Here is a 278,521-nt window from a genome sequence, read left to right on the forward strand (position 1 = left end):
GGAGCAGGGGCAGAGGAGACCTCCTAAAACACAAGATTTGAGTAACATCAGGACCTTATAACATAATACCCATCATTTCCAGGATTCAAGGGAAAATCACTCACCATACCAAGAACTAGAAATTTCTTAATAAGAATATAAAAACAAAAGAGGCCAACAATAAGACAGCATTGACATTAGAAGTATTCTTAAAACTTTTTTAAATTATTGCTTTTAGACAGAGAGGAAGGGAGAGGGAGAGAGAGAAACATCTCTTGGTTGCCTTTAATATGCAACGCGACTCAACCGGGGATCAAACCTGCAACCTGGGTATGTGCCTGTCCTGGAATTGAACCTGTGACTTTTCAGTGTATGGGAATTAAAATAAAAAAAAATGAATGGATTCATAGAAGAATGGATATGATAGAGGAAAGAATCAGTGAACCGGAACACAGAATAATAAAAATTAATCTTAACAGCAGAGAGGAAATAGAATTAAAAAACAAAATAATGAGTAGAGCTGCAGGGTATGATGAAATGATACAATATATCTCACAATTTTATCATGAAAGTGTCAGAAGTAGAGAAAAAAGAAGGTGAATTGGAAAAGTGCTCAAAGAATTAATGGCTGAAATTTCCCAAACTTGGAAAAAAAATAGACCAATAGATTGAATAAGCTGATTAAAACTCAAACAGTATAAATGCTTCTCCTATAAGATCAGAAACAAGACAAGGCTGTCATCTACAACCACTGTTATTCAATATAGTGGAAGTCCTAGCCAAAGGTATACAGGCTGGAAAGAAAGAAATAAACTGTCCTTATTTGCAGGTGACATAATGGTCTACGTAGACAACCCCAAGGAATCTGAAAACACACACACACACACACACACACACACACACACACACACACATCTAATAATAAGTTCAGTGTGGTCTCAGGACACAAGATCAATATACAGAAATTGTATTTCTATATACTGTCAATGAACATATGGAAACTGACATTAAATGCACAATACCATTTTCAATAAATGAAAAAGCACATCTGAATAAATGTAGATGCATGCCATGTTTATTAATTGGAAGACTTGACAAAGTAAAGGTGTCAATTTTCTCCAAAATTATATAATGGTTTAAACAATCTCTATCAGAATGGCAGTGATATTTGTATAGAGATATATATATAAGATTATTCTAAATTTTATATGGAAAGGCAAATGAACTAGAATAGTAAGGAAAATTCTGAAAATTAAAAAAGTGGGAAGAATTACTCTTCTCAATTTCAAGACTTGTATAGTCACAGCAATCAAACAGTGTGCTATTGACTGAGAAGTACACACAAAGATCAATGGAACAGAATAGAAACTTGAGAAATAAGTCCATACAAGTACAACTAACTGATTTTTTACAAAGGTGTAAAAGCAATTCAGTGAAGGAAGGATGGCCTTTTTAATAAATGGAGCTAGAGCTATTTGACATCCACAGGCACACACACAACACACACAGGAACCCAAACACTTCACATCTTATACAAAAATGGACTCAAACTTGATCATTAAATTTAAATGTAAAACTATAAAATTTTAAAAGATATACAGGAGAAAATCAGGGCTTAGGGCTTTGTTAAGAATTTTTAGACATAATACCAAAAGCATGACCCCTAAAACAAAATCTTGATAAATTGGACTTAAATGGAAAATATTTGCTCTATGAAAGATCCTGTTACTGTTAGGGGCAGAAATAAAATACTGGGGACCAGCTATAATTATAAGAAATATTAATCATGCTCTGTTAACCGTGATCGTTTTGTTCTAATCAAAGAAAGCACATACTAACCTGGCTGGGAGTTGCACATGGGACCTGGGAGCTCACCTGAACATGGGGCCCATTCTCTACATCCGGGAGCTGCCTATTATCATGGGAAGATTAACAACCTTGTTGCAGAAACCAGAGGTACTGGCCCTTTGAAAACCCCTATCCCTTTGCATACCCGCAGGCCTTTGCAAATCCCCAGCCCGCATTACCTATAAACTGTCCTTTGGCATAACCTTTTGCCTACTTCCCCATATAATCTTCATCCCAATATAAGCAGCTGGTTTATGGTGGGGGGAGAGCAGATTTCTGTGGGTGACCAGCTGCTTTCCCAGACGGCCGGCGTTATTGGAATAAACGCTCATATCTGCTGAATTGGCTCAAGTAGTAACAGGCAGCCCAGACCCGGTTACATTATGAGCTGGAAAGACAAGCTAGATACTGAGAGAAAACATTTGGAAACAAGGGACTCATATCTTTCCCTTCAAATCTCAACAGTAAAACCACAGCTCAATTAGAAAATGGGCAAAGGATGTAAAAATGTGTCTTACAAAAAATGGTACACAAATGGCAAATAAGCACATAAAACGATGTGCAACATCACTAGCCACTACGGAAATAGAAATTAACGCCACGGTGAAATGTCACTACACACTTCTTAGGACAGTTCAAGAGAAAGTGACAGTACCAAATGCTGGTGAGGAGGCAGAGTAACTGGGTCTCTCATATATTGCTGGTGAAAATGTAAAATGATACAGCCACTGTGTAAAATAGTTTTGCAATTTCTTTAAACACTAAACTTAATGCTTGCCATACAACCTAGCAATTGCACTCTTGGGTATTTATCCCAGAGAAATGAAAACTTATGTCACAAACACCTATACATAATTGTTTATGGCAGCTTTATTCGAACTGACCAAAAACTGGAAACAACCAAAATGTTCCTCAGTAGATGAATGGTTAAACAAACTGAGGAATATCCATACCACGGAACAGCACTCAGCAGTAAACAGAAACTATTGATACACAGAACTTGGATGTATTTCAAGAACATTAAGCTGTTTTTTTAAAAGCCAATACAAAAGCTCAGATAAGGTATAATTCCATTTATACAACATATTTCAAAATGAAAAATTTATACAGATTGAAAACAGATTACTGATTGTCAGGGATTAGCATGGTTGGAAGAGGAGGTGAGTATTACTGTAAAGAAATAGTATGGGGGAGATCTTTGTGGATGGACTATCTGGATTATGGTGGTGGTTACACAAATCTGCCCATGTGATAAAATACCATTAAACTATACACATACATTTTATCAATGTCATATTCCTGATTTTAATATTGTACTATGATTATATAACGTGAAACCATCGGAAGAAACTGGGTGACAGATACATGCAAACTCTCTATACTATATTTGTAAATTCCTGTGAATTTATACTTATTTCAAAATATAAAGTTTTTTAATTAAAGGGAAAAGATAATTCCTAAAATCTTAGAGCCAAATTAAGTAAAGTGAACCTAAATGTACAGCAACTAAGTGGCATAATCACACATAGAGATATTATTTCAAAAAACTTCACAACCAGTAATTTGACTGTGTATCCTTAGAGGAATATGTCCTAAAGATAAAAGATCAGCCAAACAAAATCTGCAGCTGTTTCCAATAATCATATGGTTGGTGGTAAAGTTATTATTTTTCTGAGACAGTTGTATGTGTATTGTGGGAACACACAAATGTGTTATTGCATTAGTGTCATTGGAAATTTATATTCTTGGCCTGGGAACAGAGAAATAGGCATTTTACATCGATGAGGTCGAATTAAAATCTTTAGTTCTAAATTCTTTAGTTGAAAATATCAATATAAACTCAAGAAAAGTTTTATCTTTGTCATTATGTTCAGTACAAAAAGGCATAGAAACTGTGAGTAAGTCAGCAGCTACGATCACCTCTAGAACCCAAATCCCCATGGAAATATCTTCCCACCAGAAGGCAAGGAAGCTATGTGGGACCATTGGGGTCATGTCAGAAGGACTCAAAAACGGCTCCAAAAAGGCCAATTTGAGCCTTGATGGTGATGATGACAATGATGATGATGGTGATTAAAATGGATTGAAACATGCCAAAAATGTTAAATCCATGAATTAATAATGATACTAATAAAAATCATTGTTCCACCTGATGAAAGCACATACCACCTAGGAAGAATTCATTTTGGGGGGTGGAAGGGGTAGCTGAGTAATTATAAGTACAGAAGACAGAAAAGTATCTTTACTTGGGCATGCAAACAGCAAAATTCAGGTGAAAGGAATCTCTATAGCACAAATGATGAAGTATTAGCAACAAATAAATTGTGAGGGTAAAAGAAGGGAAGAGGGAACCTATAGAATAAAGAAATTCACCCTAGCTGGTTTAGCTCAGTGGATAGAGTGTTGGCCTACGAACTGAAGGGTCCCGGGTTGGATTCCAGTCAAGGGCACATGCCAGGGTTGCAGACTTGATCCCCAGTAGGGGGCATGCTGGAGGCAGCCAATCAATGATTCTCTCTCATCACTGATGTTTCTATCTCTCTCTCCCTCTCCCTTTCTCTCTGAAACCAATAAAAAAATATTTTTAAAAAAAGAATAAAGAAATTTTATGAGACATATCGACCAATTGCAACATATAGACTTTTCTGGATTTATATTTTAAAAGACTGCAGAAACTATTTATGAATATTTGAACACTGATAGAAAACTTAATATTATTGAATATTATGAAATTACTGTTAATTTTTGTTTGATGATTTGATGATGCTATTATGATTATAAATTTTTAAAGATACCACTTCTTTTAGAGATATAACATTAATTACTTATGGATCAAATAATATGATGTCTGAAATTTACTTCAAAAGAATACAGAGGAAGGAGGGATATGAAGGTAGAAGTGGACAAAAATATGGGAGAAATGGAGTTGACCATGAGTTACTGGTTGTTGAAGTTTGGTTCTGGGTAAATAGGCTCCATTATACTCTTTTTCCTACTGTTATATGATTTTTTAAAATTTTCTAGGTGAAAAATTAAAAATTAGTTGGGTCCATTTTAAAACTATTTGGTCATCATAGTACACATGGTATCCAGTTATAACAAAAATCATGAAGGTGGGCTAAACATAACAGGCTTGGGAAACTGCAATAGACAGTTATAATGTCACACTAATATACTTGTCACTGTTTAACTACTAAGGCAATTATCCCAGCCCTGATTTGTATTTATATAGCAATCTTCCTTTCAAAGAGCTCATCTCATTAATGCTCCCCACATTCCCACCAGGCAGGTAAGCAATTTCATCTCCTCCCACAGTGGCATGTAAAATGTAAGGTTCCTCTGAGTCATCGCTTTACAAAGCAGCCAGGCACTATGTGCTCCAAACTCCTTATCAACCCACAGACCATGGAGTTTGGTGGCTGATGAGAGAACACTAGAAGTCTCAGCCCCAAACTGAGGCTTGGGAGTGTAGTCAGGAGGGTCACTATGCCAAAATAGGAAAATAAAGATATAGCAAGTGTGAGCAGCATACCTTGTTTTTGCATCTGCTGACATCTTCCGGAACTCATGTCGCAGGGTGTTCAGCTCCACCTGATTGGGCAGAGCTGACCAACAAAGTCTTCCCAATCCCATTCATTACTTCCCAGCTCGACTACTTGTCCCAACCCCATCACCTATATTTCAAGCACACTGAAATGACTACCTCCTTTGCACAACTGTCAGTGTTCCCAAACAGGCATCCACTTCCCCTGGACTCAAATTTCCTCCAGATGCAGGCTAATTTACCACAGGTCTCAATGTTGATACACCTTGGAACTCATTGGAAGATACATTTTGGTAATATTAATATGCTACTGGCGCCTTACGCATGTAGAGCACTTCATAATTTTCAAAGTTCTTGTGTGAATTCAGGCTGCTGTAACAGAAGACCATAGACTGGAGAGCTTAAACCAGTGGTCGGCAAACTCATTAGTCAACAGAGCCAAATATCAACAGTACAACGATTGAAATTTCTTTTGAGAGCCAAATTTTTTAAACTTAAACTTCTTCTAATGCCACTTCTTCAAAATAGACTCGCCCAGGCCATGGTATTTTGTGGAAGAGCCACACTCAAGGGGACAAAGAGCCGCATGTGGCTCGCGAGCCGCAGTTGGCCGACCACGGGCTTAAACAATAGACATTTAGTTTATTTCTCACAGCTCTGGGAACTGGGAAGTCCATGCTCAAGGCAGCAGAAAGGGCTAGTTTTCTTCCTTCTAAGAATGCTAATCCCATCATGGGGGGGTGGAGGGGGCTTCACTCTCATAACCTAATTACCTCCCAAAATCCCCACTTCCAAGTAGCATCACATTGGGGCTTCATCATCTGAATTTGGGGGTAACACAAATATTCAGTCCATAGCAAATTGTTTCATTGCCAGAACAGCACCATGTGTCTGACTGGTGGGGGTCAGACCAAACCTGGGCTCAGCAACCTGGGTATTTCGGTTCTGGCTAGGAAACAATTCAAAGTCCAGACCCAAACTGTAAGACAAGCATGTCAAACTCAGAGGCTAACGCGGGCCAAGTAAACAAGGTTGAAGCTTATGTGGGGCGCAAGAAAAACAAAAGCTTCAATTTTCATAGAAACGCAGGCTTATTTCGATAGAGGCATGCTGAATACAAAGGGCTGAAACAAATGAGTAATCATTAACATAAAATAATAAAACATTTTAATAAAAATTAATATTTTTGCTTGAACATTAACTTACCAGACTCAATAACTGCACAAATTAATAAGCGTAATACTTCCTGTTGCGCACACCGAACAAGTCAGTCCAAGGCGAATGACGTGGCCATCGGCGGCTAAAATACTCGCTGCTGGTATTGGTGGAGAGACATGGTGCGCCTGCGCGTACGTAAGGCACGTAAGGCACGTTAGGCACGTAAGGGAAATGAATGCAACACGATTATAGTAACCAGTCATTAGCGAACGTTGTAGCTCGTTATTAATAATTATGTATAACAGGATATTGTAAAAATTAAGTTTCAAAATTTTTATTAAAACGTTTCTTACATACCGTTATATTGGCTGGGCCGCAAAAATATTCCTTGTGGGCTGCATGCGGCCCGTGGGCTGCGAGTTTGACATGCTTGCTGTAAGAGAACAATTATTGGGTAAATCACAGAGGTATAAAAAGTCATTCCTAGAAGAAGTGGGTTTAGGAAATGAAGTATGGAGGTAAAGGAAGGGCCCTTGGAAGTAAGGAAGCTAATGGTAACAAGCCTGGGGGAAGGAGGGGTGGGGAGGTGGGGAGAAGGCACGGAAAAGCTCCTAAGAGGGAGAGCGCACTGTGTCCTCCATCCTAAGGGTTTTAAGGGCAGAGAGTTTAGGGGCGTTTCCAGGGAAAAGATCTTAATAGAATATTCAGTAGCTTTCCAGGTGTCTCCGTTCAGGGTTGTGGTCTCCACTGATTGATTGGCGGGCACCAGGGCCAGGGGTCGTTATTCCATGCAGCTGGTCCTGTTGTCAGCAGTGGCCGATTTTGCTGCTTTTCTGGGCCTGGAGCTGGAATACAATTGAGGCCTAGATATTCTCTCTAGGGAGGGAAGGTCAGGGGGTCCAAACTGCTTGACCAGCCATATGCTAGGGGAGGAAAAGTCAGCCTGGGGCAAGGTCCCACCCTCCCATTGATTGTCCATTGCTAGGCACCTGCGGGCTTTTCACCCTGGTGACCTTCTGTACCAGGCCCATCATCCTTGCTCTGCACATGTCTGTCTAACTGCCTACAACACTATTATTACTATTATTATGGTATATGCACACATAAAGACATATATTAATATTAAACATTATTTAATTCCTAAAAATGTGAACTGGAAGCTTGCTATCTCTCTATGTAGAAGAGTCTAAACCACCATCTTGGATAGAGTCCTTCACTTATTCACATCATTGATCCAGCAGATACTCGACACAGAGGAAACAGCAGTGCATGGGACCTACACAGTCCTGCTCTCCTACCCAGTGTATTCAGGTGACAAGAATAGAGACAATCATGTTAAACTCCATATTGGCAAAATACGATTGTACAATCTAATGCATTTGAACCTTAGTTCACACACTAAAGTATGTGAGAAGCATTATACAGGGTTATTTTTTAAGAAATGCATTTAATTACTATTTTGAGTCCCCATCCCCTTCAAATAGGCAAAAGAAATGGACCTCAGTCATGTGGGCAGTTTCCTGCCATCCTCCTGCATGCTCGAGTCAGGGTTCCCAGGGACCATGAGGTATCAGCCCATTGCAAGGGCCCTAATGATTCATCTGGCGTGCTCATTGTCCTGTTTCTTTGCATTAATTTTCATTTTTTTTAAATGTTGAAATAAAATAGGATTTATCTTGATGATAGCATTTTTGGCAGCCTCTTTACGTTTCACTCGCCAGGCCAGTGCCTCACCCTAGTCCTGGCCCTGCAAGCCAACAAGGAGGCCATCTGGCTTGGGAGTGGGTGGCTCTCTCCCAGGCTCACCAAGGCTCTGGTCAGAGAGCCTGAACTCAGGTAACCTTCTGAGAGTTGCTATTTCTTTTTCCAGGAGATTTCCTTTCCTTCCAAAGAAGCAGTATAGGATTGTATTTTTCTCAAATCTGTGACAGTAACTTACAAAATTACTCCTCCTGAGAAAGTGTTTGCTAATTTGGGGGTTTTCATGATTAGGTGTCTGGCTGGAGCCAGGCTGCCCAGGTTCTGGAGGAATTATCTGTGCCCTGAGGACACGGGCTCTGCCCATGCTCCGCCCCCTCCCTGGATGGCTGCTCTGTCTCCAGGGTGGAGGGCAGTGTTCATCCTTTTCTGGCCTATGGATATGGAGGCCAGGAAGGAGCTCAGAGCCAAAACCAGTTAGCTATGAATGACAATTTATTTTCACTCCTAATAAACTGCTAACTCCCCAATTAGCTTCTTTATCCAGAAAATGATTTCTCCTCAAGGAAGCTAACTGCCGATTTACAGAAGTAAAAATGTTAGCTACACTGGCTGACACTCAAGGTCAGTGTTACTTGAAGTTTAAAAGGCTCAGGGGGGATCATTCAAAAAGCAGTTAGCCCATCAAATGTGTACAAGTCCAAGTGACATATTTAATACGGTCCAAGTCCAAGAGGTCACTGCATTCTAATTACTCTAGCAACTGCTTTGCAAGTAAAAACTTCTTACCAACAGAAAACAAACAAGAAAAGAGAATGGACAACAGCTCCTGCCAAATAGATGAAACTAAAGAAATTATATGCTTAAAGCAAGGTGTTTTAAAATACTGTATACTTCAAAGAAGAAATAATCTTAAAGCAGCAAGCTTCTTAAACGAAATATCTCTTTTTCCTCCAAGTGACTTAGAAAGAGCATTCTAAAACCATAAATCCCTTTTTCAGGGACATAAATATCCATAGCAGTGACAGTGTGTATCTATACAAATAAAATTAGCTTCAGAAACAGAGGAAATAGAGGATGTTCAAGTACAGAGAAATTAAGTAATCATTCAAGACACTGTGATTATATATAAATATATTTTTTCATTATTCCCTGCCTTGTCCCAGAAAGGATTTAAGATAGCCTAAATGGACATATAAAATCTAACCACATAATATAAATCAAAACGGAAGGCATTAAAAAAAAAGAGAGAGAGAAAACAACATTCCAGACATAAAATAGAGGCAAAAAAGAAGCTAAAATAGGCCCGAGGAATAAATAATCATGAGCGCAATCATATCTCACATGTGCTGGCTTCACTACCGGCAGAAATATTAGAACAGACTACTGAAATCGAGGTCTGGAAAGACTCTTGAGGGCAGCATCTATTACTAAATCCTCAAAGCACAGAAATGGAAACCAGAGAAAGGCACACAGGTGACCCAACTGGATAAGGTTGACCTTCTGTCCTAGCCTCACATCCTTCCTACTTGTGCCGCAGCAACCTCAGACCTTGTCTCTTCTTTTCTCTCTGGGTGAATCCTCTGATGAGAACCATAGAGGGTGGGAATTTAAAGGAAATATGTAGGTAGTAACTGAAGCTGGTTAATATCAATTAATCAATAAATATGTTAAAACACTACTGCGCTAGCCATCAGTGTGATAGTCAAGGTAATACAAAGGAGTATAAAAAAGATGTGAGTGTGGCCCTGGCCAGTGTGGCTCAGTTGGTTGGGTGTAGTCCTATGTACCAAAAAGTTGCCAGTTCGATTCCCAGTCAGGGCACATACCCAGGTTGTGGGCTCCAGCCCCCTTAGGAGGTATGCAGAAGGCAGCCATTCACATTGATGTTTCTCTCTTATTCCCTTCCTCTCTCTAAAAATCAATAAACTATCCTTAAAAAGATGTTGAGCGTGAAAGTTAGTCAAACCATCATTTTGCTGCTGATTTCTCTCATTGAACAGGCAAAATTCTAAGTCCTTAAGGATCTATTGGTGACTTTTAAATGTTGTTAAACTTTTCTTGTATAATATTAGAAGAAAAACAAAATGCTCAATCTGAGCACTAAAACTTTATAATTACAACCCATATATTCTTGGCTCATTTAATAAGAGAAGTGCTAGATGTGGGAAAGAAATGCAGATGTTATCATAATTTCCTGAAGCACACCACCTGGCTGTATCACGTGATCCCCATCTGAAAGGGTGGTGATGAAATGTATTGTTTAAAGTTTCTTACCTTTTCCTTTCAATACATATTCCAAAAATGTGGAAGACCATACATAATCTTGTGGGTTATAGAAGCAGCAATCACCCAGAAAAAAAGAGTCCCCCTGTCGCAATAGTAATCATGAATTATGGAGCTCTTTTACCCACAAATGGCATTCACTTGAAAACTGAAGTCTCTAAGTGACACTAACCTGAGAAAATTATGATAGCAGATGGGATGAAGAAAAAGTGGCAAAGTCTAAGATAAAGCAAAGCACCTGAACAAGAACTGGGTGCCTCAATTCGCTTCACCTCAAGACACACGCAGGATGGACGCACCTACAGGAATACAGTCTTAGAGACTAGATAACTCCCACAGCTGAAAAATACACCTGCTACTCAAAAAAACGTCTAGGGAGGTGAAGAAAAGGCATGCTGTCAAGATAATGAAGTTGATCTTCCATAGACCAGACCTGCTTAATTAAATGGCATTACTTCAAAAAGTGCAAGTGACATATTTAATATGGTTAATTGTTGTGGGATATTGATTTAAATACATACTGACTTCAAATAAAAAAGTGAGCATTCCCATTCAGGAGGCCACTGTGGACCATGTCAACAATGCACTTGGCGGAGCATAGTGTGAAGGCCCTTTCTGCCCAGTGGAGCTCCTCTAAGACTTGAGGTTGGTGCCTTGCTGACATATTTTTTTAATCAATTTTAAACTTTAAAAAAATGTATTTTTATTGATTTCAGGGAGGAAGGAAGAGGGAGAGAGAGAGAGACAACAATGATGACAGAGAACCATTAATTGGCTGCCTCCTGCATGCCCCTTATTGGGGATCGAGCCAGAAACCTGGGCATATGACTTTGACTGGAATCGAACCCAGGACTTTTCAGTCCACAGGCTGACGCTCTATCCACTGAGCCAAACCGGCCAGGGCCCTTGCTGACATATTGATATCACACGACTCCCACTCCCTTGGCCAATGAAGAGTGCCTGTTACAGAGGCTAAAAATGTGAAGTCACCAGTCATCAATTCTTCTTCTTCTCCTTTGCCCTTGAAGAAGTTCCATCAACATTGGCATTTTTTATTACCTTTCAGATGCCTGCCTAACAGAATACATAACATTTCCCTTAGGTGTTATATTGGCCTAGTTTAATTTTTATCTCTTAGTGGCTGGCTGTCCAAATCAACTCTGATATTTCTCAGTAAAAATAATAATTAGATTTTGAGCACTTACTATGTGTCCACACACTGTTCCAAGTACTTATAATTATTCACTCATTCAACTAGTCCTCACAGTAATCCTATTGGATAGGGAAGATAATATACCCATTTGCAGCTGTGGAAAATGAGAAAGTGACTATTAAGCCATTTCCCAAGGTTATGTTGTGAGTAAGTTATGGAGCAGGTATTTGATTCCAGGCAGTCCAGCTCCAGAGCCAAGCCTACAAACACCAGCCCACACAGCCTACCCAGCAAATTCAAGTTTCCTTGTACACAGAAAGGCAATCAGCAGTATCACCCAGGAGATGCCATATTTTGAAGAGTGTTCCTGGCTTTTGAAATGGCACTTTAGGCAGTTTCAACTATCTTCAGTGGTACACATGCATTCACACACACCACACATATACAAACACATATGCACACACAGACACACACATGTGCACACATGCATGCACACCTTGACTCATGGCTGAAATTTAACTCAGCTTGAGGAGACCATTCAAAGTTTGAGTTTGGAGGCCAATTAAACTCAATCTGGGACAAAGTGCACCACAAACTTTAGTATCACTAGGATCAGCCAGCTAGCACCATGCAGTTTACTCCCCATCAGTCTTCACTTGAACCACTTATAAGTGCACTAATGAACCTTGTAGAAGCAATAAGATTTACACCAGTGGTTTGTTTTTTTTTAATTTTACTTGTGGTTTTTAAAAATTGATTTTAGAGAGAGACAAACAGAGAGAAGCATCCATGTGAGAGAGAAACAGACCAGTTGCCTCCAATACCCACCCTGACCAGGGATTGAACCCGTGACCTCTTGGTGTACTGGATGACACTCCAACCAACTGAGCCACACAGGCCAGGGATGTTTTTTTTGTTTTATTTTTAACAGAGGACCCAGAAAAGCCTCCTGCTTTTATTTTTATTTTTTAATATATTTTATTGATTTTTTTACAGAGAGGAAGGGAGAGGGAGAGTTAGAAACATCGATGAGAGAGAAACATCGATCAGCTGCCTCCTGCACACCCCCTACTGGGGATGTGCCCGCAACCAAGATACATGCCCTTGACCGGAATCGAACCTGGGACCTTTCAGTCCGCAGGCTGACGCTCTATCCATTGAGCCAAACCGGTTTTGGCAAGCCTCCTGCTTTTAGATCAGAGTTGCCAGTATTTGAGCTTCATGCCCATGGAAGATAAAGGCAATCTCCAGTAAACTGCATGTGTGTGCACATATGTGAAGACGCCCACAAAAGCAGTGCATAACTACAAAGGTAAATGTATTGGGTTTCAGACATACGAGGTCTATAGAAATCTCAGGCCCATCAAAAAAAAAATGAGGTTTGCAACCAGAAATATAAAATGTGTAGGGAGAAAACTGAGTTCCTGACAGAAAAGTGATATATTTTCTCCTTACAATTGTTGGAAATAAACAGCTCCGTATCTAATATAGCCCTCTCCATTATAGAAATACCTCCAATTTCTTTCTTGTTAAAGCTGTTGACATGCTTGTACAATCTTGAAAATAGGAACAAAATTATCTTGTCTCCCTGGTCCTATATACAGCGTTACTGAAATGAAGGAAACACAAGGTGTTACTCATCCTCAACTTTACTGTTCCTAGTTGATAAAAATTAAAGTATTTAAGAGGCAATGAAGCAATAGAGTGTAAAAAATGTGGACTTTGGGTTTGAGTCTAATGTTTAAAATTCATGTGAGCTAGAAAGTAATTTCACCAACGTGTGCCTCAGTTTCCCTTATTTGGAGTAATAGGCTTGGATTTGATTGTCTCAGAGGTTTTGCAACACTGGAATCCAGTGATTATCTCCCTGAATATTAATTGACCTTTCTTTCCAGAGAGAAAGGCCATAGGGTTTGGAGTTCTGGAGAATTCTGCTCTTCTGCTTAGCACTTTATTATTTTGAGCTCCCTGGCCTTAAATTCTTGCTCAATAAGTTGAAGATAACAATGTAAGCCATTTAGTACCTGTGAGAAGAGGTTTGGAGGATGGTAAAGCACCTATCCCAATGCCAGGCCAATGGTTGTCACATAGCAGGAATGAAACAAAATAGAGTGATACGTAGTGAATGTTTGAAAATAGGGGTTTTGCAGAGAAATGGGGGGAGCAGAAGGAAGTCCTTGGAGACTGGGCTCAGGGAGCTGAGGACAGGGAGGGAAGGGGGCAGGAGCGCCACAGAGTGGAAAACCAGCAGCTGAACTAAATTCATTTCAGTATAACTCAATCCTATCTAATAAAAGAGAAACATGCAAATTGAACGTACCTCTGCTACACCCACAAGCCACACCCACCAGCCAATCAGGAGCAAGTATGCAAATTAACACAACCAATATGGCGGTGGCCACAGAGCTGGAGCAAGCAGGAGGCTTGGGTTGCCCTCAGCAATGGAGGAAGCCAAGCTTCCCCCACCCTGGCCTGCCCTGGCTTCCACTCAAGGCTACAAAGTTTCGATTATAGAAGATAAATAAATCCCAGATACCTGCTTCCAGACTATGCTTGGGTCACTGAGGGGCGTGGTCGGCCTGCAAACCACCACAGGCCCCTCACCCAGGCCACCCCATGGCCCAAGGGAACCCCCACCCTGATCCGGGAAACCCTTCAGGGCAAACCAGCTGGCCCCCACCTGTGCACCAGGCCTCTATCCTATCTAATAAAAGAGTAATATGCTAATTGACTGTCACTCCAACACACAATATGGCTGCCCCCATGTTGTCAAAGATGGCTGCCCCCATGTGGACACAAGATGACTGCCACAAGATGGCCAGCAGGGGAGGGCAGTTGGGAGGGACCAGGCCTGCAGGGAAGGGCAGTTGGGGGGGACCAGGCCTGCAGGGGAGGGCAGTTGTGGGGGGACTAGACCAGCAGGGGAAAGCAGTTAGGGGCAATGAGGCTGGCAAGGGAGGGCAGTTAGGGGTGACCGGGTCAGCAGGGGAGGGCAGTTGTGGGGGACCAGGCCTGCAAGGGAGGGCAGTTAGGGGTGACCAGGCTGGCAGGGAAGGACAGTTAGGGGTGACCAGGACAGCAGGGGAGGGCAGTTAGGGGCAATCGGGCTGGCAGGGGAGCAGTTAGGCATCAATCAGGCTGGCAGGGGAGTGGTTAGGGGGTGATCAGGCTGGCAGGCAGAAGAGGTTAGGGGCAATCATGAAGGCAGGCAGGCGAGCAGTTGGGAGCCAGCAGTCCTGGATTGTAAGAAGGATGTCCGACTGCCTAAACTCCCTCGAGGGGTCCCAGATTGGAGAGGGTGCAGGCTGGGCTGAGGGACATACCCCTCCCCACCCCCGTGCACGAATTTCATGCACCGGGCCTCTAGTATATATATGAAGCTGTTCTAGAAAATCTGAAAACCCCTAAAACATGAGCCACTGCTCCATGTCTAGATATTTGGTACATGGTTCTCTAGACCAATGTTTTCTAGAGGGTGGCCTTTAGAAGGCTTGCTGCAGAAACATCTGGAGTGTCTGTTAAATGTGCAGAGTCCCAGGTTGCAACTAGATCTCAGGATTCAGATTTCTAGGGTGAGCACAGGACTATGTGTTTTAAACAGTTTCCTAATGCTGTGTGCACTCCACTTTGAGAACCACTGGTCTCAACTGCAAGACAGGATTAATGAGCCCCTAATGCCAAACAAACCTTTCCAATAGTCCTTGTTGCCTTCCCTGACTTCTGTCACCTTAAGTACAGGGATAATCAAGGATTTCCCCAGTCTGTTTCCAAGTGTGCAATGCCACAAAGGCTTCCTATCTGTGGAAGTTTTATCTGTGAGCTTGACCAAAAGGATTTGAACAGTTTCTAGACATTAAAAGCTTAGGTGTTTTTTTTTCCCTTTCTCCCAGCTTAACAAATGTGGGAAAATAGGAATAAATTCTGAGCAGAAAATCCAGGAATGCTAAATAATAGAAGATGCTGTTTAAAAATTAACTCTAAACACATGAAAATAGAGATTTCTTCAAGTCTGTTGCTCTCCACAGATTGCGTGGGTTTTATAGATAACCACACATGGAATTTTCTGCTGGAAACCCGGAGGCACCCATAGATCAGAGCCCACACTGCCGGCTCAGCCATCATGACAGAAAGTAAATGTTGCACAGCGGGCGGCAGCGGAAGCAGCAGGGTCCCCAGGGGATGGTGAGTAATCTTCCTCTGAGAAGAGGCTGACAGAAACCACTTGAAAAGCCTAATCTAAATGGATGAGCCCTCACCCTGTGCCTGTTCTCTGAACGGCGGTTCGAAAAGATGTGCCCCAGAAAAGATGTGTAGCTATTGAGCTCCCTAGAGAGGGGGTGTGGGAAGGTCAAAGTATTTAAGGCAGAAAAATAGCTCTTGTGATAAAGCCAACTTAGAAACCATACGTTGGCCCTGGGCGTTCTTTCTCTTTTGCCAAATGAAAACTCCTAGAATTTGGAGAGAGGTACAGCCTCACCTGGTTTCTTGTTCTAAGCCCCACTTAATATTTACTAGCCTCCAAAAGGTCTTTGGGGAGTTATTCAAAGGCATCGATCAAGCATATCCTCCTACTGAGTGATTGGGAAGATCGTTCCAGAAGAACCACAGAAGGGAGTTTGCAAAAATTGAAGATAGGTTTAGAAATAAGGTACCAAAAAAACAGACCTGGTAATCATTCATAGTAGACAATCAACCATGGGTAGCAACTGATTGCGCAAAACTACCCTGGTGAGCAGTTGGTGTGTCTGTCTTCCTCTCTCAAGTTCACATATAGTCTTCTTATGTGTAGACAGGATGTGAACTAGTCATAATTTCTACTATATTTTATATCACATCAATGTAATTCTCCCTCCAAGATTTAAGGTTAAAAAAAAAAAACATGCCTAGAGTCACTAAGTCATTCCAAGTTCATAAATCCCAAAACTCCATATCAATGTTTCTTAGAGAGGAATAAAACTAATTTCTGATGTGAAATGTAATATTAGTAATTATCATTGTGATGCCTGTTCATTTACATGATGTCATTCTTTATCCTAATTTTATAGAAGAAAGATTTTTTAAAAAACACATCATTTTCAGGTGTAGAGAAATGACTTCAAATTAATCATCAATAACCCAAGTAATTGGGCGGTAGGTAGTGACTTGGAAAATCCAAAATAGCACACATTTCTTTAAATTGATGTACCTTTGTATTCCATTGGGATTAATTCTTTTAAATCACTGCACATAACACATGAAATATGGCACCACCATTTAAATTGCACTTTAAATCCCCCAGTGTCTACTGGCTAGTTAGTAGGACAGCATGAATAAATAAACGGAGAAGGAAATAAAGTTTTCTCAACTTTGAAGGAAACCACATTGAAAAGTTTTTCATTGTATTGTTGAAAAATGATATGGAGAGCTGACAGTTGCAGACCGTAGAGAGACTGACTATTAACAACCCAATAGCTATTAGCAAATACTGTGGGCACCATTTTCAGAATTTTAGCAAAAAGAAAAAAATTGATGAGCATAGGAAAAGTAAATTCTTTGTGACTTAGGAAATTAATACTAATGTACTTTGCTTAGATAGCATAGGACATCACAGCCTCCACAGCCATACTGAGCTAGAGGCAGACCTAGTGCTGTCACCTTCGGAGACAGAGTGACTGCTGTTTGGCTACAAGCACAGAGCTGGAAGTGCCCAGGCCAGGACTCACCACCGATGCCTAGGAGTCTGGGTCTGGTGCTAGGATGTTTGCATTTTCAGGAAGCCTAGAATATTCTCCTTCTCAACCAACACCTTCTCATGAGAACATCAAAAGACCGTAGAAAAGTTAAGTACTCCAATACTCACTGCTTATATCTTTGTCCTGACTGCTTTTTTTAATCAAAGCTCTATACTCCTGGCAATAAAAATAAATCATGGGAGTAGCTTTCACCAAAATGGCAGTGAGAAATGGCATGTCTGCAAGCCATTAAACATTGCTTTCCGTTTAGGTGCATTGCTGGAAGCTTTCAGGAGGTTGAAGGAGGATTGCAAAATTCTTACTTCAGTTCTCCAAATCATGACAAGCTGTCAACGTGATTCTCTATCCCCAATGGGTTTTATTTGTCCTCACACCCATTTCCCTCTGCTGGAACCATCAGTTTCAGACTTCTGATTTCAATGTGCTTTCGCCCTAGGATGGTAAAAGACGGAACAAAAGACTCTCCAAGCAGATGACACAAATTCCCAAGATGCCACAGCAAAATACATGGCCGTTCCTCCCTCTCCCTCTCCACCCCCACAATGGGTGAAATGTGCAGTTGTCACTCACCACAGGCCACCAAGTAAAACTCTCCTTTCTACCAAGTTGGCCTACCCTGCACGGACACAAAGGAAACACAGACAAGTCCTTCAAGACAGCCGGTGGGCAGGACCTCTCGTGTCCCCAAGTGGAAATGCCACCCCTGGGGGAGCTGGCCGAGTCACAGACATACAATATTTTCTTCTGGTTGACGGGATGAGGCTAGATTTTAATCCATTCTCAAATGCCACTCATTGCCTCTGAGTTGAGCACAAGCCCTACACTCACTATTATAACACAAAACCAAGAGCCCTTTAAAGCAGGAGGAAAAGAAGGGATAGTGAGAGATTATTTATCTCGGTTGGAAAAATTAGGGAGCAACATGGCTGATTGCCCTCATCTCCACTAATAGAGCTGGAATCTGCTACTTTCCCGCCCCGTCAAACCCTATTAACACACAGGTAGCGTATGGACGTTAACATTTTCGAATGGCAGATGGCTGTGCACCCAAGAACATGTCTTCTACTGCAAATGGGCCTAGGTTCATGGCCTCCGCCTCTGGGCCATCTACTGGCTCAGAAAACCCAGCTCATGAGAAGGGGTGGTGACTCCAGGGATGCATCCAGACAAGCTCTCTTTGCCTCCTGGGGGCTTTGTGATCTGGGCCAACCCTGCGTTTGGTCCTCATTCCTTCTATCCAGAAAGCAGTTTTCAACAGCTAAGCTCTATTATAGGAAAATTCTACTATCTTTTAATTGCTTTAAAAGGGAAGAATGTCAGCAAACAGTGAGTTAGAAATGATTTTCAAAGTTTTGGATTACAGATAGTTTTGCACTCAGAGTCATCCAGGGAAGAAGAGCAATAGGGTCAAGGAGTAGATGTGCAGGAAAGGATTTTTACTAGTCGACTCCTTCAAGCCCATTGTTTATTAAACTGACGCCCAACTCAAGTTGTCACACAGGCTTGCTGCTTCCATACCCATGGGCTCTTCAGGGTGCTGCTGCAGAAAGCACACGGCAGCAGCTTCATACCAAGCACTTTAAAGTGAGGTGGGAATTTAAAGATCGCCCAATCCAATCCTTCATTTTACTGGAAGGGAAACTGAGGCCCAGAGGGGTAAAGGGACTTGTCCAAAGTCACAGAATTAGAAGAGACCATGAACAATAACTCATCACACAGTATTTTCATCCTTAGCAGAGGAGTTGGAGGAACCACCCAGGCATCTAAATTTGCCAAATGAAATTAATGTCAGTCGAGCTTCAGCTCAGCTAGAGCTTCTAGCAGCACTTGGAGCACCTGGGAGAAGCAGAGAGAACCTGGCAGATGGGAGCAAGAGCAACTGGCAGAGATTCTGCTCACACCCCTGCCTGCCTGAGGCAGCCAAATTCTCAGAAAGCCACAGATGAACAGACCCAGAAGATTGATTGCACCTACTTTTTCATTTTTTTCAGACGCCCACTGTTTGACCTAATATTTCTCTGAAATGTGCTGTCTTTTACCTCTATCCTTCCTGATCCTCCACAGTGGAGTAGGTGAGGCTGTCAACTGATCAAGCATCTTTGGTTGAACTCTTTGTGGGGGAAGGAGGCAATGGTGTTTGTGGCACTGAGACACCCTGGTGTGTTGGGCTGAGCCCTGACTCTGGAATCCAGAAGTGAGCAAAACTGGGAGATGTGATGTAGCCCGAGGAGAGGGCCAAACATGGCCGGAAGGCAATGGGCCCACTGAGAACAATCCAGGAATAAGGGGTGCTCTATGCTTTATGAAAATGTGGGTGCTAAGGAGACTCCAATGAATGTCTCCAAGATGTTCTATAGATGGTAATGGGAAGCTATTTCTCACTCTACTGAGAGAAAAAATAGGAATATAGGGGTTTTGAAACTATTACCCTGATTTTTAAAACTTTGGGGTTCTCCGGTTCCATGATGATGGTGTCTCAGGGGTGCACACCGTTCCTTGGTGAAAAAACTACTGGATAAGTACATTGAATATTCTCAAGTCATGTTTTGTAAATATGAGTAAAACATGGAATTATTAGTAAGAACCCTTATCTCCAATGTGGTGGTATTTGGAGGTGGGGCCTTTGGGATGTGATTAGGTTAGGAGGATGGTGCCCTCATATGGAGATAAAAGGATCTGAGCTCTCTCACACATCAAGTGACAGTGGATGCCTTGGCATCTTTCTGGACCCTCTATTCTGATTTTTTAATTCAAGTTTATCTCTGTACCAGCAGCTCCTTTATTACTAATTATACCTGTTTCCTAGTACCTCATAGGACCAGTTACTCTACCTCCTCTACTTCTACAAGTTTGTCTTGGCTGTTCTTGGTCTTTTTTATTTCATATATATATCTTAGAATCAGTCTGTCAAAAGTTTTTTAATGTTCTGATAGTTTTTTATTAGAATTATACAGAGTCTATATATCAACATTGAGTCTTCTAACTCAAGAGTATAGTAATCTCTCCATTGATTTAAATAAATTAAAGTTGTTGTCTAGTTTGCTACATAGACACCCATCTTTTGCTATTTCTATTCCTAGATTCTTTATCCTCTTTGACACTTTAATAAATAGAACCCTTTTTTTATTTTTCTAACACTTCAATCTGATAAAGAGAAAAACAATTGATTTCTATAAGTTTAATATATCAGGAACCTTCAGGACATTTTTTATTATTCTAGTGATTTATACTTAGTTAAAATATTTTTTCACATAAATATTCAAGATTTCAATCAATGTGCATGAATGTCAATATATGTAATTTTTTAAAAATATTGGGCCCTGGCCGGTGTGCTAAGTGGTTAGAGCTGTTGTCCCATGCACTAAAGAGTAGCACGTTCAATTCCTGGTAGGGTACATACCCAGGTTGCAGATTTGATCCCTAGTTGGGGCATGTATAGGAGTAAACCAATCAATATTTCTCTCTCACATCGATGTTTTTCCCTCTCCCTTCCTCTCTCTCTAGAATCAATGAAAAAAAAAATCCTCAGCTGAGGAATAAAAAATATATATGTATACATTGGTGAGATGTGCTCATTATAACTAATAAATAGCCTAATGGTCGAACTCTACATCATGACTAATATGCTGCAATGAAAACTATTTTCACAAAAATGTCAGACGACACAAACATATTATGTAGCATACAATTTAACTTTTGTATAAGAATGTGGCCTGCTAATCAACATTTCAGGATTTTATTTAAATCTTTCCCCGGGAAACCATAGTTCATTCTGAGGGTTGGTAGAACAAGCATTGATTGAGAGCCTACAATGTTCCAGGCACATTACACACCTCCTTTCATTTAATTTGTACGATGATAACCTAAGGAAGTAATTATCTGCATTTAGAGATGAAGAAATTAAGGCTCAGTGTTGGTACATAATTTGCCTGAGGTTCCACCGCTAGAGTGGTGGAGTTAGGATTTCATTCCTGATCGTCTAACCCCCTCCACCGCCTGTGCCTCGGAGCAGAGGGTCTCTCTCCCTCAGCTCCTCGGCAGACAGGAGAACCGCAGCATCCTGCTCCACCACCCAGCCCTCTGCACAGACCACTGTCTGCCACTGGCCTTTTTGTAAGAGGCTTTCAGGGCATGCTAGCTCTGAATGATATATAGAGTAGGTGTAAATATGATATATCTCTACCTCTACCTCTATATCTAGAGAGTTTTATTGGACTTTGTGCAGAAAAGAGTTAAGCTACAGGCCTGGCTGCTAATTTTTGAAAGGCCTGCTTACAAGGCTGAAAGACGCCTTCAACTATAAAAATAGGTTTTTATTTCTCTGGAATGCAAGCCCAGGAGTGCAGTTGCTGGGTCAGATGGTGGTTGTATGTTTGGTTTGTTAGAAGCTACCAAATTGCTTGCCAGGGTGGCTGTACCGTTTTACATTCCCCACCAGTTTGTCCTGCCGTTGATTTTTTATCACCCCAGGCTCCCATTTTGACTGACTGATAGAGGCAGTTACAGAACACCTCCAAACCATGTTAAATATCTTGAAAACTGGTTAGAAGTCTACTTCTGGATGAGTTAAAAAAAATCTATGGAACACAATATATCACTGCTCCTCCCCTGCCCAGTGCAATCATCACCTGTCCATTTCCTCTTCACCCCCACAAATCTTCAACCATTGCTTTCTACAAGGAGCTATCCAAGACACCCCCAAACCCAGACCAGGTGGGATGCTTCAGACCTGTACTGCTATGGCATTGCCACCTCTATTGGAATAACTAGGCTAATTGTTTTCCTTACCAGATTCTCAGTTCTCTGAGGGCAGACACTGGGATGGTGTCATCCTATCCTCAATATCTAATGCACTACCTGCATGTTGTAGGTGCTCAATTAAATTTGTGTGGTTAAAGGGGTAGACCCAATCTCAAAAGCCCATTTAATACAGCACTCCAGGCAGCCTTTACTAACCAATTCAAGTTGACCCAGGAGTGGAAATCGCTTTACCAGCAGGCAATTAGTAACACCTTCTGGTTCCACCCCAAAGACACATGTCTCAGAACCTTCTCTCCGTCCCCATCTATCGTCCTGGCTGTTCTGTATGTGCAGGAGGCCAGCCAGCCAACAAGCTGGCTTCTCCATTCCCTAACCTGCAACTTCATGTGCCCTTCGCTCTTCCTCCTCATTCACTGAGAACTGTCACCACTTAGAACTGAAGACACCTGAGAACTGTCACCACTTAGAACTGCTCCACTTTTGGACCATAACTTGAATCTTGCATCCCTCCCTCTGAGTGTGTTGACTTTACCTGCAGAGTCATCCCTCTATTATTTCCACTATACCTACTTCATTACCGCATTACAATGTCCAGGCTGCTGACCCCTCCGACTTAACCCAGTCTATGAATCCCCTCCCAGCTTTACCTCCTTTGTCCATCTCTATCCATACTTCAACCCTTCTGCTATAACTCCTCCCTCCCCTTCCTTCCCTGTCCTTTCCTCACCACTGCTTAATAAGAGCACAGCGCCACCCTCCTCACCTGTGGGGACAAAGCCACCACAGTGACGCCCCTTCGCCTCACCTAAACACTGCCTGATAAGGCTGCTATGTTTCCCCCGTTTTCCTAGTAACTGGCTCAAACACTTTCCTCTGGCTCGGTTATCCATCTGCAAAGATTCCTTGTGGATATAATGTTTTTAACTCCCATTTTTCTCATTTTTAACAGTTTTGATTTATCTGGTTATCACTGTTTATTGTTTCTGGAGATTTATTATGTCTAACAGAAGCAAGCTAAATTCTTCCTGAGTCAATTATCTATTCTATGTGAGAGGTGAAGAATACCTGCCAAGCTCAGGGTCGACAACTTGTTATTTTAACACATTGTTATGCTACTCATGTAGGCTTGGGCATCTAGCACTTTCTCTGGTAGATTCCATGTGTGAAAAAAAAAAGTTCACTACAGAAATTGGGAGGAAGAGCAAGTAAAACGTGTTGCAAAGTTACATGAAAATACAAAGGGCTGAGTCATTCAAAGGATGACAGTTCATTATGCTTCTGTTGTCCTGAATTGTCCTCTCTGTGGTATCTGGACAAGTAATTAATCCTGAGAACTCTGATAAACTCACAAAAGATGGAAAAACTCATAGTTTTTGTATCAGAGTCACATGAGTATTTGAAGGTAAGTAGTTAAAGAACTATTGTTCCCAGAGCAAATATATATATATATATATATATATATATATATATATATATATATATATATATCTGCAGGAAGAAATAATTATATTGTATGCTTCAGGGGCATTGAAAATATGGCTAACCTATTTTAAGGGAGTCCTCTTTCTCTAGATTTTTCAGCCAGAAATCACATCTGCTTTGTGCAGAAGCCAGTGCCATATGAACTTCTATATGCTGGAATATCCTTTCACTCTTTCTGTTGAAATGGGTGCAAAATTTACGCTAATGTAGAAGGTAGTCTGTCCGAAATCAAGAGGAGGGCAAGAGTCTGTTCCATGCTTCTGGATCTATAGATCCAAATACACAGAAGCGCGGAACAGACTGACGAATCTCAGAAGGAAGGTGTACCGGGGGTAGGTGGGGAGAGATTAACTGGGGAACTTATATGCGTATATGGATAGCCCATGGACACAGACAAAGTGTGGTGAAGGCTGGGAGGGGTTGGGGGATGGGAGGGTCAATGGGAAAAAAGGGGGTCATCTATAATACTTTCAACAATAAATATATGTTTTTAAAAAAGAGGATATATAATTCTTATGTGTTAGGCTAATTGGAGACCAGACTTCTGCCTTTGCATGTCTATCATAAATCACTCCCAGTGGCCTGGGCTGTTTCCCTATGACCTCTTTCATCCCCTCAACATGGCTCCCTCAGTTGCATTTCCATCAGCTCACATTTATATCTCTGAGTTCTCTCCACCCCCCCTAAAATGACTCTCTTATCCAATTCACCAGACACCCGTAGAAGCAAATTCAAAATATCACAAACAATTTTCAGGCTCAATTTCTATGACCTCCCGAATCAGTCGGAAATTATAGAAATAAAATTTGACTAATTCAGAGAAATTTAGTAAATGATATTGAGTTGCTCAAAGTATCTCTTGGGGGCTGGAGAACCAATGGGTGTGTAAGTTTACACGCCCAAGGAAATAGACCAGAATTATGCCACAAACTATCCCTGTGAATACCCCCCCGCCCCCCCCCCGCCACCGCCACTGTCTTCTCAGCTGCCATCTCCAACACCAGGCCCTTGACCCTCTCTACTGGAAACCCCCCGCCAACACACACACTACTATCCTTGGATGTGGACACTTCCCATGCTGCTGCCCTTACTAGGAAGAAATCCCTGTGACCCCTGATTCTTTTGGACGCCATATCCTGAGCCAAAGACTAGCCCAAGTGCTTGTGATAGAAAAAGTCTAGGTCATGGTGATGGTTAACTTTATATGTCAATTTGGCTAGGCTACACGGCCCGTTTGTTTGGTCAAACACCAATATAGTTGTTGCTCTGAAGGTATTTTATGAGAAAAGCAGTTACCCTCCATAATGTAGGTTCACCTCATGCAATCATTGAAGGTCTTAAGAGAAAAAATAAGGTCTCCAAGGAAGAGAAAGATGAATATCTGTCTTGAGACTGCATATAGAAAATTTGCCAAAGTTTATAGCCTTTGGACTCAAGACTATAAGATCAGCTCTTACCTGAATCTCTAGCTAGCCTGTGGATTTTGAACTTGCCAATCCCCACAATCATGTGAACTAATTCCTTAAAATAATAATACTATTTTCAACCTCTCTCTCTCTCTCTCTCTCTCTCTCTCTCTGTGTGTGTGTGTGTGTGTACATGTATACATATGTATGTATTCTTCCTAAAGATCCTGAGAAGAATGTGCTAAGCATCCAGAAAAAAAATAGCAAATCATACTACTTTTATTCTTATATACATTTTATATGCAAAAAAACAAACAAAACTAAGTCTTTTTCTTTGCAAGGTTTTCCACTATAATATTAACAAAGTTTCTTGAGTATCCAAAAATGGAGAATTTCATCTTTCTTAAAGCATGGTTTTAAATTGCCAGGGGGTTGCAGGATTCACTCAGCTGGTGGGGTGCATGTACCTGGTTGATAAGTACACCTCAATATTGACTCATTGTTCTTTGCAAATCACCAGATTTAGCAACTCTTGTCAAGGGAGATTTAGTTTCCTTCTAAAATAGCCTCCAAACTTTTAGGTTGTTGATGGAAAAGATGAGGTTTATTAATAAGATGATTCATATTAAAGAGCCAGAAAGTGGAGGTTGTAGGTAAACAAATAAAATCAAATTGACATTGATCCATGGCTTACATTTCTCCACTAAAGTCACCACATGCTTTATAAAGACAATAGGACAGAATTATTGAAACTGGCTCAAGAGGTTCTCAAGCCAAAGAAAAACCTGCCTAGTCCATGAAAGATGAAAACTGTAGTGAAACTTGAAAAGGTCTTCAATTGGTGATATAAGGAAGCTCATGACTATCAACTGAAATGTATTTCTGAAGCAAGTCAAGGATCATATGTTCTGAAATGTGGGATTAACATGTGTCCAGATGTATTATGATATGAGTTATATACCAGGCACTGTGCTGTGGGTTTTATCTCATATAAGCTTCCCAACAAATATGGGGCAGATATCACCGTCATCATCATCATCATCATTATCATCATCATCATCAACATCATTTCTAATGAAGGATCTGAAGCTCAGAGAATCTGAGTCTATTTTCCAAGCTTGCAAAGATAATCAATGATACAGCCTAGATTTAAATACAGTCTATTGTCTTATCACCACACTATACTACCTCTTTTAACTTCATGTGTATCTAGTAAATATCAATAGTTAGCTTTCTGGTTCATATCCTGTTTGTTTGTTTCATTAAATGTAATTATTAAATCATTACTATCTTATATCCAAAACTAATATAATGTCATATGTCAATGATACCTCAATAAAAAAATCAAAACAACAACAAAAATGATGGACTATATTTCTCCACCTTGAATCTGAGCTGACCTCATAACTTTGGGGCAATAGGAGTGAAACTGTGCTAGTTCTGAGCCTACCCCTCAAGAACCCTCACATGTTTTCACTCTCTCTTGGAACCCGGCCCAGCCACCCAGTGAACGAGCCTGGGCTAGCCTGCTAGATGATGGGACACATCTCCCATTGACCCAGGTGACAGACTGCCAATGCCAGACATGAAGTGGGGTCATCCCAGATCATCCCGTGACCATCCACTGGACCATTTGAGATTGGTCATCATCCCTACCTACTTACCAGCTGAGTAAGCCCAGATGAGATCAGCCAAGCCTGGCTCAGATAAGCAGAATTTCTAAGCTGACCCAAAGACTCATTAGCAATGGTATGTGGTTGTTTACAACCACTTTGTTTTCGGGTGATTTGTCACAGAGCAATAGGTAACTGATATAGAAATAAAATCAAAACTATTAAAACTGGCTCAAGAATAAGAACTCCACTGGTACCACCTCCTTCCTTCCTCCTTTTCCAGTTTTAGTTCCCGCTCCTTGAGTATGGGCTAGGGATTTCCAGTAATCTTGCCACGTGGCAACACACTAGGGATGATGGAAACAGGGGGTAGGGGGGATGTTGAGTTCTCTCACTGCTTTAAACTGCCCACCTCTGAACATTATGTGAGACAAATAAAACCTTTTATTTATTCAAAATATATCACTATTATCCAAGTTTACTTCACTGTTAACTATGTAAGTTTTTATCCTAAGTCATCTATAGTTTATGCAACACTCCTCGGTATGTGCAAAAGGTACACTCCACAACTCCAATAGTGGATATTGACCACTGCAATCAAAGATTTCTACCACTATAGGTATATCCTTACTACATATGTATATAGATATGCCTCCATTATATGGATAGATAGGGAGGTAGGCAGGTAGGTAGGTAAGTAGGTAGGTTGGTAGATTGATCTATCAATCAATAGATGGATAACTTCCAACATGGGCTATTTGTAAAACTCCAGTTATTTTTGCATCCAGGCTAGAAGCTGAAATTTATCCAGGGGGGGACTTCATTTTGTCCTGGGAAGAGCCATTTTTATGAGCAATTTTGCTCATCCAGGTATAAGTTGGTCTTGAACTTTGGTAAAGTAATCTAACTGCAGACACTTCTAACAATGTTCATTTTATTAGGGTTAAAAAAATTTTTTTAAGTTACCATGGACTGTCTAGCTATAAGGATGATTATGAGGTAAGAGATTTAGGGTTTCCACTGACAGACCATAAACAGGGAGTTTGGGGTCCTGGTGTTTTGTGGGGAGGACAGACATGAGTAGAAGGCACACCACCCATCCTTACTACCCCTGAGGAGGCATTTGAGGGGGGGAAAGCATCAGAAGGGGAGGATTCTAAGGGTGCAGGCAGTAATCATGAGGCTGGAGAGGTGTAAACTGTCTCCTGTTCTGGGTTACAATTCTGTTGTGGTACCTCCCAGTCTCCACACCAGCCTGTGCTCACTCGCTCTGTTTTGGACTAAGGGGATGGAACTGGTTCAGTATTTGGGACAGAGATTAAATGAAGAGATTCACAGATATAGTGACATCATGGGTGGCCAAAACTGGAAGGCAAACAACTAGAACTCACTTGAAGAAAGAACAAGTAACAACCAGGAAAAACCCTAACCACAACCCGGGACATTCAAAGACACTCTGGGAAGGGACCAAACTTGCTGTAGTCATGTAAGATCAGGGACCGATTATTTTGCTTAGATAGTAAGGGAAAGTTGACTCCTAAGGACAGGAGAATTCAAGGACAGAGGCACCGAGGTATGTACTAGTATAAAGCACATGGTTTTAGGAATAAGGCTAATAAGGGTTAATAATTAAAAGTTGATAACCAAATTTGAGAATAAAAGTAATAAGTCTAAACATATTTTCAGATGTGTGAATGGGAAATAAGATTCTTAGAACTAAATTTTCTCTAAAGCAATAATACTACACCAAAATTTATTGAAATCATGAAATTCTCCCAAGTTATTGCTTTATTAAAGTATAATGTATACCCCTGAGGAACTCAACAATGGAATTATGGCTAAAATCTTCATTTAGCCCTCATTTTCACTTGGCACTAATGACTACCGCTATGACATATATACATTATAACTTGAAAAGATTATTAGTCATTCAGGATTGTTTTATTAACATGTCAAGAAACTGTATGCAAAAAAAGAAATTGAATTACTTTATCTCCCAACCTCAACCCAGAATAACTCAGACACAGGGCTTTGCCTTGGAGAGGATAATTTAAGTAATGGGCAGTTCACTCAATATTCTTTAAAACTGAGAGGCTGTGAGTGTGAAAGCACCAAAAATAATCATAAAAAACAAAGGAGAAAAATGAAACAATTAAAAACAAAAACTTTGCCTTTTCAGAGGCAACATGAACACCTAAGTAAATATTCATGGCATTGTTATTGTGCAATCTCTTGAAACACTCTATATGGCTTTTAGAAAAGTGATAAAGCCTCATTTGGAAAGGTCTTTGAAGTGAGGACATGACAAGGTATTGGGGGATGAGTGATCTCAGATTGAAATGTAAGAAGACAACCACCATTTTTCCACATTGTCTCCGAGTCTGCTCTCCTAGTCTCTGGCTCCATGTCTGACTTGTTTAAGGCAAATATGGTCAGGACCCCTTGGTCCAAGTTCTTGCTTAGGATAAGAGGACAGTGGACTGAGAGGGAGAGTAGAAATATTGATGCAAAGGGTTATTTTGACCTATGTTTTTAAAAGTTTCATCTGATAATTATCAGTAACCCCGATAGACGATTTACTACTGCTTCTGAAGATAAAATAAAATCCTCCATATTGAGCTCCCTCAGATCACTGAGTCCTGTTCCTCCAAATCAATATCCTTCTTGCTCAATGTGGCAGTCAAGAGTTGAGACAGAGGAAGAGGGACTCCCAGACCACATGGTCTCAGGAGCATCTAGGTGACTTCCATTAGCCACCTCCTGACCTGCTCAGACCTATGCATTGATCAGGCACAGCACAGATAATGATTAAACTTTGGCTCCTACTCACTTGCTGAGAGATCTCTCTAGGACTGTATCAGCTATAAGCTATCAGTGGTGAAAAGAGGTCTTCACTCTACACAGGTTTCTTGTATAAGAGGGTTAGCTTTGACATGATTCTTTAGACACTGAAAAAACCTTAGAGCTGGATATCACCTTTCAGGTTAATTTTGTGAGTGTATTTTGAGGTTTCTAAACCTACAATTCCTCTTTTTTTTTTAAGGTTTTGTGTGTTTATTAAATTTCTTGTCATTGATTAATGACATTGATTAATAGGATCATGTAGGTGTTAGGTGTAGATTTCTATGTTACAAGATCTGTATATTGCACTGTGTGCCTCCACCTAAAGTCAAACCATCTTCCATCACCATATATTAGGCCCTCTATACGCCCCAACCCCTTCCCTCTGGAAACCACCACACTGCTGTTTGTGTCCATAAGTTTCAATTTTATATCCCACACATGAGCGACATCATATGACAGACCCCTATCTGTTCTTAGTTTTCCTGCCTGACTTATTCACGTAGCATAATAGTCTCAAGGTCCATCCATGTTGTCACAAATCACAGTACTTCATCTTTTCTTATGGCTGAGTAGTATTCCGTTGTGAATGTGTACCACATCTTATTTATCCAATCCTCTATCAAAGGACACCTTGGTTGTTGCCACGTCTTGGCCACTGTGAATAGTTCTGCAATGAACATAGGGGTGCATATATCTTTGTGAATACATGTTTTTTAGTTTTTCAGGTACATACCCAGGAGAGGAATTGCTGAGTCATATGGTAGCTCTATTCTTAATTTTTGAGGAATCTCCAGACTGTTTTCCATAGTGGCTGTACCGGTCCACATTCTCACCAACAGTGAATGAGGGTTCCCTTTTCTCCACCACCTCTCCAACACTAGATCACTTGTCTTATTGATAATAGCCATTCTTACAGGTGTAAGGTGGTATCTCATTGTAGGTTTGATTTGCATTTCCCTAATTGCTAGTGAGGTTGAACATCTTTTCATATATCTGTTGGCTGTTTGTATGTCTTCTTGGGAGAGGTATCTGTCATTGAAGTATTTTGGATTCCACATTGTAACTAATCTTTGAGAAATGACCTCTTATCTAGTTTTGGTATAGTATCGAAAAATATCCACAATTCTCAAAAAAGTTCATTAAGATGTTTCTGCCTATTCCAACTCCATATCTGTGTGAAGCTGGATTTTCTTCACATATTTCAACTGAAACAATAAATTGCAACTGACTAAATGCAGAAGTTGATATGAGAATCCAGCTGCCTTCTATTCAGAAAAGCATTCAAGAGATTTGTAAAAATGTAAAACAGTGACACTCTTCTCACTATTGTTTTTATTTTGGAAAAGTTATTTTCATTAAAATGTTATTCATGGTACCATGTATATATGTGTGTTCTAGTTATTTTTCAATGATTTAAAGCATTCACTGTTAAATTTTTGATGTGGTCAATACTGATGGATATAAATAAAAATGTTTACGATTAAAAAACAAAGAGAGATGCCAGACCCCATGCAGGTGAAGGTGCTGTGTTGGTTCCTAGCGCTGTTTACTGCATCATTAGGAAGGCAGAAAACGCTAGTGCCTTCTGCCTGGCTGCCCAGGCCTGGAACCCTTCCGTCTTCTTGTTTTACAGACAAGTGAGATAGGCCAGGTGATGCTCTGGAAACAAGGTTAGTCCCAGGGAAGATGCAAACCCATCGGACCCGTTAGCAAAAACATTGTGAGTGAGTGCCCTTGGGTGGCTCCTGGCACTGACTTTCTAAGTGCTTTAGAGAAAAAAATATTAGAACAAGTATGACCTCAGAGCAGTGTCTTTCCTCCAGGAAAGCAGCCCCATTGGTGCTCTGGAAGGAGGGGCAGCACTCAGCTCACCTGCTGGTTGGAGAGCTGTGCAGTGAGCGTAGCTCCTCCGGTGGCTGGCTCAGAGTTGAGACAGAACCAGAAGTAAAATGACCCCCTTGCAGCGTTTGAGTTGAGGCCATAACAGTGCCTGGTCTCAAAGCTTTCCTACAAACTCATGAAATAACCTTTACATCACATTTCTACCACACAAATTCCAGGGCCAGGTGCCTGCCCTGTCCCATCCCTCCTGCTCACGCAAGGCCCGGGACAGGAGAGGACATGCGCAGAGAAGATGGGGTGCGAGGCTAAGGCTGTGCTCAGCATCGCCACCGTGACGGTGCAGCTGGCCATGGGCTGAGCTTGCATGTCTGAGCACCTGCCGAGCCTCCTCGCCCAGAACTGCCTTCCTGCCCCTCCTCTCTCAGCTGCGTGCCGCCTGGATAGGTGTTGCCAATGGGCAGCCAAATGAAGACCTCATGGTATTAAACCCTCCTGTGTATTTAGCATATCCTGCTAGGTGGGGCTTGAGGAAGTGTCTCTGGCACATTTATTATATTATGTTTAGGGTTTCCCAAAGTGTGGGGTTGGGACCCTCTCACTCACCTCCACATTCTCTCGTTCTCTTTTGTTGCCTGCTTTTGTGAGCTGTGCCGTGCTTGGTTCAAAAGGAGCTTCTTGTACTGCACTGGATAGAAACAAGAACAAAGAGAAAGAGTTCAGCAAGTGTTGCTTAGCAGCAGAGAACCCAAACAAGCCAATGTGATTAGAATAAATTATAGCGGGAGGAAGCGGAGGATCATTCCCCAAGATTGTGGAGACAAATTACCGCTTCAAAATGGGTTAGAGGCAGCCGGGCTTGGAAGCAGGGACAGAATAAAATGGCTGATGGGAATGCAGCCCCGGATTTGGGACTGTATGAAAAAGAACACAGCTTTATGTCCTGGTTGAACTCCGATCTTCAACCTGGGACTCTTACTGGTCACGCATGCTGGAGGTGTCAGCTGTTATTGATGATGTATACTTCAAAGAATCCAAAAACTGGCAGGACCATCAGCCATTGATGGGTGGGGTTTATTTAACACTTACACAGCTCCATTCTAAGTTCCTATAAATATTATTGTATGTGTTCCTTATAAACAGCATTGAGTTTGGTACTCTCACTATCAACATTTTACAGAAGCAAAAGTAGCAGCACGGAGAGGTTGAGTCACTTGCCCAAGGTCACAGAGCTAGTAAGTGGCAGAGCCAGGACCTATGCCCAGACCCACTGCCTGTGCTGCCCAGGCTTTTAACACACCTCTTTGGCAAAGAATAAAATGTGTGACGGTGCACCATGGGGGTGAGAGTGGGGGAACAGTTTAATCTTGCAGCATCCTTGGGGTTGATACAGTGGTGTCGGTACAAATGCAAATGCTAGCCAGCTGCAGGGCCACCAGTCGCTGGGTATTACAATGCCTCACTGATGCCCAGGAATGCTCCTGAGAGGTCCCTGGGTGAGGAGACCACCACACAAAGCAAGTAGAGCATTTCTGGTGAGCCCCATCAGCTGGACAGAAACACCCTGGTCATAAGCATATATAACTTTTTGCCTTCCAGCTGCTGTGACTGGGGAGAGACCCCTGGCTCCCATCCTGGCCTTTTGAGCACAGCTATCCCACTCACCCACCTCCCTGCTGGGAGCCCATAGCGAACCCCACAGGCAATGCCTGACCCCAGGTGTTCTGTCTCTCCTTCCTGATCTCGGTCTCTTGTCTTCAAAAGCTGAATTCTCCAAATGTCTCCTTGGCCTTTATTTTAAAGATCCATTTAGACTACATCCCCTCACTTTTGTGATCTGTCTCCCCAGCCCTCTCCTCCACACCCCCCAACTTTACCTAATCTCTTGATTACAGCAGTGCCTGCAGAACTGAGTTGGATGCCCCCACCCCACCCCATACCTCCAACCCTCCCCTGTTGGCCTGGGCATCCAAGTGCATATAAGAGCAGATGAAACGACTGTAAAGCTTCTAGAGGTGCTCCATAAACACTCCACACTGCCAAGCAGGGGTCGGAAGGGCTCTATTTGATGCTTATGTTAGAAATACTACTAAAATAGAATGTGCTTACTGGTTGGCCTGAAATTATGTGTTATTTACCGGCATAAATAATGTGTCTTTATGAGTTATTTACTTATTTGTGAAACTGATGAACAAGGGGCTGTACAAGCGTTCAGAATCTCAAGCCGGAATCAAAGGATTCAGCCAAGAGCCTGATGTCCCTGCCCGGCCTCTGTCCTCTGTTTTTCATGTGCAAATCCGGAGGGAGCAGGGCCCCGACTCAGCCACACCGTGCGTTTCTGTCCGCTTGCCCCAGTTCTCCTTCTGGGCTGCTACCGTTTCCTTCCTCTAGCGTGGAATTGGCTTGACAACTAAGATGATGTTTACCTTCAGCGCACCTTTGAAAAGTGCAAGAAAGGGTAGCTTTCCAGTCTGCTTTCAGTCTGCCCAGATGTGCACATAAAGGCAAGCGAGCAAGCGTACAGCGTCATTTCCATTGTCTTCTTCCCGAAAGGAAGAGCAAGAGGCTTCACTTATTGTCCGGGTTCTAGAAAAAAGCAGACCAGCTAGTGGAAATGACATTTCACGACATCCTCCCACAATCAGCGACCGAAACAAGGCCGTGATATTCAACTCCGGAAACCCGTTTGCATGCATGGAAATTTTTTAAAGAATCCATCTTGTGTTTTATTCACCTAAATTCACGTAGCAACGGTAATGGCTGAGTGGTATTTGAAAAGCAGATATTGGCAGGTAACGAGGAAAACAACCACACAGCTTGAAAATTTGGGTCATGAAGAAGTATAGGATTGATAATTACAAACCAGTGAGTGCTTCAAGGTAATAGCTCTGAAATCTGCTTCTAAACTGAATTGTGCATGAGAGTCGTGGAGGGCCATCCAATCTTGGCAAGCCTCTCTCTTGTAGGGAGATGATCCCAAAACTTGTTCCTGGTTATCAAAGTAAGCAATTGAGCACCAACTATGTGTAAAGGCCCGTAATATGCCCTTTCCTCAAATTCATCATCTAGTTTCCTCTTCATAACAATGCTATCAGTGAGACATTCTGAACACCATTTTATTGATGGGAATTTTTAGCTCCAAAAGGTGCCCTGCTCCAGGAAGCACAATGTAAATTATTGTCCTTTTTTGGATGCATCTCACTAACCCATCTCATGTCTGCCGGGCCTCCTGCCCGTAGAAGGAAGAAGGCAACTCATTCCCTATGCCGTGACTATTTAAAAAAGAGGCCGATTTAGTCCCCAGCATTATCGGTTACTTTCTATGCCAACAGCATCCGGACTGGATGGTCCACCCTGGCCAGCCCTTTCTGCGGCCCCCACTGACAGCTACACTCAAACATGGTAAAGTCTGGCTACATTTTTTTCATCCCTGCACCGGCTTCTTTCCTGAGGTGACACCAACTATCTGTACTTCTTGTGGAATAAATCATGGCATGTCCTGCGGCAGGAATGGAAGGTGGTTTCCAAGGCTACTGAAAACACTCACCATGTAGCCCAACATTCCTCCAACTCTGTAGCCCACTGGGGGCACGGAGTGACGTAAACCGAGACAGAGACTGCTCGCTGCAACCGCAGGAGATTTTATCAGCGCATGTCATCGCCACCCCATGAGCATCAGGTAAATCTCAAACTGATCCTGACTGGGGAGAAGCCAGGTCCTTCCAAGGAGCACCCCCTCCCCAAGTCTGCTGTAGTTCTCAAAGCGGAGCTGGACAGGAACAGAGGTTTCTGCCGCCGACTGGTCCAGGGGCCTTGTCTTGTCCTTGAATGTTCCAGATATTCCAACCTCACCTCACATCATCCTCAATGGCAGAAAAGGGGAACTTGGTCAGCTTTGGGAAATATATGCTGTTTCCTGGGAACAGTAGCTGATCGTGGGCCTGGAGGGAGCCAAGCTCTCTCACAGATGTTCCGCTGTCTCTTGCCTGGTTGTGACTGCAAATGGACAGAAGGAGCACTCCCAACCTGAGGAAGACCTGGGTCACCCAGGGACGAGGGTCTGGGTCATAGAACTAGTGCGTGACGGAGGCCAGCAGAGGTGGCCTCTGGGCGTGAGGAGCACCTGGGATGGGGAATGGAGGAGGGAGGCGATGAATACCAAGTGTGCTCCAAGACCAGCTGCAGCCGCAGGGGCGTCCCCCGTCCCCCATACCTCTTTCAGTTTCCCCTCAGCGAGAGAGATCCAGGAGGATTTTGCTCCCTATACACACACGAGAAAATGAGTATGAGTGGCCTGTGTCAGACCCACAAGGAAATGCCTGGTTCTCCTTCAGGGACAGCACGCAGTCCAGCGTCAGGGAGTGTGGTGAGCAGGCAGCATCCAGCTCGCTATGTTAGGGCCTGGCTCAGCTGCAGAGAAACACAGCGTCACAGCCAGACCGGGCAAGGCATTTGGGGCAATGCTTGCTTCAGACTCCCCGGTGGGTAGGCAGGGCTATGGGGGGCTGCACCATAGCTCACTTTCTTTCTCTACCCGAACTGCCTCCTTCTGCTTTCTTTCATAGCTGTTGATCGGTGATAGATTTATTTCACCCCAAACTGTCTCAGTGAGTCCTCCTAGATGATCTAATGTACAACAGTGAGAAATTATCCAAACAGAAATTACACTCAATCTTATAAAGAACCGAAATGAAGAAAGGGAGGGAGGGCTTTACTCCTCTGCATGTCCCCACCTTCACACCACTGCTCTCACTGTCTCCAAACCAAGTCCCTGCTCTACTTCTTGTCACAGCTGACTCTACTTTCCAATCCTATTAGCCACCTCCTGCTTTACATGTGCATCAATTCCTGTTTCTCCTGCTCTGAGTCCTCTCCCAACAGTGTCATAAAAGGGTTCACTGTGCCGCGCCAGCACGGCCAAGGGTAAACCTGAGAGGGGGTGGTGAAAGGCTTAGAAAAGACAGACAAGAGAATGAAAGCTGGGTCTCGGTGGGACGCTGCCTCTCTGATGGAGAGACAGCGACATGGACTACAAGCCGTGTCTTTATTTTGTAGCCGATGCCATGAGGCAAAGTAAGGGCGTGGGCAAGATGTTTACAACATTCTCCTGGGTTTCGATCCTACTCAATGACATGCACCTGATCCAGCTTTGTTTACTTGCAGCCTCTATCACTCAGGCACGTGGGGCCACGTGTTCGGACCACAGGTTCAAGCTCACAACTACAGCTGTTGGCTATAACTGTGCTGGGAGGGCTCTGCCCTCCAAGCTGGGACTTGCACGTGGCCATGAGAGGACTGTGCCCTCTCATCAGTCCAAGGCTTGAACCTGTCCAAACACTGCAGCCGCGCCCCACACACCCCACTTCATCCGATATCAAAAGGGTGCCCCCAACTGTGAAGAGCTGTTTGGTCTGTGCCCGTTTTTATTCTACACTCACCATTGCCTTTTTGGAGATGCTTAACTTTCCACATATCATTTCAGCTACTAGCCTCCAAAGGGGAGTGTGGTTTTCTTACAAGAAACTATTGTGCCTTCTCACTTTCTTTAGTTGCCACTTGGTCTCTGGCACTGTGAGGTGGGAGGTTTTGGAAGCTGGAGCCCCATCTCAGGAAGCCACTGCTGATGCTGGACCCGGCCTCAAATATCAGAGTACAGGGCGGAGAAACGGCCCCCATGCATCAGCTGTTGGCAAACTCCATGCCCACTTTACTCACGGTTGCTGGCCAGAGCAGGGCAATCCCAGGCTCACCCAGACCCACCCAGACCGTGTGGGCTGGGCGCCCCCCAGCTGCTCTCCAAGTCCAGTTTTCACACCTCCCTTGAACTCTAAGCAAGATACACAGCCTGTTCTCAACCGATGCTCACGAAAGGCCTCCTTCCTACATCTTATTTTGGAAAATGAAGTAAATTTTGTTTAGGAAAAAAACTATGTATGTGCCTGGTATTTTGAGAGATAAACGTATTTTAGGTCCATGGGTATTAGGAAGTAAGTTCTCGCCTCTGGTTGGATTGTTTTCTGTTCGAGCTCAGCATGGTGCTTAGCATATGATAAATATTCATTCCTTGATAGTCATTTATATTTAGCAGCAACTTGGCAGGAAAAAAACAACATTAGCCAGAGTTTAGGAAACATTTCTTACTTTCAAAATTTCAATGCACCAATAAAAACTGCATAGTAACTGCATAATTTGAATATGTGGATTCACTCAGACATCTTCCTCTCCAAACGATTTTTATTAAAATGGCATTTAGTAAAAGGAGATCTTTATATGTAAATATGGCTCCAACATGTACATTCTATGAGAATGTTTTTTGAAGGGCTGTTTTTTATTTAAACCCCCTGCCCCACCTCTATGCCCCTGGGCATGCTGTCACAGTGGCACAAGACAAACGTCTGAGAATAGTATTCAAGGCAGTAAGGAGGAGGGATTATGTTAAGAGCCTAATCCAGTAAAACATCTTGATGTTTGTGGATTATATTCACCTAACTTGAAATGTATGTCTGAGTTTCTTCCCTCCCCTCACAAAAAAAACACACAGGAATAGATTTCCCTCAGTACAACTGCACCATGTGAAAGACCAAAAGTTCAGAGTAGGGTTGCCAAATGCCAAGCCTCAGCCTCAGGGATACCCAGCTGCTCTGCAGGAATCTGTATCCATGGCGTCCTTCTCTGGAGCTGCCTGTTTTCCGAACAAAGAAACTGGCTCTCTGGCGCTCTCGGTCCCCATTATGTCCTTGGGGCTCTTACTGCTCAGGGCACGTTGGCAGAAGGCCATGGCCAGCAGCATCGCCTCCAGGGCTGCCAGGCAGGGGAGGGCCGCAGTCATTTTCAGGATAAGCTTTAGGCATGGCTAGATCAACTTCCATTTTACAGTCATTCTTCTTACACTCCCAGCACTTCACTTTCTTAACCACTGGTTCCCAGACAACCCTTCCTGATAGAGAAACTCGTGACGGAGAGTCCCTTTCGGAAAGCCCTAGGGATCAGGCTGACTGCTCCTGGCCTCAGACTTGAAATCCTGTGGGCCTGTTCACCCAGGATAAGTACAGCGCATACTGAATAAATATAGGACAAAGTGATGATTATAGATAGGAATATGAAGTAATGATTTTGTCTGAATTACTGACAGCATGGCCTGCTTGAGAAGGACAGGTGAACGCATTAGCATTCACTTTAAGTAGTGGTTGTTCTGGTGACTTGTTCCTTAGACTGTAATAGTGTAAGTTACAATTCCAGGCCTTCCTTCCTATCTTCCAAGGGCTCTGTGTAGGTCACTCTTCCTGACATCCCGCAAGCTGGAGTCCTGCTTTAATCGATCACGGCACAGCAGACACGGGTGCTAGCCCAGTGTCCCCATCTGCCTCCTCACTTCTCCTTTTGTCCGGGGCAGGATGGTGGTTATAAAGCGAGCAAGGTCATCCCAGTTAACCCGCCATTGGCTGTGCACTGCTTTTGGCCATGAGAAGTGAGAGGATGTCTACTAGAAAAAGCAACACATGAAGGAGTCCTTTGTGATGCCTGGGGACGCAGGTCCATGGTGAGCAGATGCACAGCACAGAGTAGAGCTGAGGGCGCCCCCTGGGGACAGGTTCTCCCTCGACTTCTCACATGGAACTGAATCCTTGATTTTAAGCTAGTTTGAGTCAATTTTTCTATTGCTTGAGCCAAAAGCATCTTAAAGGACCCATACATGCAAGGTCTATGTAAGATTAAACCTCATTACCCAACAATAAATACCTTGCAGCCAACATTGTTCAAACAGCCCAAAAGTTCCAATCCTGTTCACCTTGGGCTTTCAGTTAGTGACCTGTACAATATGGAAGAGGCAACTATGAAAACTGAGGTTCTCATTGAATCTGGGGGTCCTTCATTCCATTTCCAGGTTCTAACCCTGGTCATGGTCTGGTCAACACTTTAATCAACCTTTGGATGAGGACCTAAAGTTTTAGTGTCAGGTGGTCAAACTGAGAAGAATTGCTACTAAACTAAATAACAGATTAAGGATTTGAAAAATATGAATGGAACTTACTTACATATTAAAAGAATAATATGCCATGACTAAGTGAGATTTATTTATTCCAGAACTACAAGGATATCTTAACCTTGGGAAATCCATAGATTAATTTGAGGGTGACCTTAGAAGATCACATCCATGGGTCAAATATGAACTTCAATGAATATCCCAATAGATGCCACACAAGGGCATTGGCAGGGGAAAGTTTGGAGTAAGCCAGGAACAGAAGTGTTTCTCCTTAACACAGTAATCATCTCAGACCAACAGCTGAATCTTGCATGAGATCATTACACTGGGGGTATCACCTTTAAGATTAAGACCCACAAAGTATACTCTATGAAGCAGCTCTGTCCTGGAAGTTCAGACCAGTACTATAAGTAATAAGGAGCTTATTATATAGAGACTCAAGCACCTTATCCTTTAACTCTGACAACTCCATGAAGCAGGTACTATCACTTCTATTTTACAGATAAACAAGCTGAAGCCTAAGAAAATTTCATAATATCTGACTGAGAGTATGAGTCAGAGCTTACATTTAACCTAGCTCTCTCCATTACTAACATGGAACAGAAAGGACCTGCACAGCTATTGGAAAGAAGGAAATAATGTCATTACTTGTATGATATGTGATTATATACCCAGAAAATATATGAGACTGAAAGATTGTTAATAACTACATGGTAAAGTGACTAGACATAGGACAATTAGTTATATATATATATATATATATATATATATATATATATATATATTTAGAAATAATGTCTCTATATACTAGCAATCATGGTTAGAAAGTATAATGAGAAAATCCTTTTCACAACAACTAAAGTAAAAGAACTGGTAGAAAAAAAAACTTAAACAAAATTTGTGGAAGCTACAATAACTTTAGACATGTTGACTAAATGGAGAGAGACTGTATTTTTCAGATCAAAAAAATTAGTACTGTAAGAGCCTTCTCACATTAATGTATAGATTAAAATAAATCACATCACAATCTTGATGGAAACTTAAAGAAATAATTCAAACCTCACCTAGAAAAATAAACTGGCAAAAAAAATAGCCTAAAAAAGTATTTTTTATTTTTGTGTGTGTGGGGAGAGTCAGACTCACGTACCAGTAGCAAATATTACAGTGGATTTTCAAGTATCCATAATCAAGCCAGCGTGAACTTGAATAGAGACATAAGAGAGCCCTTGGTGCCATTTGTGCTACTTTTCTGTATCAAAATAAAGACTAATATTGTATCAGAATCAATCAACACCTGAGTCTATTGCACTGCAGAGACTAATTCATGCGTCTGAATGAATCACAACTCCACGGTCCCTGAGAGCAGTTACCATAGGAATTGGTCACTTGGGACAGCATGATGGGCATGTGAAGTACCCACTTAGGGGCCAGGGCTCCTCCATTGCGTGGGAATGGGGCGGGCACCTGGGTAGAGGGAGCTGGAAGCATTGCCACGGTGTATCCGATGAGGGAAAGGATAAAGCTCTGTATTCAGGAGTTAAATCAAAATCTCCACCTTCTCTTAAACCTGAGGAGACTGGGGGCCAGCCAGTCCTCTCCACAACCACTGCAAAGCCTCGGAAGCACTTAGGTCTCGGTAACGATTTAAAAACCTCAAATCAATGACTCAGATGGGGATGCACAGACGGACGTGTAAACAGAAAGATGGATTGACCAGGGAATATAGCTCCCTTGGTGGCAAGGAAGGGTTTTGAACTCTTTCTACTGTGTCCCTGCAAAATTCATTCTCTTTCCAAACCATCCTGAACCTTGCATTTGCAAGCGACAAAAATCTGGTTTTCCCCAGCCAAGTTTACTCCATGTTTCACCAGTCAAACCGGAGCACAGCATCTTCTCATCGACCTAAGGTGCATTAATCCACACAAAAGACACTGTGTGCACATCTTCCGGAGTGGGTCCGGCTCCTTCAAAGGGTTGCGCAGGTTGACCAGAAGGGAGACAGCCTCCGCACAAGCCGGCCAGCACTTGGGAAGGGCCGGTCTTGGCCACTGTGAATAGTGCTGCAATGTTCACAGGGGTGCATATATCTTTGCGAATACATGTTTTTGAGTTACTCGGGTAGATAACCAGGAGAGGGATTGCTGGGTCATATGGCAACTCTATTCTTAATTTTATTTTTTCTTTTCTAGTGGAGTAGTATTCCATCGTGTAAATGTACTATGGCTGTTCTATTCATTCATCTATTGATGGACACTTGGGCTGCTTCCAAATCTTGGCTATTGTAAATAATGCTGTAATGAACATAGAGGTGTACATATTCTTTCAAATTAGTGTTTTACGTTTCTTTGAATAAATTCCAAGAAGTGGAATTGCTGGGTCATAGGGCAGTTCCATTTTTAAGTTTTTGAGGTAACTCCGTACTGTTTTCCACAGTGACTTCAATCTGCAGTCCCACCAGCAGTGTACTAGGTAGGGTTCCTTTTTCTGCACATCCTCGCCAACACTTGTTGTCTGTTGATTTATTAATAGACATTCTGATAGGTGTGAGATGATATGTCATTGTGGTTTTAATTTGCATTTCTCTGATGATTAGTGACGCTTAGCATCTTTAAATATGTCCATCGGTATGTCCTCTTTGGAGAAGTGTCTTTCAGGTCCTTGGCCCCTTTATTAATTGGATTGTTTGGGGGTTTTGGTGTTGTTTCGTAAGTTTTTCTAAATTTTGGATATTAACCCCTTAATAGTTGTATCAGCGAATATGTTCTCCCATTCAGTGGGCTATCTCTTCATTTTGGTTTCCTTTGTTATGCAAAACCATTTTATTTTGATGTAGTCCCATTTTTTTTCTTTTGTTTCCCTTGCCTGAAGAGATACATCAGAAAAAATATTGCTACCAGAAATGTCCAAGATTTGTCTATGTTTTCCTCTATGATTTTTATTTTCTAGTCTAACACTTAAGTTTTTGATCCATTTGAGTTTATTCTTTTATTGGGTGTAAGAAGGTAGGTCTAGTGTCATTTTTTTTTTTTTTTTTGCATGTATCTGTCCAGTTTTCCCAACACCATCTGTTGAATAGACTGTCTTTACCCCACTGTATGTTTTTGCCTCCTTTGTCAAATATTGATTACAAAGGCATGGGTTTATTTCTGGGCTCTCCATTCTATTCCATTGATCTATATGTCTGTTTTTATGCCAGTACCACGCTGTTTTGATTACTATGGTCTTGTCATATAGTTTGATATTAGGTAGCATGATTCCTCCAACTTTGTTCTTTCTCAAGATTGCTGTACTACTCGGGGTCTTTTGTGGTTCCATATAAATTTTTGGAATATTTGTTCTAGTTCTATGAAATATGCCATTGGTTTCTCAATAGGAATTACATTGAATCTATAGATTGCTTTGGGTAGTATGGACATTTTAATTATGTTAATTCATCATATCCATGAACAGTATATGCTTCGTTATTTGTATCTTATTCAATTTCTTTATGTCTTATAATTTTTTTCCTAGGTATTTTATTCTTTTGAAGCAATTGTGAATGGGATTGGGTTTGTTTGTTTGTTTTTTTGCCTGATAGTTCATTATTGGTATATAAAAATGCAACTGATTTCTAGATATTTATTTTGTATCCTGTTACTTTACTGAATTCATTTATCAGTTCTAGTAATATTTTTATGTAATCTTTAGAGTTTTCTATATACAATATCATATCTGCAAAAATGATAGTTTTACTTCTTCCTTTCCAATTTGGATGCCTTTTATTTCTCCTTCTTGTCTGATTGTTGTGACTAGACTTCCAGTACTATGTTGAATAAGAGTGGTGAAGGCAGACGAGCTTGATTTGTCCCTGATCTTAAGAGGAACACTTGTAGTTTTTGTCCATTGAGGATGTTGGCTGTGGATTTGTCATATATGACCTTTATTATGGGAGGTACATTCTCTCTATTCCAACTTTGCTGAGAGTTATCATAAATAGGTACTAGATTTTATCAAATGCTTTTTCTGCATCTATTAACATGATCATGTGATTTTTTATCTTACATTTTGTTTATATGGTGTGTCACATTTATTGAATTGCAGATATTTTAACAACCTTGCATCCCAGAAAAAATCCCACTTGATGATGGTGTATAATCTTTTTAATGTATTGCTGGATTCAGTTTGCTGATATTTTGTTGAGGATTTGCATCTGTGTTCAACAGGGATCGTGGCCTACAATTTTCTCTTTATCTGGTTTTGGAATTAGGATCACGCTGGCCTAGAAAATGAGCTTGGAAGTCTTCCCTCCTCTTGAGTTTTTGGGAATAGTTCAAGGATAGGCATTATTTCTTTTCTGCATGTTTGGTGAAAATTCACCTGTAAAGCCATCCATTCCAGGGCTTTTATTTGTCTCCCCATTCTGGTTGCCTCTTTGTGTTTGTTTCTAGGTATCAGGAAGATCTGCTATGACTCCGCCTTGGTAGGAGGAGCCTTATGTAGTAGGTGACCTGTGGACCCAGTGGTGCAGTCTCCTTGATCACCGAGCTGGGTACTCTAAGGATGCCCCTTGTGCATGTTTTGTGGGCCCTCCTGTTGTAATTGAGTCTTGATTGCTATTGGCCCTTTTGTGCACGGGATCAACCCTCAGGCTGGCTGCCAGTGAGGCTCAACACCCAACAGGCGTGCAAGCTATTATGCCAGTGCTGATCACAGGAAGCTGAATTTCCCTCAACAGGTTTTGGTACCTGCCAACATCTCCCTGTGGATAAGTTGCCAACATCTCCCTGTGGATAAGTTGCCAACATCTCCCTGTGGATAAGCTGCCTGCGAAGCTTTCTGAATCCTGCTCTCTTTCTGTCTGGAACTGGCCACTGGTTGTATTGGTTCTGGGCTCTTCACAAGGATTCTGGTGCAGGCCAATGTCAGATGCTGTCTGTGACTGGCTCTGGGCAACCTGTTTGGAGCTATCAGTGATCCACAGCTTATTAAAGTCTAAGTAAGAAAGAGTAAAGAGAAAACCTATTTGGAGTGAGAATCCTTTAATAACTATATTCATTTCCAGAGAATAATAAATATAGAAATACAAGCAATATATGTAACAGTAATCTTTTCCTTAGGTACAGAAAGCATTTACTTTTATACAGATTGATGGGCAAACACTTTTACTAGAAATCAGCAGTGGAAACAGCTACACAACAGAAGAAAATTACACATAAAATGAAAAATTATTTAACTACTGAAATTCGCACTCCAGGTGTTCCGCATCACAGGTGACATGGGAGGCTGGTTCAGCTTCGGGCAGCAGTAGTCTGAGGTTGCTCCGATTGGAGCTGTTTACCAAGATATTCCCTAAAAATAAAATAACAAGGTAAATTCGCATTTAAACGACAAAGAACCTCTTTCCAAATCGAAGTAAAATATATACTGTCATATGCTTTAATATCTAAAAATTAATAAACTAGTCCTAGAAAACAAAACTGTTCCCAATTTCAAAAGTGCCTATACTGTGTGAATTTCAAACGCTCTATTTAAAATACACAAGTCATTACACCCACGAACAAGTCATTCTGCATTCGATCACAAAGCAATGTAGTTAGTTGGGGGGGACGTCTACTTTCCTGTTTGGGGGAAGCCTTGTTTACTGGTGCTGCCTCTTCTGCAATCTAAGAAGTTGAAACATCAGCGTAAGTATGATTCCATGCCCGTGGACGGATACATGAAAACACACTCCCTGATGTCAGAGAATACGGGTATCTATGTCTGCGGGTGACACGAGGGCACATGAAAACAAACCCCCGAAAATAACAAGAGTCACCACACCTGGTAGAGCGGCTTGTTATGGAGCACGCACTCTGCCCTGGCACAGCCGCAAACCTGCCGAGGTGGCTGCACGGAACCCACAGAACAATCACAGAGCAGAGACATACTATTCTCATTGCACAGACAGGGCACGATGCTCTCCTCCAGAAAATAAACGGCACATACACCCACAACGTGCACATGCTTCGCTCTCCATTACATACAGATATCCGTTAATTCCAGGACAGAAAACAATCTTTACCCTATTTTCTGCGAGTGACTTGCCCAAACTCTGGTTTTTGAACTATCTGATAAGGACGAGATTATCGACATGTTTCCCCCTCTAATCAGAACAGAGCATGCGTTTTAGCACAGAGATAGGGGTTTGCATTCCAGCGCCACCACTTCATTGGTGCCAGCAGTTGTGGGATGAAGACTCTTCATGTTAACACGAAGGCTAACGGAGGCACTGGGTGTGAAGGCAGCTGGCCCAGGGACGAGCAGTGGGCACCCGGGGCCCATGTCACCCCCTCCTCTCCTAACTGGTCTTCCAACCTCTCCTGGTCTGAGGACCTCCAGGAAACAACCTTTGGGTGCCACCGGCATCTACTAGTAAATGTGATCCTGCCTTTGTCCACAGAGCTCCGGAGGAAGGGGAGAGGGATGATCTAAGTTGTTTTACTGCCCTCCCTTCCCCTCAGATATCACAGCCTTAGCCGAAAGTTATCAAAGAGGTGAAGCAAGATTAGAATAGAAAATGAACTAGAGTGGGTGAGGCGTCAGGGAACCATCCCCCCAAAATGTACAAAAGTGAACTATGATTTAAAATACTGTGCGACTAACTGGAACTTCATGTGACATGGAAATGGATAATGATCTTTTAAAAAGCCTTACAGGAAAGTTCTTATCACTGACTTAATTTGGGTATCATGTTAAAGCATGTAATATATTCTTATGTTAGCTAGGAGCTACCCTGACATAATTTAGACAATTGGGATCTTATTTTCAACCAGAGCATGTAGATAGTTCTAATTTATGCAAAGGCCTAAAGGAAAGCCATCCTATAAATTTCACTGGACAGGAAAAAGCAGGAGTCTATGGTTACTATCGATGCTGCCACTGTGGGGAAGCCTGCAACTAGGGAATGCCTGTGACTGCAGAGATCTGTTTTGTTCAGGGGGAAGGAGAAGTAGAATATAATTTTTATTATAAAACTTACGGATCTTATACATTTTTCTACATATACCTAAGGAATTGAGCTGAAATTAGAAATGCTTCATTTCAAGAGGACCTTCATATATGCCAATTGTGAATGTTGGACTACTTAGTGCAAAGGGCAGCAGAACATGCCACCCCACTTGGTGTATTGATCATTTTAAGCCAAAGGCACCTGAAAAACAGCAAATGCAGGCGCAGGCTTTCTCTGAACTCCCCTCATCTGCCAAGAGACAGGTGCTCCACAAAGGACTCAATTGTCCTAACCCTGCCTCCGGAGTTTCTTCAACCAGAGAGGACTGGCTCATCACAAGAAGAGACTAGAAGTCCACACCACACCCATACAAACTTCGTCACACACTGCCTCCCACCGATCACCCATGTTTCCTAAAAATTATTCTGTCCCCTTCTTTTTCCTATTAAGATGTAATTTAAGCCTAAATTCTAAATCTATCTTTTTGAGTTACTCATTTAGTTCCTGGGTATTTCCCGTGTGTATAAGAGGTAAACATGTTAATAAACTATTTTTCTCTTGTTTATCTGTCTTTTATTACAGGTGCCTCAGCTCAGAACTCAGAGGTGTAGAGGAAAAATAACTTTTCTCCCATGTCAGGCTGATCTTAGGAAACATTTGAAAGGTGTACTCAAAGGCACCATGCCACCCAAGGGTCACACCTGCTCCATCTCTTTCAGAGACATGAAGGGCGGTTCATTTCCCATACCAGATTTAACTAATACTTCATGGACACTTGGAGGTAAGGAAGATGACCGACTTCTTCACAAAGGAGACATAGGGGCAAAGTAGAAGGATATTAAAACAGAGTGAAGGGGAGTTGCTCTTGCCGAGAAGAGAAAAACATGCCCAGCCATGGCTTCTTCCCACCCGCCTCCTGCTCCTTTGTCTTCCTGGCCAAGGTAATTATTATGGGTATATGCTCTACTATACACTCATTTCCTTGCTACATACAAGGCAGCCATGAGGCATTCACTTCTTCGTGACCTGGTGCCTGGTGTGTAGAAACCAGGGCCTCCTTTCCTGTCTGCTCGGGATTATGCAATTTAGGGTTAAGGCAAAGGACACATATAGCTGTAAATTGTTCAACTGAGAACTGGCACATCACGGGCCCCAGATGGAACTCTGTGAGCCTAAGGTGAGGTATTGCGGGTCACAAAATGCCAGAAGTCTAACAGAAGAGCCCAGACAGGACTCCTGGGAAAAAGAATCACATCTCCTCCTCAGGCTTTCTTGAAATTAGTGTGTTTGCTATGCATGTGGTGTGCCGCGCCAGCACGGCCAAGGGTAAACCTGAGTGGCGGTGGTGAAAGGCTTAGAAAAGACAGACAAGAGAATGAAAGCTGGGCCTCGGTGGGACGCTGCTCCCTGAGAGACAGCGCCATGGACTACAAGCCGTGTCTTTATTTTACAGCCGATGCCACGAGGCAAAGTAAGGGCGTGGTCAAGATGTTTACAACATTCTCGTGGGTTTCGATCCTACTCAATTACATGCACCTGATCAAGCTTTGTTTACTTGCAGCCTCTATCACTCAGGCACGTGGGGCCACGTGTTCGGACCACAGGTTCAAGCTCACAACTACAGCTGTTGGCTATAACTGTGCTGGGAGGGCTCTGCCCTCCAAGCTGGGACTTGCACGTGGTCACGAGAGGACTGTGCCCTCTCATTAGTCCGAGGCTTGAACCTGTCCAAACACTGTAGCCGCGCCCCACAATGTGGGTTGTTAAAATATCAGAGAGAGATCAAGTGCAAAAGGTATTTATTACAGAAGGAGACCTAGCCTATACAAAGCTTTGGGGAAAATCTACTTCTTTGAACTTGGCTGGTAAAATGTTGTCAGTCTGCACTTTTGATGTCAAATGGCAACATGTATTCAATGAAAACATTCCCAAGATTCAAGGCTGCCTCTGAATTCCCTGTGGGAAGTCCTGACACCAAGTGCCGGGGGCTGGGAACACAGAACGGTTGCTGCATTCCACACTTTACAGGCCATCATGACAACATGATACCGGTATATCCTTGTTTTACCCTCCATCTGGACGGCATCCCTGTGAGGTGGGTGTTACTGCCATTTACAGGGAGAGAATGGAGCCTGGGAAAACTTCAATAACTTGCTCAGGTGCAAAGTGAGCAAATGGCCTGGCTCAGGTCTTATTCTCTTGTGCTGTGAGGCTGCCTAGCCTCCAATAAGAGCCTCGAAGAAGCAGAAAACAGACACTTCCTATTTTGATAGAGTAGAAAATAATAAGCAGATATGAATAATTTCTTCAGGTTAAAGTTACATTACTGTCAGGCAAAAGGAAAAACTATTATAAATTTTATTTCAAAGGATTATAATGCATCTATAACAAAGAACTCCAGAAGAGCTATTTTAAATGAATCAATCTATTTACTCAGTATTCCTCTTTATACATGAAGATCAATACAACAATAAAAATTCAACTTATTCACTCATAAAGTGCCCAATTTACTCCAGCAATTTACAGAAGCTTGACATTAAATCTTGGCTTCTATTACCTACAAAGCAAACTTGAGAAGTATAATATTTTCCCTTCTTTGACTTCATTCATAACTTAAATCACTTGGGATTCCACTATCTCTGAAACTAAAAAAAAAAAAAAAAGAAGAAGCAGTCTGAAAAATCCAACTACAAAACAACTTACAAAGGAGATTATGTTGTATGCTAAAAAGAGTTTACATGTGACTAAGAAATACCTATTTTATTCTCTTGCCAATGGCCATAAAATTCTATACTTCCACTTCTATTAAAATACTGACAAACTGCTTTCCAGTTCCTACCAGGCACCTCTGAAAAAGCTCAGATTTGACAGAGGTGGTCTGAAGATGACATTAGCTGCCTAGGTTCTATTCTGTTAGAAGCAAGGACCCCAGGAAGCATTTACACCTGGCCTATATTAACACCTACAACAATAGAAAGGCCTTCAACACATTATAATTAATCGCCAAACTTCACTATATTTATGGTTGTTTATAAGGTCCAAAATGATTATTCTTTCTTTAAAACTGTGGTTAAATACACTGTTACCCATTCAACATACAAATTTCACCTATATAATTGAAACACATGGTAACTTCAGCTATATAATTTAGCGCCAGAAACCACATGGTAACTTCACCTACATAATTTAGTGGCAAGAAAAAAAGTGAATTTTCTCCTGACCAACATATTAATCTATGAAAACTACGGTTCCCCTTTTTTCCTTTATGCCTTGGCTGCCAAGAAGCTTAGTAGAAAATCTGTTACTATCAGTTTTGAATTATTTTCTCTAGTCTTTCAGTGTGTGTAAATTTTCATAACTAAAATTATAATGAACCTAGAATTCTATATCCCATGTCTTTCTGAGTTTATCATAATTACTAAAAGTACAACTGAGTCATAATTATCGTTCTCTTAACCTTCACTTATCTTGTTTTGGAAAACAAGTGGGTGTAATATTAATCATTAATGAAATATTCCTCTGAATATATAAAAACAATTCATCTTAGAAAACATGGACTTTACTGTTGTTTACAATACAGATTTCTATTTGGTAAAGAGCAAAAATAAAACAAGTATTTTATACAGTCCTATTTTCTTTAATGTGAACTCACTGTAGTTATAGATTGAGTTATCCTTCCAACTGATATCATGATTTTGAATATTATATACAAAGAAATCAAATTTTGTTTTATGAACTGATTTTCCTATGTAATGACTGAACCATGTAAAAATCACAGTGCTCTCTCATCTGCATCTAATTTACAGAAACATTTAAATTCCAAAAGTAAGTACACGTAGTCAAATCGTCTCCTCAATACTTTAAAATCTCAGCCTGGGAAAGCAGTGATCAATGGCACAACATGCACTATTTCTTAGTGCCTGCTATTGACTAAGCGTTGCAGCACTAACTGCTCGATACACATGTTCTCAATTGCTTCACAAGAATATGCATAAAAGGCGCAGAGGAGCCCATTTTATAGATAAGGAACTGGAGTTTATTAATGATAAATGACATGTTGCAACGTTAGGACACCTCGTTAGTGGCAGGGAGGATATTTGTACTCAAATCTGTCTAATTCTAGAAATCAAGAGTTTTAATAACTATATATAATACTCCCTCATTGTACATTCTACCTCTCACTGGCTGAAGATATATTGTTGTCCAGATATAAGAGAAAAGAGCTTAACAACATCATAATGTGAGTCCTTAATTTATTTTCTCAAAAATATTTTCATAATCACTAGCCACTTCATTTCTTTTTTAAAAAACAAACGGACACCTTCATTAATAGCCTATGATTTAAATAAACAAACCTCTTCAACTTTCTGCACCCCAGGGTTTTTTCTCCTTGCAACATCATTCTCTCCAATATCACTCACTCTAAAGCATGCTGACAGAGCTTTCATAGGAGCTCAAGTGTACATTTAAATGGCACCTCCTTTCTGTCACTGTGGAGAGATCCTGTAAGAGCTGAAGACCTGGACATCCCCACAGGGAGACCCTTTCCCATGGCGGTACCTTTTGTAAAAATTACTGTCTCCGAAGAGCCACTTAGTTAGCAACCCCCTCCCCCTACCATGAAAAGCAAAGCAAGGCATTCATTATCCTATCTATGCCTTAGGGCTGAAAACGCACAGAGAATAAATATCCTGAAACCCTAAGTGTATTCATTTGGAAAATCTGTCTTTAACAGCTGCAGGATTGCCACTTCATTTTCCAACAGTAGCTAAATTCAAAGATGAACAGATTAGCAGTGCCCCTCAAGAGTGATGATGGAAACAAAAAAAAAACAAAAACAAAGAAGTCAGTGATTCTAAAAATATAGTCTATTTATATGAGTTTTAGTCCTAAAGCAGAGGGGGAAAGAAAATGTACATTTTAAAAGCAATTGCATCAGAGTCTACTGAGACGTCTATAAAAGCAATTTAGGCAAAATTTGCAATAACAAAGTTATTTCTCCTATAGGAATTCCAATAATCAAATCTTCTTAAACTAGCTACAAAATCTAAATATCAAATAGCCAAATCTAGAGTTTCTTTATCTCTTGCTATGTTCAAAAATAGTCCCAGACCTGTCACTACCAGCTTAATCATTAGATCAGCAGTGTCTTACACACGTTATCATTTTTCTAACATACGGTTATGATATGTGAAGTGCTGAGCCACTCAAAGCATCAGGGTAGGCTGCAAATGCCCCTTTCCTTTTATTTGTCTTTTATATTTGAAGATTTTATATTTTAGAACAGTTTTAGGTTCACAAAATTGAGAGGAGGGTACAGAGGTTTCATATATATATATGCAGCCCCCACACATGCATAGCTTCCTCTATTTATCAACATGCCCCACTACAGTGGTACATTTGTTATCAAAGATGAACCTACATTGACACATCATAATCATCCAACCCATTGGTCACATTAGGGTTCACTCTTGGTGTTGTTCAGTCTATGGAATTGGACAAATGTAAAATGACATCCATCCATCATTATAATATTATACAGAGTATTTTCACCGGCCTAAAAATCCTCTGTTCTCCACCTGTTCATCCCTCCCCCAACAACCCTTCCCAACTGAGTTTTTTTGTTTGTTTGTTTGTTTGTTTTATTGTCTCCATAGTTTTGCCTTTTCCAGATGTCAGACAGTTGGAATCATACAGTAGGTAGCCTTTCGAGATTGGCTTCTTTTACTTAGTAGTATACATTTATGGTTCCTCCATGCCTTTTCATGTCTTGATAGTTCATTTCTTTGTAGCAAGGAATAATATTCTGTTGTCTTGATGTACCACAGTTTGTTTATCCATTCAATTACTGAAGGGTATCTTGGCAGTTTCCAAGTTTGGCAATATGAATAAAGCTGGTATAAATAGCTTTGTGCAGGTTTTGTGTGGATGTAGGTTTTCAACTCCTGTGGGTATATACCAAGGCACACAAATGCTGTGTCATATGGTAAGGGTATGCTTAGTTTTGTAAGAAACCACCAAACAGTCTTCACAGAACAGACATTTTTAAACTTCACAATTATTTCTTTCATGAATCAAACCTTTGGTGTATCTATCTAAGAAGATATACCATACAGATATACCAAGGTCATCCAGGTTTTTTCCTATATTATCAACTAGGAGTTTTATAGTTTTTGCATTTTACATTTAGGTCTATGGTCCATTTGGAGTTATTTTTTGTGAATAATGTGAAGTCTGTGTCGGATTCATTTTTTTGCATGTGGATGTCCAGTTGTTCTAGCACCATTTATTGAGGAAACTATCTTTGCTCCATTGTATTGCCTTTGCAATAAAATTGCCTTTGTCAAAGATCAGTTGACTTTGTTTATGGGGTTCTATGTCTGGGCTTTCTATTCTGTTCCACTAATCTATTTGTCTATTCTTTCACCAGTACCACACTATCTTGATTACTGTAGCTTTGTAGTTCGTCTTCAAGTAAGGTAATGTCAGCCCTCCAACTTTGTTCTTCTCTTTTAATGTTGAGTTGACTACTGTATGACTTTTACCTCTACATATAAAGCTTAGGATCAATTTGTCATATCCACAATCTGCTGAAACTCACACAACAAGATATAGACAATCTGAACAGGCAGATATTTTCTTTCAAGGAACCAGTCCATTTCATCTATGATATCATATTCATAGGCATATTTAGTCATAGGATTTCTTTTCTATCCTTTCTATTTCCATGGGATTGGTAGTAATGTCCCCTCTTTCATGTCTGATGTTAGGAATTTGTGTCTTCTTTTTTCCCTTAGTTAGCCTGGCTTGAGGCTTATATTATTGACTTTTTCAAAAAACCAACTTTTGGTTTCATTGATGTTGATTTCCCATTTTCACTTTCTTTGATTTCTTATTTCTTTTCTTTTGCTTGCTTGAATGTCATTTGCTCTTCTTTTTCTCATTTCTGACACTGAAAATTTAGATTATTGATTTTCAGGCTTTCTTCTTTACTTATATATGCATTCAATGCTATAAATTTCCCTCTAAGCACTGCTTTCACCCTATCCCACAAAAATGAAAAGTTGTGCTTTCATTTTCATTTAATTCAAAATATTTTTTCTTGAAATTTCTTCTTTGACCCATGTACTACTTAAAAGTGTGTTCTTTAATCCCCACATGTGCCGGGGTTCTTGTTCCAGCATTACAAAGGGTTCAGCAATCTGGAGAAAGGCTGTGCATAGATTAAATAAGAATCCAAAGACAAAAGATAATTTTGAAAGGCACTGGGGGTCAGAGGAGCTTCAGCTAAAGGACCTAAAGTTCTTTCCTTGTCTCAGGACCCTTGCTATTTATTTAAAAAATATATTTTTTATTGATTTTTTTACAGAGAGGAAGAGAGAGTGATAGAGAGTTAGAAACATCAATGAGAGAGAAACATCGATCAGCTGCCTCCTGCACACCCCCTACTGGGGATGTGCCCGCAACCAAGGTACATGCCCTTGACCGGAATCGAACCTGGGACCCTTGAGTCCGCAGGCCGACGCTCTATCCACTGAGCCAAACCGGTTTCGGCAACCCTTGCTATTTATTAACACAATTTGTCCTAAGGCAAGGTGGAGATAATACACTTCAAAGTGTAGGGTACAGAAGTATTGTCAGATTGGGGAATAGCCTACAGCTGTTCAGGTATTTGGCCAACAGGAGGCAATAACATGTAGATTGAGATGCCCTGAGCTGTCTGGCAGCAAACAATTATCCTATTCAGGTTTGGGGGAAGTGCCCTTCAGCCATTCCAACAGGTGATTACATATGTGACTCAGCCCTTGTTGAGCCCCCAAGTTTCATCAACCTTTTGATGAAACTCTTGTAATTATGACATGCTGGAATTGGCTTCCGGCACATATGTTTTGGGATTTTCCAGTTACCTTTCTGTATTTATTTCTAGTTTAATTTCATTGTGGTCTGAAAGTGACATTGTTGTCATTTATTTCACTAAAAATAAGCATCTTGTTAAGAACAACAGAGTGCCCTGGTTTATTTCAAAATGATTCCTTTTTCCTACCCCCTGCCAGAAGCCGAAGAGATTTTTCTCCAATATTTACTGTGAGGACCTGGTCTAGCTTCTGGAACTAAGCTCACTCTATAATGGAGACCCCCTATAATTTGGGCCCCTTGGAGTTTTTAAGTCTCAGATTTGTCCACACTGAGCCTCCTGAATTTTGTCAATTACATTTCAGGTTTTCCTACCCAGGCACTAGTTCCCACATTAGTTTCTGCTTGTGAGTCTCTGCTCCAGTAAGCCTTGACTCCCTGTATTCACCTGACTCTCCAATATCATAGGACAGTGGTTTACTTTGTGTCTTCCCTCTCTTATGGATCCAAGAAGAGTTGTTGATTTTTCAGTCTGTCCAACTTTTTACTTGTTACAATGGAGTAGTGACTTCCAAGCTCCTTACATGCAGAACTGGAAACCAGAAGTCCCTCCTTTTCTTTTAAATGCTGGTTCCTGATCAGCAAGTAGTTACAACCCAAAGCAATCTACAAGGCAGAGTATGACCCCTAAATGACTGCATTACATACAAATCTAGTTACACAAGTGCAGTATGGGAGAAATGTCTGTGTTGTTATAAGGACTTTTAAGAATAGAGTTTATTTTATACTAGAGGCCCGGTGCATGAATTTGTGCACCAGTGGGGTCCCTCAGCCTGGTCTGCAGGATCGGGCCGAAACCAGCTCTCCGACATCCCCCAAGGGGTCCCGTATTGCAAGAGGGTGCAGGCCAGGCCAAGGGACCCCACCGGTGCATGATCAGGGCCAGGGAGGGATGTGGGAGGTTGGCCAGCCAGGGAGCGACTGCAGGAGGGCTCCAGGGCATGCCCAGCCCATCTCGCTCAGCCGGACCCCAGCAGCAAGCTAACCTACTGGTCAGAGCGTCTGCCCCCTGGTCGTCAGTGCATGTCAAAGCAACTGGTAAACTGTCTACCCCCTGGTGGTCAGTGCACATCATAGTGAGAGGTTGAGCAGACTTAGCATATCATTAGCATATTACGCTTTGATTGGTTGAATGGACAACTGGACACTTAGCATATTAGGCTTTTATTATATAGGATTAGTTACAAAGATAGTATGTAAGCCAGCGATGGCAAACCTATGACACGCGTGTCAGCACTGACACGCGTAGCCATTTCTGATGACACGCGGCCGCTAAGGCGGCCGCATGCCGAGGATGAAACATTTGCTGCTCCTGAGGATGAAACATTTGTGAAATAATATTTTTTCCTCAAAGTGACACACTACCCGAGTTATGCTCAGTTTTTTTGCGAAGTTTGACACACCAAGCTCAAAAGGTTGCCCATCACTGATGTAAGCAAAGCCCATATTTAAGGCTTATGATTGGCTCCTTTTTCTAGAATTATACTTAGAATATAAGACTCTTAAGTGAGGGAGGAGAGGGTGTCTGATTTATCTTTCTCCAGTTTTTAGCTCAGTGACTGGCATATTCTAGGAGCTTGATAACTGTCAAATGAAAAGTAGTTAAAGAGTCCCACAGGGAAGTTAGAACCTGAGAAAGGATACATTTTTCTCCTATAGGGAAATGTACTGAAACACCAGGAGAAGCAAAGGTACCAGCAGTTAAAGCTGTATATTGTTAGCTGAAACTATCCTACCAATCATTTCTTCTCTTGAATAAACATATTATCTATACTATACTAGATATACACTGGTTTTAATGCAATTATATGTGTCTCAGTCAATCATGTGGCATTTAAAATATGCTAGGTAACAGCAAACTACAAACTTAAATAAATCCAAACAGATGGCAGAACTCGAATTGTTTTTTTTACAATATCGCAATTCCTCAGTATCCAGCAGTCCTAACATAATTTCCACCTGACAGCTCATCTATTATTTGTGGTCTGTTTTTTTCTAATTTTTATCCATGCAGATGAGTAGAAAGGCTATGATATCAGGCCAAAACTAACAAAATAAAGTTTAACGACAAACAACATAGAAAATCTTGAGCAGCAAGAGAATAGCCAGCAAAGTCAAAGTAAATTATGAACATATGATAATATTATCTATCCAACTGAGAGGCTAATCATCCAAGACTAGTTTAAGCAAATAAACAGGAGAGTAAAAAACAAAACAAATAGCTCTAACAGGTTTGGCTCAGTGGCTAGAGCATTGGCCTGCGGACTCAAGGGTCCCAGGTTCGATTCCAGTCAAGGGCATGTACCTTGGGTGCAGGCACATACCCAGTAGGGAGTGTGTAGGAGGCAGCTGATCGATGTTTCTCTCTCATTGATGTTTCTAACTCTCTATCCCTCTCCCTTTCTCTCTATAAAAAAATCAATAAAATATTTTTAAAAACACACAAATAAACAGGTAGAATGAGATGATTTGCTTTTATATTGTCCTTTGGAAAGAGATCTATGTTTCAAATTAAATGTTGATGATGTATCTAAAAGCAAAATATATGAACAACTTGGTCTAAAGAGCACTCATCATTGACAAGAAATCATTTTGTCAGTGGAGGGAAAACAAGGTAAAATTTTTAATTAGCAAAACATAGATTAAAACAAAACTGTTTTAACATTTTAGACCACAACTTATTCTCAAAAACTATGCCAAAGATAATTCAAGTTAAAAAAAAAAAGCAACAACAAAAAAGTTAGCTATTTTTCCAAAAATGAGAACACTTTCACTAACGGTTAATATTTTGTTCTGTAGACAAACCTTTACATTTTCTTTTATATATAATAATCAATCTGTTTATTTACCTATAATTTCTATTTGCTCTAATTTAACATGATTTTAAGACAAAATAATTTCTACTAGAAATTTTTTCCAAATTGGAGGCTCAATTTCCTATTCTAAAGTTTCAGGAAACTAAATGGTTCGTATTTGTCAAACATAAAAAGACTATTCTTAGCCCTAGCCAATTTGGCTCAGTGGATAGAGCGTTGGTCTGCGGACTGAAGGGTCCCGGGTTCAATTCCGGTCAAGGGCACATGCCTGGGTTGCAGGCTTGATCCCCACAAGGGGGCCTGCAGGAGGCAGCCACTCAATGATTCTCTCTCATCATTGATGTTTCTCTCCCTTCCTTTCTGAAATCAATTTAAAAAAAAAAAAAAAAGACTATTCTGATAGCTCCAACTTTTAAAATGTATATATTTAATCATTTAAATCCAAGGTATTTAAATTTTTTTTTCTATAGAGAAAATAAATCAACAAGGTTAAAGTAAACCATGCTACCAAATTCTGAGTAGATACTATTTTACCATACTACCAAGAGGAACTTCAGTATATTATTTAAAGAACAGAGCGGCCCAAACAAATAACATATTCTGCTATCACCCAACAAATAACTTCTGTATACTAGAAATTCTAAAGCATTAAAAGAAAAAAAAACAAGAAAGGTATGAGAAACATTACTTCACAGAAACTACAAATGATAAAAAGGTGTGATGATAAGTAATAAAACAGATAATTCCAAATAAAGGTACTTGGGGAAGGAAAAAAGATCTTAAAATTGCCAGGTAATATATCAATACTTGTAAAAAAAAAAACCACTTATAAATAGATATTTAATATAGATTTTTAAATGTTTTAAACTACTATATTTAATATGTTATACAAATCATTTTCATGACTTCACCATTAAATGGACATAATAAGCAAAGTGATTAAATGATAGAGAGAAATCACCCATATCACTTAAAAAGCCAAAATACCCAAAATAAAATAAGCAAATAGTATTAATTTAGTCTGTAAAATTTAAAGGCTATGATGAAAGCTGTATTTACCTTATCAAAATAATTATAACTCATATTCTGTCTATTCCTTAAAAAAGAAATGGGGAAGATGCTTAAGTCTTAGGAGTCAGGCAAAGTTGTCCTTAGAAGTCATTTTCTTAACACCAATGAAATGTCACTTTCCCTGTCAGTGGCAACAGAATCATCACTCTAACTGAAGTCGGGAAATGGAGGTGGAAGGCACCGCTTTCCATCGACAAAGATCCAGGAGCAGTAGGCCGTGATTGAATGAAGCAAAAAGAAGGGACAGCCAGGCAATCAACCTACTGGGGCCGAGCCATTAGTGCCCAGTGCAGGAAAGGAGCGTCTGATTGCTGGGCAAGAGCTACAGATAGCCTGCTTTTCTGCACAAAAGCCAGGGTGTGGTAGGAACAAAAGGGCAGAAGAGATTTTTAAAAACTAAGTAATTCAGCCAACTGCAGACATGGTAGCTGAAATCAGATAGAAATGACAAGAACTTGGGGTGAAGAAGAAAAAGAATAACCGGGACAGAAAGCAATAAACACTGACAATGAAAATAGAGACGAGACAGAAGATGGGCTAGCTGCACAGCAATGCCATCTGAATACCAAAGCTAAGCCCTACAAGTATCTGACAAAGAACTCTGACCGTACATGGGGAGGGAGTATGAGCAAGTACACCCATTAGGCCTCTAAGTATGCCTTAGGGAACAGCATGGCAGAGGAATACCAAATTTGCTTAGAAGCAAAACAGGGGCTACAGGTAAGGAGCAAAATTGCCATGGAAAGCTGCTGCTGCTGCTGTTCAGAAAGCCTTTTATTTTATTTTTATCCATGATTATATTTTAACTATTTTCAACTATGCAAAACCCAATTCAGGTATCTGTACATCTAAGAAGCCAATCCTAATCAAACAAAACCACAACATGAACTTGATCCACAGATACTTACACCTTAGTCACATGCACCAATGTCTGAAATCTGAATTTGATATTTTATTTAATTATAAATTACATAGATTCTATTATCCATCGGTGGTTTTATTTTCTTTACTATAGAAATGCTCATTATCCACCTCCTCCAATGTTTATTTAGGCTGGTACTCTACAATAATCTAAGGTTTATGTTATGCTAGCATTTCCAAATCAATTGTAACTAAGTGATACACAGTGTCCAGAAAAATAAGAAGTTAGTACAGCCTCAAAGCATCTCTAACTAGCAAAGTAGAAGCAACTTTAGACTGGGAGACCTGGAGTTGCTTGACTAATAGTGAGACAACAGCTTTAAGAATTCCTTTTTACTTGGAATTGGTTTTAATATATTTTTAAAACTCATGTTATATTTGTGTGGGGGAGTATATTGTTGATGGTGATTGTTGTTGTTGTTGTTTGTAACCATTTAATAGCTTTTTAATTTATTATGTTTTATTTTATTTATTTTTAAAATTAAATAATCAAGCCCTAGCCGGTTTTGCTCAGTGGATAGAGCGTCGGCCTGCAGACCAAAGGGTCCCAGGTTCTATTCCAGTCAAGGGCACATTCCTCGGTTGCATGCTCCTCCCCAGCCCACTCGTCGGGGCTTATGCAGGAGGTAACCAATTGATGTGTTTCTCTCACATCGATGATTCTCTGTGTCTTTCCCTCTCTTCCACTCTCTCTAAAAATCAATGAAAAATAACCTCGGATGAGGATTAAAAAAAAAAAAAAAGGAAGTACTTTCGCCCTTGCTGGTTTGGCTCAGTGGACAGAGCGTTGGGCTGCGGACTGAAGAGTCCTGGGTTGGATTCCGGTCAAGGGCACATGCCTGGGTTGTGGGCTCAGTCCCCATTAGGGGGTGTGCAGGAGGCAACAGATCAATGATTCTCTCACCATTGATGTTTCTATCTCTCTCTATCTCTCCCTTCCTCTCTGAAATCAATAAAAATATTTTTAAAATAATAATAATAATATAATAATAATAATATATGCCCTTGAAGACATTTTCAAAGGTTCCACCACTAAAAATGTCATAAGAATAATGTGGGAAATTCCAGGCACTCAAAGAGAGAACTCAATTTTCTAAATTAATTCTGGAAAATGTTAAATCTGGAAATGATATATATGTTTATTTAAAATCACATGGAGTATTTTAGCACTAAAAGGTTAAAACTTACATTGGGGTGTTTGTTTGTTTTTTCTTCAATTCAGTTCATAAGTAACTATTTTAATCACTGTATTTATGACTGTGTACTAACAGAGTAACTCAAATATCCTAAGCAGATATAACCTCAGACAGCAGTATCACACATACCCTTGGCTTGGTGAGTTCTTCTGTTACATTATTTACCTACACATAAAATATCTAAAGAGGGTAATACTCTTTAGCACTTATTATTCTGCTTGAAATAAGGGTGAAAAAGAATCCAGAAACAAATAGCAAATTCTACATGAGATCCTCTACCTACAAAATTCAGTGTTTCTTTCCTGAAGTCTTGAGCTGTCCATATGCACATATTGCTGCTTCTGAATTACAAGCTGATTACATATAAAATCATTCTGTAGGAGAAAAATGGTGACATTTTATGACGTTACATTAGAAAGTATGAAATAAGGGTATATATAAAAGTTCTCTAGAATAAGTTGTCATTGTTTATATATTCTGCCAAACTTATGAATATAAAAATCCAGCACTGCTAAAGAACAAGGGGCGTGCCAGGAATGCACAGTGGGTACAGGAAGATCAGAGAGCTGCGCATGTCATTTAGGAGGGCTGTGAGGAGGAATGACCTGCTCCAGGCCTCCTGGACAGAGGAGGCGCCAGTGTGTGCCAACCGTCCCCTAGCAACTCTATTCTGCTCACCCTGATTATTTCCCCACCGAATCAGTTAGGGTTATTTGTAATCCATTATTCCATGCAAATGCAGATGTAAATGAAAAGGGGAGAAACTGGCTACTCTATGAAGACTTGTAATTTATGGAAATAATTTTGAAATTAATCATAAACTCATAAAAAGTATGTCCACATTATATATAATTATATTCCACATTATGTAAACTAGAAATAAATCCATCTCTATGTTATCAAGAAACATTAATATTTAACTCCTTAAAAAAGGATCAAAATCAACATACAAAGACAGCCTAGCTCTATTTTAAAATTATCCAATTTATACTTAAAATGTAATTCTAAACTTATACTTGAAACAAAAAATATCCCCACCCTAACGGGTTTGGCTCAGTGGAGAGCGTCAGCCTGCGGACTCAAGGGTTCCAGGTTCGATTCCAGGTCAAGGGCATGTACCTTGGTTGCGGGCACATCCCCAGTAGGAGGTATGCAGGAGGCAGCTGATCGATGCTTCTAACTCTCTATCCCTCTCCCTTCCTCTCTATAAAAAATCAATAAAACATATTTAAAAAAAATATATTCCCTGCAGTAAAAAATGTTTACTTTATATCTAAAATTATAATGTATTCTAATACATAAACAGATACTTTAGGAATAATACAGTATCAAATATCTAAAAATCATTTATGTTAGAAAAGTAAAAGAAAATCAAAAGAATGTGCTAGAAATCTTTTCAGCACAGCTTAGGAGCAAAACAATGACTACAGATAACGAGCAAAACTGCCATGGAAAGCTGCTGCTGTTGTCATTCAGGCAGACTTTTATTTTGCTTTTATCCATGATTATATTTTAACAATTTTCAACTAAAATATTATCACCCATAAAAATTAATTTTAATTAAATCCAAACAAACAAATGTTAAGAGGGCACAAAGTCAACTGTGCTTTCATGTTTTTATTTGGTGTGAAACATCTTAGAACCATATTTTAGGTAATAAAAGCCTCTATGCTACGTGAGTAGAAAGGCAGTCTTTACCAGCATGATTTAATAAGGACAACTTGGTTACCTGCATAAAGATTTTTATTCAAAATCATTTCACATTTGTAGATCATGTTGCAGAAGATTTACCTTCTAAGTGGCATTCTATTTGGTCTCTTATTGATCGAAGGTTAAATAAATTGCTGTTACTTGAGCAATTTCTCTGGCACAAAGAGCCAAAGAATTATATATGTCACAACAAAATCTACAGGTCACATGTGAATTCTAATCTTTCTTTATGTGAAAATTCCTTTATAAAGAAAGTATAAGAAAACACTGACACTAAGCCTATCAATTAAAGAGTGTCTATTATAACTAAAACATTAAGTTAAAATAGCTTGGCACATAATTAGCAGGTAAGGATATTCTCTTATTAGCTAGTTAATGATGAAGAGTAAATAAACCAGTTTCTGGCTATAAAGATATTTACTTTTCCTTTTGTACACGTACATCAAAAAATATACCATAAGACTAAATCAAGTTCCTAAATTCAGGGAGGGAAATAATCAAATTTTAAATGTTTCACCTTCAATATATGATCATATAAAAAACAAATTCTCAATCAAAAATGTTTCTCTACTAGCAAAGGAAAAAGGTCAACATCCTATTTCATACCTATCTTTTCTTTCATAAAAGAAATATACATTTTTTTAAAAAGCTAAACCCAACAATAAACGCTCCAAGAGAAATTAAAACAAGAATTATACTTCAGCAACAGTAATTTCAACAAAAAGGGAAAACAAAACTGTTTTTCACAGAAACTTTAGAAAAACACCTGGCAAATATAAGCTCATTGGCTGCAATAGTCTTGAATGCCAACATTCTTTAAACTAATTTCATGATGGAGACATAAACCAAGAGAGATAAAATTACTAAATAATTCATTTATGTTGAAAAATGTGCTTTGGTGCAAGGAACAACACTCAAGCAACTGGAACTGGAGAACATTATGCTAAGTGAAATAAGTCAGTCAGAGAAAGACAAATACCATATGATCTCACTCATTTGTGAAATTTAATGAGCAAACCCAACTACCATGGAAATAGAGACAGACTCATAGATAGAGAGCAGGCATACTCTGGGGGGTGAAGGGGGAAAGGACAGAGGGGACTCAAGGCAGAGTGGAGGGAATGAGCAAAAAAGAAAAAAAAAAGAGAGAGAGAACTCATGGACATGGACAACAGTGTGGGGATTGCAGGGTGGGGGTGTGGAGGTGGAAGAGGACATAGAAGGCATAAATGGTGATGGAAAAAATAAAACAGAAAAGGAAAATGTGGCTTGGGTTGAAGTGAAAAAAAGTGGGGAAACCCAGTGGATTATTCCATATTTTACTGACAGACTTGCAAGGATTTTCCTCCTGCTGAACAGATAAAAACTACTTTGAGCACCCTCTACTGATCCCATTCTCTTTGCATTGAGGTTATGAACAAAGTAAAAATATTTTCAGCCCATCAAATGTTGCCAGCGCTAGCTCTGAAATCTGTCCTAAGTCCATCTACTTCCTAACTTTTACTAGTATAGCTGTGGTCCCAGCTACTAACCATCTCTAGTCTAGACCACAATGAGAACTTACTAAAACAGTCTTCTTGCTTTTACACTTACCCCTGTGCAATCCATTCTCCACAGAGTAGCCTAAACAATCTTTGTAAAACATAAATCAAACCTTGTCATTTCCCAGTTTTAAAAAATTTCTCAATGGCTTTCATCTCATCTTATAAAAGTAAGAGTCAAATGACAGCCTATGCAATTGGATGTCTGCCAAACTCTCCTTGCCCACTTTTTTCACGCTGGCCTCATTCCGTTCTTCAAATTAGTTTCTCAACCTTGGCACCATCGGTACATTGGGCAAGACACTTGTTCATTGTGGGAACTGTCGGCATTGTAGGATGTTTAGCAGCATCCCTCGCCTCTACCCACTAGGTGCCTGTAGCACCATCACCCTCAGTGGTCACGTAACAATATGTTTCCAGACATTTCTTTTAAAGAAGCCAAGCTCATTCCTGCTTCCTGGTCTTTTACCCTCTCATTCCCTCTATGTGAAACAATTACTCCCAATACTTGAGCTCTATGACTGGTTCCTTTCATTATTATCTCAGCTTAGCTGTGTTTGTCTACTCACAGGCCATCTCTAATCATCCTACATAAAGTTGTGCCCATTACCATCATAGCTACAGCCCAATACTTAATAGAGTACAGAGTAAGTGCTCAAAACATAGTCACTGAAAAAATACATAAATGTCAGTATTTATGAGAAAATGCTTAAGTGGTAAGATGATAATAGTTATGTATAATGCCACAACAGTACCTGGATATTCTCCTATACTGTATTTGCTTCATCTTTCAAATGTATACATCCTAATGCACCATTAATTCTTTCTGGTAATATTATTGTCAGTTATAGGGAATGTATATTTGCTCATTGTGCATTAACAAAAATAGTCCAACGCCAGAGCTTGCTTCCACAGAGTGGGAACAGAGCGGCATTTGAACTGTTCAGAAGATGCTATGCTGCTGAAAGCACTGAACATCCAACCTCCGGCTAAAAGTAGGATCCCAGTTTGTTCCATCACATACATAAATGGCTAACCATTTTTATCTAAGCAGTCACTCTTTCATTTATCTTGTTTTAAGTGGACACGCAAAGGTCAATACTTTTGATTCTTTTTTAAAGACAGAAAAACATGACTTCAGTTATTTCAAAAGCAAACAGCTATAATGAATAAAAAGGAAATATGAGAGTTAAATCGTAATCACTTTATGTTTTCGTGTGAACTGGTAAAATCCAGTCAGGTGAACCCTATGCTGAGTAGTTAAACCTGGCAAAATTGTAGTCTCTGATCAGAATAGTCCAACTGGATTTCATTAATTCCATAAAGGTTGGTTCACTCATATCACAGGGGGCCTTTTAGTTACTTCTAGGGATGTGTTTATTATATCAGCACTTTGAATAAATATGCATTTCTTCAGAAAATAATACAGTTTTTAAAAAATTATGTCATTGCTCTGAATTGCTAAAATACATTTCTAGATATTTAAAATAATAAACACACAATGCAGTGTACAGATGATGTGTTGTGGAACTGTGCACCTGACACCTATATAATATTGTTAACTAGTGTCACCCCAATAAATTCAATAAACAGAAAAAAAATTTAAAAAATTTTTTTAAATAAAAAATATCACTGATTTTAAAAACTATCATTCATCAGAACAATTGCATAAGGACTTCTGGACAAGTGAGACCTCGCAGACCAGTGTGTGAGGGGAGGAGAACCGGCACATACCAGTTGTGCACCATGAGCTTCTGCACAGCCAGGAGAGCGTTGTAGCGAACCTGCTGGTCTTCGTGGTGCATGTGGTTCATCACCAGTTGCTTCCCACCAAGCTGCTCAATGACCCTGCGGAACAGAAGCCACTGTGTGAAGATACTGCAATTACTTTCAAACTCATGCTGTTAGTCAGCAGAAAGCCCACATCCTAAGGAAAGTTACAATACACGTAAGTAAACCAACACATGCCTTTTTTCTATCATTTTCTCCAAATCATAGTTTTAAGGCATTCAAATATTTCCTCTTTTGAATTTCTAAGAATAAATCTAATTGCTATTCTCCTTTCCCAATCCAGGCAAGTTTCACCTACCTGAGTATCTGACATAATATTCCTGATTATAACTTTCTAGGTAGTTGAGTATCAACTTCTTTATTTCTAGTATTTCTGGCCTGCTTAAAATCAGTATATTGAATATCATCTAATATCCATAATATCAATCAATATTAAGTTCACCAGTGGCTGTGCTGTGAGACAAATATGGGCTCAAGTACAGATTTCAGGGAACACAGTTAAAAGCACCCAGTAGAAGCCATGTTAATTTCCTGAAAAAAGACTATTGATTTTTAAGATATCTGCTCTTTCTTGTAACAATAGGATATACCACATAACCTCCTGGGCAATGAACCAGAGGAGAAAATTCCTCTTGTCAAGGAATGACCGTGATGATTGACAACTGACATTGCTTTCTATCACTGCACCCGACACCCTAAAAACTCGTTACCACAGATGTAAAAGTAAAGTGAAAATGGTTATTTCCCTCATGAATGGAAAGAGATTCTCTGTTCCTTTGCAAGGACGTGGCTATGGATAGAGCTGTGGAGTCTCTTAACTCCAGCACAACAGTGTGGATTCTCCAGTCTGTACTGCCTAGTGGGGGATATAACTATTACATAGTCAGTGACAAGTGACAGCAATAGGGCTTTGGTGGTTTAAGACAACCTCACAGACGGATGGATGGGGATCAAAGATGAGAGAGAGGCTTTTATGTTTATACCTTAATTTTTAAAGCATCTTTTTTTTTTTATTGTATTGAATTGAGGGGGAAAGTACAGTATAATTATTACCAAACATTATTTGAGTGCTTGTTATGTGCCAGGTACTGTGCTTTAAAACGTTATTTTATCTAATACGTATATCAGCTCTGCTCTCTATCAGATAAGTTACATTAGGGAAGTCATTTAACCATGTAAATTCCTTCCTGCCACATGAGAATAACAAGGATGCCTCCTTTATGGTGCTGCTGTGAAAACTAAGGAATATAAAGCCCAAGTCTACTGCTATGAGGAGGAGGAGGAGGAGGAGGATACAGGGGCTGCTCCCCTTCAATCCAGTCAAAGTGACCTTCCAAAAATCTGAATTATCACTTGTTCTGCATAAAACACTGACCGACAAGGCCCTTCACAGTCTGACTTGGAGCCTTCTCTCGCTTCACAGAGCCCAGGCCTACACCCTGGACTCTGTGCACTGACTCCACTGGCCCCCTTTTGGGTCCCCCAGCCACAGAGTCTTGGCAAATGCTGCCTTCTGTTCCTGAAGCTTTCCCACTCCTCTTCGTGTAGTTTTCAACTAGAGGCATGGAAAGATTATCGTCACTGGATAAATTTTAAAGGGAAATTTGAGGAACAAACATAAAGTCATTAAGTCATTCTAAATTTTTTTAATCCTCACCCGATACGTTTTTATTGATTTTTAGAGAGAGAGGTAGAGAAAGGGAGAGAGAAACATCGGTCAGTTGCCTCCCCGTACACGCCTGACTGGGGATCGAACCCACGACCTGGGTATGTGCCCTGACTGGGAATCGAACCTTCGGTGCATAGGACAATGAACCAACTGAGCCACACTAGCCAGGGCCATAAAGTCATTCTTATTTCACGACAAACTGCTTATTCAACTGACTGTGTTCATGTGTATGAGCGACTTTGAGGGGTTGGCAGGACTCGCTTCTTACCTTTTCTCTTTAGCTTAACACCCCTGTCTCCCCCTGCCCTTGCTTACTCCTCCAGGGTGGACCTCTGTAATTGGGGAGTTTGGAAAAAGGAATCCATATGCACAGATACACCCCCTCCTTTCTCTTCCATGTTAGTCCAGTGTTCTCTGGAATTAATGGGTTAGTCCAATTCTGAGTTCAGTATTAGGAAGGCCATCTGTGTATTGTACATATACCACGTTTTTCAATATTGGCTTTTATCAGTAAGAATTCTGCTTTGGCCTCCATCTGTTATCTCCTTTGACATGTTTCTCAAATAATTTAGAATTTAGGCAGGCAGGCAGGCAAGAGGGGCATTATTTATTGGGACCCTGCTGGACACCTCCAACACATGGAGATACAGTTGATTCTCATTATCCACAGTAGTTATGTTCTATACAGTCATCACTAACAATGATTTAGTTAATACTAAAATCCTAGGGGAAATCCAAGGTTAGGTTCCTCCAAGCCTCTGGTCACAACACTGTCATTAACCGATCAATACATAACCCTGTTTTATGTGTGTCTGTGTAAAGACAACTTACTTAATATATATTATTAATTCATTAGCACTGAACTCATAGCCAACAGCACCATAACTCGTGCCTGCAGGAAGCTTATCTAATACACATATTTTCTCTGTAAAGCACATCACAGTCTTCTTGTGCTCTACGCAGCACTTTAGCCCTCGGCTTGGAGTTAGTGAAACAGTGAAATCACCAACGAAGTGCACAAAATACAAAAACAATGACACTAAACAGACCACACAGAAATACTTGTTTGTAGTACAAAGCTAAAACAAGAAGGCAGAGTATCGCCTTGTTTGCCTTCAGCTGGGAATGTGTGAATCAGGTGACTCAAATTTTGCTCTATGCATGTCCACCAACAATTGTGAACGCATGAAGTATTGATTTGGGAGTTAGAAAATAAATTTTAACAAGTAGGCAAATTCACAAATCTAGAATTCAGAAATAATGAGGATCAACTGTATATGAATAAGTATAATCTCAGAAAGGTACCATTTTAGTGAAACTAAAAAAACACAGAGATCACACACCATTGATGATGATGATGATGATGATGATAGCAATTTTTTTACTTGCTGGGCACTATGCTAAATGCTTCCTATTTTTCTCTCATGTAATCTTCACAACAAACGTACTGCCTACCCCTCTAGAAAGTCATGGTTTTTGACATTTTAAACCCTTGCCCCTTGTATCTGCTCATATTAACACCAGCCAAAAAAATTTTTTTAATTTGCTTTTAATAATTTATTATTATATTTATTTACTACACATTCATTTTCAAACTATACATATTACTGTCCTCCACCCCAGAGATTCCAATGGGTGTCAAAGAGGAATAAACAATCTCCACTCCACTGATACACAATGCTATAAAAACAAAGACATTTCCCCTCTTCTAAATTTAAGATGCAAATGAACCACCTATTACTTTCAGATTATACAGATGTCCAAAATCATAAATGCTTGAAAAAGTGGTGAAAAAGGATCTTTCCAGTTGGCAGATTAAGACAAGATATCATTTAAAAGACCGAATATTTAGATAATTTAATTTAGAGCTACATTCTAGTACTTTAATAGCTACTGCCTAATAGAAAAAAACCTTGCTAAACATATTTCAAAACAAATCAAGTCAATAGCATGTTAAGCTTTAAAGACTTATAATACTATAATACACAATTAACAAGCTCAATACTGGTAATAACATTTAAAGAATGTACCAGCTGGTGAAACAGAGAAACATAATTTTAGAGTAAATTTTTCAAATATCCTAAAAAGCACAGCACTATTTTTTTTGTTCTAAAGGTCTTTTTCCCTGTTAATATGGTTCTATAATATGATATAAAGTATAGTTTGATATCAGGTAGGCAGCAAAATCTCTGCCATTTCAGCAATATTTTTTCTGATACATTGCCTTGGGCAAGGGAAGCAAAAGAAAAAATAAACAATTGAGACTACACCTAAAAAGTTTTGCACAACAAAGGAAACCATCAACAAAATGAAAAGAAACCCACTGAGTAGGAGAACATATTTGCCAATGATACATCAGATAAGGGGTTAATATCCAAAATTTATAAAGAACTTACGTAAGTCAACACCAAAAGAAAAAAAAAAGATCCAATTAAAAAATGGGCAAAGGACCTGAATAGACACTTCTCCAAAGAGGACATACGCATGGTCAAAAGACATATGAAAAAATGCTCAATGTCACTAATCATCAATGAAATGCAAATGTTAAATACAATGAGATATCACCTCACACCTGTCAGAATGGTTATCACCAATAAATCAACAAACAACAAGTGCTGGCAATGATGTGCAGAAAAGGGAACCCTCGTGAACTATTGGGAATGCAGACTGTGCAGCCACTGTGGAAAACAGTATGGAGTTTCCTCAAAAAATTAAAAATGGAAGTACATTTTAACCCAGCAATCCCACTTCTGGGAATATATCCTAAGAAACCTGAAACACCAATCAGAAAGAATATATGCGCCCCTGTGTTCACTGAGCATTATTTACAACTAGAGGCCCGGTGCACGAAATTTGTGCACTCGGCGGGGGGGGGGGGGGTCCTTCAGCCCAGCCTGTGCCCTCTCGCAGTCCAGGAGCCCTCGGAGGATGTCTGACTGATGGCAGGGAGGGGGTCTAAGCCGTCAGTTGGACATCTGTAGCACTGTCACAGAGGTGGGAGAGGCTCCCACCACCACCACTGCGCTTGCCAGCCGTGAGCCCGGCTCAGGGCTTCTGGCTGAGCAGCACTCTCCCTGTGGGAGCGCACTGACCTCCAGGGGGCAGCTCCTGCGTCTGCCCCCTGGTGGTCAGTGCACATCATAGCAGCCGGTTGTTCCGCCGTTCAATCAATTTGCATAGTAGGCTTTTATTATATAGGATAACCAAGATCTGGAAACAGTCCAAATGCCCATCAGTAGATAAAAAAGCTGTGGTGCATTTACACAGTGGAATACTACTACTTGGCCTTAATAATAGAAGAAAATCTTAGCTTTTGCGACAACATGGATAAACCTGGAAATTATTATGCTAAGTAAAATAAGCCAGTCAGAGAATGACAAATACTGTATGATATCACTTATATGTGGAATCTAATCAACAAAATAATTTAACAAGCAAAATAGAAATAAAAGCATAGATAATAGAACAGACTGACATCAAATTCTGCTTCAGGTGAACTGTCATAATTTTTTGGAATCCATCAATATAAGGCAGCCTGAGCTATAACAAATCAGGTATTTTAAAAAACAAGGTAAAGATAAAAAATAATAGGTTGCATGGACACTTTGGGATAAAAGGTAATTTCTCTACTTGAAGGAATACCTCTCCATCTAGTCATTGACATGATGTTATATGATCCTATATATAAAAGCCTAATATGCAAATTGACCAAATGGCGGAACAACTGGTCGCTATGACACGCACTGACCACCAGGGAGCAGATGCTCAATGCAGGTGCTGCCCCCAGCCCGCAGGCCCCAGGCCAGTGAAGGAAGGTGCCAGCGGGGGCCCCGCAATCACCCCGCTAGTCGCCCCACAGATTGGCCCTGATGGCTGCCCAGGCCTAGGGACCCTACCTGTGCATGAATTTCATGCACCAGGCTCCCAGTGTTTAAATATTTATACACAATAAGGACAAAGAAGTTATGAAGTAATTATGGAATGTGAAAGTCTGCAACTACAATGGTGGCTCTGCCCATTTTTCCTCACGTTCTAAGATGTTCTGGGTTTATATGATACTTTTTTATGATAAATAAGGTAAACATGTCTTCCTTATATATAGCTTTAATGAATATAAAATATTAACATTAATAATAATAAAAGTAGTTAGTACTTATTGAGAACTTACTATGTACCAACGGCACTGTTCTAATAACTGTACTTAGATTAACTCATTTAATCTTCATATCACCCTCACCAGAAAGGAATATGATTATCATACCAATTTTATAAATTAGGAAACCAACTAGCAAGTGGGAAAGCAACAATTCAAACCAAGGCACTTTCCCAAACAACAAAAAACAGCCCTTTGTCCCATTTAATGCCTTATCCCTTCTATTGGCACCTTGACCTCTTATTTTTCAAAAGAAAAAAAAATCCTAACTATCTTTTCATTGTTAATGAAGCTAAGTGATTTTAAATTATGAGGTCAGCCTCACCTCCTCTGTAAAGCCTTACCTGTCTCCTCCCACATGCAATTTCTTTAATATTTTTAAATACGTCTCCTGTAACCTTTCTTTCAGGTGTTATATATCCTTTTATACTTTAAACCTGCTGAGTTCAAAGTTAGTACAAATAGTAGTTGAAAAATAACCATAGCTCATAAAATAGCTATTGAATTAACTCACATAAACCAAAGAAAATCCTCAATATGAAATTTCTGTGATCTCTGTTGGCTACTACACTATAGTAGTATATAGGTGTACTTATATTTTTATACTACCCATTTTAACTAGGTTTATCATAATTCCCAGTATTATGTTAATCTTGATTTCACATACTCCGTTAATTCCTCTGCTAAACTACCCTATTTTAGACAAGTACATTAGGATTCTATGTTGACTGTTTCAGAAAACCCAAATGATACTAATGGCTTGTCTGTTACCGTTTGCCTCGTGGATAATGCCGCACATATTCTCCAACATCATGAGCAGCAACAGCTAAGACTTGTGGATCATCTGATACTTCCAGAAGTTTTGTCAAAATTCTGAAATAAATTTAATGCAAAAAGATATCAATTTTTGATTCTTCTATAGAGTACAACAGAGCACAGGTGTAACAAGGATATCTTCCCCAAAATAAACATTTTGTTCAAAATATGTATGAATTTATGAAGCTTGCTTACTTAGATTCTGAAGCATCACTTAAGACTGTGGCTCAAGTTTTCTCTGTCTACCTTTTTCTATCACATGTCAACCTGTCAAATAGCTAAACTCTATAAACAACAGGAAGTGCTGATAAAGAACCTTTTGTCAATCCAGGAATCATCCTATCTAATAATAGAGTAATACCTATCTAATAATAGAGGAATATGCAAATTAATCGTACCTCCGTGACAAAAATGGCGGCCCCCATAGCCACAAGATGGCGGTGCCCAGTCCGCTCAGCTCCACTGCTGAAGTGTCCAGCCTGCCGGCAGGAGCAGCAAGGCTGGATCCACCTCCGGAGGGGTTTTTGATCTGCCCCCAGACACAGCAGTAAGAGCCAGGACAGCAGGACATGGAGGCTTCCCCGGCAGCAGGGAAGCCCCAGGTCCTGCAAACAGAGCCTGGACAGGAGGGCATGGGGGCTTCCTTAGTGTGTCAGTGTCCTCAAAGCCCCCAGCCTGGCAGACAGAGCACACTGCAGGGCATTGGGGCTTCTTTCACATGGCGCATGGGGAGGCCGGCAGAAAGCGGAGAGCAGGGCATGGGGGCTTCATCTCCATGGCTGCAGCGAAACCTCCAGGCCCGCAGAGAGCAGAGAACCACGGGAGTGGGCCTAAGCCATCAGTAGGACATCCCCTGAGAGCTCCTAGATTGTAGAGGGTGCAGGTTGGGCCGAGGGACCCCCATGCACGAAATTCGTGCACGGGGCCTCTAGTTTCATTATAAAGTAACTGTAGCTCTGCACACAAATCGGTGTGCCAGTAGCTCTCTGCGGGGCCTTACTGCTCCACGTCCGCTGCCCAGAGGCTCTCCGCGGCCCAGAGGCCCATCCATGGCCAGGCGTGGAATGCTTGCCTCGTTGCTGGGGCAACGATGCAAGTGTTCCCCTTCCCCCTCGCCCCCGGCTGTTCCATGCCCGCTGCCCAGAGGCCCTCCGCAGCTGAGGTGGAACGCTTGCCTCATCGCCGCGGCGACGAAGCAAGCGTTCCACCAGGCCGCTCATGCTGCCCACTCTCAGTGGCCGCCCCCTGGGACTGGGGGACTCCGGCGGGGCTGAGAGGACTAGGCGCCGCCATCTTGTGGCTATGGGCGCCGCCATCCTTGTGATAGAGTGACAGTTAATTTGCATATTGCCCTTTTATTAGATAGGATTCCACACTTCTTCTAGGCTAAGTGGGCAATCTGCATTTCCAAATAAGAGAGGGGAAAGGAATGAGCATTTACTATACACATGCATGTTCCAAACTCTGTGTAAATCATATTCCTCACAACAATCCATAAATGAGGAAATGAGAGCCAGAGGAGTTAGGTAATCTGCTAAGGACACAGCAAATGTTGAAACTGAGATGTGAACTATTACTTGCTGACTCTAGCCCACACAAAGCACAAATTACACCCTGGTGGCAGTTCATCCAGCCCAAGCACATGAAAACCCACTGGGGAAAAGCAAAAAGTACATTCAATGTCCCACACATTTATATTTTTTAAATTTCAAACTATGTTCTTTTTAAAAGGCCAACTTGCAAATTATTCTGAAATTAAGTTTAATTCAACTGAAACAATTCAAATGATTTCAAAAGATTAAATTATTTCAATGACATTTTACTTTGACATCTTATTAAGAAATTACTTTATGAAACAGTAAGAAAATATTATTAACATGGGAGTCTTTAAAAGCATAACAGAATATTTTTTATGAATACCTTAAACCAGAGGTCTGCAAATTAGAGCTGAAGTACAAACTCAGCAGCCACTGTTTTTATAAATAAAGTTTTATGGGAATGCAGCCACACTCGTTAGTTTGCTCACTGTCCGTGTCTGTTTTGGCACCAGGAGGACAGAGCTGAGTAGCTGGTGACAGAGACTAATTTCCCAGTTAGTCTGGAAGAAGGTGTGGAATTATTTCATAATGAAATGATTCCTAGACTGATAATAGCTTCTTTATCAGTGCTTCCTGTTGTTTATAGAGTTAGATATTTGACAGGCTCAGGTGATGATAGAAAAAGGTAGGCAGAGAAACCTTGAGCCAGTTATTAAAAAGCTGAATCACAGACCCAACCCTAGACCTACTTAGAATCTGCATTTTAACGGGATCACCATACACATTTAAAAGCATACACTTAGAATCGTCAATAAAAATGTCCAGGAAAATAAGTTCCAGAAAAAAGATTCTCGTGGTAAACAAAGAGAGAGCTTTCTCTAATTTATGCCTGAACACAGCTGTTATATCAATAATGGATTCATCACAACCCAAATCTGTATCACCACATCGACCTCAAGCCAAGATTCTGTCAGACACTCCAATGGGATCAACACAGCAACATATCACAGCTTTGGAATTAGATCAAATGTGAATGCTGACTTTGATATTTGCTAAAAAGGTAATCATGAAAAGTGTCTATACAAATCCAAAATAGAATTCACATTATTATTCTAACTGATCACTCCCAATTTTTGCTCTTGTTCTCTTTCACAATATTTTTCCTCAATTTTACAAACTTGTTCCCTCAGCTTTTGCATTTCTCTTAATTATAATCTACTAAAAAAGAAGAAGAAAAAAGAAAATAAAAAATATGAACATGCCTGGCTGGCATGGCTCAGTGGTTGAGCATGGACTTTTGAACCAGGAAGGCATGTTCGATTCCCGGTCAGGGTACATGCCCGGGTTGTGGGCCTGATCCCCAGTGTGGGGCATGCAGGAGGCAGTTGATCAATGATTCTCTCTCATCATTGATGTTTCTATCTCTCTCTCCCTCTCCCTCTCCCTTCCTCTCTGAAATCAATAAAAATATATTTTTTAAAAATATGAATAAAAAGGTAATAAATACACATCTATCAACAATTGAATCTAAAAATCAAAATAAACAAACAAGGAATTTAATGAACCAAATAAACTGATGAATAAAATAGAACCAGAGGCATGGAAACATGGAACAGACTGACGAATCTCAGAGGGAAGTGGGAAGGGCGGGAAGAGATTAACCAAAGAATTTATATGCTTATATGCATTACCTATGGAAACAGACAATAGAGTGATGAAGGCCTGGGCTGGGCTGGGATGGTAACCGGGTGGAGGGGGACAATGGGGAAAAAATGGAGGGGACCTCTGTAATATTCTCAACAATAAAAAAAAATTTTTTTATTATAAACTGCATGGTTTCTTGTACTTCAGAATATTTCCTTATTCAAATTACATACTTATTTCAAAATTATAACATACAAGATTAGAAAGTATTTTCTAAAAATTATTAAACTCAAGAGTGATAAAGGCAAAAATGAACTTATATCACATACTTGCTAAGTTTGGAATTACCTGAAAAATAGGTTAGAGCCTGACATAAGTGCAGTTCTCCACAGATAACAAGTACTATGTTTTTTAATAGCAGAATAAAATAAAGATTCCATCTGTACCTATTTTATCAGCTAGTTTGAAGGGCAGCATGAGTATGCCCTGCCTGTCAATCATCGCCATGCAGATAATCTAAGGGAATGAAAACTAAAGACAAGCAACTACTTCAAATTTCTCATCACATTAGCATAGAATAAAAGTACAGTGCCACATGCCATTGTTTCTGGTTATTCAGAAAAATCACAAAGGGTCATACAAAGGTAAAGGAAGTAATTTAAGAAAGCAATATAAATAAAAAACCTAATGTTAGAAAATAAAACATGCATTTCAAAAGGCCCTTTAAGTTTGTCATAACAAAAATGCATGTAGTGCTTCAATAATACTTTGTAAAAAGCTCCTTCCATTTGAGCTCATTTTGTTGGTAAAAACTCAAAGTGGCATGCTGAAAAGATAATTCACTCCTTCCCTCTACTTATTCTCCATCAGTCCTCCAACATCTACCATCCATTCACTTTGGCTTTTAAGTAAAAATATATTATTTGGAGTAATTCACAGAAAACAAAGTCTAAACAACAGAAATATGCACATCCATAGAAACAGAAAGTAAATGAGTGGTTGCTTAGGGTTGAGCGGATGAGTTATAGCTAAAGAATATGAGGTTTCTTTTGAAGTGATGAAAATGTTCTAAAATTGACTATGTTAATGATTACATACATTGTGAATATACTAAAAACTACTGATTTTTATACTTTAACCTTTTGCACTCGGATGTCGAGTGTGACTCGACACGGTTAGCATCGGTAGCAGGAATCGAGAAAAAAGCAAGCTAGTGCAAAGGGTTAAATGGGTGAATTGTATGGTATATAACATCTATATATATAAAACCCTAACATGCAAATGGACCGAACAGCGGAATAACCGAACAACAGGTCACTATGATGTGCGCTGACCACCAGGGGGGCGCACGGAACATAGCAGGTGTCGGGAACAGCGGGATGGTGGAGCAAGTGAGTAGGGGCACCAGACCAAGGCAGGGCGCCGGTCACTGTCACTGGGGCAAGCCTCTGGTGGTTACTGAAAATTCTTTGCTCCTGCCCCCTCCAGTCGTGCCTGGCGGTTGCACCTACTGCCAGCGCCGGCCCCAGTTGCACCCGCTGCAGGAGCCGCCACTCACACCCACTGCTGGCGCCCGGCGCCAGTCTTGACTGCTCAGCACCATCAGTGGGTGCGAGCAGCAGCTGCCGGCTCCGATCGTCCCTGGGGGCTTCTCTACCTCCCCCTGCTCCTGAGGGGCGATTGGGGCAGCAGCTGCTGCTGGCACCAGCTGACAGCACTGGCCCTGCTCGCACCCGCTGCTGTCGCTGGCCCCAATTGCTCCACGCTGTCAGCCGGTGCCATGAGCGCAGGGGAGCGGTGGCAGAGGGAGCAGGGCTGCTGGCAGACAGGGAACCCAGGGGGCCGTGGCGGGAGGGGTCAGGTGGGGGCGTGGAGGATGGGCAGAGACCTGCCCCCTGTGCCCACTGCAGCCTCACGGCCCACAGTTCCTTTCAAGGTGCACGAATTCATGCACTAGGCCTCTCGTATCTCAATAAAAAAGCAAGTGGGGGGGAGAAAGGCAAACACTTGCACATCTTATTACAAGAAAGGGAACCCTCAAAGCTGTGGGGAAATGTTACTTTCAATAAAAAGTGCTGGTTCAATCAGATATCCCTGTAATGAAAAAAATGAATCTTGACCCCTACTTTATACTTTACTCAAAAAGCAATTCCATATGAAATGGAGATCAAAATATGAGAGGTTAAACAACAAAGCTTCTATCAGATAACACAGAAATATATCTTCATGACCTTGGGTATGCAAAAACATCTTAAACAGGACACAAAAAAATCACTAGCCATTAAGAAAAATATTAATAAATTGAACTACATTAAAACTAAAGAGTGAAATAGTATGTAACAAAGTAGGATATATATATGTAGTATATTCATCACAACTATTTTTGTGATGAATATATATATATTCATCACAAAAAAATATATATATATATATATGTGTATATATATATACAATATATATATATATATATACACACATATATATATATATATATATAACGGATGTTCAGAATATATATAGAACTTCTATAAAATGAAAAAAAAAATACTTCAGGTACTTCTAGAAAAAAGATATATAAACTCCCAATAAGCATATGAAAAGGTATTCAACCACATTAATAAGCAAGAAAATCTAAATTAAAACCATAGAATATCTAAATTTAGACTAACAGAAACATGTCTGTGAAGATGTAGAACAACAGATATTAGAGTATAAACTGGAATTTAAAACTTACTTCAAAAGTTCATAATTCTTTTCATTTAACCTTACAGCATTTTCTCTCCAAAATTTCTCAGATTTGTGCACAGGACTCCATTCCAATCTTCCAGATTTAAGTTCTGAACTGTATTCATCAAATGAGCTATAAAAATTTTTAAAGAATTCAGAGTTTATACAAACCTCAATGATTCTCCAAATTAAGCACAATAACATCTCCATTAATGATTTAACTACAAAGACTGACCATCCTTTGTAAATTAACAAAATTCCACTAAACAAAGTTTAAAGAGCTTAAATAAGCTTTATAAATCATGTGACATTTATTCAGAGTACTCAGGTCCAGTACTGTAAAATTTGAATGCTCATCATGAGATATTAAAAGGAGTACTTGCTTTCAAAATCCCTACCCTAATATATCTTCTATATATATAAAAGCCTAAGTGACTGAACGACCAGTCAACCGGTCACTATGATGTGCACTGACCACCAGGGGGCAGACGCTCAATGCAGGAGCTGCCCCGTGGTGGTCAGTGCACTCCCACAGCACCGCTCAGCTGACCGACAAGCGCCAGATGCTGGGCTCACAGCTGGCAAGCGCAGCTGCAGCGACACAAGCCTCTCCCGTCTCCATGGCAGCGTTACCAAGGGGTGGCAGTGGCAGGCAAAGGAGGCCGAGATGAGGCACCCAGCGCAAGCTTGGGCTCCTCCCTGGCTGCCTGCCACTTTGCGCACTACTACATCCCTCGGGGAATGTCGGATTGCCAGTTTCAGCCCAATCCCCACCCGAAACCGGCAGTCTAACATTCCCCAAGGAGTCCCGGATTGCGAGAGGGCGCAGGCCAGGCTGAGGGACCCCACCAGTGCACAAATCTGTGCACCGGGCCTCTAGTGTATACATAAATGTATATCAGTAAAATATCTGATAATCTAGCAGAGTTTCTACCTTGCCACTTAAAATACGGTATCTGTGTCCCAGGCGGGTGGCTCAATCAGTTGGAACATCATCCCATATACCAAAAGATTGTGAGTTTGATTCCGGGTCAGGGCACATACCTAGGTTGCGGGTTTGATCCCCAGTTGGGGTGTCTATGGGAGGCAACCAATGTTTCTCTCTCACATAGATGTTTCTCTCTTTTTCTCTCCCTTCCTTTCATACACACCCATACATACTGTATTTGCCAGACCACTAGATTCATTAATACAAATGTAAAAGTATGTGACTTTAACATAAAGTAAAATAGTACATTCTAATATTATTTACTACAAATGTCATAAACTACTATATTGCATTAAAAAAACAAAAACACATATCTGTACAACCAGAGACCCAGTGCAAGAAATTTGTGCACGGGTAGGGTCCCTAGCGGCTGCCAGCTGCCGGCTGCCGGCCGGGGCCTCCCTTCCCCGACAGCCGGCCAAGGCCTTCCTTCATTCCATGCTGCCCCTGGTGGTCAGCGCACGTCATAGTGAGCAATCGAACTCCCGGTGGGTCAAACTCCTGAGGGGACACTTTGCATTTTAGGCTTTTATGTATATAGATATGCTACAATGTGATTACCAACAATAAAGAGGTAATTCTTTGGTTAAATTAACCCACTACAGATGAATTAAAAACAAAAATCTCTGTAAATATAATAAACTGCAATGCACTTTGTAATCATCATTCACTATGTATCAAGATACTTCATTATTCAATTAGCCAGCGGACAAACACAGTGACAAGACATGCCTGGACTTTCAAGTAAAAATTTTTAAAAGACGTGGCCATTTAATACCCAATGGTAATTTAGTATAACCAGGATTTATTAAATTGATCAGAGTGTCCTGTTTGAATAAAGTAGTAATTTACTTGAATGTAATCCCAGTCAGTATAAGAAGTAAACTAGTATTGTTAACAGTAATGTCCTAAACCTATAAGAGCAAAAACAGAAAAAAAATCTTTCAACTGCACCCATCATCCTATTAGCTTAGCTTTATGTAAATAGAAATATTTTTGAGATTTCCAAATTCAAAATGAAAAATCAATAAGTAATAATTAGTAATGATTGACCCATATAAGTCTCAAACACTGAACACATTTACAATTAAATCCATCACAATCCTTTCTCACAGCCTGCTCCTGAGCACACCACAGCGAACTCTCCATTCACTGGCCACCAAGATCACTTACAATACTAAGAACGAATGTTTCTTAAGTATTTCTCTAGTTTCCAGTCAGTTACCTTTCCCCACCCCACCCCACCCAATCAACCGATAGGTACAGAAAGGTCAGCAATAAGGAACTCTCTTGCTTGAACAACTGTCAGAAAAGTTTTGACATTCAGGCAAAGTCCCTGGTTTTTCTCCTATGATTTTTCTATTTTTTAGAGTACTTATGAAAAGAGCAAAGTACCGTATTTTCCGGTGTATAAGACGACTGGGCGTATAGAAGATTTTCCTGGGTTAAAAAGTCGTCTTATACGCCGGAAAATACGGTAATCTAGATATTTATAATCAGCAATGTACATTAAATAATTTATAAAGCTAACTATCACTAGCATTTACTTTTTAAAAGGATTGTAAAGGATTTTTATAAAGAACTGATGATGATAAACTTTTGTAAATAATCATTATAAAATTTAAAAAACTGCAAGCCTATTGCTAGCCTATTTTATTACAATCAACTTATTCATATTTGAAATTATAGAAAGACAAAAACCACTTGTCTCCCTCCACAAAACTCCATTACAAACCACTGATGTGGGTGATACCTCCTCTCTCATCTCCACAACAGCATTTGGGCATTGGGATTATGGGCCGCATTGAATTACCTGGTAAATACATTTCTGGAAAACTTATTATACTGAAGGCATCTGCTGAACACTTGAAACCTCACAACAATCCTACAAGGTTAGACTTTTTATTGCTAATTTACCAAAAGGGAAACTGAGATGTTAAAATGTCAAGAATACTGCTCAAGGTTACATGTGGAAAAAGTAGCCAAACAATTCAAACTGGAGTCAGCCTCCCAAACTCAGTCCAACTACAGAAAAAGATGTATTTCTTAAGAGTAACTCTTTTAAAAATGTATCAATAATTAAAAAACAAACATCTGGGTTAATGTGAAAGAACAGCAAGATATTATTAAACAAACAAACAAAAAAACCCCACCAAGGTCTAGAAGAATACGTAAAACCCCGTTTGTCTGTGTGTCTGTCTCGGTGTGTATGCATGGGAATAGGCTGGGAAGATGGTGGGAGTGGCATGGAGTCCCTTCTGTGCTGTGTAAGCATTTTCTTTATGTTTACTTCATGTATATCATTTACATAATGTTTAAAATAAAAAAATAAACCAATAGGAACTTCAGAAAAGCAGGAAAAATATAATTTCCATATGTGGACAAAAGTCCTCCAAAAATTAACAAGCATCATTGCTTTAAAAAATTCTAAACCAGGGAGATATTCTTCAAGGTTTCCATGATAGTGCCAACCACCTAAGGTAGTACAGTCAGTCCAACTTTAAAAAGAAAATGATGGAACTCTCCCCAAAGAGAAGAAATAACACACAGCTCTGACCAACTGTTACCATGGTAACGAGCCAGTTTTTTCCATATTCTCCAAATATTTAATAGAAGACATAATATTTTAGTGAAATCTTTTGAGTTTATATTTAGTAACAAATTTAAATTTCCTTAAAATACTAACCAAGTAAAACAAAACCCAAAATATCCAGTCTGTGAGAATTAAAAATAACATACCTAAGATCCTGAACACTCTCCCCAAGTTTTTCCAAAAGAAATTTTATATCTTCGCTGATGTCTTCATCATCGTACTTTTGCTGTTCCAAGTTCTCCAACTGTTTGAGAACTTTGCACTGAATCATAGCCAAAGCATATTCTTGGCGAGTTTCTCTTTCAGTTGATTTTTCTAAAAAGTTCTGGGTTAGACAAAGATATAATAAGAAGCTACATAATTTGTTATGTGATATTCTCAGACCTCTGCACTTCCTTTTACACCGTTTCTCCTCCTCCTCCTATTGACAGGTTAACTATCACCTTTAAGTGGATGACTGTATTGCAAATCCTTACTTCTTTCCTAAGCATCTGTCCATATCAGAAATGTACTTCTGACTCCTTGCTTACTTATTTGGCTTACTAAACATTTTAAACGATTGATCCATGTAAGTCTCAAACACTGAACACATTTACAATTAAATCCATCACAATCCTTTCTCACAGCCTGCTCCTGAGCACACCACAGCGAACTCTCCATTCACTGGCCACCAAGATCACTTACAATACTAAGAACGAATATTTCTTAAGTATTTCTCTAGTTTCCAGTCAGTCACCTTCCCCTCCAATCAACTGATAGGTGCAGAAAGGTCAGTAATAAAGAACTCTCTTGCTTGAACAATTGTCAAAAAAGTTTTGACATTCAGGCAAAGTCCCTAGTTTTTCTCCTATGATTTTCCTGTTTTTAAGAGTATTTATGAAAACAGCAAAGTAATCTAGATATTTATAAAGATCAAGTGTTCACTGAATCAACCAATATTTTTAAGCAAAGAACATGTTCAGGTGTAGGGACAAGAAAGAACAAGCTCTCAAGAAAGCTACCCTTCACCAAGTTGGTATATGCCTTCCGTTAAACAAACAAACAAACAAACAAACAAAGCCTGTGATAATTAATTCCAAATCAACTGTACTAAAATTTGAAATTTACTTATTTTTGTAAGAAAGTTATATTTCTATTAATTATGCCAAATAAACACAGAAAGAGATTTAGCTTAGTATATGGAAATTAGTGTGACTAATCCCTAACAAAATTTAACTGCATTTTTCACATATATATGAAAAAACAATCCTAAAATTTATATGGAATCACAAAGACCTCAAATAGCCAAAGCAATCTTGAGAAAGAACAAGGAAGCTGAAGGCATCATGCTTCCAGATTTCAAACTAAACTACAAAGCTATAGTAATCAAAACTGTATGGAAATGGCATAAAACAATCTCATAGAGTAATGGAACAGAATAAGCACCTAGAAATAAGCCCCCACATATATAGTCAACTAATATTTGACAAAGGAGTCAAGGATACTCCATGGGAATAGTTCTTCAATAAATGGCACTAGGAAAATTGGATAACCACATGCAAAAAAATGAAATTAGACTACTATATTATACAGCTCACAATAATTTACTTAAAATTGATTAGAAACATGAAACTGTCAAACTCCTAAGGAAAAAAAACAGAGAAAAGGCTCCTTGGCACTAGTCTTGACAACAATTTTTTGTTTAGGATACCAAAGTCACAGCAAGAAAAGCAAAAATCAGCAAGTAGAACTACATCAAACTAAAAGCTTCTACACAGCAAAAGAATAAAGTGAAAAAGCATCCTATAAAATGGGAGAAAATATCTGCAAACCATATATCTGATAAGAGGGTTAATATCCAGAATGTATAAAGAACTCATACAACCCAACAAAAAAAAACAAACAAGGCAATTTAAAAATGGGCAGAGGATCTGAATATTTTTCCAAAGAAGGCATTCAGATGGCCAACAGGCTCATTAAAAGGTGCTTGACACCAGTAAGCACCAGAGAAATGCAAATCAAAAACACAATGAGGGCCCTAACTGGTTTGGCTCAGTGGCTAGAGCGTCAATCCTGTGGACTGAAGGGTCCCAGTTTCGATTCTGGTCAAGGGCACATGCCTGGGTTGTGGGCTTGATCCCCAATAGGGGATGTGCAGGAGGCAGCCAATCAATGATTCTCTCTCATCACTGTATTTCTATCTCTCTTTCCCTCACCCTTCTTCTCTGAAATCAATAAAGATATATTTAAAAAAATAAATAAAAGCACAATGCGGTATCACCTAACACCTATCAGAATGGCTATCATCAAAAAGACAAGAGATAACAAGTGTTGGGGAAGATCTGGAGAAAAGGGAGCACCAATGCTCTGTTAATGGTAATGTAAACTGACTATAGCCACTATGGAAAACAGTACAGGGGTTCCTCAAAAAATTAAAAATAGATCTACCAGTTGATATAACAATTTCACTTCTAGTATTTACTTGAAGAAGAAAAAACCAGTAACTTGAAAAGATAATATGCACCTATGTTCATTGCAGTATTATTCACAATCTAAGATATGAAAACAATCTAAGTATCCATGTATAAAGAAAATTACTGCCCTGACTGGTTTGGCACAGTGGATAGAGCGCAGGCCTGCGGACTCGGGGGTCCCAGGTTCAATTCTGGTCAAGGGCATGTACCTTGGTTGCGGGCACATCACCAGTGGGGGGTGTGCAGGAGGCAACAACTGATCGATGTTTCTCTCTCATGGATGTTTCTAACTCTCTATTCCTCTCCCTTCCTCTCTCTAAAAAATCAATAAAATATATATATTTTTTTAAAATAAAGAAAATTACTCAGCCATAAATATGCAAGAAATCTTGCCATTTGCAACAACATGGATGGATCTTTAAGGCATTATTCTAAGTGAAATAAGTCAGGCAGAGAAAAACAAATGTATGATCTCACTTATATGTGGAACCTAAAAACAAAAAAAAATTAAAATTAAAAAAATGAACTCATAAATATAAAAAACAGATTGATAATTCCAAGAAGAAGGAAGTGAGAAGTGAGTGAAATGGGTGAAGGTGGTCAAAAGGTACAAACTTCCAATTATAAAATAAATAAGTCCTGTGGATATAATAATGTACAGCATGGTAACTATAGTCAATTATACTGTACTAGAATAGAGGCCCGATGCACAAAATTCGTGCAAGGGGCTTGGCCCTCACAGCCCCACCTGCCTCGGCCCTTGCAGCCTTGGCTTTGTCTGGAAGGTCGTCCGGAAGGACGTCTGGAAGGATGTTTGGCTGTCCAGTCTAATTAGCATATTACACTTTTATTATTATAGATTGTATATTTGAAAGTTGCTAAGAAGGGCAAAACCCCTTATTCTTACCCTCCACCTCTCTTATGTTACCGTTACTCTTGTATATTATGATCATTGCATTGCATTACTGATCGTGAAATTATATATTTACATATTCTGTCTTTACTAAACAACAAGCCGTTATGTGTCAAGCTGTATCTCGGGCATTTGAGTTCCTTAACAATTAACATAATGGAGCTGGAATATAAATGGGATTCAAAACTTGTTTGTGAATTTAACTGAACTCTAGCCATGGAAGGAGAGTGTCAGAAGATTCTATTTCTAGAATTTCATCTTTATTAAATAAATGAGAATATGGATAATGAAACATTCAAGTAGAAGAAAAAAATATGTTCACCTTAGCTACTAAAAGACTTCAGAGTCTCATTAATACAACCTACTCTGATTTAAGGATTGATTACCGCTTTATCTGCACAAGACTGAAATTTACCTCATGTAGACAGTTTGTAAAGAAACTAATGGCAAAGCCAATACACTGCGGCAGAAGAGTAGAGAAGTACCACATTTACCTATTTCTTAAGAATAAACCTCTCAAAGGCCACAGAACAATTTTTTACATGAAAAAACGTTACATTTTTTATAAATAAGGATAATCAAAAGCAAAAATAATACATAGAACACTTGGTCAACAGATGACTGACATTTATCATATCTAGACATTCACACTTTTATTTCACTTTCCACTCTTTCAATGAAATTTACACTGAACTTCACTCCTCAATGTCTTTAGCCACTCATTCAACCCTTGTTAGACAACTAGGAAAAACATGGAGTTTGATGCTTTCACAGCTGGTATTTTCAGCAAGGAAAACGGAATTCCTTGTCACATGACTCATAATTCTCCTTTTTATGGTTTTTTTCTCCTTTTAATGCCACTCTCGAGGTTCCTGAGAAAATGCCCCAAGAAAAGAAAAAAGAAGATGCCAGAGTGGTTAAGAAGATGGCTTTGGAGCCAGACAGATCTCACTGACATTCTAATTCTATCACTTAGTAGCTGAGGAATTAATCTCCAAGTCTTGGTTTCTTCATCCATAAAATAAAAAATAATAATAGCACCTATTGGATTATTATAAAGATTAAATAAGGCAATGCATAAAATAATCACTTAATAAATTATAACACTTATTATTCTCAATATCAAAGACAGGTTAGCATAGTGGCTAAGAGCCTGAGTCTGAATTCCAGCTCTGCTGCTTCCGGGCTGGTTTGGCAAATTACGTAACCTCTTGTAGCCTCATGCCCATTGCATGGATCTCTTGGGGAGACTGAATGCATAACACATTTAAAGCAATTAAAACAGTGCCTGACAGAGAATAAACTCTTAATAAACATTAGTTATTACTATTATTATTAACTAAAAACATCTAGAGAAGTTATTACACATCATATTTTAAAAATTAAAATGTGACAAATGCTATGAATTAGCAATTTATAGGAGGAATATAAATGCCTGATAAAAATATTAAAAGATGGTCAGCTTCACTCATTATTAATAGAATACAAATTTAAAACAATAATGTCATTTTTCACCTAATTTTTGTAACAACCGAAAGATTACATGAAATGCAAGGAAAAGAATGGAAAAACATGCATTCCCAATAGAGAGTTGAGAAAAATGTAAATTTGCACATTTTTAAAACGTGATTTAAAATTATCTATCAAAACTGTACAAAAGTATACTCTTTGGCTCAGCAAGAGACTTAAGATCTACACATATAAAACTGAAAACATACTCATTAGATATTGTTAAGAGTAAAGCTATAGAACAGTATTTATCATAAGATGACATTTTTATCTTTAAATACAAAACAAAATTACACACCTATTTATATATTTATTTCTACATGCTTAGAAAAATTAGGAAGATGTTAGTGATATTAGTTAAAAGCAGATTCTGAAGCAATAGCTTGGATTTGCATGTCTACCACATATTTTATAGTTGCCTCAGAAATACTGCTAGTCAGTAGATCCAAAATCTGAAATACAATTCCATACCAAAATAAGGGTCCCATAAGAGAAAAGCCTCAATCATAGTCTCTTGGAAAACACTGTAATAACAACAACAAAAAAGACTTCCTTTTTTTATTGAGTTTATTGGGGTGATACTGAGTGTACAACTCAACAAGACATCTGCACACTGCACCATGCATCCATTGCCCAAAGTAAAGTCTCTTTCTGCTCTCCTTTATTCCCCCTTTACCCTTTTCCACCTCCCACACCCCTTTCTCTCTGGCTAGGCAATCACCATACTGTTGTCTGTATCTATGTGTTATATATTTTTAAAAAGGGACTTCCTCTATCTAAATTCAATGCAATTACATTTTCTTACAAGCATTATATAACTCATACATTTCATCCATTTAAATGGTTTCCTCCCACCTGTCCCATTCCCCCATGGCATAAATACAAATTAGTGGGGTTTTTTTATTCTATGTCCACCAAGATACCATAGTTTCATAACTACATGAAGAACTAAGTTTTTCCAACCTGCTAAAAGCCCTGGAACATACTCCTCAGTGAAAATGCCGCGCACACACACACACCATAAAAAAATGCCACAAACCACTTACACGGAATGCTGCAAGGATGATTCTTGTCACTTTCTCTTTGACAGATTCTTGCAGGATATCGGACAGGACAGGAATGATATTATAGCGCCGCAGGTGCTCACACATTTGAGGACTGAACGCCAGGAGCCATATTGAAAAAATCATTTGATACTGGAGTTGAAAGCCACATTTGTTGCTCAGAACCCCCATTATGCTGAAAAGGAACACACATTAAAACATTTAATACGACAATGTAACAAGAAAGAAGAAATAATTGACTATTCTTTTTGTACTAATGGAACAAAATTATGTCCTCAGTATCTTTTCTGCCAGCAATAACAAGCAAGCTTGATTCCTACTCAGGATCATTTGCAGCACAGCTTCACTTAAGTCTCTCCAAAAGTTACAGGCCTGCAGGGAAGCAATGAGAAAGGAAACACCAACTTGTAATACAACAGAAGGAAGGATAAAAAGAATCTGACAGACATTAAAGAAGCTAAAATCAACAGGATTGGTGACACAATGGATGTACATCTTGGTGAAGTCAGATGTTATATCAAGATTTTGAGTCTGGATGACAACGAGGATCATGTATAGCTTTAAAAATATTTAGGAAACTCAGAAAGAAAAGAAGGAATTAGCTTGGCAAAAAACCCACTATGAGTCTAAATTTGACATAGCCAGTCACTGAATTGGGGGGTTAGAACTTCAGAAGCTTCTAGTTCAACCTCCCATTTTACTGACATGAAAACTTGGAAAGCTAAATGGAAATGAAAGAGGTTACACCAAGAAAGAGCACTAAGGTAATTTCCATGGGGAATGTCTCATTCTCACAAGGAGGAACAGAAACCATCAAATTAGGCCACTAAAGAAGGACCAGAATGTACAACACAAAGAATGAACTCTAATGTAAACTATGGACCATGGTTAATAAGAATAGGTCATTATTGGTTCACCAATTAAAACAAATGTAGAAAACTAATACAAGATGTTAATAATAGGGAAAACTATGGAAGGACAGGTATAGATGGGAACTCTCTGCACTTTCAATTTTTCTGTCAACCTAAAACTGCTCTACAAAATAAAAGTCTACTAATATAAATAAATTGTAAATCTAATTTTATAATCTATTACTACTAACTTACTGGAAGGTTTATATTTGCACCATTTCTCCATTTCTGTGATTTGTATGCAGTTACAAATTGCTGAATTGCCTTTCATTTTCTCATGCATGATTTCTCGCTTGAGTTTTTTCTATTTTGGTTATTTAAGATTTGCATTTATTTAATATTAATATCAGTATTTCAACAACTGTAAAATCATGCCATTTTATTTTATTAACACCCTAATATCTGGTTTCCTGTTCTCTCTGATTCTTCCAGTTACTAAGGTAAGCCTTCTCTACACGTTGTGATACTGTGGCTGAGACTTTACCAGCTGGTTCTGCCAGTAGGAGGTGCTAGAGGCTGACTGCAGCATGGAGGAAGAGGGGAGTGTCTCCTGTTGGCTTCCCATTCTTGTGAATATTACTCAGCAGCATTTCTTCACCCTGGTAGCAACTGTGCTTTCCCATGGCAGCAGCTGAATTCATTTAGCAACAGCTCTGGCAGAACAAGCCTCACCGCTCACCCTCAGAGACACCAGCACCAACTGTCTGGGTCCCTGACCTATGAGTCCTCTGCTTTGAGCTCAGGGGAACAAGCCCCAGAAGAATAGTACACGCCCCCCTCTATGGTCAAATGGGAGTTTCATTTGCCCCTCCTTGAAAAACATGTAAATTTAGTTATTACAACCTCTTACCTTTGTTCCCCAGCTTTAGGCGTATCTGCACTTGCTACCTTTCTGACTCTTGAGAGTCATTTTATATGCTTGTTTTCAGAAACCTATTTAACAAATGTATACCTAGTTAACACTTCTTCATATTGAATTACCTCTATTAAAATTAAAATTAAAATTAAATGAACAGAGGGTTTAAGGAGCGCTCAGGGCCGATAATACACTGTTGCTGAAACCAAGACAGAAACGTTTTAAAGGAGGCATGCTCAACAAAGATGAGCACCGCAAAGAAGTTGAAAAGAGTTTAAAATTGTCTATAAGAGATGTAATTCTGTTGAAAAGAGAAGTCTTCTATATCCAAATATTAACCACAAGAAATACCCTAATGAAGCAAAATAAAGCTCTTGTTCACCAAAATAAGGGATTCCTTTAGGGCCGTGGTCGGCAAACTGCAGCTCGAGAGCCACATGCGGCTCTTTGGCCCCTTGAGTGTGGCTCTTCCACAAAATACCACGGCCTGGGCGAGTCTATTTTGACGAAGTGGCGTTAGAAGAAGTTTAAGTTTAAAAAATTTGGCTCTCAAAAGAAATTTCAATCGTTGTACTGTTGATATTTGGCTCTGTTGACTAATGAGTTTGCCGACCACTGCTTTAGGGCAAGAGCCCTGAATAAATACAGTGAAGCATGAAGGGCATACTAAGGAGATGCAAAGGACACAACGGCCCAAGAGAAACCTAAACATAGTAATTTAACAAATACTTAGCATCGAACAGAGGGAACCAGGGCAACTCTGTCTTCCTGGGAGAGTGGTACCGCACCTTCCCAGTGGATGAGCACTCCTATTGTTAGCAGCCCAGCTGGAGCAGTTCGCTCAGGACTCTGACTGCTGGGTTAGCAGCAAGGGGGAGCGGTGCAGGTCTGGGATTTTGGCCCACACTGTGGAGTGTGGAACCCAAGCAAAGCTGGCTGAACCTGCTACTGCACAGGAGACTGCAGGCTGTTCTCAACCCAAACCTGCAGCCAGTCCCCTTAGGGGGGATCAGAGTTGGAGTCTCTGGTAGAGAAGGAGGAGTTTGGCTTTGAAGCACAGAGTAATTTACCCTCATTGAGTGCCTGGCTGCGTAATCTCTAAGCAGGGCGCCGACTAGCCTGAGCTAGACTAGCCTGGATCCATCCTATAGTCTCTCTTCGGAAGGCTCTGGAGGAAGACCAGGAACCCTAAGGGGGAAGCAGAGGAGCTGACAGGTGGAGACTGACCTCAGGGAGCCTCGGCCCAACCACAAATCCACCCCTAGTTCTAAGCTAAAAGAAGCTGACCCAAATTGGAAAGGAGGAAGTAAAACTGTCATTATTTGTAGATGACATAATACTGTACACAGAAAACCCTAAAGACTCTACCAAAAAAACTATTGGATATAATAAATGAATTCAGCAAAGTTGCAGGATACAAAATCAATATACCGAAATCAATGGCATTTTTTTAAATATATTTTATTGATTTTTTACAGAGAGGAAGAGAGAGGGATAGAGAGTTAGAAACATCGATCAGCTGCCTCTTGCACAACCCCTACTGGGGATGTGCCCGAAACCAAGGTACATGCCCTTGACTGGAATCGAACCTGGGACCTTTCAGTCCGCAGACCGATGCTCTATCCACCGAGCCAAACCAGTTTCGGCTCAATGGCATTTTTATACACCAATAATGAACTCTCAGAAAGAGAAATTTAAAAAACAATCCCATTTGCCAATACAACAACAACAGAAAGATACCTTGGAATCGGTGGAGGTGAGCAAAAGGGGGCAAAAGGCAAGACACTTGCAATAATGTCAACATTAAAAAATTTTAATATAAATAAATAAAAGGAAAGTCTTAACATAAATGACCAACAATAAAAAATGCTTAAATTATGGAGGTGGGGATGGCGGGGGGGGGGGGGGGGGGCGCCTGCCCTTTTGTGACTTTTATTCTCTCTTGCTAGTCTTCCAAAAGGGAAAAAAAATAATACCTACTTTTTGCTTAATAGAATAAAATTCAATTTATTTTGCTATTACCACACAGGTCTTTGAAATCTAAGACACAGTATGGGAAATTAGTGCTTTTATGTTGTCTATGATTTGAAGATTTACTCTATTTCATCATCCTAGACAATATTTGATAAATATCCATTTATTATTCCCAACTATGGCTAAAAACAATTAACAGCTAAATGAAACTGCCTCGGAAAATAATATCAATAGTGACATAAATAATTATCCTTTCTAATGTATTGGCAAAATATTGCATCATTTTTTTAAAAAGATAAACAGCCTGAAAACATCGTCGTTTTTGTCTACCTTTATTAACATCATCATCCTGTGACTGCTATCCTTAAAAAGGTCTGCCTACAAAACTGGCTGGCCCTTGGCTGGCTTCTGGGAACTTGATGGTAAACAGTTCCCTGCACTGACACAAAACTTCTCCTAAATGATAAGGGTGGCTCACTGTACCTAAAAGGTTCTCACTAACAATCTGTTTAGGCTGACACAGCACCAGAATTGTTCAGTCAACTCTTCTTACTCTGAAGCCTTGTTCACTAAGCAACCTTCTGTTGATAAACTAGCTTCCTCTATAGATTTTTCCAACATGTGAGAGAAACAATGTCTTCACTAACTTAGAAGAGTACTTGGTTTAAGAACAGTGAGTTATCTCACTATGAATAAATAAATTGGCCTTCTGGTAGTAAAAGAGGATTTCGTTTGTTTGGGGGGCTTGAGGGATTCTTTGTATAAATACATTTGTTAAACCTGAGAAAGTTCCTCAAAGTTTCTGGACCTGCAAATGAGGACCCCACAAAAAATGGACTAATTATACAGCATTACAAAGAATCGCTTATATTCACTCTTTTCTGCATAAGACCTTTTCTTACTGATTTTTGCCTGCATTTACCACAAGATGCCTTTATGATTGCTTTTCTATTCTGAGTACCTGGAATTCTTTCTATCAAGATAAGGTTTTTAGGAGTCCTTAACCTCTTATAATAGCACAGACCAAGCAAGGAAAAGGAGAAACATTCCATCTGGTAGTTATTAGTTATTGATTTCTCTGAAGGTTAGCATAGTTCACTGTTAAACAGACATAAAAAAAAGTTAAATACTTCTTTTGGATGATTAATACTATTAATTTCTTTGCAAATGTCAAGGATAGATGCTTTTAAATGTTATTCTACATTAAAAGTAAAAGAGCACTCACCAGTTTACCCCATCTGCTTCTACCCAGGCAAAGCGGTACTCATTGACCCGAAGCATCAGCTGCAGACACCCAGCAACACACTGCACATACTGAGAGCTCTACGCAAGGAGAAGTACAAGGTTTTAAGATTGGAAAGCACTAAAAGTCATGAGACCATGCATATACAAAAAGTTTGGATTTTTTTTTTTACCAGAGTTTCTTACCATTAGAACATTCAAAAGCCCCTAATATTTTTTCAAAAGTCAATCCACATTTTTGCATTTCTCTCTGCCTTTTAGAAATAAAGCTGATCTTCTCTGCCAAATTAAATCTACACAGGTCAAGACTACTTAACATAGTTAGAGAAATTAAGGAATATAGTAATTATATCTTTGATATGGTTTGATAATTACTTTGCAATATTTCATGTCCCATGAACAGAGGCACTATATGGAGAATACTATTCTTTATAATTAGAGAAAGATAAAAAAAAACAATAAAATTAAAAAGCTAAAAGTGTATACTTTGAGACAGGCCTATATTTGAATGATCTTGGTCAAGTTACTGAACTTTTTTTTTTTTTTAATTCTCACCCGAGGATATTTTTCCATTGATTTTGAGAGAGAGTGGAAGAGAGAGGAGAAAAGACAGAGAGAAACATATCGATAGGTTGCCTCCTGAGGAGGAGTCTGCAACCGAGGTACGTGCCCTTGACTGGAAATCGAACCTGGGACCCTTTGGTCCATAGGCCGATGCTCTAGCCACTGAGCCAAACCAGCTAGGGCTACTGAACCTTTTCAATACTCAGTTTCTTCATCCTTAAAGAGGATGCCTTCTCCAAGCACCTGAAAAAGTATTGTTAGAACTAATAAAGTAATTCATTTAGCATACAGCTAGACATTTCATAGAAACTCAATAAATAAGAGCCTTAAAAAAAAACTATACAGCATATAAAATGTCTAATTAAACACTTGAAAAAGACTCTATAATTTTGTTTTGTTTTTGTTTTTTTTTTTAATTTCTTTATTGATTAAGGTGTCACATATTAGACTCTATAATTTTTAAAAGCTATTAGTTTAAAGCACTGTCTTAGAGAAATTGTGGTTAAATCTGAAACTACAAATGAAAGGTATAATATCCCCAGGAATATATAGGCTCCTCCATTTTAGCAAAGCTAGTAGTAACATCTGGCTTGGGCTCTACATATTTACCGTGAGCCTTACATCTATAAGAAATGAAGAGACAAGAGATAATTTCAGACTCTAGCTTTAAAGAACATGCTAATAAATAATTTTTAAAAAGAGGAAGAAAAGAAAGGAGAGACTCATGGATGTTCTATAAATTCACTAATATACTAATACACAATGTTTTAACTTAAACGACGTTTGTTAAAACCTAACACTTCAAAGAAATTCCAGGCACTCAAATACAAAACCACAATGATAAAATATATTTGGCAGATTAATCAAAAGTTATCAGAAAAGGTTATCTTAAATTTTTACCTAGAACATAGTGAACATAGTTGCCCAAAAGCACAATATACCCAGTAATATGATTTGCCTGAAAACCCAAGACATTAGCAGAAATTAATGACCAAAATAAAAATGAATCTTCAGTTCTAAAACAATATTCCCTAATGGAAAAAAAAATGTTTATCTTCCAATTAAGTAAGCAGATAGTAATCCTCTGTGAAAGAGGAATTCCACCTTTCCTATTTAGAGAGACAGACTTAGCAAGGTTTCTACAGATCATCAATTAAAAGGCAACTTAGGGTATTCTCTCCTCTTCCATTTAGCAACAATTCCTCTCAACACAAAAACTTCTTGGTTCATTGTATGCCTTTCTTTTCTGTGTCCATTTACCATACCTTTTGAAATATATGACACATTTCAAATATGGACTCTTCATTGTTATGTATAGCTTCAGGATTCATATTATAAATGAATATATAAAAGATGCTGGTTCTAAAACTATGCTCTCTCCTATTATACATTATGAGTTAATCCAAATACCATTCTAGAAATTACTTTCAAAGGATATAGTGATGGCAACACTGGTAAATGACTGAATTATTGCCTTCAATTAAACGAAGTAAATTGTATCACTTCTTTGTCTTTCACTTATATTGTTCCAGTAATCTCATGTATAAACTATTCAATATTTTTAAAGAAAGTAATCAGCCTTTAATCAATCCAACCAGTCACCATCTCTAATACTACACAATGGTAATACGATACTGCTGCAGAAAATTGTACAATCATGCAAAGCCATCAAGCGATTCTAGTCTGTTCTGCCATTCCCCAGAGTCACTGCCACTTATTCACCACTATCCTCCTTCCTAGTCTCTGCCCTCACTCTCAGAAGTAAGAGAAAAAACAGGGATGATTAGTAAGAGATTCACTCAGCGATCAACATCTCATTCCCCAAACTGAACTTCATTTATACCCATTGTTACTTCTCTCTCACCTAGGAGAAGGTAGACATCTTCCTGTCCAAGACCCAATGCCCCAGCAAGGTCTGTATCCCAGTCCTCCCACATAATGAATGATCCATCTATCAGACCCCTCTCCTATATCTTCAATCTCTCTGTTTGATTGGTTTCCTTTCCTCAGCTTCTAAATATACTCAATTTTTACCCATTTTTATACTCTCCTTAAATCTTGTACCAACCTCTGCATCTTTTCTTCCCAATACATGAAGGTTTCTTGAAAGAATTATCACCAAATTTTTACCTGTCTTATATCTTTTTTTTTTAATATATATTTCTTTATTGATTTCAGAGAGGAAGGGAGAGGGGTAGAGAGATAGAAACATCAATGATGAGAGAGAATCACTGATCGGCTGCCTCCTGCACGCCCCCCACTGGGGATCGAGCCCACAACCCAGGCATGTGCCCTTGGCCGGAACTCAACCCGGGACCCTTCAGTCCGCAGGCCTACGCTCCATCCACTGAGCCAAACCGGCCAGGGCATCCTGTCTTATATCTTATCACCCTACTTAACATGGTATATTCTAGGATCACCATTGACCTAAAACTGCCAATTCCAACAGTTACTTTCACCTGAGAACCAGATTTATATCTACAACTACTTACTGGAAAGCTCTTTCCCCATTCTCCTCTCCACCTGAAATGACTCACCTGCTGCTGCAAGTCCTAAATCAAATGTTAACTCCTCCACCATGAAAGAAAGTTTCAGTGTCTCAATGTTGAAGAACAAAGGCTCTGGAACCAGACTATCACACTCACCCTCTTACAAGGTATGTATGAGCTTCCTATCTATAAAATGGGGATAACAGGGACAAATCTCCTTGGGTGTAGGGATATTTTCATTAGTTAATGTATGAGCTAGTATCATATGATATTCAACAACTGTTTGATGCTGCATCTACTATTGTATTCTGATTTCTCCAGGTGAAATTAATTGCTTTCATAATGTCACATATAAATCTCTATTCTTGCATGTGTGTGTGTGTGTGTGTGTGTGTGTGTGTGTGATTTCCCATTACACCAACAAGCAAAAGAGGAGTCTTTTTTAAACTCAGCACGTTAGCACAGTCCCTGGTAAATAACAGCACTTTAAAAATGCTTGTTTGCTAAGTGAATAATTAAATATTCATTGTACTTGATCTTATTTTTTTCTATTTTGCCATTTGGCTTTAGAAGGGAAAAAAGGAGAACCTAACATTTTAAAATATGGGAGGGGCAAAAGTAGATTTACAGTTGTGAGTACGCGAAACACAGAGTTTATTTTATTCTTGCATTATTAATTAATTACTGGAGGCCCAGTGCACGAATTCGTGCACCCATGGGGTCCCTCGGCCTGGCCTGTGTCCTCTCACAATCTGGGAGCCCTTGAGGGATGTCAGAGAGCTGGTTTCAGCCCAATCCCCACAGGCTAGGGGACCCCACCTGTGCACAGACCTGTGCACCGGGCCTCTAGTATGCATATAAGAGCTTTGGTTAATCTCTTCCCACCCTCCCTTATGCCCCCTTCCCTCTGATATTCATCAGTCTGTTCCATGTTTCCATGCCTGTGCATTGAGCACCTGCCCCCTGGGTGTAATTGTGTGTCATAGCTACCAGTTGAACAGTCGCTTAGGCTTTTATATATATAGATTGTATTATTTTCCATATGAACAACTGCAAACCTACTTTTCCCGACCCTGTATATTTTCTTCAAGTGAAGTCATTTTTGTTTTCTGCCTAGCAAGATACTGTTTTTTTAAAAAGACAACACATAGAAACCCCCAAATTCCATATTATCATTTCCCTTAATCTGACTTCCATGATAATTACATATAAATGTACTACTGTCCTCCATATTGTTCAATATAGACACTAACTTAATCTTTTCTTGGTGTATTAATTTTCTTTTTGCTGGAATTTCCTATTCTATTCACAGACATTAATTTGAAAAGAACTCTATGAAAGAGCTATAAATATTAATAGGAAATCCTGAAATCTCATAGGATTTCAAACAAAGACACGCCAAACAAGAACTGAGAAGTAGAAAAATAGTCTAACTTACAGGACAATATCAAGAACCACCAAACTGCCCAGCATGTGTGGCTTAGTGGTTGAGCAATGACCTATGAACCAGGAGGCCATGGTTCAATCCCGGTCTGGGCATATGCCCGGGCTGCAGGCTTGATCCTGCCTTTTGCACGACACTCACTGCCTTCAGTGAGTGTCGTGCAAAAGGCAGCCAATCAATGGTTCTCTCTCATCATTGATGTTTCTATCTCTCTCCCCCTCTCCTTTCCTCTCTGAAATCAATAAAAATATATATTTTTTAAAAAGAACCACCAAACTGATGAGGTAGTGTTTGTGGTGATCAAATATTGCACCTTCCAAACACAAAGTCACTGTACATAGCAAGCACTCAATAAAAATCTCTTGAATGAATGAACAAAAAGAAATATAAACGAAGTTCATATTTTACACTGATACCAAAGGAATGGGGCTCTAATAGATACAGTTTGATAATTACAACTTTGACAAAAATATTTCTACTGATAATAATCAATACTGCAGAAATATATACAACATAGCATTATTATCCTATTTCTTTTTGAAGCCGCAAATAAATCTGTTTTGTAATTATAAATCTTATATAATTGCTTAGTTTTTTTATTTAAGTCATCTAAATTTGAGAATTTACATAAATTGTTAATCAATTTTGGCTACACCTTATGCCATCCTGTTTTACTAGAATATATTTATGGTAAAAGAGCTCATTCAGACAGAAAATAGTGTCCATTTAAATTGCTAAAGTAATTCATTTATATCTAGTGTGTGGGGGGAGAACTACCTATATTTGGACTGACTTAAAAATGCATACACACACACAAAAAAAATGTATTAGATAAATATTTGTCTTGTTTCCCAAATACTACTTGCTTAAATGTCATTCAACCATAGTTTTTCTTTGATGTAAAGTTTTTCTGTTTTTTTCAATAATCAAAATGGATCTTATAACACTCAATAACTAACCAAACACTGTCTAAACAAGAAAAAAAAAAGAATTTCTTTTTATAAAAACAATTAACAAAAAAAAAATAAAAATAAAAACAATTAACATATATATTTTTCAGCATACTGTCAAACAAATTAAAAACTAAAATTTTTAATAAAGAAGCAAAAGGAAAATATTATGATATACCCCCTTTTTTTAGATGAGGAACCCAAAGCTTAAAAAGGTGATGTAATTTGCTGAAATTAAAATAGTGAGCTAATCTTGCATGGGCAATAGGAATCCACTCTCTTCATGCTTGAGCAGGAGCTCTCCTGGTGGCGCCACATATCCCGGGTTTGAGAACTGGCCACCACATGCACCCTTTTCAGCAAACTCCAATGGTAGAGAAAAACTATTTCTATTTCTCAGTACATTTAAGAAAATACCATTTGGATAAACTTTCCAGTGTTGCTGGAAATGCAAACTCTCCTATATTCACTTCACAGAGGAAACAGCAACTGACAGAACTCACCTTCCTGGTGAATATGGTCTCAGAGAACCATATTCTACAGAATTACAAGGGAATTCAAGAATTAAGGAATTACAAAGTTGGCAGGCAACAAAAGATAAACATAAAAACTTCAGTGACTTTGTACCAAAGGAAAACTAATGTTACAAAAATGTTTCAATACTCATCTCCATAAATCTGGGATTTAAGTACAAACTATATAAGGAATAAAGATAATATTCACTAAATTTTAGAATTGTGGGCACTTGAAAAAATAAGTCTACACTGCATTAAAAGACATCTGTCCCACAGAGAATGAAAATGCACAGTATAGTGGTATCAGTGAAGCTCAAAATTGAACTTTTAAAACACTTAATTGACTAAAATAAACTCCAGAAGCCAGTTTTACATGAAATGGAGGACTAATTAACAGTCCCTAACATTTTTAATGTTTCACAACTACTAAAGGAATCTCTTTTTTTGTGAAACTAAAAAGTGAATGTGCATACATGTTTGTGTGATCTTTACTTCTATCATTCACCTTAAAAAATAATAGGACAATATCAAGTGTCAGTAAGAAATGGAACAACTGGAATGCTCATACTTTTTTCATGGGTAAGTAAATTGGTTTCGTAAACTGATTGGCAATATCTACTAAATTTACAAATAACCCAGCAATTCTATTCTAGGACTAAGTGCTCCAGACTATCTACAAAATATATATATATTTACAAATATTCATAGCAAAATTATTCAGAATAGTCAAAAACTAGAAGTAACCCAAATATCCATCAATAGAGAATGGATATTTATATAGCAATAAAATAGTATATTTTATGAATATACAGTATATTCATTCATTTAACAGATTACTACGTACCAATAAAAAGAATGAATTGCTACTAAATGCAATATGAATGAATCTCATTGACACAATCCTGGGCAAGAGAACTCGAACACATAAGACTTCATACTGCATATGATTCCACTTACATGAAATTCAAGATCAGGCAAAACAAACAAATAAAAAATTCCCAGATTCTTTCTAAAGCCTCCAAATTTCTGAGAGAGCACAGTATTCCTCTTAAGGAAATTCCACTTATGTAATAAAAATGTTTGTAATAATCCACTCATAACTTATGATGCTTCCATGACAATTTTAAAAGTTAAGACTGTTAGGTCATATTTATTTCTCATTTTGCCGTGTAAACCTTTTTTAATTTGTTCTATACTGACATCAAGTGGCGATATCATGTAATGCAGTTTACCGAACTGCTTGTCTATGCTCTCTGAAAACTAAAGGGATTTTAAGAAATAATGTTGATGTTTTCACAAATCTGAACAGGCTATGAGATGGGAATGCCTAAAGATCCAACTCCAGTTCAGTCGCCTCAAAAGTAATTCTCTCAGTAAGCAATTCGTTTCTTTGAGGTTTTTGCCACTCATTAGCTGAATGATCTTAGGCAAGCTGGTATGCCTTTCTGCATAGCCTCACTATTCATATTCATAAAACATGGCTTATATTAAGACCTATATCAAACAAGGAGTGTAAATATTCAAGAAGATGTAAATGTAAAATAACTAAAACAATGTCAGGAAAGCTCAGTAAATATTGGATACCAATTCAGATTTCCCTATTAAAAAATAATAAAAGCATAATATGCTAATTAGACCAGACCTCCTTCTGGACAAAGCCAGGGCTGCAAGGGAAGCCTGGGTCCTAGGTGCCAGAGGGAAGGCAGTGCCAGCAGCCAGGGAAAGGAAGGCCTACTCTTGCACAAATTTTGTGCATCAGGCCTCTAGTTAAAATATAAATATCAAAGGAAGGCTAACATACTACTCTGAACTTATTAAAGTTGATAGCCATTTGAAACAGTAAGAACCTTAGGTAATAGACAAAGAGTATGTTCAGGTTTGAAAGGTACTAAAAGGAAGAAAGTGGGAAATCAAACGCCATCGTTTCCTTACTCACAATTACCCCTGATGCTAATTCCATTTGGGATGTACATGCATGAGTCCACTAGATAAATCATTTTGACTAATGCACAGTCAATTCAATTAATCAGTTTTGTCTTTCCAATAATAGGATAGGAAAAGCAAAGTCAGAATTTCATGTCACCAGAACTTGCATTTCATCATCTAAGCTTTAATAACTTACACTTTAACAACCACTCAAATTAGTTTATAAGGCATGATTCTAAAAACACCTTTTAAAAAATCTACCAATAAGTCTAATGCATGAGTTAAAAACATTTTTTCAAATTACAACTGGTAGAAATTCAAGTTGGTAAAATAAAGATTCCCAATTTAAACATCTACTTATGGCTGAATACCCACCACCTCCCACCACCCCGGCCCCAAGATTGCTCATCTAGTTCTACACCTTGTTCTGATTTCATTTCAGAAGGCTAATGGCCATTTTCTGGCCTAACACTCTATTTTATAAAACCTTCAACCCGTGCCCCAAGAGAAGCCTCATCTCTGGCTTTCAAAGTGGGTTTTGCTGCCATCTATAATCTCAGAGAATACATACAGGTATGTTCCATGCAATATATGGAAGTATCAGTAATTAATATGGACATTCAATGGCTTCTACAGAGCTTCATTTAGGTCTCTTATAGGCAGGCTGTAGACACTATCCTCTAAAGATGCTTTCCAGGTTGTCAGAGATGTTTCCAACAAATAAAGCTAGATGCGCTTCACCTTCATTTCTAACTTTTGTCCCCTTATCTTTCTTTCAACTGGTTCCAATCATTCCAGCCCTATTGTCCAAACTTATTGCCAGTTTTGGCACTATTCTGAGTACAATAAAGTTAAACCAATCCCAAATGGGGAAAATAGCTATAACCAAAAAGGAACTTGAGAGACATGATTTAACTTTTAAGTTTTGGCTCTACAAAAATATGGGGAGAGATTGGTCCAACAAAGGGGGGAAAGGGTTCTGCCCATCATGTAGCCCCATATAAAGCTTTGAGCAAAAAAGTGCACGCAGCGAGTTTTAGTGCACAAGGTTATTGAACTGTTTTCAACTGCTTGATGCAATGTTCACGCATCTATTAGACAGATATTAGTTTATTCGACAACTGAAGCCTGAAGAGAGTAATGTTATGAGTATTTGCTCCAGCTGCATATCTGAATTCACTCTTGCTTTGATTCTCAGGTCTGACACAAAGTGGCCCAAGAAGAGCAACAGGGAAGCACAAGTCTCATGTGTACCCACAGAACAGTGCTCACCAGAGACCATAAACATTTAGATACAGTGTTTACAATACTATTAACCTAACTGGAGGTGACATCAAACCCATGAGTTTCCATCTGGGGCACTGGTAAACATCTTCAAAACTGTAAATGTTTATGACTCAAAATAGCTTATATGCAGGGCGTTAGGAGGCTAGTGAATTAAGAAGGAATGTACTTACATCACTTGAAGAGACTGTTCCTGTTTCAACAGCAACACCGCTACCACGCAGTTTCTATTACAAAATAAATAACTTATTACTTAGTTTTGTTTTTAATTTTATCCTAATTTATCAGTGTATGAAAGGGAGCTAAGCAAATTTTATAGTTTTTTTTCCTAATCCTACTTAATGGAGTACATCAACTAATAAAAAGAATGGGGATGATATGAAATATTCTAAATGTCTTAATACTCATCCGTATAATATCTTAGTCAATATATTATAAAAAATGGAGCAATAGTAAGCTGAATACTAAGCCCCAGCTAAATTTCATGAGTGAAGCTGGCACAAATTTCCAAGTCTCAGGATTTATTTACTAAATTGTTTCTCCAATAGGACAACTATCTTAAGCTGAGCTATCCACCCTATATTCTGTGCCAAGTTTTTGAAATAGGTGCCTGATGATGGGAAGATACTACACAGAACTTAAAATTTGGTTATAGCAACAATGCTAACAAGTTACAATGAAAATCAAAATCTTACATGTTATATAGAAATGACCAAAGAAATTTTAAGGTAGAAAGTTAAAGGCTGAATATGCAAAAGAAAAGTGATAATAAATTTCTGAAAGGAAATTTTTATTATGTTTTATGCAATAACTATTATCTACTAAGTGTCATACCCCCATAACCAAGTATAATACTCCTAAATGTCTCTATAAATCAAAGAGTAAAATATCCAAACTTACAACTAACCTGGACTTTTGAAAATTTATTTCTATTAGAATCATAAAATGTGGTCCATTTTTGACAGAGAAAACACATTGAAGAAAAAGAGACCTTCCAGAGATATAATGTTATCAAATGACATTTAAGCAAAGTAGAAAATAAAATCCCAAATAGTCCTATGTTTCTTTCTGTTAACAAGAAGTCTATAATTTAAATCTGATAAATCTCTATGGAAGAGGTGGCTGCCCACAGTAACAGAGAGAGTGCCATCCATGGCCTAGCAGAAGCAGTGGCCAGATTCTGTGAAGCAAAGCCGGACTGGGCCAGGGAAACCTGAAGAGTCATTCTGTAAGCAGAAGGACTTGCAAAGCAGAAATGCCATACGGTAAACAAAGCCAAAGACTCAGTGATGAAAAGAGTACTCTCGAAAGATACAGTAAAGGTCTTTAAGAGCACTTATCTAATACCAATTCTAATGAAAACAGTTCTAGACATTGAAATATTTGCTCCCACTAGTGATGACAGACATATTTCCCCCATGCCTTGGCCGGGTGGCTCAGTTAGTTGGAGCATCATCCCAATATGCCAACTTTTCGGGTTTGATCCCTAGTCAAGGCACATACATGAGTCCACCTAGTCAACCAATGAGTCAAATCAATGTTTCTCTCTCTCTCTCTCCCTCTCTCTCTCTCTCTCTCTCTCTCTCTGTTTCTCTCTCTCTCTCTCTCTCTCCCTCTTTCTCTCTCTCTCTCCCCATTTCTCTTTCTCAAATCAATTTGCATTCCCCATGAACACAGACAATAGTTTGTTTGGTGAAGACCAAGGGAGAGGGAGACAGGGGTGGGTGGAGTTGGGCAAAGGGTGGGGTAGTGGGGGGCACCTGCAATTGTGTCAACATTGAAATTTTTTAATTAAAAAAAAGAAAAGTAATTAAAACTGGGGAAAAAACATTTAAAGAAAGAAGGAAATATTTCCCCCAGTTGCTCAATAAGATTACAACCATAGTTAATCATTCCAAAAGTGACTAATCATCTGAGACACAATATAAATGTTATTCCTATGAAGAAAAGTCTAAGATGAAACAACCCAAAATGTTAGTGGCAAACTACACATTTTTTCCTGCCAATTTTTATTTTATGAATTCAGCTACAATAGAGCCCCATTACCACTAGACCATAAAGCTAACATTAAAGCAGAATGAAGTTTGCTCAAAGAAAAAGTAAATTCAAATACAAAAAAAAAGGGATGTACCTACTTAACTAAGTATTCTGATCCCAAATGAAATACATTGAAAAAAAACTGTAAAATATTTTCATGTTCTAAATATCTTGGTTTTTAAGTGCCTCACAAACTCACTAAAATCTATAAATTTGTGGCTCTTGTAAAAATACTTTAAAAACTAAACCAAAAAGTGTTAATATTTATGCTACTGACAAAAAAAAATTATTCAAGACACTCCAAAATATCCCTATCCAAATATAAAGCAATTTGGCTCCCCCAAAAAGGCAGGCAATAAATAAAAAAAATCAATCTAAGCCAAATGTCCTGGTGTCTCCTTTATGCTTCAAATTAAAATCTATTAAAATAACAGTCGCTGAAATCTAAATGTCAACTTTCCAAAAATGTATTTCAAATAGACATTTATTTGAAATCTAACACAACACAATAGCAACCAATATTGCTTCTCCTGTATTACTTCTCCTGGCCCATTCCTTCATGTAAACCATCCCAACACCCAAATCTCATTCTCTTCTACCTTTTCTTCCCCAGAATACTCCTCCCCTCCTCCTTCATTTCACTCCTTTTCTGATGACCATTCCCACCAAGTCTCCCCCTTACCACCTAATACTGGAGGCCTAAAACAAACACTCCACTGAGCCATCCTAAGTACCTTGTCTTTTGCCCTGTTCTAGGGAACTATGAAGACAAAAACAGAAAACTTGTCATTTTCCCAGCCATTAAAACAGCAAGCTATTTCCTCCAGGGGGAAGTAGAGCTAGAGAGGTCTGAAAGCAACAAGACAGCCAATAAGCGGGCTTCATATTTAACCTTAGACCTAAATGTTCAATCCCACAAGGATACAGTGAAATCCTGAGGAGTCACTGTGAGGCTGTTATCTCACAGCTGGGCCAGCAGCTCCATGCTCACCCAGGAGTGCCTAGAAACCTGGTATGGACTCTTGGCCGGGACTAGAATGAGAAGATTGACTAATGATGTATTAAGTGCTGTTCACAGATTGAAACTCCCTGGTGGCACCCAAAGCCAATTTGTTTATTGGTGTAACTAGTTAGACAGTCAGCCTAATTAAATGACTAAAAGGGCATGAAAGATCCCACTAGAAATATCTGGAGACCTCTCCCAAAACCAAGATTTCTCCCACAATTGGTGGTCCAGCTAAGACAGATGTGCGTGCTGCCCCCAGAAGTCTCTCAGCCCCAAAGTTTGCCTGCACTCTCCCCACGATGCAGCTTCTTTTCCTGTCACACAAGCCTGACAGGAGTATGCTCTTTGGAGTTGTATGAATCCTCTCAACCCTCTGACCTGTGTGATCCTGACAGCCTCCTAGAAAGAAGGTACTTCCATCTAGAATGGAAAATCCCAAGTGGCAGAAAGGACAGAAAGGGTTGAGCTGAAGCCAGTCAAAGAAAGAAAAAGTGAAGCAGAGTACCATACCTAAGAGTAATTTGGCTTACTCATCGAGTTCAAAATGGCATTATTTTAATATATGACTCTTTTTGTCATTTCCCATAATTACCATAAATAGCTTGAGAGAGCATGGATGTTACATTCCTTGCAAAGATACTAAAAGAAATGTCTTTTACCTGTGAACTCAGCTGAGTTTTTATCCAATTAAAATAGTAATTTAAGTCACTGCCTTCCATCAATTCTTTTCCCCAAGCTGCTAACTTGGCAATAATTCTTGCTGCCTAAAAAACAAGAAATACAGTTGAATACTATATTGATTCTAAAAATCATATCATATACCTTCAAAACCAGGACGCGTAACCATTTTGCTGCATTTTTTAAACACTCAACTCCTCCAAAAATAGTTTACACCTCATTTTTTAAAATATATCTTTAAATATAGTTTAAATGTATTTTCAAATATCTCCAATAATGTGAACCAAAATTAGTTGTTAAATTAAGAATTTCATGACATTCTCTATATTATTCTGAGTTTCAAAAGTAAGACTGAGATTCATTATAAGACGAGCAAAAATCCAAAGAACACAGAAATCTTTCTAGCAGCAGACTTTCACCAAATCACCTGCCAGAGTCCTGAGCAATCTAGAACAAATCGCCAGCCACATTCAAAGCCTTTTGTGAGTTCTCACACTTAAAAATCTTTATCTTGGTATAAAACATATCCTGGTATTAAACAGCCATCTCTCTTGATATATAAAAATATACCATGTTCTCCTCATTCAAACATTTCTCAATTTTCTTCAAGCTATAAAATTAATCATGACTTTTTTATTGAATAAGTATTATAAATATATGTGTGTCAAATCATTATGTTGTACACTTAAATATCTTAAAATTTTGTCAATTATACCTGAATAACTATACAATAAATCTGAATATATATGTATATGTACAAACAAAATAGGCAGTATAAAATACTACTTCTCCACACACAAATCCAATTTCATATTTTTTCAGAACTTTCTGAAAGCAAGTCAAAACTCCAATTATTCAGCGATAATTAATCCTAGTAGAGAACAGAAGGCTCAGGTTAGCTAACTCCCAAATAATTCCTATGCTGGTGGATTGATATTTGTTCTTATACTTGGATACAGCTGAGCCAGGTGATGAAGGCATGCTTTTAAGGTCAGTAGGTCAAGCATTCAAGTGTCATGACATATCTGGAATTCTACACCATGGAGGGCTAACGGGAGTACCACAACTAATTCACTGAGTTGACATACTGACATTTTCATGTGCCTAACTAAGTAAATTTACAGATACATTACCTATTTTAAACTGACCTAACTTCCACAAAATAGATAAGTGACTTGAAAAGGTTCCTGTAAGGAAACCAGGAATTGAAAATACAATCAGCAATGAAAGCACAATCAAAATGGAAAAGGCAAAGGGACAAGAGACCTGAGGATGCCTGGCCGGCATGGCTCAGTGGTTGAATGTTGACCTATGAACCAGGAGGTCACAGTTCGATTCCCAGTCAGGGCACATGCCCAAGTTTTGGGCTCGATCCCCAGTAGGAGGAATGCAGGAGACAGCCGATCAATGATTCTCTCTCATCATTGATGTTTCAATCTCTCTCTCCCCTCTGAAATTAATAAAAATGTATTAAAAAAAGACAGAGAGACCTAAGGGTTCTACTCCTGGCATAAAGCTCCTCCATCTGCATGTGATAAACCAATAACAATCTGACCCTCAAGATTTTAAAGATTAGCCAAAAAAAAATTGAAATCATAAAGAAATTAAAACATGGATTTGGGTACACAATTACCAATGATGAACTTTACCCTAACTTTAGATTTGTTCTTTAAAATATTTGTCAATTTTATTATAAAACCATCAATATTAGGAAGATTTTTAAACCAGTATCCAGATAGTGAAAACAAGCTTCTACAATTTGAAAAAAATAAAATACATTATTTTTTTAAAGTATTATTTAAAATGTAGTTTATTTCATGAGTCCCCCTTTTTTATTTCTCTTGTCATGGGTTAAAATACATACAAAATATGAGTACATTTGTACATAAATGAATATGGATATATAAGAAGAGAGAGAGAAGTCGCATGCTCAATATTATTTCACTGACAGTGTTTTTGACTTGGAAAACCTAAAGTCGTCTACTAAGATGAGCAACCTCAGGAGCTCTCCCGGCCCATGGCTCACTCCACGCTGAGAATAGAAAAGGCTTGGCCAAAGACTTATTCTGTCAACCCTCCTCTCATACATTCTCCACACACTCCTTAAACAATTCTTCAATGTTAAGTTTAAAACCGCATTGTATTCAAAAATATTATAAAGCAATTAAGTAGCTGCTTAATTAAAATAAAAATTAAAGCTTTACACAGTGGCAGTATCGTAGCCAATGAGGTTTATCGAGGTGCGATTATTGCTAATTGAAAAAAATAAAAAATAAATAAATTAAAATTAAACACAATAGCTACTTCAAAGCAAAATTTAGTTTCTAAAGTAAAATTCAGTTAATCCTGTCATAGAGGTCCAGAGGCATTTGCACATGTGAATTACAAGGCTCTTATTCTAATGACTCATCATTACACTCTACAAAACTTTAACTGTATCAAAGCAAGCCTATCTCTTTTACTTTCCCCTTATCCCCACATTATTGAACACCAATAAGAAAACACTGCTTTGCAAAGTTATCACAGCAATTACTCCTCTGGGAACTGGGAGGTTATCAAGTCATAAATGGCCCAGGTGTGTTTCTTCCCAAAACCAGAAATTTGATCAATTCAAATTTACCATATGAACAGTAAAGAGATCCTGGCGATTCAACATTGGCAGAAAGTAGGACCAGGCAGTGTTCTTGCTCCGTTTAGCATAGTCAAAAAAAATGCTAACACGCTGATGATTTTCCTAAAAAAGAAGAGGAATAATGTCACTCATCAGAATGTATTTTCCTAAAGAATGTGGCAACCATGCACTACTACTCAACCTTTCATTTTATGTCCCATCAATTCGTTTGCTTTCTTTTTCCAGTGTGTATCAGATTTGCCTCCCTGTTGTTATTATTATGGGGAGGGGGAATATTGCTGGGGGCAGGGATATTTTAAAAATAAAATCACCTTGCCCTAACCATTTTGGCTCAGTGGATAAAGCGTCGGCCTGTGGACTCAAGGGTCCCAGGTTCGATTTCCGGTCAAGGGCATGTACCTTGGTTGCTGGCACATACCCAGTAGGGAGTGTGCAGGAGGCAGCTGATCGATGTTTCTCTCTCATTGATGTTTCTAACTTTCTATCCCTCTCCCTTCCTGTCTGTAAAAAATCAATAAAAATATATTTTTAAAAATAAAGTAAAATAAAAATAAAATAAAATCACCTTTAATTATGATTAGTTTAATTCAAGTGAGTCAAGATAGCAGACCCCAGCCCTGCAAAGTGTAGCATTCTAAGTTACTTTCTTCTCAGCCTGCACTGCTGATCTGACTTCCCCTCTGTTATCTACACCCTTCTACCCTGCTTCCACACAAACGAAATAGGAAGAGGGCAGAAAGTTAGCTGTAGATGGAAGGATCGGCAGGAAGAATCTCATGCTATGTACAAGCAGGCAAGGGAAATGGGGTATTAGAGAAATCTCAAATGTGCAAAGTTACTCTTATTTTTCCATCATGATGGAAAAATAAGGGCATATAAAGAGAGCCAAAAAACAGTATTTCATACTAGCAAGTGGATTTAGGAATTAAGAAACAATTACTTTTTAGTTCAAATCATGCAAACTCTACCTCTCCCCTAAATTTTCTCTGCATATTATTGGCTGAAATACACTTTCTGGTTCACTGAGTGTGATTTCTAAGTAGCAATATTTGGTAAAAGCACAAATAACCACACAAACAATAATTTTAATTTTCAGATCAATATTTAATTCTTTTTAAATACCCTGATTTTAATTTTGGTCTGTGCTAACAGTTACCCCAATTAAGGGACAGACTACCATTCCTTAAATAATAAACACTATAATCTAGAGTAACAATGAAAATGGTTATGCTGATGACTTTATGAAAGGACTCAAAATTCAGGTCATCATTAACTCCATTGGTAGATAATTTCCAAAGTTAAAATTTTAATTGTGCATGTAAATGAGCAAAGTACCTTACATACATAAAGAGCAGAAAATATTTTATACATTTTAAATAACTTTAAAACCCATCTTCCTCTACCAGTCTTTTGTGGTCTCAATTCCTGCTTAAAAATGTACTGCCAGCCCGGCCAGCATGGCTCAGTGGTTGAGTATTGACCTATGAACCAGGAAGTCACGGTTCAATTCCGGGTCACAGCACATGCCTGGGTTGCGGGCTTGATCCCCAGTTAGGGGTATGCAATAATTATCTCTCATCATTGATGTTTCTATCCCTCACTCCTTCTCCCTTCCTCTCTCTGAAATCAATAAAAACATTTAAAAAAAAAACAAAAAAAAAAACACCACAATGTATTTCCAGCCATCATTGTCCCAGGAGCCCTAGTTACAAACCTTTAAGAAAATATGGATAAAGCCCTTCTTCTGAAAGTACATATTTTTGTATTTAAAAAAAAAAAAGGAGAATATAAGACAATACACATGTACCTACCTATTTTTGCAAAAGAGAAAAACAGGAAAAATAAATCAGAAATCTAGGATATTGGTTACCCACAAGAGATAGGTGGGAATGGGGTACAAGGGACAGGATAGTGGTTGGTGACATTTCTGAGTATACTTTTCTGTATATAGTTTTAACTTCTGGAAGCATATTAATGTTTTACATAATCAAAAATAGTAAAGTAAAATAAACAAGGATGAGAAAAAAACTAGAGCAGAATACAAACAAATGAATCCAAATGTATTTAAAGAAAAATAATTTAATCACCCTGAACAAAACTTGAGCACTATACTCTGACCTACATACCCACAGTTTAAAGATAAAATATTGCAAACAAACACTGATCTCTAGGAAAAGATTTTGTTTTTCACAGCTATATAAGTAAAAAAATTACTTTCTTTATAGGGTAGAATAAATGAGTTAATAGATGGAGGATAAGAGGATCTCACAATCTCACTGTCAGAAGAGATTACAAGTATGAAAAGAGGAGGCAAGAATGAAGTCTGTAATATTGAGATAAAATGAAATTGGACAGAGTGTGAACTCATGGCTTTTAATTTATAGATACGTGGATAAGCATAAAAATTGAGAATATTTTTGTGTGTGCCTTTGTGTATGTGGTGTGTGTGTGTGTGTGTGTGTGTGTGTGTGTGTGTGTGACATAAATAAAACCAAGGTCTGCATACAAACTCACAGCCTCCTCATTCTAGGTGTAGTCCCATATAACAACCTGGATAGCCGAGGCAGACCACAACATTCCCCATTTTTCTTAACTTAAGTTTTTAAAGGAAAAAGTGCTCAGAGGACCAAGGTCATTCTCATACAGGCCTGCTTCACCCAAGGTTGGATATCAATCCTCACTCACATTATCAAATCACTGCATTCCCATAGATGACATGATGGCCCATAGGTAGACAGCACCATTCTTCCTAACCTTTGTACTCTCAATCTGTTAGTATAGTGCTTGGCACATAGTAGGCCATCAATATATGTGTTTCCTTGTAAACTGACAGAATGGCCCCTAAGCAGCCAGACTGACATTCTTCTTCAAGTCTCATGAGACATGCAGACAGGCATTGGGTTTTACAGCCAGACAGCCTGTTTCAAAAAGAACTACTCTGTATGCCAATAATCTAAACCTAGATTATACTCCAGTGTAAAATACAAAATTGTGAATAAAGGAGGCTCTTCTGTGTTCAGGGACAGTAGGCAGTAAGTAGAAACTTTATACAACTAGAAAAGTCTCAGACGATTAGCAAAACATTCTTCAAAGGGACCACGCTTTTGAGGGCAAGAACCTTGCCTACATTCAGCACTGAAGACCCAGGGCCTCACACTGGCCTGGAACATAGGGACAGACAGAGAAATCGGCTGAATGACTGAAAGAGAAGGACCCATATCATCTGTAATTACTCAGACATCCAAAAAGCCTCAAGTGACTCACCAAACATTACTGGTGCTCACAAAGAACTCTGAGGTGCTGCGGGAGGAAAAATGCCTATGGATTACTTCCTGTACTGAAAAACAACAGAAATAGCCTGTACTTTTTCATCTTTCCCATCTTTATCACTATTAGCAAGTTACAACTCATATAATGAAGAAAAATGTATTATTACATTCTAAAAGAGAACCAGTGTTGTAAGTGAAAGATTACAAAAATGTTATCACTGTGCAGTACACAAAAAGATGAAGTCACCAAATGTATTAAGTAAAGAATATACCTACCTGCAACATATCATCGACCATAGTTAGTATGTACTGAACTGTCTGTTCTTTGGAGATATGAGTCATCAGGTTTATAAATGTTTTAGCACACTAGAAAAAACAAAATCAATGTTAATTATTGTCTTCAACTACAAACACAACATATTAATGAAATTTCAGTATAACATGGGGTGGGCAAAAGAATGTTTACAGTTGTTTGTATGGTAAATAATAATATAATAAAAAAATAATAATACAAGAATAAACTCTGTGTTTCACATATTCACAACTGTAAACCTACTTTTGCCAACCCCTGTATTTTGCTTGTCTAAATTAGGGTACAAAAGCTATTCACTAACAGATTTCGATTACAAAAACTGTATACCTTTACAAATATTATGATGAAGTATAGGAAACCCATACTATGAATAGCATCAGATTTTTACTCATTTCTAGTGATAAATTTCAAAATGTTTACCATTTTTAAATAGACAGGCCTAGCCACTATCAACTCTTGATTACCCAAGACAACATAAAGATTAAGTTACGCAGACAATGAAATATTATTTTGGTGTTTACTAGAAAGCAGAACAAGGGTGCTGGGAATTGGAATCAGAAGGCTTTGACCTATCTCTATTCTTCAAGTTATCAACTATGTAACAATCTCTCTGGAATTCAACAAAAACTGGTACCAATAGCCCTGGCCAATTTGGCTCAGTGGATAGAGCGTCAACTTGCAGACTGAAGGGTCCAGGGCACTACCTCGGTTGCAGGCTCCATCCCAGCCCTGGTTGGGGTGCATGTGGGAGGCAACCAATCAATGTGTCTTTCTCACACTGATGTTTTTCTCTGTCTCTTCCCCTCCCTTCCACTCTCTCTAAAAATCAATGGAAAAATATCCTCAGGTGAGGATTAACCAAAAAATAAAATAAATAAAACTGCTAACAATACATTCCTTCCCAAACTTCCCAGAAATTTGCATGACAAATTGTTGTGAGAATCAGACTGAGTTGTATATGCACTCCTTCAGCCAATCAAGGTTCCATATCAGAATACTGATGGAATGCAGAGTTGTTTATTATTCTAATGAGAATACAAAGTAAAAATTTTTTCTACAAAAAAAGTTCAGGAACTTTAAAAGTATCATATACTTTAAAACAGTAATTTCCCGTCTAGAAATCTATTCTAAGAAGATTTTCAGAAATGCAGAAAAGGATAAAAGAATAAATATACACAATATAACACTTTTTCCAAAATTAACAAAGAAAACTGGGAGTTACTCAAAAACTTTTCCAATAAAAAAAAGGATCTGTAGTTAAATTATGATGGGAAACTTCAATGGAATATCATGTACTCATTAAAAAACATTTCTAGAATTTTTAATGACATGGGGAAGTTTTCATGATATAACGTTTACATCAATCACCTGACTGCCTTCAGTTTGAAGCATTTCTTGCTTCTCCTCAGGACTTCTTTTCATTTCAAACCTTTGAATGAATTCACAATCTTCAGCAGAAATCATCTGTCCCCTAGAAAGTAAGAACAAGTTGTTTTTGTTCAGTAAGAGTTGAATAGCCACTATGAGGAATTTTAAACTTTCTCCTCTCTCCTTAGTAGAAGGCATGAGGGTTGACACACGGGCCCTGTCATCAAAGAGACCTGAGTTCAAAGCCCAGTTCCACCACTTACTGATCATGTGACCTCTCTGGGAGTGAGTTAATTTACCTGCAAAATGGCAACAATAACCACATGGCTTTTAAGGGATTGAACTGCAGAAGAAATTACACAATTCACATGGGGTGGTTAGTACAATGCCTGGCCCATAGTAATAACTTAATAACATGCCACCTCTTAGCACTACTCAAAGCCTCACCTTTAGTCCCCTCCCAAGCCAAACAATTTACTTGGCCTTCTAATTCATCAAGACTAAAGATACTTTAATATACACTTCTACTATAATTTTCTCCAGCATACTCTTTTCCTCCAGACTCAGGAAAATGTGATCCTCCTCCTCTCGGAAAAAAATAACTTCTCCATCCTGACCCCTGTCCTCCCAGCAATCACCCTACACCAGTGATGGCGAACCTATGACACGCGCGTCAGCACTGACACGCGTAGCCATTTCTGATGACACGCGGCCGCATGCCGAGGATGAAACATTTGCTGCTCCTGAGGATGAAACATTTGCGACTAGAGTCGGAGTTAGTTTTTTCCTCAAAGTGACACACTACCCGAGTTATGCTCAGTTTTTTGGCGAAGTTTGACACACCAAGCTCAAAAGGTTTCCCATCACTGCCCTGCACTATCCTGTGTCCTCCTACTTCCAGGGATCCCTTCTTCAATGGATCTGTACTCTTCAAGGTGTGCAGGAGGCAGCCGATTGATGATTCTCTCTCATCATTGATGTTTCTATCTCTCTCTTCCTCTCCCTTCCTCTCTGAAATCAATACAAACATATTTTTTTAAAATTATGTGAAAGAGTATGTTATTTACCAAGTATGTTACTCCCATTTCCAAACACTCATCTCCACCACTTTCCAACAAGTACTCTGCTCATTTATGACTGAATCAGCCAATATTAATTGGCAGCCTACTATATGCCAGATACCTTTAAGAATAGGCAACATAGTAATAAATTAGACATCCCTCTTTGTGCTTGCATTCCAGTGGGGAAAATATACAAAGACAAAAATAAATACTTTTTTAAAAAAATAAACACACACACACCCCATCATAATGCCAGAATTGTAAACACTATGAAAAAAACTAAGGCCGGTAAGAAGCTAGAAAATAACATATTTTAGTTGCATTTCAGAGAAGGCCTTTCTGAAATTACCTGCACAGACAACTGAATGAACTGACTTAATGAGCCAAGTAATCTGGGGAGGAGCTTCCAGAGAGACAGAAGTGCCAGTGCAAAGACCTTGGAGCAGCAATTAGCATGCTGTGTGAAAAAGAGCAAGAACGGCAGAGTACTAGTAAGCTAGAGGGTTTGAGCAGTGGGACCTGATCTGATTAATATGTTTTGAAATGACTCTCATCTCACACCTATGTAAAGAACTGCTGCTTTGGGAGAACAGTTAAAGCAGAGCCACCCACCCGGTGAACGCTAACAAGAGAGCACATGAGATGTGATGACAGCCTGCACTGGGGTGGCAGCAGTGGAACGAGAGAAAGATGGTCAGATCCAGGACGTGTTTTGGATGTACGACTAAATGAATCTGTTAATGTATGGGATATGGGTTGTTAGGAAAATAGAAGAGTCAAGATGACTCCTGGGTTTTTGACCTACGAAACTGGTGAATGCAGGTGCCGCAAACTGGCCCGCAGCAGCCTGCAGGGAGCCACACCAAACTACAGACAGCCCCCAGCACTGCAAGTTCTTCCTAGTCTCAGCTCCCCGCCTGGGTTTCCGCCACAGCAGCCCCCAGCTCCTCTGCTTAGACAACTCCTACAAGTATCTTGATGTGTTCTGTAAAGACGTCACCACTGCTCCCAGGCCACTATGTGCTCCCTCTTTTCTTGTGTGAGAAAACCTGATATAATCTCTCCATTTTAATGCTTACCACATTTATTATTTAATTTTTTAGTTAAAGGTTTGTTTCTTTATTAAACTTTAATATGAAGAGGAAGGACAATATTTTATGATTCGCATATTCTCAGGATATAGTTTGACTGGATTCTAGTTTGACTGGAATATAGCCACACCTATTCCTTTATCAGTCAAACTTCAGTTCTCAAACATCTCCCATCTCGAACAATTCAGTTCTCGACCAAGTTGTTCATGGAAAAATGTCTTGGTTGTTGAATAAAACTTCGGTTCTCAACCCAACAACCCTCAGGTGACAAAGAAGAGAATGCATGAATATGAGTCAGTTTACTGCGACACCTCAAGTTGTTAACATCTCAGGAAATTGTCCTGTGAATGTTTTCATGGTTTTTTTTGCTTTTGTTGCTGTTTATTATTATTAAATACTAGAGGCCCAATGCATGAATTCATGCACGGGTGGGGTCCCTTGGCCTGGCCAGCAATCGGGGCCGATTGGGGTGGTCTCAACCAGTCCATCGGGGCCGGCTGGCTGAGGGGGAGGGACCTGGGGAGATTGGCCGGCCACGGGAGGTTGGCTATGGGAGCGCACTGACCACCAGGGGGCAGCTCCTGTGTTGAGCATCTGCCCCCTGGTGGTCAGTGCGCATCATAGTGACCAGTCGAGCGGTCAAGCAGTCAACGGGTCATACCGGTCACTTAGGCTTTTATATATATAGATAGTAAATCACCATGGTAAGTTATAGGAGCAAAGTAAAAAGGAAAGTTGTGAGAACAATAGAGCTTTAAAAAGAAATAATTGCAAAGTATGATAGAAGTGTCCATGTGTCTGATCTGGCTACTGAGTATGGCAAGGTAAAATCTATGATTAGCACAATTTTAAAACATAAAGAGGCCATCAAGAGTGCTGATTTTGCTAAGTGTGTGAAAGTGCTCGCAAAACAACAATTACAGGCAATTGAAGAGGCATAAAAATTATTGTTGATTTGGATAAATGAAAAGCAGTTAGCCAGTGATAGCATTTCGAAGGCAATGATATGTGAAAAAGCAAAGATGCTGCACATGAACCTCCTGAAAGACACCCCTGCAACGAGTGCTGGAAGTGATTGGTTTAAGGCCAGTAGGGGGTGGTTCAATAAATTTAAGAAAAGAGGTGGCATTTTTAAGAAAAGTGTAGTGAGGCATCGGGAGGCTGCCAGTTCTAACAAAGTAGCTGCTGATAATTTTGTGACAAATTTTCGAGAATACATAGAGGCCAAGGGATTTGTTCCCCAACAAGTATTCAATTGTGATGAGACAGGCCTCTTCTGGAAGAAAACACCAAAGAAGACCTACATTATACAGGAGGAGAATTCACTGCCAGGACATAAGCCAATGAAGGACCGGCTGACGTCAGTGCTGTGTGGGAATGCAAGTGGGGACTTCAAAAGGAAGCCTCTACTCATTTACCATTCTGAATACCCGTGAGTTTTCAAGAAAAAATGATGTCATGAAAAACAAGTGGAATGTGATGTGGAGAGCTAATAGCAAAGCCTGGGTAAACAGTGAGTGGATTCATGAATTGTTTGCCCCAAGTGTGAAGAAATGACTCTGGGAAAAACAATTGCCATTCCAGGACAATTATGAATTGCCATTCATAATGGACAATGCTCTTGCCCATTTCCGAGGCTTGGAGGCCAAGGTGGTGGAAGAGGACAGCTTCCTCACTGTTCTAGTGGAGCAAGGGGACAAAAGAGAGAAAGAACCCAGAGGAACAGCTACCTGGCGTCTTTATGAAAGGGGACTCCCCTTCCAAACAATAACATCCCTCCATCCCTCCTCTCCACATTCAGTCATCAACAGCTCTCAGCATTAAAGGTAAGTTCTAGTGTGTATGTAAATTTTCATTTTTTACTGTACATTTCATTTCCTTTTTGTTAAATTTTCATTTATATTTCATGTCCTTTGTTAAATTTTCATTTATATTTCATACTAGAGGCCCGGTGCACGAAACTCATGCATGGGGGGGGGTCCCTCAGCCCAGCCTGCACCCTCTCCAATCTGGGACCCCTCAAGGGATGTCCGACTGCCCGTTTAGGCCCGATCAGGCCTAAACGGGCAGTCGGACATCCCTCTCACAATCCAGGACTGCTGGCTCCCAACTGCTCGCCTGCCTGCCTTCCTGATTGCCCCTAACCACTTCTGCCTGCCAGCCTGATGACCCCCTAACCACTCCCCTGCCAGCCTGATTGATGCCTAACTGCTCCCCTGCCAGCCTGATTGCCCCTAACTGCCCTCCCCTGCAGGCCTGGTACCCCCCAAGTGCTCTCCCCTGCAGGCCTGGGTCCCCCCCCAACTGCCCTTCCCTGCAGGCCAGGTATCCCCCAACTGCCCTCCCTTGCAGGCCTGGGTCCCTCCCAACTGCCCTTCCCTGCTGGCCTGACCTCCCAAAATTGCCCTCCCTTGCAGACCTGTTCCCTCCCAACTGCCCTCCCCTGCTGGCCATCTTGTGGTGGCCATCTTGTGTCCACATGGGGGAAGCCATCTTGTGTGCTGGAGTGATGGTCAATTTGTATATTACTCTTTTATTAGATAGGATAGAGGCCTGGTGCACCGGTTGGGGCCAGCTGGTTTGCCCTGAAGGGTGTTCCGGATCAGGTTGGGGGTTCCCTTGGGGTGTGGGGTGGCCTGGGCGAGGAGCCTGTGGTGGTTTGCAGGCCGACCATGCCCCCCGGTGACCCAAGCGGAGGCCCTGGTATCTGGGATTTATTTATCTTCTATAATTGAAACTTTGTAGCCTTGCACGGAGGCCAGGGCTGCAGGAGCTTGGCTTCCTCCATTGCTGGGGAAACCCAAGCCTCCTGCTCCCTCTGTGGCCGCAGCCATCTTTGTTGGGTTAGTTTGCATACTCGCTCCTGATTGGCTGGTGGGTGTGGCTTGTGTGTATCGTAGGTGTGGTCAATTTGCATATTACTCTTTTATTAGATAGGTTCCTTTTTGGGTTTTGAGGTGTTTTTTTTTAATTTCTTTATTGATTAAGGTATCACATATTTGTCCTCATCCCCCCAGGATCCTTTTTGTTTTTAAAGTGTTTTTTTATAGATCCGTGGTCGGCAAACTGTGGCTCGCGAGCCACATGCAGCTCTTTGGCCCCCTGAGTGTGGCTCTTCCACAAAATACCATGGCCTGGGCGAGTCTATTTTTAAGAAATGGCGTTAGAAGAAGTTTAAGTTTAAAAAATTTGGTTCTCAAAAGAAATTTCAATCGTTGTACTGTTGATATTTGGCTCTGTTGACTAATGAGTTTGCCGACCACTGTTACAGATTAAACGGTATAGACATGTACTATATATAAGAAAGGTTAAAGCAGGGAATCATTGTGATCTGGAGTGACTTAATTCAATTTACATTATTTCTAATGGAAAAAATTATTCCATTTTCAAATAAATAGCTTCTCGAATAGCCTTTCAGAATGAATTAAGTTGGGGAACCGAGGTTCCACTGTCTGTACTGTCTAGGTGAAGGATAAAGAAAGGTCCGATCAAAAGTAAATACATTTTTTAAACACTGTATCTTCATAATAACATGTTAATTTGTGAGGGATGAAGCATTATTATATTATTATAGCTTCCTGACATTGGGTAACTCTCCCACAGGTTTTATTTTATCAGAATATAATGTGATGTAAGATTCACTGATAATTCATATGTTATATCCAGCCCCTACAATATGTAAGCTCTTTAAGGGAGGCACATTTCACACCCACTGGTGTCCCCACAACCAACAGCTTGACAGCAGGCACACAGTTAACATTTGGTGAACATGTGTGCGCAGACATACTAGTACAGAGCAGAGTTTTATAAAAGAAATTCATGAGATGGACAACTGAGTAACAGACAGAAAATAGGAAAAAGGAAGAATCCAACTTATAAAGTATGGAGGCCTTGGAACAAGAGGAAAAGAAGGGAAAGCAATTAAAAATCTCCATGTAACTAAAAACGTTCCAAATTCCAACACTACACAACTTCTGCCAGTCAGCCAGTGCTTTATGATCAACAGCAACATTATTCTATTTAGGTTATAAACAGAATCAGGCTTTATAAACATGAAACTCATTGTGCTCTAGTCTAAATATACACCGAAATAAAATTAGGACACAGAGCTCACAATCCTAATTTTACAGGGAATTTAAACAATTACACAGATACAGGTGAACAAAGGAAACATCAGAAAGTCCCTCCTCCTGCTGCCCTGGAGTCCGTAGGCCTACAATAATCCATTCCCTTCCGAGAAGCCAGAAGTCAGCCTGGATTCTTTTTCATCCTCACACATCAAATTAATCACAAAGACTTTCTCAAATCTATCCAATTCTATGCATACCAAGAACCCAAATACTACCACAGCGTCTCCCTAGCTCTGGGCTTATTATCCCCAAATCTATCCTCTACATTGTCAGTAGAACAATCCAACCAAAAGGTAAATCTGATCATCTAACTTCCACTTTACACACTTAAGCTGTTTCTAATAACCACAACAGTAATTTTATTTTTAATATATTTTTATTGTTTATAGTATTACAGATATCTCCCATTTCCCCCTCCCCTTTACCCCCTTCCTCCCAACCCCTACCCACCCTCACAGATCTTCACTACACTAATTGCCCATGTCCATGGGCTATGCATATAAGCATGTAAGTTCTTTGCTTTTTCTTCTCTCATCCCTCCAACCCCACATTGAGGTATGTCAGTCTGTTCCATTCCTCCATGCTTCTAGTCTTATTTTGTTGGTCAATTCATTTTGTTCATTAGATTCCACAAATAAGTCTACTAAGTGTGGTCTCAAAAGATGACTCTAAGACATACACTCCTACCTCCATTCAATCATCACTTTTATCTGTTTTACATGCTGAGCTTCCTTATTGAACTTCACAACAACTATTGATTTCACAGCTTAAGAATCAGCTTGAAAAGCACTGACAGAATCAAATCCAAACTCCTTCTGATAGCCCACAGGACCTTCCGATTGGCTCCTGCTGCCTCTCCAGCCTCAGCTCTCCCCATAGCCTGTTTCCAAAACATGAATTATTCCCCACCCAGAATGCTATCTTTAATTCCCTACCTTTGAAAATCCCCTTCAGGAAAACTTCCTAGAGGTAGGATGAGCTGTTCTTTTTCTGTGCATTCATCATTCTCTGTGCACCTTTCTATTAACCCAATCAATATACTGAATTAAAATTATCTGTTTAAATATCTGACTTTCCTCATAAATTATGAGTTTAGCCCCAAAGCCCAGGAAAATGCCTCAAACTTGGCAGTTAATAAATATTTGATAAGTGATGAGATTAACAGAACTAAACGGATCATTTTTGTACACTGTATAACCTTTCAATAAAGCAAACTGCTAAATATACTAGTAAACCTAAAGATTCCTCACATTATTTTTCAAAATGTATATGCAAATCTAATTGAATTTCCTAATAACTCACTGTTATAAATATATCAAAGTAAACAGATATGAAGTAAAGTCAATATGATAAAATATGGTCAAGAATAAATGAACACTTATGTTACAGATAAATACAGAACAACAGCATTTAAGTCTTAATATACACAAGAAGGAAGGGGAAAAACTGAAATTTACTGCGAGTGTATTCAATATACTAATGCTTATATTCTACTGTGCTAATACTTTAAGTACATTATTTCAGAAAAATAAAAACTTGTGGTATATGTATCCCCAATTCAGATTTACTTCAATGAACCTCAGAGAAGAGATTTGCCTAAGATCACCAAACTAGTACACAGAACCAGAAGGCAAACCCAGGTCTTGAACTCAAACATCTACGCTTTTTACTAGCTGTATGAACTATTCTGCAACACCATCTGTCCCCACACTGATCACCAAGGCACACTGAGCCGGCAGCAGGCTCTGCACATTATCCTCTTCCTCCCTCCATAGTCCATGAATGCTCATCCCATGGTTTCTCACTCACTAAAAAAGCACAACTTTCCAGACAGAGGTCAAAAGCGCTCTGAGCCGCTTTGCTCACTAGAACCGCAAGCTCTAAGAAGGAAGTGTTTTCTTCCACGTTTATTAGTATTTTTCCAATATTTCTCTCACAGAAGCATGACCATGAAAAAGTCTGATGCAAAAGCACATGATTACCCATGATTCACAGCAAATCCGTACTTACTGAAGGTAGGACAGCCAGTTCACTTTGTTCGCGCGAACTTCTGCAGCCTTGGCAGCAATGATGTTGGTTGGAACAGCAGCATCCACGGCACCACGGATATCCATTTTCGTCATCTAAATTTTATGCTCTTGGAAGTTTTCCAACAATTTTGCTGTAAGGTAAAACCAGAATACTAGGTGTTAGTATTTTTTAACAACTACTACAATTATTAATAATAATATCATCATTATCACCTTCGTCTCTCCAGGCATTCAACACATATATTAAATATCATTAATGTTAATATTATTATACTTCAAATCTTGTCCACCAATTATAAGCTGCTCCATAAAAGCGCTCTCTATAGGTCTGTACTTTTCCAGGAAAGGTTTTTCTTAATTATTGGCACAATGTTGCGGTAAGATTTGTAAAGAAACCATTCAAGAAATTGACATCAGAAATCATGCTTAAATAGAATAGGCATACAAAATAGGAAAGTATTTTAACAGTATACAATTGGGATCAACTTTCCTCCTCTGACAGAAGAAAAATAAGAACCTGCAAAGTACAGTTAGGATCAATTATTTTATTTACATTTACTAAGAATTATTTTTGCAATGACATATGAAAACCCTGTAAGTCCTTTCTTAAATTCTCATTCGAATTAAAATAACCAACGTGGGAATGCAATTTCTTAGAAGATATCGCTTGATTTTTTTTTTTCAACCAAAGTTCATGGTATTTTCAAAATCAACTGTAGGAGAAATTTTTGGAACAAATACCAATTACATCTTAGGTACAGCCAACAATGGGAGTCTAGTCTGACAAGAACCTACAATCATGAGCCTTTTTAAGTAATTCTCACACCAAAACGGATAAAAGTTTAAGCCTGATTTTATCACGACACAAAACACTGAGGTTCCTTTTCATAAAACATAAGCTCACGCTTGTATACAGAGAAGCGAAAAGGGCCCCAATGCCCTCGGTCAGTTTGGAACTTAATCTCTACATCTGAGGGCTGCTGCCTAAACAAGCAAGAGCGAGGTGGCCTGGCCGGGCCCAGGCAGAAACTGGCTCCTTCCGGCCCAACCTGCGGCCCTGGGACCAGGCGGGACCAGCCCGGCGGCCCGTCCAGGGGAGGCTGCGGGTGTCTCCGCGCGGTCATCTAAGCCCCCGGACAACTCGGACCTCCAGCTGGACAGGGCGGTGGCCCATCCCGGGGAGCGCATTCCTTTCATCCATCCTCCTGCCCTCCCCTGCCCGCCCTTTGGGTTCCCGGCCCCCGCGGGGAAGGCTCTGCAGGTTCCTAAACTGGTGCAGGCCCGAAAGGAAAGAAGCCGGGACCCCGGGGGGACCCCGGCACCGGAGGGGGCGGAGGGCCTGGGCGGTGGCACAGCAGCGCGCACCGGGGGCTCTGGGGAAGCCGCGGGGTCGCCTCACTTGGGCAGGTGTCCCCAACGAAACAAGCGGAGTGCGGCCTTACTGCGCGAACCCTGGGGAAGCCCACAACGCACCCGAAGGCGGCTGGGAGGGGGCGGCGGTCCGGGTGTCGGGGCCCCGCCGAGCTAGGGCGCCGAGTGGGAACCTCTCCGGCGGGTCCGGAGGCCTGAGCGACGGCGGGAGACTCGGGCGCCGGGGAGTGAAGAGGTCCCACCACCGCGGAGACGTTGAGGGCAGCGCAGGCAGCAGGCAGCCGGCAGTCGGGGTGGCGGCAGTCGAATGACAGGAGTGTCGGTCACGTGAGCAGAGGCATGTGACCACCCGGAAGGCGGAAGCCGGGAGGGTTCAAAACAGCCGCCGAGGGGCGGGCGCTTAGGAGGGAATTGCTCCGACCAGGTTGCTGCGCTCGAAAGGGTCCTAAGACAGGCTACCTCCCCTGACCCTCACCGCCAGCCCGGACTGGCCTGTCCCGAGGGAGGGCATGGGGGGGACCCGAAACCCAGCAGGCCGCTCTGGTGCCAGGGTACCCGCTGGAGCCCGAGAACCAGGCCAAAACTCGTTTATCACATATATATTATTATTATCACAATTACTATTATTATTATTTTTATTTTTATTATTATTATTATTATTATTATTATTATTATTATTTTAGAGCGGAAGGGAAAGGAAGAGAGAGATGGAAACATCAATGATGAGAATCATTGAATGGCTGCCTTCTGCACGCCCCACACCCAGGACCAAGCCTGAAACCCAGGCAGTGCCCTGACCTGGAATCGAACTGTGACCTCCTGGTGGCAAAACTCGTTTATCTTAACCGTCATTCTTTTCAAAAGTTTAATTCAGTGCTTTTAGATAGGTTGACTTTCATTTGGATTTAACAGGTCAGTGAAGCAGGCGTTCTTAACGGGCTATTGTATGTGAAACTGATGCTGAGACGTGGGTCATAAAAGTTATCTTGCCCTGGGGTTGCAGGTTTAGCCAACAATGAATGTTCCCTGCAATATTGGCGATTATACTAAAGAAAAATAATTCGTGTTGCCCTGCTTAGTTGGCTCTCCTGCGCTGGGAGGTTGCCAGCTTGATATCCAATCAAAGGCACAGCCCTGTTTTCGGATACCTGGTAGGGGGCATGCAGAAGGCAGCCAATGGATGTTGCGCTCTCACATTGATGTTTCTTTCTCCCTCTCCCTTCTTCTCTCTCTAAAAATCAATAAATTATTCTTTAAAAAATAATGATGATAAAAAATAATAATGATGATGATGATGATGATGATGATTGTTTGTCTTCCTTTTGTTATATTGTATGAGTTCTTTATATATTTTGGAAAGTAATCCCTTATCTGTGGTAACATTGACAAATATGTTCTCCCATACAGTGCGTTCCCTTTTCATTTTGTTGGCCTTTTCTTCTGCTGTACAAAAGCTTTTTATTTTTATGTAGCCACATTTGTTTATTTTTTCCTTTGTTTCCCTTGCCCTAGGATATGTTTCAGCAAACATATTGCTATAAGAGATGTCTGAGATTTTGCAGCCTATGCTTTCTTTTTGGAGTATTCTAAATATAAAATATGCCATTGGTATTTTCATAGGGATTGAGTTGAATCTATAGACTGCTTTAGGTAGTATGGACATTTTAATGGTGTTAATTTTTCCAATCCATGAACAAATTCTTCCATTTGTTTGTATTTGCCTCTATTTCTTTTTTCTACTAATATGTCATGTAGAGAGAGTACAGGTCTTTTATCTCCTTAGTTAAATTTATTGCAAGGTATCTTATTTTTTTGTTGTTGTTGCAATGATAAATGCGATTTTTAGTTTCTCTTTCTGAGAGTTCATTATTGGTGTATAAAAATGTCATCCATCAATTGCTAGATGTTAATTTTTTATCCTGCTACTTTGCTGAATTCATTTATTAAATCTAGTAGTTTTTTAGTGGAGCCTTTTAGGGATTTCTATGTACAATATCATGTCATCTGCAAATAATGACAGTTTCACTTCCTCCTTTCCAATTTGGATGCCTTTTATTTTTTTTCTTCTTGTCTGATCGCTATGGCTAGCACTTCCAGTACTATGTTGAATAAGAGTGGTGAAAATGGACACCCCTGTCTTGTTCCTGTTTTTAAGGGAAATGCTTTTGCCCATTGAGTACAAATATAAAGTACGATGTTACAAGCCAAATTTTATCTTAATCATTAGATGACTGGTTACTTCCTAAGAAATTTCATTTTAACTAATTCTACATGACAAATAAAAAGAGTGATAATCCTTGGCCTTAAGTTTGGGTCTGAGTTTAGAATACATTTCTAGCCACAAATCTGACTGGTACTAAAATGATGTTTTAAGAAACCTAAATAGATTAGGAAAACCATCTGCCCCTCAATTGCATAGCCCAAGATTGCCAAGCACTATTCCTTACCACACACTGCTAGTACAGAATTCTGCCAAGCAACCTATTTCCTTTATCATTATATACTAAGCAATATATCACTTGAATCGTTTCAGTTTTGATTTAGGATTAAATTTTAATTAGGAATACATTACTACCTGTAGATGGCAGTCCTAACATACCTAGACAGTGAAAATAGGAGGCCCTACCTGAAATAGAACACTACAGATCTGTGGATAAGCTGCTGATCCATAAAACAGATAATCCTTTGCTTGGATTTGTGTCACTTTCCAGGGCAGTCCCCAGGGAACTGAGAGAGAGCTCAGCATTAGCCAAATGAAGAGAAATAGAGGGGACCTTGGCTGGTGTTGTTAAAACCAGGCTCCAGGACTCATTTGGAGCCTTTATTGTAAAACCATGACCAGGCTTTCCCAAGATAACCAAGAATGCCTCCAGAAACATTTCTGCAGGCCATCCATGTGGAAGCCATTTCTACCCCTGCAGAGGGCTGAGGCATATACTGCAAACATTCACCAAACCACCGAAAAAGAAGGGGCCACCAAGGCTGTGTATGATAGCAAGGTAAGACAATCTCCTCAATCCATGATCCTTTCTTGACAAGGAAAGAGTTTATCCATAAGGAATATAAAACCTAAGCAAGTTTCAGAGCCATTGCTCACTTTATTTTACTGATGTTATATCAAAGTTGTTTTCAAATTTTTCAAGAGAAACCCTAAGAACCTTGATGATAATTACCTGATCTGTGCAATTTTCTCCAACCTGAACAACTTCCCTTTACCAAGACAAATGACTGTTTATGTTTTGTTTGTTTGTTTGTTTGTTTCTGGAGATAATGTTTTAAAAAAGCAGGAAACTTTAACAAATTTTTATGTCTATTGCTATTAACCATTGAATATTTTTCTCTGATATAAAGGTTATATCTCATATAGTAATAGAAGAAAAATTATAGACTGCTTTCTACAAAATTGCTAGAGAAAAAAAATTAATATACTAAAGAAGGAACAAAAGAACATTAAGGCCCTAGCTGGTTTGGCCCTGCGGATAGAGTGTTGGCCTGTGGATTGAAGGGTCCCTGGTTTGATTCAGACCAAGGGCACATGCCTGGGTTACTGGCTCGATCCCCAGTGAGGGGCATGCAGGAGGCAGCCAATCAATGATTCTCTCTCATCATTGATGTTTCTATCTCTCTCTCCCTCTCCCTTCCTCTCTGAAATCAATTTAAAAAATAAAAAATAAAGTAAGGTATATGTTTAAAAAAAAAACATTAAGGAGCAAAGGGGTATTTTTCTTAAAATCATAGTTTCGAAAAGAGAATTCCCTAAGAATGAATTTCTACCACTAGATAACATTATTTCCCCAAAAAGAGACAATTTTCCTGCTTAGTGTGGTGTGTATTTTTGCACAAAGTACAGATTAAGTCTGTAAATCCTCTTAACTATTAATAGAATTATCTCTTAGAAGGTTATTTGGTGTGGTGGGAAATGGGCATGTGTTAATGTCTAACAAATAATGAGCACAGATCAGAATTAAGTGCTGCAAAATCATACTATAGCTAACCTGTCCAAATAACTGTAACACTAAAAAACTTACCTGTCCCTGTATTGTGGCTCATATCCTAATAAGAATCACTTATTTGCAAACTCTTTATTTAATTCTCTGGATCTGCCCTTCCCTCCATGTTATTTTAATTTTCATAAGAAGAATAAAAGTCTTTTATAATCATTAGGAAGATGTTTCTCTAGAACTACACAGACCTGTGCTTTTGAGCTTTCGGACATATGTGAACAAATAACACATGAATATCCACACACCCCTATTGTCACCTAAGCACAAGGTCTTCAGGAAACTAGAATGAAATGGGCTATCCTTGCCAGAAGTCCTTAAGGTAGAATTTGGAGGCTACTCTGAAGAAACAGACAGCAACAGGATACATATGTTGAGTGTGTGCATATATATGTATAAAATATGTGCACACACATATAATTTCAAACTTCTAACTGTCTTGAGGGATATGCTCAAGCTGAATCATAGGCAAATGGATTGGGAAAGTATTTAAGAATCAGCAGTATATATGTTCATAGCAGCACAATTTACAATAGCTTAGATTTGGAAACAACCTAAGTGCCCATCGGCAGATGAGTAGATTAAAAAACTGTGGTACATCTACACAATGGAATACTACGCCGCTATAAAAAAGAAGGAACTTTTACCATTTGCAGCAACATGGATGGAACTGGAGAGCATTATGCTAAGTGAAATACTAGTAAGCCAGTCGGAGAAAGACAAATATCACATGACCTCACTCATATGTGGGATATAATGATCAACATAATTTGATGAACAAAAATAGATACAGAGACAAATGGCAGAGGAGGTGGAAGGGGTTAGAGAGCAACCAAAGGACTTGTATGCATGCATATTCACATAACCAATGGACACAGACACTGGGTGGTGGGGGCTTGCCCGGGGTGGGAATGGCTGGGGGGCGGAGGGGGGTCCATCGGGGAAAAAGGAGACATATGTAAAACTGTAGACAATAATAAAAATAAAATAAAATAAAATAAAAAAGAATCAGCAGTATGCCTTCCCACAATGTCCTGGAACCAACCATACAGCTGGCACTGGGCAACTTGAGCTGCCATCCTGACCTCATTAACCCAAGTAAACAGCTTCCAACCTGGACACCGCAGGTGGGAGCCTTCAGGAGTGATCCAGTTGGGATGCTACTGGCCTCTCCACTCAGTTTTGCCTTTAAAAAATATTTTTATGTTGCATCTGAACTCAGATGCAACATATAAATGAGCATATCCCTCTTCTAGCAAATTTAAGCTTGGCAGAACTCTGTTCATTTTGATTCTACTAATATCATTGAGTTCTCACTACCTGCAGAATCTTGGCCTAGGTTTTGAGAAAGAGAAAAATATGCTCCTCCCTCTCTACAGACTTACAATATATTGGGAAAGACAAACATAATGACATTCTCATCGCATCCTATTATCAAATTATTGGCACGACTCATGTCAATAATAGAGGATATCTATCATCATAATTACATTCTTTAAATCAGTTTGGCAGTAAGAAATCAGGGATGAAATGTCAATATGGAGAAAGACCTAATGAAAGAGTAAAAGAGGTGAAATTTAAAGTAGACTTGATATAATGTCTAGGAAAATAGAGAAGTGGACAGGGAGAATATGGGCTAACATGCATCGAGATGTCCAGGCCCCAGTGATAAAACCCTCCAAAAATCCTTCACCTAAGCCTAACACCTAATACAAAAATTAAACCAAAATAGGTCACAAACTTAAATGTACAACTTTATGTAAAACTATAAAACTTTTGGGGGAAAAATACTAGAAAATCTTTGTGACCTAAGGCTGGGCAGTTTTAGACATCAAAAGCAAAAATCCGTAACGGAAAAAATTGGATTAATGAAAAATAAAAAATTTTGCTCTGCCAATGACCTTATCTAAGAGTGTGGAAAGATAAGATACAGACTTCAAGATAATGTTGACAAACCCCATATCTGACTAAGGACTTGTATCCAGAATATATAAAGACCTCTTAATTAAAACTCAAGAGTCAAAAAGCAAACAACAACCTAACTAAGAATATGGGCAAAAGACATGGACAGACATTTCCTCTAAGAGCATATAGAGATGGTAAATAAACACATGAAAGAATAATTAACATCTTTAGCCACTAGAAAAACGCAAATTAAAACAACAGTGAAATAGCTGTACATACCTATCAGAATGGCAAAAATGAAAAATAGTGACAATGCAAATGCTGGCACTAGGAAACCAAAAATGTCATGTGACTCACTTTATTGTCTGTAAACATATCTTAGAGATAAATCCACACAACTCCTCTGTTTATTCCCAATTTAGCAAAGCTCTGTGGGTGGGCCCCACAGCAACTAAAAGTTTAGAGTCACCAGACACGCCCCCACCCCAGGAGACATAGGTGGACTGTGAAGCTTGAGTCAGGCCAGAGTGATCACCTGATAACCCAGACACACTGGGACATGAATATTTTTACCTATAAGTCATCAGTAAAAGTTGCTAGAGGTTGTGCAAAAATAGTTGAGCAAACTAAGACCAAATGGGATGAGTCAAACATTACTGGAAAGAAATGATGAAAGCAATTTCACACACATCTTCCAATTCTACAACAAATCTGCTCTCTCCACATCTGCAAATTTAATTTAGCCCCATTTATTTAAGACTTTCCCCTGTGACCTTTTGCCCAGGAGGTCACATGTTGGCACGGACATATTTTTTGAAGTTGAAGAGCGAGCTTTATTCGCATCAGCACCTTCCAAGGAGGATATGCACTCAATTATATAGACACTTTTGTGGCTGGCTTGAAAAAATGAGCATATGATCAGCAAATAAAAGCCATGTCCTACTGCTTCCTTTTTTGTTTTTATCTTTTAAAAAATAAAAATAGCTGCAAGCTGACTGTTTTTAGCAACTTAATAGTGTCATGAAGGTCTATAAACTTCCCCTTTCCCTGAGCTGCAGCTTTAGAAAAGAAAGCCAGGCATCTTACATCATTTGCTGGCTCCTGGAGGAGTCCAGGCTTTGGAGGCCCATCGTTGTCCCTTGTGCATTCTTTACAACACTTGAGACAGGCAAGGTGAAGATGTGCAGGCTGTGAGGGACAGGAAACAAAGGAAGGTCTCCCAGGCACCATGCCCATTAGTCTGGGCCAAACTGGGATTTAAGAGAAGTCTTCCTCCTTCTCTCTGTCTCTTTCTCTCCCATCCCTCACCTTATCCACTTCCCCAACATCCCCAGGCATCACCAAGGCACCTCATTCTCTCATTCTGGCCTGGTTTTTCCCATTAGGAAAAAAATAAAGTTCAAATTTATTTGCACTTAGATGTAAAAGAATTAATATTTTGTTCCTCACAAAATCTATGGAGAATGCTAATATTAGATCCAAAGGAATGAACTCCCAGCAGTGTGATTTGGGATATTTGAGCAGGTGAGAGGCCTGGTGTTTAGGGCTGTTTCTGGCCCTTTCTCAGAAGCCACACTCAAGCCTGGTCCAAGTCCCAGCCCCATCTGGCACTGGCTTCTACTATGGATCACTGAGAAGCTGCAGCATTCCTGGCATCCTCCTTCACCTCAAAGCCTCCTCTTTGTCCATGCAGTCTTGGCCAAAGGCCAGGTTGTAACTCTCCTTGGCACAGCCATCAGAAATTGGCTGGGTGTTAGATATATGAAATCACAAAGGAGAGGAAATCAGGGCAGCAAATGGCTCACTACATTTTCCAATTCCGTCTCAGTGAGTCAAGGTTCAGAGCTCATAGCCCTCCACCTCATACCCAGATGCAATAACCATCCTGAGGAACCCAAGAGCAAGATGGGCTCTTCTTCCCTAATACTTTTCAAAAAATATTTTATTTTTTATTTTTAATAATTCTTTATTGTTGAAAGTATTACATATGTCCCCTCTTTTCCCCCATTGACCTTCTCTAGCCTGCCCCTGCCACCCACCCCCCCACGCCCTCACCGCCCCATTGTCTGTGTCCATGGGCCATGCATATATGCAAACAAGGTCCTTGGTTGATTACCTCACACCTACCCACCCTCCCCCACCTTCCCTCCAAGATTCTGCACTCTGTTCCATGCTTCCATGTCTCTGGATCCACTCCATTCATCAGTTTATTTTGTTACTTAGATTCCACATACAAGCAAGGTCATGCGATACTTGTCTTTCTTTGACTAATACTTTCCCTAATATTTTTTACTTTTTTTAAATATAATTTTATTAAATCATTGATCAGCTGCCTCCTGCATGCCCCATACTAGAGATCAAGCCCTCAATCCAGGCATGTGCCCTGATCAGGAATCGAATTGTGACCTCCTGATTCATAGGTCAACACTCAACCTCTGAGCCACGCAGGTGGCTTTTTTAGGAGCAAGACTGAAGGCAATGATAGGGTGGTAAACGGTGACATCTGGTGGAAATTCAAGCACTGCAGGATTTCAAACTGGTAAAAACTCGAGACTCAATTGTAACTAAGTGAAATCTGATGACTTGAAAGCATCTTTTTTCAACCGAAAAAGTTCAGTAATGTGCATCCTTTCAGTTTGTATCCCAGATACAAATTGTCTCCGGAAAAAACGGCTTTTACAATTCAGATCCAAGTTGGGTTTAATTCTCTGAGTTTGGTTTTATCATCTATAAAATCAAGACAATAATATATACGTGTCACATATAATTTCGTTTGTTGTTGTTTTTAATCAGATACTTTGAATTTTTTTAAAAAGTTGATCTGCATCCAGGGATCCAGGCTTCCCATTCATCCTGCGCTGCTGTCCTGGGGAACCCCTGGAACCCCTGTGTTTGGTTGGCAGTCCATTTATCCCACAACAGTTGTTAGCCTAGTTAATTTTAACCTACAGGCAGGGCCTCAGGCCTATTGGGCACATGGGAAGAGCCCAGACAATATTGATTGGCCAATTGATTAGTAGCTAGAAATGCATTATTTCCCTGCTTTATTCCCACCATGTGGGTGAAACCTTAAAGATACTAATTTTTCTCATGACCTTTTTAAGCTACAATTATTGTTAAGATCTTTCTTTAGCCAAATGTCTCCTGTGCCTTGAAGGAATTTAATGTTACGAATCCTGAAAGGCAGTACCAAACTCCATCTTCCTCAAGAAAAACGCCCCTTTTAAAATGCCAAGCAAAGCGATTTAATTCAGTCAAGTCCAACTCAAAGAAATCAATGACTGCCAACAAGTTCACAGGGCAGCCAGGCCAGAGAGGGAGAAAGCTTCAGAACAGGGCCGGCACAGCCTCAGTGAGGCTCACACAAAGCCCAGTTTATTAGGAACCCCTGGAAAAGCTACAAAGCCCATGCAGCCATCCTGAGCCCTGTCACAAACTGGCCAGTTTGGACAGAACAATGTCTTCCCTTGTTCTTGCCATTTTGTTTGTTTATTTTTGTGCCCCACCAGCATGAAATTGGTGGATCCGTCCCGGGGCTGATGGGAACAAATACAGTGCAGGCTCTTCAAGAAAGTCCTGCCCACGTTCCCTTTGGCATCAGGCCTCTCTCAACACCCATTTCACAAACCCCATTCCCATGAGGCTCACACATGGAATGTGGCAGCTTCTAACCCACAGTTTCTTTCTTTTATATATATATATATTTTATCATCTTTTAATTGTTCACTCCAATTACCAAAATACACGCAGCCCCTTTTTAAGTGTGCATGATTCATATAAGAATATTCAATGGGTATACAATGAGCCTGTATTTATGTTTTAATATTCATTTATGAAATACTATTTTGGCTTCACAGTTTTTATCTATTGGAATTTAAGAAGAGATAAGAATACAGTGTTTAAAATAATGTGTTATTAAAAATCTTTTTGTTATGGTCCAGCCAGTGAGGCTCAGTGGTTGAGCATCGACCTATGAACCAGGAGGACACGGTTCGATTCCCGGTCAGGGAACATGCCCAGGTTGTGGGCTCAATACCCAGTGTGGGGCCTGCAGGAGGCAGCCAATCAATGATGCTCTCTCATCATTGATGTTTCTATCTCTCTCTCTCTCCTTCATCTCTGAAATCAATTAAAAAAATATTTTTTTAAATCTTTTTGTTATGGAAAATGTCACATATACATAAAATGAAGAAAAATAGCATAATAAAACCCTCTGTATCCATTATCCAGCTTTAATAATTATCAACTCCAGATTATGTCCTTTCTAAATTTATTCATATAACAAAAATTGAGTACACATTGTGTTGCAATACTGCTTCAGGCTTTTGAGAGACAGTTCTGAATAAGGCAGTTTTGATACTCACAGGGCTTAGAGTCTAAGGAGGAATCAGACACCACAATACAAGTGTAGGAAGTGTTAGGCTAAGAAAAAAAACACTGAGGCAGCTAAGCCAGCTTGGGAAAGGCTGCCAAGGGAAATGGCAGCCCAGCCAAGGCTGGAGGGCTAAGCAGGAGATTGCCCTGGGAGAGAAGGAGAGGAGCAGATTGAGAAAGGGGTGTGCTTTGGGCAGAGGGAGCAGTTTTACAAAACCAAGTGCCTAGAATGAGAATGAACAAGAGGATTTCAGGAACTGAAAGAACCTTACTATGATTGGAGCTTTGAGTACAAAGGAATAATGAGAAATGTGGGTAAGTAAACAGAGTGCAGATCAACAAATCAAGTAAAGGTCTTTATGCCATACTAAGTCCTGTAGAGAAATAAGGAGCCAATTCACATTTAGAGGGAGAAAAGTAACATGATCACATTTGCCTTTTGGAAAGATCACTCCATCTGCAGAATGGGGACAGGTTACAGTGGACATAGGCGCTGTGTAGGCTCAGGGCAGGAAGTGTTTAGAGAGGCTGCTGTGATTTAATTAAGAGAGCTGGGGAAGTCACCTTGAGGATGTTGTTAAGTGCATGCTTGGGGAGGCAGGCTGTGCATGGAGCTCTCTCTGGGGGTTATCCTCTGCTGTAATAATCCCCTTCTCTGGAGATACAGAATGTTACAGAAGAAAGAACACAGATTTGAAGGTTCCTTAAACATACAAAAATAGAACTACCATATGACCCAGCCATTCTACATCTGGGTATTTAGCCAAAGAAAAAGAAAACACTAATTTAAAAAGATATATGCACCACTGTATTCACTGCAGCATTATTTACAATAGCCAAGATGTAGAAGCAAACTAGGTGGCCATTGATAGATGAATGAATAAAGAAGATGTAAAATATATATATTCTATATCTACATTCCATTATATATACCACCTATATAATGGAATATTGCTCAGCAATAAAAAATAACAAAATCTTGCCATTTGCAACAATATAGATGGACCTAGAGGTACAGAGAAAGACAAACACTGTATATTTCACTCATATATGGAATCTAAAAAACAATACAAATGAATAAACAAAACAAAACAGAAAGATACTAATAAATACAGAAAACAAATTGATGGTTGCCAGAGGGGAAGGGATGGAGGAATGAGTGGAAAATGTGAAGGGGAAGCCCTAGCTGGTTTGGCTCAGTGGATAGAGCATTGGCCTGTGGACTGAAGGGTCCAGGTTCAATTCCAGTCAAGGGCACATGCCCGAGTTGCAGGCTTGATTCCCAGTAGGGGGCATGGAGGAAGCAGTTGATAAATGATTCTCTCTCATCATTGATGTTTATATATCTCCTTTTCCCTTCCTCTCTGAAATCAATCATATATATATATATATATATATATGTGTGTATATATATATATAGATATATGTGTGTGTATATATATATATAGTAAGAATATGTGAAGGGGAATAAGAGGTACAAACTTTTGGTTATAAAAAATAAGCTAGGGGATGTAAAGTACAGCATAGGGGTATAGTCAATAACACTGTAATAACTTTGCAAAGCTCACACCTTGAAGGGTTTTTAATATCATATTAAATAACATAAATTTACAATTTTAGCTATTTTAAGTGCATAATTCAGTGTCATTAAATACAGTCATAAGATTATATAACCATCACCACCATCTATTTCCAAAACTTTTTCATTAATTCAAACATTCTGCATCCATTAAACAATAACTCTCCATTGTCCTCTCCCCCCCAGCCTTCTACCTGTATGAATTTGCCTAATTTTGGTACCTCATATAAATAGAATCACAATATTTGTTCTTTTTTTCTGATTTAAAAAAAATATTTTTGTTGTTGTTAATCCTTACCTGAGGATATTTTTCCCAGTGATTTTGAGAGAGAGAGAGAGAGAGAGAGAGAGAGAGAGAGAGAGAGATGGATCAGCACCAGGGATCAAGCCCTAGGCATATGCCTTGATTGGGAATCCAATTGGTGACCTTGGCCAGGGCCAATATTTGTTCTTTTGTGTCTGGCTTTTTTCACTTAGTATAATGTTTTCAAGGTTTCATTCATGTGATAGCGTGTATCAGAATTCCATTCCTTTTTATGGCTGAATGATATTTGAGTTTATTAATTCATTTGTCTAAAAAATATTTATTGAGCATTTTGTTTAGGATCAAGCACTGTTCTAGGCATTATTGATATAGCAATGAACAAAATTATACAAATAAACAAGTGAATATATTGTATGTCAGGTGGCAATCAGTGGAAATTCAATATTGTAGTGATAGCTATATAGGAAAAGGAGATCTCAGAGGTAGGGTGGGACCATTCACATAGTGCCTTGAGGGCTAGTATAAGAACTTTGGATTTTACTCTGAAATAAGAAGCCAATAGAAAGTTTGAAGTTGTAGAGTGCCATCATCTGACCTACGTTTTGAAGGCTACGTCTGGCTTCAGTATTGAGACTGTACTACAAGGGAGAATGAGGCAAAGGAGGAAAAGTACCAGTTGTGGGGCTATTCTAATAGTCCAGGTAAAAGATGATAAACCCTATATTAGAGAGTATTAGTCAAGGTTCTCCAGAGAACCAGAAAAATAGAATGTATTGGAGGCTGGCAAGTCTGAAATCTGTAGGGCAAGCCAGGAGGTTGGACACTCAGTTGGGGTTTCCATGTTTCAGTCTTGTTGTCAAATACCTTCTGAGGGAGAATCTATTCCATGCCTCTTCCTGGCTTTTGGTGCTGCTGGCAATCTTTGACATCCCTTGGCCTGTAGATGCACCACTGTGACCTCTGCCTCCACCTTCACATGTACATGTCTGTGTTTAAATTTCCCCCTTTTATAAGGACACCAGTCATGCTAGATTAGAGGCCCACCCTACTCCATTAAGGATGTTTCCTTTGGTACTTTTTTAGGAGTAAATGAAAGTTTTCAACGTGCCTTTCAAGGGATGAGACTTTGTTTATATTGATTTGGGGCATTGTGATTTTTCTCCTCTGCATGGTTCAATAGCCAACATGATTAATCAGGGATTAATCAGGGAAGTGGACATTCCATCAGAATAAAGTATTCCCAAAGTCATTTGATCCCTAAGGACCAGTGCTTTCAGGAACACAGATTCCAAGATGATTCTTTTTTTTTTTTTTTTTTGTAGCTAATATCTTTGAAATCCTCAGACTGTCATCTAGAATCTAGAGGCCTAAAAGAAAGGAAAGATCAGCATCGAGGGCAGATGAAGGTCTTTCCTCAGATAAATTTGCTCAGGTAGAACTTTGTGGCTGCATTAATACGGTGTAGCTCTGCCCTTGCTAGAAGGGCCAAAAGAAGTAAATTGATTTTTACATCTTCCAGGTACCATGCTTCACACCCCCACTAATTAGAGCCAGAATAGGGGAGAGGCCGCTGATCTGGAGGGGAAAAGTCAATCTAGGGAAGGGTGAAAGGAGAATGTCTCCTGAAGAGCAAAGGAGCCCCGGCTTTGGGTTTCTGGGACTGAGTCTGGGATTGTAATTCTGCCTGGACATTTCCTCCATCTCCCTCACAAGTGTCTCTGTCTTGAAGCACAGGGCCGAAGCAAAATGCCTAATGAAGCATGGGAAGAAGGGGGCGGGGGTGTTTGCAAATGTCTTAGAAAGAAGGGCTGGGGCAAGAGAAGAGAGGAGTCAGAATACAGGTTCACACATTCTCACAAAACCACTTGGAAACAGAGATGAAGACGCAAATTCTGGGACCCGCGAAAGGCCCATGAAGGTTTCGAGGAGTGGGGCGTGTGTCGCAGAAGTGTACCTGCCGCTCACTCCCAGCGTTTTCCGCGTTGTCCAAGCCTTTGCGTGAAGGCTGGTCAGGAAGGTCGTGGGGAGGCTTAGTCAAGCTCTGAGTCGCTGGGGAATAGCTGATCCTCTCCTAACTTCCTCGGCTTAGAGTCGCCCGATGCCCACCTCACTGAGGTTAGTGAGGCTGCGTGGCACAGAGCTCGAGCAAGGCACTCACAGCTACTGCCGCTAGCCTGCCACCTGATCCCCCACCCCAACCCCCGCAAGTGCGCACCAGGTTAGCCGCGACCCGCCCAGGTCCAGCGGCCCCAAAGCGGCCGAGCTTGTTTAGGGTCAGCTGACCCCCACCCCAAACCCCAGCCAAAGGGGCGAGTCCCTTGTCCTCCTGAGATGAACGCTGGGCACCAAGGCTGGCTCTGAGACGTTTTCCGAATCGCTCTTGTCCCGCCCTCGAGTGATCTGTTGGCGCTTCTCCAGAAGCCTCCGGAGCTCCCAGCAACAACCGCTAAAATAAAGGTGCCATGCCAGAAAGCGGGGGAGGGGACGAGAAGAATGAAAATACTAGGAGAACGACCTCATTCTCCAGGAAAAGGTAATGAGGGGAAATCAAACAGTATAGACTTACTCGGAAATGCAAACCGAGCTCCAATCTCTCCCAGGGCGCATACAAACGAACTAAAGACAAATCAGCCAACGCGCTAGGCAGCTTCCCAGAAAGGGCCTCATGAATGAGAATGGGTTGCTAGGTTTCCTCCCTCCCTCTTGACAATCACTTCCCACAAAACTTCCACCAAGGAAAGAAAACATGGGGGACTTGGCGACTGCAGAGCGGTGGAACCGCGCCAAGCCGTCTTCAGGACCCTGGAGAGCGGTCGCTGTGCCCTGGAGACCACGCCACGCCACGCGCGCCTCGCCCCCACGCGCGAGCCCAGCCTTCCTGTCACTTTTATTCCCTGCTTCCCTCCTCCACCTTCATTTTTCTTGGCAAGGGCCACTCCAGCTTTTCACCATCAGATTAAAGTGCCTTTTTGTTTTGCTTGAGGAGGCTGTGTGGATTGGCTGAGCTAGATTCCGGTTCAAAGCTTCACTAAATGTTAGTGGACCAAGAAGTCCTGAGAGCTTTTCAAAAATGAGAACCTAGACAAGGCAGGTGACCTTAAAAAAAAAACACAAAAAAAATGCTGAGTTCAATTCCTTTGCTTTATAAATGAACCAGATAGTCTCAAAGAGTAACGAGACTTTCCCCGAGGTGAGCCTTGGCCAAGTTGGTTGCAAGTCGGAGCCCAGGACCCTGGACTTCTAACTTCTAAATTAACGCTTCCCTCTACTTTCTAAGGGGGAAAAAAAGCAAGGATTTTATCTTCACCCTGGCCGCTTAGGTCTCCTAAGCAACAGGTGGAAGGTGGAAAGGCCTGTGTTCCAGAGAATAAGATGGACACACGAAGTGTGTGAAGGGTACCTGCAGAGTGTACACGTAAGGGTCCCAACACAGGTCTGGTCTGCCATCCCACCGACCTCACCCAGCACAACCAAAGTCAGTTCAGCCAGGCCCTTTCTCCCTCCAGTGCGAGATGGGTCTGGAATCCCAGACACCTATCCCAATGGAAATTGGTACCCTATTCCATCTTCTGTACCTCTGGAGGGTAGAGCTCTACGTGGTCAAGGACAGAGAGAGGGGATGAGAGATAGAAGACCAAGAGTTGCAAAAGTGAACTAGGAGATTTTCACCCAAATTCTAAAGAATCAAGAATCTATACACTGCACTTCACATTTACCGAACCTCCTGAGAATGTTAACGACGCAGTAGGTCCGGTAGGGTCCACGATTCTGCATTTTTAGCAAGTCCTTGTTAGTGAAGCTGCTGCTCCAAGGACCACACTTTGAATATCACGGAGTTAGAAAGAGGGGAGGAGGGAGAAAGGGAAGTGAAGAAAGAGGGAAGAAAGTGGGGAAAGGAAAGGAAGGGGAAAGACCTTTCCTTTTGCTCTCGCCAACCTTCTCTAGCATCCCCAAAGTAATCCTATATAATAAAGAGCTAATATGCTAATTAGACCGAATAGCGAAACGACCTTCCTGACGAAGCCAGGGCTGTGAGGGGCTGCGAGGGCCAAGCCCCTTGCACGAATTTCATGCATGGGGGCTCTAGTGCTGTAATAAATGGCACCCAGTGCATGTTTTCTCCAGTCTGTATTTGGCTGGGCCCATCAGTAATGGTGTGCTGGTTTTGTTTCCTTCCCCCCACCTCTCGCCCTTCCCTTCTCCGGCCCTGCACAGATCCCAGATTCACCCGCTGCCCCGAAGCTGCTCAGCCTCCTTTCTAGCACGCTCTCCAACCTCGAGCGGCTCTTCTCTCACCTGCTCCGGAGGCCCCCTCCTGAGGCTCTCCAGCGGCGACAGAACTTCTCTCTCCTGCTTCCCTCCCTGCCAGCAGCTGGACGCGCGCGCGGGCGCGGGGAGCGGCCGGGCCGCCTCTCGCTCCTGCTCGGGGCAGCTCTGACACTGCCTGGCCGACCCTCAGGGGGACGCTCGCCCCGGGAAGAGGATGCCAGCGCTGGGCAGCGCTCGTCCATGCCCGTGAGTACCGTTGACTCCACCGTGCCCAACCCTGGCCTCACCCGGACGCCTGCATCCCCAGCTCCTTCCTAACCCCCCCACTGAGCCACTCCACGCGGGTCCAACAGGGGCTCCGGCCATGCCAGCAAGCAGAGACAGGCTGACAGGCTGAGCACGTTCAAGGAAAAGTCGCCGGTGACTCGCCTGACACCCCTCCCTTCTGGAAACCCTCCGAGCTACTTTTTTCCTGGGCCATTTACTTCCAGGGTCCTTGGAAGCGGGAGGAAGCCCTTATCCTTCCCGAGGCTGCTTCTCAAACTCTGGTTCTCGGCGCGTCGCTTTCCTCGCCCTCCTCCCAGCCTCCCTCAAATGGGCCTCCGCCCCCTTCTTGCAAGCCCACTCCCCTGCCCTCTGGGCTGCTGCGGGCTGGAGAGGCCGGGGAGGAAATGACGTGATGTTATTTTTGTGTCAGGTCAGCTTCCAGCTTCAGTTTAGCCCTGGACGCTCGGGCGCACGGCCCCGGCAGCCCAACTGCATCTCGCTCCCGAGGGCAACCTGAGGACTATAGGGACACTCGGCGATCCGCGCCCGCAGAGCTGGCCACAAGGTTCCTCCTCCACTCTCGGGCCCCCACCCCTCCTCTTATCCCGGATTCTCGAGTCCCCTGGGAACGGAGGGAGGCTTCGGAGGGTCTCAGTAGGATCCGGAGTCAGGAGATAGCCCTTCCTGCCGCCCCCCCGCCCCCCCCCCCCCACGCCACACACACACACACACACACACACACACACACACACACACACACAAATAGGTGGAGCCTCTGGCTCCCGCTAGCCGAGAGTGGGCGAGGAGCCCCCCTTCCCAGCGCGGGTGGGACAGCTAGAGACGGAGGTTGCACCGAGGTGGAGAGCTCCAAGGAGCACCCTGGGAAAGGGAGAAGGTAGGAGGCTGCCCTCCAGAGGAGGGGCAATCCACGGCAAGATTTTCCAGGGACTGAGCAATCCCTCCTTGTGAGGCGCATCCCCGACGCACGCACCTCTTTCTGCCCTCTTCATTCACAAGGTTGGCGCACGCATTCCCGCACTCTGGGGTCTCGCCGGGCCCCTGCGCGCCGGAGCGTAGGGATCCCAGAGGCGGACTCGGCTAATACCCTCGGCGCCCGCCTGGCTCCGCACCCACCCTCTCATCACTTCCTAACACCGGGCTGAAGGAGGGAGGCTACGGCCCGGGCGTGGTCTGGGTCCCGCGTGGGGCCTGGGGCGACCCCCGCCAGCCCACCGCAACGGAGCGAGCGGCCGCCAGAGGGAGGTGATGAGACCTGGGATTCCCCACTGGGGAAGGAGGCAGAGCCCAGGAAGGGAGAGGGAGGGAGAAGCGGGCGAGAGGAGAGACCCAGAGCCAGAGGAAGAGGACAGCCGGAGAGAGCAGTCGCGAACGTAGGAAGGACAGCGTTTGGTATTCTTCGAATAAGAATAATCGTAATAGTAATACACACGGCGGACCGAGGCGAGCCTGCCGGAGCTTCCCCCTCGGGCTCTCCAGGCGGAAGGTGGAATCGTGAGTACCGAGCTTCCTAAACCTCCGGTCTTCCTCTCGGGCTCGCCCTGAGACCTCGGGCCGGGAAGGGGCCCTGGCCAAGCCGGGCGCGCGCGCGCGCGGGGCAACACCTGGAGCGCTCAGCCTGGCCACATGGCGCGAGCGGGTGCGGGTCGGCCGCCTACTCCGCGGGTACAGCCGGGCTCAATAGTCGGTGCGTACTGGGGAGGTGTGTGGGTTTGGATGTGCCCGTGTCTCAAGCGGGGGCGGGGGCGTGCGGGGGGAGTCTAACCACCAGAATCAAGTTCCATCGGGTCTGCCGGGGCGTAAGCACTTTTCAACCTCTTACGGCCTGGGGTCAGTGAGTGGGTGCGGGGCGCGGGGCCCAGCCCTGGAAGCCTAAATGCATATTGGCGCCCGCAGTGTATTTGGGAAACTCCGGGCGGGTGGAAACGTGGGCGTTCTCACCGGATCGCGAGGGCTGGGAAGGGGCCGGGAGCCGGAGGCGGGCTGGTGGAGCGCAGGTGGAAAGGAAGCGGAGACACTCCCTGAACCGCAGGAACCTCCCTTTAGGGGAAGCGCAACGCAGGCGAGGGACCCGAGGAGCAGGGCCAGGAAAGGGCTCCCGCACGCGGACCCCGGTGAGTGTGACTCGGTGTCCGCTCCGGAACCCGCGCCTAGGCGTCTGAGGAGCGGGTGTCGCGGGTATATTTCTGGAACAAACCCGGGTAACTGAGTCCCTCCCGCACTCTTGGAGTTGCTCTTAGGAAGTCGGAACGAGTCTGGGCGTGCAGGCTTGGAGACTGGGAGGGGTGGTGGGTGAGAGAGGGACCTCAGGGAAGGTGGCGCTCACGCAGGAAGGTGGGCTTTTGGGGGTCGGTGGGCGCTGTGACTTCCCCTGCCACTGTTGCCGGCGGAGGGGCCTGGGAAGAGGCGGTGCGCCCGGAGGGGTGGGCGTTTGCCAGGGGAGGTCTGGGTGCCCCTCGTCCTCCCGCGTTGGGGGGAGGGGGCGGGGAAAGGGCCTTGGGAGAGGCGGCGCGCCGGGTCTGGAGGAAAACCCAGGGCCCGCGAGCCACCCCAGCGGCGGGCGGGGCGCGGAGGAGAGGAACGCCCGCCGCTAGGAGAGGAGGCGTAGACTGGGATCCCCGGGTGCCGCCGCCGCATCCGCGCCACCTGCGACCCGCTGGGTGGAGGAGTGAGCGCGAATACAGTTCCTATCAGGGAGAAGGAGAGCGTCTCCTCACATCGCTGGCTTCCCAGCACCTGGCAGAGGCCAATTGCCCTCGGTCCACCCCACCGCAGCTGGCGCGCAGGGTGGGGAGGGACGCCGCTGGCCCACTGGCTAGCAGAAGCAGTCGCTTGCCCACCGGGACTTCGCACTGCCGCGGGGGGGGGGGGGGCGGGGGAGAGTGCGGGGAGCAGGGAGCTCCTGCACCATTTTCCAGTCACCCTCCTGTGGTCAGCCCTCCTCCCTGGGGCACAGTCGTACATGGGGCCTTCATTTCACTTCTAGGGGTTCCAGATTGTGGAATTAACTAAACAACGGTCCGAGTTCACAAAACAGCCTGAATCCCTCCCAGGACTTGGTAAGGACGCTTGTAGTAAAATGACTCTGTAAATTCCTACTTTTTGCTCATAACCTAATTTTATACGGGGTTTCATCCTGTTTGTCGTCTGTTCATTAAGTGGCATCTTTTGTATCACATTATCAGCAACTCGTATGAGAGGCAATATTGCCTGATGGGTAAGAGCCCTGGGCTGTGTGGTTGGTTTCAAATTCCAGCCCAGCTGTGTGACCTTAGGCAAGTTACTTAACCTCTAGGTGCCTTAGTTTTGTCATCAGCAAACTGGGGGATAATAGAAGTACCTACCTCATAGGGTAGCTGCCAGAATTCAGTAACTTAATATAGTAGAATTCTGGTATATATCAAACACAAGCTTTTATTACTATTATTATGTTGATGCTAAATTAGCCAAATAAACTTCAAAATATAAAAAAGATAAGGGGAAAATGCTTATAATGAAGTGGATGTCCATCATGAAAATTAGAAAAAAAAACAGTAAATACTTTATGTCAGTATCTGAATTTAAAAAAACAATGCATTTCTACATCTTCTGGATGCTTTTCTTTTAAATAATTATGAAATATTTACATACAAGGTTTAAACATCAATTTAAGAAAATTATCTCTAACCTTGAGTATATTTCACTTTGTAAAACAGATATGCATAAAAAATACACATTAGGACATGGTATATACAAAAATCCAACATCTACATTAAAATATTGTACCTTCGGAGCTAGAAATGCTGACATCTCTAAGATCATTTCAAACATTTTAGCCAAAATGCCCTTGATATCAAGAATACTGCCTGGCCTGCATGGCTCAGTGGTTGAGCTTAGACCTATTAACCAGGGGGTCACGGTTCGATTCCAGGTCAGGGCACATTCCTGGGTTGCAGGCTGGATCCTCAATGTGAGGCAGCCAATCAATGATCCTCTCTCATCATTGATGTTTCCATCTCTCTTTCCCTCTCCCTTCCTCTCTGAAATCAATAAAACTATATATTTAAAAAAAAAAGACTACCGAATGATAAAAGCCAGATTACTTATTTCACCTTCTTCACTTTACACATGAGGAAACATTCAGAAAGGTCAAGGGCCCAGGCAGGCCAGAGATTTCCAGCTAAATGGGGGCTGAAACAGCATTAGAATTAGGTCTTCTGAGTCACTGCCCAGGCTCTTCAGCACACACTGATGATTTCCTACAAACTGATGAACTTTGAGCAAGTAGGAAATCAGAGGTATTATATAAGGAAAAATATATAAACGTGTTATCTCCAACATAAGTGAGTCCAGGCAAGGATGTGGCTACTGTTGGCCCACAGCTTCATCATGGTCCCTCACAGCAGAAGATGTGACCGCATGACTTGCCTAAGGTAAGCTAAGGTCATAGATCAAGCTAGAGGTAGAGCCAGCATTAGAATGTAAGGTCTCACTGGAATATACATTTGGTTGCATATTCTCTTAACCCCTTGTAACAGATTTACATTTAAAAAATCATTTTTGAGCTTTTCTGAAAATTTTTAAATCTCCTTCCTACTGGCTTAGAAGGTCTTTCCTGTAAAAAGAGCTTTTTAGGAAAGGCCTTCAAAATTACAAAGAAGGATATTTTATTATTCCAGATTTTGTGGACAAGCAAGAGTGAAAGTGAAAAAAAAAAACTTTCTTATTTTAGAGCAATAACCTGGTAACTGGTTTCATCCCAGGCACTTGAATAACAGTTTCTGTAATCCTAGTGTTCTTCCATTCCTGCATGTGGCAGTGACATTCACCTAACACAGACAGATGCAGTGGCTTAAAGGTCCAGGCCCTCACATGAGCAGTCTAGGAATTACATGGCACTTTCAAGTGAGCATGTGGTTTTGCAAAGTTATTTATAGGAATGGTGTCTTCCAGAAAAGGCATTTCTAGGAACTGTACCTGCATCCTTGAAGCAGGAAACCTTGATTTTTCTCTAGAGTGCATAAACTGGATGTCTTATCCTTGACTTTGTATCTTTGTATACCCACCGCATGTTCCTAGACAGACATGCAGGGCATTAAGCGGGGAGTGACTTTCTAGCATGCTCCCAAGCCAGATCAGCAGAATTGAGTTTTGAAATCATATGTGTTAAGTCAGGCCCAAAAATGATTATAATGTGAATCACTGTCCAGTTGTGAATATTGTGGATTGGTTTTCAGTGCACGACCAGGTGACTCACAGTGTGAGCTTCTTTTCAAATACAGTGTCAGTCAGCAGCTAATAGGGTTGACTCTGAGTCAGAGCTAGCATTCAGTACAATACGTGTGAGTCACTGACTACCCAGCACTATCTGAGATGGTTCCGGAATGTTACCTTGAGCAGCTCAAGAGTTTGGACAACACTGCATGGGGTGAGTCAGTTCATGGTATGATTGAGTGGGCTTTTGCAGCAGCCGTTTACAATAAAGTTGGATGTGACTGAGTGCTGAAGACAATATTACATGATTATGCATACATAGGACAACTTACCTTGATTCTAATCCAGTTGATTAGATTCTAGCTATTTGCACTGGGAAATCATTTCTGAAATATGAGTAATATGCTCTGTTGCCCAGCTGTGATATTTTACTTGAGTTATCTCAATGCTTATGAAAGCCAGTTAAACTTTCTGGTTTTGGAATGCTCATTATCTACATCTTATTTAATTTTACTCTGAATAGCAAAATCCTTTTCAAGTACTTTAGTATTTTAATGTTTGACAACGACATCTCATGCAAAGTTACCCAGCAGTTCGACTTCACGAGGTCCTGGGTTGAACAGCATACACTTAGCACAACGAGTGAACGAGAGGAGAATACCTTGTTCTCTGGTTTGTCTCCGTTTGTGCCTCTGTCACCTCTGACACTAAGTGAACAGTATTTGCTCAAGAGCTTGTAGTTTGTAGTGCTGTTCTAAGGCTACAACACCCAGCACTTCTAACCCTCCTAGGGCCGAATGGCTAAATCAAAACTCTTATATGGTTGCTCCATTTTTGCAAGACAGTGGAAAGAATGGTGCAACCTATGCCTCACCCCACTCCTTTGTAAGACTTTTATTTCTCAGGGTGGGGCGATAATGAGATTTAAGGGAATATATTTCTTAATTTGTTGATAATTAATGGTAAGAAGTTATTATCCTTGGAACCTAGACTACTGTTTAAAGGTACATGTATATTTTTCTCTGTTTACCTTCTGATGACCCCAAGAGAATCCCCGATGTGTGGACTTTAACATATGCCTTTTTGTGTTTCTACAACTATCCATTTCCAGTGATAACTAGATAGTAATTTATATATCTTCTGCTCTGTATAAAGGCATAGATACTTCTTTGCATTTAATGGAGGCTATACGTAAAGAGTTTTGTTCTTCCTGACAATGTAATTCCTGGAACATTCAGATCATTGGGACTGTTTAATAAATTAGAGTATTCATAAAACTGATAGAAGTTTCTACATAAGTTTGCTAAATTTCAGTGAGGAGCTAGAGGTATTTTTTATTCTGGATTGCTTTTAACTTTGTTTATTGGAGTTTTAACTTATAGTAAAGTATACAGATTAATAAACTTTACATAAGTAAACCCTTATGTAACCATCAGGATTTCTCAACCTCAGATTTATTGACATTTTTGGATTGAATATCTCCTTGTTGTGGGGACTGTCCTGTGCACTGTAGGATGTTTAGCAGAATCCCTATCTTCTACCCACTAGATGCCAGTAGCACCCCTCCCTGGATGTGACAACCAAAAATGTCTCCAGACTGCCATATGTTCCCCAAGGGTTGGGAGGGGGCACAGGATCACTCACCACTGCTCTAGAACCAGATACAGGATATTTTTGAGTTGTTTCCAGTGTGGGCTACTATGAATAATGCTAATATAAACAGTCTTATTCATGTCTTTTGATAAACATATGCCCTTATTTCTACTGGATTCCCAGGAGTGAAATTACTGAGTAACAGATTCAGTATATGTTTATCTTTATTAGATATAGTCAGTTTCTCAGACTGTTTTTATGCTCCTTGGAACCAAGATTACAAATATAATCTTCACATCCTCATCAGCATTTAGAATTGTCATTCCATTTAGTTTTGGTCATTCTCTTGTTTGTGTAGAGGTACATCGTTGTGGCTTTAATTTTTATTTCTAATGCTTACTAATGATGCTGAGCACCTTTTTTTTTTTTTGGCCATTTGTATATCTCCTATTATAAACTGCCTCTACATTTTTGGCCCATTTTTCCATTGTGTTGTCTGTCTTCTTATTGATTTATAAGAGTTCTTTATACATTTGGGATATAAGTGATTGTCCAAAATCTGTATGCATGTGTGTGTGTATATGTGTGCTGCAAATCCCAATCTGTGCCTTGCCTGTACACTCTCATTCCATTATCTTCTGGCTTCTGTAGTTTCTATAGAATGTCATGCTTCTCTGAAAGTAACATGTCTTTTTCGTCTGGCTGATTTAAATTTTTTCCCTTTGTTTATGGCTTGCCACAATTTGATTTAATTTTTTTCTCTTTGTTTTTGGCTTGCCACAATTTGAATATAATGTGGCTAGGTGTGGTTTTATATTTGAACTTCTTTCTACTCACTGAGTTTCTTATGTCTGTAGATTGATATCTTGCATCAGCTATGGAAATTTTTCATTCAATATCTCTTCAGATATTGCTTTTTACCTGTTTTCTCTCTTTTTTAAAAATATTTTTTATTGATTTCAGAGAAGAAGGGAGAGGAGGAGAGAGATGAAATATCAATGATGAGAGAGAATCATTGATCAGCTGCCTCCTGTACACCCCCTACTAGGGATTGAGCAGCAACCTAGGCATATGCCCTAACTGGGAATCAAACCATGATCTTCTAGTTCCTAGGTTGATGCTCAACCACTGAGCCACGCCAGTTGGGCTGTTTTCTCTCTCTCCTGCTTCTGAAACTCAAATTATATATATATATGTATTTATTAGACATTTTTCTTTTTTTCCTCATGTCTCTTATTTTATGTTCTGTTTTGTCCATTGTTTTGCTTCTCCTCTTTAATTTGAATATTTATCACATTTTTCTATCTCTTCATGCAGCTAGTAATTTTTATTGTATGAGGACATTAAATATACAGAGATTTTGTAGGTTTAGATGATGTCTTCTATCAGCACGGAATCTTCCTTGGAGGGATTTCCTCTGTGAGGATGAGGGGCTGATCACTTCACTCTTAACAGGTATTGAAATGGCTTGTATGGAGCTGGTTGCAGTTTTAGTAAGATTTAGGTAATCTCTGGTTATTTGCCATTTCTCATGTATTTTTTCCTGGGATTTAGAGCCTCACTGGTTTCTATCTCTTCAGTCTTGAAAGAATGAGAGGCTCAGTCCCACTTTTAAAAATTTTGAGCTTTGCTTTCTGCCCCCACCTTCCCCAGGTGGCTTCCATATCTGGTTAGTGTCTTGAGGAGGCCAGCCATGCATGTGAGAAAGACCTGTTACTCAAGGGGGACTTGTTCTCCCACATGAGACAATAGAGACTCTTTATGTCTTCAGCCCATGCCCAGAGTCAGCAATTGCCCTCAGGGATGAAAATACATAGTAACAGATTGACTGCTCACGTGTTTGTTTGTTTGTTTGTTGTTGTTTTTTTGTTTTTAGAGGAAGGGAGAGGAAGAGAAAGATAGAAACATCAATGATGAGAGAGAATAATTGACCAGCTGCCTCCTGCACACCCCCCACTGGGGATCGAGCAGCAACCCAGGCATATGCCCCAACCTGGAATCAAACTGTGATCTTCTGGTTCATAGGTCAACACTCAACCACTAAACCACGCCAGCCAGGCTGACTGCTCACTTTTGAAGAGCTCTCCCTCTCAGAAATTTCAGTTAATTTAATCCTTTTGCTTCCACAACTCTCTGATGTCTTTAGAAATGTGATTTTAATTATTTATCTTACTTTTTTAGTTGTTGTATGGTAACAGGGATGTGCCCTGACCTATCACCATTTTTTTAAAGATATTTTCTTGATTTAAATATCTTTTTCTTTTATTTTTGGATCACATTTTTATCTATCATAACATTTGTTTCCAATGCAATTCAGAAAATGAACATTAAATATTTTGCCATTTATAATTATAAAATGTAATATATGTTTTATGAGTTTCAAAATGTTAGTAGGAAACAAAGTATGTTCTAATCCTTGCAACTTTTTTTTTTTTAATATTTTATTGATTTTTTACAGAGAGGAAGAGAGAGGGATAGAGAGTTAGAAACATGGATCAGCTGCCTCTTGCACACCCCCTACTGGGGATGTGCCCGCAACAAAGGTACATGCCCTTGACCGGAATCGAACCTGGGACCCTTGAGTCCACAGGCCGACGCTCTATCCACTGAGCCAAACCGGTTTCGGCCCTTGCAACCCTTTATGTTTCAAAATGTGATGTAAGAAGCATGAGGATTGGAATGAAAGAGACCTTGGTTTGAATTTTGACTTACTAGTTTTGTGATGCTCTAGTTCTTAATATATACAACAGGGGTAATTACACTTACTATAAAGTAAGAAATATATAGCAGAGAATTCAAGAGAGTATTCAGTAAGTGGTACCTATTACCATTATTTTCCTAATATTGATCCATCATTATCAAAGGCCTCTGAACATGGATAACTTGATTTTAAACTTGATTTTAAGCACTTATATTTTTTTTTAAAATATATTTTATTGATTTTTTACAGAGAGGAAGAGAGAGGGATAGAGAGTTAGAAACATCGATGAGAGAGAAACATCGATCAGCTGCCTCTTGCACACCCCCTACTGGGGATGTGCCCGCAACCAAGGTACATGCCCTTGACCGGAATCGAACCCGGGACCCTTGAGTCCGCAGGCCGACGCTCTATCCACTGAGCCAAACCGGTTTCGGCAGCACTTATATTTTGATATACTCATATCTAGTATAAATTCTAAATTTTTTCATTCAAAAAAGTTCTGAAAAAAATTTTATAATATCAAAGGCCTATTCCTATGACTTAATATCTATGACAATATTTCTAAATAAGTGTATGAACTCATATTTTACAACATTTTTGTCTTCTCAATAAATAAATAAATAAATAAATAAGTAAAATTTAGTGGCAGAAAGAATTACATATAAAGTAGCCTGCTCTCAGTAAAATCCACATCTAATTACTTGGTATTTATATCTAGTAGGGTTTATTATAACAGGTTGGCAACAAGAAAACAACATTAAGTAATATTAACCGTACTCTCTGCAAAGAACAGTTGGTTGATCTTTGCAGAGGAAAGTCTGTGTTGGGGCTGCCATTTTAACATTATCTCCATGAATGATTTGAATATAATTAATTTTCACATTAAATTTTCTATTACTGAGCTGCTCTTTTATTTTGACTTCTGCATTTGTTTCTTTTAAAAAAGACCACATTATCATATTGAAACAGATTTGCCTCTAAATATAAGGTGAAAATAGTGTTGGAGGCAGTTTGGTGCTTTGGAGTGCACAGGCCTCTCCAGACCTGGGCACGTAGGACAGCACTGCATGTCTACGTCCCTGAGGCTGCAGACAGGCCTCCGTCTCTGCTTCTTTAGTGCCATGAGTCAGCTCCACTGGTCTAACCTCCATATTCTTGGAAGACTACCTCCTTACAGTCTGTGGGCAGATTTAAGGCAAAGCACAAGAATTATGAGATCTAGTTATGCAACAACCTGGAATTGATCAAATTCTCAGGAGAGCTAACTTTTTGCTAAAGAAATTAAGTCACTTCTGGCCTTTTAAATGACCTGTTAGGCTGTGCTGCCCTGTTGGTAAAATGAAATACTTATTAATAAAAACATCTGAACATCTAACCATATAGTGTCAAATAAATTTAAGTAAAAGGGAGGTGAATGAAAGGGTATGAAACAGGTAAAACTATGCAAAATCTAATAAAGTGAAAAACTCACCTTGTAAAACAACTGTCATAAACTAAACAAAAAGCTCTATTTCTTTTCCCTACCTCTTGTGATATGTTTGTAATCATGAAGGTGTTAAAATTATAATACTAATTTAGATAGAGCATATATATGTCAAAATATATCAAGTTTATTCTGAGAATCAGGAGACTACATATAGATTATATTTTAATTGAAACTGGTCCTCTATGAGCCATTTTATGTATCCCTGAGAATGGAAGTTTTAATCCCAGATCTTTGTATCTAACTGCCTTTTGTTGTCTCACACAAAAAAGGAGAGAACCCTAGCTGGTTTTGCTCGGTGGATAGAGCATCGGCCTTCTGACCGAAAGGTCAAGGGATTGATTCCAGTCAAGGGCGTGTACCACGGTTGCAGGCTCAATCCACCAGCCCAGTCGGGGGCGCGTATCCATGTGTTTCTTACATCCATGTCTCTCTCTGTCTCTCCCTTCCCTTCCACTCTCTTTAAAAATCAATGGGGAAAAATATCCTTGGGTGAGGATTAATGAGAGAGAGAGAGAGAGAGAGAGAGAGAGAGAGAGAGAGAGAGATAGCAATTATCAAATAGCTATAATTCCCTATAGATAGTCCAAAATGTAAAACCATTAAGCATGTCAATTCTTTGAAAAAATTTTTAATTTTAGTTCTGTTTGTTCAACATATCTAGCTATTTAATACTTCATGCTGAGGAGGATGGGGTCTTAAAATTTAGTAGATATTTTGGCACAAATTGTAGAAAACCAAAACCTTGAGGAACAACAATTCTCTCTCACACACCCTAGAAACAAGCAGACAAGAACATCCGATCAGCTTAGCCCCCAGAGGACTGTCTTGGGAACACTCAGGCAGTGTGGAAGCAAGGCGAGGCGCTGGAGTTTTTATTAGTCCATTTTAATTAGCAGCAGCCCTGCTGGGAAAAGGACTGCAGAGACATTCCCCCTGATGGGCATCCAAAAATAACCCCAATCTGTCTAGTCACGGCCTGTGCACAGCTGTGGTGTTAAGAGCAAGGGTGGTGGATGGATCCCAGCCTGGGTAGGTTCAAGTCTCTTGGGGGACATACTTTGAGACATTGGGCACATCACACAACCTCTCTGATGTAGATAAAATGGGATCTTGAAATCTGCTCCACAGAATAATGTCACAAGTTAAATGTGAGTAAGGTGTGAGTACTACTACGTTTGCCCATGTAGACAAAGGGGAAACTGAGCATTAATTGAAAAACTGTGGAGAAAGAAGGCTCTGGTAAAAAGTAAATGTTAAGGAAAAAAAAAAAAAGGAAATGTTATTCTGGTGTCATGGATTGCCATTGAAGGCCACAGTGGACTAACAGAATCTGGGTTCTATTTTAAATCGCTAATAATTTTAGTTTGTGGGACATATGGTCTCTGTTGCAACTGCTCAACATTACCACTATCGCGGAAAATTGGTGGGGGGTACAGCAGAAGGGGATGGATTGGGGGCTCATTGTAGCAGCCCAGGCAAGGTATCAAACTGAGCCGGAGGGGCAGTGGAGTTGGAGAAAAGTGAGCAGGCACGACAGTTGTCCACTCTGGAGATCTGACAAGCTTGCTAATGAGTAAGATGCAGAGAGAGGAATCAGAGTGACTCCTAGGATGTGGGCACTGTGTATGGACTTGGAGAAGATGGGAGCAGAAACAGGGGGAAGAAGAGGAGACTCTAGAGTCTGTTTTAGACCCTAAGGTCTGAGATGTCCACGAGAGCTCCAATTGTGGCGGCAAGTAGGCGATTGGACTGATGTGTTTTGAAAGAAAGGGCTTGGCCTGGGCTAGAGGCAGAAATGTGAATTTGTTAGATTATTTACTTAGGACATGTAGCTTGCTACACGGTGGTATACTAAGTATTCATCAGGTATGGTGGGACATTCTTTAGTATAACCAATGGGGTATTACTACCACCCTAGAATGTGCATTTCCTTTACTAAAACTGTAAATAATCTACTAAAATGTTCTATATATTTATTACAGACATCAGCAAACTAAGGCGCATGAGCCAAATCCAGACCACTGCCTGTTTTTATATGGCCTGAGCACTAAGAATAGTTTTCACATTTTCAAACATTTTTATTTATTTATTTTATATATAGACACAGGGGTTTATTTTGAGGACTTGGCTCACACAATTGTGGAAACTTGGCAAGTCCCAAATCTTGATGAGGTAGGCAAGCCGGCTGGGGACTCAGGAAGAGCTGCAGTTTGAATCCAAAGGCAAGCCGTCTGCTGGCAGGATTCATCATTCTTGCCTGGAGTGTGTATGGGGGGGGGGTGGGGGGTGGGGGAATGAGAAACTCAGGAAGAGCCAAAGGAAGCCATACATAGGGCAAGGTCTGGGGGAGGGGCAAGGAGCTTCCATGCCATCTCTGGGGGCTCCATCCTCCCAGCACCTGGATGTGTTCACCAACACAGAAGCTCAAGTTTTATATTTTTAAATTGTTGGGTGGGAAATTTTAAAAAGAATAACATTTCATGATGCAGGATCATTTTACAAAACTAAAATTTCAGTGTCCATAAAGTTTCAGTGGAACCCAGTCACATGATGTCTGTGACGGCTTTTGCACTAGTAGAGGCAGAGTTGAGTAATTGCAACAGAGACCATATGGCCTGCGAAGGCTACTTACTCTCTAGTCTTTTCCAGAAAATCTTTTCCTACCTTTCAACTATAACCTCAATGTAAGTGTGGAGTTTTCCTAGGTTCTCATAGGGAGCAATCTATATGAAAGTAAGTATAAAGTTCAACCAATAACCATGTGATTCCTTAGGGAAATAGTGTACTCCCAAGAAAAAAAGACAAACCAATAATCTAATTAAAGACAATCTACTATGGGAGATAAAAATCCAAGTTAATTTTTTTCTTTTTTTCAAATATTACTTCCTTTATTATTATTTTTAAAATATATTTTTATTGATTTCAGAGAGAAAAGGAGAGAGGGAAGAGAGAGATAGAAACATCAGTGATGAGAGAGAATCATTGATCGACTGCCTCCTGCACTCCCCCCTACTGGGGATCGAGCCTGCAACTCGGACATGTGCCCTTGATTGGAATCGAACCCGGGGCCCTTCAGTTCCAGGCTGATGCTCTATCCACTGAGCCAAACTAGCCAGGGCTACTTCCTTTATTTTTAAAAAAATGTTTTTAACTTTAAAAATTTTACTCTTACCCTACCCACCCCCACCCCAACATGCTGCATGCTGCCATGCTGTGTACAATATGGGCTTACTACTATTCTAGTCACAGAGGGTTTTTCTTTTTTCTTTTTACTATAATGGTTTTATTAAATCTATTGGGATGACATTGGTTAATAGGATCATATAAGTTTCGAGTGTGGATTTCTGTTACAAGCTCTCAATATTGCACTGTGTGCCCACCACCCAAAGTCAAATCATCTTCCGTCACCATGTATTAGGCTCCCTTCATCCCCCACCTCCCTACCTCCTTCCCTCTGGCAACCACCACACTGCTGTTTGTGTCCACGAATTTCAGTCTTATCTCCCACATATGCGTGAAATCATGTGGTTCTTAGCTTATTCTGCCTGACTTGTTTGACTTAGCATAATATTCTCAAGGTCCAGCCATGTTGTCGCAAATGGCAGTATTTCATCTTTTCTTATAGCTGAGTAGTATTCCATTGTGTATATATACCACAACTTCCTTATCCAGTCCTGTATCAAAGGGCACCGTGAGCCTTTACCGGTTTGGCTCGGTGGATAGAGCGTCGGCCTGCAAACTCCAGGGTCCCAGGTTCAATTCCGGTCAAGGGCATGTACCTTGGTTGCGGGCACATCCCCAGTAGGGGGTGTGCAGGAGGCAGCTGATTTATGTTTCTCTCTCATCGTTGTTTCTAAGTCTCTCTCCCTCTCTCTCTGTAAAAAATCAATAAAATATATGTTTTTAAAAAGGGCACCTTGATTGTCTCCATGCCTTGGCCACTGTTTGATGCTGCAATGAACATAGGGGTGCATATATCTTTGTGGAAACAGGTTTTTGAGTTTTTTGTGTATATACCCAGGAGAGGAATTGCTGGGTCATATGGTAGCTCTATTCTCCGTTTTTTGAGGAATCTGTTTGCCATACCAACTATCTAATTTAAGGTTCCTTTGTTTTCTACCATTTCAACATCCAGTTTTTCCTACTAGCAGGCAAACTTAATGACAGTCGACAAACCCCCAAAATGCTGATGAAGAAGGGCCAGAAGGAAATCATATGCACAGAGGTTTTTTATGTAAGAGAGCTCAGATGCTAGAGGCTTTCAGGGATTCAGATTACAGCCTAAAAGCTTTGAATAGGATGGGAGCTTGCTATGTCATATCATTTATAACAGGATCATTATCATGGGATGAAAAATTCTAACTAATGATGACATAAGGCAACATTTGAGGAGCCAATGCTATTATCTATTAAGGAGGGATCATGGAGGATTTTCTATGGAGAAAAGTAGAATTTGTAAAAAAGGAAAAGAAAAAAAAAAAAAAGCAAGAGAGAGAGAGAGAGAGGGAAAATTTGCCCAGACAGACCTCTAAGGACTAGAGAAGGCTAGTTAGTTACTTATGAACACATTGTACATTTTTATTATCCTTAATTTGCATAAACGTATTTCATGACCCATCTGCTGCAATTGGTGGAAAAGAAGTTCTTCAACCCGCAAATATCTTGTTCCCAACACAAACAGAATGGGTTAGTAGAGCCCCAGTAGATTGGACCAGAGTGGAAGGGGGCTTCGATTTGTGATCAAATAAGGATGGCTTGCCCATAGTTCCAGCTAATAATTTAGAGGTAATGATAGGAAGCATCATCACAGATGTCACTCATTAAAGACAGTTAATGTAAAAATGAATGTTTCATTTAAGAAGCATAACCTTATGATAAGCACACTTAAAAATATAATATCCATAGCCCTGGCTGGTGTGGCTCAGTTGGTTGGACACTGTCGGGTGCACTGAAAGGTTGCAGGTTGAATTCCCTGTCAGGGCACATGGCTGGGTTGTGGGCTCAATCCCCAGTAGGGAGCATGCAGGAGGCAGCCCATCAATATTCGGCTCTCACATCAGTGTTTCTCTCTCCCTCTCCTTCCTCTCTCTCTAAAAATCAATTTAAAAATGAAAGTATTTATAATATCCCTATAATAACTGCAATACCTTTGTGATGTCCAACCAAATTTACAATATTCCAGCATCATCTAATATTTAACTATATTAGTTTCCTAGGGATGCTATAACAAAATACCACAGACTGAGTGGCTTAAACAACAGAAATTTTATTTTCTCACAGTCTGGAAGCTAGAAGGTAAAGATCAAGGTGTCAGTAGGTTTGCTTCTTTTTGAGGCCTCTCTCCTTAGCTTACTAATAAGCTGTCTTCTCACTGTGTCCTCACATGGCCTGCCTTCTGTGCATGTATATCCCTGATGTCTTTGTGAATCCAAATTTCCAGTCAGATTGGATTATGACCCCACCCTTATGGCCTTATTTTAACTTAGTCACCTATTGAAAGATCCTATCCAACTATGGTCACATCCCAAAGTTTGGGGGTTAGGACTTCAACATATGAATTGGGTGGGACACCGTTTACTCCATCACATTAACCATATCACACTCTTTCTTTGTAGTCTCTTTATATCACTGCTTCTTCCACTTTGCATCTTCTTTTTCCATGCACTAACTTGTGAAAAGAAACCGGATCCATTGCCCTGGGGATTGTCCTACATGCTGAATTCATTTGCTTCTTCCTCTTGAAGCTAACTTGTTCCTCGATTCCCTAAGTTCCTGCAAACTAGCTGTTAGATTCAAAGGCTCGAATGGGCTTAGGTTCAGTGACTCGACCAGACCACCTCATGGGTGGCACGTGCACTTCCTACTCCATCCCATGAGAGGGACACCATGTCTGCACGACCACCCCACTTTTACTTTTGCTGAGAACATTACTTTGTAAAGGCTGTTCTGAACATCGGATAGGTCACTTCATTTCCAACGTGGTTGCTAGGTACAAGGTCTGTTTGAGCACATGCTGCAGAGGTAACAGGTGTTCTTATACCGGAGCCTCCGCTTGCCAAAAGATGTTGACAGTATCCACTCCAGGCCAGCCCTTGAAGCCCCATCCCTCTTTATGGCTGATATATACTCCTCCTGATATACCCCTCCCCTTGCACCTCCTGCCTTGAAGCCCCATCCCTCTTTATGGCTGATATATACTCCTGATATACCCCTCCCCTTGCACCTCCCGCCTCCCTCTAGCTGCAGCGTCCCTGACTGACCTGAAGAGCAGCGATGATGATGATGATGATGGTGGTGGTGGTGGTGGTGATGATGATATTGCATTTCCCCTCTGCATTGTTAATTTGGAGAATTGTTCTAGGTTGAGGAAACCGCCTAAATGCAAATGAGGCTATCAGATGCTCCCAGACCCATTGTCCTAGTATTGAAGCGTATTCAGAGTTCACCTAGAAATGTGGTGGTGATTAGGGGAGCACAGCAGGGGCTTTATCCTTGCCTCCCTAGGGCGGATATGTTCCCTGGGTCACTTCAGAATCAAAGAGGAAACTGATTTAATTTTTAATGCTCTATTGCTTCCATCCTCACTTCAGGCACTTTCATAAAAGTGTGGATTTGTAGAGGATTTAATAAACTCCAAATTTCAGTTCACACTCGTAGGGTCACAGTGAAGCATGCATAATGCATGATACCCTCTAGGCTCTAGATTTATGTAGGTTTCAAAACTCTCCCATAGTTCCTTCCAGAACGTTACCCGTTTTCTAAGGATCAAAGGCAAGAACTGAGGCAGAGTGATGATATACTAGTAGAGACTTCCTTCATGACTCAAGGCCCGGGATGTTGACATGGACCCTGGAGAAAGGACAGGGATAAACATGAAAGACATCCTGGCAGATAGTCTACACATGGTTTGCCATGAGGAGGCAGTGGGAGGAACTGAGGGTAACTTCAGGCTTTCTTCGATGGCTGGATGGATATAACGCTGCTTCCCAAAATAGAAAAAGGGAGTGAATGGGTAGGCTTATTCAGGGAAATGGTAGTTCGATTTTAGAGATGAATTTTTCCATGTTGCAAATATTTTGTCCTGATTTTTTCCCCCCTATAATTTGTAACGATTGCTCAGAAATTCTTGCTTGAGAGCCTGTTCCAAGCTGTGAAACAGGAAAAAGCTGGCAGGACGTCTCATGCAAACCGTTAATGACTGCCTGACACATTTTTAGCGATTTGGAGATTCACTAAAGCAGCACCACAGACAAGATTGTAGTACTTTCAGAGGTGCCCCTGGGCTAAGTTGTCCTTGGGAATTCACACATCTGCCATAACCTTGAGAAATCCCCATGGTCTTCTGGCCTAAGGAAATCCCCTGATAAAGATTTCCAGCAGTAGTTGCAAAATGCACCCGAATGTTGATTGGTATTAAGAAAGAACAAGTCAAAACATGCAGAACTTATTAATTTCCTTAAGGTCAGACTCTTTCCTTACTCCTAATATTTCCCAAAGGCACTTGTAAAAAATTGGGTTACAAATTACAGATTATAGGGGGGAAACAGGACAAAATGTTTGCAACATGGAAAAATTCATGTCTAAAATCAAACTATCATTTCCCTGAAAAAGCCTACCCATTCACTCCCTTTTGCTATTTTGCAAAATGTTCATTTAGTAACAGCAGAAGAGAAGAGAAAGACATTACTATTATAGTTTTAAATCTTTGTTCGCTTACGTTACAAACTTGGCAACAGCTATATAAACAAAAGAGTAAAGATTTCCATTCAAAGTCCCTTTAAAACAGATGGTAACATACTTAAGTAGTTTTTAAAGGGTAACGACATGTATGAGCATCCATCTGGAAGTAATTTTAATTCTAAAAAGCCCATTGTTATCATTAAGCTTTCAGTTGACTTCCCCTACTAGAACAATGAACTAGCTTTTTCTTAAAATAACCCCCAAATTATTCAGACAATAAAACCCCAAAACAGAAGTTTTTGAAAACTCAGAATTTTGCTCAGGGCCTCTTTGGAGATTGTGCGGCTTGGCCCTGCCTCTCTGTGTCCTCAAGGAGGTGAAACCAGCCCTAACCACTTTGGCTCAGTGGATAGAGCATCAGCCTTCGGACTGAAAGGTCCCAGGTTCGATTCTGGTCAAGGGGGCATGTACCTTGGTTTCGGGCACATCCCCAGTAGGGGGCATGCAGGAGGCAGCTGATTGATGTTTCTCTCTCATCGATGTTTCTAACTCTCTCTCCCTCTCCCTTCCTCTCTGTAAAAAATTAATAAAATATTAAAAAAAAAAAAGGAGGTGAAACCAGGTCTGTCTGTGTCCCATTGAAATGCTGCCAACGACCTTGTGAGAAGGTGATGTCCAGAGGAGCCCAAAGATTCTCCCCTGAGGCAGCAAAGGGGGTCTGTCTCCCAGCTGTGAGTTCCTGCCTCCACCTTTAGCCAAGTGAGCTGCACCAGCTCAAGGGTCCTAGACTGCTCGGAGGCTGGGCTCTTTGGACAGGTGTTGTAAGTGTTGTTCTGGCTGTGGGTGAAGGGACAGTAAAACACTCTGACAGGCCCTCTTGCTGTCCTTGAACTTACATCTCAGTATAATTAAAAGAGCTAATCCAGAGGAGTCACCCCTGATTTGGCAGGTACTAAAACAGATGACATTTGTCATAAATAAATCTATAAATTCGATGTGTCCTAGTCAAAATCCCAAAGTAGTATTTTTTGGACCTTGACAAACTGATTCCAAAATTCAAATGGAAGAAAAACTAGACAAGGACAGACAAAGCCAATTTTTTTTTTCTAATTCATGAAAGGAACTCTACTTACCTAATATAAAAATATATAATCAAACTATAATAATTAAAACAAAGTCCAATAGCATATTAGAATAGGTTATACTAGGAAGAAATAAACCCAATGCTGGACTAGAAAAACAAACCCAGTCCGGCCAATGTGGCTTAGTGGTTGAGCGTTAATCTATGAACCAGGAGGTCACAGTTCAATTCCTGGTCAGTGCACATGCCCTGGCTGCAAGCTTGATCCCCAGTGTGGGGCATGAAGGAGGCAGCCAATCAATGATTCTCTCTCATCATTGATGCTTCTATTTCTCTCTCTCCCCTTCCCTTTCCCTTCTTCTCTGAAATCAATAAAAATATTTTTTTTAAAGAGGAAACATCCAGATTTTAATTTCACAGTCCTATTTGAGGTTATTTAATGTAGATTTGATATTTTTTCTGCCTTTACTTCACTGACAATTCAACGATAATATCAAAAGTAAAAATGGACTCAGCAATTTCTTGTTTCTTACACTACTTTTATGCTTCTCTCTTTCAATCATCCTTGTAGTCCTCAGAGAAAGGAGAGGGGCTGAATGGCACAGACCGTTTCCAGTGGCTTAATCTCCAGTGAGGTAGGCCAGTGTGACGGTCCCTGCAGATGGCAGGACAGGCCGGAATAGGCCACAGACCACAGTCCTGCCTCTCTTCCTGAGAATAACTGAGCAACACTACCTATCAGGCGGGTTCTAAGTGCTTTGCACTACCGAGTTGGGTAACTTCTTCAATGTTTCGCAGCTGGTGAAGATTGGAATATCTGTGGGCCTCAGAACCAGGCAGCTTCCCCAGGACTTCCATCCTCCACCATCTTTATTTAAATTATTATTATAGTTGACATACAATATTATATTAGTTTCAGGTATACAACATAGTAATTTGACATTTACATAGCATACAAAGTCATCATCACGTTGTCCAGTAACCTTCTGTCACCACTGTACAAAGTTATTACAATAGCCCCACTAGAATGGCTCAGTGGTTGAGTACCCACCTATGAATCAGGAGGTCACAGTTCGATTCCCAGTCATAGCACATGCCTGGGTTGTGGTCAATGCATGTCATAGCGACCAGTTGTTCTGCCGTTCGGTCGATTTGCATATTAGCCCTTTATTATATAGGATTATTGACTATATTCCCTGGGCTGTACTTTATATCTCTGTGACTTATTTTATTTATTTATTTATTTATTTATTTATTTATTGACTTATTTTATAACTAAGTGCAGCTACCCCCGCCATGCTCCTCTCCTAAGGGTTCCTCAGCCTGCTGTGTTACTGTGCCTGACATTTTTGGTGTGGCTTCCTCCCATATCCGTGCTCTGGCCTTGTGGGAAACTGTAATTCAACTGCTCCCCATCTGTTCAACCCAACGGGAATTCTGGAGCTGGGAAATGACCCTATTGTCACTTTACTGCATGTCTTCAATGTATGTGATGCCAGTGTCTCCTTTACTCCACTGTGAGTGCCTCGGTGCAGGGACCCTCCATTCATGATTTCATTCCTAAAATATATTACAGTGTATGGCAGATGCTAGACATTAAATGAACGTTTGATAAATTAATTCTGAGCACCATATTTTACCAGATTTAGTGGAAATGACCTGGATATAGTCACATTGCATTTTCTCAGTGATCCAAACAACTGAACCTCCAAGTTCAAGTTGTGGTCACTCTGCCCACCCAAACCAATTTTCCTTTTATTGTTGCAGCTGATGGGCTCAGAACGGAGGGAGATGCAGAAGCGACAGATGTCTGCAGCCCAGGAGACATCAGACTCCCTCCCGAACCAGCACGGAGTGGGGAACCGAGGATCCAATGCTTGTTGCTTCTGCTGGTGCTGCTGTTGTAGCTGTTCATGGTGAGGTTTGGGGCTGTGTAGTTAATGTGCTCCTGGTTGAGAAATGCTGCCTCTGTGCCAGCTTGTGATTAATTCGATAGTGTTTTTTAAACCACTGCTATATGTCTGACACCGATTTGGGTTCTGTGAAGGACAGCAACAAAATCGAGGAGGCTACATCCTAGCTCTTGAGGGACCTATATTCAAATTCCTGAAATCAAGCTGATGTTGTTAAAACACTAAAGAAGAACCTAAGGCAGTTGATAATTGGATATTAATATTTGGGCAGAAACAATGCCTAGATGATTAGAAAGGAGTGAACTCAAGGAACTCTACTTGGTAATAAAGGCTTTGAGGAGGAGCCAGAATTTAAGATGGGTCTTAAAGGTTAGGGCTATGAAGTACAAAGAGTCTAGATTTTTATCCTCTGCTGCTTTTACCTTATTAATTTTTTCGTTTTTTAATAAAGTGTCAAAATATAGGCTAACTTACTGGGAGAAGAAAAAAACACAATCATTGCTTTAAGACAGGTATACAATTTGAAAATAAAACACCTTTGTCCATTTCAGCAAATCAGTTAAAAGTCTAGAGAAATGTATATGACTTATACCTAGAAATTATAGGAACATTAGATTGCATTTCTAAAATATTGGTTTAAAAAGTGCTTAGTGCCAGCTAACTGTGTACATAACTTTAGGCAATTCAATCATCATAAATTTATGTAGGCTTGACTACAAGTTGAACCAAGAGCTCACTATCCAGTGAAGAAGAAAAATTAATATAGGGACTGATCAAGAATAGTGACAGAATTGGGGGTAGGGTGAGGATTGAAGATGAAATGCCCAGAAAAGTGTGGTCTGCTCCACTTCACTTGGGCTAGTGTCCATTTCCATGAAGTTCCAATCTGGTGGATGAGATGCAGCAAATGACACTCCAAGGACTGATGGAATCATGATGCTGGGTGGTGTGTCCATTTGGGACACAGGCCAGACAGTAAGTGGGAATATGGAGAGACAGGACTGACAAGAGCTAAGTAATCTAACATTGAAGGCAAGACTTTATCCTCAAGTAGAATCTAGAGGACCAGCAGGAAACGAGGAGTGGCACACATTGGCACACCCTGTGACTGTCTAGGACACTCCCTAGGTGGGAAAAATACCCACCTAGGGAGGGTTATAATGCATTGAACAAAGAACGCAAATGAAGAACTTCAGGAGATAAATAAAAAAAGAATGACTAAAAGAAAACTTAGCAAATGAAATAAAACAGGAAATATAACTCACTTGTGCTTCTACTAACAAGGATCAGATATATGAAAGTTAAATATATACCCTCTAGCCCTGGCCGATGTGGCTCAGTTGGTTAAAGCATCATACTGTGCACTGAATATTAGAAGGTTAGATTCTCGGTCAGGGCACATACCCAGGTTGCAGGTTCGATCCCACTCTGGGTGCATATGGAAGGTAACTGATCAATGTTTCTCTCTCTCTCCCTCTCTCTTCCTTTCTCTCTCTAGAATCAATGAAAAACATTCCTTGGGTGAAAATAAAGCAAAACAAACAACAACAAAAAAAACGCTCTAAATATAAGACCCTACCCTAGAAAAACCACACACGTGCAAAAGGAGACGAGTATGAAAGGAGTCATTGTAGCATTAATCTGACTGAGAAAATTGAAAATGTCTCTAAAGTTTATGAACAGGAGCATATATTGTGGTATAGTTAAACAATGCAATACCGCACAGCATTTAAGTTCATGTGCTAAAAATAAACAAACAAACAAATAAATAATAAACTCATGTGCTAGAGTGGGAAAAGGCAAATTGTAAAGCAGAGCATATTGCATAATAACATTTTTACAAAATTGAAACTCTTTGTGTATTTATGTTTATACTTATATATTTACTAGAAGCCCGATGCATGAAGATTCTTGCTAGAATGGGCTTTCCTTTCCCTGGCTGCCAACACCGCCTTTCCACTCCGGCCCAGCCCCTTTCTGCTCAGGCCCCGGAGCCACCTCTTTCTGCTCTGGGAGCCACCTCTTTCCGCTCCAGCCCCTCTTTCCCACGCTGCCAGAGGCCCTGAGAGACCGGGGGTGGGGCAGAATGCCTGAGTCGTCACCATGATGACGACACAAGCATCCTGCCCCCCGCCACTCAGCGGCTGAATATGCAAATTAACCATCATCTTTGTTGGGTTAATTTGCATATCACTCCTGATTGGCTGGTGGTGTAGCGAAGGTATGGTCAATTTGCATGTTTGTCTATTATTAGGTAAGATACATTTGTATATAGAGAGACTAACATAACTATGTATGGTAATGATCAACAACAAATTAAGATGATATTTATCTCTGGCTTAGACAGAGGGGAAATGGATGGAAAAAGTATACAGCCAGAGATTTATCCATGTTGATAACACATAGTAAAGTCAATTATTAAGAAGAGGTAAATGGCAATATGTTCTCTAAGCCTTTGTATTATCTTTCTCAAAATTTTGCTTTATGGCCTTCTGGCATCTCATTTTATAAAAGAAGTCATGCAGACTGCTGATCTCTTGGCAATAAACTAATTTTTGCCTTTCTAGAAAATTGAAGATTTTTTTTTTCCGTTTTATAATTCAAAAATTTACCAAAATGTATCTAACCACAGGTCTTCTTTTACTGAATAGTGAGCAACTATTTTGGCTTCTATCAATGTTTTTTTATTTTACTGCAGCAATAATAATTTAACTCTGGTTTTAAAATTTGACACAAAACATATTCTTCAGCTTTAAAAAAAAATACATTGTCTCCTTAGATATTTCTACTTTTTAAAAAATGAGACATGGAAAAATGTCAAAGCTTAAATAAATATTGCTTATTTAGTTCACAACATCCTTCACTTTCTCTTTGCTTTTTCATACCTACTGTGCAGTAATGTTTTCTGCTTACAAAAAAAGCCTCGGCAGTCAATCAGTATTAGTTCTCCCGCAGAGAGAATACCACCCAGATGCCTCTCAAGTTTGTTTTTGTTTTGTTTTAAGGAACCATTATTTAGTGACAGTTTTAGCTCTGGCATCATGAAAGCAACAAGTTGGAAGAGTTTCTAATGACTTTGCATTTAAAGAAAAATAGAGCAACACACACACAATCACTGAAAATTCTTAAGCAGATGCGCTGAAAACAGACTGAAAGGCTTATGAAATGGTGCAAAGAGAGTTAAGGAAAGATGTAATAAAAGGAATAGAAAAGATAATACAGTAGTGATAGAAAGATAAAGTAAATTCAAAAGCAATGATAAAAACCCATTTTTATATTAATGGGAAACTAAAAGCATTCCTGCTAAAATCAAAAACAAGGTGAGGCCCGACTGGCATGGTTCAGTGGTTGAGCATCGACCTATGAACCAGGAGGTCACGGTTCAATTCCTGGTCAGAGCATATTCCCAGGTTGCAAGCTGGATCCCCAGTGTGGGGCATCCAGGAGGCAGCCAATCAATGACTCTCTCTCATTATTGATGTTTCTATCTTTCTCTCCCTCTTCCTTCCTCTCTGAAATCAATGAAAATATATTACCAAAAAAAAAACAAAAACACAAAAACCCAAAAACCCACAACAAAACAAAAACAATGTGAGAATGTCTATGATACCCCTACTCTTTAGCATTGTACTATAGATATCATTAGTCAATGACATTAGACAAGAGAAAATGACTGGAGGCCTAAAAACTGGAAAATAAGAAGTAACTCTCCCTCTTTGCAGATGATAAGAGAATATACCTGGAAACCCCAAGAGAATTATAGCTAAACTGACGCAAACACAAAAGCATTCAATAAAGCCCTGGCCGGTATGGCCCAGTTGGTTGGGCATTGTCCTGTGCACCTGGGTATGTGCCCTACCCGGGAATCGAACCTGCAACCCTTTGGTGCTTCATCCCACTGAGCCACACCAACCATGGCTGGCTGGGCCTCTTTTTAGGGTGATGAAAATGTTCTAAAATTAGATATTAGTGATAGTTGTACAACCTTGTGATTATGCTAAAAACCACTTAATTGCACACTTTAAACTTGTAGCTTTGTGATATATAAATGATGGTTCAATAAAGCTCTCAAGAAAGTAATAGCCTTCATATGTACAAATAATAACCAGTTAGGAGATGAGATAGAACTGAAAATTCCATTTACAATAATAACAAAAACACTTGGAATAAATTTACTAAAAGTTATGTACCAAATGTATAAAGGAAACTTAAACTCTCTTGAACAATACAATAGATTTTGATTTACTTTCCTGGTACGCTCTGATACTTTTGTATGTGTACCTATCAATATATAAAACCTCCATTTGACTGCAAACAAAGTCTGGAGAATATATACTTTTTTTCAAGGTTCAAGAAATGAAATAAATAAATAAAAATATTTGGAAAAAAGAGAAAAAGAAAAACATTCCTGATAATCTCACCTTTTTATTATTTCTTAATGGGCTTTTTTTTATGAAAAGAAATATGCAAGCTCTCTCTTGATTAGTGTAGACCACCATATTATAAATGTAATTTATTTTTGCTGATACTTTATTGTCATATGGTTTGCTTAAGAAAGCCAATCAGGGTCACTGTTTGAAGAAAAGAAAGAAGTTCCACTTGGTAATCTGGAGTTCTCTTTAGAATATCTGTTAAAAAGCTTTCTTTGGTCAAGAATGGTCTCAACTGACAGGTTAATGTCTTGTTTTGTGTAGTCTCACTGTTAGAAACCAAGAACAGGGGCCTGGGAGGGCTTCCCATGAACTCAGAAGAGACGACCTTCCAACCTGGGAAGAAAGGTAAGATCTCATGTGTGCAGCTCACTAAGTTGACAGAACTGCCTACCTTATTACTTTTTTTCGCTATATGTTTTAATGAACACATAGTTTCGGTAACTGCAATTTAGTAATACTAAGTCATAACTCAGCATCACATTTTCACTGCAGATTTCCTTTTAATTCATTGTGTGACAGGGAGAAAAATCAGTTCCATCATTAATCTAATACCTGCTAATCTCAAATATAAATGGATGCTTCTTGACAAAGCATATGACGTTACTTTATTTTTATTCGGTATGCTTTTTAAAAAACACTATAATAAAACATACACATTGGTTTTCAGGAAAGTTTTAAAAGTCCATCTTTTTCTTAACTATTAATTTATACTTCCATTAATGTATTATTTTTAAAATTTAAGAAAATGCTTTCCATAATGCCAGACATAAATTACTTTCCATAATGCCAGACTTTAATATTGTCTATTTTTCCACCTGTAGTATCAATTGATTTACTTTTACCTACATATTCTTATATATTTTCTTGGAATTTTGCCTATATAATTGCAAATACAAAACCAATATCCTAAAAGCACCGTTCAAATAGGTCTTGTATTAAATGTTTATTTTTGAGATTTATTTATTTTGAGAGAGAAAAGGGAAGTAGCCTAAAAGGTTGATTCAATATTTTTCTTCATTCTTTATCTTAGTTATTCCTACCCAGATTTTAAAAAGTCTGGGAAGCACATTAAAATCTTTCACAACTTATGAGTTTCTTAAAACAGCTTTTATCTTACATATTCCAGTATAATGTGTTCTCTACCAAAGCTTGAGGCTGGTACATCAGAAACCACAATGCCTACATCTAGTCCTGGCTATACCCCTCCTGCCAGTGGAACCTTGAGACCTTGGGCACTTGACTTAGCAGTCAAATTATGTCTCAGCTTCCTTATGTGTAAAATGGGGATGATAATAGTTTGTTAGTGCTAAGCCAAAGGGTTGTTGTGTATATCTGTCTCTGTTTGTAAGAACACCCCTCATAATGGAGTACATCTACAAGGATCCTATTTTCAAATAAGGTCACATTCAGAGATATCGAGGGTTAGGACTTCAACATGTCTTTTTTAGGGCACAAAATTCAACCCAATAACAACTACCTACAAAATAACACTGGATCCAGTTGGTTTCACAGATTAGTTCCACAAAACATTTCAGGAATTGATCATTCCAAGATTACACGAGTCTCGTCTAATTACCCAAATGTCTAAGAGGCCAGTGTACCAGTGAAACCAAAATCAGGTGAGGACAGTACAGAATGGAAAATTAGAGATGAATCCTGCCCAGGAACTCTGTGCTGGCCACATACAGCAGCACGGGGGAATCTTAGACACTTAGTGTTGGGTGGAAAAAGCAAGCTGCAGAAGACATTTTTATAAACTTAAAAGAAAAAAAAGCAACTAGCCCAGCCAGCATGGCTCAGTGGTTGACCTATGAACCAGGAGGTCACCTGTTCGATTCCCAGTCAGGGCACATGACCGGGTTATAGGCTCAATCCTCAGTGTGGGGCGTGCAGGAGGCAGCCGATCAATGATTCTCTCTCATCATTGATGTTTCCATCTCTCTCTCCCTCTCCCTTCCTCTTTGAAATCAATACAAATATATATTTTTTAAACTAAAAAATACATTGTTCTGGATACATACATACATAGAAACTAGGGGGATAGGGAATGGAAAAGAAATAATGAAGGTTATTGTTAAACAGACTGTGTTTTCTGACCTCAGTATAATGAAATGTAAGTAAAAATCAACTAGAACAGGGAAAACCCAAAATCAAGAATAGAGGTTCCCTCAGACCTGGGGAGCCCAGAGGACAGTGTGTGAGCGTAGTGTCAAGGTAAGCGTAGCTATCGGTGATGGCCTGGTTCTTAAGGTAAATGGTGAATTCATGGATGCTCGTTTTTCTTTTGTTTGTTTGTTTTTAAATATATTTTTATTGATTTCAGAGAGGAATGGAGAGGGATAGAGAGATAGAAACATCAATGATGAGAGAGAACCATGGGTCGGCTGCCTCCTGCACGCCCCACACTGGGGATCGAGCCCCACACTGGGGATCGAGCCAGCAACCCAGGCATGTGCCCTGACCAGGAAATCGAACCGTGACCTTCTGGTTCACAGGTCGACGCTCAACCCCCGAGCCACCCGGCCAGGCGTGGATGCTCGTTTCCGTTGTCAATCTTCATAACCTGCAGTTATATAACTCATATTCTTTTCTCCTCTTTAAAATTCTTTTGCGTGTTAAAACATACTAAATAGATACTGCCCCACTGCTATTCTGGAAGTCAGTGTGGTCAGAGCTGATTCAGGTCTGTCATGTGACTAGGGAGTTTTTGCTCAGATGATTATAGGATTTTTTCTTTTCCTCTATAATTTAAAAACTTTTCCAGGACGTGCTGAGACATAAACAAGTATGTGCTGAGCAGTTATTGTAGCAATTTGGCTTGCCAGCCTTTGGGCAGTAGCCATGCGATCCAGCTAAACAATGTGAAAGTATCAAACTCATGTGTTTTTGCTAAAGGCTTAAGGAAACAAAAACAGCTCTTTCCCTTCCTGAAAGGTCCAAAGTGCACATTTTCATTCTGAGAGAGGAAAAAGATAGGTTTCTAGTGATGAAATCCAGATGGACTACCAATAACAAGGCTCCCTTTTGCCCTTCCTTCTGGTCTCTGCAAAGCCCAACTCCTACTCTGGAAGAGGTCAGTGCCTGGGCGCAGTCCTTCGACAAGTTGATGCTCACCCCAGCAGGAAGGAACGCTTTCCGCGAATTCCTCCGGACAGAATTCAGTGAAGACAATATGCTTTTCTGGATGGCATGTGAGGAACTGAAAAAAGAAGCTAATAAAAGCATTATTGAGGAAAAGGCAAGGACAATATATGAAGACTACATTTCTATTCTTTCTCCTAAAGAGGTACGTACCTACCGAAAGGTTTTGTTCCAGGAGCCCATGGATAAAATGAACCCTTCCGTGTTTGGTCACCTGGCACAGTTACAGCTACTCCAAAACATAGGAAATGACTCTATCTCCTATCCATAGTGCAGTCACCCTTGAACAACCCTGCTTTGTTTTGTTTTTAATGAATCATATATATATGTGTGTATATATATATATATATGTGTATATATACATATATATATGTGTGTGTGTGTATGAGGCCCAGTGCGCAAAATTGGTGCACAGGTAGGGTCCCCAGGCCTGGCAGGCAATCAGGGCTGATCGGGGCCTTCCGGCTGCCGGCCGGCACCTTCCTTCCCTCAGCTGCCAGCTGCTGGCCAGGCCTTCCTTTGTTCCATGCCGCCCCCTGGTGGTCAGCACACGTCATAGCAGGTGGTGGAACTCCCAGGTGGTCAAACTCCTGAGGGGACAATTTGCATATTAGCCTTTTATTATATAGGAATTTATTGATTTCGGAGAGGAAGAGAGAGAGAGATAGAAACATCAATAATGAGAGAGAATCATCCATCAACTGCCTCTTGCACACCCCACACAGGGGATTGAGCCCACAACCCGGGCATATGCCCCGACCTGGAATGGAACCATGACCTTCTGGTTCATAGGTGGATGCTCAACCACTGAGCCACATTGGCTGGGCAACAACCCTGATTTTAAGTGTGCAGGTTTTTTCCTAATAAATACAGGAGAGTACTGTAAATACATTTTCTCTTCCCTGTCATTTAATAACATTTTCTTTTCTCTACCTTAATTTATTATAAGAATATCTATAATAATAAAAGCATAACATGCTAATTAGACCAGACAGCCAAATGACTTTCCAGATGTTCTTCCAGACCTTCTGGGTGAAGCCAGGGCTGCAAGGGCCGAGGCAAGCTACTACGGCTGTGAGGGCCGAGCCCCTTGCATGAATTTTGTGCATCAGGCCTCTAGTGGTATATAAAACACATAACATACAAAATATGTGCTAATCAACTATTTATGTTACCAATAAGCCTTCCAGTTAAGCTATTAGTAAAGTTTTGGGGAGTCAAAGGTTATACATGAATTTTCACCTGCATGGGGTTAGAGCCTCTACCCCTTGTGTTCAGTTCAAGGGTCAAGTGCAGGCGTCCTCAAACTACGGCCCGCGGGCCACATGTGGGTGTTTTTGCCATTTTGTTTTTTTACTTCAAAATAAGATATGCGCAGTGTGCATAGGAATTTGTTCATAGGTTTTTTTAAACTATAGTCCGGCCCTCCAACAGTCTGAGGGACAGTGAACTGGCCCCCCGTTTAAAAAGTTTGAGGACCCCTGGTCAAGTGTATTCTAATTCCTTTGACCATGGTCCCACAATGGGCTCCAAGTCTGGGAAAGATTTTTTCCATTTTTCTGGAGAAAGTATCCATAACTTTCATCAGATTTTCCAAAAAAGGTAGTCTATGCATTTTACTATTAATACTGTTTAAAAATAGTACCAGTATAAGCATTTCTTTAAATAAAATTATCCCTTTATTCTAATTCAAAATGTTTTTTATAGGTATCTTTATTTTTTAATTTTTATTGTTGAAAGTATTACAGATGTCCCCTGGTATCTTTATTTTATATGGTAGCATCACTAACATGATATTGATTCTTCCAAGGTTTCCCCCAGTGTCCTTTTTTAATATCAGAGAAATTATGAGTGAAATCAAGCAAGTTTTCATCTCTCAGAGTTTTTGTTCTTTCAATTCCAAAATCTAGGTTAGGTTGGTCTCGAAACTAAGTGCCTTGTAGCTCTAGTTATAAAATCATTATTTCCTAGTATGTGCTAAGAACATAAAGTTCATGAAACATTGCCTCTCCTGCCAGGGAACTCACAAATAAGGGGGCAGAGTGACTTGGAGCTCCCCAGCCCTACCCCCGCCAATGCCTCAGGGGCTGGTGCAGTGAGCCATCAACAGTGGGGTGGGACAGGAATGAGGGAGACATACTGGAAGAGGCATTAGATGGACCCAGAAGGGACCCAGAATCTGTTTAAGGAGCCTTCTAGGAGCTTTTGATGCCACTGAAATTTGAGAACCTCTGTTCATTGGTGTTCAGTTTCTCTTTGGCAGGCTCAATTTTTGGGTGACCTTGGTTGGTTTGGGATTTTTAAAAACCAGAACAAGCTATGGGAGCTGGGGATGGATTTCCAAAGAGAAACGTATCTAATACAACTCTTTTTTTTTTTTTTAATATATTTTATTGATTTTTTTACAGAGAGGAAGAGAGAGGGATAGAGAGTTAGAAACATCGATGAGAGAGAAACATCGACCAGCTGCCTCCTGCACACCCCCTACTGGGGACGTGCCCGCAACCAAGGTACATGCCCTTGACCGGAATCGAACCAGGGACCTTTGAGTCCGCAGGCCGACGCTCTATCCACTGAGCCAAACCGGTTTCGGCCTAATACAACTCTTGTTTCTGTTGACAGGTCAGCTTAGACTCCCGAGTCAGAGAAGTCATCAACAGGAACATGGTGGAGCCATCCCAACACATATTCGATGATGCACAACTTCAGATTTACACCTTAATGCACAGAGACTCGTATCCCCGGTTCATGAATTCTGCTGTCTATAAAGATTTGCTCCAGTCCTTATCTGAGAAATTTGATGAAACATAGGATGTTATCAACTATATTTATTGTTATTAAAATAATAAAGACTCATGGACTATGTCTAGTACAGGGAATTTAGAGGTAGCAGCCAGGGTCTTCTGCTGGACTAATACGGGGCTATTTTAATAACAGATGCTTCCTTCCACAGAAGGCTACATGTTCACAGTGTAAACTGCAGCCACCTTTAGTGCAACTTACGAAAAAATGGACATGGCTGTCTTAGAAAGATAGTATATTTACATTTACAATAACAGTGGCATGTTCTGAATGGCAAGGGATTCACTACAAGACTCCACCTCCTGGAGCATGGACACCCACGGGGCACCAGGACTGCTTCTGTTCTGCGAGAGTTCAGTACCTGATTACTCTCTTCCTGAAGAAAAGACACTCAGCTTTTCTCAACTACTCCTTCAGTCAAGCTCAGTTTTGGATATTTCACTTACCAGGGCCATTACAGGACCCAAATTCCCATTTCATGAAGATGTGACCACTTCTTGTAAAAAAATGGACTCCCCCTTAATCTGAGAATATATGTATGTAATACATATATGTGCGTGTGTATCATCTATCCATGGTTAACGTAAAGCACAGTGCTCTGAAGTGCATCAGTCTCAATGTTTGGTAAGAGAAGCAGTGCTTAGAAAATTATTTTGTTGAAAAGTTACCATTATTTTATCAGAATCTGCCAACCTAACAAATGAATTTTTAAGTTCACAAATTGGTCATGTTCCTAGCAAAACTTTCAAAGAAGCATATTTCCATTTTATTCTTGAAAGAAATACAGGCATTTTCACTCTAAAAAAATAAAGCACAAGAGTTTGACTTCAATCTTTACTTTTTTCACATGCAAATACTTGGGAAATAGAAGATTAAGTAGGGATACATGCAAGATATCTTTCAGCTCCCACATGAGGATTTTGTTTTTAAATCCCACTATTTTTATGATAGGCAAATGAAATAACTTTATAGTTTACTGGTAAAAATACTGGTCTATAGACCTAAAAATCTTGAAGAAACCCATCACTAAAATGAATGGGGAAGACATCTAAAATGAGGTGACTGCGAAAGACACCCAAATCTGGAATGGTTTGAGTAGTGGGTTAGAAATTGGCAAGAGCCTATAGCACACTTCAGCCCTAAATGGGGTGCTTTAAAAAAATTTTCATTTTTTTTTTCTTTTTTAGAGGGAGGGAGAAAGAGAAACATCAATGTGAGAGCATAACATCAATCGACTGCCTCCTGTATAACTCTTACTGGGAATCAAGCCCACAAACCCAGGCATGTGCCCTGACCAGGAATCGAACCGGCAACTCCCCCGTGTATCCTCACCTGGCTCTTCAGCCTGACGATTTCTGAATTACTCTGTTCAAACCCCAAACCTAACCCCCTCGCCCTTATTCTCTCAGCAAACCATCTTACCTCCTACTCTATTATGACAATTGTGTCCCTAACTCCCTTCAACTTCCTGTGTAACTTATAAATATGTATAGATCAGCATCTATTCCTGCCTCGTTCAGTCCTGTTCCAGAGAATAACGTGTTTTTTCCTTTTCAAGGCATCAACCCCTTACCTAGGGGTCTCATATTTTTTTCATTAGACAGAGGACATAATTGTGATTAAGGCATAACCCCTGCCCTTTAGTAGTTTTCATTCAGGTAAGGACAGACATGCCCATGGCATCTAAAGTACTAACTTAGTAAGTAGTCTAACTGTAGTAAGCACTCTAACAGTGAAGAACTGAGCTATGGAAGTCTTGAAGAGCTATGGAAAGTTTTTTTTAGCAGTAGGAGTTACCTTTTATTTTTAAAAATACATTTTTATTGATTTCAGAGAGGAAGGGAGAGGGAGAGAGATAAAAACATCAACGATGAGAATCACTGATTGGCTGCCTCCTGCATGCCCCCTCCTGGGGATTGAGCCTGCAACCGGGGCATGTGCACTCGACCAGAATCGAACCCGGGACCCTTCAGTCCACAGGCCAACACTCTATCCACTGAGCCAAACTGGCTAGGGCTATAGAAAAGTTTTGGAGGTGACACCAAAGCTAAAACCAATAGAACCAAGGATTCAGAAAAAGAGAAGAGAAAGATCCTCTGTACTACTGTTCAACACTAGCTATTTCTTAAAACCAGCTGGCATCACTTAATTAAAACTGTACTTTAAGAACACCTTACTAGTTGGGAGAGGAAAAGCAAGCAAACAAAAGGAAAAGCAAGCTTCAATGTTAAATAAAATGACAAAATGTGATACAATTTAATAACAAGAAACTTTATTGAATTACAAATTTTAAAATGCATCACTTAATTTAAAAGTGGAACTATTTTAATTTTTATTCTTCTTAAAACTCAATTTTTTCAAAAATGCATTTTACTTTTCAAATGCTAAAACAAAAAGTTAATCTGTGAACTGACAAAGTAAAGATGGAATGATAACCAGGGGCCAATTCTTATATATGGGGTCTTAACAAGGACCTTTAAATGTTGCCTTCTGTATTATATCAAATTGATTTCCAATGAGAAATGGGAGCAAAGGGGAATGAAAGTATGTACTGAGGTCTTCCTGTAGGTGTCTGATAGAATATAGACTTAGCATGATAAGTTGTGGACTTTGTTAACAGTGGCCTTTAAGATGTGCTAGAGCAAGCATACACTAAGGAATTTATGTGAAAATCAATTTTTCTTATTCCTAACGGAATAAATGGTAAACACTTAAACAAAAAGTAAAACCTAATTCTAATATCTGTACTATAAAACGAGTTGCCTTATAGCCCATATATTCAGTTTGTTCAACAACCTCATTAATTAACAGAAAAGGTCAACTTTAATTAGACTCAGAACAAAAATACTTTCTATCAACCTCAAGATGGAAAGATTTATATAATCTTTATACTTAATCCTTGGCCAGTAGAGATTTCCAAATCAAAATCTACTTATGAGCTATTTATAATAACTACACTATACTAAAACGCTAACATTTCCTTCCCAGTATATCTTCCTATGAGGGGAAAATAATTAGACACTTTCATTCTTTGCCATTGCAGTGTTCTGCAAAACTAAAATACTATAAATTCAAACAGGTACATAAAACAAAACTGAACTGATTCCAACAAAGCCAAGTCGTATTTCCAAAAGTAAAATCCATTAAGAAAAATAAACATGTACAAGAAATAAGAAATAATGATCATGGTTAGTTACAAATGCAAAATAATACCTAATTATCCCAGACTTGTGAATATAATAATTAAAAACAATTTCATATGCTAGTTCAAATATTATGTACAATTTAGATAAGCTGGTCAAGTATACACCACATTTATTTAACTTATAATTATATTACCTCTTTCCTCCTTTAATATTTGCAGGTACATGCCAATAAGGGGAAAAATGTAATTTTCATTTATGTATTAACTGAGGAGAATAACATTTCTACTGTGTTTGTTTCAGACTGTAAAAAAGTTAAGGTAATTTTCCTTTAAGAAGGAAAAAAAGGTAAAAATAAATTGCCAAAAATTTAATTGATAAAAGTTTAATATCAATTACTTATAAAAATGAAAAAAAATGAAATAGATACCATATAATTATTGATCTGAAACTACAGGCATTTAAGAAAGGATGATACTGTGTCAAAAACAAAGACTAACCCAAGGGATGCATTTTCTTTAAAAATCTGACTTGCAGAAAAACTACTTCCTTGGCCTAGTTTTAAAGCCAGTTATAAAATCCATTTTCTCAATGGTCCAGACATTTTCCCAATTCTTCCAACTCAACAGAACTGTCAAAAAAAAAAGAAGAAATATTTTGTAAGACCATTAAATACAGACAATAGGGTGTATCCCTTCTCCCATTTAACACAGCATCCTTTATATTGCTAAGAAAGAGATGTTTTTTAAAAAGACGCTACATTTTTCAGATATAAGTAATCACCTTTCTTAAGTGTTTGACTTCTCCAACTTAGAATTAGTAGAAATATATAACTAAAGTAGTATAAAATTGTTAAAAATCAAGAACCTCTAGTTTAGACACAGACAACAGTATGGTAGGTTCCAAAGAAGGGGTTTGGAGGAGGATGAAAAGGGTATCGTGGGTCAAACATATGATGACAGAGGAGACTAGACTTCGGGTGGTGAGCACACTATACAGATGATGTATTATATATTACTAGAGGCCCATGCCCTCTCACAATCTGGGACCCCTTGGGGGATGTCAGACTGCAGGTTTTGGCCCGATCCCCGCAGGCCAGGCCCAGGGACCTCACTGGTGCACGAATCCATGCACCAGGCCGGTTTCAGCCTGATCCCCAAAGGCCAGGCCAAGGGACCTCACTGGTGCACGAATCCATGCACCAGGCTTCTAGTATGCATATAAGATCTTTGGTTAATCTCTTCTTCCCCTTCTTCCCCTCCTTCCCCGTTCCCTCTGAGATTCATCCGTCTGTTCCACGTTTCCATGCCTTTGTGTTGAGTGTCTGCCCCCTGGTGGTCATTGCACATCAAACGGCTGAAAGGTTGCTTAGGCTTTTATATATATAGACTTGTACAGCTAAAAGTTATATAACAACTAGTGCCCCAGTGCATGGATTGGTGCACATTGAAAGAAAATTAATTAGAAGGTGGCTGGCGGGGCGGGATTGGGCGAGACAGGGAGGGACTGGGCGAGATAGTCCACACCTGGGGCGGCACTGTGGCTTGAAGGGCATCTGCAGAGTGAGCGGGGTCCCTCTGGCAGGTGGGGTCCCTTGGCCTGGCCTGCAAGGATCGGGCCAAAACCGGCTCTCCGACATCCCCCAAGGGGTCCCAGATTGCGAGAGGGCAGTTCTTGGGTGATGCACCCCAGAATTGGGCTCCCTACTCTCTGGTTTCGGGGTGCATCACCGGAGAACCGCTGCTGCCAAGTCACTGCAGCTTGGCAGCTCCTGCATTGAGCACCTGCCCCCTGGTGGTCAGTGCGTGTCATAGCTATTGGTAGGATGGTTGGATGGTTGCTTAGCCTTTTATATATATACTAGAGGCCCGGTGCACGAAATTCGTGCACGGGGGGAGGGGGTGGTGTCCCTCAGCCCAGCCTGCACCCTCTCCATTCTGGGACCCCTTGAGGGATGTCCGACTGCCTGGTGGGATCAGGCCTAAACGGGCAGTCGGACATCCCTCTCACAATCCAGGACTTCTGGCTCCCAACTGCTCGCCTGCCTGCCTTCCTGATTGCCCCTAACCGCTTCGCCTGCCAGACTGATCACCCCCTAACCACTCCCATGCAAGCCTGATTGATGTCTAACTGCTCCCCTGCCAGCCTGTTTGCCCCCAACTTCCCTCCTCTGCTGGCCTGGTCACTCCTAACTGCCCTCCCCTGCAGGGTTGATCGCCCCCAACTGCCCTCCCTTAAAGGCCTGGTCCCTCTCAACTGCCCTCCCTTGCAGGCCTGGTGCCTCCCAACTGCCCTCCCCTGCTTGCCTGATCACCCACAACTGCCGTCTCTTGCAGGCCTGGTCCCTCCCAACTGCCCTGCCCTTCTAGCCATCTTGTGTTGGCCATCTTGTGTCCACATGGGGGCAGGATCTTTGACCACATGGGGGCAGCCATCTTGTGTGTTGGAGTGATGGTCAGTCTGCATATTACTCTTTTATTAAATAGGATATACTAGCAGCCCGTTTGCACGAAGATTCGTGCAATAGACCTTCATTCACCTGGCTGCCTGCACCAGTTTTCTGCCAGCACCAGGGACCCAGGCCTTGGCTGTGGCCACCGCCTTCTGCCTTCTTTCAGGGTCAGGGCTTGGCCCCAGGCGGCGGCCTTGGCTCTGCTGCACCCCAGCCTCCCTGCTACGGATCACAGGAGCCGACCCCCGTGGTTGCCTGCGATCCATGCAGGCTCCCAGCTGGTGCCCAAGGCCGGGAAAGCCTCCGCCCCAGGCTTTCACAGCCTTGGGCTCCGCCACACCCAGCGTCCCTGCTACGGATCGTAGGAGCCGACCCCCTGGTCGTGGCCTGCGATCCGTGCAGGCTCCCCGCTGGTGCCCAAGGCCGGGAAAGCCTCCGCCCCAGGCTTTCACGGCCTTGGGCTCCGCCACACCCCAACGTCCCTGCAACGGTTTCCCGGTGGGCGTGGCTTGTGGGTGTAGCGAAGGTATGGTCAATTTGCATATTACTCTATTATTAGGTAGGATATGTATATAGATATTAATCAATGTTACACCAGTAAATTTAATTTTAAAAATAATAATAAAAAGAACCTCTCTTCTTAATGTTTTCAGGTTAAAAACATTAATTCCAAATTTTAACTTTTAGAGTAAACCATCATAGCATCAGCTTTTAATATTAAAATAAACTTTCTTAAATCCAATAGGTACTATGTCAGAACTTATGCTGCAAACTGCCTGTATTCAAAACAAACCATTATAAACCCATTACTACTACTAATAAAATAATAATCCATCATACAAAACAAATCTAAGAGAGCTATCTGGAAAAGCCAGATTTGCTCAATAGAACTGGGGAGAATATAAGAGGGTGCGGGGGGGGGGGGGCGTGGGAATATCCCTCTTAGACCAATGTAAAATCTTCTGCCAACTCAGGATAGGAGACACTATTTCAAACCATGAAGATACTCTCAATACCAGTAACTTTCCCAGCTCAGAATTAAATCTTTGTATATAATAAAATGGGTATTGGTATCAACCCCTAAAATAGTGTCTAGGGCCAAAGTCCCATTCCATATTTATGGAGGATATTCCCCCACTGTCTGGCTTTTAATTCACTTCTGATTTTCAGAAAATGCTTTAACCTGAAAATACTTTATGTGAATAATTAAAAATAAACATTAGACTTAAACGTCTATGTAAATATAACAAAAAAAAACATCTTGTACCAACTTCACAAAAATTAATACAAGCAGTCAGTATTTTTGGAACACCAACAATTATCAGGCACTTTAAATATATTACCTCTACTCTTCACCACAACCTTTAATGTAGCTATTATTTACATTTAATATATGATAAAATAATAGTTCAGTAAGAATAAGTGGCAAAGGAACTAAAAATCTATTTGGCTCCAAAGACTATCTTCCTACTGAGTGAACCTTGCCAACCCCATACCCTAACATCTTCATATCTACAACAATAAAAATGATCTTAGGACAAATTTGTAATTCTTCTCCCAATTTTAAATTATATTATTGTGGCTCACAAAAATCACTCAAGCATGAATCATTGAAGTAACATAAACTTGCCTGTGTGGGGCTAATTCAAGAGCATATAGGCAATATGAGAGCTTAGTGAAAAGCCTACCAAACCATGACAGTGCTCATCTGTAATTCCTAAAATAACACTAACACCATTAGACTGGATTTCAACTAAGTAATTTTTCCAGAAACAAAATCTATGAAGAGAAGTAATACATATGAACAAATTTTCTGGAGTACAAGAGTGGGAGCAAATGCATGAGTATAGTATATACAGGACTAAGATACAGTAATCAAACATATAAGATTCAATCCTATTATTCCTAAACCAAAACAAAATGAAGGTAGGAAAGTTAAGATTCTTTATTTCTAACAGAGTACAAAGTAGTATATTCCATTACAAATGGTGAGTCATAGACTCCCATAGCATTGAACGGTGTGAGCATATGTATATATTTAGGTATCTACATAGAACTATGAAAAGACCTGAAGAAATCATTGTATTATACATGAGTAAAATATGAATCAAAGAAGGCGCCATACCTTCCATCGATTTCCACATTCATTGCAGACAACAAATGTTGTCATTGGTTCATCAGCACTACGAGTTTGTACCTGCAGCAAAATCAAGTGAAAAATATTACTTTTTACAATACTATAAAGTTTAACCTAAATAAGAACATTCTACATGAAAATATATAATAACCACAATGGTATGACAAAATCCTATATAATAAAAGGCTAATATGCAAATCAACTGAACGGCAGAACGACCGGTCGCTATGATGCAGACTGACCACCAGGGGGCAGACTCTCAATGCACGAGCTGCCCCCTGGTGGTCAGTGTGCTCCCACAGGAGGAGGGCCACTCAGCCAGAAGTCGGGCTCACAGCTTGCAAGCGCAGGGGCAGTGGCGGGAGCTTCTCCTGCCTCTGCAGCAGCACTAAGGATGTCCGACTTCCAGCTTAGGAGAACGGGCCTAAGTCATCAGTTGGACATCCTCCGAGGCCTCCCAGATTGCAAGAGGGCGCAGGGACCCCCCCCCCCCCCCACCCCCCCACCAAGTGCACGAATTTCATGCACCGGGCCTCTAGAATATATATAACAGCCTGAAACAAGTTCAAATAAAGCTAATGTAAGAAGAGCACACATTTCCAAACTTCATTTTTCTAAGTTCTTCCTTCCTTGTCTTTTCATGTTTAATTTATTCCAGATAAGTAGAAAATTATCTAATGTCACACCTATACTTTTTATAAATGACTAAAACAAAAAAATTTCATCATCACTAAGAATCACAGAACTGTTAATTAAGACATCAATTTTCTCTTACAAATTAGCAAAGATGTGAAAATTAAGCATATTTCATTCTGACAAATATAACTGCTTCTAAAAGTTAGGCAACAACAAGGTAATATCCACGTTCTGTGACCTAGAAACTTGTTATCTCCTCTATTCTAAGATGGTAATTAGAAATACTATGTACAGTTCAACATCATTAATAATCAGGAAAATGCAAATCAAAATCACAATGAAATGTCACCTCATACCTGTCAGAATGGCTATTATCAAAGACAAGAGATAACAAATGTTAATGAGAATGTGAAGAAAAGGGAACTCTTGTACAATATTGGTCGGAATGTAAACTGGTAAGGCCATTACAACAAACAGTATAGAGGTTTCATCACCTCATATAGTTAGCGTATTCCTTCTGGATGGCAAATTGAAAGGCAATTTTAAATTTCTTGTTCAGATTTTTCTGTATTTTCCAAAGTGTCCATAAGTAGGTACTTCATATTGCTTTTAATTTTTAAAAGCAAAACAGTGATTGCTAGCTATCTGTATATTTAGGGAATGTGGTAATATTAATACTCAAGTGAAATAAAAGACTGGAAAAGTGAGAAAAACAGAACAACAGAGGTAGTAGTAAAAAGGCAAAAAAAATTACATTCATATGGGAAGGTTTAATAAATATTCTCAGGACCTAAAGAAAGGTAAGCATGATAAAATCATACTCAATATAATAATTGGAAGTCTCAATGTTTTTACAATTTAAGTTTCTCTTTTAAGTTAAAGAAAAAGTATTTGGAATGTTTTTCACATAAATGCACTGAACAATAAACAAGAAAGTATAATTTAAAAATATTTTATAAGAAATCATCAAAATTTACATAACTAAAACAAATTAAAGCGTTAATCAAAATTTACATAAAAACATATTCAATGAATTAAAATAAAATACCAAGATCATTAAGTGATAATAGTGTCCAAAGTAGGAAATGTTTATAGATTTTGTAAATGATATAAATTTCATGTAGGAAGGCTGTACTAGAAAACGGAGAAAGAACATGTTTCAAAATATGTTTGGAAACCCAAATCTCAGAATAATTGGATTTCATCTTTCAAATGAATTCTGGCACATGCTACAATATGGATAAACTTTTATGAACATTATGCTAAGTGAAATAAGCCAGTCACAAAAATACAGATTCTATGTAACTCCATTTATCCATTTGACTACCTAGAATAGTCAAATTCAGAAATTGGTGGTTGCCATGACCTGGGGAGAAGGGGGGAAGGGAAGCTGTTACTGTTTAATGGGTATAGAGGTTCAGTTTTGCAAGAGGAAGCGTTCTGGAGCCTCGTGGTAAATTTTAAGTTGTTTCTTTTACAATTAAAAATTTAAAAATTTTTAATTTAAAAAATTAAAGAGATAACGCAACAAAAATCCTATATAATAAAGAGGTAATATGCAAATTTACCATCACTCCAACACATAAGATGGCCGCCCCCATGTGGACACAATATGGCCACCACAAGATGGCCGGCAGGGGAGGGCAGCTGTGGGCGATCAGGCCTGCAGGGGAGGGCAGCTGTGGGCAATCGGACCGGCAGGGGAGGGCAGTTAGGGGTGACCATGCTGGCAAGGGAGGGAAGTTAGGGGTGACCAGGCCGGCAGGGAAGGGCAGTTGGTGGTGACCAGGCCTGCAAGGGAGGACAGTTTGGGGGGACCAGACCTGCAAGGGAGGGCAGTTGGGAGGGACCAGGCCAGCAGGGGAGGGCAGTTGGGAGGGACCAGGCCTGCAGGGGAGGGCAGTTAGGGGTGACCAGGCCTGCAGGAAAGGGCAGTTGGGGGTGACCAGGCCTGCAGGGGAGGGCAGTTGGGGGCAACCAGGCCAGCAGGGGAGGGGAGTTAGGGTGACCAGGCCAGCAGGGAAGCAGTTAGGCATCGATCAGGCTGGCAGGGGAGTGGTTAGAGGTTGATCAGGCTGGCAGGCAGAAGCAGTTAGGGGCAATCAGGCAGGCAGGCAGGCAGGCAGGTGAGCGGTTGGGAGCCAGCAGTCCCGGATTGTGAGGGGGATACCCAACTGCCCATTTAGGCCCAATCCCAGTGGGCAGTCGGACATCCCTCGAGGGGTCCCAGATTGGAAAGGGTGCAGGCTGGGCTGAGGGACACCCCCCCACCACCGTGCACGAATTTTGTGCACTGGGCCTCTAGTAAATAAATAAGCTAATATGATATTTAAAGATTTTATTTGGAAACCACTTTAGCTAAAAGTACTCAAAGTCTATGTAAGGGAGAATAAAGAACATTCTTTAAATTACTAGAGGCCCAGTGCATGAATTCGTGCACAGGTGGGGTCTGGCTGGTCAGGGGGAGGGGACCTTGGAGGTTGGTCAGCTGGCCCCGCCCCCAATTCGGGTGGGGGGCCGATCAGGGGCGGGGGCAGCCGTGGGAAGGGGCCACGGGCAGTTGGCCGGCCCTGCCTCCTGGTCGAACTCCTAGTTGAGGGGACAATTTGCATATTAGCCTTTTATTATATAGGATAAGAGCCTACCAAATAAAAAGAATGATAACCTGTTTATATACTAACCAACACAGGTAATCAACTTTTTTTTTTTCTCAACTATTTATTAACCTTAGAGAAAGAACATGGCCATTTTACTAAATTCTATATTTTATAAATTTTACTTAATTGATATAGCTTTCACAGTAACAATTTCCATGAAAGTATAACTAATTGGTATCTGTTAATATTAAAAAAGCATTCTTACCCTTGAGATCACATTTCCTCTTAAAAAATATCAAAGTATACTGATAATTATTATCACTTGTTATTTTGAAACAAATTGCAAGGATTCTTAATATAAAAATAAGACTTTATAAGCAAGCACAAACCTGTGTGTAAGTACAATTCTTCTTTTTACATTTGCCACATGTGAATAAGTCAGTCTGGGTTCCGCCCGTCTTGGCCATCTGATGCTCTCTGATGGCTTCTTTGGTCAAGTTTTTCCTCATTTCTTTGAGCTCATCACTAGCCATTTCCTATTAGAAAGGTGGTATAATACTCAGTTATAGGTGTCTTCTAATATATCTTGAATGCTTTTTATGATCAATTAGCTTAATAATAATAAAACCAAAATCAACTTTTCAAGTTTTAAAAGTGAAATGTTAATATTTTCCCTCAAAGTAGTTAGAGTTTGCTTTCTTTTAAAATTTCTTCAAATGTAAAAATTTCCTTTAATTATGACTTAAAGGCTTATAAACAATGCAATCCTGTAGCAATAAGCACCTCCAGTGTCCAGACTGTGATGCACCATTGCCTTCCCACAAAAAGAAACAAGGACCTATAGAGAAATGTCTGGTTCCAGGTTTGAGTCAAGAAATGCACAGGATAAGCCATCTTCTTGTGCCGGAATGCACAGAAGTTACCTAAGACTTTCAAGTCAAATAAACAGAGGAGCTAAAATGAAGGAGCTCCCATTGGCCAAAGACAGGACAATTTCTCCAGCCATCAAAATAAATTACTGTAAAGAACCAATCCCGACTGGATAAAGTTACAAGAACATGATGATATTTAAGAAAGGAGAGCACACAATCACGTGCAAGAACAGCAAGAAAAGCCCCCACTGGCAGTTACTAAAACACCAACTCCTCATTCTGATAACTGTTAGCTAAAGGGAAAAAATTATACACAATTAATCTGCCTTTCCTACCCAAACCAGAAGAGTAAAGCCCAAGTTTATAAGGGACAGTGCTTCTTTATCAAAGAAATCTAGCCAATAGAAATCACTATTTTGCAATTCCTAATAAAATCAACCAATTCAGGCAAAGATCATCAGTGGATGAATAACACATTAGATCAGTGGTTCCCAAACTTTTTTGCCATGCCCCACCTAAGCAATTCTAAAATCCTGATACATGCCCCCTATGACATAAAATTCTTATTATTCAAAAAGTGAACTCCTATTCACATGGAAGAAACCTAAAAGGCCATTAACTTGATCTAAACAAGCTTCCAAAGAACATGGCATCCATGACAGAGGAAAATAAAAGAACAAAAGGACAGTTGAAGTACTGAGGAAGAAATCACTAAGAAATTGTTAAAATAATAATAATATGAAGTGATATGAAAAAATACCAAATAAAGTTTCAAAACATAATAGAGAACTGAAATGCATAAATGTCACAATTTATATTTATATACTGTATATGAGGCCCCTATTACCATAAGAAATGCAAAAAATTCACTGTTAGTAACTCATTCTCAAATTGCCCCCCTTAAAAATTAAATTGCCCCCCTGTGGGGTGTGTGCCCCATGTTGGGAACCACTGAAAAGGCAAAGGAGAACTTTACAATGAAGGAAACAGGCTGTTAGTACCCAAACTCACTGATGAATCTCAGAATGCTAAGAGCAGAGCAATGAGAAATTGTGTCTCCTGATGTGATACAATATAAAGTAAAAAGCACCACTTATAGTCAAGCCTATAGAACTAGCTTCCTGTTTAACAGAAAGTGTGACAGACAAGTTAAATAACCTCATGAGGAAGAACAGACAATTCATACTGTGGGATACAGAAGAAATAAACTGGGTTTTTCAACAGGTCAATGTCATGAAGAAAAAAGCAGGGGCAGGGGTAGAAGAAATTGTTTTAGATATACACAAACACACACACACATACACACACACTCATAAACTAAAGGTAATGTGCAGACTTTGGATCCTAATACAGAAAAAATAGGATAAGAACTAGGTATTAGGTAATATCAAAGAATTAGCGATAGCTTTGTTGGAAGTGGTGATGACACTATGTAAGAAAAATATCATATTTTTAAAGATACCTCTCAAGCATGCAGAGGTAAAAGAACATGTCTGAGAGTTGCTTGAAAATAATTCAGGAGAAAAAAAGAAAAAGGATAGATGAAAGGGTACAAATTCTTAAAAATACTTGAAGCCTGGATGACAGGTATATGGGATTTCATTACACTATGTTCTCTATTTTGTGAAAGTTTAAAATAACTTTTAATGAGTTTTTAATACAATTAACATATGTAGCAATTTTTATTAGCTATACAGAAAAAAATTCACTCTTGAATGCTTAATGAGATTATAGAAACACTACAGCTTTTATCTATGAATAGCTATGTCTATAAATAGCCAACTATAAATTTCATTTTCCCCATCATTCTCTATAGAAATTTAAAGAAAAGTCAATAAGATGTCACCAATTTTGTAGGGTTTAACCATAGAAAGAACTTAGTGATTTCAAAGTCTGTTTGCAATTAGAAATTCAACTTCCGATTCTATATGAATCCATAATAAATTATAACACTTTGTCTTCAGACAATAATTTAAGGCAAAATCATGGTACAGTCATGGAAAGGATAAAGTACTGATGACAAGAGATTCAATGTCCTTAAGTATTTGTCTAATATACTGTATAAATAAGTTCATCAGAATAGCTAATGATTTCTTGTACAGGCAGTATTCATGTAGCACTTTATGATTAAACAGACTTTACACTTGGCATCATGGAAACGTTATATACAGATACACTCACCTCTGCCGTCATTCTAGCAAATAAGTCAGGAGAGATATTACCACACAGCACATTTTTCCTTAAATTTGGATTCTTCGCATCCTTAAGATTTGATATTCTACTTCGTACTCTATTTTTGTATTTCATGTCTGTATTCCTTATTTCTTGATATATAGGTATAGACCATTAAGGAAAAAAATGTTAAATTATAAAGGTAAAATTAATTTTTCCTATTTTGCCAAAATTTCTGAAATTTTTAAGTTTACAAAAATCCGTTTCAAATTTATATTAGGTTAATAACAAAGCTGTTTCTACCAGATTCCTCGATTTGTAACTGACAAATAATAGTGATTATACCTTTAGGCTATGAATGAGCAATGCTTCTTAATGTTTATTGCCACAAGCACACAAATTAAAATTGTTTCAAAAAGAAACTCAAGTATTCAATCTTAGAAAACTTTTGAAAAAGAGCTTGAACTTAATACAAGCTTTAACTTGCCCAAATATGAATTCTACCGAGGATCCTAAAAGTCTTAAGCACTACAGTTCTCTTGAGGACCATATAAGAGACCATTCATGGTGGCCCTGAAGGTTCATTTCCTCCCCCAGCTTAGCAAAAAGCTAGGTTAGCAGATTGTTCTCACAAGAATAGGCCACAGCCTTACCCGATTTGGCTTAATGGATAGACTGTCAGCCTGCGGACTGAAGGGTCCCGAGTTTCATTCTGGTCAAGGGCACGTACCTCCATTGCAAGGCTCGATCCTGTGTGCAGGAGGCAACCAATCAATGTGCCACTCTCGAATTGATGTTTCTCTCTCTTCCACTCTCTCTAAAAATCAATGGAAAATCCTTGGATGAGGATTTAAAAAAACAAAAGACTAGGCCACAGCAGAGGCTGAGCCCAAGGAGGCCCCTTTCTAATGAGGCTATTTCCACCACACTGTCACCTAGACGTCCCCTGCTTCCCGCACTTACATGGAAAGCTCTGCTCTCAGAGCCCTTTCCCTGGGAAAGTGAGCTCAGGAGATTGTGTGTGCTTTACTGAGTTCCCCCAAAATGTGAAATCCTATTTCACACAGGTAGTGTGTGGTTTCCTTGCCCTTTTGCACAACTTCAATGGAGATGGTACATTCTCATTTGCATGGCAGAAAAATAAAAACGCTATCAATACTATGTGCTTTACTTTTGAATGACAGGAAAACAAAAAGAATAAAAAGGACATGGATGACCCTCACCTTTGCGATCAAAACAATACAATCAACATAGAAACTCAAGAACACAAATAAAATAAAAATAAAAAATTTTATACAGAAAGAAAAATTTATAATTCACCTAACAGATTAAACAATTATGCATATAGACACAAAGGATATCTTCCTCAATTTGAGATCCTAATTCTTCTTCATCAGCTCCAATAGCAATGTAGTCATCTAAACAAAGACACAAAGAATTATCAAGAATAAGTGACTGTAACATATTTTTTAAAAATCAATACAGAGTAAATTAAACTGCATTCCTATTTCTTCAACCCATTTGCCGTCTATAAAGAATCCTTTTAGTTTAGTTTCATTAGGATCTGGTCTCTTTATCCACTAGATGACGCCTCTGGATTCACCTAATGTCCACAGTGCTCCTTATCCTGCACGAGTGGGTAAGTGATCTAGAAGGTAATTCCTCATTTCATAACTCCATACAGTCTGGCTGGCTCCAGCAAAGAGTAGAAAAAAGTTATAGAAAAAACTGTCTCATGTCCTGTGGTTCAGGCTTCAATGAAAAGAAGCCATTCATTTCATCTGCCACGCACACATATGTTCACCCTCAGAAGAATCCTATGCAAATATTAAAAAGAATAGGAGGAAATACAAAGAGAAAAATATATAAAAAATAAGGGAATCAATGTAGAAAGGGCAGAGTAAGGAGAAAAGTAGGTCATACTAATTATGGCTCAGTATAATAGAAAAAAAAAGAATTTCTTTAAGATGGTAAGTAAATATTCTTGTATATGACATTTTAAAGCCCAATTTTTACATAATAAAAATACCTTTAAACTAAATTAAATTAGAGCTCTCATATATAAATCAAGATTCATTTCCTTTTTTAAAAAAGTAGAAAATAAAATTATGAATACAAAACTGATATACTATATGTCATACCAACATTTAACAATGTCACCAAAATACAGTATCATTAACTGTCTATGGGGAAGGGGGAAATAGTCTGTAGACTAAAACGTGGGGGGGAAATATTTGTAAAAAAAGTTTCAATTACTATGAATCAGGAAACATCCATACATTAGAAGGAATCCATTTCTTGGAATTATAAAGTGATAGGGAAAGGCCTCAGTATGTCTATACCTACCTCTCTGCCTTTAGCAACCCCTACTAACAACTACTCCTCCCTGAGCTAAGCTAAGCAGTGGTGGTCAGCTATCAATGGGATGCCGCTGGTAAAAGAGAAATATGGAGGTGCACATGGCATTGGTAGTGATGATGATCAAAGGACTGAGCACTGAAATAACATATACGAAACTTACCTCCTGTCCGAAGAGCTGCAGCAAGCATCTCCCTACACTTTAACCGTACAGAGTCGGAAGTGCTTGGTGCCCGAGGAAATGATGACACGTAAGTATCTCGAGCATTCCTCTCATCCTTTCTGCTGCTTACATTGCCACTGGAGCTACTAACATCCACACACACACAATAAATAAAAATAAAACTCAAATTAACATCATTACTATCACTCTCTAAAAATAATTTTTTTGGCCTAAATAAATGAGATAGTGACTCTTGCATTGCCTGCATATCAATTAAAAAGTTAAAATTTTAGTAAAGATAAGAGAAGTCATTGCTTTTTTTAACCAACTAAACATTTGACCTTGATTCTTTTAAAAATTAAACAATATTTTAATATAGAAAATACACATAGTTCAATACAGTAAATGAAAAACAAAGATCTTATTGGGAAAGGGGTGAAGGGAATATGACAGCTCCAGAGAATATGATATCTTTTTCTCTTGCAATAAAAGACATTGTTGAAATATGAATAAGGTATTTGGATTAAAAAAAGGTATCAATGTTAATTTCTGGATATATATAGCTTTATTGTGGTTACATGTGAGAAAATGTCCCTGATCTTAGAAAACACACATTGCTGTAGCTAGCATTTAGGGGCATAAAGAGCATATGCCTACAAATGACTTATTTTATTAAAAATAACACCAGTGTGTGTGTGTGTGTGTGTGTGTGTGTGTGTGTGTGTGTGTGTATCATACGCATATACACCGAGTGGCCAGATTATTATGATCTCTGAACACTTAATAATCTGGCCACTCAGTATATATCCTATCTAATAAAAGAGTAATATGCAAATTGACTGTCACTCCCACACCCAAGATGGCTGCCCCCATGTGAACACAAGATGGCCACCACAAGATGGCCAGCAGGGGAGGGCAGTTGGGAGGGACCAGGCCTGCAAGGAAGGGCAGTTGGGGGTGACCAGGCCAGGAGAGGAGGGAAGTTGGGGGGGACCCCAGGCCTGCAGGGAAGAGCAGTTGGGGGTGACCAGGCCTGCAGGGGAGGGCAGTTGGGGGTGACCAGGCCAGCAGGGGAGGGAAGTTAGGGGCAATCAGGCTGGCAGGGGAGTGGTTAGGGGGTGATCAGGCTGGCAGGCAGAAGCGGTTAGGGGCAATCAGGAAGGCAGGCAAGCGAGCAGTTGGGAGCCAGCACTCCTGGATTGTGAGAGGGATGTCCGACTGCCCGTTTAGGCCAAATGGGCAGTTGGACATCCCTCAAGGGGTCCTAGATTGGAGAGGGTGCAAACTAGGCTGAGGGGCACCCCCTACCCCCATGCACAAATTTTGTGCACCAGGCCTCTAGTCCTATATAATAAAAGGCTAATATGCAAATTGTCCCCTCGACCAGGAGTTCGACCAGGAATTCGACCAGCAGGCAGGCTGGCCAACCGCCCATGTCCCCTCCCCGGCCAGGATGGCCGGACCCCACTCATGCACAAATTCATGCACCGGGCCCCTCTAATACACACACACATACACTGAGTGGCCAGATTATTATGCATTCAGAGATTATAATAATCTGGCCACTCAGTGTAAATATTGGGGCAATTAGTAGTTCTCAGTATTACTCTTACAAATTTTCTAAAAGTTTAAAATTATCTCAAAATAATTAGAAAAACTAATAAATTTTATTAACAACTGGTGTTTAATCCTACCCTTAGCTTACCTCTTTTATTATCAAGTTTAGTTAGTATTAATATGTAAAATAGCAGTGTATGGGATATATATTTTTAGCTACTAAAAAAAATGAGTACATTATCAATTTTGGGAAAATATTGAGAAATAAATGAAGTTAAAAAGGTAGCCTGAAATTTGAGAGCATCAGAATCACTTGAAAAGTTTGTTAAAAACATATTTCTCGCCTGGCTGGCGTGGCTCAGTGGTTGAGCGTCAACCTATGAACCAGGAAGTCATGGGTTCAATTCCCAGTCAGGACACATACCCAATTTGCAGGCTCCATCCCCAGTAGGGGGCGTGCAGGAGGCAGTCGATCAATGATTGGCTCTTATCATTGATGTTTCTATCTCTCTCTCCCATCCTCTCTGAAATCAATAAAAATATATTTAAAAAAAAACAAAACCATATTTCTAGGCCCTACTTCCAGAATTCCCAATTCAGTAGTTCTAGGGCAGTGGTCGGCAAACTCATTAGTCAAACTCGCGAGCCGCAGTTTGCCGACCACTGTTCTAGGGTAACGCCCAAGAATTTGCTTTGCTGAAGTTGCCAGGTTCCCTGCTCTTACAGGGACCACACTTTGAGAACTATTGCCTAAAAATCAATGTCAGGTGTAGAACTAAGTATAAGCTTTCCAAGAACAGAGGAACTGTTTTTAATCTACGAGGCATATCACATTTTACGTCAATGTGTTGGATATCACAGTTCATATCTGTGAGAAGAAAGAATAAATGCAAAGGGCTCCTAAGATCTGCAAAACAATTTGAATCCTTCATTACTGAACGTCACATTTTCAGTTCTTATGACAAATAGCTAAGCTGGAGAGAGAAATAAAATCATAAAAAGGAAAATTAGATCCAGGAACAAAAAATTTAAAAATCTGAAACAGAAATGTGGTAAAAAGAGGATAAAACCATTTGAATCCCTCATCAGTACCTTCACTGCCAATTCTAGTAGTACTACTACCCAAGAGATTCCATTCAATTAAACTTGTTGAGTACAATGCAAATAATTTCTTCTAGTTATATAGGATCTTCTAACTCTCTTTAAACTTCCAAGAAGTTTTCTAAGAAATTTCAAAATGTTTGGCTAATTCCAATAGATTAGAAAACAAAGGAGTACAGATATGGGGTCATAAGACCAAGGAAGTGGGACGACGTAAAACTATGACTTTCAACATAAATGAATTCCCACGGAGCAAAATACCTTTCTTCTCTTGCTTCAGGGCTATTCTGTGATGTAATTGTAGTATCTTTTTTCTTTTCCTCAGGATCTTTATCAGTTGATGGTCCATCTAAAAATTTATGAAATCCTTAAATGGTTAGCATTTGTTAAAAAACAAAACAAAACTGAACTACTACATGTTATCAGGCTATTTACAAAACAAAAAAACTAAAATCCTAAGTTTTCAACAAGTAAATAAAATTTATGTAAGCTATTCTTTTATCATATGTACTTGGGTATTTATTTGTTACAATGAATGCTTGTCAGCATTCCCAAATAAACTCCCTCATCTGGTGGAAACCATATATTTGTATGTCAATGGACCCTAAAAGAGAGGAAAAGTATACAAAGGGAAGGAAAATATGGAAAAAAATAGCAGCACTGTCATAACAATGAAAATACAAAGTATATATAGCAATACTGTTTTAATAATTTTTCATGAAGGCAAAAAATTTAAGGTGGTACCCAAAACATAAATATATGTTTCAGGGGTAGTAACAAAAACATTTTCATAGAAAGTCTTTCATGATTAGTAAAGCCTACCCAGCACTTCCTCAATCTTAAGTAATATGTAAGGTAATACAGAGTGCTCAGGCTTTAAGACTTAAGGAGGTGAACAATTAAAACTGGGTAATAAAGCACATAAAATAGATTGGGCCAATGCAATATTTAAGAACTGAAAAGAAACACGCATGTTTAAATCAACCAAAACAGCCTCGAAGCTGGGTTCAGAAAATGTTTGGATCTACTGAATAATTTTTTATCTCTACCTAAGTAATAAGAAATATACAAATAATTCGATTCTCCACATCTCTGTAGAAAATACAGAACATACATTCAGCTGTATATTAGCACCACAGAGGCAACTTTTAAGTATATCCTCATCATCCTTCCATCCCGAGCCATTCAACCCAAATCTTTGGCAGTGAGACATGAGCATCAAAATTTTGAAGTCCCTCAGATGATTCTAATAGCTATTCTGGATGAGTAACTGAAAGAGTTTGGTCCAAATCTCAATTCTAGAATTTATCTCATAAAGGTTAGGGTTACCAAACCTGAATTCAAATATCCTATGCTAAGTGTATGCTTTAGTTTTCACATACTTGTTTTAATGCCCCGTTGTTCTATAAAATTCACCTAAAAAAACCCCAAACATAAAGATGCTATAGTATTATGAAGAAAACAAAGATCAATAATGACATTAAAGAATACAGCAAAGATTAAGAAACATTTCAAGCCCTAGCCGGTTTTGGTTTGGTGGATAGAGCATCGGCCTGCAGACTGAAGGGTTCCAGGTTCGATTCCAGTCCAGGGCATGTACCTTGGTTGTAGGCACATCCTCAGTAGTGGGTGTGCAGGAGGCAGCTGATTGATGTTTCTCTCTCATCAATGTCTCTAACTCTCTCTCTCCCTTCCTCTCTGTAAAAAATCAATAAAATATATATATTAAAAAAAGAAATATTTCAAAAGTAAAAGGTTAGAGCCCTGGCCAGTGTGCTCGCTGATTAGGGCACTGGCCTGCAATTTCCAGTCAAGAGCACATACCTGGGTTGCAGGATTGACTCCTGGCCGGTTGGGGCACATGCAGAAAGCAACCAATCATGTGTCTCTTTCACATGGGTGTTTCTCTCTCTCCCTCTCCCCCTCTGCTCCCTCCCATTCTCTCAAAAAAAAAAAAAATCAATGGGGAAAAATATCATATGAGGATTAAAAAAAATTAATAATAGGGTAGAAAGCATTTGAAAGGTGATATAACAATGCAATATTATCTACCAAGGATCCAAAGCTCTCAGAAGAGCAATAAAACTGATCGTACAAGCTGCTCCAGCACAGTATAAATTAGCACAGTGTAAATCAAAAAGCAGAGCAATAAGAAGTATGAACAGCCTTAAAAACATTCCCACTATCTGAATAGTGCTGTGGGTAATACAACATAGCTGCAGGAAGTGCTCCAGCTCTGGTCTCAGACTTTCTGTGAACAGATCTGCCTACTGGTCCCAATCCAACTGTGCATAAAGTGCTTACTCTCTCAGTGCCTCAATTTCCTCATCATAAAATGAGGATTATTATAGCACCTAGCACACTGGATTGTTGGGAGGATTAAATGCACTAATGAAGATCAACGCTTGGCACATCTTAAGTATTCAAAATTGTGCTACCTAGTAGCAGCAGTAGTAAACCTTCTAGAAATCTAATAACATCCTAAAGAAAAAGCTTTAGTCAGAAAGATATTCACCAAGACATTATTTATAATAGCCATAAAGTTAAAAACAACAAATCTAACAGGCAAGGGATTAAATTGTTGTATAATCACACAATGGATTGATTATTCGGAAATCAATAAAAATGAGTTATGATTTAAAAAATACAAATTTTTTTTTCATTAAAAATACAATATAAATACAGTGGAACCTCGGTTTTGGAACTTAATTCATTCCGAAAGGCTGCTTGAAACTGAACCATTATTTTCCATTAAAAATAATGTAAATTGAAGTAATCCATTCCAGACCCCTTGTTTTAACTTTTCTTATATACATGTCTAATGTACTAATTTAAATAAACTTTTTTTAAAAAGGACATGAAATATAAAGGAAAATTTAATAAAAGGAAATAAAATATAGAGTAAAAATGAGAATTTAATAATTATAAGCAGCAGCAAAAGCCAAAAAGCACTAATATATTCACAGAATCTTATATTACATTTTGTTATCCTAAGAACAGACAATTAAATTTTATAGGCAAAAAAAATTTTTATAGGCTTAACAATTTTTAGTTTCTAGTTACCAAGTTCTTATGTTTTTTGTTATTACTATTGTGGCCTTTGAAATTTTAAAAGGTTCAGCTATTTTCTCTTCCATATAAGGCCAATAACTGATCAGAGAAATGACTAATTCCAGGGCTGGGACAAGGAAGATGAATGAGACCAATACATTTTGTGGTACCAAAATGTGAGAGTAAAAAAAAAAAAAAATTGAAGGGCTCGTCAAAGGGACAAAGGAGCCAGCTTAAAGAACTGCCCGCTGGTCAAATTTGGGACAATGTATATATCAATATAAATAGGAATAATGGATTATAATCCATTGTCTGTCCATTATATAGAAAAGGAAGGCATGTGTCCACACCAAGAATCCTATATAATCTATATATATAAAAGCCTAAGCAACCGTCACAACCAAAACAACCGAATGGACGACCGACATGCTGCGTGGGGTGACCAGGCCGGCAGGGGGGTTAGTGTGGGCTGACCAAACAACTGAACAAGCAGGCTGCGTGGGGCGACCAGACCAGCAGAGGGGGGCAGTGAGGGCCGACCAAACGACTGAACAAGCAGGCTGTGTGGGGCGACCAGACCAGCAGAGGGGGGCAGTGAGGGGCGACCAGGCTGGCAGGGGGGACAGTGGGGGCAACCAAGCTAGAAGGGGGGGGAGTAAGGGGCGACCAGGCCGGTGGGGGGGGGGGGGCGTTTAGGGGCAACCAGGCTGGCAAGGGGGGGGGGACAGTTGGGGGTGACTAGGGCAGAAGGGGAGGCAGTTGGGGGTGACCAGGCCATCAGGGGGGGCAGTTAGGGGTGATCAGGCAGGCATGCAGGCGAGCAGTAAGGAGCCAGTGGTCCCCGATTGTGAGTGGGATGTCCAACTGCCAGTTTAGGCCTACAGGGATCGGGCCTAAACCGGCAGTTGGACATCTCCCAAGGGGTCCCAGATTGGAGAGTGTGCAGGCTGGGCTGAGGGAACCGCCCTCCCCTCCCCCGTGCGCACAAATTTCGTGCACCAGGCCTCTAGTAAAAGCATAATATGCCAAGTGTCTGACCGTTTGATAGTTCCACCAGTCGCAATGACGTGCACTGACCACTAGGGAGCAGACGCTCAAACTGGTAAGTTAGCTTGTTGCTGGGGTCCAGCCGATCGGGACTGGGCAAGACGGGCCGGACAAGCCCTGGAGACCTCCTGCAGTCCCTCCCCGGCTGGCCAACCTCCCGCGGCCCTCCCAGGAGGATTGTGCAAGGGTGCAGGCCAGGCTGAGGGACCCCACCTGTGCATGAATCCGTGCACCAGGCCTCTAGTAGATAAATAACTGGGAGGTATAAAAGGAAGGTTCTTTCTTTTCTTTTTTTTTTTTAAAATATATTTTATTGATTTTTTACAGAGAGGAAGGGAGAGGGATAGAAAGCCAGAAACATCAATGAGAGAGAAACATCGACCAGCTGCCTCCTGCACACCCCGCACCGGGGATGTGCCCGCAACCAAGGCACGTGCCCTTGACCGGAATCGAACCCGGGACCTTTCAGTCCACAGGCCGACACTCTATCCACTGAGCCAAACCGGTTTTGGCGGAAGGTTCTTTCTTATAGCAGAATGATTTATAGGTATTAAGGAAGTGACAGAGAAAATCACTATTTTGCAACTGTCACTATAAAAAACAGTTTGGGGGAAAGGGTAGAGAGGTCTGATGAGGAGCAAGATAGTTTCAAGATCTTAAAGTATCTCCCACAGAATGCCTATTAGATACAAGAGGAAAAATAATAAATGATACAGTGTATACCTTGACTGGGTAATCAAAATTTACATCATCAATGCCTCTGGGTCTCAAACCCCAAGAAGGATACAACACACTTAAGTAGCATTGTAACTGTGGATGCATAGTCTGATCTAATCATGAGAAAATTGCAGATAAACCCCAAGGGCACAGCATGCTTGTATTCTTCATGTCAACGTCATAAAAGATATAAAGGACATTGGGTCAACTGACAAAAATAGAGTATTCCCTGTAGATTAAAGTACTATTCTTATGTTACATTTCCTGAATTTGCTGTATTATGATTACATAAGAAAATAAACTTGCTATAAGGAAAAAGACAGATAAGTATTAAAGGGTAAAGCATGATAGATGCAACATATTTCAGAAAAAATAATTTGTGTTTGAGTACATATAGAGAGAGAAAAAGAGAACATGACAAAATAAGTATGACAATTTTTTTTTTAAGTATGGCAACCTTCCCTTTGTGGAGAAATTGTCTTATTTAAAGAGGAAATCTAGTTATAAATATTGAAAGACAAGAAAACTAAATTTGGCTAACTTAAAAAGCAAAACCCTCCAAGAGTTCAAACAAGCACCCCTTCACACTTATTCAACCAAATGTTTGAATAAACCAGAACATCATAAATATACATAAGGGAAGATCAATTATACCTAATAACTTTTTCCAAGACTTGATGAGAGACTTTGCTAAAGATGTAACTTCTTCATCTGTACTCTGCTTGCGAATAGCATTTACTGACATTCCAATTCTTGTGGACTGCAAGGAAATGACAAAAAAAATGGTATTGAAGACATTTGAGTACGTTATGACAATTACCTATTAAAAAATTATGACACATAGCAGTATATACCTGTAATAATTCCAGGGTCATGGGAATATTCTTAAGCTCCTTCAGCAAATCCAATGCTCCAGCCTATAAAGTAAAATAATTTCATATTGAATTTCCCAGACAGTAAAGCAAAAACTAACTAGAAATTTAAATTTATGGTTTACTATTCACAACTCATTATAGCTCAGTTATTCATATGAGAAAGGAAAACACACACACATGTATATATGTATATGTGTACACACATCTATACTAATAAAAGGGTAATATGCTAATTAGACCGGACATCTTCCGGACGTCCTTCCGGACAAAGCCACAGTGGTGGGGGCCAAGGCAGTAAGCGGCTATCAGGCCATCAGGGGGGCAATTAGGGGGCAACCAGGCTGTCTAGAGGGCAGTTATGGGGCAATCAGGCAGGCGAGTGGTTAGGAGCCAGCAGTCCCAGATTGTGAGAGGGATGTCCAACTGCCGGTGTATGCCCGATCTCATAGGGCCTAAACTGGCAGTCGGACATCCCTCGAGGGGTCCCAGATTGGAGAGGGTGCAGGCTCGGCTGAAGGACCCCGCCCTGTGCACGAATTTCATGCACCAGGCCTCTAGTGTGTGTATAATAAGAGAGGAGGAGAAAAGGAGAGTTCTCCAAATATTGGGGGGAGGGGGGGTCCCTCAGCCCTGCGCCCTCACGCAGTCCGGGAGCCCTCGGGGGATGTCTGACTGATGGCTTAGGGGAGTGAGCCTAAGCTGTAGTCAGACATCCTTGGCGCTGCCACGGAGGTGTGAGAGGCTCCCACCACCTCCACTGTGCTCGCCAGCCATCAGCACTGACCACCAGGGGGCAGCTCCAGTCCCACCCCCCGCTCATCGCCCCACCGCCCTCTGTGGGAGGTGACTGGCGGGCGGGGTGATGGGGGGGGGGGGGACAGCGCCGGCTGGCGGGCAGCTGGCCCCGCCCCCTGATCGCCCCTCCGCAGCCGCTGGTTGCTGCTGCACCCCCCATTGCTGTCCTCTCCCTCTGCCCACTGGCACCTGCCTTGGCTGGCCTGGTGTCGCCCACTTGCCAGCCGCGTCCCCCGCTGACCAGTCATTCCACTGTTCAGTCGATTTGCATACTAGGCTTTTATTATATAGGATAGGATTCTTTTAGACTTGGGATTTTTCTATTAACCCTTCACATATATAAAGAGAAAAACATAAACAAAACAAAGTGCCTTTGGTGCTTCTAAAACTACTTTGCATTCAGAGTCCAATGCTTATGAATCACTTTATGACTCAGATTTTAATATATATTTCTTTGCTTTTACGTTTTTATTAACATGACTTTAAAAACAGGCATCCACACCAGTGAGGGTGGGAGAAGAAGGAAGGGGAGGATAGGGCAGGGCGTGGGGAAGGAATTCTGCTCTATTGGTAATCACATTTATGTTTTTATCCTACAAAAAGTTGTATCAAAAATACCAGTAATGCAGCATTTCATAAAAGAATCCATAAAAGAATCAAAAGCTCTTAGCTCTTAGCTGGCTTTGTATTGTGTGGAGCTAGCCGTTTTCATTCCCCCTGTTTTTTAACCATTTGGTTCCTTGAAGTTCAAAGAGCACTTCACTAATGTCTCCTAGATTTTATTCCAAGCCCATGATGACACTTATTATGCAAATGTTGACGCTGGGTTTGATGTTCTGCATGTGAAAGTATATTCTAACATCTATCTGGCCAAAGATACATGTTACTCATTTTGTTTTCTGAAATGTGAAAACGAGGTACCCTATGGGTCAATGAAATACAGATACCCCAGGAAAACAGAAAGCCGCAGAGCATGTCCCTCATTATGTACCCACAGGAAGAAACAAGCACGGAATCTCATGGCATCATTATTATTTCTTAAACATAAAATCAAGTAAAGGCTTCCAGTTACATAATTTTTTCCATTTAAAGTTGACAGATCTTGGACTTGGCTGTGGAGAATAAAACAGTATTAACTTTTCTTCTAGCAACAAACAGATCACATAATTTAAATTTAACCCAGTAATTCACAAATAAAAACTTAAGTTTAATAGAAACTATGGATATAGGTTATTATAAAGGATTTTAATGATTCGCTTCTGACTTTAAAATTCTATATATATATATTTTTTTTATTGCAGGCAACTAAAAAAGGGGAACATTGCAGTTGTTAAATAAAGCTATTATTGACTTTCGCCCTAGCCGGTTTGGTTCAGTGGATAGAGCATTGGCTTGGACTGATTCCAGTCAAGGGCACATGCCAGGGTTGTGGGCTCAATCCCCAATAGTGGGCGTGCAGGAGGCAGCCGATCAAAGATTCTCTCTCATCATTGATGTTTCTATCTCTTTCTCCCTCTTCCTTCCTCTCTGAAATCAATAAAAATATGTATATATATATTATATATTTTTAAATATGTATATTTTTTAAAAGCTAACATTGGCTTTATATTTATACTTACCAAGCATTTCTATAGGCTTGGCATTCTTATGAGTTAATAAGATCGTCAATTTCATATCTATAAATCCCAAAATCAAAAACCTTTGAAAACCAAAAAAATATCTCATAGGTTTTCAATAAACTCATTTGACAGTAACATGTAGATATGACAGATATAAAGCTATTTATGTTCTACTTATCCCACTTAAACTGCATTTCATTATAGAAATGATGTCTGATTACTGGAAACTGCCCAGACCTCAATGAGGATATTATGTAATAATACACTATATGTACAAAATTAGCTTTACCAAATCTGAAAAATTTGGAATTCTCAAATATATCAGACTCTAAAGGTTTTAAGGATTGTGGACCTATATCCTATATTTACCATGGACATTTTTCTTCTACCCATGTCTCCATGGACTTTCTGATCCATTTCTGATTAAGGATGAATTAGAAAAAAATATTTTTAAAAATCACACTTCTAGGAATCCCTTAAAAAGCACAATCTCCCTCCTTAGGCTTCCATAATGCTGCCTGTCACATATAAAGGTGATACTTTCAATACATCAGCAATGTGGCATAAGGTTTAAATTGTTTTCCAAGTAGAAGCAATAGCTTTGCATTAATTTCATCACACTCTCTCTTTTCACTCAGATCTCTTTGGTGACAATGGCGTTAGAGATACAGACTATGGAAGGAAGAAAAAGCTAAATAATACTCGTGGGATAAAACTATGACCTTTATCATAATTACACTGTATTCTAACAAAATAAGATGAATACTTCAATTAAGCTTCTTTAAGAAATAAACAACTATGATCAAAATTAAGAAAAAGACAAAGAACAGATTATCATATATTAATTCAGTGACAAAAATTTGTGTTAATCTGTGCCAAGTATTGTTAAATATTTTGCATATATTATTTCATCTTCACAATAAACCCTATAGTACTTTAATTATCCCCATTTTACAGATGATGAAATTAAAGTCCAGATAAATTAAGAAGTCTGTACAAGGTCACATGATTACTAACTAGAAAAAGTGAGATCTATGTAGTTCTGTCAAATTACACTCTATTACCTCTCAACAAATACTCAAGTTCTGCTCTGTGTTGGAAGATAAAACTGTGAGCAAGACAGAAACCCTTCTTGACTTTAGGAAATTTTAAAACAGAAATCTTTGAGCGTCTTCTTTAAACCCTCAATTATACAAAGAAAGAAACAACTCAGAAAAAGAAAGTGACTTGCCCAAGATCATACTGATGGGTAATACAAAAGGACAAGAACTACTGTCTCCTGACCTTTAAAATCTTAATTTTTAAATTTTTGAAATCTCATAATTCTTACTAAGAAGTGGTTGCACAGGTCCACAGGTAGTAGTTCTGCCCTGTGAACTAGAAGTGAATAGCATAGCCTAGATTTTCTTAATCATCACCTGCCTCTAAAGGTCAAGTCTATTAGATTGCAGCATCTCCTAGAGATAATGATGCAAGAGAAAGAAAGATTCTACCTTACCTTCCAGAGTCAAATTTAGTTCACAGTACTGCCTGAAAAATAAACAGCAGCTCTTACACTACTTTATTACATCATTGGTACTCCCATTTGTCAATAGAAGTAAGTACTTTTACAAAATATGGTATTCTAACGTGTACTGAGCATCCAGTATATACAAGACTACATAGGATACAAACATCCTTCTCCGGGAGATATTAAGGGAGCAAAATAGAATATACAGTTAAGAATATGGGCTATATAAAAGACAGATCTAGATTCAAATCCACATACTATCATTTCCTAATTATAAGACCTTGCGAATGTTATTTGTCCTTTTTAGGCTTCAGTTTCCTATATGTAGGTGAGACAATACACTGACATCAAATAGTTAAAATGGTCATATAAGGTAATAAACACATATGAAATATCAAAATAGAGTGCCTGAGACACAGGAGATGGATGATAAGGAATACAAAAATATAACAAGAATTATCTATTTCTACCATAATAATAATTCTCAAAGAACCATAAGCCAGCATTTTAAGAAGTGAGCAATATTGAAGCTCAATCAACTCAAACACTTCTTAGTAAGAATTATGAGATTTCAAAAATTTAAAAATTAAGATTTTTTTTTTTAAAAAGGATACACAATTATAGCCTGGCTAGTGTGGCTCAGTGGTTGAACATCGACCAATGAACCAGTAGGTCATGGTTCAATTGTCAGTCAGGGCACATGCCCAGGTTGCGGGCTCGATCCCCAGTAGGGGATGTGCAGCAGCAGGCAGCTGATCAATGAGTCTCTCATCATTGATGTTTCCATCTCTCTCCCCTTCCACCTTCTTCTCTTTGAAATCAATAAAAACGTATTTTTTAAAAAGGAAACACAATTATAAATATTTGAGTTACTGCTCAACATCACTATAAACAGGAATTTTTATTTTACTATGTGATCTCAAATTTGTAATTACTCCACACTGAAAGCACAAATGACAAAAGAAAAAATATATAAATCTGCCTTCAAAATTAAAAGTTTCTCTATCTCAAAAGATACTATCAAAAGTATCAAGAGAATGGGAGACTATATATGCAAATCCCATCTCTGATAAGGGTCTAGTATTCAAAATATAAAGAATTCTTACAACTCAAAAATATAAATACACAATTTAAAAATAGGCAAAGGATTTGAGCAGACATTTCTCCAAAGATATGGCCAACAATGAAAAATGTTCATAATCATTAGTGATCAGAGAAATGCAAATCAAAACCACAGTGAGATACTACTTTACAGTCACTACAATGATCATAATAAAAAAGACAGCTAATAACATGTATTGAAACTGTGGTGAAATTGGAACCCTCACTACACTGCTGGTGAGGACGTAAAATGGTACAGCAATTATGGAAAATAGTCTAGCAGTTTCTCAAAAGGTTATCCATAGTTATATGACCCAACAATTCGACTCCTGGGTACATACGGAACAAAAATGAAAACTTATGTCCACACAAAAACTTGTACGAGAACGTTCTTAGCAGCATTACTCATAATAGTCAAAATGGAAAGAGCTTAAAATGTGATAAACCCACTAGTACACTGGAGTACTATTCAGCAATACAAAGGAATGAAGTACTGATATATACTATTAACATGAAAGAGCCTTGAAAACACTAAATGAAGAAAGCAAGTCACAGACCACATATTGTATGGTTTCATTTATATGAAATGTCAGAACAGGTATCCATAGAGATAGAAGTAGATTGGTGGCTGGGAAGGTGGGGAGACATGGTGACTTCATGGGTTACTTTATGGGTACTGGTTTCTTTTTTTGGAGCCATGAAAATGTTCCAAAATTAGATAGGGGTGATAGTTGCACAAATCTGTGAATATACTAAAATCCACTGAATTGTACACTTGAAAAGAGTGAATTTTACTTTATATCTCAAGAAAACTGTTATAAAAGATTCTGTAGTCATTCTAAATTTTGATTTATGCTAATAACTCTAACCCTAATATGGAAACCAAAGCTTCTTTTTTCAACGGGATATGTTAAGACTTAGAAACCTACACATTTCAGGAATCTCAGCTCCTATGAAATTCTAACATCTAATTTCAATTTCTCTCCCTGAAATTTAATCCCACTCTGCCCTGTGCCTAAATTTAAAAATTAACCTCAACACAACTCACAAAATCTCTCCATGAACTTGAAAATTCTAAGTTCTTACCTGACTGCTTCTACAATGTAGCGCCATAAATCCCTTACAAAGACAATCCAAGTTTTTTAGCTATTACCGTATCTTATGCACTGGTAAGGATTTTATATTCATCTAATCTTCACTAAATTGTCTCCAATTTACCACCAAGAAAAACATTTTAGAGATGTTAAGGAAATTAACTAAGATCACACAGCTAACATTCAGAAGAACCAGAATTTGAACCCACATAGGAATTAGACTTGCATAATGGCATGAAGTCATAATTACAAGAAGAAAGCTAAGTAAAATAAAACCAATATGGCCCTGACTGGTTTGGCTCAGTGGATAGAGTGTCGGCCTGAGGACTCAAGGGTCCCAGGTTCGATTCCGGTCAAGGGCATGTACCTTGGTTGCGGGCACATCCCCAGTCAGGGGTGTGCAGGAGGCAGCTGATCGATGTTTCTCTCTCATCGATGTTTCTAACTCTCTATCCCTCTCCCTTCCTCTCTATAAAAAGTCAATAAAATATATTTTAAAAAATAAAAATAACCAATATGTGAAAATGTCAATAACTTATGTGGTTCATCATGGCCTCAGGAGAGGACACTTGTAAAATTGCTAATACTGTTTAAGATCAAGTATACCCAGGGGGCAATATTCTGGGTAGTACAGGTCAGGATATTGATTAGGTATTTAGAGAAACCTATCTGCCCCAGAAGAGTCAATACCCTTACTTCCCAGTCTTAAATTCACTTAACTATACCCACTGTCAACCCCAAGAAAGAATATACCTGTCCAGAGGACTCCTGTGGTTAATTGGGCCCAAATTCATAAAAAGTCTAACAGCCATTGTTTAGAGACCTCTCACACTAGCTATACCTCAGGGAAAAGCCATAGACTGACCAGCCAAACCTCCTGCACTGTGTTCCTGCCATCTGAGCAGACCCTTATAAACTCCTGCTATTGTATTTTAACTTAATGGACTGAGACCTTCCCCATCCAATCAAAAGCTGGCAGCTATATCCTCATGTGCATATTTACCAACCAACCAGAGCAGCTCCAGAATTACCAATCAGAACAGGGAGAACTTGGGAGTCTTCATTTGCATGAAGTTAGACCTATCATGAACAGGGTGCGGGCATTTTTCTCTATATAAGACAGCTTCCCCTTTGTCTCCCAGGAGCGCATTTTCAGTTTCTACTGAAGACTGCATTTCCAGGGTTTTCAAACTGTGTCAACTGAGCTGTTTCACTGGAGCAGCTTCACTGAATCAAGTTTCTCCCTTCACAGCACCACAAATTGGGAATTCTGTTGGCATTGCACTGGTGGCAACAAACTTTGACACCATGCCAAGTTCAAAGAGAGATGCAAGGGTCTTGTAGAAAGGCACTGAAGCTTAACAGAGAAGTACTGGCGTTGGAGCAAAACAGATTTCAATTCACATCTTCATTTGGCCACTATCTTAACTGTCTAAATATTTAGTTTCCTCATTTTTCTTTTATTTTTTAGTTAGCAGTCTTTTTAAAATTTTTGATTGATTTGAGAGAGAGGGGAAGGGAGATGGAGGAAAATCCATTTGTTGTTCCACTTTTTTATGCCTTCATTGGTTGTTTCTTTTATGTGCCCTGACCGGGGATCGAACCTGCAACCATGGCATATCGGGACAATGTTCTAATCTACTGGCCTACGCAGCCAGGGCTAGTTTCCTCATTTTTAAAATGGGGATAACTCTCATTTTGCAAACTGTCAGAGGAATAAATGAGATATAGTAGGTAAGTACTTAGTAGAATGCTGGCTCAGAGTAATAGCTCAATAAATGATAGCTGTTTTTATTATTACTAAAATATGACAGCTATAGTTTTATTAAAACAATATCCAGCCCTGACTGTTTTGGCTCAGTGGATTAAAAGAGCGTTGGCCTGTGGCTAAGGGATCCTGGGTTCAATTCCAGCCAAGGGCACATGCCCAGGTTGCAGGCTCAATCCCCAATGGGGGGCATGCAGGAAGCAGGTGATCCATGATTCTCTCTCATCATTGATGTTTCTCTCTCTCTCTCTACCTCTTCCTTCCTCTCTGAAATCAATAAAAATATATTTCATAAATAAATAAAACAATATCCAGCCCAGCCGGTGTGGTTCAGTGGTTGAGTATCAACCTATGTATGATCCAGGAAGTCACGATTTGATTCCTGATCAGGGCACATGCCCAGGGTTGCAGGCTTGATCCCCAGTGTGGGGAGTGCAGGGGGCAGCCAATCAATGATTTTCTCATCATTGATGTTTCTATTTCTTTCTCTTCTCTCTCTGAAATCAATAAAAACATATTTTAAAGAAACACACAATATCCAGTAACAGCACTTACACATGTCAGTAAGACTATTATTTTTCAAGCAAGATTTACTTTTTCATAATATAAAAATAACTCACAGAGAAAAGCTGGAAACCACAAGAAAAGAAACAAATAATCATAATCCAACAATCCCCAGAACAACTTGTTAAACCAGAGGTCCTCAAACTTTTTAAACAGGGGGCCAGTTCACTGTCCCTCAGACCGTTGGAGGGCCAGACTATAGTTTTAAAAAAACTATGAACAAATTCTATGCACACTGCACATATCTTATTTTGAAGTAAAAAAACAAAACGGCAAAAACACCCGCATGTGGCCCGCGGGCCGTAGTTTGAGGACGCCTGTGTTAAACTATTGAACACTTGCTTTGGGAGGGCGGGTGGTAGTCAGACCATTTCCCTTTCTCTTTATTTTATTTGCCTAGTTGAATTTCTGTAATATAAAAAAGGGAGAAAATAAAATGTAAAACACCCACTCAATTTTGCCTTCCTTTGGGAACAGACTATGAGGTCTTAAGTAATTAAAGTTTTCATACCGTTAAAAGTTTTGAATTATTAGAAAAATGAGATTTGAGGATTATCTGTACCACTGATCCTCATTCTCTCACAGATCCATTTATCAAAGATCTCAAAATGCATTTATAACTTGTGAACTGCAGGTAAAACTATCGAGCCCTGGCCTGGTAGCTCAGTTGGTTAGAGTATCCTCCCAATATACCAAGGCTTCGGGTTTGGGTCTCTCTCTCGCTCTCACTCTCACACACACACACACACACACACACACACAGGAATCAATGAATGAATGAATGGGCAGGTGGAACAATGGGGTTTCTCTCTCCCCCCCTCCCCCCTTCCATCTCTCTCTCTCAATAAAAAAATAGCCGAAACCGGTTTGGCTCAGTGGATAGAGCAGCGGCTTGCGGACTCAAGGGTCCCAGGTTTGATTCCGGTCAAGGGCATGCACCTTGGTTGCGGGCACATCCCCAGTAGGGGGTGTGCAAGAGGCAGCTGATCGATGTTTCTCTCTCATCGATGTTTCTAACTCTCTATCCCTCTCTCTTCCTCTCTGTAAAAAATCAATAAAATATATTTTAAAAAAATAATAATAATAATGTGTTAGATCAGTGGTCGGCAAACTCATTAGTCAACAGAGCCAAATATCAACAGTACACGATTGAAATTTCTTTTGAGAGCCACATTTTTTAAACTTCAACTTCTTCTAACGCCACTTCTTCAAAATAGACTCGCCCAGGCCGTGGTATTTTGTGGAAGAGCCACACTCAAGGGGCCAAAGAGCCGCATCGCGAGCAGCAGTTTGCCGACCACGGTGTTAAGATGATTAAAGGTTACACATTATAGCCTGAGTTAGAGAAAAAAAAAAAAAAACCACCAACAAACTGCCTTTTTCCCTGGGACCTTCTACCTTGGGAGTCTGAGGAACTCCAGGAAAGGAGAAAAAACTTTCCAGAAATGTTCAGCCTATCAAATAACCAGAACTCACAACCTGCAGCAGGGAATGAAAGGGAAATGAACAGGAAACGTACCTAGCAGAAATCATGTCTAGAACAGAAAACAAACAGGAAATACTTTTAAAAGGCCAAATTGCAAATACAGATGAACAGAGCACAAAATTAAATACTGGGTGATGCACCTGTTCAAGGAAAAGAGGAACAGACTATGAGGTCTTAAGCACTCAGTGTAAACACTACTTCCTGCTCTGGCATGCCGTCCGGTAGGAAGCCGGGATGGGATGCTGGCTAACTCCAAACTGCTTAGCTACTTAGCTCTGACTCAGTTTCTTCTTCTGTAAAAAAAAAAAAAAAATACACATTTTGCACATCTGGTTGGCAGCTCCGCCGTGCTGTACAAATCAGCATCCCTTTCCTACTTCCCGTTAGTGTGACATGGAATTCATTTCACAGGTGGGAATGAGTTCTTTTCAGGTAAAGCTGAATACGAAAATGCGCCGAGCCCGGTGGAACCACAACCGTGGAAGTTTAGCAAGAAAACGTAGGGACTCGGAAGCCAGGAATCGAAAGGGGCAGAGACAAGGAGACAAAAGTGCAGGAAGAACTGGATGACAAGCCTCAAACGAGCCACAAGAGAACATGTTCACATAAACACATGATCAAAAACAAATTAAGATAACGCCCCCCCCCCGCCCCCCGGTATTAACTGTAAACCACTTAGTTAACGCCCAGCAATGCCATCTGTCCGAAGCCACCGACCCGTGCACCCTAGTTTTAACGCCTTAGTCCTAGCTCTTCTGCACACACGACCACCTGACAAGTTCCGGGATCTCCTTTGGAAGATCCCCGGGATTTTACACTTGATCAGCTTGATGTTTCTAAAGCAGATCACGAACCTCTGGTGGGATTGTCTGTTCTAGCTTGTCGGCCCACAATCACGGGAAAGAGAATGAAGTCGTTAAAGTGAGGACTTTCTGTCCTGTTCAGTTCTTAAGCTATCTTAGTGAGGGTTTACGAACGACCATGAGAACCTACAACAAAAGGAGAGACGGCCTCGGGTAGGTTTAAATCCGCGGCAGTAACAACGAGGGACTTGCAAGTACCCAGAACCGGTCCCCAAAGCCCGCAGCCGCGGGACCGCGGGACCTCCCCCGGGGCGCTTCTCCCGGACGCGGGCGCCGTCCACGCCGGCTTCCCACGCTAGGAGGGCTGTCGTCGGCCGGCCGGGGACCCTTCTCGGGCCGGCCGGGGACCCACCGCGTCCCGTCCCCGCGGCCTCCGCTCGCCGCCCGGCCTCCCTGCGTCCTCCCTCCCGGCCCGCGCCGCCCGCCGCCCGCCGCCCGCCGCGCTCACCGCGTTCTTCTTCTGCACCATCTTGTCCATCTTCTTGGCAATGCGGACCACCTCGTCCTCCATGGCTCCGGCGGGTCTTCGCCGTGCCCGGCCCGTTTGGGACGGGGAGCGGGTGAAACCGGGGCAGGGACGTCGGCGGGACGCGAGCTCGGGCGCTCGGCGAGCCCAACAAGGCAGGCCCGGCCTAGGCCCTTCCCCCAGAACCCCGCCGGCGGCGGCGGCGGCTCCGCCCCCACAGGCAGCGCCAATCAAGCTCCGCGCGCTCCGTGCAGGCGCTACCAATCGACAGGCGATCGATGCGGAGGGGCGGGCCGGGGCGCCGGCCGGCGCCGCGTCGGCGGGCCGGCGAGCGAGCCCGGCGTCGGCGTTTCCCGCCAGGCCGCCGGGAAAGCCTACGGGCTGCGAGGCGGACTTTTGGCGCGCGTTCCTCCCGGGGCCGCCTCCTCGCAGGAGGAAGCTTCCCCCGGGCCGGTCTCCCGAGGAGCCCGAAGGTCTGGAACCTGCGGAGGCCCGCGGAGCTCTGAACTGAGGTGGGTTTGCAGAATGGAGCGCTGTCGTTTTCTAAAACCGGTGAAACCCAAGCCTCTCCTCCGTAGCCGACGACCTGGGAAAACAGACACCCCTCCCTATAGCCCTAGAGCCGTTTATCATCTGGGTTTAATCCTCTTAAGTTTTCCCTTTGTGTTTTTAAACATTTTTCTTGTTGTTGATAGTATTAACCGATTATCTCCCATTTCCTCCCAGCTTTTACCCACCCCCACCCCCACCCCCTAGGTCATCCCCTGGGGCTGGGCCTGGGGCTGGGGCTGGGGCTGGGGCTGGTAAAGGCCTCCCTGGTGCACAGCTTTGGTCCTTCCTGTGCACACCATCGTCCAGGAGAGGCAACCATAAACTGTGGATCTCTTGCAGCTCCAAACCCATTGCCCAGGGGCACTCACAGGTAGTGTCTGACATTGGCCTGCACCAGAGTCCCTCCCAAGAGGCCCCAGAAACACCTAGGATAGTTTCAGGGACCTTTCAAACAAAAGGAAGCACAACTAACACCCGAAGCATGGCGGTGGGAGGAGAAGAGGGAGAACAAGGGATGAAGAACCTTAGGAAGAAATAATAACAAAAAAATTCCACAACTTGGTGAAGAAAAAAAAGACACATAAGGCCAGGAAGAAACTCCCAAACGAGGTGAACACAAAGAGGCCCACACCAAGACACATCATAATTAAAATGGCAAAGTTTAAAGACAGAGAGAAACATCAGTGTTGAGAATCATTGATTGGCTGCCTCCTGCACGTCCCACACTGGGAATGGAGACTGCAACCCAAGCATGTGCCCTGACCGGAATCGATCTGTGATCTTGTTGATATACACTTAACCACTGAGCCACTCTGGCCGAGCAAGAGGCAAGTTTAACAACCAGAGAAAGACAGTTACCTACAAGGGAGCTCCCATAAGACTGTCAGCTGATATTTATCTCCATAGAAATATTTCAGGCCAGAAGGGAATAGTTTGAAATATTCAAAGTCATGAAAAGTGAGGACCTAGAACCAAGATTACTTTACCCAACGATGCTATCATTTTAAAATTGAAGGAGAAAAAAAAATTTTTTTAATAAATAAATAAATAAAATTGAAGGAGAAGCTCTGCGCAGTGGCAGTATCTTGGCCAATGAGGTTTACCCAAGGCATGATTATTGCTAATTGAAAAAATAATAATTAAAATAAAATTGAAGGAGAAATAAAGATCTTGCCAGATTTCATTACCACTAAGGTAGTACTACAAGAAGTGTTATAAGACCTTCTTGAAGATGCAGGAGGAGGAAAAAAGAAGAAAGAGAAGAAGAGGAAAAGAAGATGAATAGGTGAAGAAATAAAATGGCAAAATATATGTACCTATCAGTAATCACTTTAAATGTAAATGGCTTAAATGCACCAATCAAAAAAGAATATAGTAGCTGAATGGATGAGAAAACGAAAACCATATATATATTGCCTACAACAGACCCACCTCAGAAGTAAAGATACACTCAGACTAAAAGTAAAGGGACAGAAAAAAGTATTTCATGCAAATGAAAAAAAGCTGGGGTAGCAATAGGGTGGTGAAGTCCTGTGGTGGGGTGGGAACAGGGTGGTAGGGGATAAAGCGGGGGGGGGGGGGGACATCTGTAATACCCTGAATTTAAAAATAAATTAAAATTTAAAATGCAGGTGATAAGTGTTGGCAAGAATGTGGAGAAATTGGAACCCTCATACACTGTGACTGAAAATGCAAAATGGTGCAACCACTTTGGAAAACAGTCTGGCAGTTTTTTAAAAGGTTAAAGATAAGATCCAGCAATTCTATTTATAAGTATATTACCAAGAGAATGAAAACATATGTTCACTTGGATATGTAAGTTCATTGTAGCATTATTAATGCCAAAAGTGGAAACAACCCAAATGATGAATAGATTAAAAAATGTGGTCGCTCCATACAATGAAATGTTAATTCAGCAATAAACAGAAATGAAGTACTTACTATACATACTACAAAATATTATGTACCTTGAAAACATCTTGCTAAATAAAAAGGGCAGTCACGAATGATTCCATTGATATGAAATGTCTAGAATAGACAAAGCTATAGAGACCAAAAGTACAGTAGTGGTTTCCTAGGGCTTGGAAAGGTGGGGAAGTAGAAACTGGCACAGGATAGTTGCTACAGGGCACAGGGCTACTTTATAGGGTGATGAAAATGTTCTAAAATTGATTGTGATGACTATAATTTTGAATATAGGAAAAGCCACTGAATTGTACACTTTAAATGAGCGAATTGCATGGTATGTTCATTATATCTCAAAGCTGTTACCAAATTTTTGTATATGTGTGTGTATATATATATATATATATATATATATGTGTGTGTGTGTGTGTGTGTGTATATATATACATATATATATATATATATATATATATATATGTATGTATATGGTGACTGAAGGAGATTTGACTTTGGATGGTGAACACACAACGCAATATACAGATTATGTATTATAGGGTTGTATACTTGAAACCTATATAATTTTATTAACTAATATCAGCTCAAGAAGTTGTGGTACATATATACAATGGAATATTATTCAGCCATAAAAAATAACGAAAACGTACCATTTGCAACAACATGGGTGGATCTAGAGGCTATTATAGTAAGTGAAATAAGACAAGGACAAACATATAATTTCATCTACTTGTGGAATATAAAAAACAATACATGAATAAACAAAACAGAAATAAACTCCTAAGTACAGAGAACAAACATGGGTTGCCAGATGGGAGGGGGACTGGGAGGCTGTGTGGGAAAAATTGAAGGGATTAATAAATACAAATTTGCAGTTACAAAATAGTCATGGTGATGTAAAGTACAGTTTAGGGAATATAGTCAATGATGTTGTCATAACTATATGTATGATGCCAGGTGGGTGCAAGACTTATTGGGGGCATCATTTCACACGTTATATAAGTGGTTGGCAAACTGCAGCTCGCGAGCCACATGCGCTTTTTGGCCCCTTGAGTGTGGCTCTTCCACAAAATAGCACATGCAGGCGTACACGTACAGTGTGTTTGAAACTTTGTGGCTCATGTGCAGAAGTCGGTTTTCAGCTCTCAAAAGAAATTTCAATCGCTGTACTGATGATATTTGGCTCTGTTGACTAATGAGTTTGCTGACCACTGCGTTATATAAAGGTCTAACCACTACATTATATACCTCAAACTGACAATAATATTGAATGTCAACAGTAATTGAAAAAGAAAAAAATTCTTTCAAAAGAGAAAAAAATATTTGGATAACTGATTTTATGACACTAATTTAAAAAATCCCACAAATCCTTTATAATAAAGAGGCAATATGCAAATTGACCATCACTCCAACACACAAGATGGCTGCCCCATGTGGTCAAAGATGGCCACCCCCATATGGACACAAGTTGGCCACCAAAAGGTGGCCAGCAGGGGAGGGCAGTTGTTGGCGATCAGACCAGCAGGGGAGGGCAGTTGTGGGGGAACCAGGCCTGCAGAGGAGAGCAGTTGGGGAAAACCAAGTCTACAGGGGAGGGCAGTTGGGAGCGAACCAGGCCTGCAGGGGAGGGCAGTTGGGGGGAACCAGGCCTGCAGGGGAGGGCAGTTGGGGGTGACCAGGCCAGCAGGGGAGGGCAGTTGGGGGGGATCAGGCCTGCAGGGGAGGGCAGTTGGGGGTGACCAGGCTGGCAAGGGAGGGCAGTTAGGGGTGACCGGGCCGGCAGGGGAGGACAGTTGGGGGCGATCAGGCTTGCAGGGGAGGGCAGTTAGGGGCGACCGGGCCGGCAGGGGAGGGCAGTTGGGGGGGACTAGGCCAGCAGGGGAGGGCAATTAGGGGCAATCGGGCCGGCAGGGAAGCAGTTAGGCGTCGATCAGGCTGGCAGGGGAGTGGTTAGAGGGTGATCAGGCTGGCAGGCAGAAGCGGTTAGGGGCAATCAGGCAGGCAGTCGAATGGTTGGGAGCCAGCAGTCCTGGACTGTGAGAGGGATGTCCAACTGCCGGTTTAGGCCCAATCCCGGCGGGCAGTCGGACATCCCTCGAGGAGTCCCAGATTGGAGAGGGTGCAGGCTGGGCTGTGGGACCGCCCCCCCCCCCCCCCGTGCATGAATTTTGTGCACCGGGCCTCTAGTATTATATAAAAGGATGATAAAAGAAAACACCAAACAAAACTTCTTAGTTTAGGAATGCTAAAAAATAAAGAATTTTTTTTTTTAGCTTATTAAAATTGCATAGCAAGAGTTTTTCTCATGCCTGGTTCCATTTCTCTCTGAATGTATATTCTTGTGATTACATTGACATTTTCCTCCTTTTCATTCCAAGGCAAACCCAAATGTTAAAAGCAATCTTCAAAAAAGCAGTCACAAAAAAAGTGAGAATTACATTTTATTTCACATTAATAGAAACAGTGGAAAAGATTTACATTTTCCCCACATTACAGCACATTTCAACGGAATATTATCTCTTACTATAAGTCGTATCTTGCTGATCTGTATAACTGAAACATTTATATTTTTCAAGGTAAATCAAAATGACTTTTTAAATGATTGTTTAAAAATTTTAAATCCAGACATAAACATATGGCTTCATTATTAACATTCTATATAGTCCATTACTAAATTATAATAAAGATGCATTCCTAACATTGTTTTAGTCAGTTGGAATACAGAAAAAAAATTTTAACAGTCCAGAAATATGAAGCATACATTTTTGTTACACATTAAACTGTGTGTTAACCATATGCATTGAGTTCTGACTAACCTTCATAGCCGATTTGTTTTCAAATAGTTTTTACCAATAATCTAAAAATTCCCAACTATTTAAAATCAAATAATTGCTACTTTTATGTTTGCACAAAGTTTTTATTAAATCATCTGACTAAAGTGAAAATTTCAAATAAATTCATTGGCAGATGAAAGTAAAGCAAATTTTTCTAATGGACTGTTCATTTCCTACAGTAGCTGATTTCAAACATATGTACAAAATATGCAAACTCAAATTTTCTGCTACAAGGAGAATCATCTTAGAGCAAATCATCTTAGAAATACAGTTTTTAAGATGGGTCTTAAATCTTCCAAAACATACTAGACTATGACCTACTAATTATTTTATTTGAGTTAATTACAGAAAAATACAACCACAGAATTATTCCTTACCTAGACTGAAGATTCTATTAACTATATAAGTCTAACTTTGGACTAAGGTACAATTTAAAAAATAAGTAATATAGGAAGTCTGAAGTGATGTTTGGTTTCTTTATATAAGTGTAAATACATTTTAAATACCACCATGTTTGTGATTCAGAATGTCAAATTACAGCATATATTGATAGCAGATGTCTATGGCAAGGAGGCAATATTTGGTCTGTTATGAAGGATAAAAGGAAAGAATACATTTCTTTTCTCGAGAGGAAAATAGAATATTAAGAAATTGTGCTCCGGCTGGGTAACTCAGTTGGTGAGTGTCGTCCCGATATGCCAAGGTTGTGGTTTCGATCCCATCAGGGCACATACAAGAATCAACCAATGAATGTATAAATAAATGGAACAACAAATCAATGTTTCTCCCCCTCTCTCTCTTTCTCCCCTCCTCTCTCTCTCTCTAAATTCAATAAATAAATACAATTTTAAAGAAACTGTAACAGGGAAAGAAAAGCCTGGTCCCCAAAATAAAAGGGCCATTCATTGAAGAGAGCAATGTTACTCTTTATTGACACTTAAAAGCAATATCCCTATTATTAGGAAATAATGTAGTAATACCTCATTCTTTTTATGTATTATAATCATTAAGTATATCTGAATACAAATATAAAAAATACACATACTGCATGGTGACTAAGTAATTTTGGAATAAGTCCACAGACTAAGTCACAGCATTCATAAATAGTTTATATCTTAACTGCTCATTTACCCCCGAACAAGTTTTCATTAAGCAGACTAATAATTTTCAAATGATGTAATAGAAAAATCTGGATGTAGTATTTTATTATTTTGCCGAATTACATTTGGGGAGAAAGAAGCTAGCTGCTTCACTTATGCTAATGCTAGTATGTTCTGGATCATGTTATACAAATTCATGTATTGAAACTTTAAAGATCATAAATTTTCCACAAGGAGATATTATTTAGACTGTGTCATTGGTGTGTAATTGCAAAAGATTTTAACATTGCAAACATTATAACTTTCAAGATCCGGCACAGGAAGAGGTTTATACTCTACTACAATGATGCTGGTGTGTACTTCTACACAAGGCGCCTTAGTGATGTCAATCAACTGGAGGTAGGATTTTATCGATGAATTGCCTGATATCCAGCATTTCCTGTTTGGAATAAAGTGATTTAATAAGCAGTTACACAAATCAGAAATTAAATCCCCACTAACTAAATCCATGGTGTATGTACATAAGATGAAAAAACATTTTTACTACTACTATTTCTTGGATTTTTTCCTCATGATATCCTCCCATGGTGATTCTTCACTGATCAATAATATTGATAATTATTCTAAACTTGGACTACAGGCTTGAGCCTCAGACAAGTATTTCCAATATCCGATGAAATAAAAAGTTGTAACAGAGAAAGGAAGCTCCAATAGAAATTTCAGATCATTTTCTGATTATTGTACATTCAATATGGCTCACATCTAATATCTACTCCCATGAAAATGGACTGCATTTTGCTGTACTTGAACAAATAAAACGTGGTGGTGAGGAGGGATGAAGGGGGCTTAGAAGTGACAATAACCTATACCGAGAAGTATTAAGAAGTATACAATGACTGCCAAGTACATATACATGGAAAAACCTAGCTTTTAACATTCTCTCGTGAGAATGAAATGCTAAATCCATCCACAGCATAAAATATTTTTGGCCTTGCATCAGGATTTTGATATAATCAACCATTAGAAAGATAGCAAGCACCTAAGATAAGCCTGGAAAGATGAAAATTCATATAACCCAAATATAAATATTACAGCAAACTGTGTAATAAAAGACCCCTGCATCTGTCTCATAGTTGTCTCACTTCCCCCAAACACATTTCATTTCCTCCAATCACCTCTAGTATTTCAAGGCTTAGCCTCCACAAATCAGCCATGCAGAGAGCCTTCAACCTGATACCTTAATTACTCAGATAAAAAAGCCACAGCACGAAAGTGATCTATTTTACAACACTCTAAAGTCCTTTAAAAGTTTCCTGTGACACCATCTCCTACTTTTCTAACTCTTCTCCCTTTCTGCTCCTAATTATTCATCCAGTGTTCTCCAATGTGATCGCATAAAAAATCATCTAAGGAGCTTTTATTTAAAAAAACACCTCCATACAAATACAGATGCCTGAGTTCAACCCTAAACCCCCAATGTGCTGAATCCGAATCCCTGAACTTGGAGTTTGGGGGTCTGTATGTTTATTAAGCTCTGGGGTCCTTGTGATACAAAGTCTACTTGGAAAACCACTGCTCTAGATCCTCAGTCCCTCCTGGATGCTCACAGTGCCACCTTCCTTTCTGGATTCAATACTTCACAACAGTTCCTTTCTTTTTTTTTTTTTTATGTTATTGATTCTATAAAAACAAAAGGTTATGTTAAAAGAACTTCTAGAAAATTGTGGGTATGACATCTGTTTGATAACTCTAATTACAGAAAGCCTATAGACCCACAAGTACAAAAGCAAGGAACCACTATGACAGTTTCAACTATGCCCTTAATAATACCCTAGCATCTCAGGCCCCTTGTCTTTCTGGATAAATCGTATTACTACCTGCTGTCTCTGCCCTAAAGCAAATGATTTAGCCAGGTTGAGCAGTTAGTTGCAAACCATGGTAACATAAACTGCCTCAATGTTTAGCCACCAATTTTTAGTATAAGCCTCCCTAAGCCTCTTAATCGATCCAGGCCTCCTTCGTTCTTATTAAGTGACCACATCTCCCCTATTTTACTGAAAAGATTGAGAGGATCTAATATGGGCTAGAAACTACTTTCTACCATATCTCAACAATCCATTCATGTTCATCCATCCCCTTCTATCTTGATTACAAAGGGTTTTTCTCCTCTTTTAAGGCAACCACTACCCATTTCAGGACTTAATTATATTATCCCTCTAAGACTTCCCACTATCAGTTCCCAACCTATCAGGGTCTCTTCCTTCCATCCTATTAAATAAAGAACCTTCCTAATCTTTTCCAATTTTACCAAAATCTTTTTTTTTAAGGTTTATACATGTTGCCTCTACTTCCTCATTTCCCTGTCTACTTCACATAATCTATTGCAGTTTGGTTCTATGTCCCCAAACATCTAAGGTGCCTTCTTACTGGATAGTTTCTTCCTTGCCTATTTCTCCTTCATCATTCTCTGAATCATCAGTTATTGTTCCCATCCACTCAAAAATTCTCTCTTCCTGTACTCTAATTCAACACTTAACTCCTTTGAACTCCCCCAAAGTTCTATCCCTTGAATTTTTTTCTCATGATATCCTCCCATGGTGATTCTTCATTGATCAATAATATTGATAATTATTCTAAACCTCAATTACAGGCTTGAGCTTCAGACAAGTATTTCCAATATCCCATCCTGATATCATGGGAGCACACCAATCTCTATATGGTCATTAAACTCAGTAAGTATATCTCCTTCCTGTTACCCTAAAACTGTTCCTTGTGCTACATACTTTATGAGTGGCATCATCTTCATCATCTGAGCTAGAAATATAAGGCCTCGTTGATACTTTCCTATTCCATAGACTTAATCACTAAATCCTAATGGATTCGGCTTCACTTGTTTCCAGAATATACATTATATCTTGCTTTGATTTAAAAAAAAAAAAAAGTCAATGGCTTTCTGCTGTTTAGAGAACAAGTCCATTCTCAACACAACATAAAAGCTCTGTACAATCAAGTCTTTCCTCTCTGTCTCTATTCTATGACACCTAGCTTTCCATGAGTCTACAGCCTAATGGGACAGCTTGCTTCTCCTGTCCTACAGTCTTTTCTCTGCACACTTACTATCTAAATCCTACCCTGTTCAAAATCTAGCTCTTCCATCATGATCCAGTGTCTCCTAAGATAAAGTTAATCTCAATCTCTTCAGTTTTTAAGTAACTTTAAAACTTCCAGTAGAACACATATCACATCTGCTTTCTATACAGTTACTTAGATAGATATCCTTCTCCCTTATTAAATTTTTAATATTAATGAATCCTTTCTAAATTTTAATAAAAGAAAATTTTTTTTTGGTCTTAGAATTATGTACAATGCTTGCATGTAATAGGAAATCAGTGAGTGTTTGTTGAATTAAATTGAAGAAGCTTTGATCTAAGTCCTGCTAATCTATGACTCAGAGTGAATTCATTAACTCTTTTAAAGCCCCAAATGGTCAAATATTATTTATCTTGAAATATCACATGGAAAAAGAAGCAAATTACGTCACTATAATCACTGTTTCCAGACATTTACCTGTGGACATGAACTATGCATCATGCCTTCATAGACTTTGAAGGTTACATTGGCTGGATTTACCAATGTTTTTAGCTTTTCAGCAGTAAGAGAACCAAACATTAGAGGAACTAAAGGATCAGCATCTCCATGGCACTGAAGAATAGGAATATCTCTATTAACACCACTGATAGGACCCTGCAAAAACAAAACAAACAAACCCACAAAATAAAACTAGTATTATTTATTCAAATATATAGAACATTAAGCCAGGCATTTAAAACTATAGATATGTGCATACAACATGTTATTACTTATTTTATAGGTTATATTTGGCCATAGAATTAAAATTCCTGCCATCCTTATAATCTCCACATCTCTTTATTTAAACTGTTGTAGGACATATGGATCACCCTGTCATATATTTTATGTTTTCCCAATAAATTGGTTCCTTGAAGCAGATTCTATTCTTTATCTGTTCATACTGTCCTGACATGAGGTATGTTTTAGCTGACCTATGTTATTCTCAGTTCTTATTTGACTTAAGTAAGATGGTTAAGCCCTGGCCAGGTAGCTCAGTTGGTTAGAGCATCATCCCAATAAGCCAAGGTTGCCGGTTCAACCCCAGGTCAGAGCACACCAAGAATCAACCAATGAATGCATAAATAAGTAGAACAACAAATTAATGTTTCTCTCTCTCTCTCTCTTCTTTCCAATAAATAAATAAAATAAACAAAGTTAACAAATAGCACTTAATATGTAACCAAAGAGTTACTACAGAATGACAAGGAAAAAACCCTATATTTAAAGACAAATTTGAAAATAAAATAAAGTCTACACCACTCATGTATACTATATACTGCTCTACCCTGTTGGGTATTTAGTAATTATATTTTATTTTGCAAAATCTGCTATCAGTGAGCATATTGAACATTCAAAAATATTTCTATGTATAAAAAATAGCCCTAATTTTTATATATCTTAAAATGTATCAACCATTTTATTTATTTTTAAATATATTTTATTGATTTCAGAGAGGAAGGGAGAGGGGGAGAGAGAGAGAGAAACATCAATGATGAGAGAGAATCATTGATCGGCTGCCTCCTGCTTGCCCCCCACAGGGGATTGAGCCCGTAACCTGGGCATGTGCCCTTGACTGGAATTGAACCTGGAACCCTTCAGTCCGCAGGCCAACGCTTTATCCACTGAGCCAAACCAGCTAGGGCTCAACCACTTTAAATATGAGATTTATGACAGTAGGACTTATTTCTTATTCCATTCTATGTAATCCACAATGAAGACAATGTAATGTACCCATAAAGCCTAGTAATACATCACAAAAGTCTAAGAAAATTCTGCCAGGCCAGCATGGCTCAGTGGTTGAACATTGACCTATGAACCAAGAGGTCACAGTTTGATTCCTAGTCAGGGCACATGACCAGGTTGCGGCTCAATCCCCAGTAGGGGGCGTGCAGGAGACAGCCGATGAAGGATTCTCCCTCATCACTGATGTTTCTCTCTTTCTCCCTCTCCCTTCCTCTCTGAAATCAATTAAAAATATATATTATTATAAGTTTAAGAAAATTATTTTTTAAAAAGTATGATAATATAAACTCTGGGTTTTGAGTGATTGATTACAATCGATGTATCAATGTAGGTTCATTGACTGTAATCAATGTGTCACTGTGCTGCAGAATGTCAACAGTGGGGAGGCTGTGCATGTACAGAGACAGTGGGTATGTGGGAACTTTCTGTACTTTCCACTCGATTTTGCAGTGAACCTAACACTGCTCTAAAAAAATAAAGTTTATTTAAAAAAATGACCCTCTCCCCAATGTTATCTGCTATCTCTTAGCTCAGTCATCTAATGTTGCATGAAGCAATCAGACTACCTGTGGAAATGAAGACCGAAGTGGAAGCCAGCAACTGAGTGCAGTGACACCTGCCAGTTTCTGCTGTGAGGTCAGAGCAGTGTATAAAGATAAAGCTCCTCCCTAGAAAAACAAGCAGGGAAAGTCAATGGAACACATCCTTTGTTAACAGCAACTTAAGAAGTTTCTTGTTATTAATAATGTACATAAACAAATCAAACTGGGTGGCTGATGTCAAATCAGGCAAACAAGTAGAAATACATGTACACCCCACTGTGTCCTAAAGCACACGATTCTCTACACTGAAGACCACTGTGAGAACTTAGCAACTACCCAGTCAGTCAAGACACAGTTAATCAGAGTTAACTGCTGGACTTACAACTGCCTTAGAAGCATTATAGATTCATAGTTACTATTTTCTCCTCTGAAAAGTCTTCGTATAAAATCAAATCTCATCTTAAACTAGTTTATTTTCCAAAACAGTAATTCAAGATAATGAAGACTATGTAGCAGACACCTTTAAAGTATCTGCCTACCCAGCTCACAACACCCTACATTCTAGGAACTGCATTCCCATCAGTCATCTAGATGCCATGTCACTCTGGCCACGCCCACGAGTCACTAGGCCACATGAAAACGTGAGATCCTCTCTCATCTGAGATAGCTATGTTCTTTCTCCCAGGATTCTGAAACTGGGACTCAGTGACTGTCAAGTCTGTCAGTATGGCTGGAACTGAAATATATAAACTCAAAAATTCCACAGTAATAGCAGGAGAATCTGCGACAAAAAGAGGGAAGAAATTCTCTTGTCTTCTATCTTACTGTTCCTATCAGTAGTCTCTCCTAGACATGGGGCCTTATACCTCTATTTAGAGTTTTGTTTAAAGAGCTATAGAGAGTTAACATTCCAGATTCCAATCAATTAATCTATTTTCAAGACATATTCTATAGCAGCAGTTGCCAACCTTTCGGACCTCAAGGACCACCAGTGGTCCATGGACCACCGGTTGGCAACAGTTGCATACAGTAAAACTATTGCTGAAAAGAGAAAACCAGAAAAGCAAAACAGTATGAAGTATTCTCTCAATTAGTAGTTATTTCTAGTCCATTCGAACTTAATCCAGCATTAAAGGTAAGTAGTATATCAGTTTTTATAACATCTAAAAAAAAAAGGAGATGTTATAGAAAAGGATTGAAGCCACTGACTTCTAGATAAATATACTGATGGTACTGACATACCACCCAAACTTTATCTTACCTGAGAAAATCCTCCCAAAATAATTCTGTCTGAAGGAATGCCATTCTTCACCTCTTGGTCTATCAAAGTTTTTACTAAAAACAACATGAAAGCGATATTACTAAAACTTTCAGGTCATTGATACAATTTAAATAGAAAAAAGATTTAATGACAGAAAAATACAAAGTATATTAAAAGGTCAAAACAAGTGAAAAACTTGAAGCATTCTATTAAAATAGAAAATTAGAATGCATTTTCATGATAAAACTCAGATTTTGCATGTGGTGCTTACACTGGTCAATTGTTTCTTGTTACATAATTTGTAAAACAGTTATTTCATCAATATATGAATATTCTTTTATGGATGGCCAATTCTGCTCATATATGTTTTATATTTCTCTCTTCAAGGGACCATAGGCATTTGTACCTAAAAGTTATAATTTAAAATTTTAAGTAATTAAGCAGATTGCATGGTTTGTGATTTATAGTGTTTAAACGGTTCATTCTATTATATTTTTTAAAAGACAGTATTATATTTTCCTATAGCCAGTAAAAGAAACAAGTGAGTTTTTCTTTCTGCAAAATACATTTGTGTTGGCACACATCATTAAATATATGACTTGATACCTCCTCAAATGTCCTTTTCTTTATAATCAGTCCTGAATTTTGGGAATAACTGCACCTTTAACAAATTTATCTTCTTTCTTTTTTTTTGTTTAAATTTCTTTATTGATTAAGGTATCACATATTTGTCCTCATCTCCCCATTCCCATCCCACACCCCTCCCCACGCATGCCCCCACCCCCCTGTTGTCCTTAACCACTGTCTTCTTTCATTTTTTACATATATGTAAGACTTTCATTTTTTTAAGACTAAAATTTCCTGTGACCTCCTGGTTCATGGGTCGATGCTCAACCACTGAGCCACACTAGCTGGGCAGTCCGTGTTCGTTATGCAAAAAAATAAGCAAAATTAAGACATTCATAAATCAGCATGGAATACTAACCAGAGAACAGACTTTGGAGATTCTAATACTTGTTTCATAGGAGTGTTAAATGAGATGATTTATAAGAATTACCTAGCTTTTTTAATATTACCACACTAAAATTAACCATTATATAATTTTCATTATATATATCATTATATCATTATTTTCATCCTTATTTCAAGTCTCCTTACTGAAGATAACTGGCCACAGCTATTAAACATTTTGTTATTTTCTCCATTTGATATGTAAACCAAAGCAAAATTAATTATCCAACAGTTAAAGTTTAATAACTGCCATTCCTCCCTGTCCGCCTCACCTTCACTGAGCATAGTTGAGTCCATGTGGCCATCATGGCAAACAAGTTAGAGTGTGATCAGAAAGGAAGTAAACAGCACCACCTCCCCAAGTACACATAATTGTGTAATAATTCATCAACATCAATAAAACTATTATCTACTAAAAAAATACAAGAATGCTCTTATTTATAAAACTACTCTGTACTTACCATATTCTGCTGCATGTTTAATTCCAGGTTCATCCTCCTGTGAATCTGGTGAAAGTCCAATAATATCAAACCTGGAAAATAAGGCAAAATCTTAAAAGAGTATCTACTCATGGTAAGTGCGTTTTACTAAACTCGTGGTAGTTGGGATAAAAGGGGCTGGCAAACATATTCTACTGGAACATGAAACTCAATTAAAATGTCTTCAGAGGTGAAACAATTAAATGCATGACTAACATTCTATCGTTCCTTTCATCCCAACTAGATATAGATTCTAATGTTAAGTCACAGTGCTACATAATTTTAGGATAAGAATATCTAAGAGATAATCTAGTCCAATCTTGCACCCAAGCAGGAGTCTCAACCCATACTCCTAAGAAGTTTTCAATAAATTTCAGCTACTCATTTCCTCTTCTATTGTATAAGTCAACCCCATGGAATAGACCTACTTTATTATGTCACTTTTGCATGCACTACCTCATACCTTTTGAACATAGTTATTTATACTGATCTTTATCCATACTCTGCAAAACTTTTTCATTACGTATTGTAGATACTTCAAACCAGAGACCAAGAGAAGCTTCCTTTGGCCCTTCCTACTTCTCTATCAGATTATATGTTTATTATGGTCTCTAGAGACATTAGGTAGAAATTCTGGTTCTAGACAGGAATTTTGCCAGAAAGAGAAGATTTAAAAAAACCAAAGGCCAAGGTAGGCAGGAACCTGTAAAAGTCACCAAGGAATCTGTGCTGCGCCAGCACAGCCAAGGGTTCAGAGAGCCTGAGGGAGGGCCGGCAAAGGACGAAGAAAAGACAAAGAGAATAAGCTGGGTCTAGGTGGATCTTCTGTGCCTGGCTGAGACCACAGAACAGATCCAGACTGCAAGCTGATGCTTTATTTTATAGTCAGAGGTAAACAAGGTAATTTACAATGTTGTAAGTTTCACTTGTTTTGGCAGCATTTGCTGCACCTCCCACAGCCCATTAGCTACCCAGGAAAGATCTAGGGAGCAGTCACAAGATCAAGCTTAATTATGCTAAGAGGGCTGTGCCCTCTAAGCTGGGACTTGTTTGCAGCTTTGCCAGCAGGTCAGTCCGAGGCTTAACCCTATAACTGCTCCCTACAGAATCTAAAGTTCATAAAAAAGAAAGAGCAGAGATGGGTGGGAACAAGCAGAGAGGAGGACAGCAAACTGGAAGTCCTGATGAGGTCTAAGAAAAAATGCTGTGGGAACAGGGAAGCAAACTCAAGAGATGAGTAATTATTCTTAATATCAGGTTTGAATTAAGAGACTTCAGAGATGGCACAGTTCCAGATGACAAGGCCCAAGGATGACTGTGGATGACCAACAGTGAGAGAAGAAAATGTTATCGTAGAAGAGAAGAGCCAAGGAAGTAAGTAACAAGCCAGTCAAGGTTGTGAACGAGTCATTCACACTGGATCCTGTAGTCACTCAAAAGATAAAATGGTGGCATGAAATAGAGTGGAAAGGAAAATACTAATCAGGTGTCAAAGTCATCATTTTTTAAAAGACCTGTGGCAGGAGTCTCAGAGAACTGCAGGAAACAAAATCAAAGTTTAGAAGTGGTTCAGAGGAATGAAGAACTGACTCTACCTACTATGGGGAATAGCAAAAATATCGAAAGAGGGCCCAAGAGGAAATGGCTTCCTTAAAAAATTCATCAATCTTCCCAAAAAGGGAAGAAATAGAAGTGTAAAGAAGCTGATGCGCCAAAACCAGTTTGGCTCAGTGGATAGAGCGTCGGCCTGCGGACTGAAAGGTCCCAGGTTCGATTCCGGTCAAGGGCATGTACCTTGGTTGCGGGCACAGCCCCAGTAGGGGGTGTGCAAGAGGCAGCTGATCGATGTTTCTCTCTCATCGATGTTTCTAACTCTCTATCCCTCTCCCTCCCTCTCTGTAAAAAATCAATAAAATATATTAAAAAAAAAAAGAAGAAGCTGTTGCTTAACCAGAGTAATTGCTACCTGGGGTCATTCAATGTTTGGTTACTGAAATCAACAAAGGTTTATTAAGCAGTATTTCTATTCACCCATTCTCTCCTGTTTCTCTACCTATTGGTGCAGTCCCTAAAGTTTACCCCTGAATCTAAAATATAAAAACTTTAAGTAATAAAATAAAGGTTGAATTTAAAGTGAATTATACAGCTTTGCCACTTAAATTTGCTATACACAAAAGTACCTCTGATCAAGAAAATTAAGTATAAATAAAAAGTTCTTATTGAATAAGTTAGTTCTTACTTACCAAGAAGTCATGGCCATGTTCATATTTAATGTCACAGGCATAACTGGTCTACATGGAAAGAAAAAAAATAGCAAAATTAGAGTAACTTACAAAGCATAAAACCTCATAAAATTCCATCAATTAAAGATAATTACTTGAGGCTTATGTAAAACTGCTACGATTTTAACATCTGAGGTGTTTCACTGCATCCACACCTGTACAGTTCGGTTTTGCATACCAGTAGTCTTCAAGTGTGTTCTGAAAACAGAGCAGCAGCTGGAAAGATCTAAGTTTGACAAATAAAAAATCTTTTTCCTTTCTTAACACCCTCACTTAGTACTTTCAAACCCAGCATGAGAAGGAAAACCAGTAACCAGGACAGTTGGAAATGAATAAAATATGAAACTCTGGCTAAGGGGCTAAAGTTATGACCAATTTGTTGAACAGGTACTAGAGCATCAATTCCCATGTGCTCAGATTACAATTTTTTGCTTGTTTTCTAGTTCTTAGATATATATCTGCTTGTTTAAGAGATCATTAAATAAGATAAATATAATTTTTGCCTAAGTGTTCTTTACACCCAATTCAACTTTATGATGAAAAATTTGCTGGACAACCTGAATGTAACTAGGTACAAAAGAAAAGAAAAATAAATATACTAGGACTACATCTCACCGCTATTTTCCTGAGTCATGAAACAAGTATAGCTTAGAGATTATAAAATCTTATCAAAATTTCTTGAAGAAATAAAACTTTCCTAGGTTGGGAAACAGCCTTAAACCAAATCCAATTCTTGGGCCAGTAACAATATAGCAAAATTTCCAATATAATCAACAATTCTATTTCTTGGAAACAGGACTGTTTTCTTACCTAATCTCAGGTATTTTTCCTCTTACCATTTCCACTTTCATATTTATCACCTTGACTGCTACTACTACTTCTGAGGATGAATTACTAAACTACTGACATGTATATAATCCCATTTGTCTCCTCAGCAGCCTTTGATCTACAGACTTGCCCCACCGGTGTGGCTCAGTGGTTGAGCGTCGACCCATTAACCAGGAGGTGGTCACCGTTCCATTCCCGGTCAGGGCACATGCCCGATTGTAGACTTGATCGACTCTGCAACCTAGGTATGTGCCCTGACCAGGAATAAAAAACACAGCCTTTTTGGTGTACAGGACAATGCTCTAACTAAGCCACCCCAGCTGGGCATTAATCTTTATTTTTTTTACCATTTTTAAATTTTATTTTTCAATTACAGTTTACATTCAATATTACTTTGTATTAAGTTCAGGTGTACTCTAATCGTTACTTTTAAACTGAATATTTAAAAGATAAAAATTAATTATATTCAAATGCTTTTCTAGAAAAGTAAAGCTATTACAATTATTCCTCTCCAGATTCTGAATCACAAGCCTAAAGATTAAAAACACTTACGCATGCGGGCAGATATATTTGATATGTGATCTTCTGATACGTGCAAAGGCTTCTTCCCATCCATGCCTGGTAGAGAAATTATTTGAACAATGCCATTAGATACTGTTTTTGTTAATGCCCTAATAAACTAGTATCAGAATAGTATTATTAAAAAGTTTGTGAAAATAAATGTTAACCCCTTAAAATATCTTAAAAGTGTGGGCCATCGATGCTATTAAAATACCAGCACCAATCTAGAAACAACCCAAAGACTATTGTTTCAACTTTATCTATGGATAAAGGTAATTTCTTGTGATTTCTGAAAAGAATTGTTTTCTTTTATGTATTTCCACAGGTCTTTAGAATTTATAAAACATATATTTTATCTCTTTATAACTTCATAATGTGCCTAACAAGTTAGGCAAGACATAATTCACATTTACATTTTTAAAAAGCCTCATAGGAGTAAAGTAAATCAGCTGTCTGGTATCTCTCTATGGTTACTACACTATTAAAAATAAACTTAACTAGCTTTGCAAATAGTATACTTGGATTTTAATGTACAAAAGCAGCAATATTATGCAGCAATGATAAATACCTGGTTTATGAACTGCCACTACCAGATTCTGGGTCCAGACCAGAAATTTACCACACTCTGTGCCACTCAGAGACCTTTTCAACATGGTACTCCAAGCATTTAAAATACAAAACCTATCTACTACCCCTGCAAAGGATAACAGTATAGCACATTATAAAATGTGCCATCATGGGCATTGTCAATACTAATTTTATGTATGCTGTTTCAACTTCTCTTTTTTGTTTTTGTTTATTGTGTTTTCTATTGCAGGCTTTGTGCCAATAACTGGGGGAAACTAAATAAGCCCTAAACATCATTTTATTATTTTAGCTCATTACAGCTTTGAGAATGTGTAGTCACTAAAGATAACACTTATAAAACACAATTTCCCACCTATTAGAGTCCAAACTGGAATAGTTGCAATTATGTACCTCAAAGCATTACTCAATATAATAAAAGCTTGATTTAACGAGGCTGACATCCTCACACATTTATATTTTATAAAGTAAAGCCACTTTAAAAGTTTATTAGGAAGTAAAGACAAGTTAATGGTGACTACAGAAACAGAATAAAATAAAATTTTAAATTTTGTATTTTAATTTTAGAATTTCTTAAAACAGTAAAATCTCAGCTATTTTTCCACACCAAAGGGTTCTTAAGGCTGACTTTTTAAATACTCATGCCATTATGTAGCTCTCATATGTATATATGCATACATTTGGCTAAAAATAAAAAAGCTAAAGTCCAGTGTGGTAAAGTATAAGAGCTTTAGGATATAGACTCTACAGTTCAAAGATCTTCTGGTTTATTCACTAACTAGAGGCCCAGTGCATGAAATTTCTGCACAGGTAGGGTCCCTAGCGGCTGTCAGCTGCAGGCTGGCTGCCAGCCGGGGCCTCCCTTCATTCCGCACCGCCCCCTGGAGGTCAGCACACGTCATAGAGAGCAATTGAACTCCTGGTCAGTTGAACTCCCGAGGGGACACTTTACCTATTAGGCTTTTATATACATACACTAGAGACCCGGTGCACGAATTCATGCATAGGTGGGGTCCCTTGGCCTAGCCAGAGATCTGGGCTGATCGGCGCGTCTTGCCCAGTCCCAATCGGGGCCACAGGAGGTTGGCTGGCCAGGGAGAGGGGCTGGGAGGCGGAGGGGCTGAGAGAGATTGGCTGGCCACGGGAGGTTGGCTGTGGGAGCACACTGACCACCAGGGGGCAGCTCCTGTGTTAAGCGTCTGCCCCCTGGTGGTCAGTGTACACCTTAGCGACTGGTCGACCAGTCTTTCCAGCAATGGTCGCTTAGGCTTTTATATATATAGGTAGATTCCTGTATGAGGTGAGGCTGTTAATGAGTTCCTTTTCAATTATGCAACACAAATATGTAGTGAAGCAATATGTCACATTAAACCTTAACTATTTGTGATTCTACCCACTATTTGTGTCCAAAATTGGAATCTCACAATTATTGGTATGAATTACTCATCTCTATTTTGTGCTATACACATAGTCTTTGGCCAACACTAGACTAATGGAACAGGCCAGGAAAATACCTTTCTTATAACAAAACACATGTTAAAGAAAAAGAAAAGCCAGAAGTGAAATTAAAAAAAACAATCATAGTTATCCTACATGCATGAAAGATACAAAAATTAAGATATGGGCTATGTCCTCCGTGAACCTACAATCAAGCATGTTTGATAGCACAATCAAGAAAAACAAAATCAACATTTCAATGAATGTGTTTCTATTTTTATGGGAATTTGCTGTATCAACAGTTTTATAATGTACTTTTTTGCACGTAAATGGCTGGAATTCTAATTTACCAAATATTCTTCTTTAGTTGGACAATTTAGTTGGCAAAATGGATAAAAATACTTGATTCAACTATATGCTGTGAAGAAAAGACTCACTTGAGATCCAAAGACACAAACAAGTTAAAAATGAATGGACGGAAAACAATATTCCATGCAAATAATAAACAAGAGAGCAAAGGTGGTTACACTAACATCAGACAAAATAGACTTTAAATAAAAAAAGGTTAAGAGATAAAGGAGGACATTATATATTAATAAAAGTTTCAATACAGCAAGACATATTAATTATGAACATTTATGCTCACAATGATATACCATCAAAATACATGAAGCAAAACCTGAAACAATTTAAGGGAGAAGCCGGCAGGTCTACAACAGTAGCTGAAGACTTCAATACCCTCCTCTCAATTAATGGATAGAACAACCAGACAGAAAAAAAGTAAGGAAACAAGAGACTCAACATAATAAACCACCTAGGTCTAACAAACATATACACAGCACTCTACCCAACAACAGCACACATATTCTTCTCAAGTACAACTGGAACATTTTCCAGGGCAGACCATAAGTTAGGCCACAAATTAAGTCTCAATAGGTCTTAAAAGACAGATATCGTACAACGTATCTTCTCAGACCACACAGGATAATTAGAGATCAGTAGAAAAGTAAAATTGAAAATTCACAAAACTGTGGATACGAAAAAGTTTTATTTTTTGTTTTTCTATATAGCAATTTTATTGAGATGTAATTAATATATTCAGTTCACCTCCTAAAAGTGTACAACTTTTATTTTTTTAATATCACCACAATCAATTTTAGAGCATTTTTATCACATTAAAAAAAAACTTGTACCCCTTAATAGTCACTCCCCTTTTGCCCCCCTAATCCCCTTGCTCTAGTAGTAGGCTGGAACAGCAGCACACTAATCTATTTTCTGCCTCTACACATTTGCCTCCTCTGGACATTTCATATAGATGGAATCATCCTTTGTGAATGGCTTTCTTTCACTTAGCACATTGTTTTCATTCATCCACATTGTAAGAGTACTTACTCTTTATGGCCAAATAAAATTCTGTTGTATGGCTATACCATTATTTAACTATTAATCAGTTGATGGACATTTGGGTTGTTTATACTGTTTTGCTATTATGACTATTGCTGAGGTGGACATTTGTGTACATGTTTTTGTGTGGATATGTTTTCAATTCTCTTGGGTATATATCTAGGAGTGGAATTTCTGGATTGTGTAGTAACTTTGTTTCACAGTTTGAGAAACTGTCAGAATGTTTTCCAAAGCATTTTATATTCCCATGAGCAGTGTAAAAAGATACCAATTTCCCCATATCCTTGTCAACACTTGTTATTATTTGTCTTTTTTATTACAGACATCCTAGTAGGTGTGAAGAGGTAACTCACTGTGGATCTTTTAAATTCATTTTTCTTATGTGATACAACTGACATATAGCATTGTATTATTCTTAGGTGTACAACGCAAATTATTTGATATATGTATATATTGCAAAATGACTATCTCAATAAGTTAACATCCATCAACACAAAGTAACAAATTTTCCTTATAAGAACTTATGGTTTACTCTCTTAGCACCTTTCAAATGTAGCATACAATACTGTTAATATATAGTCCATTACATCTCCAGGACTTTTTTATCTTATAACTGGAAGCCTGTATCTTTTTACTACCTTTTCCTATTTCACCCATACCCCCACCAGCTGCCTGTGACAACCACAATTCTTTTTTCTTAGATTCCACATGTGAGATAACGTAGTGTTTGTCTTTCCTGTCTGACTTGAGTTCCACCCATGTTGTTCCAAATGGCAGGGTTTCCTTCTTTTTACGACAGAGTAATATCCCATGTGTGTGTGCATTTCTTTATTCCTTCATCCACTAATGGACAATTAGGTGGTTTCCATGTCTTGGTAATCCTATATAATAAAGAGGTAATGTGCAAATTAACCCTCACATGATGGCTGCCTATGACCAGGCCGGCAGGGGGGTTAGTGAGGGACAACCAAAGGACTGAACAAAGAGGCTACTGGGGCAACCAGGCCAGCAGGGGGGTTAGTGAGGGAACAAGCAGACTGCATGGGGCAACCAGGTCAGCAGGAGGGTTAGTGAGGGACTACCAAACAACTGAACAGCAGGCTGCAAGGGGTGACCAGGCCGGCGGGGGGTGCCATGAGGGGTGACCAGACCTGCAGAGGGGGCAGTTGGGGGCAACCAGGCCGGCAGAGGGGGCAGTTGGGGGCGACCAGGCCAGCAGAGGAGACAGTTGGGGGTGACCAGGCCGGCGGGGGTTGGGGGACAGTTAGGGGCAATCAGACTGGCACGCAGAGGCAGTGAGGGGTGACCAGGCAGGCAGGCAGGTGGACGATTAGGAGCCAGCAGTCCAGGATTGGAGAGGGTGCATGCAGGCTGGGCTGTGGACCCCCCCCACACACACAAATTTCATGCACTGGGCCTCTAGTCTATATATAAAAGCCTAAGCAACTGTTCAACCGTTCGACTGGTAGCTATGATGCGCACAGACCACAAGGGGGCAGGCGCTCAATGTACAGGCATGGAAACACAGAACAGACTGATGAATCTCAGAGGGAAGGGGGGATGAGGGAAAGAAATTAACCAAAGATCTTACATGCATACTAGAGTCTCTGCACCGGTGGGGTCCCTCGGCCTGGCCTGTGGGGATCAGACTGAATCCGTGCACTGGGCTTCCGACATCCCCCAAGGGGTCCTGGATTGTGAGAGGGTGCAGGCCAGTATGCAAGGGTTCCCCTTTTCCATATCCTTACCAACTCTTGTTGGTGGATTTGATTGGCATTCTGACAGGTGTGAGGTGCTATCTCATTGCGGTTTTAATTTGCAATTCTCTGATGATTACTGACATTGATCTTTTCATATGTCTATTGGCCACATGTATGTTCTCTTTGGAGAAATATCCATTCAGATCCTCTGCCCAATTTTTATTTGGATGTTTTTTTTAGCATTGAGTTATATGAGTTCTTTAGAAATTTTGGATTATTAAACCCTTATCAGCTGTATCATTGGTGACTATCTTCTTCCATTCAGGAGGCTTTCTGTTTTGTTGATGGTTTGCTGTGTAAAACCTTTTTAGTTTGATATAGTCCCATTTTTTAAAAATTTCTTGTTTCCCTTGCCCTAGGTCAGTGGTTGGCAAACTCATTCGTCAACAGAGCCAAATATTAACAGTACAACGATTGAAATTTCTTTTGAGAGCCCAATTTTTTAAACTTAAACTTCTTCTAACGCCACTTCTTCAAAATAGACTCGCCCGCCGTGGTATTTTGTGGAAGAGCCACACTCAAGGGGCCAAAGAGCCGCATGTGGCTCGTGAGCCGCAGTTTGCCAACCATAGCCCTAGGTGATATATAAAAAACAATATTTCTGCCCTAGCCAGTTTGGCTCAGTGGACAGAGCATCGGCCTGTGGACTGAAGGGTCCCAGGTTCGATTCCAGCCACGGGCACATGCCTGGGTTGTGGGATCGATCCCCAGTAAGGGGCGTGCAGGAGGCAGCCAATCAATGATTCCCTCTCATCATTGATGTTTCTATCTCTCCCCCTCTTCCTTCCTCTCTGAAATATATATATACACACACACACACACACACACACACACACAATATTTCTAAGAGAAATGTCTGAGATTTTACTGCCTGTTTTCTTCTAGTTTAATGGTATCAAGTCTTACATTTAAGTCTTTAATCCATTTTGAGTTTACTCTTGTATAATAAACTCAACATGGATATCAAAATCTAGTGTAAAAAGGTGGACTAGTGTTTTTTTCCCCCTCATGTTTCTGTCCAATTTTCCCAACACCATTTACTGAATAGACTGTCTTTACCCCCTTGTATATTCTTGCCTCATTTGTCAAATATTAATTGCCCATATAGGCATGGGTTTATTTCTGGGCTCTCTATTCTGATCCATTGATCTATATGTCTGTTTTTATGCCAGTACCATGCTGTTTTATGATAGCCTCATAATACAGTTTCATATCAGGTAGTGTGATACCTCCAACTTTGTTTTTTCTCAAGAATGCAGTGGCTATTCGAGGTCTTTTGTGGTTCCATATAAATGTTTGGATTATTTGTTCTAGTTCTGTGAAATACACCAATGATATTTTGATAGGAACTGCATTACATCTATAAATTGCTTTGGGTCATCTGGATATTTTAACAATGTTAATTCTTCCTATCCATGAGCAAGAGCACAGTATATGCTTTCATTTATTTGTATCTTCTTCAGTTGCTTTCTTCAGTGTCTTATAAATTTCTGAGTATAGGTCTTTGACCTCCTTGGTTAAATTTATTCCTAAGTTGTTTTTTTTTTAAATCCTCACTTGAGGATTTTTTTTATTGATTTGAGAGAGAGAGGAAGGGAGAGGGAGAGGAAGAGAAACATCAATGTGCAAGAGAAACATCACTCGGCTGCCTCCCCTAAGCACCCTAACTTGGGATCAAACCCACAACCAAGCTATGTGTCCTAACCTGGAATTGAACTCACAACCTTTTTGGTGTTTGGATGACGCTCAACTAACTGAGCCACCTGGCTGGACTTTTATTTTTTGATATAATTGTAAATGGGATTATTTTCTCAGTTTGCCTAATAGTCCATTATTGGTTTATAAAAATATAACAGATTTCTGAATATTTATTTTGTATCCTGCTAATTTACTGAGTTTATCAGATCTAGTAGGTTTTTTGTGGAATCTTTATGGTTCTCTATATATAGTATTGTCATCTGCAAATAATGACAGTTTTACTTCTATTCCAATTTGAATGTCTTTTATTTCTTCTTCTTGTCTGATTATTTTGGCCAGGACTTCCAGTACTATGTTGATTAAGAGTGGTGAAAGCAGACCTCCCAGTCTTGTTCCCAATCTTAAGGGAAATACTTTTAGTTTGTCCCCTTTGAGTATGACATTAGCTGTGGGTTCATCATATATGGCCTGTATTATGTGGAGGTATATTCTCTCTATTCCCACTATGCTGAGTTTTTATCATAAATAGGTGTTGGGCTTTGTCAAATGTTTTTCTGCATCTAATGACATGATCATGTGGTTTATATCCTTCATTTTGTATTATGTTAATTGGTTTGCAGATATTGTACCAACCTTACACCCCAATAATAAATCTTATTTGATCATGGTGTATGATATTTTTAATATATTGCTGGAATAGGTTTGCCAATAGTTTGCTGAGGATTTTTGCATCTATGTTTATCAGGGATATAGGCCTATAATTTTTTTCTTTGTAGTATTTTTATCTGGTTGTGAAATTAGGATAATGCTGGCCTCATAAAGTACGCTTGGGAGTCTTCCCACCTCCTGAATTTTTTGCAATAATTTGAGAAAGACAGGTGTCAGTTCTTGGAATGTTTGGTAAAATTCACCTGTGAAGCCTTCTGGTCCAGGACTTTCATTTGTTGGGAATTTTTTCTTTTTATTACTGCTTTGATTTCATTAGTTGTAATCAGTGTGTTCAGATTTTCTTGATTGTTTTAGAAGATTGTATGTTTCTATGTGTTTACCCATTTCTTCCAGATTGTCCGATTTGTTCGCATATAGTTGTTTGTAACATTTTCTTATAATTCTTTGTATTTCTGTGTTGTCAGTTATTAGTTCTTTTTTTTTAAGTTAAAAAGAAGTATCTCAAACCAACAATTTAAAATTTACAACTTAAGGAAATAGAAAAAAAAACAAAAACTAAATCCAAAGCCAGCAGAAGGAAGGAAATACTTTAAAATTAGGGCTGAGATAATACGAAATAGAGAATAGAAAAACAATAGAGAAAATGAATGCAACCAAAAATTGGTTCTTCAAAAATATCAACAAAATTGACAAACTTTTAATTAGATGGACAAAATAATGAGAAGACTCAAGTTACTAAAATCATTAATAACAGTGAGTACATTTTTACTGGTTCAATAGAAATAAAAATGATTATAAGAGTATTATGAACAATTGTGTGCCAAAGAACTGGATAACCTAGATAAAACGGATAAAATCTTATAAACACAAAACCTACTGAGACTAAATCATGAAAAAGTATAAAATTTGAAGACCTATAACCATTAAGGAAATTGAATCAGTAATCAAAACTCTCCCCCAAAAGAAAAGGGACCTGATGCCTTCACTTGTGAATTCTACCAAACATTTAAATACCAATCCTTCTGAAACTCTTCCAAAAAAGTTTGAGAGGAAGGAACACTATCTAACTCATTCTTTGAGGCCAGCATTACTCTTGTACTAGAGCCAGACAAAGACATTACAAGGAAAGAAAATTACAGACCTTAAAAATGTGTGTCAGGGGAGAAAATTGTGCAAATAATACAGAAAGAAGGAGAAGTGAGAAACCACAAGGCCACAAAAGGCAGTGAGAATACCTTAGTGTAGTTGGTTGAACAATAACCCCAAAATTCATATTCACCAGGAACCTCAGAATACGACCTTATTCGGAAACAGGCTGTTCACACAGGTAATTTGGTTAATATGAGATCATAGTGAGGTAGGGTGGGTTCTAAATCTAGTAAACAGTGTCCTTATCAAGAACAGAGAACACTTATAAACAGCATTTGAAAAGCTGATGTAAAGAGAGAGGCGGAAATTAGAAATACATTGCTACAAGCCAAGGAATGCCAGGAGCCATCACAAACAAAAAGGCAAAGGATTCTTCCTTAGAGCTCTCGGAGGGAATGTATACAGTCCTTCTGATACTTTGATTTTGGACTTCTAGCCTCTTGAACTACCGGAACACATTCCTATTGTTTTTAAGCCATCTATTTTGTAGTTATTTGTTATGGCCCCAGGCAGTGGCTGACTTTGCATCTCCCAGGAGGCCCCAGAGCCAGTGCACCTGATGGACAGCTTCAGACCATACCATATTACAATCCTCCATATCCACAATTGACACCTCAAGGGGTAGACTCAATGAGCACCAAAGCCCCACTGAAGTAAGTCCTGCTCTATAGTGGTGTCTCCTACACAGCAGCTCTTCCCCTGTAGATGCAGCTGGTTCTCACAGCAATTGGCCTGGAGGTCAAGTCCTCCCAGTGACACTAACAGCAATCAAGGCTCAACTACAACAAGACTGTGCACACAGCCTACACAGGGGCGCACCTAAAGTGTCCAGTTCAGGAGAAACCAAGATGGCAGCATAAGGTAAACACCTAATTGTTGCCTGCCACAACAATTTTGAAACTACAACTGGAAAACAGAGCACACACCGTCCAGAACCACCGGAAAGCTGGCAGAGTGGAAAACCTACAACTAGAGAAAAAAAGAGAGGGGGACGCTGAGCCTCAGGAGCTGTGGAGGTGCGGAGATCCGTGAGCGCCGCAGGGGCCGGCGGCTGAATACGCGGCAGGCTTGCTCGCAGCGCGCGGAGAGGGAGGGCAGCAGACGCTGCGTGGCTAGCTTTCTCGTTTGGGAGAAAAACAAAACCTCCCGACTGCACTGAAATCCAGCTGCGGTCGGGGAGAAACTGGTCTATTTGGCAGCGGGTGAGGCTCGAAAGCTGCCTTCTCTCAGAGGCGCGCGGCCATTGATTAGGGCACGAAGAAACCAGCCCTCTTAGGGCGGCGCGGACGGAATCCAAGTTTGTCTGCGCCATTCTGAGACTCCGCCCCATCCAAGCTGAGCACAGCCCTCCCAGTGACTGGATTTCTCGTTTGGGAGAAAAGCAAAACCTCCGGTCTGCACTGAAATCCAGCCCCAGCTGGGGAGAAACTGGTCTGTTAGGCAGCGGGAGAGGCTCAAAAGCTGCCTTCTCTCAGAGGTGCGCAGCCATTAATTCGGGCACAGAGAAACTGACCCTCTTAGGGCGGCGCGGACGGAAACCAAGTTTGTCTGCCCCATTCTGAGACTCCGCCCCATCCAAGCTGAGCACAGAAGCTCTCCCAGCGGAGACACTGCTGATCCTCACAGCCAACTGGCTTGGAGATCAACTCCCGCCAGTGATACCAACAATCCCAACCACTCTGAACTCTAGTTTCTGGGGACACGCGGGGGACCCAGACGCCTACGGGACTCTCGGCCATCGGTCGGAGAGAAGAGTGACTTTTCTGTCGGTGTGGACGACACCAGATTTCAACCACTCTCATAAGGGACACATTCAAGAGGTAGACTCAGTGAGCACCAAAGCCCTACTGTGTCTCCAGCACAGCAATTCTTCCGTTATAGACACAGCAGGCCCTCACAACCAATTGGACCGGAGGTAAATTCCTCCCAGTGTACCAACAGCAATCAGGGCTTTTAACTACACCAAGACTTTCCACTCAGCCCACAAAGGGGAGTACCAAGAGCGACCACCTAGGGTGATTGGGGAAGCTGAGCTACTGGCCCCTATAGGTCACCGACCACACAAAGCCACTCCATCAACACAGGGAGGCAGCCAAAATGTGGAGACATCGAAGTATGTCACAAGTAGGAGAAATAGATGAAAGCAAACTAATGGACGACACAGTGTTCAGAACCATATTTATAAGGTTACTCAAGAATCTTCTAAAAACCGCTGAGAAACTTGAAGAGACCTTCAAGGACCTTAATGAGAATACCAAAAAAATGGGAAAGGACCAGTCAGAAATTATGCATACACTGTCTGAAATAAAGAATATACAGAGTAGACCACCGCACCTGAAGAGTCAAACCAAAGATCTGGAATATGAGGAAGAAAAAAACACCCAACCAGAGAGGCGGAAAGAAAGAAGAATCCAAAAGTGTGAGGATAGCATAAGGAGCCTCCGGGATGGCTTTAAGCGTACCAATATCCGAATTTTTGGGGTGCTAGAAGAGAGAGAGCAAGATACTGAAAACCTATTTGAAGAAATAATGACAGAAAACTTCCCCCACCTGGTGAAAGAAATGGACTTACAAGTTCAGGAAGCGCACAGAACCCCAAACAAGAGGAATCCAAAGTGGACCACACCAAGACACATCATAATTAAAATGCCAAGGGCAAAAGACAAAGAGAGAAACTTACAAGCAGCAAGAGAAAAACAGTTAATTACCTACAAGGGAGCACCCATACGACTGTCAGCTGATTTCTCAACAGAAACTATGCAGGCCAGACGGGAATGGCAAGAAATATTCAAAGTGATGAATAGCAAGAACCTACAACCAAGACTACTCTACCCAGCAAAGTTATCATTCAGAATTGAAGGGCAGATAAAGAGCTTCACAGATAAGAAAAAGCTAAAGGAGTTCATCACCACCAAACCAGTATTATATGAAATGCTGAAAAATATTCTTTAAAAAGAGGAAAAAGAAGAAAAAAGTAAAGATAAAAATTATGAACAACAAATACATATCTATCAACAAGTGATTCTAAAAATCAAGTGAATTAAAAATCTGAGGAACAGAATAAACTGGTGAACATAATAGAATCAGAGGCATAGAATGGGAGTGGATTAATAATTCTCAGGGGGAAAGGGGTGTCTGTGTGGGGGGTATGGGAAGAGACTGGTCAAAAATCATACACCTATGGATGAGGACAACGGTGGGGAGGGAACCGGGTGATGGGGAGATATGGGGGGGGGGGGGAAGGAGAAACAATTGTAATAATCTGAACAATAAAGATTTATTTAAAAAAAAAAAATAAAGTGTCCAGTTCAGGTGACTAGGAAGGCTGAACCACTGGGCCCTACAGGACACCTGCTATACAAGGCCACTCTACCAATTCCAGGAGATATAGCAGCTCTACCTAATACATAAACAAACACAGGGAAGCAGTCAAAATACGGAGATGAAGAAACATGTCACAAATGAAACAAGTGAAGAAATCTCCAGAAAAAGAATTAAATGAAATGGAAGCAAGCAAACTACAGTGGAACTTCGTTTCTCAAACTTAATTCATTCCAGAAGTCTGTTCAAAAACCGAATCATTTTTTCCGATTAGAAACAATGTAAATTGAATTAATCTGTTCCAGACCCCCAAATAATTCTGTTTTAACCTTTCTTATATATAGTACATGTCTAATGTACTGTCTAATCTATAAATAAACACTTTAAAAACAAAAAGGACATGAAAATTTAACAAAAAGGAAAGAAAATATACAATAAAAAATGAAAATTTAATAATAATTAATAACAACCAAAGCAGAAAAACACAAAAATATTCACAGTACAATATCCAGAGATTTTAACAGTGGTAAACTGATTCATACTCGCACATTCTCTTCTTTGTTGCCTGAGAGACTTGCGACTGATCAGTTATCAGCATGAAAGGGTTGTCAGGTTGAGAAGCAAGTTGCTCAAGATGGGAGACATTTGAGAATCGAGGTTTGACTACTGGATATAGATTTCAAAACAAAGGTTATAAGGTTGCTCAAGGATCTTAATGAGAGCTTCAAGAGACTCAATGAGAGCTTCAAGGGACTTAGTGAGAATGTCAAAGACATGAAAAAGGACCAGTCAGAAATTAAGCATACACTAACTGAAATGAAGAATAATTTACAGAGATTCAACAGATTATTTTGAGAATCAAATCAATGATTTGGGATATAAGGAAGCAAAAAACACCCAATCAGAAGAGCAAAAAGAATCCAAAAATATGAAGATAATGTAAAGAGCCTTTGGGACAACTTCAAGGGTACCAACATTTGAGAGAGAGCAAGATACTGAAAATCTATTTGAATAAATAATGACAGAAACTTCTACCTAGCAAAAGAAATAGACTTCCAAGTCCAGGAAGCTCAGAGTCCCAAACCAGAGGAACCCAAAGAGGCCCACACCAAGACACATCATAGTTGAAATGCCAAGGGTTAAAGACAAAGAGAGAATCTTAAAAGCATCAAGAGAAAAGCAGTTGGTTACCTACAAGGAAGTACCCATACGACTGTTAGCTGATTTCTCAACAGAAACTTTGCAGGGCGGAAGGGAGTGGCAAGAAATATTCAAAGTGATGGATAGCAAGGACCTACAACCAAGATTACTCATTTAGAATTGAAGGTCAGATAAAGAGCTTCACAGACAAGAAAAAGTTAAACAAGTTCATCACCAGTATTACATGAAATGTTGAAGGGTATTCTTTAAGAAGAGGAAAAAGAAAAAAAAAAAAAATATAAACAATAAATACATATCTATCAACAATCAAAATAAACAAGGAATCTAATGCACAAAATAAACTGATAAATAAATCAGAACCAGAGACATAGAAACATGAAACAGACTGATGAATCTCCGAGGGAAGGATGGGAGGGGGTGGGAAGAGATTAACCAAAGATCTTATATGCTTACTAGAGGCACGGTGCATGAAATTCGTGCATGGCTACGGTCCCTAAGCCTGGCTGGCGATCAGGGCTGATCTGTGGGGCGACCGGCGGGGCAATCACCTTGGCCGGCCTGGCGCTGCCTGCTCACCACACACCCCCCCCCCCCCCCCTCCACCACTGCAGCTGGTTGCCTCCTTCTGCAGGAGGAGACCAGTGATGCGATTTTTTTAAAAAATACTTTATTGATTTTTTTTACAGAGAGGAAAGGAGAGGGATAGAGAGTTAGAAACATCGATGAGAGAGAAACATCGATCAGCTGCCTCCTGCACACCCCCTACTGGGGATGTGCCTGCAACCAAGGTACATGCCCTTGACCGGAATCAAACCTGGGACCCTTCAGTCCGCAGGCTGACGCTCTATTCACTGAGCCAAACCGGTTAGGGCCCGGTGATGCGATTTGCAGGGGGGTGGGGGGGGTCCCACTGGCACCTGCCTTGGCTGGCCTGGGGGCAGCTCCTGTGTTAAGTGTCTGCCCCCTGGTGGTCAGTGTGCATCCTAGCAACCGGTCATTCCACCGATCGTTCCACCGTTTGGTTGATTTGCATATTAGGCTTTTATTATATAGGAAGGAGGATATGCGTTACCTATGGACACAGACAATAGGGTAGTGAAGGTCTGGTGGAGCGGGAACCAGTTGGAGGGGACAATGGGGGGAAAAAAGGGAGGACATCTGTAATCTCAACAATAAACATTTTCTTAAAAGTGAGAAAGAATAATACACACACAAAAAAAAGTGACATATTTTCAAAAGAAATTTTTAAAAAATTTCTCTACACCTCTTTTTAGTAAAATAAATGTCATTTTCATAGGACTACCTGGTTGCCAGAACACACCTGGTTGCTACAACCTTTTCTATTACTCCATACAAAGTATATGTCATGTTACCTCTACTTAATAAGCACAAAAGAATATTAGGCAGAGGGAAGGCAGGGGAGGGTGGGGGAAGGGGGGAGAGATCAACCAAAGGACTTCTATGCATGCATATAAGCATAACCAATGGACACAGACACTAGGGGGGGTGATGGCATGAGCGGGGAGGGTGGGGGGTAATGGAGGATAAGGTCACATAGGTAATATCTTTATCAATAAAGAAAAAAATTAAAATTAAAAAAAACTATTAGGAATAACATTTAAAATTTAATCTAAAAATGAGAAAAAAAATTATTTTAACCCAACACCTCTCTGTAAAGATTTAAAATTTTTAGCTACTTTATCAAAATTTACCTTCAGATTTTTGCGAATTCTACAATATTGTAACAACTTTACACCCAAGTTTCACTGATTTAAATTAAAAACAAAATCTTTCAATGTAGAAAAAGCCTAAGTGAAAGATAAATCATTTATCTAAAGTTAGCACAACAAAACTGGTTTGATAAGCCTCCAAATAAATCTTTAAGTTGCCTCCCTTGCCCTTCACCTGATTTTTTTCTCTTAAGGGAACATCTAAGTTCTCATTCAGAATGCTGTAGACTGCACATTGCTATTGTCTCTCTTATCAAAACCAACCAGTTCTTCTGAACCTGCCCTGAAATTTTAACCCTCTGGAAAGCTCAAACATTCCATCCTTCTCTGCTACCCAATACCCATAGCAACTCAAGGAGGAGTTTGCAATTTAAGTATGTTCCAAAAACAAGAGTTGAAAAATGACAAATTCAAGATGATGAGGGGAAATTCTGGAGGGTTTTCAAAAATGAAAAGATTGTGTCTTATTACTGGACTGTAAAAAATACAGTACTACTAGCAATCTTTTTTTATACAATCTTAGAGTTCATAAATATGAAACCTTTGATCGCTCAGGTAGATTGCATGACCCCATTTTGTTACTGTTGCTAAAATAATGGTACCTACCCTGTATCTCCCAATCCATGAAGGAAAATCACCTGGAGGAAAAGAGGAAAAATTAATAAGCAATGCCTAGGTAAATCGTAACTGTTACACACTGCAACTTTGGTTAAGGTAGAAGCCAGAATTACAGAACACCTTCAGCAAGTTAATTCATCTCGACAGACATCTCTTCCATGGCAAAAATACTTAGCTTCTCTCCTTGTGGTTCCTAAGGTAATTCCTGTGGGGCTTCAGCACAGAGAGAGGTCCCACTTAGACATTTTTAAGTGCAAATGATCCCTTTCTAAGACAAAGTCTCTTTCAAGTCAAACCATGAAAGATCTTTACACTGTAGAACTTTTCCATCACAAAAAGGAACTTCCGGAGGTAAAAACAAGTTTGAGCTCCTTAAGTAAAGTTTCCTAAAAAAAACACACAAAACAGCACCTCTGATCTTATAAGACACGAAATCTCCGAACTTCTTTAATTTAGGATGAGAATGCAAGGGAAGAACATAAAGTCTTCCGCATCCACAAACAAGACAGAAACATGCCAAAAAGCCACCTCGAGTGAGAGCGCCTCTGCACCAACGCAGGTCATTCCAGGCTGGGGCCGGGCGGCCGGGGGTCCGGGGATCCCGGGGTCCCGGGGTCCCGCGCGCCGCACTCGCTACGCAATGCGGAGGGCTCGGGCTCGGGGCTGGAGAAGGGGTGTCGCGGCCCGGGAAGGGGTGGCGGGCTGACCCCCCGGCCCGGGCCGCGAACCCAGGGCTCTCCCCACACAGCTGGGGCCCGGGACGTGCCGACCATTCCACCTCACCCCGTCAGGGCGGAGCGTCCCCACGCACGGGTCGCCGACCCGCTGGCGAAGTCACCGGGGCAGAGGGGCGGCCACCGACAGCGGGCCGAGCGGGACCCTCCGAGCTCCGGCCGCCGCCACTCACCGCAGCGGTGGCCTTCCGGGCGGCGGGAAGCGAGGCAGACATGTTATTGCCGCACATTCACCGGCTCCGCTCCACCGACCCAGCGCGCGTCGGAAGCGGAATATAAAGCCAGCGCCCGGGAGCGGCCCAAGGGCGTGAGAACGGCGAGTCCCGCCCGCCCCACCGAGCGCGCGCTCAGGCGCGTGCGCGCCCCCGAGGCGCCGCGCCGCCCTCCGCCAGCTCTGCGCCCCCGGGTCCGAGGGACCTGTCGTCCCGCCCCTCCCCCGCCGCTCTCCCCGCCTCGGCGCGTCACAATGTCCTGCTTCTCTGCCCGCCCGATTGGCTGTGACGGAGCCGGTGCCTGAACTGACCTTCTCATCCCCTCCTCCCCGCCTCACCTCCCTCCGCTCCCCGCGTCCACCGGCGCGGGGCGCCCGGCCCCCGGGCGCTTCTCCCCGCGGGGCGCCCCGGACACCGCGGGGAGGACGCTCTCCGGCCCCGGCTGGGCGCGTGGTCCCTGGAGCCTGGCTTTGCCTTCCTCTCTTGGGGCGCTGTAGTGAACTGAAAAGAATGAGCCCCGAAGCCACTCCGACCCAACCGCAGATACTGCTTTGTTTCCTAAAGCCAGGGTGTACTCATTTGTACCAGTGAGATTGGTCCAACTTTTGCTCTATTTCCACTGGGGGCTACACCCAGGTGCAGTTTTGAAGTTTGACCGGCCGCCTCTTTTAAAAACAAGCTGAAGCCCGGGCCAGGGTGGCTCAGTGGGTTGAGCATTGGCCTGTGCACCAAAAGATGGCCAGTTTGACTCCGGGTCAGGGCACATTTCCAGGATGTGGGTTTGGTCAAGGTCCACAGGCAAGCAATCCCTCTCTCTCTCTCTCTCTCTCTCTCTCTCTCTCTCTCTCTCTTTCTTCCCTCCCCCCTCGCCTTTCCGCGCTCTAAAATCAATAAAAACATACTTTTTTTTTGCCCTAGCTGGTTTGGCTCAGTGGATAAAGCGTGGGCCTGCGGACTGAAGGGGCTTGGGTTCAATTCCAGCCAAGGGCACGTGCCCAGGTTGCAGGCTAGATCCCCCAGTGTGGTGCGTGAGGAGGCCACCAATCAATGATTCATCATTGACGTTTCTCCCTCTCCCTCTCTGAAATCAATAAAAATGTTTTTTTGTTGTTGTTTTTTTAAAAAGATAGCTACTCCTGTAAAAAATAAATAAATAAAAACATTTTTTTTAATAATCTAACTGAAGCTGGAAAGGAAAACATTCAGTTGTCACTGAGAATGCACACTTAACGATCGGTGGATAAGGAGATAGTGCTGATTCAAGTGTGAGACTAGATGTCCCTTTTCTGCATGGGTATCTCAATGCATATCAAATACACGGTAGGCCAGGGTCTGAGGTAGAAGCACCTAAAGGCAAATGCTTGTTAACGGAAGGACGAGGGCCCCTCCCTAGTTGCTAGTGGGAGTGGAATTCTTGCAATATCCCAAGAAAAATAATTTTCTGAGACTCGTGGGAGGACAAGTGACTTTTATTTCCCAGAAATTAAATCCCTGAGTTTCCAAAGTCCCATTTCCCTCATAGAAGATGTGTAGCTGGGGCTTCAGTAGAGCTAAAATCAGAGCCCGTGTCCAGAGTTTCCTTTCCATGTGGGAGCCGAGTCCAGTCCATCATCAGACTAGTTTAGCTTGTGTTTCCTGCTGCAATCCATTAGTCCAATGCGTGTGAGGTCCATATTGCCGTGGGCCATATGGGCAAATTCAAGGAATCTAAGAGTGAGTCAAGAGCACAAGAGCAACAAGAGAGCCAAGTGCACGGAGAGAGCCAAGAGAGTGAACTCCTTGTTTAGGAGATGATGTCTTCCCAAGTTTTTGTGCACTGGCTGTGGCCACACACATTCTGGCAAATGACCTTTGTTCCCAGGTGTGACTGACAGACAAGTACCTTCCCTATGTCACCCCAACTTTACTGGCCATGAGTCCATCTTCCCTTTGCTGGATCCCTTTCCCCAGTGTTTTGCAAGGAATAGGCTGGTGGTTTCCCGAGGAGTGCAAAGTTGCAGCTTCCTGGTGAAGCTGCCCAAATGACATGCCTATCATGCCTGGCCTTCCCTTCGCTCCTTTCCTGTTATTAGTAACTTGCTCATTATAATGGTATCGCTCTGATCTTTAGGAGTTTACAATTCCCTAGAGAAACTTAAAGGATATATACAATCCTTAGGTAGTACAGTGTAAGATAGGGAAGGAAGCTGGTGAACATAAAAACAACGACGACACAAAGCCCACTTCACTTTAATTCACATGATAACCAGAGTGCTGGAGGATTGAGGGTGAGGGGTAGGGTGTCTCATTTGTGTCGTAGTATTCTTGTCTTGGATTTGAGTGCTTGGATTTGAGAATTTTGAGGGCTCTCAGAGATTTTAAGTTTATACTGATTTATGGACAATGATAATGTGGCTCACATTTCACATCCAAGTGTATATTTAGACTTTTAAGTATTTGGTTGTGTTGACCCTCAGAATGAATGGTGGATAATGAGATAGAGCTGATTTAAGCGTGGGACTAGATGCCCCTTTTCTGCATATAGCACAGCTGTGATGTTCCCCAACTGTGGTGTCTCACAATTGAGCTGTTTGCACCAAATAAAGTCTCTCTCCCCTCACCGCATCGCAAATTGGGGACTTCTGTAGGCATTGAATTTTGGTGATGACAGTCTTCAGGTGACAGTTGTGATGTTAATAGAGAAAATAATACTATCTTTAGTTCTTACTATGAACACAGGACGTTCCAAATCACTAGAATGTGAATTTTTCTATAATGTAATATCAAGAGCCACCAATTGGTTCTATCAGTTAACTTCCATTAATGGGAAGTAGGACAGCTCAGGTTGATGTATTTCCGTCATCCTCCCATCTTTCCAAGTCCAAATACTACTATTCCTGCAAGGGTCATCTAAGTTCTACATTCTTTAAGCAACCTTAGTGTTTTAATTACAGTTGACCACTGAACAACACAGGTTTGCTCTGGTGAGTCTACTTATCACAGATTCCCCCCCCCCCCCCCCCCCAATAAACATAGTATTGGCTCTCTGTGCTTTCAAGTTTAGCGTCTGGGGATTCAACTAGCTAGGGATGGAAAATACTGTTCAGGAAACTACATATGAGGCGGCCTGGCCTTATGCATTGATCTACACCATCTTATATAAAGAACTTGAGGATTGGAATTTTGGTATCCGCAGGGGTTCTGGAACTAATCCCCTTGGATACTGATGGATGAGAGATTCTGTTAAATTTGGGGAGAGTCAATTGTTATGTGTGGATTTTCTACTGTGGGGGAGGGGGATGCCCCCAACCTCTGTGTTGTTCAAGGGTCAAGTATAATTTCTTTCTTTCTTTCCCAGGTAAGAGAATGAAATAAATATAATAATTGAAAAAATACAAAATTATCATTATTTTCAGGTGATTATACAAAGGGAAAGTTTAATAAAAGTAATTTTAAAATTACTAACAAGAAAATTCAGAAATATAGCCAATTACTAAATCCATATACAAAAAAAAGAATGTTTTTTTCTAGCTACAAAGTCTGGTTAGACTATCTAACGGAAGAAAAAAATATTCACAGTAGAAATTTTAAAATATACATTTTGACAAAACTTAAGAATGTACCAGACACATATAAGGAAAAGTATGAAGCTGCCAAGATACAGAAAAGACAAATAATTGGATAGGAAGATGCAATATTATAAGGTTATCAGTTTCCTCAGAACTAATTGACCAATACAATTTTCTCCCAATTAAAACCTCAATAACTTATACTTTAATAAAAATTGTTCTGAATATCCTAATAAGATTTTTTAATTTTATAAAATAACTCTAGCCCTAGCTGGTTTGGCTCAGTGGATAGAGTATGGGCTTGCGGACTGAAAGGTCCTGGGCACATGCCCGGGTGGTGGGCTCGATACCCAGAAGCGGGCGTGCAGGAAGGAGGCAGCCGATCAATGATTCTCTCTCATCATAGATGTTTCTATCTCTCTCTTCCTCTCTGAAATAAATAAAAATATATTTTAAAAATAAAATAAAATAATTCTAAACTTCACAAACATGGGAGAATTAGAAGCTAAAAACCCTTTTCTTTTGTCTTGTCATTTCTCCGTAAATGTATTTCCCTTTGTTGAAATGGTACATAAGTGTCCATGTCTGACTTGCTTTTCATGTCATTTCTGTGAGGGCTCTTTGGCCCCTTGAGTGTGGCTCTTCCACAAAATACCACGGCCTGGGCGAGTCTATTTTGAAGAAGTGGCGTTAGAAGTTTAAGTTTAAAAAATTTGGCTCTCAAAAGAAATTTCAATCATTGTACTGTTGAGATTTGGCTCTGTTGACTGATGAGTTTGCCGACCACTGAGTTAGACAGGCATGAGCAGCGCAAAGGTGATGGTCCAGGTACAGAGGTCACCAGCGTGGAAAGACCTGAGTGCCTAGCAAGGGGCAGAAACGGGAAGACAGAGACCTTGAGCCCAGGGTAACCTTTCCTCCCCTAGCATATCACTGGTCATCAGTTTAAACCCTCTGACCTTTTCCTCCCTAAAGATACCATCTAGGCCTCAGTTGTTTTTCAGCTCTTAGCCCAAAAAAGGAGCAAAACCAGACAAGTGACGCAGTGGCTGATTCAGGACCAACTGCGTTGACTAATGACCCCCTGCCCTGGCACTGACCCATCGGTGGAGACCACGGCCCTGAAAGAGCACACCTGGAAAGCTGGTGAAGATTCTATTGAGGCCCTTCCCGGAAACCTCCCCTAAAATTTCTACCTGCGAGAGAGAGATGAATACCCTCAACACAGATACGCACCCAGAGAGTGCTCTCCTTAGGGTGCATTCCCTTCCCCCTTCTTCCCTCTAAGGGACCCCAGGAGACTTGCAACCAGGGGAGCCATGATGAGCAGCGGCAGCTCATCTCGGGCTAACCCCGGGACCTGTCTCCAAAGTCCCCTTTTCTCTAACTGCCCAGTGAGCACAGAAGCCCAGCCGAGGCTCTCCTGTTGTTACTTCTATGTCCTTCCTTGGATCACTGTCCTGAGTGTGTTTTTGCTGTGGCCAATAAATTCTTGCTTGCTTTGCTGCACTTTGTCTCTTTTTCCCCCCATTAATTTTATTTTTTTAGAGAGACTGGAAGGAAGAGAGAGAGAGAAACATCGATGTGAGAGAGACACATGTGGCCGGTCAAGGGCACTTTGTCTCTTGATAGAAATCTTTCCTTTAAGAAGATAAGGACCTGGGTCTCATCATCTCACCAGTATCAGGCCCATGACATTGGACAGAACAAAACAAGGTTAAATTGCATACACTGCTAAAGGGAGTACAAAACTGAGTGACTGTGAAAGAACAATTGGGGAAGATCCAGTAAAGTTACAGATTTGTGTCGCTATGACCCAACAACTCTACTCTGGGGGGTCTACTTTGGAAACCCTCCCATATGTGTGCACAGAGAAACATATAGGTATATTAACAGCAGCACTCTTTGTAAAGTGAAAAACCCAGAGCAACCTAAACATTCATCAACAGGAAAATGGATAAATTCACTGTGTCACAGTCATATGAGTTATTATACAAAGGTGAATATGTATAAACAAATTACAAAAACACCTTTACAAGAAGTATAAAACCATTAGTATATATTTTATCTCTTTCTGCAGTTTTATTTAGGTATGTGGCATACAATGAACTGCACATAAAGTATACACTTTGATAAGTTTTGTCTTACTATATACTCCTAAAACTATCACCACAGTGAAAACAATGAACATCACACACAAAAGTTTTCTTGGGCTCCTTTGTTATCTATCCTTGCTTCTCTCTTCTGTGGGGAAGAGACACATCCTAAGGAAACCTCTGATTATTTTGTCATAATAGATTCATTTGTGTTTTCTAGCAGTTCTTTCATTCAGCATCATTGTTTAGAGATTCATCCATATTGTTGTATCAGTTGTTCATTTATTATTGCTAAGTAGCATTCCATTATGTATATTTTGTCGACCTGTTTACCTGCTCCTGGACTTTGTAGTTATTTCCAGTTTGGGGCTTTTATGAAGAAAGCTACTATAGTGAAAGCTAGTATATCTGATCAAATCTTTTGTCTATGTTTTAACTGGGCTGTCGTTATTATTGAGTTAGAAAACTTTTATATTTATTCTACATATGAGTGCTTTATCAAGTACATATTTTGAAAACACTTTCTCCCAATCTGTGACTGGACTTTTTTTTCATTATTTTAAAGTTTTTAAAGAGTGAAAGCTTTTAATTTTAATAAAGTCAAATTTATTGGTTTTTCTTTTTATAGTTTATATATTTTATTTCAGTTTATGCTTTAAGAAATATTTGTTTATCTCAACATAACTAAGATTTTCTGCTAGGCTTTCTTATAAAAGACTAGAGGCCCATTGCACAAAGATTCGTGCAATAGGCCTTCCTTCCCCTGGCTGCTGGCACTGGTTTTCCTCCAGCACCCAGGACCCAGGCCTTCACTCCGGCCACAGCAGAGAAGCCAAGCCTCTTCAGTCTTCAGTCTTCAGTCTTTGCTCAGCTGGAGCCTTCAGTCTTCGTTCTGCGCCTGTGTATGCAAATTAACCCTCCATCTTTGTTGGGTTAATTTGCATACACACTCCTGATTGGCTGGTGGGCATCGTGGAGGTACAGTCAATTTGCATATTTCTCTTTTATTAGTGTATATTTATAATTTACAAAAAATAAAAATAAAAAACAAAAAAACTTTTTTAAAGAAAAAATAAAAGACTTATAATTTTAGTTGTGTGAAAATGAATAAAGGAAAACTTGATTCAAAATGGAATCAGGAAATCACAAAGGTAGTGATTCACATACCATTCATGGCACCTAATTTAAAACACCCCAGCAGGAAGAAGCTTTCTTTACATACCCCAGAAGGTAGAACAATGGTTTTTTTCTTTGCCCAACAACAACCCAGCCAATGAGGAACTGCCACAACCCTGAATTCTCACTCTCCTCCAATAAACTTCTTTTCAAAACTCCCTCCCTTCCTGTATAAAAATCACATTCATCTCCTTTGTTCTCTGGACGTGCCTATGGTTCACCATAGTTTGCATGTTCCAAATTGCAATTCCTCTGCTATTCCTGAGGAAACTCAATTTCCCTGGCTAAATCACTTAATTTTTTTGTTTTAAAGGTTGGCAGCTTTTGTATTTAAGATGTTTATTATGATCCATTTTGAACTAATATTTGCATATGGCATAAAATAATAATTGAGATGGTTATCCAATTTTATTTTGCATATGGCCATCCAATTTTCTATCAGCATTTATTGAAAAGATTATCATTTCCTTTTGAATTTCCTTGGAATCTTTGTCAAAAATCAGTTGTCCACTGGCTATCCACACACAAAAGAATGGAGGTGGCCAAAACTGGTTTGGCTCAGTGGATAGAGCATCGGCCTGCGGATTGAAAGGTCCCAGGTTCGATTCCGGTGAAGGACATGTACCTTGGTTGCGGGCACATCCCCAGTAGGGGGTGTGCAGAAGGCAGCTGATGGATGTTTCTCTCTCATCAATGTTTCTAACTCTCTATCCCTCTCCCTTCCTCTCTGTAAAAAATTAATAAAATATATCTTTAAAAAAAAAAAGAATGGAGGTGGACAGCTTTCTCACACCACATACAAAATTTACACACATGGATCAGAGACCTACATATGAGTTAAAACTATAAACGCTTTGAAGAATAATACATAGGTTTAAATCTTTGTGACCTTGGAATAGACAATGGTTTCCCAGATTTAGATAGAAATTTCTCCAGAGAAGATATACAAATGGCCAACAAACATAAAAAAATGCTCACCATTTTAAACAACTGGTGAAATTCAAATTAAAACTAAATGAAATACCACTTCACATTTACTAGAATGGCTATAATAAAAAGATAGATAACAAATGTTGGCCAGGATGTAGAAAGATTGAGACACTCATACACTGCTGGGGGAATGTAAAATGGTGCAGCTGCTTTGAATAACTAACTGTCTCGAATTTCCTCAAAAGCTTAAACATAAAGTTATCATTTGACCCAGCAATTCCATCCCAGGTATACTAGTATACCCAAGATAACTGAAAACAAATGTGCTCACAAAAACTTGTACACAAATGTTCATGACAGAATAATTTATAGAAGCCCCAAAGTGGAAACAAATTTTCATCCACTAATGGATGAATAAACAAAATGTGGTATATCTATATAATGGAATATAACTGAGAAATGAAAAGAAATGATACATGCTGTAACATTGAAAACATTGTGTTAAGTAAAGAAGCCACACATTGCATGACACCATTTATGTAAAATGACCAGAATAGATAAGTCCATAGAGACAAAAAGCAAATGGATGGTTCCTTAGAGTCTGGGAGTGAGGGAATTTAGGAAGAAAGGGAGAGCAACTACCAATGGATACAGAATTTCCTTTGTGGGTGATCTAAATTTTCAAAAATTGGCAGGTGATGATGGTTGCACAACTGTCTGAATATACTACAAAACATTTAAATGTACATCAAGAAATATGGTAACTGTATGGTATGTAAATTGTATTTTCAAAAATCAATTACCTTTAAATTTATGATTCTACTTTTAAATTCTCTATGATGTTCCACTGATCTGTGCCTATTCTAATACCACAATGTCTGGGTTACTGTAGCTTTACAATAAGCTTGAAATCAAGTAGTGTTAATCCCCCTACCTTGCTTTTCTATTTCAAAGTTGTTTTGGCTATTCTGTGTGCTTTATATTTTCATATTCATTTTATTTATTTATTTTTTTATTTTTTAAATATATTTTATTGATTTTTTTACAGAGAGGAAGAGAGAGGGATAGAGAGTTAGAAACATCGATGAGAGAGAAACATCGATCAGCTGCCTCCTGCACACCCCCTACTGGGGATGTGCCCGCAACCAAGGTACATGCCCTTGACCGGAATCGAACCAGGGACCCTTCAGTCCGCAGACCGACGCTCTATCCACTGAGCCAAACCGGTTTCGGCTTCATATTCATTTTAGAATTGACTTATCTATTTCTCCAAATCAGTACATCTGTTTTTTTTTTCTCTTTTGCCTTATGGTACTGTCTACAGCCTCCAATATAAATGGTAAATAAACATTGTTGCTTCATTCCAGATCTTAGGGTAAAAGCATTCAGTATTTTGTCCTGATATTTAATGTTAGCTGTGGGGTTTTTGTAATTAGTCTTTATCAGGTCGAAAGAGTTCCCTTTTATTCCTTGTTTGCTGAGAGTTGTACTGAATGAACCTTTGATCATGTCAAAACAATTTTATATTTTTTAAAAGGATGTTTTTTTGTAGTCGGTTAACATAGTGAATTATATTGATTGATTTTTAATATTAAATCAAACTTGCATTCCTGGGATAAACCACACTTAGTCATGATATATTTTCCTTTATATAATTAGTTGGAGTCAATTTGTTAAAAGGTAAGAATTTTTTAATCTGTTTTCATCAGGGGTATTAGGTTATAGGTTTGTTTTTTTTCTTATAATGTTTTAATCTGGTTTTGGTATCAGGATAGTGCTGGCTTGCCTGGCCAGAGTGGCTCAGTAGGTTAAGTGTTGTCCTGTGCGCAAAAAGGTTGCCGGTTCGATTCCTGGTCAGGGCACAAAACTGGGTTGTGGGTTTGATCCCCGGTTGGGGCAGTGGGACACTGGGGCACTGGGACATGTATGGGAAGCAACCAATGTTTCTCTCTCACATCGATGTCTAATCTACTTTCTGTCTGTATACATTTGCCTATTTTAGGAACTTCATGTAAGTGGATACATACAATATTTGTCCTTTTGTATCTGTCTTATTTCATTTAGCATGTTTTCAAGATTTATCCATGTTGTAGCATGTAGCAGATCTTCATTTCCTTTTAGGATTACATTTGTATTATACACTACATTATACACTACATTTTGTTTATCCATTCATCTCTTGATGGACACTTGGGTTATTTCAACCTTTTGGTTTTTGTGAACAATGCTGCAATGAACATTGGCATACAATTATTGAGTCTCTGCTTTTAATTCATTTTGATATAAACCTTGAGCTTTCAATACTTGTTTATGATGTGTCTGGGTGTAGACTTCCTTTAATTTATCCCACTTAGATTGTATGAAACTTCTTGTATATGTAATGATTTCATCATATTTCAGAAGTTTTCAGCCAGTAGTCAATAGTTTTCTGCTTTTCTCTCTCCTCTCCTTCTGTTACTTCCATTACACACGTTTTCATGCCTAATGGTGTCCCTCAACTCTCTAAGGCTCTGTTCATATTTATTCATTATTTTTTCTCTCCATTCCCCATATTTCATAATCTCTATCAATCTATATTTACTATTTTCTGATTCTTCCATCTTTCAGTTCAAATTTACTGTTGGGCTCCCCTTGTGAATGATTATCCAGCCATACCTTTGATGTTCTTTCCAGAACATGCTTTCTCAAACTTTTGCAATATGGATATGCTGAGAATTTTCCAAACTTTAGTTTTGGTTTCTTTTTCTAATTCATTACCCAGTTCTGCAATTTCAGGATTTTTTTACAGCAACACCCTACTTCTTGGTACCAAAATCTATTCGTTTTTTAGGCTGCCATAACAAAGAACCACAGACTGGGTGGCTTAAACAACATAAATTATTATTTTTTCACAATTCTGACAGTGAGAAGTCTGAGAACAGGGTGTTAGCATGGTTGGTTTCTTCTGAGGCCTTTCGTTTTGGCTTGTGGATTACTATTCTTCCTGTGTTTTCACAATGTCTTTTTTCTTTATTTTTATTTTTTTATTGTCTAAAGTTTTACATAAGTCTCCTTTTTCCCCAGTTGACTGCCCTCCCCCAGCCATTCCTATCCCGGGCAAGCCCCCACTGCCCCAGTGTCTGTGTCCATTGGTTATGCTAATATGTATGTATACAAGTCCTTTGGTTGCTCTCTAACCACCCCCCCGCCCGCTCCCCTGCCATTTGTCTCTAGATTCATCTATTCTCATTCATCAAATTATGTTGATCATTATATCCCACAAATGAGTGAGATCATGTGATATTTATCTTTCTCTGACTGGCTTATTTCGCTTAGCATAATGCTCTCCAGTTCCACCTATGCTGTTGCAAATGGTAAAAGTTCCTTCTTTTTTATAGCAGGGTAGTATTCCATTGTGTAGATGTACCACAGTTTTTTAATCCACTCATCTGCTGATGGGCACTTAGGCTGTTTCCAAATCTTAGCTATTGTAAATTGTGCTGCTATGAACATAGGGATGCATATATTCTTTCTAATTGGTGTTTCTGGTACAGTGTCTTTCCTTTATCCAGGTTTTTGTTCAAATATCATTTTCTTATCAGGACATGAGTAATTGTGCATTATGGCCCACCCTATTGCCCCCATTTTAACTTACCTTATGAAAGACACTTTGTCCAAATACAATCACTTTATGAGGTACTGGGAGTTAAGATTTCAACATACGAATTTTGCAGGACACAGTTCAGCCCATAACAATCCTTCTTGGCATGAAACCTGCATCCTATTAGCAAGCTGGCCCAATATTTTCAACCTGGCACCAACCATGGTATAGCTTCCACTCTAAGAGTCAGGGCGAATTGGGGTAAAAGGGCTTCAGTTCTTTTGGCTGCACTTGCCTGGAATAGAGCTTCTGTAACCCAAAGCTGAGAGTATTAGAGATACCTGTAGCCTACTTTCCCAGGAAAAAACTGTCACCTAGTCTGGGAGCTAGGAGGAGAGAGGAAATCCCATCTTCTTGTTCATAGCTGCCAAAAGAAGAGTTCATATCTTTCCAAGTTGGGGGAGGGCTGATGTTAGGAGTGGGACATGGCTCAAATGGCACAGACTCTTGCTGTTCTTACCAAGACTTATTAGATGTTCTTGAATAAATGTTTCTTCATTTGCTCTATGTCAGAACTATTTACAAAGAAATTAAATATTTAAAAAGATTCATTTTCACCACTGAAGTGATTGTTTCACTGGTGAAATGTTTTGCCAAATCCTTACACCATCATCCCAGAAGTCCTGTCTCTTGCTTCTTGTGGCTTTCAAAGAATTTGTTTATTTAAGTTGCTGAATTTACTGGCATAAATGTGTCCACTATATTCCTACATCTCTTTCAATGTTTGAAGGATCTGTAGTGATGCTTCCTCTCTTACCTGATATTAGCAGTTTATGTTTTTTCTCTTTTTATCCTGGTTGGCCTTGCTTGAGCTTTATCATTTACCTTGACCTCAAACCAACCATTTTTTGTTTAACAGATTTTCTCTTTTTTATTATTTTCATTGATTTGTCAGTTTTTCCCCTTTTTCTGCTTATTTGGATTTATTTTGTTCTTTTTCTAGCTTCTTAGCTTTAACCACTAATTTGAGATTTTTCTCCCCCCTCCAATATAAGTGTTTATGCTATAAATTTCCCTCTAAGATCTATTTAGCTCCATGCCACAAATTTTGATATGTCATGCTTTCATTTTTATTCTGTTCAAAATATTTTAAAATTTCTTCTGTGATTTCTTATTTGATCCACAAGTTATTTAGTAATATGTTTAGATCTCATGTATATAGGGATTTTTCTGATATCTTCCTGTTATTCTTTTTTAATTTAATTCCATTGTGGTCAGACATTATAGTTTGTATGATTTGACATGGACAACAGTGTGGTGATTGGGGGGTAAGGGTGGAGGTGGAAGAGTGCATAGAGGATAAGTGGTGATGGAAAAAATAAAATAAAATTTAAAACAAAGCAAGTTGAAAAACCCTATAAATGTATATTTAAAGTACTTACATTATTTAAATTGCATTGTTTACCATGAGAGAACTAAAATACTAGGAATAAATAGTTCAAATTATCTAAATCTTCATCCATCATAAGTAAATAAACATCAAAAATTGATAAAACAGCCCTAACCGGTTTGGCTCAGTGGATAAAGCATTGGCCTGTGGACTGAAAGGTCCCGGATTTGATTCCGGTCAAGGGCATGTACCTTGGTTTCAGGCACATCCCCAGCAGGAGGTGTGAGGAGGCAGCTGATCCATGTTTCTCTCTCATCGATGTTTCTAACTCTCTATCCCTCTCCCTTCCTCTCTGTAAAAAATCAATAAAATATATATTTTTAAAAATTGATAAAACAATTAGCCCTGGCCCATGTGGCTCAGTTGGTTGGAGCGTTGTCTCATGCACTGAAGGGTCTCAGATTCAATTCCCAGGCAGGGCCCATACCCAGGTTGAAGGTACAATCCTGGCCTTGACAAAGGCCAATCTTTACCTTAAATAAGCCTGTTTATTTTATTGTCCTTTTGCATCTAAGATAACATACCCTTGGAATTCAGAGAAATCTTTTCAAGATGCCTCAGGGCACACCCACACACCAGAGCCCAAGACTATAGAACCCTTCATTGTTATCTTGTTTCCAAAATACCATCTCTACGTGCTGTAAATTAGATTAAAAATTGTTAACTATCCATCAATGTAAAAGAAGTATGTGTCTCTGCATTTTATTCTTTATCCAAAGTCAGAGATTCCCCCCACTTTGCTTTCCCTGCCTCCCTAATCTACCAGCAATGAATTTCACGTAACCCTCCTTTGTTTCTTTGATTCTAATGTATAAAATAAGCTGTAAGACTGCCATTTTATGGAGCACTTTCTGAATCCGTTGAGATTTTGCTTCCTGTCATCAGTTTGGCTCAAACTTACACAAATTCTCTACAGATTTGGATGTTTCTTCTGTCAATACTGCCCTCCAAAAATTTATTTCTCACTTTTACTCTTTGTGATCACTAATAGGGATCAGCAGGAAAAACTCCCTAGGAAGATGGTGAAATATAAAAAGAACAACAAAAAGAAAGAAAAAGGTGTTCTATATTACCCTCACCTAAGACAAACATTGAGAAGCTGACATTTTTAGAGTAAAAATGTTAGGTATTTTGTGCTGCATGTATTCCATTTTTATATTATAAAAATACTAGTTTTATAATAGGAGGCAGTGGAAGTTTGAATCCTGGCTCTGCTGATGGTTGAGAGGCTTTGGTCAAGCTACCCAACCAACCTTTCCAAGCCTTAAAAGGTATTAACATCTACCTTTCCTGTTAGAGGCACCTCTCACTGACACCAGAGAGGTGTTACCAGATGGCACCGAGTCAGTGGGAGAAGGCTGTTCCCAATCTCAATCCTTGTCTTCTCATAGAAATGAATTTATACGCGAGACCTTGGCTGTGTTGTGAAAAACCAGTTTATTAAAACATGTACCTTTACTGAAAAAGCAATGCAAGCAAACCTATACATCTGGTTTATGAAGCACAGACAGGCTCTCAGCTAATCTGAAGAGCGAGTTGGGTGGGGGTCTGAGGCGTTATAGACCCTCCTGTCTATAGGTTTCAGAATTCCTTTGCTGAATTATTTTGGTACAGATTAATTCTCAAGGTCTCTTTTCACTTTGCTGTTGCCTTCCCAGAATTCCCGAGAAGCACCTGGTAACTTTATCTTGCCAAGCCCGAGACTGCTGGCTTCTCTGTTTAGGGAGTAAAACTGCCCTTTTTTCTTTTCTCCTTTCCCCCTCCCTTTCTGCATTCTCTTGGTAGGGAGGTTTTGAACCATTTGCTCTCAGGTGTCCCTGGCTGGGGAAAATAATGGCTTGCTAGTTATAAATTGCTGCAAATTGCCCACACTGTTTGGCCTTGTTTTAACGTTCCTGTCTCAGTTTCTCAATTCCCCCTGCCCTGGAATCCTGTGACATTTACCAATGGCTGTTTCGTCAGATAATCGAATAAGACCAATTTAACACAGTGTCCTACATGTATTTACCAAGCCTCGGTATGCTCCTATCATTCTTCATAGTAAGTGAAGCTAGTATCCCAGTGTCTCAGTCAAAGCAGTATAGATGCATACGGAAGAGAACGCTTAGTTTGAATCTTATTCACAGGCTGGTATTAGCCAGGCATTTTAATAGCCGGACCCCGAGTCTTTCACTTAAATTAAAAAACAACATTAAAACATATAAAAATGACCAAAAATATTAAAAACATACAATTGTCCGTACCTATTTGCACATAGTCAGTTTTATTTTCTTATCTTACCATATGTGATTACCCAAGCTCAAAGCTAATCATTTAGACCATCAATCAGTGGTCGGCAAACTCATTCGTCAACAGAGCCAAATATCAACAGTACGACGATTGAAATTTCTTTTGAGAGCCACATTTTTTAAACTTAAACTTCTTCTAACGCCACTTCTTCAAAATAGTCTCGCCCAGGCCGTGGTATTTTGTGGAAGAGCCCACACTCAAGGGGCCAAAGAGCCGCATGTGGCTCGCGAGAGCCGCAGTTTGCCCACCACGGATTTAGAAGAGCTGTTATTTTATTCCAGGCTCCAGGTTGAGCTCAGAGAAGACTCCCTCCAAAAGGACTACCAGACCGAACACCAACTCAGAGATTCTCTAACGACAGCGTACGTAGTGGGTGGCGCAAGAGGACCTCAGTTAAAAGTCCGACCTTAAGGATCGAACTCTCAACCTAAGATCACATGTCCACGCCTCCCCGCCCCCCAAAAAGCCGGACTCCAGCTTCAACGCGCGACGGGGGCGGACAGCTCAGCGGACGCTGCAGTACGACAGAGGCGGGGCCCCGGCCGTAAAGCAGCGCCCTGAGGTCACGTGGGCGCGGAGGTGGCCGAGGGCCCCTGTGCAGGTTCCCGGCCGGCGGGTCATGGCTGGTCCCGTGCGAGTCGGCGGGGTCGGGGCCCTGGACTTGGTCCGGGCCCTGCCCCGCGTGAGTCTGGCCAACCTCAGGCCGAATCCGGGCTCCAAGAAACCGGTAAATGGCTGGTGACGGTGCGGGGAAGCGCTGCGGACGGGGCCAGGAGAGCGGCCTCTCCCTGCGGTTGCGCCGGGAGACTCCTTTCCCGAAGGGCGTTGGGCTGAACGTAGGGTTGCGGAGCCCCTGTAATCCTTCATTGCTCAGAGGGAAAGTCTTCCCACGTGGCCCCGACTCTTCTTAAGGTTTACGTTTAAAAGCATAATTGCGTGGATTAAGGAGGAGGAGCGCAGTCCTGAGAACTGCAAAAACGATTGCTTTATTCAGAATTGGATTTAAAATGGAAGTGCTTTTTCCAATATATTCTGGTCTTCACGGGAAAGATTTGAATTGATTTGTTACATTAAATGTCTTTTTTGAAAACCACTGAATACCGCTCTGAATAGTTCTTAGTTGACACTGTCATTTCGAAAATCAATACTTGCTTTTGTGAGGTGACAGGAAATAATATTTTCTATTTAAAAAATATATTTTTATTGATTTTTTACAAAGAGGAAGGGAGAGGGATAGAAACATCCATCAGCTGCCTCCTGCACACCTCCTACTGGGGATGCGCCCGCAACCAGGGTACATGCCCTTGCGAACCTGGGACCCTTCAGTCTGCAGGCCGAAGCTCCATCCACTGAGCCAAACCGGTCAGGGCAATAATATTTTCTTTATAAGTTAAGCCTTTTTTTTATTTTTATTGATTTTTTACAGAGAAGAAGGGAGAGGGATAGAGAGTCAGAAACATCAATGAGAGAGAAACATCAATCAGCTGCCTCCTGCACGTCCCCTCCTGGGGATGTGCCCGCAACCAGGGTACATGCCCTTGACCAGAATCGAACCTGGGACCCTTCAGTCTGCAGGCCGACGCTCCATCCACTGAGCCAAACCGGTCAGGGCAATAATATTTTCTTTATAAGTTAGCCTTTAAGTAAAATAATATAGGTAACAATGATATATTTACAATTAATTGCAAAATAAATTTTCTAGAATATCCTGTATCATTGTTTGTTGTGGATGTTTAATTCCAGGCTTTTTTCAATGCCAGATTGTCATAGAATCCTTATCCCTGTTCCATCCTGGGGTCGTTGCCTTTGAAACACAACTTGGACTTCAGAAGAGTCAGCTGCACTTCAGAAGCAAAGATACTGCTTTAGAGTGTGTAGACATTAGAGCAGCTAGAATTGTAGCTAGGACTGGTTGGTTGGATGAATAAATGGCATACAAAATACACAGTGAAAAGGTAAAATAAAATTTAAAAAAATGCATCTGTGGATTACAAAACTCTATTTTCGTTTTAGGAAAGACGACCAAGAGGTCGGAGAAGAGGTAGAAAATGTGGCCGAGGCCATAAAGGAGAACGGCAGAGGGGAACCCGGCCCCGACTGGGCTTCGAGGGAGGCCAGACCCCGTTTTACATCCGAATCCCCAAATATGGGTTTAATGAAGGACATAGGTAAGGTGCCTTTTGCTTTGTAAAATAAAAATCACTAGTTTTCACTGAGAATCACCTAAAAAAAAAAATAGCTTGGTTTGTAAATTCACTTTGAAACCAACTTTTGCTACAGTTTCTCTGAACCATTTTTGGTATGAAATTTAGCCTGGATTAGTAGGAACAGAAACCCAGGCGTTGCAGTCAGACCTGCAAAATGGAGATGATAATGCCCGCTTTTGTAGTTGTTCAGAGGCTTAGCAAAATATATATAAACATGTGGCCCATAGTGATAACCCAATAATTAATGCATAATTCAGATAATCGGTTACATTTTCCACAAAGTTATTTATTTGTGTAAATGAGTGAAATAAATGTTTAGAGAGGTAAATTATTTTTAGTGAAAAAAAGAAAGTACTGGTTTTGTTTCATTACCAAAAATCAAGTAGTATTACATATTTTTGTTGTATTCAGGAGGGTTTTATTTTGTTAAACCATCTGAATTGATGGAGGAAAATAGGACAGAGCTTTGAGTTGATATGGAGAACTTACAAAAAATAAGTTTGACTGAGTTTTTCAATTGTTACTTTCTTGTTTTGTAGCTTCAGACATCAATATCAGCCTTTGAGTCTCAACAGACTGCAGTATCTTATTGATTTGGGTCGAGTTGATCCTACTCAACCTATTGACTTAACCCAGCTTGTCAATGGAAGAGGTGTGAACATCCAGCCATTTAAAAGGGATTATGGTGTCCAGCTGGTAGAGGAGGTAAATCTGGATTCAATTTATTTTGGAGTTACATAGAAGACTATTTCTGATTTCCATTTAATCAACACTTTGCCTTCTTATTTATTTATTTTTTTAAATATATTTTATTGACTTTTTACAGAGAGGAAGAGAGAGGGAAAGAGAGTTAGAAACATCGATGAGAGAGAAACATAGATCAGCTGCCTCTTGCACACCCCCCACTGGGGATGTGCCCGAAACCAAGGTACATGCCCTTGACCGAAATCGAACCTGGGATCTTTCAGTCCGCAGGCCGAGGCTCTATCCACCAAGCCAAACCGGTTAGGGCAACACTTTGCCTTCTTTTACTTTTATCCTTTTGAGTTGTCATAACCAGTATGTAGTAGTGATTTAGAAAGCCAGCATTTTTTATTGAGGGGCCCCTGTTCCTGGCATGTTCTTCTCCTGTGTATCTATCCATTCAGCTTGCTCCGTCACTTCCTTTGGTTCTCTGTTCAGATGTCATCATACCAGGAAGATCTTTCTTGGCATTCTTTCATGAGGGAGCACTCACACATCCCACCTCACCCTCTTGTACATTATTAATCAACTACTCCTGTTTCTTATATATATGTCAGTAACATAGCTGTGTCCACTAGAGGGAAGCATATGTTTATGGAAAAACCTTTTAATATTCCTTTGAAAAAGTAAACCTTATGGATAAAAGCATCCTATATAATAAACGGCTAATATGCAAATTGACCAAACGGCAGAATGACCGGTCGCTATGATGCACACTGACCACCAGGGGGCAGACGCTTAACGCAGGAGCTGCCCCCTGGTGGTCAGTGCGCTCCCACAGGAGGAGCACTGCTCAGCCAGAAGCTGGGCTCATGGCTGGCGAGTGCAGCAGCGCTGGCAGGAGCCTCTCCCACCTTACGGCAGCGCTAAGGCAGTCGGACATCCCCTGAGGGCTCCCGGACTGTGAGAGGGTGCAGGCCAGACTGAGGGACAGCCCCCGCCCTCCTGATTGTACGAATTTTGTGCACTGGGCCTCTAGTTCCAAATAAAATGATCTGAAAAGAGAACACCAAATACATGATTAAGCTTCAGTATTCTACTCTGAGTGTAATTAACCTGTGGAAAAATTCATGACCTCATCAGCCATTAAACTGCAAATCCCTACAGCTTTTAAGCATGTGTCTATTAATCTAGCAGAAATAATTCTGAAAACTGCACCAGTGCAGTGGTTGAATAAGCACAATTACACATCATTTACAGCTTTGTAAATTGTTTGACCTTCAGATTTGGAATAGATAATAGCTATTAAGACTCTTGTTAACCTTCAGCACAAAAATATCAATTTGGGAATATATGTTCTAAAGCAGCAGTTGCCTTTTGGTCCTCACAGACCACCAGTGGTCCACGGACCGCTGGTTGGCGACCACTGCTCTAAAGCAGCAGTTTTCAACCTTTTTCATCTCATGGCACACATAAACTAATTACTAAAAATCTGTTGCACACTGAAAAATAAATTTTTTGCCTCTCTGACACACACAAAAAATAGGTATAATTTTGATTCATTCACAATGGACAGGTAATGTGTTGGCTGTTGTTATTTTTTAATTTAACTATCTAAGGGAAAAGAGGTCAGTGCCCCCAACTAAATATTTAGGTATTGCATGTTTTAAAAATTCTTGAGGCACACCAGTGTGCCACAGCACACTGGTTAAAAATCACTGTTCCTAAGGAAAAGCAAAAAATCCCTAACTGATAACAAAGATATTCCTAAAAATGCTTTATGTATCACTGGAAACAATGGAGCTAACCCCAATGCCCAAGGATAGGGAAATGGTTCAGCACTTACGGCATAGTAATACAGAATCACAGATAATATGATAAAATGTTATTTTACTGAGTCAAAGATGCCAGTGATTATACAAATGCAGACCGGAATTATACATGGAAAGAATGTGAGAAAATATGTCTTGAAATTGATGGAGTATTTTTGAAATATATTAAACATTTATAATTAAGGAAAGGAACTTGATTGGGAGCCAGCTTATTTCAACCACACCAAATTAGCTAAATATTTTGTCACCACAAAAAGAAAGGTAATGCTACCATATTTTTATTTTGTCAGAATGTTTTGAAATTAAAGTAAAATATAGTATATCCTAACTAAAGTGACCCAAAACAGAGCTTTAAAGTTTTAGTACTGCATTTTTTAGTGTTGACCATTCTCAGGAAAGAGAGACTTATTATTGTTATTATCATCATCATTTAGTGTTGACCATTCTCAGGAAAGAGACTATTATTATTATTATCATCATCAGTTTAGAGACTATAGTAAAATCAGTAGTGAATCAAAGTAAATTTCTGTTGTCCTCTTTTGTCTTTTTCCCTGGAGGGGGCTGACCCCTCCAAAGCTCAGATATGGTTGTCAGATCTTTTGTGCTTTTGCTGGTTCCAGCCCACTCATCCCCCTCTTTAACCATTTCTTAGCCTCTTGCTTATTTAGGGGTAAGGAAGTTAAGTTTTTATATCATACTAGTGGCCCGGTGCACGGATTCGTGCACATTGAAAGGAAGTTAATTAGAAGTTGGCTGTTGGGGCGGGAGGGTCTGGACACACCCTGGAGCCAACCCCCTGGGGTCCCTCCCTGGCTGGCTGCACCTGGGGTGGCACTGAGGCTCGAAGGGCGTCTGTGGAGTGAGCAGGGTCCCTCTGGCAGGTGGGGTTCTTCGGCCTGGCCTTCGGGGATCAGGCCGAAAGTGGCTCTCTGACATCCCCCGAGGTGTCCTGGAGTGGGAGAGGGCACTCTGCAAAGTTGCTGTCGCTTGGCAGCTCCTTGAGTGGCTGCCCCCTGGTCGTCAGTGTGTGTCATACTGGCCGGTCGCTTAGCCTTTTTTATGTATAGATGGCATAGTGTGGTTCAGAACACAGACATTTGTGACTAAGCTCCTGGATTAACCCTAGCTTTGTGATCTTGGGCAAGTTACTTCTCTGCTTCAGTGTACCGATCTATGACATTGGTTTAACAGTAATTCTGTCATAGAGTTGTTAGGATTTTTAATACAGTCTATAATTAATGGAGTACGGAGAATGAGTAGTTATATTGGTGTCTACTAAATACATCAAATGAAAATGTAGTCATCCCCACTTATAGGAAATGAAAATTGGTAAGACAAGATGATGATGTTGATAGGATGTCAAAGCAGAGGTATTTAAAGTAGGAATGACTAAAAAAATAAAATTAAAAAATAAAGTAGGAAATGGCCTAGCGGGTGTGGCTCAGTTGATTATCATCCCATGCACCGAGAAGTTACCAGTTCAATTCCTGGTCAGGACACATGCCTGGGTTGCAGGCTGGATCTCTGATGGGGGGCGTGCAGGAGGCAGCCCATCAATGTTTCTCTCTCTCCCTTCTCCCTCTCTAAAGTCAATAAGAACATATTTTTTTTAAAAAGTAGGAATGACTGTTACATTGTAGGCACTTTGGAGGAGAAAATACTATAAAAAGGAAGCTTGCTATATTAACTTTTATTCAAAATATCTACTAACAGACTTTGTTTTGACATGTTATAGGGTGCTGACATCTTTAAGGCAAAAGTTAATATTGAAGTACAGATGGCTTCAGAACTAGCCATTGCTGCAATTGAAAAAAATGGTGGTGTTGTTACTACAGCCTTCTATGATCCAAGAAGTCTAGGTAAGCTTCTGCTGCAGTCATTTTCTTCTCTTCCTCTGTCTAATCCTGGCTGCCATATGAGGATTTTAAAAATCCTCATGGTTATTTGACTTGCAGTTCAGGCACCTTGGTTTTCTGTTTTAGGATTTCTTATTAGTGGTGTGGCTAGTGAGGCTCGATCTTCTTTTAATTACTTGAGCCAGTGTATCACAGAGGTCCTCAAACTTTTTAAACAGGGGGCCAGTTCACTGTCCCTCAGACGGTTGGAGGGCCGGACTATAGTTTAAAAAAAACTATGAACAAATTCCTATGCACACTGCACATATCTTATTTTGAAGTAAAAAAACAAAACGGCAAAAACACCTGCATGTGGCCCGCGGGCCGTAGTTTGAGGACGCCTGCAGTATATCATAAAGAGGTTTAGTTTTTGTTTTTAAACATGAGGCTTAAATATGATGTTGCCTTTGTGTAAGAAATTCATTATTCGTTGGTAACCCAGGAATAACTTTGATTTTTAAGATGCAAACTTTTGAAAATGAAGTGTTTCCATTTGCTTACTACTTAAGACAAGTGTATTTATAAACAAGTCCTTAGAATTAAGTTCTGATCTTAGTAATATTTAAAATTTAATAATGAAAATAATTATTAGAGAAGATCATTATGCATATAGCCAATATTTGCATCTTTCTTTTTTTATTTAAATATGCTTTTAGACATTCTATGCAAACCTGTTCCATTCTTTCTGCGGGGACAACCCATCCCAAAAAGAATGCTTCCACCCGAAGCCTTGGTCCCGTATTACACTGATGCAAAGAATCGTGGTTACCTGGCGGATCCTGCCAAATTTCCTGAAGCAAGACTGGAACTTGCCAAGAAGTATGGTTATATTTTACCTGATATCACTAAAGATGAACTCTTCAAAATGCTTAGTACTCGAAAGGATCCAAGGCAGATTTTCTTTGGTCTTGCTCCTGGGTGGGTGGTGAATATGGCAGATAAGAAAATTTTAAAACCTACAGATGAGAATCTGCTCAAGTATTATAGCTCATGAATTCCCTTCCAAGAAAGCAGAGTTGAAAGAGTACTGGAAAAGGGAATGAAACATACATATTTCTCCTTGCATTTCCTTAATTTGTGATTCTCCAGATGCCCTTTTTAAAAATGTTTTCAGTGTGATCATATCTTTGTGTTTTTTTTTTTTAATCTAAAATTAAAATGTTCTAAACTAGAACTGTATAGAGGTACTGAAATGACATGGATTCTGTCTCAAAGACACAAATGCCCTGGTGGTCTGCCAAAGGAAGATTATAATATTTAGAATATTTCTCGATTTTTTTCATGATCTTTTCATCTAGGTATTATTATTGTAAATCAGAATGAACTTGCCAGTGGGATGGGATTGATTTGCAGGCCTGCTCAGTCACGGTTAGAACTAGTGAGTTGATGCCCCCTCTTAATCAGTAGCCCCGAAGAAGCCCTGCTACCCAGGGTTAAAATGGTAAGCCTCCAACTCAAGGAGATTATGATATGGGATGTGAGTTTAAGGTTTAAGACTGGTTAATAGCTTCTAAGTAGTATGATATTTGCTATCAAAATTGAAACAAAAGTTCCAAGTGAATTTTCTTAAGTGATGCATAGGCAATTAAGGAATAAGTTACTAATGTTTTTTTCTTGAAGAAAGTAAGTGTTCTAATTCTTATTAATATGCATTTACTTATTTCATAGATATTGGAGATCTTTGTCTTTCAGTCATTTTAAATGATGTCAAAAAATTGTTCAATGAGAATATAAGCCATAAAAACAATTGGTAATGTGAAAATTAAGCACAGTTAATTAATGTGAAAGATTCAGCAATCAGTAAGATTATTTAGGTTTTCAAAGATATGTTATATCTACCACAGTAGAAGTAAAATGATTCCCAGCTCTGTATTTTCTTAAAATAAAAAATTTAAAAATCTAAATGATGCAATATTTTGTTTTGTTAACTTATTTACGTCATATACTACTGACCTGAGTTTCAATTTATAAAGTAATTTATGTACCAATAATATATCTCAGTTTTTATTCAAGATTGTATAGTTTGGCTTGTTATTAAACTACTAGAAGCCCAATGCACGAAGATTCGTGCAAGAATGGGCCTTCCTTCCCCTGACTGCCGGCACCGCCTTCGCTCTGGCCCAGAGCCGCCTTTCCACTCCGGCCCAGAGCCCCTTTTATGCTCTGGCCCGGATCTGCCTTTCCGCTCCAGCCCAGAGCCACCTTTCCACCTTCCCATGCTGCCTAGAGGCCTGCGTCGTTGCCATGGCAATGACACAAGCATCCCGCCCTGCCCCTGGCTGCTCGGTGCCTGCGTATGCAAATTAACCCACCATCTTTGTTGGGCTAATTTGCATACTCACTCCTGATTGGCTGGTGGGTGTCACAAAGGTACAGCCAATTAGCATGTTACTCTTTTATTAGGTAGATTCCTTAATACAGAACTTGGGAGAATCACTATTAGGACCATCTTCTATGATAGCCACCTAGAAAATTTAAAAATATGTTTTTATTTTTTATGGACCCCAAGTGACAGAGTTGGGGTGTTTGAATTAGTTTTGGCTCCACTGATAGGTACCCCACATCACAGTTGCTTGAATGAGATAAAGTACAGAGACCAGTTCAGGGCTGATTGCTGGCTCTGCTCCACAAAGTCTCAGAGCCTGTGGTTTCTCCCTGTTTAGCTTTCTCATCTCTAGAGTGAGATGCATATCTTCATGATCCAAATAGAAATCAACAAGGAGTCAGCTTTTCCTAAGGAAGATGATAAAGATGCTACTTTGGCCTGAGGTAAACCTCAACATCAATCTATTTGCATAGATATGAACTGCCTTAAATGTAAATACATCTTGTTCTGTATTCTGGCATAAAGTAGTTTACCTGAAAACCCAGGTTTGGCTGCCAGCCACAATGAAAGCCGGGCTCGTGAGATAGGTGCCGGTGAGAAAGGAAAAAGAGGTTTATTTAAGTGACAGCAGCCTGAGAAAATGGGGGACTTTTGTCCCAAAGTCATCTCCCTACTTCAGTGCAGGCAGAGGTTTTTATAGGGAAGGAGCGAGAAAGCAGAACAAAGAATTCAAGGGGAGAGGGTTGAAAAGTTCTCTTATGTGCAGGCCAGCACATTCTGTTCTGATAAGGATAGTGTAGTGTGCATCTCCTGGTTTTTGTTTGAAGGTCAGCAAATCTTCAGAGCTGGAATGCCTGATGGTCGGCATCTATCTTCTGAAGTTAGTTCCTAGGATTCTTAAACACACATGTTGTTTATCTATAAGCTACATATAAGAGTCAGCAGTTACAGGTAAGTTATTGCCTTGATTTACTTTTATTATTATTTTAAAAAATATATATTTTATTGATTTTTTACAGAGAGGAAGAGAAAAGGATAGAGAGTTAAAAACATCCAGCAGCTACTTCCTGCACACCTCGTGCTGGAGATGTGCCCGCAACCAAGGTACATGCCTTTGACTGGAATTGAACCTGGGACTTTTCAATCCGCAGGCCGATGCTCTATCTACTGAGTCAAACCGGTTAGGGCATGATTTATTTTTGCTCCTGGAGGTTTTCCTTTTGTGATTCAGTTTACAATTGTCGTTTTGGAGGGGTTGGTATTGCCTCAACACAAAAGTTCTTAATTGGAAACGAGGGAGTAAGTTAGGTCAAGGTAGATTACATGGGCAATAGTCCTCTAGTCTCAGAATGTACTTTTGAGGCATCATAGGTTCCCTTCCTCCTACCCCTCCAAGCAGAATGATTAAGCTACCCCGAGCAACAGTTGAAGATGGGAAAGGAGACAGGCAAACACCAGAGTTGCTTAATTGCTGTCTTAGGTGGTCTGTAGGTGTAAGGAAATTGTGATAGAATGACCAAGGGAAGAATGAAAACAGGAAACAGATGTCTGGTGACTTGGAATGCTTGATAGCACTTACTCACTGAGCATGGGCTTAGTCACAAACAGCTGTATCCTGGTCTTAATATTATAATTGTGCAGGCAATTCTCAGCCAAAACAGGCACATTCCACAGAATCTATACATTTTGTTTTATAAAGGCAATCCTTAAGTTGTTGTATAGCAGGGAGATTCAAGTTTGTTTTAATTATGTAACAACACTGGACCCTAAGGTGCTGCTTGTACTGCTGGTCATTTACAAGGATAATGAGGGGGAGAACACAAGGGTAGACAGTAGCTTTATCTTGTTCACATCACTTGGAAATCTGTGTATAAAAGCAAGAAACCTTCAATCTAGATCGAAGTCCTTTCCTGGTGTGTGGCTTCAGTCTGTTTTCAGTGTGCATGGTCTGTTTGTGTCCAAAACCAGAAAAGTTTGAGCTGCTGATATACATTTAAGAAGATTCTTTAACACCTGAGAAATAATTACTGGAGATTTCCTGCTTATTGAGTTCCTGGGTTTATTTAATGTTACTCTATTCTTTGGGAAATGGAGTGGCTATTTAATAGTAGAGAAAAATATCAGATAACAGCAGTGCAACCAAATTTAGTTTGTGTAAGAGAATAACGTGTGCTCTCTAAAGTTAATATAAATCCCAGCATGGCTGTGTCTCTAGATGCTTTGCTGGAGAAACATAGTATGATGGAAGTAGCTCAGCCTTGTATGTCATAAACTTGGATTTTATCCAGGCTATGAAAGTAAGTGAATGACCTTGGGCATTTACCCACTGTGCGCCCAGTTGTCTCCTGTGAGGTGGGGATAATATCTGCCTCGTCCTGTAGTTGGGGACTCAGCGATGCCTGTGGAGAGGCATCAAGTATAGAGAACCAGTTTGCAGAGCTGTCCAGAGTGGTTTAGTGGTGTGATTTTGGCACATTATTTAAACTCTGTGCCTCAGTTTCACCATTTGAAAATTAGGGATAATGATAGATCCTAATGCATATGGTTTTGACGAGGATTGAAAAAAGTCAGGTTTTGTAAGCACTTGCCAGAACACCTGGCGCATAACAGTGCCTGTGTGCTTGTCTTTTTTTTTTTTTTTTTAAATGTTTTATTGATTTTTTACAGAGAGGAAGGGAGAGGGATAGAGAGTTAGAAACATCGATGAGAGAGAGACATCGATCAGCTGCCTTCTGCACACTCCCCACCGGGGATGTGCCCGCAACCAAGGTACATGCCCTTGACCGGAATCGAACCTGGGACCTCTCAGTCCGCAGACCGACGCTCTATCCACTGAGCCAAACCGGTTTCGGCGTGCTTGTCTTTTTATTGTTGAGTTGTAGTAGTTCCTTACATATTCAAGATACTAACCTTTACTACATATATGATTTGCAAGTATTTCCTTACATTCTGTGGGTTGTCTTTTTCACTTTTTTTTTATAGTGTCCTTTGATGCAAAGAAGTTTTAATTTATATGGAACCCCAAAAGACCCTGAATAGGCACAGCAATCTTGAGAAAGGACAAAGTGGGAGATAGCATATGCCCCAAACAACCATCCAATTTCAAACTAGACTATAAAGCTGCAATAACTAAACAGTATGGTATTGGTATAAAGACAGATTAATTGATCAGTAGAATAAAATGGAGCACCCAGAAAGAATTCCTTACTTACAGTTCATCTACGATGAAGGAGACAATGATATACAATAGAGTAAAGGCAGTCTCTTAATAAGTGGTGATGGGACCCTACCTCTTTGACTCAGTGGTTAGAGCGTCATCCCATGGACTGAAGGGTCATGGGTTCGATTCCAGTCAAGGGCATGTACCTCGATTGCAGGTTTCGATCCTCAGCCCTGGTCAAGGCAACCAATCAATGTGACTTTATCACACTGATATTTCTCTCTGTCTTTTCCACTCTCTAAAAAAATCAATGGAAAACATACTCTCCAGTGAGGATTAACAACAACAAACAAACAAAAAAATGTGGTGATGGGAAACTGGACAGATACATGCCAAAAAAGAAACTACCCTCTTTCTTATACCATATACAAAGATAAACTCAAAGACTTAACTAAGAGTCGAAATCATAAAACTCCTGCAAGGAAAATTTGGCAGTAAACTGGCATTGCTCTTAGAAATCTTTTTGGATAGATCACCTTGGGCATGGGAAACAAAGGAAAAATTACATAAATGGGACCACATTAAACTAAAAAGCTTCTGCATAGTGAAGGTAACCATCAACAAAATTAAAGACAACAAATATATGGGAGAAGATATTCTCAAATGATACTTCACATAAGGTGCTAATATCCAAAATACATAAGGAACTCATACAACCTAACACCCAAAAAACAACCAATCCAATTTAAAAATTGGGCAGAGGACCTGAATAGATGTTTGTTTCTCCAAAGAGGAGATACAGATGGCCAATAGATATATAAAAAGATGCTCAATATCACAAATCACGAGGGAAATGCAGATTAAACCATAATGAAATATCACTTCACACCTGTCAGAGTGGCTATTATCAGTAAGTCAGCAAGTAAAAAGTGCTGGTGGAGAAAAGGGAACCATCATACACTGGTTGCTAGGTTTATGAATTGGTGCAACCACCAGGAAAAACAGTATAGAAATTCCTCAAAAAATTAAAAGTAGAGCTACCATATGACCCAGAATTTTCACTTCTGTGTATTTAAAAATTAAAAAGATATATGCACCCCAATGTTGCAGTAATATTGACAATAGTCAAGGCATGTGCTCCCTAGCCATCTAAAACTAGGCAAGACTGCCACCTAGTGACCAAATGTGCAAATTTCTTAGGGAATTTCTAGGTTTGATCTTAGTCCGACTTAATTAGGGTCATTAATTATTCATGATTTATAAATTCAACAAACATGAAGTGCTTATACACCAGACACAATGCTGGGTAATGGAGATACTAAAATCAGAAAGGCAGAGTTCTGCCCTGCAGGTGCACACACCCAGTAAATGGAATCAGATAACTAACTAAATAAAGGAATAATTAAATTACCCTGTGGTAAATACTATATGTAACCTACTCCCAACACAGATCCACCTTTAAGTTTAAAGGCATTGGAACAGGAGTTGAGCATGGCAAACCCAAGTCCTTCATTGGTTGTAGTTGGTGACAAAAAGAAGAAGAAAGGAAATCAAATCCAAGGTAGCAACATGACTTTTACATTTATTTTCATTTAACTCTCAGAAACACTATAAAGTTGTTTAGAAGTCAACTTTACTAAGTTTCCTAAACTTATATTTATAATATCTCCTTGCATCTTAAGGGTAAAGCATATACACTGAGTAGCCAGATTATTATGATCTATGAATGTATAATAATATGGCCACTCAGTACACATATGTGTGTGTGTGTGTGTATATGTATATATATAGATATATATATAGATATATATATATACATATATATATGTGTGTATATATATATATAGATATAGATATATATATATTTTAGAGGCCCGGTACATGAATTTGTGCATGGGTGGGGTCCGTCCAGCCTGGCCAGGGGGAGGGGACATGGGCGGTTGGCCAACCTGCCTGCTGGTAGAACTAACTCCTGGTTGAGGGGATAATTTGCATATTAACCTTTTATTATATAGGATATACACTGAGTGGCCAGATTATGCATTCAGAGATCATAATAATCTGGCCACTCACTGTATAACAAACTCTTGCTTTTTGAGAGTATATATTATACATATACATTTGAAAGTTATCAGCAAACTGTTTAAGAAAGAGACTCCCCAGAAGCTAGTATACTCACAAGCTAGTGTTAAATGTGGTGGCAAAGTGGTCTACAGCTCAGCTTGGGTTTTTGGATAGATGATCCTGTACTTCCGGAGTCAGCTGCGTACCCAGGAGGGCTGGTAAAGCTCTAAGCCTCAACAGTTTTCCCTGCACAATGGCAAGAGCAGTAACACCTTCATTGGGCGGTGGTGCTGAGTATGAGAGAGAAGATACCGAATTCATTTAGCAAGTGCTGGGCGGAGTGAAGGTCCAATAAGCAAGAACACTCACTATTCTTATGAGGAAACTATATGGACCACTTGAAGAGAGACAGTCTCCAATGACACAGACTCCTTTCCTTACGCATCAGGATCTTGGAGTAAACACTACTTGGGTCTGTGTCCCTGCCACTGTTTTGGCCAAAGGTAAGTCGTTTCGTAGCCACCTGCTTTCTCTCACCTGGAAGATTCATCTCCCTGTGCCAGCCACTAGGGAGACGGAAATAGAACAGGGAACTGTTGCTCGTAGAATTGCTTTCACCGTAAGGCAGTGGGCAAAAAAGTAAGTGGGCATATTTTTGCATGTTGTAGTTACAAAAGAAGGGCTGAACATGAAATTTATTTAGGGCAATTTGTTTTTCTGCAATTAGTCACTGAACATCATTCGTTTGTTTAAACTAAGGTATTGCCCTTGTAGAAAAGGAGTTTGACTTAGGAATTTTTAACATTTAAAAAGATCTATACATATAATTACAACTTACTAATTCTATTTGGACAACTGTACTTGTAGGTAAACTCATTGAAATTCCATGAACCCATGGATATGGGAGCTTGTTAGTAATGCAGAATCAGCTTCTGAATAAGAATTTGCATTTTAACAAGAACCCCAGATCATTTCTGTGCACATTCAAGTTTGAGGAGCCTGAGACAAGTTACAGTGCTTGCATACTGCAGTACCACACTCAGAACACTAAGAGGAGCCATTTCATCAAATTTCCTATAGTACTTTTTAAGGGTGCATTTTGAACCACCGCATTAAATCGTTTTTTTGCAATCAAATTTTTTTCCATTGGAATAACATTTTGTTCTTTGAATGAAGAGAAAATAAAGGTAATACCAAAATGTTATGTATGATACACAAGTTGTAATTAATGAATGGTTGTGGAAAAGAAATGTTTTAAATTTCTCTTTTAAAGTCTAAAACATTTTAGAAAGACTAAAACAATTATTATTTTAAAAATCCAGGTATATATTTGAAAATATATGATATTTGTATTATAGGTTGGGATGGAGCTACAACAAAAATAAGTAAATTAAATGGAAAATTTTTACTTTAAACCATGGATGTGTGTGTTTGTGTGTATAATTTTTTATTTTTTTTATTTTAAGAAGTGGACTCATTAAAGAAATATGAAAAAATATAAAAACAAGGATGGCGTCATTTCATAATGATATAAATAAACTACGATGAACCTTAATCCATTAAACCTCATCATCAAAGACATCTAGTCAAGGCCATCTGCTAAGAATGAACTTCCTGCTTCTTTCCTTTAGAATAAACAAAAATACATAAATTGAGACTTCAGGCTTACCAGCTACAGCGAACTGTAAGGCTCCGCCAAATGACAAAATAGAGAACTTACAACAGCTTGTTGCTCTGCACTCCTGGGCCACAGCCTTTCCCACGGGCCACGCTTCTCTGGCTTCTCACGTCTCCAGTCTTTTTATGTGGTAGCTCCTTGTGGCACTTTTATCTTCTCCACCTCCAGGTTTTCGGATCCGGCTTTTTGGAGAGAGTTTTCCAGCGTGTGTTGGGCCTAAATGTACTTGGAGAATTAAAGGAATCTTTTCTATGGCACCGGTTTATCAGCTCATGGTCCTCCTTCAGATAGCATGGATATTCATCACTTAGGTTACGGTTGTCAGACGCACATGACTACAGATGGATGAAACAACCCCACAGAGAAATGGGAAATTCAGAGAAGTAGGTCATAGCGTACAGAATCTGCACAGCCTTACCGGTGGCGAAATCATAATGAAAGAATTCAGTGTTGGGGAGAATGTGTAGAACTGGGTTCTCTAGGACACCATTGTTGGGAATGGATTTTGGTTCAGCCTTTTAGAGTTCAGCTTGGTAGTAGTTGCCCAAATAAAAAATACTCATATTTTCTGGCTCAAAGCCATATTCTAAGCTAGAAGTGGTGTTCTAACCCTAGAAGCCCAACAAACTGGCCTGCAAATGCAGAGAGAAGGCCAGTGGCCACAGCCTTTTGTTTTCCTGTGTGCCTGCCACTTGGGTCTACGGCAGGCATCCTCAAACTACGGCCCGCGGGCCACATGCGGGTGTTTTTGCCGTTTTTTTTTTTTTATTTTTTTTTTTACTTCAAAATAAGATATGTGCAGTGTGCATAGGAATTTGTTCATAGTTTTTTTTAAAAAACTATAGTCCGGCCCTCCAACGGTCTGAGGGACAGTGAACTGGCCCCCTGTTTAAAAAGTTTGAGGACCCCTGGTCTATGGTATCTGTTCTCATAGATCAAACCAAAGAGAACAAAACTTTGGTCCATGTAGCCAATGAGTCGTCAAATCAAGATTTCGAAATATTCTTCATATATCTCCCTTAGAAATAATAAATTGCACCAAAAGCAAATGTGATGGAAAGGGACTGATGGTATTTAAAGGTTAAAAATGTCTTAGAGTTTTTTAAAGGATTGTGAAATAGAGGTTTTTCCAGTTGGGCAGAGTGCCGGTCAGCCAGCTGGCCCCCATCGCCTCCTGCCCGCTCTCTGGTTACTCCCACAGGTGGAACTGGAAGAGGGTGTCCTGGTCCTCGTTCCACCCCCTATTCTGGGAGCTCCTCCACAGCGAAACCTTTCCTGTCTCCCACGGAGCTCTCCCAGGGAGAGGAAGGTGTGTTAGGTGTCATGGTCCGAAATAGAATTCAGCGCTCCAGGTCCTATCATAACACAAAACCAATGCGGCTGCTTGGGGTCCCCAAGGACACTACATAATAACTGAGCCAAGTTGAAATAATTAGAGATGAAAAAAAGGGGGGGGGGGACGTTTTTTAGTCACTTGCACTGAGCCGTAAAGAATGCCTCCCCTTGCCGCGACTCCTTTGCGCTGGTCTGAAGCCTAGCTATGCGGTTATGTATGTTAAGTGCCATCAAGATCTCAGGCTTCCAGGCAGAACTAAAGAGAAGTCGTTTCGCTTCTCCTCCTGGATACCCCCCCTACATTACAAATGTCTTTGCAAAGCCTGCAAATGGTAGAGTAGTTCAGCTCATTTTACCTTGTTTTCCAGGTACCCTGCTCAGTCTACAAAACGAATCTAAAAAGGCACAACTTTATGAAACACTCATAATTTACTATAAGTATTTCTTAAAAGCAAAACCAAATAACTGACACATATTGAGCACTGACAACGTGCAGGCCTAGGTCTAAGTTCTTTATAGTGTAAGCCAACGCAAGCCTCACCGCAACCTCGTGGGGGCTGATAGAAACGACCTTCACGGGTTCTGAGACACTGCTCTCCCCCGGGCATCTTGAGTGAATGATGACTGCCTGCCAGAGTCATCATCCCCGTCTTCCTGATGGCATAAGAGGATACCCATAGGCCTTCCTGTTTCAGGCAACAAACCCCTTGAGGATCATCTGGAAAGCACTATGGCTGTGTTCTGAAAGCTTCTTGATACCTCTGGCAAGACCAAGAAAGCAGAAGCACTAGACCTTGTAGAAGGGGTATCCAAAGTTGGATGAAAGTCCAAGAGAAAAGAGTGGAGCCATCTTTGAGGAAATGCTGCCCAGTGAGTTATGATAGTTCAGAGAACAGCAGCCACTGTGTGTTGACATGTGGACAACAATGACCTGGCTGACAAGCCAGTAGGGAGGGTTGGGCTTTGAATTGAGAAAGATCTAGAAGTATCGTAACTAATTTATTTTTATGTATGAGTGACACGATAAAACCTGTATTTAACTAGATCTAATAAGGATTTTTTATGGCATATAAAATAAAAAGTTGAAGTGATAGGACCGTGTCATAGTTTAATTGGCAGCGTTTTTTCTTTTCCTAGTGGCTCATAAAATATCAATATATCTTGCAACTGAAAACATTTTAGACTTGTTTTGAAATATGGCATTTAAAATATTTTTATTGATTTCAGAGAGGAAGGGAAAGGGAGAGAGAGATTGAAACATCAATGATGAGAGAGAATTATTGATTGGCTGCCTCTTGCATGCCCCACATTGGGGATCTAGCCTGCAACCCGGGCATGTGCCCTGACTGGGAATCGAACCGTGAACTGGTTCACAGATCGATGTTCAACAACTGAGCCATGCTGGCTGGGCAAAATATGGCATTTTAAAAGGTTGATTGTACAGATGAGGAATTGAAGCACAGAGAGGTTAAACAACTTGCTCAAGGTTGCACAGCTAGTTGGTGATAGGATATCAACCAAACAGGCTGCTCTGAGGGCATGTACTCTGAACTACGGAGGCGTGTGCTCATTACCCACCTTGGTCTTCCGTGCTGTGATTTTGGCTGGCCTTCTCCCTGCCTTGCCTTTGTTCCTGCCCATTTTCTGAACCCAGTTTCCAGCTTCCCCAGGTAGCCTGAGAAGTTTAGTGCAGGCTTTTCTGTTTGAATCGGCCAGGTCAGTTTCTTTTGCTGACGAAACCATCAAATGATTGCTGCCATAGATTTCACCAGGAGTGACTGTGCCTATGAGGGGTCTTCGGTTGGTTGTGAATGAATGAGCTCTGTGGGCATGGGCAGTAAGAACCATGGGAGGTGGGGGGGACGGGACAACATGGGATCCTATGCTTTAGTTTTCTTTTTCTTAAGCTCTGCAATCTAGATGACACCATTGGGCCTTCCATATCTGCCACTGAAATGAAATCCATGCCTTTTCTGTACGTTTTCTTCCGATGTACATTGATACCATTTCCTTAAACAAGCGAGTGCTGCTGGGTAGTTGTTAAAGTTAATGCCATCACAATACTTGGACTGGATTACTTGCCTTTAGAGCACTTTGAGTTTTCCTCTGCAGTAATTTAGACACTTCTAAGTTTATTGTTTATAATTATTTGTTTGATATCTGCCTTCCCCATTATGCTATGTTTATGGGGCAGGGATCTGGGCTGTTTTGTGTCTGGTACTAGATAAGTGCTCAGAAATCATCTTAATGCCTTCACATTTTTAGAGCCTGGGGGCCTCAGAGATCCTCTGATTATATCCGGTTTGCTTACAAATGAGGGAGCAGGCTGAGGTCTGGTGAGATGCTGTACCTTGTTCTTTGTCACCGAGGAGGGGCGGTCGGCTCTGGGACCCAGATTGCTTCACTCTCAGGTCTTAGTTCTGTCCTCCAGGCCTTGGTTTCTGTTTGGGTCCCATTGTATATATCCTTCCTGAATATTCTATAGAGAAGAAGTCAGTGCCAGTTTATTATACCCAAACAAATGTGTTTGTAAATGTTAATTTGTAATGGTTCAGTCATGGGTTAGGAGATTGACTGACTAGGAGGAAGCTAAACAATGGATGAAAGTCAAGGTTGAACCCAGAATCCTGGGAAAGGAGAAATAGTGGGTAACAAGAAAACGGAGCTGCAGTTCAAGAGTGGGGCCACCCCTCAGACTGGGAGGGGCAGGTTTGTGAGAAGTGGGGAGACTGGCCTGCCTCTTCGTCCTCTCCCTTAAACCTTACAATATGAGACAGAGTTTTGCCTGGGCGGGGAGTCCTAGGCTGGTTACTGAGTGGAGAGCTCAAACACGAAGACATCTCTGAAGATTTAAGCTGCTGTTCCGATAAGAATGGAGTCTGAGATCCCATCGTGTGAGGGATTAATTCCCTTTTCTAAACCATGCCCCTGGAGTCACCACCCTTAGGCGAGGTGCCGCACTGAAAATGAAGACAGGCTTGACAAGAGTGTCCTGGAATGGGTCACCCACACCCTAGTCTAGAAAGGAGTCACTGGCAAATGCCTCAGAAAAGGTGAAAGAGGTGCCAACATGTGGCTACAAAGTTCTGCCTGTAATCCCCATTCACAGAGAAACAGGGATAGAGGCTAGAGATGGTTGAGGTGCTTCTCTTACACTTGGAGGCCTTCAGGAGAACTATGATTCCTCCAGCTCCATGAAGATAAAGGAACTGTACTGAAGAGGCTTATAACTCTGCTGCTGTCCTACTGGCCTTCTGTGTGACCCTAAGGTAGATAGGGTCTAGGGCAGTGGTCGGCAAACCGCGGCTCTCGAGCCACATGCGGTTCTTTGGCCCCTTGAGTATTCTAACTGCACTTCTTCAAAATAGACTCGCCCAGGCTGAAAACCGACTTCTGCGCACGGGCCACAAAGTTTCAATCGCACTGTACGTGCGCGCCTGCACGTGGTATTTTGTGGAAGAGCCACACTCTAGGTGCCAAAGAGCCGCATGTGGCTCACGAGCCGCGGTTTGCCGACCACTGGCTAGGGGATGTGGGAGGACAGCTGCCCAATCCACCTGCAGCTCAACCCAGCTGCTATCACTTTTTTACAGAAAGCCTGGTAAGGAGCTTAGGCCTCCTGCAGGGTTGTGAGAAAGAGAGAGAGAGAGAGAGAGAGAGAGAGAGAGAGAGAGAGAGAGAGAGAGAGAGAGATCTTGAGTTACAAGAGCCTAGGACAGTGGTCGGCAAACCGTGGCTCGCGAGCCACATGTGGCTCTTTGGCCCCTTGAGTGCGGCTCTTCCACAAAATACCACGGCCTGGGCGAGTCTATTTTGAAGAAGTGGGGTTAGAAGAAGTTTAAGTTTAAAAAATTTGGCTCTCAAAAGATATTTCAGTCGTTGTACTGTTGATATTTGGCTCCGTTGACTAATGAGTTTGCCGACCACTGGCCTAGGAAAATGTGAGCCTAATCAAACAATTAGATCCTGTTTAACAAAAAGGAGAGCGGAGCTTATTAACTACCCAAGGAGACTAAGCCTACTAATGAGAAACATTAACCAATGGAAACAAGGAACATTGGGAGGTCAAAGCTATAAACTAGGTGGAAGGGGCAGCCAAGTGAATTGGCAAGAGTCCTTGCAAAGAATGTGGATTATTGTTAACATCCTCAAAAAGAGTGGAAGCTCACCTTCGGCTTTTGATGGATTCATCCTCTATCATGCTAGCAAGTTAGCTCATCCATTATAGTTTTTCTTATTTACAA

The 278,521-nt window shown here is 40.2% G+C and overlaps 5 protein-coding genes, 1 non-coding gene and 1 pseudogene across 17 annotated transcripts; 4 read left to right on the plus strand and 3 right to left on the minus strand.

The window, feature by feature from the left end:
* Positions 1-44,328: 44,328 nt before the first annotated feature.
* Positions 44,329-122,764, minus strand: ATP6V1H (ATPase H+ transporting V1 subunit H). 8 transcript variants are annotated; one of them, XR_003618165.2, is made up of 15 exons: positions 122,565-122,760; positions 121,072-121,222; positions 112,780-112,882; positions 111,375-111,464; positions 107,818-107,931; positions 105,179-105,283; positions 101,650-101,703; positions 92,288-92,385; positions 87,304-87,496; positions 81,529-81,707; positions 77,809-77,934; positions 71,848-71,949; positions 65,198-65,311; positions 60,496-60,586; positions 44,588-44,655 (listed from the first exon to the last, which is right to left on the minus strand). XR_003618165.2 is itself a non-coding variant. In XM_008143347.3 (14 exons), exons 2-14 carry the CDS (start codon positions 121,182-121,184, stop codon positions 44,595-44,597), a joined length of 1,452 nt encoding a protein of 483 aa, XP_008141569.1. In that variant the 5' UTR covers positions 121,185-121,222; positions 122,565-122,764; the 3' UTR covers positions 44,329-44,594. The 8 variants fall into 8 exon arrangements, 7 of the variants coding, with proteins under 7 accessions (XP_008141569.1, XP_054564413.1, XP_054564414.1 ...); XM_008143347.3 differs by lacking the exon at positions 60,496-60,586 and having other exon boundaries at positions 44,329-44,655; positions 122,565-122,764; XM_054708438.1 differs by lacking the exon at positions 60,496-60,586 and having other exon boundaries at positions 44,329-44,655; positions 122,705-122,760.
* LOC114232138 (U4 spliceosomal RNA) lies at positions 107,394-107,475 on the plus strand (annotated as a pseudogene).
* Positions 122,765-125,296: 2,532 nt separating the features above from the next.
* RGS20 (regulator of G protein signaling 20) lies at positions 125,297-171,994 on the plus strand. The gene is given in 6 exon segments (XM_054708383.1): positions 125,297-125,461; positions 138,736-139,101; positions 160,642-160,790; positions 165,482-165,565; positions 168,272-168,506; positions 170,984-171,994. Coding segments are annotated over 6 exon segments (1,188 nt in total). The 3' UTR covers positions 171,173-171,994.
* Positions 171,995-173,413: 1,419 nt separating this feature from the next.
* Positions 173,414-207,500, minus strand: TCEA1 (transcription elongation factor A1). 2 transcript variants are annotated; one of them, XM_054708481.1, is made up of 10 exons: positions 207,290-207,500; positions 196,021-196,083; positions 195,821-195,926; positions 190,613-190,700; positions 187,694-187,836; positions 186,534-186,590; positions 185,182-185,336; positions 182,518-182,664; positions 178,884-178,955; positions 173,414-174,937 (listed from the first exon to the last, which is right to left on the minus strand). In XM_054708481.1, exons 1-10 carry the CDS (start codon positions 207,350-207,352, stop codon positions 174,929-174,931), a joined length of 903 nt encoding a protein of 300 aa, XP_054564456.1. In that variant the 5' UTR covers positions 207,353-207,500; the 3' UTR covers positions 173,414-174,928. The 2 variants fall into 2 exon arrangements, with proteins under 2 accessions (XP_054564456.1, XP_054564455.1); XM_054708480.1 differs by having other exon boundaries at positions 187,694-187,839; positions 207,290-207,499.
* A 1,422-nt stretch (positions 207,501-208,922) lies between these two features.
* Positions 208,923-209,057, plus strand: LOC114232137 (U4 spliceosomal RNA). The gene has a single exon (XR_008554660.1). It is a non-coding gene; the product is annotated as a U4 spliceosomal RNA (small nuclear RNA).
* A 4,744-nt stretch (positions 209,058-213,801) lies between these two features.
* Positions 213,802-242,189, minus strand: LYPLA1 (lysophospholipase 1). Of its 3 annotated transcripts, XM_054708202.1 has the most exons (10): positions 241,989-242,189; positions 241,070-241,101; positions 225,541-225,606; positions 224,256-224,358; positions 224,122-224,169; positions 221,861-221,931; positions 220,389-220,462; positions 219,152-219,253; positions 217,281-217,457; positions 213,802-214,152 (listed from the first exon to the last, which is right to left on the minus strand). In XM_054708202.1, the coding sequence occupies exons 5-10, from the start codon at positions 224,160-224,162 to the stop codon at positions 214,099-214,101; spliced, it is 519 nt and encodes a 172-aa protein (XP_054564177.1). In that variant the 5' UTR covers positions 224,163-224,169; positions 224,256-224,358; positions 225,541-225,606; positions 241,070-241,101; positions 241,989-242,189; the 3' UTR covers positions 213,802-214,098. The 3 variants fall into 3 exon arrangements, with proteins under 3 accessions (XP_054564177.1, XP_008141562.1, XP_054564176.1); XM_008143340.3 differs by lacking the exon at positions 224,256-224,358 and having other exon boundaries at positions 241,989-242,188; XM_054708201.1 differs by lacking the exon at positions 224,256-224,358 and having other exon boundaries at positions 241,865-242,188.
* MRPL15 (mitochondrial ribosomal protein L15) lies at positions 221,908-265,618 on the plus strand. Of its 2 annotated transcripts, none has more exons than XM_054708200.1 (5): positions 221,908-221,972; positions 259,110-259,264; positions 259,843-260,008; positions 263,555-263,678; positions 264,371-265,618. In XM_054708200.1, exons 1-5 carry the CDS (start codon positions 221,970-221,972, stop codon positions 264,706-264,708), a joined length of 786 nt encoding a protein of 261 aa, XP_054564175.1. In that variant the 5' UTR covers positions 221,908-221,969; the 3' UTR covers positions 264,709-265,618. The 2 variants fall into 2 exon arrangements, with proteins under 2 accessions (XP_054564175.1, XP_008141561.1); XM_008143339.3 differs by lacking the exon at positions 221,908-221,972 and adding an exon at positions 257,640-257,823.
* The last annotated feature ends 12,903 nt before the right edge of the window (positions 265,619-278,521 follow it).

Source organism: Eptesicus fuscus, chromosome 19 (assembly GCF_027574615.1).
Source record: "Eptesicus fuscus isolate TK198812 chromosome 19, DD_ASM_mEF_20220401, whole genome shotgun sequence".
Lineage (NCBI taxonomy): Eukaryota > Metazoa > Chordata > Mammalia > Chiroptera > Vespertilionidae > Eptesicus > Eptesicus fuscus.

Excerpts from the sequence above, each read along its gene's own strand:
- ATP6V1H (XM_008143347.3), bottom strand. The coding sequence starts at position 121,184 with ATGACGAAAATGGATATCCGTGGTGCCGTGGATGCTGCTGTTCCAACC. Across the intron at positions 87,497-92,287 it reads GAAGCAGATGGGGTAAACTG|CATAATGGGGGTTCTGAGCA; the intron begins GTGAGTGCTCTT and ends GTTCCTTTTCAG. Across the intron at positions 71,950-77,808 it reads AAGAATTATGAACTTTTGAA|AATTTTGACAAAACTTCTGG; the intron begins GTAAGTTTTAAA and ends AATTTATTTCAG.
- LYPLA1 (XM_008143340.3), bottom strand. The coding sequence starts at position 242,045 with ATGTGCGGCAATAACATGTCTGCCTCGCTTCCCGCCGCCCGGAAGGCC. Across the intron at positions 241,102-241,988 it reads CCCGGAAGGCCACCGCTGCG|GTGATTTTCCTTCATGGATT; the intron begins GTGAGTGGCGGC and ends CTTTTCCTCCAG. Across the intron at positions 220,463-221,860 it reads TAAACATGCAGCAGAATATG|TAAAAACTTTGATAGACCAA; the intron begins GTAAGTACAGAG and ends TGTTGTTTTTAG.
- TCEA1 (XM_054708480.1), bottom strand. The coding sequence starts at position 207,352 with ATGGAGGACGAGGTGGTCCGCATTGCCAAGAAGATGGACAAGATGGTG. Across the intron at positions 196,084-207,289 it reads TGGTGCAGAAGAAGAACGCG|GCTGGAGCATTGGATTTGCT; the intron begins GTGAGCGCGGCG and ends TTTACTTTATAG. Across the intron at positions 186,591-187,693 it reads TGCAGCTCTTCGGACAGGAG|ATGACTACATTGCTATTGGA; the intron begins GTAAGTTTCGTA and ends GTCTTTGTTTAG.
- MRPL15 (XM_008143339.3), top strand. The coding sequence starts at position 257,716 with ATGGCTGGTCCCGTGCGAGTCGGCGGGGTCGGGGCCCTGGACTTGGTC. Across the intron at positions 257,824-259,109 it reads ATCCGGGCTCCAAGAAACCG|GAAAGACGACCAAGAGGTCG; the intron begins GTAAATGGCTGG and ends TTTTCGTTTTAG. Across the intron at positions 260,009-263,554 it reads GTGTCCAGCTGGTAGAGGAG|GGTGCTGACATCTTTAAGGC; the intron begins GTAAATCTGGAT and ends GACATGTTATAG.